The sequence below is a fragment of the Populus nigra genome, chromosome 13 (genome assembly GCF_951802175.1).
Source record: "Populus nigra chromosome 13, ddPopNigr1.1, whole genome shotgun sequence".
Lineage (NCBI taxonomy): Eukaryota > Viridiplantae > Streptophyta > Magnoliopsida > Malpighiales > Salicaceae > Populus > Populus nigra.
In genome coordinates, this window is record NC_084864.1 from 11822080 (window position 1) to 12110437 (window position 288358).

Consider the following 288358-nt stretch of genomic DNA (forward strand, 5'->3'; position numbering starts at 1 on the left):
AAGGTTTTTTTACTCCTTACTTGCAAAAGAACTTTATTCAATAAGCTTCACAAGATTTCAACAACGTCACTCAATATCACTTTATAAAGATGAATTTCTAAAATCTGGAGTACAAAGAATGATAGAAGAACATCTTTTAGAAAAACCAACAACAAAGAAAGAAAAGAATTCGAGAAATTTCTAAAATCACATTTTCACTATCCAAAACACTTATTTACAGGACTACGAAACTAAAACATTAATCACTCCATGATTTGGACCAATTTTGATCCAATTCTTTGCAAAGAATCCTTTGGGCAACTTTATTAATCAATAATCTAGGGGTTTGTTTGTATCAATAACATGATTTCAGTAGGTTTTCATTATAGGTTTTCGGTTTTGAATCGAAACTTATTTTGTCAAAATCACAGTTTTTTAGTGATAATCGAAGTGTATGAATTCTAGATTATTTATCATTGCATGATTTTCAACATGTACGTGTCTTTGGTTTGTCTATATGTGATCTAATTTGAAATTTGTGTTGCTAAGTTCATGTTAAATGTTCTTCGGTGTTCTTCATTTTTTAGGTTAAACTAGTGGACTTTGGTTTGGTTTATGGTCGAAACAAAAGTTTTGAGTCAACCCGGTTGGGTCAAAATTAGATCAAAGGTTAAAACCTTGTTTGGCTGGTAATATTTTTACTAAAATTTTTCTTTGGATTAAGAGCGTGTTTGGCAAACAACCCTTAAGCCCATTTTAATAGTTTTGGTTTTAGGGAAAAATGGGTTTTTACCAAACATGACCTTAAAAAAATAAAAAATAATAATAAATTTCCGCTTGTTCCATACAATCTAATCCCTACGGAAAAAATTATATTTTATTTATAAAAAGAAGAAAAGAAATTAAAATTGTTTTAGAAATATTTTTGTATTTCTTTGTATTTTTTTTGGAATTTTCAACAAATTTGTAAAATTTCTTAAGAATTTAGCCAATTCTTTCAATAACCCTAAGTTTTAATGGTCGCCATTCTAGTATAAATATTAGACCTAAAAGTAAGTTGGTATTTAAATATCATAAGTTGACTAGAAAATTCTAAGATTTTTTTAATATTCACCTATTTTAATTGGAGGTATTTTTTACCACAATATATGAGTAGTGGAAGACGCTTTCGCTTTTTAGGATAAGTGAACCTTGTGAGGATACCTATATGGATTCTTCCTATAAGATTTTATCTAGGCATATGAGCCCATTATAAATTCAAAATGCCAAATTTATTCTTGAGTGTAATTCTTTGTTCTGAGCCATAGACGAACCCTCGGTTATGAATTCATCAACACCTTTAAACTATATCTAGACCACACAATGCAGTTTACCTCATATAAGATATGCTAGGGGTGCTAATACCTTTTTTAACTACAACCAAGCCTTTACACTGGAATTTCAAATAAGAATAGTCCATTTGGGTCTCTTAGTGACCCTAAACTAAAACACTAGGTGGTGACTTTGTGACCCCAACATCTCGCCACACCGCATGTGCACATGCAACACACAATTTGAACTTTTTTTTGAAGAATTTTCATTTTTTGTTTTTGAATTCATTTTACTTAAACATTCGTCTATTTTTGTGCCCTTTGTTGTAGTCTTCAAAGCTCTATTTTTGACATCTAATATGGAGGTTTGCTTTTTTACAGGCATTATCAAGCTTGAAATGATAAAATTGTTATAGGAAACTCATTTTATTGCTTAAGCCTTCAAGTCATTTGAGGGCCATTTGAAATAGTTGTTGAAGCATGATAGAGACTAGTTAGACATTTAGAATAAAGAGGTTTCTCTCTATTTTTTTACCGAGACGCTTTGGAAAATAATTTAGGAAGGCCTACTTGAAATTGACATTGTCAATTCCACCAATGATATAATATATGTTGGAAATGTTTTAGTAGTGTTTTTCTAAGTCATGAAGTTTGAAATAAAAGCACTTCATTAATAGATACTCTTATTTGGCCTGAGGTTAGCAGTTAACCCAGTCACCAAGAAATTCATAATGGATACCACAAACAAATTTGGCAATATTCATATTTTTCATCATTTGTTATTGGTAAGCACCGAGCCCAAATCAGGATTGAGGAAGGCAACCTTGAAACCTGGCAATGAATCTAGTATAAATCTATACCAATGGATCTCTTAATTTGTTCTATGTGACTGCCAACCAAACATGGAATATATCTTGCCATTTCTAGATAGGAATTTCATCCAAGTAAATCCTTTCCTAGGTTCTAGAGAGGATTTTTAGTGAGAATTGGTATGAACATCATCAGATTGGAAAGCAAATTCTTCAAAATGAATTTCCTCATCAACCACTTAAGTAATGATTTGCTAAGAAGTGTGAGGATAGGTTGAGAAGGGGGAGATTTCGCGATAAAAAATTCAACAGAGTTTTTGAAGTCGAATAACTGTCATCATAAGAAATGCTTTTTGAAGAGGATGAAGTGTCAGAAGTTGATATATAGAGAATTGGTTCAGTAGGTTGATGGATGATATCAGATTGCTTTAGAAAAGCTGAGATGGGGTTAGAGTTGTCGATGGTTTGGATTTCAACTATTGTTTTTTGTTTATTATCTTAAAGAGGAAATGATGGGTTTATGTTTTAAGTTTGTAATGGTGTTTGAGTTATAGCTTTCTTAGTGTGGATTTTTTTATGAGTCTTTATAAGATTGTTTTCTAGATGTGAATGATGAGGTAACAATGGAGATGGCAAAGATCTTGAATAGCTTAGGCTAATTAAATGTGTTATAGGTTGCAGAAATAGGGGCAATATACTCTTCACAGGAGAATATTGTTTTTCATTGTAGGCATGGGTTTTTTGTGCTTGAAATGATTGGAGTTAACTTTGAAGGTTTTTTTACCTTTGACTCTTTAGCCATTATAGTCAAAGTGAAGGATATATCTAATGCCGCCATTTGGATGAGTTCAACATGTAAATGTTGAATTTTTTTCAAAGATCTACATAATTGTTTGATCCATGATAGGAAGAGTTTTCTGAAGCTGGTCTTCTATCCTTTCTGTTTGCTTTGCAATTTTGCATAGCATTTTGCTCTGTGTCAAGGCATTCTTAGATTGCCAGTTGAGAACTGCTTCTATGGGTGGTTGAGAGACTTCTTGAGATCCATCAGGATTCTGTGTGACAGAACCTTTTGCTTTCTAAGCATGCTTAGTTTTTTATTTTGTAGAATTATAGACTAGAAGAGGAAATTATTCCTCGTAGTCTTGAAACATGTAACGTTATTGTAGTTGTGGAGGAGGAGGAGATAGTCATTCATGTACTCTTGCCTTGTAAGGAGAATGAGAGTTATTGACCTTTTTTTTTTTATATAAAGAACATAATAATCAGATTTTTCTTGAATGTTCACCAAGTAGTTTAACTTCAGGGTCTTCATTTTTCAAATCTTTTTTTGAGGTGTTGCTACAAACTCTTCTTTTTTCTTTTATTAGAAGAGCAATTAGAATCTTTAGTATAAGCAATATAAACAGAGCAAGTATAGTCAAGATCAAATAATTTATGCCCATCTTTAGATTGTGCCTTGTAAGCACGCAAGAATTCCATCTGATAAAAAATGTTGAATAGGAATACAGAGTGGACAAAAGTCATCATCAATCATCAACTAAGATATTTGATGATGTGGATGCTTTAGACTCTTTAAAGAAAGACATCTAGAATGATCCATTCTTTTTAGTAATGAACATAAGGTTGGAATTTTATATGGGCTTAACATTAGAATGGCATTGTTCATAGTTTGTCACCCAAGAGTCTAGAAGGAGCTGAATAAGCTTGTCTCGAGACAATTACTGAGGAATAAAGGTACAAGTCGGAGTTTTTCCTACTTCAACGGTCAACAAGAGAGAGTCTTTAGTTGGAAAAGGAGTTGATAAGTCCAAGGCATGATTCTATACACGATAGGCAAGCTAAGCATGAAGAGTGGCTGAGTATGCATTGGAGATCATAAGAGCACCGTGATTTGGACTTGATCTTTTAAAGCCCCAAACATGATTGGGATTTGCTAGAGGGGTGCAAAAATTAGGAAATAGTGTTAGAAACATTGTTCCTGAGGGTTGTTTGGAGGGTGGCCAAACATGCTTGTTAGTATTTAACAAAGTGAGAGTCAAGTATTGCCTTTCTTGTAATAGTAGGAAGTCCTTTTTTATCATGGAAGGTAAGAGAAAGACGTATGACCTTTCCTACCATGGAAAGTAAGAGAAAGACGCAAGACTTCTATATGAACATGAGTGCATCCTTGAGGGAATAATAAATTCATGGGGAAAACATATGATGATAAGGTGCTCTGGGGAAGAAAACAGGATTAGATGCTAGTCGAACCATGAAGCTTGTACAAATTCCTATAGATGAGGAGATATATATATAGGTCGTACTAACGTTTTAAGAGTTTTTTTTTTTTTTGAATAAGAGTAGACTTATTTTTTTTTTAATATTCTATAAGGATGAACCAGAGAAATGTTTATGTCTGGGATTCTACCATTTTCACGTAGATGAGAGATTTCGTACAAATAATCTAACTTATAAGTTGAGTTAGATCTCAGAGATAAAGAGGAAAAAGATCGAGATAGAAAAATAAAGGGTACTGATATAGACATCGATCGGTAATTCGAAAGACATTATTACTAGAACATCTGCAACCTGCTTTTGATATCATAAGATACAATCACAGGTAACGCGAGTTTAGAAGCCACTTTAAGGCTACCACAACTCAAGCAACTTTTGTGATTACACTTTATATATATCAGAAAACAAGTCCAAATTAAATTACCGAAGAAAAGGCTTTTGAAATACGCTTATAATGTACATAACTTTTATGTTTCTACAGCTAAGTTTCTTGTTAGAAGATTAAACAAACAACATTTCCGTGTTATGGCCATTAAAGCAAAACCAAAGAAGTTCTATCCTATATTGGGTTAAGGGACTTCACTTCCTATTGGGGACAAAATTGTGATTGAAAAGTAATCTATCTAGGGTTTCAGTTGTGCTCAGTGAATGGGCACTTTATTGTTAACTGGTGGCTTGCGGCCAGGCCTAGCATGTCCGCTGTAATCTTTGTGCATTAGGTTCACAATTTCTTTAGTTGCATCAAGAAGCCTTTGCATTTCACCTTTTGGAAGAGGACTACTGCCTTGAGGTTCCTGATCCATGTCAGCCCTTGAAGGTCGACTTTCCAAGCTGGTTTTGGTTGGCAATGCTTTGGAATCCTGAGAGAGCTCGGGGTCGGACTTTGGGAGATTGACCGTCTCAGTCCTTGGAGTTCCCAATCTGGCAGACAATGTCTTTCTCTCCAAATTGTTCATATCCTTCTGCTGTGCAAAAACAAAAAAGTTATTGTTGAGTTGATAGAGCATACATTAAATTTATAGCACGAGTTTATGTTAGAGAGAGAAAGGTAGAGAGGGAGACCTTATTATTATTCAATTGATCTTTTGATCCTCCAAGAGACTCGTCTAAAGCATTCTTCTCGTTACCTGCAGTCAGAGATAGCATGAAGAAAATATTCAACATATTTTAGCCCAAGCCACTTCTCAAGATTTGGAACCGAAGCTTTAAGCAAATATATGTAGTCTGATCACATGGATATAAATAAGAAATCAATGAACTGCTATACTGTAACTAAAACACAAGAACCCTAATTAAGGATTAATTGCATTAAATTCCTTGAAGCTTCAAAATTATACATGGCACCACACATGTTTGCTAACTAGGATACCTACAAGCTGAGAATTGCAGAAAAGGGGATCTAACTAAAAGGGTTTCAGTGCTTTTCTCAGTTATGCTTCGGAGGGTGTTGTTTAGCTACTCTATAATCATCACCGAAAGCTACAAAACCAGGCCCTTTGATCATTTTAGGAGAGTTCCTTTTGGCTCTAAGTTTACACCTTACATTTAAATCTCCCTTTACTTGAAAGTCACATTTGACATTAGAGTAGTTTGCACCTGAATTATCTTCTGGAGCTCCTCCATGAAGGCCTTGCTCTTTCTCAATTTCTCTCCTTGTCACTTTCTGAACTGCCATTTTCCTTCCTCCAATAGCCATCTTCCTTGTGCTAGCAGTGCTGCTGAAACCATTAAGTTCCTGTACATGAAAATGCTCATGTTTTGCAGCTTAAATTTATACATGTAGAGAGTAGAGAATATTTTGCTGAGTTTAATTAGACCATCGAAAGAGACTTGAGAGTTACAAGCTTACCTTATGAGCAGGCACATCAATTTCTTCTGGCCCCAGTAGCTCATATTTGTTCATTTCCCAATCTACAAAATGAATTCAAATCAAGATCAAATAAATCTTAGTTTTCATCAGGACTAATAGAAGGGAAGAAATAAATAATTATATACCTTGGTGATCATGCGCATAAGAGCCCCATATAGCATTCATCACATACAGCAGCTCTAGTACTATGACTAAAAACCTTTTGTACACCATCTTTTGATTCTTATTCTCTTGAGTATATGATTTTTTTTCAAGAATAGAAAGGGAGGAAACTTGGAAAACATGGTGTAGGTTTTATAGAGAGTTCAAACCAAGTCAAAGCTAGGGTTAATCCAACACCATCCTACATAAAATATTACAGCTCCCTGGCTACAAGCAGAACTAGGGAAACTCAAAAGAAAATTAAAACAAATAACCAAATAAAATAAGTTGTTTAAAATGAGAAATTAATTAATAAAGAAACCATATGTCTTGCAAGAGCTTGAAAGTGGTCTCCTGGGTTGAATTGAAGTATTGAACCAAAGCTAGTCACGAGGCCTGCCACGATATTCTGACAGATTATTGGATGTTTTATGTGCACATATATTTACTGTCATGCATGCAACGAGGGATTTGAATATATATATTGTTAAACCAGTAACTATAGTTAATTACGGAGCTTGTCTAAAATTTACAGCAATTAGCTAGAGAACTATGTAGTTTTTCCAAAGTACTGGTATTAATTAGTCAAAAACCTTGGGCAGGACCACGATAAATAACCATTCAACAAATTTAATTAGTATAAAATTTAACTTTGATGTACAAAAATTAGCTTAAAAATACTACTTGTGCTAAAAAAATATTCGAGGGTTTTAATTATTTTAGCTTCTTTTCTAATGAAAGTTTTAATTTGACTGATAATAGGCCAGATGGCTTGAGTCTAGATAGATATATAGTGTGACATGAATGTGGTCACTCACTGGTCAAGGTATCCTATATATCCTTATTCAACAAGAAGATAATATATAGATATATATTTGGAAGCTGCTCAACGTTGCAATTAGTTAACAGAACTTGAAAATAGATAATAGTCTAGAAAATTCATCTCGATTTCTCAATAATCAAAGATTAGAAGACGTTAGTTTTCAAGTTTTGTGGAAATCATGCATTACTGCTTGACTCAGTTATATAATTAATATAGGTAGTTAAATTAGTAAATCCACAGAGAGATAATTGAAGTAATTAACCAAAATATATATGATTATAAAGAATTAAGGTGAGAAAATAGACAGCATACACTCTATGGAATATGGTCAATCCTCGCAAAGATCTGAGTCAGAAGTACACAGACGAGTAATATATAGCAGCCAGCTGACGTATCAGCAAAAAGAATGTAATAAAAAGAAACGAGTCATCTCTTCCCTTGGATACCTTATAGGGTTTAGTCTTTTAGGCAGACTTCAAAACACATTTTTCTCCTATTATTTTCAGGCCCTGGAATCTTTCTGTTAGAAAATAGAAACACCCAGCATATCACCATGCATGTTTGACATTTAGAAACCTACATATTCCTTCAACAGCTAGCTGGTAGTGTGTGTGTGTGTGTCAATGGGCCACCCCTTCATATCATCACATAGCTAGCTAGAAAGGGAATTCCTTTTTGTATGAAAGTTCCCTCCTAGCTAGAACATAGAAAGAAAAATAAAATACCATAGCTAGCTAGAAAGGGAGATTTCATATTTTGAAGACTTCCTTTCTCTCTGCATACCCTATGGGGATCCCTCTTGTTTTGGCTAAAAATATTGAAATATGCAAGATTTGACAAAGATGGTTAGCTTCACACAGCTGCACATGAACTTGCAAAGCCTGCATACCTATTCAAGTTCCATATATATCTCTCTTTTAGGTTACCTAACTATAAAATACTAGAATGTGTTGGCTTAATGATGATAATTAATCAGTTATTATCATAATATAAATATGAATTTCAGATTTCGTTTCACTAAGTTAATGGATGGTTAAAATTCTTTTAAAATTATTTATTTTTTTCTATAAGAAATTTTTATCTTTGATTTCAAAATCAATTATTTGAGTTTATCTAACATGATTCATCGTGCATGTTATAATTCCTAACTCGACCGGGCCAAATCCTATTAAAAATATAATATAGCTATCAAATTAAGTTATAAGAAAAATTAAAGAAGAACTTAAATATTAAAAAGGCAAAAAAAAAAAAGTGAAATCAAAACTTATATTAATTGATAAGTTGAGTTAGAATATTTTTTGCATATAGGATGGAATAAATTGGGCATATAGCATGTAAAAGGCAAATAAATGGAGAAATGACATAGAAACAAAATGTTTTGGCAAAATAACATATTTTTTAATGTTGTGGTAGGAACCACGATAAAATTTTAATTGATGTTCTGGTTTACAACCGCAACATCTATTTAAATTCAAGCCTAATCAGTAGACTAATTCGTAAGGAAAATCACAAAATTGTCAAAACCAGGGCTTTAGAGAAAGATTTTTAAAATATTAAAATCTGACGATCGGAGTAGCGATTCCATTAGGTCTCTAAAAACTCTTGTAAAAAATTAAGCATGATCTAACAATCAATTTAAAAGTTATGGTCTTTTTGAGTCATCATTCTAGTCTAACGTGACCAGACCTTCCCTTGAGCCTAAAATTGTCTCATAGGTTTATAATGCATCTGCTATGTCATCCACATAATCTTTCAGGAGCAGATCCTCATCTAGTTATGGCAAATCAACATCTGACTGCTCAGAATCAACCGTGAGAACAATAACTTTTTAAGATTTTAATTCAAGTCTGTTTTTTAGTCTACAAGCTAGACATAAATATATATTTTTACTCATAAAAAATATTTGAAAGAAATATTTATAAAATTATAGTTTATATGTAAAACGGTCAACCGATTATATAATTATATCCAACTGGTCAACTAGTTGATAATTGTCGCACTTTAAAAGCACAACATGTTTGAATGTCGCTATTTTAAAACGTGACAACTATTTTATCACATTTAAAAATAGCGACATTTAGTAAATGTTGTATTTTAGAAGCATGATAAAGTGAAAGTATGTTATTTCACCAAATCTTTTTCAAGTGATAGTTATTTCATCAAATTTTTTCAAATAATATTATTAATTCTATCAAATTTTTTAATTTAATGTGATAATTTTTAGAAAGAAAATCCTATAGGATGTTGCTAGAGGACCAGAAATTAAGAAGAGATGGCGGTGAATGGCAAGGAAAATTAATGCATAGTTCCCAATGAGGCATGAGTTAGCATCAAATTAAGAGCTTAATGGATTATTATCAAAAAAAAAATTAAGTGCTTAGTGAACATGACCAAGTGATTACTGCATGGATTTGCTAAATCTTATCGACTTTTAATTAAATATGTATGCACATAATAAACTATGAGATCATTAGTGCTTGATGAAGTTTAGAACCCGAGGGCTTGTCGTCCAGCTTGGTACTAAGCTCGTGTGTGCCTCTTGAAAATGGTGTGATTTGTGTCGGTGAATTCAAATTTTGATCACGCAAAAGCTCAGCTCAAATATCATCGACATGATAACTTTTAGGCCATAATTATCAGAGAAATTTCTCAAGATGCAAGGTTAAATACCTCATGAGAAATTTCTTTGAGACTTCATAAAATCATTTTTTTTCTTATTTAGTTTCGGATAGTTATATATTTATTGAAAATATGCATGATAAATTTCTTTGTAATGAATATACATGTACTATAATAATAAAATTAAACATGCATCCTAGTTTTATCGGCCCTTTTTTATTATTATTATTTTAAATTCAATTTATAATATATTTTGACTAATTTTTTCTTGAGTTTTATATTAAATAAATTTAAAAATATATATAAACTTTAATCCTTTTAAAAATCAAATTTTAAAATTTTTAATTCTTAAAACCAATTAAAAAAAAGAATTTGTCAAAGTTAATTTCTGCTAATTTTTTGAAACTAATGAAGGCAGTAAAACTATAATTAAAAATTCTTCTTATTTCTTTTTAATTTCTTTCCTTAACATAGGAGAGAGAATTACTGTTTTTTTTTTCAATATTAATGATGTCCCAAAAATCTAAGTTACTCGGGATCTAGGTTATTTGGTGTTTGATTTTTTGGTTAATCAAATGTTCATCGTAATATTCTCTTCTCCATAGTCTAGAAAGTATATAATTGATGATAGAAATCCTGATATCTACAAAACAATTCTTTTCGGTAAGATTTAAAAATCCTCTGATGATAAAGTTTTTAACTTGAAATGGAAATTATAATAAATAAAAGAAAGATCTTTTAATTTCAAGAACATGAGTATTTGTTTTTATTTTTGTACGATAAAAGTTTTAAGAGTTAAGGTATAAATGTTGGGAGAGTAGAAAAAGAAAAAGGTGAACATTTTACCTGGATGGTTTATAGGGTATTTATAATTCTTGAACTTGTTGTTTTGATAGAGTGAAAAGACTAGAAAGTTAATAGGTCTTAAGAGAATACCCATATGAATTGGGTTTGGCATGTACTTGAGCCTAGGGACGATAGGTTTAGAAGTTTATCATACTCATGAAGTTTATCACATGGCTAAACCCAAGCATACTGGATTTAGCAACTTGGTAGTCCCATTATGCCTTGGGTTCAGCTCATGGCTAAACCTAAGTATGTTGGGTCTGACAACTTGTCAAACCCACGTTGACTTGGACTCAGTACTTAGCCGAACCAAAATATATTGGGCTTGAAAAAGTGTCAGACCCACCACGATGTCTTAGGTTCAACACATGGTTGAACTCAAGTACATTGGGTCTGGCAATCTATCATGTTCATATTGATTTAGGCTTAATATATGGTTGAACTCAAGTATATTGGGTCTGGCAACATGCTAGACTCACGGTGTCTTGGGCTTAATAGTCTCATTATGCCTTGGGTTCAGCTCATGGCTAAACCCAAGCATATTGGGTCTGACAACTTGTCAAACCCACATTGATTTGGACTCAGCACTTAGCTGAACCAAAATATGTTGGGCTTGACAACGTGTCAGACCCACTACGATGTCTTAGGTTCAACACATGGTTGAACTCAAGTATATTGTGTCTGGCAACCTATCATGCTCATATTGATTTGGGCTTAACATATGGTTGAACTCAAGTATATTGGGTCTAGCAACGTACTAGACTCACGGTGTCTTGGGTTTAGTAGTCCCATTATGCCTTGAGTTCAGCTCATGGCTAAACCCAAGCATGTTGAGTCTGACAACTTGTCAAACCCACGTTGACTTGGACTCAGCACTTAACCGAACCAAAATATATTGGGTCTGACAACGTGTCAGACCCACCACGATGTCTTAGGTTCAACACATGGTTGAACTCAAGTACATTGGGTCTGACAACCTATCATGCTCATATTGATTTGGGCTTAATATATGGTTGAACTCAAGTATATTAGGTCTGGCAACATACTAGACTCACGGTGTCTTGGGTTTAGCACATAACTGAACCTAAATATATTGAGTCTAACAACATGCTAGACTAACAGTATTTTAAGTTTAACATATAATTAAACTCAAGTATATTAAATCTGATATTTTTTAGGTACAATATATAATTAAATTCAATTATAATAGATTTGACAACTTACCAAACCCAAAACCCAAAACACCTTAAACTCAGCTGGACTCAAGTACATTGCTATAAATATGCCAGATTGTTTGAAGTCATCAAATTATTGAGTGAAAATCTCATCACATATTATTACCACAAAGGAGATTGGGACACATGTCCACAGTAAGGCTCCATTAATCAATGTCTAAAAGCTCAAAACTTGATGGTACTTGTAGCAGTTCGTGCTGTCTAAGAAGATCATGTGTATGGTTCTGATCCGTTAAAACCAAAATGTAAATGATAATGGCATGGCATTGGAGGCTTTGGATATATATAAATGCACCATGGAGTACGGAAATATTGGAGCTTTTGAGGCTGGGAGAATCTAAGTTCATGTGGAAAGGTAGAGCTGCAGGGCCTGTTCTTGTGGTGCTATTCAATGCTCAATTTTCGAAGAAACGAACATCTGCTTGCCTATTGAGGACAAGATCACATGTATTTTCAAGATAATCATTAAGTAACGAATTCATGCTTATTAATTTCAGATAAATAGTACAAAAGTTAAGGCAAAGTCTTTGAGAACCCAAGAAAGATTCCTTGCAGAGAGCCTTGGTTCTTGTACTGCTTTCTTCAAAAACATTAGGAAATTTCTCCGTGCCTTGACACTTTCTTTTTCTTTTTCGAGTTAATTGCAGCAGAACCATTTTATATTCTTAAGAAACCTATAACTGAGTCCTCTAATTTCATAATTTATAAGTTAATTACGTGACCAGCTTGACTATCAGCTTCTTAACAAATGAATTTGCTACTTTCCAATTAATTAATGGCTGAGGTGGTTTGCTGGGGATTTAGTGATTTACTACAGCGTAATTAGAGAAAGGATCCCAGTGAACTTTTAGCTTAATTGACACCAATATACTTATCTATCCTCAAAAGGGTTCTGGGTTTAAGAAATCTTTTTTATAATTTAAAAAAAATACTGAAAATATTAATTCCTACTAGTCAGCTAGCTTGCTTTTGGTTTTGAGTCGTATTAAAAAAAAATTAACATAAACATAAACACACACACACATATATAGACATTGTTAACACCTTTTTATTACACCAATAAAAATTTAATTATGAATTAAAAAGTTGTTTATATATTTAATAAAATTAATTGAAAATTGTATCTCTCAATAAAAAAAGATTCTAATACTAACAAATACTAAGTTCAAAGGTTGAAAAATAAATATAGATTAAAATATTTAATTATATGTCTTGAAGAGCTCTTCAAAAAAAAAAAACTAATTATATGTCAAGAAAATTTTGCAAAAAAAGCAGTAATTCAAATTCTATCAAAACAAAATAATTTTTTAATATAATTCCTTCATCATTTCTCTCTTCAATGGATTTTCTTAACAAACAATATATAGCTTTTCAAGCTATGACATTTATTCCATAAAAAAGATAAAGCAATTAGAATTAATATAAAAAATCCTTTTAAAGATCTCGAATTTATAAGGATAAAAAAAAAGGCATCTTACCAATTAAAAACTCCTCCATCTTATTAATACGCACCCTTTTTTTTACATTTCTTTGTCAAAAGAATGTTTTTTTTTAATAAGAGCTTATAAAAACTATAAAAGCAAGTTTTAATTCTTGACACTGCACTAATATAATAAATATAATTCTATTTATTTAATTATTGTTAATTTTTCTTAAAATTTAAAAAAGATTGTGAATGATTGTATAAAAAGAATACTTACTAATATAATAAAAATAATATAATATAATTTGAAAATAAATTCAAAATTAAATGATATTTAATAAAAAGGTATCCTAAAATAATTGTAGTTATTTTATTTAAATGAAAATTAAAAAAAAAATACAATAAGAGCTCATAAAAAGAGTCAATAAACCTTGGCTTGGCGGGCTAGCTTCTAGCCTAAAAAAACAAGCCTACCAAACGCAAGCATCTATGGTCAGATTCACATACCTGTTATTTTATTTTATTTTGTGGCTAAATAAAGTTATTTATCCAATTTTTTTCTAAAAAAAAAAATGGCGCACATCATCTGTAATGAGAAAACGATGCGTCGTCAATTGGTTTTCTCAATGCGTCGTCAATTGGTTGAACTTTAGCCACCTTAAATAGCTGGATAGTCGGGTTTTCAATTTCTAAGAGCCAAAACGAACTTATTTTTATTTTATTTATTTATTTATTTTTGCTTAAAAACATCTAAAAATTATTCTAATTATTTTAATAAACTCAATATATTTTAAAATCAACATTAAATTGGCTAAAATAAATAAAAAATCAACTACAGTCTAAAAAATATTTTAAAGTTAATTTACTTGTTCATGATAAAATAAATCCTAAAACCAACCTCAATAAAACTTCCCCTGTTAAACAGAACATATCAAGATTTTTTTTTTTTTAACTAGAATAACTTTTCTCTCAGCTAAGCGTATTTGAGAACAATGTATTTGAAAACACGATCGAAACAACATTTTTTTAAATTTTAAAATTTTTTATTTTTTATTTTTATTTAAAATAAAAATTTTCTTATATTTTCATATCGTTTTAATATGTTAATATTAAAAATAATTTTTAAAAAAATAAAAAAACTTTATCTTGATACAATTCTAAGCGAAAAATATTTTGAACCGTTATCGCTACCGCTTCCAAATTCCAAACTTTATCAACTACTCTTTTCTTTATCAAACTTATGGACTAAAAAGAAACAAAATAAATTTTTGAAATATAACTATAATATCAAAAACTAAAGGGATTGGAAAAGAAGTCAAAGGAAACGAAGTGGACAAGGTAATTTTTTGCGTCAATTTGTAATTGGCCATGTGGTTTTCTTGTGTTGGTCCCTCTTCTTTTTTTTTTAATTTGGGTCTCTCAAATTATTAGTTCAAAATACATCTGATTAAATTGGTCTTCAAATTAAGTTTCGAAAATCTTACAAAAGCCTTTAAATTCTTAGAACTGGTACAGATAAAAGACTACCAACTAACAAAACACCTAAAAACAACATATAAAAGGATGCAATTAAAGAGAAAAAAGTTTGATAACCAAAATTGAAAAAAAAAAAAACATTACTTCAATCCACAGTTAATTGTGCTAAGAGGATAGTGCATGCATGTATAGTGAATTCCTCACCAGTTTTTTTTATTATTATTATTATAAGCTTCTAAGACCTAAATAATAACACTTGTTTTGTGTTATTTCAAAGCTTCAGCCCCCCTCATGCTCCATTCTTTTTTCAGTAACAAGAACGGGATAATTACATTACCAGTTCATCAATTCTACAGCTTTTTTCAATTGAGTAAATGGGTTTTATTTTATTTCATGCAAGCACACCTACCTTTTTAAAACTTCTAATAAAGTAATTCCATCTAACTTCCATTAATTGTGTGAACTTCTACTGAAGCCCAATTTGAAAGAAGAACAAGAAGAAGAAGATTGAGGAAGGAAATTCAAAAACCAACCAACTGGATCACCCAGCTGATTCCCTTAGCAGCAATATTTGCAGTGGAAAAGGTCTTGTAGTTCTCTAATTGGGACACTCTCTCGATTTGATTAAGAAAGCAAGATCCTAATCCAATCTCATACGTAAAACTTTTGTGTTCACGGGTTGTAATTAAAGTCGGAATAGCAGAATTCTTGTGATAAAAAGATGGTAACAGAGAGAAGTTTGACTAAGCAGCTGCACATTATGAGCCATTTAGAGTGGCTTAAAAGGGATGGTGTCTCTATATAGTTGTTAACTTGTTCAACCGGCACACCTTGAAGGAACATATAACTACGGTTGTGTTTTGTTAATGACAGATATAGAAAAGACAAAAACATGTATGATTGAAAAGTCATGAACATAAAATAAATCTAACTAATTTCTATACTTTCAAAACAGTAACCAAACACTACCAAAGTAAAGAACAAACAGGTATCTATGCGATGATTCCCTCGCCTAATTATCAAGCATCTCCCCTCTTCCTTCATGTGCAATTTGTACACAAGGCACAGCCAGAATAAAGTTTTGAACCTGGAAAATAATATTTGCAGATGAAGACGTACAGGTTGGTACAACATAACCATCACAAGCGGAGAATTTACGAGATGGTATCAAGAGTTGGAGGAAAGACTATTCCGATTTTGCAGAAATCAAAACTATATGACCATTCTTGGCTGATGCAAATGGTCAGAATAAAGAAGTGGGGAGAAGATCAAGGAACAGACCTAAAAAGACATCCTTCCATGTAAGGATTGTGATGAAGAGGGGAGGTGACCGACTAGCATAACTAAAGAAGCATCATCATTCACATGTAGCCGTTGTAATAATAATGCCTGACATTTTTTTCTAGAAATTATCAACACGTGTCAGGGTGCAAGAAATGTTGCCCACCCATAAGAAAAGGCTCTCCTTCAGGAATGGCAATCTTGAAAAACATGAGATGGTTCTAGCCAAGAATTATATGCTTAAATACTAGCTAATCAATTTGTGAGAGAACACTGAGAAGTCAGAAACCAAATGAGTAACGCAACTACAATACACAAAAATGATGTCAACATGCATATAAAGAAACAAGCACCACAACTAATGAGCAAGGAAATCATAATTGTTCAAGATGGGTAATTTTCATGAGATTTAATATTTCAGAAATGCACAAAATCTGGAAAAGAGAGAATCTTACAAATTTTCCCCATGATATCATTATCCATTGAGTACCTATCCAAACGACTTGAGTGCAGCACTGCTCAAGCCAAAGGCATCATAGAATCTTGATTCCAAGTCATACAATCATTAGCAGACAAGAAAACTCAGTGTTATGAAATGATTCCTAGGTCGACACTGCTCAAGCCAAAGGCATCATAGAATCTTGATTCTAAGTAATACAATCGTTAGCTGATAAGAAAACTCAGTGATGTGAAATGATTCCTCGGTCAATGAATAATTACAATTTAGTATGCAAAGCCAGAGGAACTGAACTCATCAGTCACAATCAGCCAAGAGAACAAGGCCTAGTTATTGAATGTTCTGAAGAGAGAGCAGGGCATTGAGAGCAAGCAAGATTTCCAGCTCAATAGATGGACGCATCAAATCTTGGCTCATAGAAACAGACTTGGCTGTTGTATGATTGAAGAGCACATCCAGCAATCCAAGACCAGACCTTCTTATCCACATCATATAGAAGACCTTTTCCTTGATTCCAAGATGTAAAGCAAATCAAGTTGTCCTGACCAACGCACTCAAATCTTTCAGCTGATAACCTCAACAGAGCTCGAAAATACTTTGGCGGCATCCTGCTAATCTCCACCCACGTAATCTTTGCATGATCCAATTCCCAAATCCTCATACTCTGAAGAGTACTATAAAGGCCAATCCTTCCAACCAAAAACAGACGCTTCTGAGTGCCGGCTACCAGATATCCATCCAGCAAGGACCTGGGAAATCTTGCCGGAATGTGTTCCCAGTAACCAGGGTCAAGCCTATACATCATCAAACCAAGCGGTGAAAGGGTTTCCAGGTACAATCTAGAGTCACAATATGCCATCTTTGAGGAGCAAAGGTTGACTGCAGGCATTATCTGGTGAAGCGACCATCTGTCAAGTTTTGAATCATACACTTCAGTAGGCAATGATCTGTCCACAAAAATATCACCAGTGGCTATCACTTTGAATGAGCAGTCTATTCTATCCACAACCATTATCAACTGCCTTTGCTGATTATAATGCATGCCTGGTAATGTTCTCCAAGTTTGCGTGAGCGGATTACAAACTAAAGTTTTGAAAGTTAGCCCATCAAGTCCAGAAAAACAAACAAGGCCTCCTGAAGAACCAACCAACCAAAATGCCCACTGTGGCAAAAATGTAAATGGAATTCTATACCAAGCTTTCAGGGGCAAGCTGAAAACTGAACATTGTGGGGTCTGCAAGTTCTTCCAAAATGTCAAAAGACAAGGCCCATGAGAGGGCACTTGTGAGTGAAATTTAAGAAAACAACTATCTTGGAGAATTGAATTCCACCTTTTACAAACTGAACGAAGACGAAAGATCATAAATGGAGGAACCCTTAATAAAATCTCGTTCAACAGGTCCTCAGGCAACATTGCCCATATGTTATCCTCCATTTGAACATCTGGGTGAACAACCTTGCCAAATGTAGCTACCGTTTCCTCATCTAAACCACGCGGCTTGGTCTTAATCACCTTTTGCCGAGAAGGGCTGGTATTCCTTGATCCAACACAACCGATAGGACTTGTATTCCTCGACCCACCAATTCTAATTGGTGATACTTGCCTAGGACAACCATCGTCATCATGCAAACCCCCATTTTTCAACGAGTGAGAATTAGATACAATAGACCCAGATTCAGATGATTCTCCAGGACTACCATCCATGGCAGAAATTCTCAAACTCAAAAAACCCAAAACCCTGATTGTACAATAGCAGTTCTACTCCAAACTCGAAATGTAAGCTCTAATTCATTGCACATGAAGCAAAAAAGACCAAAACTTTAAACCCCAAATGATGACTTCAGGCATCAAGAAACAAAACCCATTAATCCAAACAACAGAATTCAACAATCATTGACTACAGATTGCATACTATTTCAGATAAAAAAAAAAACCTAATTTACAGTCAGATCCAGAAGCTGAACAAAATCAAATGATTTCAAAGTAAATACAGAGCTTAACATCAATGTGAGAACATAAAAATGGAAGCTTGGTTGGTGGATTAGAAATGGGTTACCTTTAGATGCAATTTATATGATACTATTTTGCTTGGTGAGGAACACCTCGACAGAACCGAAACAAGTAAAATTCTGGCAGAGAAAGAACCCAAACTCAAATACTCTCTCAGATGGTGTTTAATTTATTGCCACTGTTTGGAAAGAAAAAGAAAAAGTTTAAAATTTAAAAATAATAATATAATTTGGGGCAAACCTAGAAAAAGTCACCAATCTTTAAGGGTCGCTCTGGTTAAATCCCCAGCCTATATTTTTTCTATCTCAATTAGATCCTTAATGTTTCATGAATTCTCAATCAAATGCTTCCTTCGTTTTAATCAACAAAATTAATTAGTAATGTGAAACTCAAATGATTCTTCTTTTTTCTTTTTTTTTCATAAAAAGCCAATGAATCCTTTGATATCTCTTACTTGAATAACGTGAGACTCATAAAATAGACTATACCATATAATAAAAAATACAAAACCCTTATATATTATTGGATTAGAAAATAGATATAATTTTGAGTGCAAAAAACCTTCCAATTATATTCTAAAACATGAAAGAAAAAAGAAAGAAAATGATAGACAAGTGTGATGATTCACAAATAAATATGGTAGTATTGTTGTTAGCTTGTTTTTTGAAAAAAAAAATGAATGAATTATTCAACAAAGATCACCCCTTTTTGTATTTAATTTCTTCCAATTTGAACTGATCATCATCTTGCTTTGACTCCTGTTCTGACTGTGATCATGAAGAGCGTGTTTGGCAGTGTGGTTGCGGGTGCTTTTCAAATAACTTTTCGTGCCAAAATGCATGCCAACGATGTTTTTTTATTTTTTAAAAATCATTTTTGACATCAGCACATCAAAACGATCCAAAACATACAAACCATATTAAATTTTAATAAAAAAAAAAAAACAAAAAATTTTCAAATTTTTTGGGAACGCGGCCGCAGCCGCGTTCCCAAACGGTGCCCTTTCACGGTTTAAAAATGAGACGATCTTCAAAAAAATACCAAAATGATTTGGTGCTAATGGATTGGTTGGGCTCCACTACAAGCTGTTCATCTTCTATTCAAGGCTCCACTAATTTTTTGTAATGGTTGTTGGCGGATATAAATAAAGGGGTGCATATAGCTGGTATTTGCAGGAGGTTTACTGGATCTAGGAGGGTCTACCAAAGATCTCACCTTCAAGTCCAAGTCTTTAGCTTGAAAAGTCTTCAAGTTTAAACATGAAGTATATTTTGACCTACTTATTACTCAATGGCCAAAGAAAAGGAGAGGGAAAGTGAAAACCAGCCAAGAAGTTGCCGTGGTTCAATCAGTCTCCCTCCATGTTTTCTCACAGATGCCTTAAACGAAGTAGTTTTCGTTTAGCATTGTGGTATTTTCCGTTGCGAGATGGATATTGCATGCGAAGTAAATAAAAAACAATGTCTTCTGGAATCAAAAAACATGTTAATTTTAGCGAAAGGAAGGAAAACATTATCACAAAGGTACCTTTACTTCCTTGGCAATTCATTCTAGAAGGAAAAACAATTAAAGAACATTCAGGGCCATCCATTAATTTATAACAGCACACCTTAACAGTGCTGAAATGCACTGTCGAGGAGCATGCAAGAGGTTTGCCCTTGTAATGAAAAGGTGTGTAAGAATCTCCACCCCGGATTCAAGGGTAGTTTTAGACAGTGAAATGTGGGAAGGTTGACGACCTCCTCAGACGGGGCTAGCAGTCACCTGTGCATGGAAACAAGGGGTAAAAGTTACAGATGAACCTAACAAGACTGGACGTTCTTACAGCCAAAGGAAAGCACATTCAAGAAATCTCGATGAGATCCCAAAACGCAGGTATCTAAAAAGCTTTATGTGACACTCACAATCATTCCCGCATGAGCACAGAGATAGAAATCATTGTTTCTTGGATGGCAGACTATTGTCAATAACAGTTCCTGTAGAGAAAACATGCAGTCAATATTTCCGTATCAAGGCTCATACCCTAACCAAGTCAGTGGAATTATTTTGGAGGTTTACCAGGTGGAAAGTTGCCAGGAGATCCAGGCTGAGAAAAACAATATGTAAAAAAGCTGAGCATTTTACTATTTCAACGACTATGCTACCATAAACAATTGTACTGTGGATTCCCAAGCTATAATTTTTTCTGGTCATGTATTTTTTTTATTTAATCATTTAACGCTGTTTTTATTCAAGATTGGTCTTTGTTGTTTGTTTAGATAGGCTTGATGTGGGGTTTTCAAAACAAGCATTTTGTTATCGAGATGTAGCTTGATTTTGTAAAGAAAATGTTTTGATTTTTTTGTTTTTAAAAATATTAAAACTAAAAGTATTACAATTGAAAATTAGGGAAAAAAAATGCATCCCTAGGAAGAAGAAAATAATTTAGGCTTAGAAACCGGGTAGAGGAGTGAGAAAATAAAAAGAAAAGAAAAATTGATTTTTGAAATCGTACTAGAGCTCCATTGTCGCCACACACCACTTTAAAAGAAAAATGCCTCCACTAGAATTATTCCAACGACACCAAAAAAAAAAAACTATTATCAGAACTTTAAAGAAGTCACATGCACCTCTCTAATGTTGTAGCCTTCCTCATACTCTAGCGTATTAATTACACAAACTAGATATTTTTTTATTACTATTAATTTAATCAAGAATTTCATTCCACCCGAGCTTAATACAGTTAGAGAATGAAGAAGGCAAAGGAATAGAAAAGACAGATGGTTCAACTGGAGTTAATATAATATATAATTATTTTAATATTAAAAAATTATCATCTTAAATTTGTTTTAGAAAAAAATCAAATCATGTTTTTATCAATTATTCAAGATAGTTTTAGATTCATCAAATTATCTATGTCAAATCATATCAATTTTCATATGATTTAATTAAAAATTCAAGTTAAATAAAATATTAAATTAAAAAATTTCAAATTTAACCTGTTAAATTAGTTTAATATAAATGTTTCTCACAGTTTTACCATTCTTTTTGTACATTCAAGAGAACAATGTTGTTTAATTTTTTTTTCCAGAAACAAAAACCAAAGTTTGAGTATCATTGTCTTATAAATGTTTTTCCTCAAATCAAATTAAGACCGGCCAATTTGATATGTTATGAAATTACAGCTGTTGGTTTTTTTTTAAAAAAAACCCTCAAATCCTTACCCAACGCATTTCTTTTAGAGAGTTAAGTACTGAATTTGTCTTTTATATATGCTCTGTCGGTCCAAAAAAATCTTTTTAAAGAAAAATGTATAAAGAAAGAAGGAGGCTATTGAGCAATTTGGACTAGTAGAAGGATGGAATGGTAATTAAATAAAAAAATATTTATCCATACAACTTTATTTGTGAGAATTCTTACAAAGATTAGAGGAGCTATGCCAGCTCTCTACTTATATAGGTATTCAAACGGGCTTGAATCTTTTCTAATATCTACTTTGATCTGCACTCTTTTATTCTTCTGCATGAGCTAGAAGAAAGCTTTTTGTAGTGAGAGATAGTGGTGAGAATAGACATTTTTTTACTTGATAATTGTGTATTTGTTAGATCATAATAGATTCCATGATGATTTTCTTCATTTTCTAGGGTGTGAAGCCTTCAAGTTGTTTAATAAGGGCCCAAATAATGATGCTACTTCTAAACAACTCTCCTCTTTTAATTATTTTATAATAGGGTTTTCTAAGCAAATTTTTTATCTAATATAGATTTAAAATTAAATAATATAAAAATTATTTTGATGTATTCTAATTAATTTAGTCACTTTAAAAACAACTTGGTTAATTGATAAAAAAAAAATTAAGGATGAAATTGATTGAAAAATTTTTTTTGACCTAACTACTAACTTAGTTTATATTTAAAATTAAATTGTGTGAAAGTTATTCGATATAATATAATTGATTTAAATAGATTGTTCTTTTAATAAAAAAGGTAATAGTTAATAATAAATAATTGCTCATGCTACACTATAAATCTTATCAGATTTTGATTGTACATATATATATATAAAATATTTAGACGTTGGTAGCCAGTTTTGTGGTCCTTGTCCAGAATTTGTGGTCCTTCCTTTAAAGCATTGATGCCATTCCTTGACGCGGATTAAACTTGGTTGATGAACTACCTGTGAGCAGAAGTATCATGGAGCATGGAGCAGACCTTGGATTCTGAAAACTCAACAGCCTGCCTGTAAGAACAACTGCTTCAAGATTGTCGGTTTGTCATTGCAATTTGATTGTACAGTAGGCGAGAGCCTTCAAAAAAACAGGTTGTACTTGTGCTCCTGCTGAGAGATTCATAACCATATGATCTGGGCCTGCAGGTATCATAACCCTTGTACTGTTTTACAGAAAGGCAGGGAAAACAGCATCCGTCTCTGTGTGCTGTAATGCCATAAAGAGTTTCGAGCAGAATATTTTCTAGGGTAATATAAATTATATTTAATTTATTAGATTAAATTAATTTTATAACATAGTATCAAAATTTTAATGACTAAATAGTCATGAGTTCGAATTCTACCATTCATGTTTATTTGATAAAAATTAAATACAAGATAAAATAAATCTGTGCAAGTTTCAAGTTCAAAACACTTTCACTTAAGGGAGTATATTAGATAATAATATAAATTATATTCTAAAGCTTCAACTAACAGTTTAAGTTAATGAATTAAATTGATTTTTTTTCAGTCTTGTCAATTGTAAAGGAGATGATATCTTTCATCTTTTATTTCTCATGTCTATAGTATTAATTGGTTGATTACTATGATTAATTTATTTTCAAAAACTAATATATATGTTTTGCATAGTTCAGTGATATATAATAAAATAAATTGGACAAAAACCTTAAAATCAAACTGAAAATCTCTTTTCGATGCATTATTCCCACAACTCAATTTGTTTTTTCAGATCTTCTCAGGTTAACTATTAAATAAATATAGAAATAACTTCAAGAGGCAATTCATAGTAATTACACTAATTTTGAATATTTAAGAAACCGATTGTTTCCATTTAAACTCTCAGTGTAATTGATTTTTTGGATTTGATGGTATGAGGTAATAACATGGTATTAATTAATAACTCAAGCTATATAACTTATAATAATATATCATTATTACAGCTTAAATACTATAATTTTTTTATGTATAATCTGACAAAATAATCTAGAAATCTAATTAACCACAAAAAAAAAGCAAAAGAAAAAACAATAAAGCTTACAGCACATAATTGATTTTTTTTTTTTGAAAAAAAAAAGGAGATGCCCAACATCAAAATAATCTCAATTTTGTTAGGTAAAAAAACATGGCCCAGACAATGAAATTAAATGAGAGATAGCTATCAACTTCTCATGCAAGTGGAGCCCTTGAAAGAAATTCTAAAACCCCTCGCCAAATGTCAAGATCTGAATGAAAAGAAGAAATCTTCGCAAATTGATGAGGAAAATTCAATTGCAATCATCACAAAAATGTCTCCCCATTCTCTCCTCCCACCTGTCCCCAACCCCATCTGTTCTTCCTCAAATTTATCCAAATCCCTTTTGTCTTTGTGGATGCGAGCTTGCGTGTTTCGAGTTTGGACAATGATGATTGCAATTGTCAAGATCTATTAATTATAGCCAACAATGGAAATTGAATTTCAATTTCATATCACTAATTAAAGTTTTTAAACCGGTCTAATATCTGAATTTCAGTTTTAATCAGGTTGTCTGGATAAATTATTTTTTTTTAAATCAAAACGAAGTTGTTTTAGTAAAAGATCAAAAGTTAATAGATTATAATTAGATTTTTGACCAGGTCTTACTGGGTTAATCAGGTCATTCCGGATTTTTTCTTTCCTTATTTTTCTTAAATCTAACCTAGTTTTAGTTCCGAATCAACCAGGTTCTGAATTCACCCACTAGATTAAATCAAGTTTCAAAACTATGATGTGAACAACTTCGGATGTGAAATGTGCTTAACCTTGCCTTGACAGTTATTAAACAATTATCTATGGTGAAATTGGTCAATTTTATTTTTAAAATTATGCCACATTCCTTATTTGTAGACGAAGATACGTAGCATAAACCAAATATTCCTGCTTCATTCATTCATTCATTCGACAAAAGGGCATTCAAGTGAGTGAGTGAGTGAAGCATTGAAAAAAAAAAAAAACACCAGATGCTCCAATCATGGGGGCGAAGGATAGGAGTTGAATAATTGATGATTGTCACTGTAACAACACTTTTCAATCCAATAATAATTTAATAATTTTATTTATTATTTGAGGTTTTAGAAATAATTTTATATTATATTTTAATAATTTTTTAGGTAAAAATTCTTTGAATAGATTTGAAATATTTCGTGTCTAATTTTTTATTAATTAGAATAAAAATAATGAAATTTAAACTCGTGATTAGTAAAGTTTTAATATTATATCAAAAAAATTTCTCAATTCAATAGTTTTAAAATAGAATCCTAAAAGTAATTTTAAAATTTATTTTTTACAATAACATGTTAAAACGATTAGAAAATAATTAATTTTTTTAAAAAATAAACTTTAAACAAAATATATTTGAACTCCGCTACCAAACACCGTTCAAAATATAACCGGGACCATAATGTCCCGTAAAAGCAGCTCTTCAAGCTTGGCTCCATTTATCCACCTTCTGGTTGTCAAAATTGAATAATTGTAGTGATGATGGAGGATGAGACAGCATGGACCCTTAATTTGGGAGTTTCAACTCCTGATTGATTCAACAAGGAGCTTATCTAATTATCCATCTTTTAGTTGAATAATTGTAGTGATGATGGACAAAGATGAGACAACATGTACCCTTTATTTGAATCCAACCAGGAATTAATTTATATAATCTAAGAGTTTGTTTGGTGATTAAAAAAATACGTTTTTATTTATCTTCAAGCCAGCACTCAAAAGAGCTTATTAAATCTTTTATATGAGATGTGTTTTTTTTTAATAAAAAAATCGTACGGAAAAGAAAATTTAATTGGTATATAAATCTATTCAAGGAGGCCTTCTATCATTAAAGAAATAAAAGAAGAAGAAGAAGCAAAGCTTGTGACTAAAAGATAGCGTTGGAAAATGCAGTATAACCTGTATTTTTAAAAATTAATTTTTTTTATATTTTAAATCATTTTAATATGTTGATATCAAAAATAATTTTTAAAAAATAAAAAAATATTATTTTAATATATTTTAAAATAAAAAATATTTTGAAAAACAACCATAACTATATTTTTAAACAAAACGTAAATATTTAAACATTATTTAACTTGAACATGTTGATACACTGGCTCCCTTGAGTTTCAAATTTCACAATTTAATTTAGATAAATGGGATCTATAAGTAATTAACATCCATAGCAAAGGAAAAACCAGGAAATCTATGTGGTTAAATGACAATTTCTCAATATTAGTTTTCTCTAATAATTTGATCAAATTTTCGAAGTTTATGCAATACCCGTTCAGAAAAAAGAATATTAGGCCAATCTATCCTAATATCATGCCCATCCATAATTGTTAAACGAAGGCTGAGACATTTGTGACCCAAGCGGTTTTAATCTGTACTTGAAAAAATATTAATCTCTGCAAACTCCATTAACTCGACGGATGGACCTATAAGTTATTAACTGTGATAAGTCTATTCAAGTCAACATCAAAAATAATATTTTTTTAATAAAAAAAAGCAATATAAGTTAATTAAATAACTCATAAATTAACCTAACAACCTAAGTTAATTATACATAATAAATTGCAGCTTAATTTTTTTCCCCGGTGAAACCAAAACTAAGTCATACATTTAGATTAAATGGTGTTTGAGATGGTAATATAAATTGTTTTTTTAAAGTATTTTATATTAAAATAATATATTTTTTTAAATTTATTTTTAATAATAACACATTAGAATAATTTAAAAATATTAAAAATTATATATTTTTAAAAAAATTAAAAAACTTATAAAATAAGATGTAACCACTGTCCTCGAACACGAACCCATGACCCGTTTGTTTATGAATTTTAAAAATATTTTTGAAAAAAATAATTTTTTTTGTTTTAAATTAGTTTTTTTATATTTTTAAATTATTTTGATATATTAATATTAAAAATAATATTTTTAAATAAAAAAGCATTTAAAAACAACTGCTATAATAAATACTATAATAAATACGCACTTACTCTTCACTCATTCAAATAGTATCATTTGAAAGGCTGAATGACGCACCATACGTGGCAATTTGCAATAAAGCGCACACAAAAAAAAAAAGAAAAAAGAAAAAAGAAAGCAAAGACACCGTACCATGCTTCGAAAATAATAATGCTTACGAGAATAAAGAAAACAACCTAAGAAATCCCATCACACAAACATTATAATGTTGACGGACCAAACCATAAGGCCACTTAATTAAAGCTGCTGGCAAAAGTCCCCCAAGAAACACATCATCCCCTCACCTCTCCTCACAAGGACACGTGTGTTTGTCCAAATTTAACATCACCATCACTGTCACAGTCACAGACACAATCTCCATCTTCCTCTCCCTCTCCCCCGTTTAAAACTCCTCCTACGTCTATAATCACACGTGCTTCCCTTCCTTTTTCCTCGCCGGAATTTCCTCCCCTTTCCCTCCCCTTTCCCTCCCCCAAAAAATCCCTTTTCCTTTCCTTTGCTCTCCTTTCACTATCTCCCCAGCCAAGCACCCCCTAACTTAACTTGTCAAATCAGATTTGATTTTTTCCACTGTTGGATTGTAACTGAATCTAAGTAGCAGTACTCTGGTTACTAGTTCTACTTTGTTATTTTAATGGGAGCGGTGACATCGACGATGGCGGCGAAGTTCGCGTTTTTTCCGCCGAGTCCGCCGTCGTATGAGTTGGAGGAGGAGGAGGAGGAGGCGGAGGATTGTGGGAAGAAGTTAAGGATGGTGATGGGGGCATCTGTACGTAGTAACAACAACAATAATAATACTAATAGGAAAAGAGTTGATGTGTTGAAGTTGGACACGAAGAGAGGGAATCAGGTGGTGGCGGTGTATTTTAAGAATCCTGCGGCGTCGTTGACGGTGCTATACTCGCATGGAAATGCAGCTGATCTAGGACAGATGTATGATTTGTTTTGTGAGCTCAGTTTGCATCTCCGTGTTAACTTGATGGGGTCAGTTCACTTGGTCAAAGCTGATACCTTTTTTATTTTTAAAAAAGAAAGAAATGCGAGCGTTGATTTTTGTTGAGTATTTATGCAGGTATGATTATAGCGGGTATGGACAGTCAACTGGAAAGGTACATTATTTTGATTAGATTTTGTTTTTTTTTTTTAAAAAAAAAAACTGCTTTGGTTGGTGTTGTTGCGTTTGGTTGCTGAGACAATATAGGGAGAAGAGAAAATTTGTTCTTGTTTTTGGTGGGATTGGTTTGGTCGCCGGGAAAAGGGGAGGAAATGAAATTTTGGAATTTGATTTTTTCTTGTTGGTATTGACTTGTTTGGTTATTGAGAAAATGTTGGGTTAGAAAATTAAAAATCCTCCTTTTTCTTCGGAGATTTGTTTTTGGATTGTTTGGCAGCTGATGGAAAGAGATGAAATGGAAGGGAATGAAATTGGAGAATTTTATGGGTTTATTATTTTTTTTGAATTTTGGTTTGAGAAGTTGAACAAGTCATATAAAATATATTAGTAAACCAAATTATTGTTTCCTCTTAGTTGATTGACAATTATTGGACAGCCAAAATAACAGTCGGATTTAGTTGTTAAGGTTTCTTGAAGCTAAATGGGTCTTGGTTTTTTTTGGAATATTTTTAGTCTGGCGCTCTTTTGAAGACATCTGAACTGTTTGTTGTGTCACTGTTCTTTTTGGACAGCCAACTGAGCAGAATACATATGCTGACATAGAAGCTGCATATAGGTGCCTCGAGGAGAAATATGGGGTGAAAGAAGAAGATGTTATCTTATATGGACAGTCAGTTGGGAGTGGACCCGCTTTAGATTTGGCAACACGGTTACCGAAGTTAAGGGCTGTGGTTCTTCACAGCCCTATTGCTTCTGGTCTTCGTGTAATGTATCCAGTGAAGAGAACTTATTGGTTCGACATATACAAGGTATTTTTCATCACTGAATGCTCATCTGCAGAGCTTTGATGTCTTGAGTATTTTTGCTATTCACAAGTTGACTGCAATTTAATGGTTGCTTGCTTTTTTATGGCACAGAACATCGATAAAATACCTTTGGTCAATTGTCCTGTACTGGTTATTCATGTGAGTATTTCTTTGCATTGAAAATGATGGCTAAATTCTGTGATATGTTTCTGATGTTTTAGCTTGCTGCTATAATGCTTCTTCACTCCATCCTCCTTTCTCATGAGGCCACACTGGCTGGGAAGTACCAGATGCATGGTTTGTCCACACAAGACAGAAATTATATTGAGTGAATAGCCTAGAAATGCAATCATGAAGTGAAATTGTTTGTAATAGCTTCCTGTTTACACCAAAAAATCTCACATTTGCTTATTCTGGATTACACTTTGGAAAGTTCTGTTGCCTAGATGATTTTATGATGCAATTATGAGTTTTAACTTTAGGATCAGAATTTCAGACTATTGTTCTGATTGCTGCAACTTGTAGAAAAGATGCTCTGTTCTTTCTACATGTTTAATACCTTCTTTCCACTGATTGGGATTCAACTATCCTGTAATCAAATTGAACTATTCTACGGCCATGTTTGTTTCCCGGAAAGTAGTTTCCGAGAAACCATTTTCCAAACTTTCCTGTATTTGTTTGCCATTAGGAAAGGTTGTCAACGGAAAACATTTTCCTGTCAATGAAAAACACTTTCCTGTCAACGAAAAACACTTTCCAGTTAAAGGAAAATTTGGCTTGGTTTCCAGGAAAGTGTTTTTCCTTTTAGCTGTGTTTGTTTTCCGGAAAGTGGTTTCCGGGAAACCACTTTCCAAACTTTCATGTGTTTGTTTGCCATTAGAAAAGTTGGTCAACGGAAAACACTTTTCAGTCAAAGGAAAATTTGGCTTGGTTTTCAGGAAAGTGTTTTCCTGAAAAATTTAGGCGGAAATTTAGAAATGTCATTATTTGCTGATTATATTAAATTTGATCCTCAAATTTTTGATTGTTATATATATTTTGTTTTGAATATTTATTTTTCAATTTCATCTTTTAAAATTTAAATTTTATATTAACTTTGGTCCTTATTTTTATAATTGCTATTTGCTTTTTCCTTATCATTTTTTTATTGAAATTTTTTATCTATCAAATTTGGTCCTCATTCTTTTGATTGTTACTTATTTTATTTGAAATAATTTATGAAATGTTAATTATTATTATTTTAATTTCTTCATCTTTTATTTTTTTTAATTTTTTAGATTTGATCTCTATTATTTTGATTATTATTTATTTTATTGAGATAATTTATGAAATTATATTTTTTTTCAATTTCATTCTCATTCAACCTTTTAATTTGTAAGATTTGTTCCTTATTATTTTAATAAACTTGAGAAAAATAAAACATTAATAAGTTATTTTTTAGCTCATTTTCCATAACATAACTAAACACTGGAAAGTGTTTTCCAACTTATTTTTCATTACACTACCAAACATCGGAAAATACTTTCCTGGAATTCACTTTCCCCGGAATTCACTTTCCAAAAGGAAACTACTTTCTAGCAAACAAACGGGGTCTACATGTTTAATACCTTCTTTCCAACGATTGTGATTCAACTATCCTGTAATCAACTTGAACTAGTTTGAGCAAAAGATCCATGGAGCTGACTATATAGTTTAAGAATAGGGTCAGGTAGGACTTATTTCAATCAAAGCAAGACTCACCATCCATTAAAACGTTTGAGTTTTCATGGCAAAAAATCAGTAACTTAAGAGAGAACAAAAGAAGCTGCAAGAGATATTGAGTTTAGAAGAATGTCATCATAATCTGTGAGTAAATCCAGGTCTTAATATCACCTCTAACCATCTTAAATTTTAAAGACTAATCACCAGTTGTCTAAACATGTTTATTTCTTAAAATTACAGTTTTCAGAATAGAAACATAATGTTTCTATCAGATAGTACACTCCATATTCCATCCTCTGGAGAATGCGGTGACACCAAAGGAGAATAATTTGCTTAAAGAACGGACAATGAATACCAAAATAAAGGATGAAAAAAAAAACGATGAAGAAATGCAGTAAGAAAAGTATCTGTTGAATGTCAAGAAGATGGATGAAGGTGACAAACTCTTTTGAAAGGTCCAGAAAATTGAGGATAATCGATTGAATGGAACTAGGAGATGCTGCTGTTTGTGTAGTGAATATAATGCAGGTGAGGATAAAAAAAAGAAAAGTTGATACAGAATATACTTTTAACTCATATGGTCTATGAACAAGGTACTTTAAGACCAGCACAGGCTCTGCTATAGTATTTTGGTGTACAGTTTAAGTGGTTGTCTTATGAGATAAATGTGCATGTTAGTTTGATAGTTGACTGATGCCATCCACCATGATACACAATTATGCATAACTTATACGCAGAACTTGTCTCTTTCTTTGGATAATAAAACTGAAGGTTATACTGTATAAAAGTGTCATGGTTACTAGCATGCAACATTCTGTCTTAAGATTTTTTTCAAGTTTACTCTCTTTTGAGCTGTTGCATTCCTTTGTGATTTCTGTCTCTTGCAGGGAACTGCTGATGATGTCGTGGATTGGTCCCATGGTAAGCAGCTTTGGGAGTGTTGTAAAGAGAAGTATGAACCATTATGGGTGAAGGGAGGAAATCATTGTGACTTGGAGCTTTTCCCGCAATACATCAAGCATCTCAAGAAGTTCATTTCAGCCATTGAGAAATCATCTCGTCGGAGAAATGTTTCTGGGCCCATTGTGGATCAAACAGAGGATCATCGAAAGAGCACAGATTTTAGAGAGGCTTCTATATCAAGCGTAGATCAGAGAGAGCGGTGTAGGCTAAGTGCTGAGCAAAAAGAAAAGCCTAGGCTAAGCATAGACTGCAGAGAGAAATCAAGATGCAGCACTGATAGGAGAGAGAAATCAAGAAAAAGTGTGGATCGCCCTGAGAGAGAGAGCAATGGTTCATACCAGCATGAGAAAGCGAGGAATAGCATTGATCGGTAAGCTAGCTAGGAGTTCCTGTTCCCCATTCATAGCATGCTTTTCTTTTGTTCTTTTATCCTTTGTGACCAACATGGTGGCATGCGCATGTGGTTCCGCTTTTTCTCACTGATGATTGAATTCTTCTGGTGGCAGATTTGGGGGCATGATAAGATCTGTTGGTTTGTGCAATATTGATTGTTTCAAGCCCACAGCGACAGCCATCTGAAGAAAAAGAAATGTCAATACGCAGTTTAAGGTTGTATTTTACTTCAATTATTTATTTGGCTGACGGGGTTGTTTTGGTGATAGTCAAATTTTCCACATAAAAATAGGAAATTGATTTAAACTGATAAATTGTATTTTTCCCACTTTTTAACATTTCTCCAAGTTTAGAAGCATCGCTCTGCTCAGCCCCCAATCCCTGTAGGATGCATTGCAATTTACTTTTGATGGACTGTGTTGCAGAAACTGGTCTAATCATGCTGCCATTTAATATTGCATAGCTTTTCTGGTCATTGTTTAGTTTCTTCACAATATCTCCTTACAATCCTATTGAAAGAACTTTGAATCCTCCCTGCAAAATGCTGACTTTCTTCAGTCTTCATCGGTAAGGGAATTCAAACTCTAAGCATACACTTGGAGAAGGAAACTGCCATCTTTTTAGGGATAATCTTCTAGAATTGCCTATGATTTTCCGCACATAACATGCGATCACAATTGTGAAAAAGGCAGAAAAGCTATGACAATGACGCCTTTTAGTTACTGAAGGATTCTCAAGTAAAACTGACTTTCTGAAACTTAAATGTGCTATTTTTTATCTAATGATCTTTCCTTTTAGAATTTTGCCTCCATGTTTTTTACCCCTTTGTGATTTCCCACGGTATTCATGTTTTGTGATTTTGCAGTGCTATCTGTTACAAATCATTTTCCAATTCATAGGTGTTTGCTTGTTCTGGTCAGGAGATTAAACTGCTATCAGAAAACAGCTGGTTCATCTGCTTGGCTGTTGCTACTGATAATTACTTTCTGAACTTGTCAAGTATTGTATATTGTATCCTTTCCATCACTAGTTATGAATCGTTGTGCTGTTCAGGGAAACTTTTAATTTTTTTTTCTTAATTAAATAATTTTTCATTTCGTATATAGTAACTCAATTTTTAAGATAAACGCTAGCAAAATATATTTTAAATGAGATATAATTTTGTAAGAGAAATGGGAGATTACTTTGGGAATTTCAGAAATTCTTTTTGATAATGAATTCTCAGAAATTCTTTCAATGCAGTATGCACTATCCTATCTAGGATCCTACTCTCCCCATTGCCGAATCAGATTTAGAAAATAAGTTGCAGACTTGCTTTCGGTGATTCATGCAGCCATCTTCACATAAAAAGGGTCACAGTGAAATCTACAATATATGCAGCATTGCAACATCACAGTCAAATTGGCTTTGCTTCCCATTTAGCATCAAATAAAATTAAATCGAATTTGGATGAAACCCAGATCCAGGGGCATTTTGAAATGAAATCCAGTCAAATTCATAGCATTAGTTAATTATTTAGTACAGATAGCTTGAGGGTATGAAACACTTTATGCTTCAAATGTTTTATCATTAAAAATAAACGTACGGAAATATCAATTACCAATTAATGGTTAATTGCATGCTCATTGTTAAATTTAATAAAATTGAGTAAATGAGAAAATTGCAGGGGACTCTGAGGAAAAGGAAACCCCTGTGCATGTGCAAAAAGACTGCACGCAGCAACAGCTCATGTTGAATGTTCATCAACTGAAAAGGAAAGGGACCTCTAATCTCAAATAAAATTTTCAAAATCAACAAGATCGAGAAGCACAAGAAGCATTAAGATACCATGAATGCAATGAAGATTATGACAGGTTCACCATAAAGCTTTATTGCAAAATATACTAATTAAGTGCGGCAAAACAAGGCAACAGGACTAGAGTGCTTCAAGGACAAGAGCCACTTCCTTCAATGCACTCGAGCTTGCTTCCCACAGAATTCCTATATTGCTCGGAGCAGTAGTAACTGTGATCCCTCATTCTGAGCAACAACAGCCAGATAATTCTTCTTCTTGACAGCCTCCTTTGCAAAATCCTTTCTAAACACCATTGTACAATGCTTTAAACATCTAAGATAATAATATAAATAAATTTTAAAATAATATTTAACCATTTAAACTATTTTGTTTTTTGAAATATTTCTGACAATAATAAAAATCATATCTTAAAATCTCATTTAATAGCTTAAAGTGTTTAAATTAAGATGTTTATTTGATGTAGTATTAAAATTTTGGTTTGTTAACCGAGTAATTATGAATTCAATTTTTATCTCATCCATTCTAATTAAATACAATGTAACAATGTAACGTGAGATCTTATAAGTTTCATGCGTAAATAACTTTTCATTTAAGATTGTTTCCTAAGCTGACCCAGTAAGTAAACCGAGAAAAGACTCCAGGTTTACCTTCATCTCATTGACAAGAGTTTCATGAGTACTTGAATTCCTATTCTCAGTTATTGGTTTCTCCTCTCGAGATGGTGAAGCGCTTTTTGGAATGGCATTTTCTTTGCTGGATGCCTTTGCTTTCTTCTCCATCTCATATGTAGACGTCGCAACACTCACCTGCTTTTGAATGCGGTGGCGACCTGCCTTGAGAGATGTGTCGATTTGCCTATGAACATCTTCATCATTTTCATTGTCAACTTCTTCCTTCTTGTCAAAATAACTATAAGTTAGTGACAAACGTTCCTCATCAGAAATGTTTGCATTCTTTTTTGTAGAGCTAGCTTTTGCATGGGCATCCTTTTAGAAAATTTTTTATTTTTTTTACCTTTCTTCTTCAGTTTCTTCTGCTCCTCATCAGCATCTTTACCTTGCTTCAGTCGCTCATTCTTAGCCCTCCTCATTGCCTTTTTGTCCTCCAATCCTTTCTTTGTTTCAGAAGGATTCTTCACAGTACTGTAAGTGGCGAGCTTCATATCAACATGTGACACAAAACCACAAACAGTACATTTCAACTAGATCATCAGGCTTTTGGTGGTGATTATCTCATGTCAACCAATTTTCTTTAACACAGGAGTGACTAACACCGCCAAGTTATTAGTCCATGCATGACTCAGTGATATGCTAGCGTAGGGACAAGTGGCTACTAGCGAGATCAGGCTAGTCTTTCCCAATCATTGAGTTGTATAAGATTTTCTTGAAACCCCTGAGTTGTGCTTCACGAGTTAAGAAGCCTGATGAACCTTTTTAGGGGCCACGCTAGTTGATCTTTCTAGGTTGCCTTGGAAGCTAGGCCACTTGGTTAGGCTCAGGGTGAGAGGATCTTTATTTATTTACAAGATACCTAGAAGAAAAACACGATTGCTTTAGTTTTAGGATAATTAATGGGCTTTATTATAGGGTTATCTTCCATGCTTTTGACCTTGTTAAGGGTAGTGTAGGTATTAGGCCCCATCAATTGCCCCCTATAGTCTCTGTGTTTGAAAATACATAGACTTTATTCTGATATCAATACAAACCATGAAAGGAGTCCTCATAACCACCTTTCTTGTGATTTGGTGTTCAAGAATTTCAAGGGACAATCATACTAAAGAAGTTGAAAATTCAGCGTTTATAAAAAATTGTTCATTCTATTATGATGTTGCCATGTGTTTATCATAGACATGATGATATTGGCCACATCAATTTACGCATCCTTCCATTTCTATATCATTCCTTATATTATAATGTCGCCATGTATTTGTCATAGACATGATGATATTGGTTGTATCAATTTACTACTCCTTCCATTTCTATCCTTTTAGGAGAGTCATTTTACCAGTAATTAGTGCCATTGAAGCTTCCTTGAAGAACTCTTCCAGTCAGAGTAAGTTTTTCTCACTTCTTGGAATTTCAACGTATTTAAGGTTTGATTAGAGGATACAATGAACTATGATGAGATAACATCGAGACTGGCTAACTAGGTTAGCAAGAGGAGGAGAGTTGATATGGGTCCCTTACGTTTCTTCATCGATGAAGGTTAAACCTCTCGACTTTCCAATGCTTCTAAGATTGACCACTAGTCAAATATGGAGGATCATTTCTCTAAAAGGTGTTTAAAGTTTTAATAAATTGGAATTGCATGTGAATTATAAGTCATATTTAACACAAACGACTCTTGAGTTGCAGATGTTACTTGTCACTCTGCTAAACTATGCTATTTTTTTAATTAAATTTTGAATTGTGTTATTTTTTCCAATTTTTATTCTTATTGTGCTACTTTGAAAATAATAATCAGGGATATAATTGCAAATGCTAAACTAACCGGACTAGAACGAAACAATGGTGGAATCTACATGGTGCAAAATATACTTCACCTAATCCAGATCGGGCTCCGGATCCCAACGATCACAATATTATCCCTCTGTGAATCGTCTCTCTTTCCCCCTCTCGACATTTGAAATCGGAGCAGAAGCTAATAATCGGTAATGCTAAAATCTCTCGTCTTGTATTTCGCTGTGTTATTTGATAAGATACATCTCTCTTCTTTTCGGCTCTTTATAAAAATTCTGCGTTAAATAGAGTATTTAATAGAAAGTGATAACTTTTTGTCTATATTTGTTTCTTCATTCAATTATCCTGTTGTTCAAATTATTAAGCGTTTAATGTCGTGGCTAATCAGTTTTTTAATTGCTTAAAAGGTTCTTGAATCAATTAATTCATTAAATATTGTCGATTATTTTACGATTTTCTCTTTTTGTTTATGCAAGTGGAGCAAAGTAATTAAAGAAAATTCGATTATAAGAATGTGATTTAGCAGTGATTTTCCGGAGTTATTGTTGAATTTGGCACGTGTGGGCATAGGAGTTTGGAATGTTTAGACGAGTCTTTGTTGATTTTATTTTGTGGTTTTGAAGGAATGTTTGGAATGCATAACAAAAGGTTAGATTCGGAAGTGCTGTGTTTGATTAGTACAGTAGTAGCAAGCATCTTGTTAAGCAGTTCTCAAGCTTGCTAAGATTTGTTCTCTCCGGATTTGGTTAAAGTTTGTATGCGTGAACGGAGGATTTGTGATACTTGATTGATGTGAGGAAAATGTCTGTTCATGATGACAACTGTTGTACTGTTGTGGTAGGTTCAGGTATGGAGGATGGTAACATGCAAGAGCAGGTTAACGGAAATCTTTCCGAGGATAAAAGCTGCATGCCTTCATCTAAACAGGAGGTCTGTCATTCTTTTCTGCCTTCTAGTTGATAATATGCATGGTTTATTGTAGACATATATCTGCATGATTAAAAAACTTTCTATTTTCGGATTTTCCATTTATTTATTTGTTCATTCTTATATGTAGGAGGAAGCTGTAAAGAAGAAATATGGAGGAATAATGCCTAAGAAACCACCTCTTATTTCTAAGGTGATGCCTTGTTACTGAGTCTGGATTCTTTATGGATATTTTGTCTATCGTGATTTTTTTTTCTAAGTTATGATTTGGATTTTAGGACCATGAGCGCGCATTCTTTGATTCTGCTGATTGGGCGCTTGGAAAGGTACTGTTTTTCATGTGTTTTTTCTGTTATTTTACTTAAAACTGGTTGCATTGAGATGCTTACCTAATATCATTTGATGATCATAACAGCAAGGTGCTGAGAAGCCCAAAGGACCACTAGAAGCCCTACGGCCTAAATTACAGGTACATATGTGAATGATATCGTCAACCCATTCTTTGTCTCCTTCCCTTGTTAAAGAGGAAAACTTGTGAATACTTGATGTGCTTACTTTACCCATGCTTATGTTTGACTCTGGGTCAGTGATATTAAATAAATTAGACTGCATAAGTGATTTTTGATTACTAATGAAGGTTGCGAGCTGGCGGATGTCGTTGGGAGTTTTCTCTAAGGGTTTTCTAGATAAGCTACAATTAGAGTTAAATGAATCTGGAAACTATCTTACAATGATGAGGGGTAAGAGTTGATGAAATGGTAGAGCTAATAACACCTTCCTGGCCTCTTGAGGTACCAGACCTGTTAGAAAAATTAAGTTTGGGTTGCTTAGAAGTACATTTTTCGCTTATCCCTTATAAGAAGATTAATTTCTCTTTTGTTTTTGTTGACCACTACTTTAGATATTTAAGTTCTTAGGAATTGTTTTTTTTCTCCTATTCAGTCTGTCCTCCTTTAGTGCTCTGTTTTGTACTCCCCTTGTGCTAGATTTCTTTTGCCTGATCTTGGCATTCTCTGAAGAAATTATTGTAAACCTGAAAAGACGAGTGATGATAGAAGCCAGACATTTTCCCAGATTATTTTTGCCAATTTGGGGATCTGCATGCAAAAGTAACCAACTACTTGTGTGTTATCAGCTCTTGATGATGGACAGTATTAAGAAGTGAATCGGTGAGTGTTATTAACTTAGAAAATTGGTGAGGATAGAACTACTTCAAAAGCTGAAGAAGTTAGGTATTCATTTATTTTGGAATCTTGTGGCCTGTTTAAAAGAAGGAAATTATTAGAATTAAGTTCGTTCTGTCTAAAGATCCATTAAATTTATGGAGCATGAGAAAATTAATATAACTTTGAGATAATTGGTCTGTGAATGTTCAATTGAAGTTGGTTTTAGGTTTTTCTTGAGCTCGCAATGGGATATAGGTGAACAAATGATAAATTGTCAATGGCTTGCAACCACTGCTAGTGCTCTTCTGCAACATGTAGGCTCAATGGAAAAACAAATAAGGACAATTGAAACCAAAAATTCTGAGGGAGGGGTTTTATTGCCACCATATATGCATATGAATGTGGATTGAGGTGAAATGGATCAACTATACAAAGGAGAAATTGTGTTGTGTGATAGTTTCTTGGACTTGCTCCCCCTCCCCCTCCCCGTGATAAACTAGGAAATATAAAAAAAGGACCTCACCAGGCAGAGATTACTGGGAAAATACAAGCTTTTATTTGGAGCCACTGTCTAGAATTGTATTTTGAACTTTAAGTTCTTTAAACCGACAATAGGTGTTTTCTGCATAAGTCTCATATACAACTTTTCAACTATAATTATTGCCGTGTGCAACTTGAGTTCATTCCATTATAGGCATTATCAACAATTGTTTAACCTATTGGTTTAGTTGGTTCCAATATTTGCTAAAGCAATCCCTTCTGTAGTTCCTAGGTAGGGATTTGGGTAATAGTGCATGTGTACCTACAGAAGAAATTGTTTCTCATCTGTGAATTTATCAATCATTAACATTCCAATAAGTTTATTCCTCTTGTGAGCAGTCATCATGTGGAAATATTTCCTTTCAAAATCTTTAAAGCTTTAGACATCACCCTCCAACTATGCCTCATCTGTGGTCCTCCTTAATTCTATTTCTGGAGACAATGTTTCCGCTGATCTTTCTGCTTCGCACTAGTAGAATTCAGAGCACTTATCTATTACTTCCCCATAAGATCTTACCCCAAACCTAGTTACTTCTTAGCAAGGAAAAACTAAAAGTAAGATCACCTGATAAAATGATGCTCCAGAATCAATGCCTGATCAAAGAAACAATCTACTTTCAACCACATATCCTCAAAGTGGAAAAGGGGTTTGTGCCCCTTTAAGATCGCCACCATCTAAAATCACTAGGAAACGGTTAGAAGTTGGATGAGTTAGCGCATTATATACTTCTGTTGGAGGATGTTTCCTCTATAAAATCAAAGTTACTCCTATCATTTTTGGAGGGCACGGCATTCTACCCGATTCTAAGATGAAGAATAGAAGTTCTGAGCCCTCACTATTTAGTGATTCGGGACGGGATCCAAGTACAGGTACAAAAGCAATCAACTGGAAGGGACGAGCCTACGATCCCATCTCTTTTCTCTTATGAAATTGATAGTTACCCGGCCTTCTAACAGGACATTCATTGATTCACCCTACTCCTATTTTGCTGAGGAACAGTTGCACTGATAGAAGATTGATTTATCCTAATTTATTTGGATGAACAGCTCTGAAGTCTTCTCCTTATTGCTCCAAGCAAAGGTTCTTCAATGACTTTGAACGATTGTGTTGTTTTCTTTAAATCCTTAATTTAAAGTGAAAGGCAACGCAACCATAAATAGAGATGTTACCTTCAAGGCATGATGTATGTAATGCAAGTGAATTTGAAAGAAGCATGAATGAGTGGCTCCTGCTATTCTTGTGATTTCCTCCCTGTTATTTTTTGCCTGATTCCATTCAACAAAAGACACATCAGCAGACACCCTGAATGGTTTTTGGTTTTCCACACTTTAGTTTTTATTCATGCATGAGAAATATGTACATTTTTCTTCTGGGGGTTGTGTTATTGTTGAAATGCTAGCCTATCTTTTTACTGGGTGCTTATTTTTGTAATTTCTCTTTCTTTTTTCCAGCCAACACAACAGCAAACACGATACCGGAAGTCTCCTTATGCCCCGGCAGATGGGGAAGGTATGAATGATCATCATTCTGTAACCCAAAGCTATTACCAGTAGTGTTAGAGAATCGCTTTTCTCTGTCTGATTTTCTCCAAAGGAGCCAAGGAAACTCAACCATCTCTTTCTTCTTATGCAGATGGAGGAAGTGCTCCATCCGAGGATGCAACTGCCAATGAATGAGAAGTTATTATAGAATATAGATCTCCTCTTGTGGGGACTTGATTGTTATTCTAATACCTACATTATTGATGAGTAATTTTCTGTTATCTGCTGCCATAAAGTTGGTGAAGTTGTTTGGATATTTCTGAAAAGAAACTAATATATAGACAACATTTTGTAAGTTGGAGAGGGTCCATTCTTCACTACGCATAATTCAAAAAGCCTTATCCATTATCACTCTGTTTAATCCAGCATGCATTCTTAATGATCGTGACTTGATTGCTTCTCATAATAGAGCAGTAGTAGAACATTATGGGGGACTGAAAGGCACCATTATTTAATATTACCAGACTTGAACGGCACTGTTATGACACAATGCAGCTGACATTTTCTGGTAAGTATTGCCAGACTTATTTTTGTTTTCTTACTGGTAAGGATATCCATTCCAATGGAAGATCCACCGACCAAAATAGAAACCCGAAAAAGAACTTGCTCTAATGAAGGATCTGAAATTTGATATTCAGCTTTTCTCAAAGTTGCTCAGTATTCCTATACCTGTGTGCCAATTCTAAGATTAAGTAATTTGGGTGTCGATGTGGCGACCAAGGATCTCTGTCTAGGTCTGGCAACCATGCCAATTCAAAAATTAAGTAATTTGAGTGATTTTGGGGTAACACAAACTTCTCAAGTACGTTCCTTCTTCTCATATAGTTTTGATTACATATTAAGTGACTGTTAATTGTGAGATATATTACACCATTAACAATGTCGTGGGATGCTAATCCTCTTGTTATGATGATCAATGGCTAATTATTTGTCATCAAATCCTGGAAACTCAACGTCCTTATTTACATAAGAAATCTTAAAACCCCCTGTATCAAAAGGAAACGTGTAGAACGGGATAGTTTTAGTTAATTAGACTTGACAAGTTTAGGGTTTTGGGAGGTTAAATTCTAAATTAAAGGGGTAGATTTAGAAAATAAAAAAGAGCAAAAATCAATCTAATTACACTTTCACTGATTGGGGTGACATTTGAGATTCAAATAAATTAATTTTTATTTCTTTTCTTGTTTAAATAAGAAACCCGGCAAGATAATATATACATGTAGGAAAACTAGACCCTAGAGAACGGTTAAAACGGTTGCTAATATACCAACGGCTATTTTAGGACAGCTTGCTTCTGCAAATCCGAATCCAAAACAGACACGGATTACCATAAACCGCCTTCAATTAATCCTGTCTATATAAATACAACCTTAACCTAAAAGTCTCTCTCACTCCCTCTACTAAACAACAACTCGAGCAATATCACAAGCATAAAATCATGAAGCTCTTAGCAGCACCTTGTGTCGATCCATTCGAATTCGATGCCAAGGGAATCACAATAGAATTCATCGTCGTCAAAGTATCACAAGATGGGTCGCCTGTCAAATCCAGACAATCATTCCAGGTAAAACGAGGGGAACTCTTGTTGAATCCTTTGAGAGAACGCACATACAGGAACTTGCTTTGGAGCATAGGCATCAGGTTACCTTCGACAGCAAGAGCTCAACTTATTGAAGCCATATCTCGCGGTGCTTCTTCATTGCCCTGTGAAGCTGACCATATATTTGTGTGCGTCGTTGCTCTTGAACCATGGTATGAAATCCACTTCAATGTCATGACTGGAATTCATGTTGATGAAGATAAGGAGATCTCGTGGGATTTTGTGGAGAACCCTTTTAATCATGTCTTACAAGCTTGCAAACCACCAATTCCATGCCTCAAGAAAGTTAAGATTGAGGACAATATGGCTTCGAATGACGCCTTGTGTTGTCCAATTTGCTTACAAGATTTCTCTGTTGGATCTGAAGCTGCTGCCACTACCTGCTCTCATGTGTATCATTCTCATTGCATTGTCAAGTGGTTGTTGAGGAGTGCTTCGTGCCCTATGTGTCGTTCTAAGTTGCCTACGGGTTGATTCTTCGTTCAATCGTTAGGTTTTGGTTCCAATCTACTTCCAGAACTACACTACGATTTGAATTTTATTTTTTATTTGATCTAAATTGCCTACGGATGAATATCAAAGTAACTGAGGTGGATTATCTTTATGCATGTAACATCCTAGTAAATATTGTCTTGGACAGTCTTGATATATATATATATATATATTTTTCCTGGTTTCTACAAGTTATCATAATGTTGGTAAGAATTTATTCATTTACTGTAATTGAAATACTTGAACAATAGTACTTTATTGGCTTTTCTGTATAAAAAAAGAAAAAGAAAAAAAAAAGTGAAGCTATTCGATAGTCATGGCAGGAAGCACCGTTTCTCTGTTGTATTAACAGCAACATGCGGGAGATAACTGTTAAGCTTAAGCAATCATTTATGATTAGGGAGTTAATTATGATTATATTATGGGTGGGCCCATTTTCTACAGAGGAGTTGTCTTTGTTCCTACATACCTTTTCTGATAGTACCCATCCATGGGAGAAGGGGCCAACCTAATCAATATTAGAGTCAAACCCAATAGATCACAATTGATAAATCGAGGCAATAACTAACTGTAAGGTAAAAAAGACAACAGAGAGTAGTTCCTGAAAAAAAAAATCTACATCAAGAATCAGCATAAACTAGATTAATTTTCTTAAAACATAAAATAGAATATTAGATATTATTAATGTATCTTCAAGTAAAAAAAAATTAAACCATTGAAGGATTAATTTAATATGACCCACTACACCATTAAACAGTTTTACCGACGGACTAATTCCGTCGGTGACAGGCATGAACTTCATTGGAGAAATTATTCCCGACGGTTTCACCGACGGAATACGTCTGTCGGTATAATAGTCGTCGGTAATTTTCCTTTTCGTTGCTAATTCTGTCGCAAATAAAAAAAACCACCCACTGACGGAACACCAACGGTCTTACAGACATATACGCATGCCAAAAAAAACATTTCCCGCGAGAACATTACCGACAGATTACACCTGTCTGAATTTTCAACCGTAATTACCGACGGATACTCCGTCGGTAATTATGGCATCGGTGGTAATTGTTTGGCAACTCTCTGTGAAATACCGATGGAAATTATACGTCGGTAAAACCGTCTGTATTTAAACGTAGACGGAAATATTCCGTCGGTAATTATGGCATCGGTGGTAATTGTTTCGCAACTCTCTGTGAAATACTGACGAAACTTATCCGTCAGTAAAGCCATCGGTATGTATTTAAAATATATATAAAAAATAATTTATTAATAGTAAAAAAGCTTAATAAACAAATAAAATTGGATTAAACATTAAAAATTTAAAAATAATGTTAAATAATATTCATCCAAATATTAATTACAAATTTAAGGTGTTTAAAAAACAAAATTAAACTAGAATAGCGGCGGAGTTGGAGGAGGAGGAGGAGGAGGAGGCTGGTTGTTCCTGGGACCGTACGACCAAAAAGGAGTTGCACAAGTATCATCACCCATCTTTGATCTCATCTCCATGAATATTTGACGCAGCTCATCATAATTCGTTGAGAGTTGTTGATATTGTTGTTTCAAGGCAATGAACTCCTTAGACTGGGTGCTCGATACTGATGGAGAGCTCCCAACAGTTGAGACACTACGGGCCGAATGCAAGTTTTCGGGCGTAGTGTTGGAGAGACCGTAGACCCGATTTTTTTCGGGTCCACCAGACGATCCCATCTCCATCCACAAATCTGGATGGGTCGAAGGATTGTCCCTATATCTCTTCCTCAACCGGCTATTATAGGTCTCCTGATTTTTTTTTTAAAAAATCATCATATGCAATTCAAGAAAATAATAACTTACAAAATAAAATGAATGAACGAATATACCACGGAGTGCTGAGCACGGTTGTTCACGAACTGCTGCACCCCCTTTTAGCGGTCTTGACTCCGCACATGCGTCTCTACAAACAGCTCCATTGGACTCGGTTCACGTCCAAGAGACGCAGCCTGTAAGGAAAAAATAGGTTGAAAGTTAAATATATTATAAGGAACGATAAATTAATTAACGATATATTTCATTAAAATTAATCTTATCATCCGCTTTGTATGTGCGCTGAATGAGACGGATCCGCCAGTGTGCATGGTCACCGAACCATGAATTTGCTAGTTCCAGTTGTTGGCGCCGGGCTGTGAGCGCCGTGAGAACCGTTCTGAAGTCACGTGCTCAATATATGTCGTCCATATTTCCCCAGAGATGAATGGCGGTTTGAATTCCCGCCAAACCGCTACCTCATTCCATCCTTCAAGACCATTATCCCTCGCATGTCTTTTTGATTTTTTTTGGGTGTCATACCAAAAATCATGCAACCTACTTCCATAGTAACAAATTAGAATTTAAAACATAAAATTATAAAACAAAAATAAATATTATTTTCGATGTTACCTAGTTGTCGCGTGATTCTCCCATACCCTCCTCACAACATTGTTGTTCACCCTATCCCACTCAAATTTGTTCTGTGTATATAAATAATTCATATAAAATAAAAATAATACAAGATATAAAATTATAAAAATCATTTATTAAAAATAAGCTGGAAATTAAAAGTTAACACAGACCTGAAATCGCTTAAACCATGCATCGATATTAGGTTTCTACTCAGGATGTCTGGAAACCTGACTCCATTGAAACAATGGAATCTCTATCGACGATTTAAACGCCAATGTTATAGCCCTTGCAGCCTCAATGTTTGTGAACCTGAAATTAAATAAAATTAATAATATTAATTAGTTGTTCATAAATTATGTTATAAGTATATATATAAAAAACTAAAACCTAAACAAACTTACATTGAGAGGTCATTCTTCCATTGTGTCTGGTACTTGCGGGTGAATTGACCCCGCTGTGAAGGCACACCGCTTTTGCGCTGTGAAATCGCGCTAGAAGAGGCAGCATCACAAGTTGGCGTAGATTCCTCGCTGTGATCAGCACCTAAGGATATGTCATCCTCGCTGCTAGAAGAACTAGCTGCAACTGTCTGCTGACGACGTGCTGTAGATTTTATTCTACGCATCTACACAAATTTATACAAATAATTACACAATTAACTTTGATTATTTAAAAAAAAAATCGACAGAGTCTCCTCTATACTAGGAGGTCCCAAGTTATCGACAAAATCATATTACACTTCCAATTTTATTTCACATCCCGATCCAATCATCTTGGATCTCAACCCAACTCAGCATCATCAACACAAAACATCTTATTTAATAATATCATATAATGTAATTCAAGTAAAAGAATCAATTTCAACTATGAACATTCATTGTTAAATTAGTACTTAGAGTTACAAACATTAGATTAAAGTCATATATTCAAATTTACGGATTAATATTACATTTCAAGTTTTAGGAGACAAGACTCTTAATTTATAAATAAATACATGGTCAAAAGCAAAAGGTAACTAAATCAATATCATTCCTGACACGACCCTAATGGACCTCAAAAAAGAAATTAATGTGTACACATAAATATAAAAATATAATAACAAGCAATAACAATGACAGGTAAACAATAATATCCTAAAATTAAGATAAACTAATTAAATTTAATTCTATATTTCAATTAACATTTAAAACATAAATTCAACAATAACAATTATAGCAATACAAACAATAATATCATAAAATTAATAAATAAAATGAAAAAACTAAAAAACACTATACAAAACAACATAAACACAAAACAAATAATACATAAAACTAAAAAACACTATATCAATTCAAAATAAATTTATGAATAAAAAATGCTTACCTTAATAGTGTGTTAAATTTAAGATTTTATCTACAAACAATACACAAAACAAAGAACACCAAAAAAAAATCATAATTAAAATAAAAAAAATACAAAGATAAAGAAAAAAGAATACATACCTTTTAAAACTACCACCAAAACAATAAAATCTCTTCCAAAAGCCAAATAGAAACGGAGAGGAGAAGAGAAATTGAGAAGAAAAGAAACGGAGCCGAGAGAAAAAATGAACCAAATGGGGGGAGGAGGGGTTTTATATATCAATTTTTCCGACGGTATTACCGACGGACATTTATTGTTGTCGGTGACATTAAATTCCGTCGGTAATTAATTGATTTTCGCACCAAAAAAGTTCGAAAATCCCGCCAGACTTTTTGATCCATCTAAAACTCCGTCGATACTTTGCCTACCGACACGCGTGCGCTTCAGGATGTGCGTAATCTGTCGGTGACTCCATCGGTGATGTACGTCGGTGACGCTCTCGGTGATGCCGTCGGTGATTGTGGCACAATCCCGTAAATGTTTTTCAACTCTCTATGAAATACCGATGGGTTATAATCGTTGGTGATGCCGTCAGTGATTGTGGCACAATCCCGTATATTTTTTTCAACTTTCTGTGAAATAACGACGGGTTATAATTCGTCGGTGAAACCGTCAATATTTCTTATTTTTTTGTGTATCCCCTTCACAAAATCTTGAATTGCAAACTTACAACACACACAACACAATAACAAGAGCTGACCATTAAAGAAGAATAAATATTTCATGTTCCAAAATATTACATTATAAAAATAAGGCTTTAGAACATGTTTAGTTAGTCAGAATTTTTATTTTCGTCCTCAATTGAATTTTTATCATCAGCTTCATCTCACTCTTCAATGTGGTTATCATCTTCTTCAACAACATTCTCTTTTCCACTAGTAGAGCTCAAAACAACATTCAACTCCTCTGCGTCAACATCAACAAGACTATCGTTGAAAACATGAAAATTCAAATTTTCTTCTAAGTCAATCGAAGGAGCAACTCGGTATGGTTCAACCAACTCACTAGCTTGAAAGACTTCATCTATCACACTTGTGTCTTCGTTCTCATCCTGAACAACCTCGACACCACCCTTGGGTTTTGTTTTTAAAATGGATAACCAATCAACTCTTTATCGGTCCTTTCTAAAGGAAGGGGTGTATGTGTAATAAACTTGTTGGCATTGTTTTGCGAAAACAAAGACGTCGTTTACGTTGTGGTGTCTAGCTTTTGAGTTGATTTCAACGAGACCATAGTGAGGATCTACTCTGATTCCTCTGTCAGTTGTGTCATACCAATAACATTTGAATAAAAACACTCTATTTTGCTCGCTATGATATTGCAGTTCGATGACCTCTTCCAATCTACCGTAGTAGTCAACTTCAAACTCACTAGAAATCGATCCCTTAATACAAACACCGCTGTTGTATGTCTTTCTTCCATGCCCGTATTCTTCAGTATGAAAGACATCCATTGAAAAAATAACCGTTATAACACTTGATTTTTTTTTCAGGGCCCAGGCCTAGTAAAGACAGTGAAATAGCAGCACTACTTCCCATTTGATAAACCTTGTAAATTAAATACAACAATAATTAATAAACAGATATTATGTAATATTAACTACAATTAATTACATTGCAAGAGATAATGAGTTTGTGATAGGACTTACATGTGTTCTAAACCACATGGCAAATTATTCATCTTGTAATTGAAAGATCTGGGATTCGGTCAGCTGTGAGTTATTGGACAGTAAGTATCGTCAATGTTGCCTGCAAGGTTGTTCCAAATTATATGAGTTTATGGTATCACAAAACATAAATAGTACACTCTTGACAAAGTTTAAGTCGAACATCTACTTACTTAATAAAAGGTCTCAGCTCATCACAGTTAAATAAGATATAATTGTGTGCTTGTCTGAACTCTATTTTAGACAAATATCTTCCTTTCATGGTATTTTTAGGCGTGAGTCGTCCAGAATTGGAGAATATTGACAAGTTCCCACTTGAAGACACTTCACCACCATCATCATGCCGTGGAACACGGTTGATCCTCGTTCTCAAATAAGGTTCGAAATAGTATGAGATAAATGTTGAGATCTCTTCAACAATATAGGCCTCATATATTGATGCCTCAACATGCGCTTTATTTTTAATCTTTTTTTTTTTTTTAAGATTGAACAAGTACCTGTATATATATATATATAATTAATTAATAAAAAATTATCAATTAAAAAATAAAAAAACATTTAATTATGAATTACATAGCTCCTGTAATATCTAACCTCTCGAATGGATACATCCATCTGTACTGGACCGGTCCTCTAACTTTTACCTCAAATGGTAAATGTGCGGGTAGATGCTCCATTGAGTCAAAAAATGATGGATGAAATATCATCTCAAGTTTGCATATTGTCTCGACGATATTTTTTTCAAGCCTTTCAATATGATCAACATTCAACTTGCTGAAGCATATATCTCTAAAGAAATGACTGATCTCCGTTAGTGCATCCCATATCCCCTTTAGCAACAAATCACGAAAAGCTAATGGGATGAGTGTTTGCATAAACACATGGCAGTCATGACTCTTCATTCCATATAATCTGCATTCCTCCGTATTAACCAGCCTTGATATGTTCGAGGCATGTCCATCGGGGAAACGCAGACTCTTAAGCCATTTGTAGACTAGTAGTTGTGTGTTTTTCTCTAACATGAAGCTTGCTCTTGGTTTTACGACCCGTGCCTATCACAAACCAACTCTATATTTTTACGGTTACAGAACAACGCTACATCCAATCTAGCCTTGATGTTGTCCTTTATCTTACCCTTCACATCCATGATGGTGTTGAAAATGTTCTCAATGTTCTTTTCAATGTGCATGAAGTCAAGGTTATGGCAGAGAAGATTGGTCTTCTAATAAGGAAGCTCCCAAAAGATACTTTGCTTCACCCAATTATAGGTCAAACCAAAACCAGGAAACTTTAGCTTACCTGATTGGAGACCAAACACAATATCACCGTACTCTGACACAACATCAAATAATTCTTCACCGGAAAGACGCGGGGGTGCAACATCCTTTTCAACTCTGCCAACAAAGAAATCATTTTTGTTCTTTCTGTACCTGTGATTCGGCGACAAGAAATGACGGTGACAGTAAAAAAAAGAAGCTTTACCCCCATTTGTTAGCGTGAATGCCTTATTGTTCTCCATACAGTATGGATATGCTAGCTTTCCATGTGTGCTCCAACCAGAAACCATTCCATAAGCTGGGAATCATTGATAGTCCACATCAAAGCCGCTCTCATAACAAAATTCTGTTTCCTCAAGATGTCATAAGTCAAAGCTCTAGAGGACCACAACTGCGTCAACTCATCAATCAACGAACGAAGACAAACATCTATATTCCGTCCCGGACTGCTCGGACCTGGTATGACCATAGATAAAAACATGAACTCCGGCCTCATACACATCCCCGGTGGCAAGTTATAAACCGTCAGTATGACCGGCCAACAAGAATAAGGAGTAGCAAATGACCCGAATGGGTTGAATCCGTCTGTACACAACCCAAGATGCAGGTTCCTTGATTCAGCTAAAAAGTAAGGATGCACACTGTTAAAGTGTTTCCAGGCTTCACCGTCAGAAGGATGCACCATCAACCACAAGGTGTGATTGGTGCCCTGTCATGTGCTCAGCAGTTCTTGGTGACATGAATAACTTCTGCAATCTAGGTGTGATTGGGAAGTATCTAAGTTTTTTATATGCCACGAGAGTCTTCCCTCTACCAGTTCTGGGTTTGTAATGGGAATGCCCATATGTCATGCACTCGGTCATCTCAACATTTTCAAGGTAGTATAACATGCAGAAGTTAGGGCATATGTCAATTTTCTGGTATCCTAAACCGAGGGGTTTCATCATGGGCTTGGCAGCATAGAAGTTCTCTTTCAGCCTGTTCCCTTCAGGTAAAATGCTTCTCGCCCATTCGATAATCTTGTCATAACCGGCCTCACTCAACCCGTGATCTGACTTGATGGTGAACACTTGTGCTACAGCTGATAATTTACTGTGGTTCGTGCAACCATCCTATAATGGTTCGTCAGAATCTTTCAACAGATCAAAAAACCTTGCTGCATTTGCATTAGGTTCTTCTTCTACGATTGGACATTCCCTGACATTACCTTCACTCATTCTCATTGCATCCATAACCATATTCTTGTAAGGATTATTGTTCTCATTTCCAACTTCATGGATGTTGCTAGCACTAGAAGTTGACCTAACCACCTGTTCTTCCATGCTCTCATCAGGAACAAATAGTTCTCCGTGCGCATACCAATATAGGTAATCCTTCATGAACCCTTTGGTTAGAAGATGCATCGTTACAACATCTTGATGCAGAAACTTTAAATTTTTACACTTCTTGCATGGACACCTAATACTGCCATCAGTAAAATTCCTCAGAATAGATGTTGTGAAATTAATAAAACCCTGAACATTGTTACAATAATCCATCCTCTGCAATCCTTGGGGTGAGTCCCGATACATCTATGAACGATCATCCATGACTTCTATTGAACCTCTATAAAACATAACAAAAATATTGGTTTTCCCCGATATTATCCAACAAACTAAAAAAACACTTATGTTAAATATTCATTATCAATTTATAAATTACAACTTCACAATAGAATTGATAATAATTAAAACAGACCCTTTAAACAAGCTAGAGCTATTAATTATTTATTTCATCACAACATATTTAATTCGGTGTGATTCAAACAAAATTTCAACAATTTACAAACAAATATAATTTGACAAAATCTAAAACAAACTATAACAACTACAAAATTATACATTCATACTACAAGTTTCTTTGACAAATAACAATTAAACAAGTACATACGTTAACAAAATACATATACTAAAAAAAATCACATTTAAATGTTAAAACTAAAAAGGGTAGATTTACTTACAAAAAATGATAAAATCCATAAGAAACGGATATTGTGACCACGTACAAGAAACTTGAGTGCTTGTGTTGAGAAGAGTTGAGAGTTGGGATGGGTGGTTGGCTGCAGTTTGGGAGGGGAGAGGTGGGATGGGAAAGAAGAAAGGGAAGAAGAAGGAGAAACAGAGGAAGAGAGTGTTGGCAGAGGGGGTACGTATATAATGGCTTTTACCGATGGACCCACTGACGGAAAGTTCCCATCAGTGATTCCGCTAGTGAAAGTGCCACGTCACTGTACGACTATCTTGATTTGAATCCCTCTGTGATATCCCACATCGGAACCGAGCGTCTAGAGCTAGGGCCTTATAAGTGCATGCTCACCTTGACTAATCAGATTCGTTTAAAACCCTAAGGGGGACCTGGGTGGAAGCCCGTAAATGGGTGGACTGGGAGGCCCAAAGGGGACAGTAACTGACAGGGTGAGTGTGTTGCGCTACTCTGAAAGACGCGTTTTGGGGTCATGCGTGGCTGCCAAGAACAAACCCGTGAGGGGGACCTAGGTGGAAGCCTTGGATTTGGGTAGACTGGGAGGCCCAAAGCGGACAATATCTTGCTAGTGAGGTGGGGTGTTACATTTGGTATCAAAGTCGAGGACGACTCGTCTTAAGGTGGGTGGATTGTGATATCTCACATCGGAAGCGAGCGTCCAGAGCCAGGGCCTTATAAGTGCATGCTCACCTTGACTAGTAAGACGCGTTTAAAACCCTGAGGGGGACATGGGTGGAAGCCTAGAAATAGGTGGACTGGGAGGCCCAAAGGGGAGAGTATCTGACAGGGTGAGTGTGCTGCGCTACTCTGAAAGACACGTTTTGGGGTCATGCGTGGCTGCCAAGAACAAACTCGTGAGGGGGACCTGGGTGGAAGCCCTGGATTTGGGTGGACTGGGAGGCCCAAAGCGAACAATATCTTGCTAGTGAGGTGGGGTGTTACACCCTCGGTCATTTTGTCGGTAAAATCGTCTGAAAAAACTTCACGTCATCACACCGTTGCATCTTTCCAAACAAACTGTATAGGTCGTCGGCGATCCGGTTGGTATATATCGATGAAGTTATTCCGTCGGTATATAGCGACCGGATCGCCGACGGAGTTATGCCGTCGGTATATACCGACAGGATTGGAGACGGAATTATTTCCGTCGGTAAGAATTGCCGACAAAAAAATTCCGTCGGTAATTCCATTGGTTTTCACCGGTTTCTGGTAGTGACCTGGTTGACTTGACATGTTCAAAGATTACCTGAAGAATAAAAAAAATAGTTTAACTCAATAAAATTTCAAGATGACATTTTATTTTAAATATGAAAAAGACAACATATTATATCAACCTGTGTCAATCTAGGTAAACATATCAAAACCATGACCTGGATCATGCATGAAACTGTAATAATCTCATAAAAAACAAATAAAAAATAATAAAGGATGAAATTGAAAAAAAATAGTAATTAAAAAAATATAGTCAACCTAGTTTAATCCGACAAACCCAAGTGATAAGACTGATATAACCTTATAGAAAGCAAATAAAAAACAATTATGAAGCTCAATTCTCACTTAACTAATATTGAAGGATGAAATTGATAAAAATATTAATTAAAAAAATAACATAAAAAAACAACCCGAGTCAACCTAGGTTAACACGCCAAAGCTATGACCTGGATTATGAGATCATGATAAAAAAATATATTATGAAGTTTAATTTTCAACCAAATCAATGTTGACTCATAAAATTAAAAACAAATTAATTAAAAAAAGGACAAAAAATACAACTGGAGTCAACTTAGGTTAACTAACAAATCTAAGTCATGGGATCGAGATAACCCTATAGAAATGAAATCAAAACAAATTATGAAACTCAATTTTTAATCAATCCAATGTTGAGATATAAAATTAAAAAATAATAATTAGAAAAAGGAAATAAAAAACTAACAAGTCAACTTAGATTAACCTACCAAACCTGTCTATTTACCCGATTATATTCATTGACTCTATTTATTAAAATTATTTTTTTATTTAATATAATGATAGTAGAAAAAGACATATACATAGAATTGATTGAATAAATCAAAGGGAAAAAAATATTTCGCAAGGTTGTTATTATTAGAAATACTATGTAAAAATAAATATTTTTTATTTTAAAAAAATAAATTTCAATTACATAAAACATAAAAAAATTATAGATGAATTAGAAAAAGCTTTTAAAAAATTAAATACATACAAAATACTCAAAAGAACAACCACCATTTAAAAAAGGCAAAGTAAAAAATCAGAAAAAATAGGTATTAATTTAAATATAAATCAAAATATTATTTTAAAAAATACATATAAAAAATGATTGTTTTTTTAAATAAATAAAAAAAACATGGTATCACTAGGCTTGACCCATTTAGAAGGGCCCGTGAGCTCTTTTTAAATAAAAATATAAATGGGATAGACAATATATCATTTGCTCCAATGTTTTTTGAAAAAAATAAGTTAGACTACATAACGCTTAACTTTTTCCAAATTCCAGCCATTGTGGGTGGTGGAAAATCGAGGCTGAAGGGTTCTTGACCCAAAAACCTATTTTTCAAACCAATTTTTTTTATTTAAAACACTTGAAAAACACCCTAGACACCTTAATAAATCTATCAATGACCCCAGAAAACTATCTCAAAACCTAAAATCAACCTGAAATCAAAAATCTTCTCAAACTCAAATGAGTTTTTTTAGGACTTTGTCCAGATTCTGATCACGGTAGTGGGTGGAAATTCATATATGAAGGGTTTTTTACCCAAAAACATATTTTTCAACCTATTTTTTTTAATCTGAAGCACTTAGAAAACTCTCTATGCACCTTGATAAATCCATCCATGGCCTAAAAAAACTATCTCGAAACCTGAAATCAATCCAAAACAAAAATTCTTTATGAATTTTAGATATATTTGTTTAGTCATGTTTAAGGTATAAAAATATACATAAGTTGAATTTGTCTCATTAAATGAAATCATTTGAAAGAAAAATCAATAGTTTTAATGGTCAAAATAGTGCCAATAATATTTTTCTCACTCTAACTTTTAGCCATAACTTTCATTAATTGTATTTAAGAATGGAGTTATAGTTTGGCTCATTATGATGAGGGATGAATGTTTTTTATAGCGTACTTAAAGCAATTTAGAAAACATGACCTTTGAGTTTTAGAAACATACACTAGGCACGGACCCATGCTATATTGCAGGTCTATATTTATTTATGATTTATCTTTTTATTAGTTTCTTCAATTGATCTCTATGTTTCTCTTATATAAATTTATTATATTAATTTTGGTGTATTTCTTTTAAAATATCTTGAAAACACCTTAGAATTAAAACATATTCAACGTTAAGTAGTTTAAAAATCATAAATCAAATCGAATTAAAACAAAATTTATAGGTTACATTGCAATTTTTTCAACATATTTGAATGGCAAAACCATTTTCATGACACTCCTTTATCTAAGACAAACTCACTAAACTCTCAATCTATTTTTTCCGAGATTCCAAGGGATCATAATTCTCTCTATCCAGGCTGCTTCCCATAGATGCCTCCTTTCTCCTTTCACCATCAGGGAGATCGAAGGACATTGCCTAAACTAGCCCACGAGAGCCTTTCTAATTAACACATTCAACTCATATTTTCATTACCATCTTGGATACGTGTCTTGGGGACATCCGAAGAATCCACATTCTTCCCTTACCCTTGAGGCTTACTAGGAGCATCTACAAGGGAAAAAGCTATTCGAAAGAATCAAATTCATAATAACTTTTTAAATAGTATAAATATAATATTTTTTAGTATATGCACTCCAATGAAAAAAAAACCATTTAGAAAAGTTAATTATATTTTTATATATTTGATATTACAGCTATTATTTAATTATAACTAACTAATAAAACTCCAATGAAAACTCCTCTTTTGCATAAAGATTTATTAAACAAACTTTAGGCTCTTCTGACCGATATATAAGAATAACTCTGTAACATAGAAATGCTATTTTGGCTCTCCAATATAACTCCCTCTTAGAGCTATAAAAATGAAGGATGAAAGCTTCTTCTTTTTTTGTCCTTTTTTTTTTGGCTCTTCGTGTAGAGATGCATGGCCCTAGAATCATTCAATTTTTCTTGGAATTGTATCCATAATGTAGCACAGGTACACTGACAAGATTGAATTTGTATCTAGAAAGGGTTCTAAGAAACTAATATGGCTTATTTTAGCACACCAAACTAAATATTAGGATTTTTTTGTATTAATTGCTTAATTGAATGAAGGAATGAAACCAAATCCCATGTTTTTGATTGGTGTACGAAGGAAGATTTTATTTGAAAATGAAACAAAAACATAATATATGTCTACATTTATTATTTAAAGAAAAATTTGAACTATGTTCCATGAGGAGGTGATGCCACCTCACTCGGCATACAGTACTGATGAATTATAGAAAAAAGTGATGTGGCAGAGGTAATAGAAATTGAGGGTTTTGAGCATATATGAAGATTTTCCATAGCTAAATAGAGAATTATCACAAACAGAATTTATGAATAGTCTAGTAAATGCTTTAATGAACATTTAATGAATCACACCAAACCAGCAAAACAATAATAAAAGATTATAATTTTTTATCTGACTTTTGAATTGAACTAAAATTTCTGGAGATTATTCCTAAGGCTTAGTTTTATAAGTTGCTTAGCTTGTGGTGACCATTCAAGTCCTGGAAGACCCCAAATCATGTCTCAATGATACTGTTTGATTTAAATTTTTTATTTTTTCTTGATTTTATTTTATTTTTGGATTCTTAGCTATCTTTCCTTTTGTTTTAGGATAATAATTTTTCTTACCATGTTAAGGTCAATTTCACGCCTATATAAAGACTTGTAAATACCCAAAGAGACAAAAGTTATCAATTCATTATTTCAGAAATAAAAATAAGATCTTAGGGTTCTTCGTGTTTTAATCTTATTTTGGCTAATTCTTTATCTTTATGTGCTTGTTGTTATCCTTATAGGGCTTTCAACTCTATCAAAAAGTCTACCCATAATTTTCATTAATTGTATTTAAGAATGGAGTTATAGTTTGACTCACGATGATGAGGGATGAATGCTCTTTATAACATACTTAAAGCTATTTTGAAAACATGACCTTTGAGTTTTAGAAACAAACACTAGGCATGGACCCGTAATTTGTTGCGAGTCTATATATTTTTTCATAAAAAAATTTGTTTAGATAATGCAAATATATTAAAAAAACAGAGAGAAATTTACGATTCAAGTTATAATACCGACTTAGATTAATAAGTTGGTTTTCTTTTCATTAGACAACAAAAAAGATAATGATATTAATCGCACAATTTCTTATAAAAAAAGATCATGATACCTTAGAAAAAAGCATTTGGAGCATTGAAAAAAAAAAGGATAAAAAAAATGGATTTAGTCAACAAACACCAAAGAACATAGCAAGGGGAAAAATTAACTCCATAAAATAATCTAAAATAAAAAAATAGTAATTAAAAGAAAGAAGGTGAAAATCAAAATAAAAAAATAAATTCGAGTGGAACTAAATTGTTTTGATTGGAGGGTTAAACTGAAAATAAAAATAACTCAAACAAAAAGAAAAATAAAAAAAAATAAGGATAAAATTAAAAAAAAACACACTATAAACTTGGATTGAATAGTGAGGTTAAAAACCAATAAAATTTTATAAAAGAGTTAAGAAAAAAAATCCAAATAATTAAGGACAAAATAAAAAAAGGAATATATGAAAAATTAAAATCGAAGGACTAAATTAAAAAAGAAATAATGTTTATACAAAAGGGCAAAGGAAGAAAGAAAAAAAAAGTAAAAATTTAGGATCAAATTGAAAATAATAAAATAAAATAAACTTGAATTGAAGGTTGAAATTGAAAAAAAAATTGTCATAAAATGGTTAGCTAAAAAAATAAAAAATAAAAAAATAAGGATGAAATTGAAAAGCATAATATATTACAGATTAAAATTAAAGGATTAAATTGAAAGGAAATAAAACTTTTTATAAAGAGTCAAAGACAAAAAGAAAAAAGAAAAAAAAGAGGGTAAATCAAAAGAAAAAGGGTAAAAACACAAATACTAAAAACAAAAAAGATTAATATACAATTTTTTAAGGAGTAGTGAGAAAAGAAGAATAAAAAAAGGTCTACTACCTATGACTGTTTTGTTGTTGACGAGAGGAAAAGAGGTGATCGTCGAGTGGTTGTTAGGGCAGCTGGAATGGGTGGTGGCTGCTGTGGTGGTTTGATGTGGCTATTTAGGTTGGTGTGAAGGAGAGAGGCTGTTTATGATAAGAATATTAAAGTCTGAGATTCTAAACTCAATTTAATATTGGCAATGGGAGATGCTTGACTTGAAAATTCATTAAAAAATATGAATCAACTCAATTGTTATCGAGTTGCCTCTGCTCTTGACAGGAAGTTGCCTCTGCTGCCCAATGCGCGTTCGATATCCCTTTCATTTCTTTTGACTTTTTCTCCACCAAAAGTCCATCTTCTTTACAGTATAAGAAAGGGATCCGTAAGAAATCCAGGAAACTTACCAGTACGAGTTCTTGATCTAAAGAAACCGGAAGAAATTCGAAGTCATTGGAAAAAAGAAAGAAAGAAAGAAAAGGGCTTCGGAAGTTGGTTACTAAGATACCAGAAGGAGAAACAAATATTGGGCTTGGCTGGATCTTGTGTCTCTTTAGTCAACACTTACCACACGGTTTGTTTCATCTAGATTCGTGTAATACTTGTAGAAATTTGGTGTTTTCTGATTTCTAAGTAGAATTGTACATGTTCCAGCTTGAAATTGCTAATTGGTAGATTTAATTTCCGAAATTTCTTGATCTTACCTTTTGTTTCATGTTTGACCACAGGAGCAGGCCTTCTACAAAATAGCGTGGAAAGCAATTGCTGAACCAAGCGAGCTAGTAGAGGCTAGTAGGGATCGGTACTAATTTATTGCTATAGGGATTTTCATGGCTTCCACCAGCGTGCAAGGAATGACCTCATCTTCATCTTCTCCTCCTCCTCAATATATGCATGATGTGTTCCTTAGTTTTAGAGGCAAAGACACGCGGAACAACTTTACTAGTCATCTATACTCTAATCTGAAACAGAGAGGCATCGATGTATACATGGATGATAGGGAGCTCGAGAGAGGAAAGACCATCGAACCTGCTCTCTGGAAGGCCATAGAAGAATCAAGGTTTTCTGTCATTATATTTTCAAGAGATTACGCTTCTTCACCATGGTGCTTGGATGAACTTGTCAAGATTGTTCAGTGCATGAAAGAGATGGGTCAAACTGTTCTGCCAGTTTTTTATGATGTGGATCCCTCAGAGGTAACCGAGCAGAAACGGAAATATGAGGAAGCCTTCGGTGAGCATGAACAAAATTTCAAGGAAAACTTGGAGAAGGTCCGGAACTGGAAAGATTGTCTCTCTACGGTGGCCAATCTATCTGGCTGGGACGTCCGGAATAGGTAAATCATCTATCTACTTATTCTTATTCTCAAATCTGCCCCCTGTATTGTTTCATTGATGAACAAGCATGATAGTAAATGTGTATTTTTTTCATATGCATGAATTTTTATTTTTATTTTTTTATGATATTTTGAACTGATGTGATCAAGCATTTCTAATCTTTATATAAAACTTCTTTCTATTCTTAGGTTTTTTTTTTATATTTTGAAAATAAAATAAAATATTAAACAGAAAAATTAAAATGTATAAAAATGTTGAAAAACAAATCTAGCATGAGCAAATAAAAAGTTAGCTTAAAAAATTAAAAATGGTGAAGAAATGACAACAAATTCATCATAAGAAATAAAAAATTGACCAAAGTTTTTGAATATGTTGGTTTTAGCTTTTCAAAATAAAATAAAGAGATTTTCCATCATGAATTAAAAAATTCAAACTATTTATAAATCAAAGAGACAAATTTATTTATAATTTTTTTTGTGAATATTTTTATTTTTTTTATTTGGAATTAAAATTTTATAGGTTTCTTTCTTTTACTAATGCATTGTAACAATGAATTTACTAATTTTTCATTCTAAAAAAAATAAACTACTTATTAGGGATAATAGGGTCTTTTATAAGGGTCAATAGTCATTATAAAATTAATAGGGGTAGTTAGGTATTATTTTTTTACGGTATAATTACTTAGTTGCCTTTGGGGCTCTTTTAAGATTTTTCACTTTTCAGGGTGCAATAAAATAACTTTATTTCCTTTAAAATTAAAAATACTTACCTTGCCTTCAAGGGCTTATTCATGCTTTTTTTTTTCTTTTTTTGTAATAATAAAAAAAGAAGAAAACTGGCTGGCTTGTTTGTAGAACACACAAGCGAGGAAGTTGTTCTGTTTTATTTAAGCAACACGAGCAATGGCTTTTGGCACCTAAAAAAAGCTTTCATTGTTGTTTTCTGATTCACCATGACATGATCTATCTCCCTGAGTGGCATGTGTGGAGTAATTCTTTCTGGTTTGGCATCAAATGATCTTTTTCTTTTTTTTTTTCTTTTCTTTTCTTTAGTCTTCATCCTTGAATTCCGCACCCGACCTTCTAAACTTGTATATTAACCCTTCAATCTGGTTTTTTTTTTTTTTTCATATTTGATTTATTTTTTTAATTGATATTTTTTTATTTGAATTATTTTTTAGAATTGAAATTTGTTGTTAATTTTATGCTTTTTTAATTTTTTAATCTATTAGATTTAATTCTTATTTTTTTTATTACTATTTATTTTATGTAAGATTATTTTTATTTTATTTTTTTGACGATTTCATCCTTCATTTTTTTTTGTTATGTTTTTTTTACCTTGGCAAGTTTATATATATATATATATATATATTTCTGATTTTATACTTTAACATTGAATTAAGCTTTTCGGCTGAGTCTGGATTTAGGATTTCATATTTTAAAAAGCAACTAGATGTTTTCAGTTTATTCTTTCCTTTTCCTCTCTGTTCTTGAAGCTATCTATTATCAGGGCCCTATTTTTCTCAAAGGTTGGTGTATTAATTTCCGGCTAATAGCCATACATTTTCGAGCTACAATATGCTAATGTTTATTTTCCCATTATCACTATCTGATTTGATTTCTGCACACTGCATAATTAATGTTTTGCACCCTCCTATGCAGGAATGAATCGGAATCAATTAAAATAATTGCTGAATACATATCGTACAAACTAAGCGTCACTATGCCAACAATTAGCAAAAAAATAGTTGGAATAGATTCTCGTGTAGAGGTATTAAATGGCTATATAGGTGAAGCAGGAGGCCAAGCAATCTTCATAGGGATTTGTGGAATGGGTGGCATAGGTAAGACGACTGTTGCAAGGGTACTATACGATAGGATTCGTTGGCAATTTGAAGGCAGCTGCTTCTTAGCAAATGTCAGAGAAGTTTTTGCTGAGAAAGATGGACCACGCCGTTTACAGGAACAACTTCTTTCTGAAATCTTAATGGAACGTGCTTCTGTATGGGATTCTTATAGAGGGATTGAGATGATAAAGCGGAGGTTACGACTTAAAAAGATTCTTCTTATCCTTGATGACGTAGATGACAAAAAACAACTAGAATTCTTTGCTGCGGAGCCTGGATGGTTTGGTCCAGGGAGCAGAATTATCATAACAAGCAGAGATACAAATGTGTTAACTGGAAATGATGATACTAAAATTTACGAGGCTGAAAAATTGAATGATGATGATGCTCTGATGTTATTTAGCCAGAAAGCTTTCAAAAATGACCAGCCTGCTGAAGATTTCGTGGAACTATCAAAGCAAGTTGTGGGTTATGCTAATGGCCTTCCACTTGCTATTGAAGTTATAGGTTCGTTTTTGTATGCAAGAAGTATCCCTGAATGGAGAGGTGCAATTAATAGAATGAATGAGATTCCTGACGGCAAAATTATTGATGTGCTTCGCATTAGTTTTGATGGTCTCCATGAATCAGATAAGAAAATATTTTTAGACATTGCATGTTTCCTGATGGGGTTTAAAATTGATCGAATAACAAGGATACTTGAAAGCCGTGGATTCCATGCAGGTATTGGAATACCAGTTCTTATTGAGAGATCTCTCATAAGTGTCTCTCGGGATCAAGTCTGGATGCATAATTTATTACAGATAATGGGTAAGGAAATTGTTCGTTGTGAATCCCCTGAAGAGCCTGGAAGGCGTAGTAGATTATGGACATACGAGGATGTCTGCCTTGCACTGATGGACAGCACAGTGAGTAGCTGATAGAGAACATTATCCATAAGATTTCATGAAGTTTATTTTAATTTACGCTCCATCTCTACTTTGTATTTGTTTTTTACTTGTATTCCCCTTTTGATTGACAGGGAAAAGAAAAAATAGAAGCCATTTTCCTGGACATGCCTGGAATAAAAGAGGCACAATGGAACATGAAAGCCTTCTCTAAAATGAGCAAACTAAGATTGCTCAAAATCTACAACGTGCAGCTTTCTGAAGGACCTAAAGATCTTTCCAATAAGCTACGATTTCTTGAATGGCATTCTTACCCTTCAAAATCATTGCCAGCTGGTTTACAGGTGGATGAGCTAGTTGAACTTCACATGGCTTATAGTAGGATTGAGCAATTATGGTATGGGTGTAAGGTGAGATCACCTAATTTAAGGGTCTTTGTATTTCTTTTTATCGTTTTCCTATATATTTATGATAGTAGCATCCATATTTCTTCTCCCCTGCCTGATTGCAGAGTGCAGTTAATTTGAAAATCATCAATCTCAGCAACTCACTAAACCTGATCAAGACTCCAGATTTTACAAGAATTCCAAATCTCGAGAACCTTATTCTTGAAGGGTGTACAAGTTTGTCTGAGGTCCATCCATCACTTGCACGTCACAAGAAGCTTGAATATGTGACTCTTATGGATTGCGTAAGTATTAGGATTCTCCCTAGCAACCTTGAAATGGAATCACTTAAAGTTTGCATTCTTGATGGATGCTCAAAACTTGAGAAGTTTCCAGATATAGTAGGAAACATGAACAAATTGACGGTGCTTCATTTGGATGAGACTGGTATTACAAAACTATCTTCATCAATTCGTCATTTGATTGGCTTAGAAGTATTGAGCATGAACAACTGCAAGAACCTTGAAAGCATTCCGAGTAGCATACGTTGTTTGAAATCCCTTAAAAAACTTGATCTGTCTGGCTGCTCTGAACTTCAAAATATACCACAGAATTTGGGGAAAGTTGAAGGTTTGGAGGAGATTGATGTAAGTGGAACTTCAATAAGACAACCGCCAGCATCCATTTTTCTTTTAAAGAGGCTTAAAGTATTATCTTTGGATGGATGCAAAAGAATAGCTGTGAATCCCACGGGTGACAGGTTGCCTTCTTTGTCGGGTCTTTGTTCTTTAGAAGTACTGGATTTATGCGCTTGCAATCTAAGAGAAGGGGCACTTCCTGAAGATATTGGCTGCTTATCTTCATTAAACTCTTTAGATCTAAGCCAAAATAACTTTGTTAGCCTGCCTGAAAGCATAAATCAGCTTTCTGGACTTGAAATGCTTGTCTTGGAGGATTGCAGGATGCTTGAATCATTGCCTGAGGTTCCATCAAAAGTTCAAACAGTAAATTTGAATGGTTGTATACGCCTAAAAGAAATTCCAGATCCGATAAAGCTAAGCAGTTCCAAAAGATCAGAGTTCATATGTCTTAACTGCTGGGCATTGTACGAGCATAATGGCCAAGACAGCTTTGGGTTGACGATGCTTGAAAGATACCTCAAGGTCTTCTCTTAATCATACGCCAACCTTTTTGTATCTCTCTCCCTCTCCCTCTATCTATCTAACGTTTTGGTTCTTCATGGTACAGGGTTTGCCTAATCCAAGACCTGGATTTGGTATCGCTGTTCCAGGAAATGAAATTCCAGGCTGGTTTAACCATCAAAGTAAGGGATCTTCAATTAGTGTGCAAGTGCCTAGTTGGAGCATGGGGTTTGTTGCGTGTGTTGCATTCAGTGCAAATGGTGAAAGTCCTTCTCTTTTTTGTCATTTCAAAGCCAATGGAAGAGAGAATTATCCTTCGCCGATGTATATTAGTTGTAAAGCCCTTCTCTTTTCAGATCATATTTGGCTATTCTATCTATCTTTTGATCATCTTAAAGAGCTTAAAGAATGGAAGCATGAATCCTTTAGCAACATTGAGTTGTCATTTCCTTCTTGCCAGCCTGGAGTAAAGGTGAAGAATTGTGGTGTCTGTTTGTTATCTTCTGTATGTATTACACCACGACCATCTTCTGCCCATTTTATTGTTACAAGCAAAGAAGCTGCTTCATCATATAAAGCTTCTTTAGCTTTTTCTTCGTCGTACCATCAATGGAAGGCCAATGTTTTCCCTGGCATCAGAGTCGCAGATCGAGCCCGGAGATTCATTTTCCCATTCGGGAAGGAACCAGAGAAAGTAATGGCAATTAGATCAAGACTCTTTGAGGCCATTGAAGAATCAGGGCTGTCAATTATTATATTTGCAAGAGATTGTGCTGCTTTACCTTGGTGCTTTGAAGACCTTGTCAAGATTGTCGGATTCATGGATGAGATGAGATCGGACACTGTGTTTCCAGTTTCTTGTGATTTCGAACAATCAAAGATAGATGATCAAACAGAGAGTTACACAATTGTCTTTGATAAGATTGGAAAAAATCTTAGGGAAAATGAGGAGAAGGTACGAAGGTGGATGGATATTCTCAGTGAAGTTGAGATTTCATCTGGATCAAAAAGGTAATAATTACTTCTTCTTTTTTGTGTGTGTTGCTCGACTTATCAACCACTTCAAGTATATGAAACTAGGAACGCTGAAATATCGACTTTCAGAACTTAATGTTAACAAATCTGTTTTTTTGTTTTTTTTTTTTTTTTTTTTTTTTTTTTTTTTTGCATGGGAAAAACAGTACACAATGGGGTTACAAGTTTTTTTTTCAAGGTAGATTATGAATTTTAAAAAAATTAATATTAAACTCAGTTGAATTTATGGTCTGGATTAAATTGACATGTTGTACTGTGGATGATATTGTTTACTTTATTTTTTTTTAAGTTTGTTATAAATTCAAAGGGAGAAAAATATTGAACCGGTTGAATGCATAATCCAGGTCACAAGTTTTTTTGAATGGTTGAGTATAAATTTAAGAAAAAAAAATTTCAACCCGGTTGAGGTTTTTTTATAAAGATTTAATTTTTGATGGTGTTGTGTATTTTTATTTTTTGAATTTGTTTTTTTAAAGTTGAATATAAATTTAAGAGAAAACAATTATTGAACCTCGTTGAATTCATGGTCCGGGTCACATATTTAATTTTTTTAAGGTTTAAGGAAAAAAATATTGAACGCGGTTGAGTTCATGAACTGAGTTACGAGTCTAAAGAATTAAGCCACAATAACCAGACAATTTTTTTTTCTAATGTTGCTTTTTTTTTACTGATATCTTTTTTTATATATCTTTTTTAAGATAATTTTCAATTTATGTTTCAATTAATATCCCTCATCTTGATTTGTTTTGTTTATTTAATCTTTTTTTAATATAAATTATTTTTTGATGATGTTGTATGTATTTGTTTTTAAATGTTGAATATAAATTTAAGAGAAAACAATATAGAGTCTGGGTGAGTTCATGGTCTGGGTCACATGTTTAACTTCTTTTTTTGTTAAAGGTTGAATATGAATTTAAAGGGAAATCAATATTGAAACAGGTTGAGTTCATGCTCCGGATCACGGATTTAACGAGATAAACCACAATAATGAAACAATGTTTTTTTTTTCTGATATTGCTTTTTTTTTTTACTGATATTTTTTATATATCTTTTTTAAAATATTTTTTAAATTTATGTTTCAATTAACATTCCTCATCTATGATTATTTTTTTGTTTATTTATTTATTTTTGCATAAATATTGTTTTTTATGGTGTTGTTCGTATTTAATTTTTAAAAAATTATTATGATTCATAAATAATTTTTTTTATCTTTTTGTATAAAAGAACTTTATTTTAAAAAATAAAAAAAATTATTTTTAGATAACATAATATGTACAACAACCTTGCATAATATTTTTTCTATTTTTATTTTATTTAATCAATTTAATACGTTTGTTTATTTTTAATATCATTTGATTGAATAAAAAATAAATTTTAAAAAATAAATTCAAAAAATATAACTGGGTAAATGTTCCGTTTATTAACACATTTGAATTTTTTAATTTTATTTTTTTGTTATTGTTAATATATTTTTATTATTAGTAATTCACATAGTTATCAATGTACATGTATGTATGAGCTTTTTAATTTACAGTTTAAATTTTTTTATGTATAAAATTGCATCGAAAAAACATGCATGCACAACTTTTTTGTAAGAGAAAAAAATATCTTGTCTATAAAAGAGTGTCATCTTATTTTTTTCGCAAACATCTTGCAACAAAAAAAAAGGTTAGTGGGCCATAACAAAATGCTACAATTGGATTGGCTTGATTTGGTAGTCCCAACAACACCTGACCTTTGCTTTTTCTTTTTTTTTTTTTCCTTTTATATGTTTTTTTTAAAATTATATTTAGATTAACATCCTTTTTTTATGTTATTTAGAGATCCTCTTTGAAATGATGGTTAATTTTTAGTTATGCATTTAATTTTTGAGAAAGTTTTTCTGATTCATTTATAATTTTTTTAATTTTTTGTACAGATGAACTTTATTCTTGAAAATAAAATTTTTTATTTTCAAATAATATTTCTAATATGTGCAACCTTACATATTATTTTTTTTCATTTTATTTTATTCAATCAATTTAATGTGTATGTTTATTTTTATTATCGTTTGATTGAATAAAAAACTTGTTTTAATTAATAAATTTAGTAAATATAATCGCGTAAATATCTCGTTTTTCAAAATTAAATATCTTAATCTACACTTGTTTATCGATTTTTCCACTTTTATTTTTAATTATAGTTTATAGTTGTTATTTTTACTTATTAACACACATAATTCTTGATTTACTTAATTATATTTATGCATATTTTTTTTCACTTAAAATTTTTTAAATACAAAAACATGTTGATAAAAAATCTATCAATAAATTTTTTATTAAATTTCTTTTTTAACACCCAACAAAACATGTAACATCGATTCCATGTACAGTTTGACTATACCTAAGCTGCAGCAGCTACTCAAGCAGGAGGAGCAGCTGCTCGATCAGCTGGGGCAACTCAAGCAGCAGATGCTTGATCAGCAGGTGATGCTGCAGTGGTGGAAGCAGCTCAATAAGGAGCAGCTGCTCGAGGAGGAGCAGCTGGTCAAGCAGCAGGAGCAGCAGGTGCAGCTCGAGCAGCAGGTGCTCGATCAGCAGGTGCTCCAGCAGTGGCAGTGGCAGCTCGATGAGCAGGTGCTCCGGAACCAGCTCGATGAGCGGCGGCGGCAGGTGCTCCGGCACCAGCTTGATGAGCGGCGGCTGCAGGTGCTCCGGCGGCGGCGGCAGGTGCTCCGGCAACAGCTCGATGAGCGGCGGCTGCAGGTGCTCCGGCGGCGGCAGCAGGTGCTCTGGCTGCAGCAGGTGGGGTTGGGGCAGGTGCTCCAGCTGCAGCGGCGGTAGCTGTAGCAGGTGCAGCGGCGGCACCAGTTCGATGAGCGGCGGCGGCAGGTGCTCCAGCTGCAGTAGGTGCAGCGGCGGCAGGTGCAGCGGTAGCTTAGTAGTGTGTTAGACCGAGGCGTGTTGAGTCTACCATTGACCAGACCCAATAGATAATTGAATCTAACACCATAAACACTCCCTAGTCAAAAGTTTGAGATGGAATATTTGCAATGGGAGAGGAATTAGTGTTTGTGATCGGAACATCAAAGTTGGGCTGTTTGTGAGAGGAATATTGAAGTTTAATTTATAATTAATTTAATGTCGAAAGATGAAATTAAAAAAAATATAAATAAAAAAATTCTAAGTCAACCCGCTAAATTCGCAACACGAGTCATAAAATTAAAATAATCTTATAAAAAAAACATCAACAAATTATAAAACTCAATCTTTAAAAAATAAAATGTTGAAAGATAAAAAAAACATGTGGATTTTTTTTTAAAAAATACCATTGCAAATTTTAACTTGGTAAGATTTTATGTTAATAGTACTATATTAGATGAGTCCAGCTCACCATAAGCTACATGGATGAATATGAGTTAATGGTGAGTCGAGCTTGTATAATAATTTATGGGTAACAAAAGTTGTGCTCAGTATTTCTATAATACGACGAGGTTTAATTTCTTTTCTTTTCATGGTTATCTCTCAGTGGATAGCAGCATCAATCATAAGAACTTCTATATTTATATTTAATTTAAATACTAATTAAACGTGATAAGAGTGGGAGTTAAATATAACGCTTCACATCAAATGCTCTTGAAAAAACCAAAATCTACTTCTTTTCATTCTGGTTGCATTCGCTTTCACCCCTGACTATGAACAGGAACCCCAATTAAATTAAATGGATTTCTTGGAAATTGATCTCCTTGGTCCACACTCCACAGCAGATATCCGTGGCCTGCAGGAACCCCAATTAAATGAAATGGATTTCCTGGAAATTGATCTCCTTGTTCCACAGCCTATTCGGTTAACCAAGTCGGCTACCACTTGCAGCACAATTCATCAAAAGACGATGTGAATTATGATTTGATGTCGAACCAGGTGGACTATCAGCTGCAGCCACAATTATTTGATGCATAGCAAAATAATTATTCAGAATCACAGTACCTTGGCAGTCCTTTCCAGCCAGCTTGATGTGTTGTGTGCTAATCCGATGAAAATCAAGATCCCAAAGAGGGTGATGCCGCTGATGGTTGGTTCTCTTCCTCCTTGTGAGTTTTTACATAATAAAATAGCGGCCTTAATTACGAGAGTACTTCCATTTTTACATGAAAAATGGCTGGGATTTCCTTTCGTTATTTATTAATCTCTATCACGACCACAAAATTACTAAACGCCGACCGAATATGATACACAAATGCACTAATTTTTTTTGGTTTATTAAAGATTATTGGAGTGCATCTTCCTTGGATAATTGTAGACTTTATTTTCCTAATTAATAAAAAAGATTTTTATCCATTGTGGTTATATCATATTCTGGTAGCTTTAATGCTTTATAAATAAAGTATTGATCATAAGAACTCTATCAACCTTACTTTTTCTTGTTGTCAATTTCAATAGCCAGTGAATCTAACTACAACATCCGAAGAACATATTGCTTTAGTCATAATCTGGTCATAGATGATTTCCCCATCACAAGCTATAAGTGCCTCTATAGAGAACCCTAATCCCTTCTCCATGCTTCTTGACAGCCTCTTGAAAAAGGTTCAAGCTTGGGACTAATAGGTTTGTTTCCTTTATGGTTTAAGGTTCGAATCTTGTGGTTGCTCATATGATGGCCACTAGAGGCTTACATGATCGTTAACTTCAGGGCCCGTAGGATTAGTCGAGGTGTACGTAAACTGGCCCGGACACTCGCTCTAATAAAAAAAAAGGTTCAAGATTAGTCATTTCAAATGAGAAAAAAAAGAAGAAACAATCATAAAGAGCGAATCTTGTGAATAAATTACCGTATTTGGACGCAACGAAACCGAGAAAAAACAAAGGTAAAGTCTAGACAAGAGCGCGCGCATAAACTATTTATTGATGAGCTTGTTCGTATCAACATAAATAAATATCAAAGTAATCCAAGCAAACTTTTGCAGATTACGAAGAATCTAAGTCGACAAAAAAGCTTTCAATCAAAGTGTATATTTGATATAGATTCAGTTTAGTAATAATTGTTTTTTAATATTTTATTTTTATTTTTAAAAATTTATTTTTAACATCATCAAAAGCATATAAAAACATTATAAAAGATTGAAAAATTACAGTAAACCATATAACTTTTTGAAAGGTTTTATACACGAAACCCTTGCTTAATGACCGTGTAAAATCAACACACTTGGACGGTACTTTTGCTACAGTTTTTTGGATAGTTCAAACTCATTTAAAGTATTTTTATTTGGATGTTCATATAGGTGAAAACAAAAGGATTACTGTTACCTAACATGAAGTCGAATGAAGGTTGACAAAGTCAAAGACAGCGATCAGACACGCAAAAATGCAATTGAATCAGCTTGTTTTGGACTTCCCACAGATACACCTGTTTTCTACCACACTTATTTTGGGACACATTATATCTGAAAATGTCTTCAACAAAGCATATTCTCCTTCTTTCTTTCTTTGTTTTTTTTTAAATCTTTTGATATGCATATTAATTCAACATTACATAAGGCTTTTATGAATAAGGGGCTATTCACACAAAAGAATAAAAAGCCATAAACAAATGTGCAGCAGACATCCATCAATGCAAGAAATGCCCATTTTCAAGAACTCTAAGCAACTCCTAAATCCAGAACAAAACCCTCAAATATCAAATCTTTATATGTTTCAATATCTAAAAAGAAGAAAAGGCAACAATTTTCAAACTTTTTTCCTCTATTTTTTAAAAAAGGGGAAAAAAAGCAATATAGATCATGGATTTCTTTTCTTTTCTTTTTTTCTTTTTACATGGAGAGTAGTTAGATCTCATTAAAGCAAATAATTCTTCAATCATAATCAAAACTCAAAACAAAGCATGCAAGTACACCATGACTAATGTTGATGGTAAAAAAATAAAAATGATGTGTAAATTGAGATGGGGAGCTAAATAAATAAAAAGACAAAAAAAAACGAACGCTGTAGTCAAATTTTGAACATCTAAAAGGCATCTTGTGTGCGACTATTTCCATGTCACTATGCACGACAGAAAAAAGAATGTGTGGATCCAAGGAGAACAATGAACATCCCAAAAGCGGAGTTTGAAATTGATGAATTAAGATTTTATCTGTATATTTTTTTATTAAAAAATTAGTTTTTAGAAAACATTATAAATATAAATTTTCAAGAATATAAACACATTACAATGAAAACATGCTAGGTCCGATATTAGTTAGACCCGGGCACATTAGACTTGGCAATAGGCCAAGCCCCAAACATGCTAGGTCCGGTAATATGGAATGCCCTTCCTCTCTTGAGCAAGCTCGAGAAAATGACCATCCTCCCTTGGATCTAACCTATGAGAATAACTCATCCTCTATGAGCATTAGCGACATTTAATTCTTGAACCTCAATTTCTCTATACTTTATAGATGTATAAAAGTTCTTCAAGAAACCATCATATTTCCATTAAATATTAATATAGTTGTAAGAGATATTTATCTCTCATTAAATGTTATCAGGGTCTCTTCATAAAAAAAAAAGATTCATGAGCTATAAATACACAATGATACTTTTAGAACAGTGATTCACAATCTTCATTTTTTATTGCATATATATTTTTAGAACATTTCTATTTAGAATATTTTTTTTTAAAAAAAAGATATTTATTTAAACATTAAAGAGTCTCTATTTTCACCAGAAAAGATTTTTTACAAGTACTAATCACAAGATACCATGACCTACCTAACATAAAGTATAATTTATCAACCACATTAGGGATAATAAATAAAATTGATAAGACTAGTTAATTAACAAATTATTCAACCTAAAAACCTATTTATAGGCTACTTAGAATTTTTTTTGGACTTTCTCGGAAAGCATATCTTCACAGCAAAAAAAAAAAAAAAAGCTGATTCAGCAAAGCACATTATCAGGGGTCTATATTTGCTTTCATTAACTAAAATATCAAGAGCAACACAATCCATATATACATAGTGTGTTCATCCAAATCAGTTGGAAATTGATGATCCTGATAAAATAAAATAATAATAATAATAAAAAAAAAAAACAGGAAGCATTACGAACAACGCCCTGCATGCCATAGAGATGAACATTTTTTTTTCTAACCAACTGTAATTCAAAGTGCGCAAGCGCTGACCAATAAGAATCTGGGAACAAGACGCAATAGCTATTGAATCCAAGCTCGTCTTTCCTCCTCTCCAATCATCATCACCTCTCTTTTTTATCCCTGTTAAAAAGACCAAAACAGCCTTCAAAAATAACCTTACTCTCCAACAAACCAAAGACAAAACCTACAGTGTTTTACCGGTTACAGTGATTTCACTCATAGTTATTAAACCTAGTCTGGGGTTGACCCGTTCAAAGGACCAGGTCCCGGGTTTCATGGGTCAACCCGGGTCAACTCAGGTTAACCCAGATCAACTCAGAAAAAATTTTAAAAAAATTATGTATATATACTAATGGGTTTCCAATCCCACATTGAAAAAACATAGTTTTTTTTCTTATGAACATATAGTATATATACTAATGGGATTCAAATTCCACATTGAAAAAAAATAACTTTTTTCTTGAAAACATAGAATATATATACTAATGAGTTTCAAAACTTTTTTCTTGGGAACATAGAGTATATATACTAATGGGTTTCAAATTCCATATTGAAAAAAAATAGTTTTTTTCTTGCGAACATAGAGTATATATACTAATGGGTTTCAAGTTCCACATTGAAAAAAAATAACTTTTTTCAAGGGAACATAGAGTATATATACTAATGGGTTTCAAATCTCACATTGAAAAAATATAGATTTTTTCTTGTAAACATAGAGTATATATACTAATGAGTTTTTTTATCCCACATTGAAAAAACATAACTTTTTTCTTGTGAACATAAGTATATATACTAATGGGTTTCAAATCCCATATTAAAAAGATATTATGTTATCCTTTTAAATTAAAGTATTTAAACCAAAAGCTTTTTTATCCCACATTGAAAAAATATAATTTTTTTTCTTGGGACATTTGAAAAAAAAAACACCAGGTCTCGCCCAGGTCATAGGTTGACCTGCTGGGTCGACCGGGTTTGGTCGGGTCGTTGCACCAGCCGACCTTTTGACAAACCTGGACTGGTCCAGCTCCCGAGACGACCCGTCGAGCCGGGTTTAATAACTATGATTTCACTGCATGTTTTAGCTTTTTGTTAATTAATATATTTTATGTGAAAAAATAATATAAATATTTAAAACAAAGCTATTTTCTAACTTTTAGACTAAATATATTGTTTTAAACAACAATAATTTATACAATAAAGGGTCTTTTCGATCCTACTAGACCAACAAAATTATATAAATATTTAAAACAAAGCTATTAATATGATATTTATTATACATTATATTTTATTATGCCTTTCATTGTTAAATTTTGTCATCCAATTTATAATTTGAAGTCATTGGAGCATAGCTATTTGAATAGCTAAAATACCTTTTCTTCTACTAAAATACTATTTTTACATCTCTATATAGAAAAAAACCAAAAGCAAGGAGAAAGTGTATATACTCGTTAGCCAACATATCTTTATTTACAGTAGGCATTTGTTTTTCTCTTTAAAATTGAAGCCTGCAAACCTCAATTGTGATGTGTGTGGCTCAACCCCTGCTCTTGACAGGAAGGTGCCTCTGCCGCCCAGTGCAACTCAAATTTCGATATCCCTTTCATTTCTCTTTTTGCTTTTTCTCCACCGAAACTCCATCTTCTTTACAGTGTAAGAAAAAGATCCGTAAGAAAATCCAGGAAACTTACCAGTACGAGTTCTTGAGCTAAAGTAACCGGAAAAATTTCGAAGTCATTGGAATAAAAAGAAAGAAAAGGGCTTTGGAAGTTGGTTACTAAGATACCAGAAGAAGAAAAATTATTGGGCTTGGCTGGATCTTGTGCCTCTTTAGCCAACACTTACCACACGGTTTGTTTCGTCTAGATTCGTGAAATACTCGTAGAAATTTGGTGTTTACTGATTTCTAAGTAAACTTGTACTTGTCCCAGCTTGAAATTGCTAATTGGTAGATTTAATTGCCGAATTTCTTGATCTTACCTCCTGTTTCATGTTTGACCACTGGAGCAGGCCTTATACAAAATAGCGTGGAAAGCAATTGCTGAACCAAGCGAGCTAGTTGAGGCTAGAAAGGATCGGTACTAATTTATTGCTATAGGGATTTTCATGGCTTCCACCAGCGTGCAAGGAATAACCTCATCTTCATCTTCTCCTCCTCCACTTTTTATGTAAGATGTGCTCCTTAGTTTTAGAGGCAAAGACACCCGGAACTACTTGATTCTAATCTGGCTCAGAGAGGCATCAATGTATACATGGATGATAGGGAGCTCGAGAGAGGAAAGACCATCGAACCTGCTCTCTGCAAGGCCATCGAAGAAACAAGGTTTTCTGTCATTATATTTTCAAGAGATTACGCGTCTTCACCATGGTTCTTGGATGAACTTGTCAAGATTGTTCAGTGCATGAAAGAGATGGGGCACACTGTTCTGCCAGTTGGATCCCTAGAGGTAGCCGAGCAAAAAGGGCAATATGAGAAAGCCGCAGATACATAAAGCATAAAAAAATTATAGATGAATTAAAAAAACAATTAATAATTAAATATATATAAAATATTTTTTTTAAAAAAAAATATGCATCATTTAAAAAAGACGAAGTAATAAATAAAAAAAGTATTTTAAAAAATACATATAAATTTTTTTTTAAACCATAAAAAAGAAGAAAAAAAGAAAAAAGGCATGGTGCCGCTAGACTTGACCCATTTGAAAGGCTAGTGAGCCCTTTTTAAATAAAAATGTAAATGGGGTAGAAGACATATCATCCGCCCCAATGTTTTTTGAAAAAAAAAAGTTAGACGACATATCGTCTTACTTTGCCCAGATTTCGGGCATTGTGGTGGGTAGAAAGTTTGGGCTAAAGAGTTTTTTATCCAAAAACCTATTTTTCAAACCATTTTTTATTTAAAACACTTGAAAAACACTCTAGACATCTTAATAAATCCATCAATGACTCAAAAAAATCATCCCAAAACCTAAAATTAACATGAAACAAAAAATCTTCCCAAACTCAGATGAGTTTTTTTAGGACTTTGCCTAGATTCTAATCACGATAGTGATTGGAAATTCATATCTGAAGGGTTTTTTACCTAAAAAATTATTTTTCAACCCATTTTTTTTATCTGAAACTCCTAGAAAACTCCCTATGTATGCACCTTAATAAATCCATTCATGGCCTCAAAAAACTATCTCAAAACTTGAAATCAACCCGAAACAAAAACTTTTCCTGAATTTTAGATATGTTGTTTAGTCATGTTCAAGGTAGAAAAAATACATAAATTGAATTCTTCTCATCAAATGACATTTACCAGAAAGATCTATTGTTTTAATGACTAAAATCAATGCCGGCAATATTTATCTCCCCATAACTTTTAGCCATAACTTTCATTAATTGTATTTAAGAATGGAGTTATAGTTTGGCTCATGTGATGATGTGGGATGAATGTTTTTTATAGCATACTTAAAGCAATTTAGAAAACATGACCTTTGAGTTTTGGAAACATACACTAGGCACGGACCCATGCTATATTACAGGTCTATATTTATTTATGATTTATCTTTTTATTAGTTTCTTCAATTGATCTCTATGTTTCTCTTATATAAATTTGTTATATTAATTAATTTTGGTGTATTTCTTTTAAAATATATTGAAAACATCTTAGAATTAAAACATATTCAACGTTAAGTAGTTTAAAAATCATAAATCAAATCGAATTAAAACAAAATTTATAGGTTCCATTCCACTTTTTTCAACATATTTGAATGGCAAAACCATTTTCATTACACTCCAGACAAACTCATTAAACTCTCAATCTATTTTTTCCGAGATTCGTCTCAGGAAATATTTCTAATTAAGGACTCCAAGGGATAATATATAATTCTCTCTATCCAGGCTGCTTCCCATAGATGCCTACTTTCCCCTTTCACCATCAGGGAGATCTAAGGACATTGCCTAGACTAGCCCACGAGAGCCCTTTCTAAGTAACACATTCAACTCATATTTTCATTACCTATCATTCTTCCCTTACCCTTGAAGTTTACAATGTTAAAACTCTAGATCTAAGAGCATCTACAAGGGAAAAATAGAAGAATCAAATTGATAATATAACTTTTTAAATAGTATAAATATAATATTTTTTTAGTGTATGCACTCCAATAAAAAAAACCATTTAAAAAGGCTAATTATATTTTAATATATTTGATATTGATACAACTATTATTTAATTATAACTAACTAATAAAACTCCAATTAAAACTCCTCTTTTACATAAAGATTTATTAAACAAACTTTAGGCTCTTTTGACCGATATATAAAAATAACTCTCTAACATAGAAACAGCTATAAAAATGAAGGATGAAAGCTTCTTTATTTTTTTTTGTCCTTTTTTGTTTTTTTGTTTTTTTTTTTGGCTCTTCGTGTAGAGATGGCCCTAGAATCATTCAATTTTTCTTGGAATTGTATCCATAAAGTAGCACGGGTTCCCTGACAAGATTGAATGTGATCTAGAAAGGGTTCTAAGAAACTAATATGGCTTATTTTAGCACACCAAACTAAATATTAGGATTGTTTTGTATTAATTGCTTAATTGAATGAAGGAATGAAACCAAATCCCATGTTTTTGATTGGTGTACAAAGGAATATTTTATTTGAAAATGAAACAAAAACATAATATAGGTCTACATTTATTATTTAAAGAAAAAATTGAACTATGTTCCATTAGGAGGTGATGCCACCTAACTCGGCATTTGACGCAACATTAATTAAGGGTCATTATTTTTTGTTTGATTTGGTTTTTATCTATAAAAAGCAATTAAATCAATTTTTTTTATTAAAAAACAACTAAAACCAATTCAAACTAACAGGTTTCGGTTCGATTTGGTTCGATTATTTTTTTAAAAAACCAGCAAAAACCTGTATTGTGTTTTGGGCTTAATGTCATGTGATATTTCATTACAAGGATTGCATAATCTTTTATAGAATGGTTTAGAATGCTTAATGTCTTGTCACTCTTATTAACAACAAAAATAGAGTTTTAAAAGCAAATAGTATTTGGCACCAAGAGTGAAAGAAGAAGAAGCAACAACAGCTTGCAAATATTAGAGCATCTGATTGAACTGTTTTTAGAGAAAAGATGAACGTTAAGCGATTGGTCCATAATCAACAAAGGCTTATCTACGAGGAGCCCAACACTTCTCTAAGCCTTGTTGAAGATCTATCAATCTGTAAGATGAAGATTGAAAACTTGTTAGACGACTAGATCTGTGAAGTTTTGTACAGTGATGAGAAAATTATTTTTTATCAGGCTGAGAGTGTGAGAGATTGAGATCTGAGAGTGTGAGAGATTGAGATATGAGAGTTCTGAGATTTGTGAAGGCTTGGGGCGGCTTGCGAGAGTTGAGGGGTAAGAAGTAAAGAGATGCTAGGGTTAAAAATTACAAAGCGCTTTTATAGCATTTGTTTTTAACTAAACCGGTTTGGTTTGGTTTTTTTTATTTCAGGCTTATTAAACCAAAACCGAACCGACCTGAAATTTTTAAAAAAGATTCTAATAGGTTTTTTTTATGGTTCGGTTTTTTTAATTTTTTTTTTTGTTTTCTTGGTTTAATCAGTTTTTTGATTTTTTTGCACTCCCCTAACATTGATGAATTATAGAAAAAGTGATGTGGTGTAATAGAAATTGAGGGTTTTGAGCATATATGAAGATTTTCCATAGCTAAATAGAGAATTATCACAAACAGAATTTATAAATAGTCTAATAAATGCTTTAATGAACTAGTGAAATATGGCTAGATCTAAGAGAACATTTAATGAATCACACCAAACCAGCAAAAAAATAATAAAAGATCATAATTTTTTATCTCACTTTTGAATTGGACTAAAATTTCTATAGAATATTCCTAAGGCTTAGTTTTATAAGTTGCTTAACTTGTGGTCATGCCTCAATGATATTGTTTGATTCAATTTTATTATTTTTCCTTGATTTATTTTGGATTCTATGTTATTTTTATCTTTCCGTTTGGTTTTAGGATAATAATTTTTCTTACTATGTTAAGGTTAATTTCATGTCTATATAAAGACTTGTAAATATCCAGAGAGACAAGTTATCAATTCATTATTTCAAAAATAAAAATAAGATCTTAGGGTTCTTCGTGTTTTAATCTTATTTTGGCTAATTCTTTATCTTTATGTGCTTATTGATTGTTATCCTTGTAGGGCTTTCAACTCTATCAAAAAGTCTTCCCATAATTTTCATTAATTGTATTTAAGAATGGAGTTATAGTTTGCCTCACGATGATGAGGGATGAATGTTCTTTATAGCATACTTAAAGCTATTTTGAAAACATGACCTTTGAGTTTTAGATAATTAGACTCGGTTAAGAGGGTGGTGGCTCAGTTTTTTTTTTAAATATCAATGTAAAATTTATAATATTTAATATAAGACCTTTATAATTATTAGTTTGAAAATAATAATAATTTTGTAAATTATTAGATGTTTTTTGTTGATATTTTTTAAAATAATAATAATTTACAAAGATAATAATAAACTATAATTTCTGAAAAAATAAAGATAAAATAACTAAACTACACAATGATCAAGTAATTTCTTCTTTTAAAAAAAATATCATAGAAACTTTTTATTGTATCTAAAATGTCCTTATTTACTTTTTGAAAAAGATAGTCATAGGAAAAACTTAAAAGATTAGAGAAATAAACATGATTATTTAATTTAATTTTGTTTTTGAGTTTATTTTCTTAAAAATATTTCTATAAATTCTTATTATTTTCATTTTAACTATTTTTATCTAGACAATAATTAAGGGCGTTATATGTATTAGAATATGTTCCTATAAAATCGCCCAATTTTTAAATAATTTTTACAATTTTACAGTACTTCGTAGGATTTTTGTGATTCACCTTAGAACTTTTGCATGCACATATTAATGCACGGTTTATGGTGTTTTTTTCACGGTCAGTTTTAAAATTTTGTTGGAAAGTTCTTGGAATGCAAAAATATTTATGTTAAATAATATGGACTTGATAATTCATTAAAAAATATGAATCACTCAATTGTGTGGCCCTGCTCTTGACAGGAAGATCCGTAAGAAAATCCAGGAAACTTACCAGTACGAGTTCTTGACCTCAAGAAACCGGAAAAAAATTCGAAGTCATTGGAATAAAAAGAAAGAAAAGGGCTTTGGAAGTTGGTTACTAAGATACCAGAAGAAGAAAAATTATTGGGCTTGGCTGGATCTTGTGCCTCTTTAGCCAACACTTACCACACGGTTTGTTTCGTCTAGATTCGTGAAATACTCGTAGAAATTTGGTGTTTTCTGATTTCTAAGTAGAATTGTACTTGTTCCAGCTTGAAATTACTAATTGGTAGATTTAATTGCCAAATTTCTTGATCTTACCTTCTGTTTCATGTTTGAGCACAGGAGCAGGCCTTATACAAAACAGCGTGGAAAGCAATTGCTGAACCAAGCGAGCTAGTTGAGGCCAGAAGGGATCGGTACTAGTTTATCGCTTTAGGGATTTTCATGGCTTCCACCAGCGTGCAAGGAATAACCTCATCTTCATCTCCTCCTCCTCCACTATATATGCATGATGTGTTCCTTAGTTTTAGAGGCAAAGACACCCGGAACAACTTTACTAGTCATCTATATTCTAATCTGAAACAGAGAGGCATCGATGTCTACATGGATGATAGGGAGCTCAAGAGAGGAAAGACCATCGAACCTGCTCTCTGGAAGGCCATCGAAGAATCAAGGTTTTCTATCATTATATTTTCAAGAGATTACGCTTCTTCACCATGGTGCTTGGATGAACTTGTCAAGATTGTTCAGTGCATGAAAGAGATGGGGCACACTGTTCTGCCAGTTTTTTATGATGTGGATCCCTCAGAGACATATGAGAAAGCCTTCGTTGAGCATGAACAAAATTTCAAGGAAAACTTGGAGAAGGTCCGGAACTGGAAAGATTGTCTCTCTACGGTGGCCAATCTATCTGGCTGGGACGTCCGGAATAGGTAAATCATCTATCTACTTATTCTTATTCTCAAATCTGCCCAGTATTGTTTCATTGATGAACAAGCATGATAGTAAATGTGTATTTTTTTCATATGCATGAATTTTTATTTTTATTTTTTTATGATATTTTGAACTGATGTGATCAAGCATTTCTAATCTTCATATAAAACTTCTTTCTATTCTTAGGTTTTTCTTTATATTTTGAAAATAAAATAAAATATTAAACAGAAAAATGAAAATGTATAAAAATGTTGAAAAACAAATCTAGCATGAACAAATAAAAAGTTATCTTAAAAAATTAAAAATTGTGAAGAAATGACAACAAATTCATCATAAGAAATAAAAAATTGACCAAAGTTTTTGAATATGTTGGTTTTAGCTTTTCAAAATAAAATAAAAAGATTTTCCATCTTGAATTAAAAAATTCAAACTATTTATAAATCAAAGAGACAAATTTATTTATAATTTGTTTTGTGAATATTTTTATTTTTTTATTTGGAATTAAAATTTGATAGGTGTCTTTCTTTTACTAATGGATTGTAACAATGAATTTACTAATTTTTTTTTAAATAAACTACTTATTAGCGATAATAGGGTCTTTTTATAAGGGTCAATAGTTATTATAGAATTGATAGGGGTAGTTAGGTATTTTTCTTTTACGTTATAATTACTTAGTTGCTCTTAAAAACAAAAATAAATAAATTAGATATAGGGGCTTTTTTAATATTTTTCACTTTTCAATGTGCAATAAAATAACTTCATTTCCTTTAAAATTAAAAATACTTACCTTATCTTCAAGGGCTTATTCATGCTTTTTTTTTTGTGATTAAAAAAAGATGGTTCGCTGTTTATAGAACACACAAGCGAGTAAGTTGTTCTGCCTTATCTTCATTGATGTTTTCTCATTCACCACGACATGAGCTACCTCCCAGAGTGGCATATGTGGAGTAATTCTTTTTGGTTTGACACTAAATGACTTTCTTTTCTTTTCTTTTCTTTTGTCTTTTTCCTTGAATACCGCACCTGACCTTCTAAACTTGTATAGTAACTCTTCAATTTGGATATCAACTATGTTAATCTAGGAAAAAAGAAAGAATACTATGGAAAAAACTCGAAAATAAGTTGTTTTTTAAAAAGTTTACTATGCAAGATAGTTGAAATTTTTGTTAAAAATAATTATAAAAATAACTTAGTGGTCGACAAAAAATATGATAGAACTCCATTTGCTTTTTTGGCCAGTTAAAACCAAACTTAATGAATATTTTATTTCCTAGCTGCTGTTGTATGCTTGCTTCTGTAGTATCTGTGTGATTCTATACGCAATAAGATAGCTATTGTACGGATCATTCTTAGCATCAATACAATCCTAGTTCCGTTTTTAGTTTATTCCTTCCTTTTCCCCTCTGTTCTTGAAGCTATCTATTATCAGGGCCCTATCTTTCTCAAAGGTTGGTGTATTAATTTCCGGCTAACAGCCATACATTTTCGAGCTACAGTATGCTAATGTTTATTTTCCCATTATCACTATCTGATTTGATTTCTGCACACTGCATGATTAATGTTTTGCACCCTCCTATGCAGGAATGAATCGGAATCAATTAAAATAATTGCTGAATACATATCGTACAGACTAAGCGTCACTCTGCCAACAATTAGCAAAAAATTAGTTGGAATAGATTCTCGTCTAGAGGTATTAAATGGCTATATAGGTGAAGGAGTAGGCAAAGCAATCTTCATAGGGATTTGCGGAATGGGTGGCATAGGTAAGACGACTGTTGCAAGGGTACTATATGATAGGATTCGTTGGCAATTTGAAGGCAGCTGCTTCTTAGCAAATGTCAGAGAAGTTTTTGCTGAGAAAGATGGACCACACCGTTTACAGGAACAACTTCTTTCTGAAATCTTAATGGAACGTGCTTCTGTATGGGATTCTTATAGAGGGATTGAGATGATAAAGCGGAGGTTACGACTTAAAAAGATTCTTCTTATCCTTGATGATGTAGATGACAAAAAACAACTAGAATTCTTGGCTGCGGAGCCTGGATGGTTTGGTCCAGGGAGCAGAATTATCATAACAAGCAGAGATACAAATGTGTTAACTGGAAATGATGATACTAAAATTTATGAGGCTGAAAAATTGAATGATGATGATGCTCTCATGTTGTTTAGCCAGAAAGCTTTCAAAAATGACCAGCCCGCTGAAGATTTCGTGGAACTATCAAAGCAAGTTGTGGGTTATGCTAATGGCCTTCCACTAGCTATTGAAGTTATAGGTTCGTTTTTGTATGCAAGAAGTATCCCTGAATGGAGAGGTGCAATTAATAGAATGAATGAGATTCCTGACTGCAAAATTATTGATGTGCTTCGCATTAGTTTTGATGGTCTCCATGAATCAGATAAGAAAATATTTTTAGACATTGCATGTTTCCTGACGGGGTTTAAAATTGATCGCATAACAAGGATACTTGAAAGCCGTGGATTCCATGCAGGTATTGGAATACCGGTTCTTATTGAGAGATCTCTCATAAGTGTCTCTCGGGATCAAGTCTGGATGCATAATTTATTACAGATAATGGGTAAGGAAATTGTTCGTTGTGAATCCCCTGAAGAGCCTGGAAGGCGCAGTAGATTGTGGACATACGAGGATGTCTGCCTTGCACTGATGGACAGCACAGTGAGTAGCTGATAGAGAACATAATCCATAAGATTTCATGAAGTTTATTTTAATTTACGCTCCATCTCTACTTTGTATTTGTTTTCTACTTGTTTTCCCCTTTTGGTTGACAGGGAAAAGAAAAAATAGAAGCCATTTTCCTGGACATGCCTGGAATAAAAGAGGCACAATGGAACATGAAAGCCTTCTCTAAAATGAGCAAACTAAGATTGCTCAAAATCTACAACGTGCAGCTTTCTGAAGGACCTGAAGATCTTTCCAATAAGTTGCTTTTTCTTGAATGGCATTCTTACCCTTCAAAATCATTGCCAGCTGGTTTACAGGTGGATGAGCTAGTTGAACTTCACATGGCTAACAGTAGCATTGAGCAATTATGGTATGGGTGTAAGGTGAGATCAACTAATTTAAGTGCCTTTATATTTATTTTTTTATGTATGATAGTAGTATCCATATTACTTTTTCCCTGCCTGATTGCAGAGTGCAGTTAACTTGAAAATCATCAATCTCAGCAACTCACTTAACCTGTCCAAGACTCCAGATCTTACTGGAATTCCAAATCTCGAGAGTCTGATTCTTGAAGGTTGTACATGTTTGTCTGAGGTCCATCCATCACTTGCACGTCACAAGAAGCTTCAATATGTGAATCTTATGGATTGCGTAAGTATTAGGATTCTCCCTAGCAACCTTGAAATGGAATCACTTAAAGTTTGCATTTTTGATGGATGCTCAAAACTTGAGAAGTTTCCAGATATAGTAGGAAACATGAACAAATTGATGGTGCTTCATTTGGATGAGACTGGTATTACAAAACTATCTTCATCAATTCGTCATTTGATTGGCTTAGAAGTATTGAGCATGAACAACTGCAAGAACCTTGAAAGCATTCCGAGTAGCATACCTTGTTTGAAATCCCTTAAAAAACTCGATCTCTCTGGCTGCTCCGAATTTAAATATATACCAGAGAATTTGGGGGAAGTTGAAAGTTTGGAGGAGTTTGATGTAAGTGGAACTTCAATAAGACAACTGCCAACATCCCTTTTTCTTTTAAAGAGTCTTAAAGTATTATCTTTGGATGGATTCAAAAGACTAGCTGTGCTGCCTTCTTTGTCTGGTCTGTGTTCTTTAGAAGTACTGGGTTTACGCGCTTGCAATCTAAGAGAAGGGGCAGTTCCTGAAGATATTGGCTGCTTATCTTCATTGAGGTCTTTAGATCTGAGCCAGAATAACTTTGTTAGCCTGCCTAAAAGCATAGATCAGCTTTTTGAACTGGAAATGCTTGTCTTGGAGGATTGCACGATGCTTGAATCATTGCCTGAGGTTCCATCTAAAGTTCAAACGGTATATTTGAATGGTTGTATAAGCCTAAAAACAATTCCAGATCCGATAAAGCTAAGCAGTTCCAAAATCTCAGAGTTCATATGTCTTAACTGCTGGGAATTGTACAATCATAATGGCCAAGACAGCATGGGGTTGACGATGCTTGAAAGATACCTCAAGGTCTTGTCTTAATCATACCCCAACCTTTTTGTATCTCTCTCCCTCTCCCTCTATCTATCTAACATTTTTGTTTTTCATGGTACAGGGTTTGTCTAATCCAAGACCTGGATTTGGTATCGCTGTTCCAGGAAATGAAATTCCAGGCTGGTTTAACCATCGAAGTAAGGGATCTTCAATTAGTGTGCAAGTGCCTAGTTGGAGCATGGGGTTTGTTGCGTGTGTTGCATTCAGTGCAAATGGTGAAAGTCCTTCTCTTTTTTGTCATTTCAAAGCCAATGGAAGAGAGAATTATCCTTCGCCGATGTGTATTAGTTGTAACTCTATCCATGTTGTGTCAGATCATACTTGGCTATTCTATCTATCTTTTGATCATCTTAAAGAGCTTAAAGAATGGAAGCATGAATCCTTTAGCAACATTGAGTTGTCATTTCATTCTTTCCAGCCAGGAGTAAAGGTGAAGAATTGTGGTGTCTGTTTGTTATCTTCTGTATATATTACACCACAACCATCTTCTGCCCATTTTATTGTTACAAGCAAAGAAGCAGCTTCTTCATTTAAAGCTTATTTAGCTTTTTCTTCGTGGTACCATCAATGGAAGGCCAATGTTTTCCCTGGCATCGGAGTCGCAGATCGAGGCCGGAGATTCATTGTCCCAGTCATGAAGGAACCAGAGAAAGTAATGGCAATTAGATCAAGACTCTTTGAGGCCATTGAAGAATCAGGGCTGTCAATTATTATATTTGCAAGAGATTGTGCTTCTTTACCTTGGTGCTTTGAAGAACTTGTCAAGATTGTCGGTTTCATGGATGAGATGAGATCGGACACTGTGTTTCCAGTTTCTTGTGATGTCGAACAATCAAAGATAGATGATCAAACAGAGAGTTACACAATTGTCTTTGATAAGATTGGAAAAAATCTCAGGGAAAACGAGGAGAAGGTACAAAGATGGATGGATATTCTCAGTGAAGTTGAGATTTCATCTGGATCGAGATCAGCGGAAAGGTATCATTACTTTTATTTTATACCTCGACGTATCAACCACTTCAAGTAAATGAAACTGGGAATACTGAAAGATAAAAACTTAATGTCAACAAAGTTGGAAAAATATGTTCTCGTGTTTGAAAAGATATATAAAAGATCTATGCTCTTTATAACATTCATTCCATGTATAGGTTTACCATGCAGGGATGGGGACAAGAATGTCCAGGTTTCAGGTACTTTTTCTTCAGCTTTCATGTATAGCTTTGCTTGTGTATCGTTTAAAACACAAGATAAAATCATCTTATTGATAAAATTGAATTGCTGAATAGACTAAGCTCACTCTAGTCATACAAAGCAATGGTTAATGTACTTGATACAAAGAATAGGAAGCAAACAAACTGAACTATGAAGTACAAAATTCCAAAGTTAGCACAAAAATAAAGAAAAAAAATTAGGGATGTATCCCAGTTCAATTGGTTGAGTAACATAATCTATTGATTTTTTTTTTAAAAAAAATAAAGCATTGCGCTACTCACCATAGCATAACCTCTAAGAATTAAAATCTCAAAAAGTTGTGCTAGGAGTAGCGCGCTCAACCTTTAAATTTTTTATGCTAGAGGTTTTGATATATATATATATATATATATATATATATATATATATATATATATATATATATATATTTCTAAACAAAAAAAATTTAAAATATATTGGTTAAGAAAAAAATTTAAAATTGTTCAATGACTGTCTACATTACATAACAGAACATCAAATCTTTGATGGGATTTAATCAAGTAACCTGAAAAGGTAGCCTCACTGGTGTCATAATAACATTCACAGACTTAGCTTTCATGGTAGTAGCTATCTCTCAAGCAACTTTATTTATTATTTATTTCTTAATTTCCTTTCCTCAAGTGATCACTTGAAAAGATAGCTATGCGTTTTGATTGATGTATAATTGTCTTTAAGAACATACCATCCTTTTCAATCTTCATAGCTCAAGCTCAAGTATTCATTGCTGCCCCAAAATGGAAATCGAATTCTTGTACAAATATAGTTTGATAAAAAAAAGTTATCTTTGTTCGTTGCTTCTTCATCATCATTGTCATTAAATGCTTCTATCTTGAGTCTTAGATTTTGGAAATGTAAACAAAATTCCAAGATTAATTTTGTATTGTTATTTCAGGAAGAGTCAAGCAAAGAAGGTAGTTTGTATTCCAGCACCAGCAGCTGCAAACAGCAGGTCTAGTGGAGAAGTAGTTCCATCTGACTTGTGGGCATGGATAAAATATGGACAAAAACACATCAAGGGTTCTCCTTATCCAAGGTGTATATATATATATATATATATATATATAGTTGATAAGATTACAAAGAACAAACAGCTGGATTTTTCAGTTCTCTATTCTCTCTGACAAATTATATCATTGCCTGGAAAAATGTTTCTTGATTTAATTCTTCTTCTTATTATTACCCTTTTGCACATGAAATGCAATATATTTTTGCTTAGTAATGCCCTGAAAAAGTTCTGGTGAACCCAAGTAATGCTTCCCGAGACACTGAGCTCAAACAGTTTGTTGTTTGGTGCATAAACAACATTTTAAGCATTGATTGACTGGTTGTAACTTGCAGTGCTAGTATTGATGAATGTGTATGCACTATTGTTCTTTGAGCTCAACAGCTTCAAAGAGTTCCCAATTTGCATGCTCAAATGATTGGCAGGAAGTGAATCCAAAACACTGAGTTTCTTAGCATATAATATTGTTGTGAACTATTAGTGGTTTTCTTGTCATCTTTCTGATCAGTTTTCGGTTTTGAACTTTGATTTTCTTTGAGTAATTATTATTGTGAAAGTGGTCTGTAAATGTTTGGTTAAGAATTGCACTGAATGTTAAAACATATTGTCTTTCCTTCCAGAGGTTACTACAGATGCAGCAGCTCTAAGGGTTGCTTAGCAAAGAAGCACGTAGAGCGGAGCCGAAATGATCCTAACATGTTGGTCATCACCTACAATTCTGAGCATAACCATCCATGGCCAACACAGAGAAATGCACTTGCTGGCTCAACAAGGTCTCAGCCAACAAAGAGCAATGCACCTTCAAAGAGCTCCACAGGTGCTCAAGCACAAAAAACAAGAAATACAAAGGAAGATCAGAAGGAGAGTAGCAATGATACATTGTCTCCTACCGATATTATTGGTGGTAGCTCAACAGCATGTGCATCTGTTAAAGAGGAGTCTGATGACATTGAGAAGCAGATGGAGATGGATGATAATGAATTCAGTGAAGGGTTTTCTCAAAGTTACTGTTGGTGGGAAAGATCACTGGTGGTGACTTTTAAATACTCAGAGGAGATAAAACACACTGTTTTTATTTCAAAATAACAAGAAGATTACAAGCTCTCAAGCTCACCCACTCTTTCTCTCTTATATTTTCCACATACATTGCAATGCTTTCTTGATACCTATTTATAGACATGAACGGTAGGACAGAAAGGAAAACCAGAGAACAGAACATGCAGAATATATTCCACCAGCTCATCTTTCCACTTTTTACTAAAGTAGATGAGTTGTTCCACTTTGTTGCTTTAATGGAGTGGGACTACCTCACATGGTAATGTTCTAACAGTTGGTCCTTGTTAAGGAAAGAGTCCACATATATGTAAATACATTATATATAGGATAGTTATCATGTGTAGCACATTCCACCATTGTATTGTATACAACCCTAAAGGTATAAATACAAAGGGATGGTTGGTTTATCAATCATCATCACAATTATACAAAAGACTATCTCTCTAATCTTAACTTGGTATCAGAGTAAAACAAATAACCAGCAGTCTTCCATCGTCTAGCAGCCTTCTTCCCCAGCAGCCTTCTTCACCTGCTTTTAGACTTCTCCCTTACATCTGGTTCTCTTCTTCCAGCAAATATCAAAGAACGTGATCTGCAAATTTCTTCCCTTCCTACCAATCAGAAAACGTGTTCTGCCAAACTTCTTTCTCCTATGGACAATTAAGAACTTCATTATTCTGCTGCATCTGCACCTCAATCTTCTTTCTCCATTATGGCGCCGACAGCCACCTATGGTGTGTCCCCTGCTGCTGCCATCATATCCCTTCCTAACACGTAACAGGTAATGTCTTTAAAACTCTCCAATACCAACTTTCTGTACTGGAGGATGCAGATGAAGCCATTCCTCTTAGGCCAAGGCGTATACTCTTTTGTTGATGGCACATCAACATGTCTTCCTTTTCATCTGGAATCTGCTGCAGTATCTTCATCCTCTTTCAATCCTGCATACTTGACATGGAAGCAGCAAGATCACTTAATCATGAGTGCCCTCTTATCCTCTCTCTTGGTGGAAGTTCTGTATTTAGTTGTGGATTGCAACACCTCCCATAATATCTGGAGAACGTTGGAAACAGCTCTTGCATCTCCTTCAAATTCCAGGATCATGCAACTTCACGGTTCCTTCCAAGAGTTACGCCAACATGATGATTCTGCCAGCACCTACTTGCAGAAGGCAAAAGCATTGTTTGATGAACTTGTTGCGGCTGGCAGACCAATCTCCTTGGCAGAATTCAACCTATATGTGTTTCGGGGGTTACGTAGTGAATTTAAAGATCTTGTCACCAGTTTGTCTACCAAGGCTGATCCCATCTCCTACATTGATCTCCACAGTAGTCTACTTACACATGAATTTCTCCACAAAGCTGCTCTCCAACCAGCAGTAACAACACCTCTGTTACCAAACCCATCGCAGCAACCAGCTGCTTTCTTTGTACAGAATCACTTGGGCTTCAATAATGCTAGACGAGGCAGGTTTCGTGGGGGCTGGAGAAATAATAATAATCGCAACAATGCTTGTCGTGGAAATAATGGAAACAACAATTATATCTCAGGTCAACAATTTGGGCAACAAGGACACCGATTCTCCTTATGACAGTTTACTGGATCTCCCTCTCGGCCATCAGGACAATTTGGGCAGCAAGGAAATCGCTTTGGTGGGTATAATCGTAGTGTAAAATGTCAGTTGTGTTATGAATATGGGCATACTGCCCAACAGTGCTCTCAGTTGGCTAATCATCCTCTCCAAGCCAATGCCAATCTCGCATTTAATACTGCTCCTGCAACATCTCTTGTCACATGGTTTCCTGATACGGGTGCAAATCATCATGTAACGCCAGACATTGCTAGTATGAAGAGTTCAGAACCTTACCTTGGTAATGATTATCTGCATGTTGGTGATGGTAAGGGCCTTGTTATTTCCAATATTGCTCACTTGAAAATTCATTCCCCAAAACGCACATTTACTTTATCCAATATTTTACATGTTCCTGCCATTAAAAAACCTTTGCTATCTGTTCAAAAATTTTGCCTTGAGAATAACGTGTTTTTTTAATTTCATTCCTGTTTATTTTATATTAAGGACCTCATGACAAAGGAAGTGCTTCTTTCCGCTCAGAGTAAAAATGGTCTATATGTTATGTCCGAGTCGTCTGCCATGTCATTGCCTCAGGCTTTCTCATCTACATGTCTCTCTACTTTCGCTGATATCTGGCATCGTCGACTTGGGCATCCAAGCCCACGCATTTTGCATTTGTTGGTGAAAAATAAAAAAAGTGTCATGTACGACAAAATGTTTTAATTTTAATTGTCTTGCGTGTCCTCTAGGCAAGTCGTGTCGTCTGACTCTAAAAACTACTGGTCATCAAACTCTAGCTCCTCTTGATTTAATTTTTAGTGATGTTTGGGGTCCCTCTCCTATGTTGTCATCAGACGGTTTTCGCTATTTTGTTATTTTTGTGGATGCCCATACAAAGTTTATCTGGTTTTATCCGATGGTTGCTAAGTCTGATGTTTTTAATATTTTTCATCAGTTTCAAGCGCTCGTTGAGCGTCAATTTTCTTTAAAAATAAAATATATTCAAACAGATTGGGGTGGTGAATACTGAAAACTCAATACGTATTTTAAAACAATAGGTATTCATCACCGTGTGATCTGCCCGCACACCCATGAACAAAATGGCATGGTTGAACGTCGTCATAGACATATTGTCGAAACTGGACTTACCCTTCTTGGGCAATGTCACGCTCCCCTTAAATATTGGAGTTATGCCTTTGAAAGCTCTGTTTACTTGATTAATCGCATGCCAACTCCGGTTCTTAATTATAAGAGTCCTTTCGAATGTCTTTTAAAATCATCTTCTGATTATGCTTTTCTTCGTACGTTTGGGTGTCTTTGTTTTCCATTCCTCCGTCCATACAATACTCATAAGTTAGATTTTCGTTCATCTGCTTGTGTTTTTCTAGGAGATAGTAACTCTCATTTAGGTTATCGATGTCTTGACTTGACATCCAAACGTATTTATCTTGCTCGTCATGTCCGGTTTCATGAACATGTTTTTGGTAAATCTGAACAGTTTGCAGTGCCACCTACAAATCCTACTGCCGCCACTATACCGGTTACTTTATATCATCCAAAGCCACCATCTTCAGCCCTTCCACCGTTACCCCCTTCACCACCTATATCTCATTTAGCTCCCTTACCATTATTTGCATGTTATTATCATGATCATGTTGTAGGTACAGGTTCAGATTTGCCACCCTCGCATGCAGTACAGGTTCAGATCGCTCCTGCCAGCTCCCCTGGTTCTTCTCCTACTGGTTCCCCTGTTCTGGCGGTGACTCCAACAAATTCTACAGCTGGTTCTACCCCACGGTCTGCACATATATTGAGCTCCTCATCAGGTTCTTCCTCTGATTCCTCTCATAGAATTAATCTATGTGTTGATCTGTCGAAATTCCAGCTTAAGCAGATACCGGCCAGTGTTGATAACAACTCCTCCCAGCCAGCCCGCCTCCATCCTATGGTGCTTCGACCACGTCCACCAAAGGATGTTAACTTCAATGTTGCAACTCCCTCACGGGTTACAACATTACCTCAACAGGAGCCGCTGTCTTTTAAGGATGCCAACAGGTATTTGGTTTGGTATAATGCCATGCAGGAGGAAATCCAGACACTTCACTCTAATCATACTTGGTCATTGGTGTCGTCTCATCCGTCTATGAATGTGATTGGTAGTAGGTGGGCTTACAAGATTAAACGCCACGCTGATGGTCGGATTGACCGATATAAAGCACGGTTGGTTGCCCACGACTTTTCTCAGCAAGAGGGGATTGATTATTTGGAGACGTTTAGCCTAGTGGTTAAGCCTACAACGGTACGTCTTGTGCTCACTATTGCTGTCTCGTATGGTTGGAATATTTACCAGTTGGATGTTCATAATGCTTTCTTGAATGACATCCTTCAAAAGGAGGTATACATGGCACAACCACCGAGGTTTGCTGATTCTGTTATGTCATCTCATGTGTGTCATCTTCATAAATCTTTGTATGGCTTGAAACAAGCACCTCGAGCTTGGTACAACAGGTTGAGCGAGTTCCTCATTTCCATTGGATTTAAGGCATCCAAGGTTGACACTTCTCTGTTTATTCTCTCTCTCAATGGTGCCATGATTTATCTACTTGTGTATGTGGATGATATTTTACTGACCGGGAGTAACTCAGCCTTGCTTCATAGATTGATTACTTTACTGCAAACAGAATTTAAGCTTTGAGATTTGGGTTCTGTTCATTTCTTCTTGGGCATTGAAGTTAAATCTACAACTATGGGTATCTTGTTAAGTCAAGACAAGTATGCACTCGATATTATCCAACGTGCAAGTATGGCTTCCTTCAAACCGGTTGATACTCCTTTGTCTACCTCCTTTAAACTAGGAATTGTGCCTGGTACTCCTCACTCTGATCCGACACGGTATCGACAGATTGTTGGAGCACTGCAATATCTTACTTTCACTCGACCTGATATCTATTATGCAGTCAACAAAGTATGTCAATTTATACATGCCCCTACTGATGATCATTGGGTTGCTGTTAAACGCATCCTCTGTTACCTGCAGGCTATAGCAACCTATGGTCTGCACATTACTCGAGACTCTCTTTTGACTCTTTATGGTTTCACAGATGCTGATTGGGCAGGTAGTATTGACGATCGAAAATCAACAGGTGGTTATCTTGTTGGTTCTACACCTATATCATGGAAATCCAGGAAACAACGCACTGTTGTTAGATCCTCTACAGAAGCAAAATACAAAGCCTTGGCTGATGGTACTGCTGAAATTTTATGGATTCATTCTTTATTGGCAGAACTTCGAATTTCCACTTCGTCCATGACTACGTTATAGTTTGATAACTTAGGAGCCACTTTCTTATCTGCCAATCCGGTGTTCCACGCTCGTACTAAACATGTTGAAGTTGATTATCATTTTGTCCATGATCGTGTTGCTAAGAGAGAAATTCAGCGGTTCATCTCGTCAAAGGATCAACTCGCAGATGTTTTTACCAAGCCTCTCCCTCCAGTCTCATTTGCTTATTTTAGATCCAAGCTTCGGGTGGAATCTCCACCTTCAACTTGACGGGGTGTATTAAGGAAAGAGTCCACATATATGTAAATACATTATATATAGGATAGTTATCATGTGTAGCACATTCCACCATTGTATTGTATACAACCCTAAAGGTATAAATACAAAGGGATGGTTGGTTTATCAATCATCATCACAATTATACAAAAGACTATCTCTCTAATCTTAATTCTCCCGTGGTTTATTTGCTTTCCAGTTAACTTCTTTGGTAAAACTGGATCTGTGATGTTTGCTAAGGACACAACTCAAATAGACTTCATCTGGATGATTAATATGGGGCATAACTTTGACCATATTTTTACTTGCTAGCATCTTCAAACTTGTGAAATTTAGATGTTCAAGCATTAGGTTCCAAAGTCACTCTTCATTGTTGATGATGACACTCAAATACTTTGCTGCAACATATTGGATGTTTATAGGAAACATCCTATTCTTGAACATCTTCATGTAGGCAATTAATCTCCCATTATAATCTTCAATTATTAGATTACAGTTCTTCATAAGAAGAGTGTAACCTTTCTCCAGAAGTTGGCCTATACTCAGCAAGTTATGCTTAATGGCTGGAACATAATAAACATCTGCAATGTAGCTATGATCGCCATGATCGCCATTCTTCAAACGGATTGGGATGTTGCCTCTTCTTTTCACTGGAACTTTTGAGATGTCTCTAAAAATAACTTGACCTTTTACAGTTTCATCTAGATCTCCAAATAGATCTCGTTGACCACTCATGTGATTGCTAGCTCCAGAATCCAAATACCATATATTCTCCTGATTCTCGCCTAGTCCTTGTTGGACTAATAATGCAGCTGGTCCTCTTATGGTGATATTATTATCTACATAGTTGACTTCTCCTTCTAACTCTGATGGAGCTTTTCTTCGACATTCAGTGCTATAGTGCCCAAATTGATTGCATTTATAACACTAGATATTTCTCTTGTCATGGTTGTTATAACTGCCTCCCCTTCCTCTAGGAGTAAATGTTTGTTGTCCTCGACCTCCTCTAGTGGTGTTTCTACCACCTCTTCCTCTGAATTCTGTGTTCCAAGATCCTCTTCGTTGGAATAATTTAAATCCCCCTCATCTTTGTTGACCGCTTCCTTGAGTGGTATATCCAATTGTTGAAATCTCCCTGCCCTCCTTGAGAGATAACTTTGATTGTAAGGCATGTTCAATTGCCTTATCTTTTTTTACTATCTTTTGTTCATGAGCTTGTAAAGAACTCATAAGCTTATCCATTGTCAACTTGTCCACTTCTTTGGATTCTTCAATAGCGAAAATAACAAAATCAAATTTTGGATTTAGGGATCTCAAAATTTTCTCAGTAATCCGAGCATCTGAAAGGGCTTCTCCATTTCTTCTCATGTGATTGACTATCACCATAATTCTCGTGTGATATTCAGAAATAGATTCTAATGACTTCATTTGTAATTATTCAAATTCACCTCGTAAAGATTGAAGAATCTTCTTGATTCTATCAGCACCTTTATATTTTTGTTGGAGAGCCTCCCATATTTCTTTTGATGTTTCTGGGGAAGCTATGATCTCAAATGTGGCTTCATCAAGACCTTGATAAATGATAGTCTTTGTTTTGTTGTCTTTCTTTATATTGGCTCTCAAGACTTGTTTTTGTGCCTCTTGTAATGATTCTTCTGCTTTTTTGGACTCTGGTTCATCATAACCATATTCCACAATCTCTATACACTCTTGTGAACCATGAAATGCCTTCAATCTGATACACCAATTATCATAGTTGTTTTTGGTCAGCTTTGGGATAAGTGTTTGTGCATTTTCTGTAGTCATTTTATTCTTTAAATGACTATATCACCTTCTGGGAGTTGAATTTGGCAAAACGGACACTGTAGATGGTTTCGGAATGCCCATAATAGTAGGGTCATAAACAGGGTGAACCGGTCAAAGAAATGATTTTGGATGTCGAGCGGTTTGCTGCAGTTGAACTGGGAATTTTCTGGGAATGTTCGTTTGGCTCGGATCGGCTCGGTTGGTGGTTAAGCTTCTCGGCTAGGGTACGACTTAGGAGGCTCGGCGCGGCTCAAATATGGCATGCGTGTGGCTCAGTAGTCTTCTTCCTCTGAGCGCGTCGGATGTGTGTGGGCTACAGTGCTGGATTTTCAGGAGGCGCATGTGAGACACCCCTTGCTCCGATGAATCTGATTTTTGCACCGATGAGTTCGTATAGATGAACTCTACACTGTAGAATGGTCAAAATGTGTTTTGGACAATTTTGAAAATTCAGGTATATCCTAGAAACTCCTCTATTTTCTGATGAATGAGGCTCTTATACCAATTATTGGTGGGAAAGACAATTGGTGGTGGCTTTTAAATACTTAGAAGAGATAAAACACACTGTTTTTATTTCAAAATAACAAGAAGATTACAAGCACTCAAACTCACCCACTCTTTCTCTCTTGTATTTTCCATACACATTGCAATGCTTTCTTGATGCCTATTTATAGACATGAACGGTAGGACATAAAGGAAAAACAGAGAACATGCAGAATATATTCCACCAGCTCATATTTCCACTTTTTACTAAAGTAGATGAGTTGTTCCACTTTGTTGCTTTAATAGAGTGGGACTACCTCATATGGTAATGTTCTAACAGTTGGTCCTTATGATTGAGTTTACCACAACAGTTACAGGCCATCAATGCCAGGTCAATCTGATCAAGACTTCTTTGCTGAATTGGGAGAGATAGATGTTGACCCTCTTGACCTTTTGTTTACACAAGGATTCAATGGAGAGGAGCAGAAAGAGAGCAAGGCCTTGGATCCATTCAGTATCTTCGACTGGTCTGAGGACACGAGCATTTCATTTGAGAAGCGAAGAGGGGGTTTATAACAAGACAGTGAAAGAACAACAATGCCACTTCCCAACTAAAAATAGACTATTGAGTGTTTGTGCTACTGTTGAAACAATGTCATTCTGGGTCCTGCTATAAACCCTTGTCTTTCAGCTTTGAAATTCCCATATGGGGAGGTGATTTTTGTTAAAATAATTGAGATCAAATACAAAAAGGAGGCTAGAATTCTGAATAATCTGTATATTATGAATGCTTAGTCTTAACCTAAATACAAATAAAGTATATATAGGTTAAACTGAAAGTACTATTCTACCCTTAATAAATAAGACTACACAAATATTATTTAACATCTCCCCTCAAACTCACGATGCGGCAGCTACAAGCATCGAGAGTTTGCTAACCAGAAAACGAAAACGAGAGATGGAATGCGCCTTAGTAAAGAAATCTGTAATCTACAAGGAAGAAGGAACAAAAGGCAAAGCAATAGTGCCATGTTTGAGATGATGACGAGTAAGATGACAATCGATCTCAATGTGCTTAGTGCGCTCATGAAAAACCAAGTTATGAGCAATCTTAATAGAACTCTGGTTGTCACAATACATAGGAGTAGGATGAGAAAAGGAAATTCCCATATCAGTAAGTAACCAACATAACCAAACAATCTCTTTGGTAGTAGATGACATGGCACGATATTCTGCTTCGGTGGATGATTGAGAAACAATAGATTGTTTCCTGCTCTTCTAAGAAATAAAAGAATCACCTAAAAAGATACAGAACCCGGTAACAGACTTGCGATCTGTGGGATCACTACCATGATCAGCATCAGAGTATGCACGTAACTCCAAGGAAGAGGTGGATGAAAGTAAAAGACTCTGAAAAACTGTACCCCGAAAATATCGCAAAATAAAAAGAACAGCTGCCCAGTGAACAGTAGTAGAAGAAGTAACAAACTGACTAATAACATGAACAGCATATGCATTATCTGGACGAGTAATGGTGAGATACACCAAACTCCCAACAATAGTGCGATATAAAGTAGGATCTATCAAAGGTAAACCATCAGAAGAAGAGTACCTTGCATTAAACTCAATAGGAGTATCCACAGTCTTGTTATCAGTAAGTCTAGCTCGCTCAAGAATATCTGCAACATATTTCGACTGAGAAAGAAGGTAACCTCTAGGTGAGTATGCTACCTCAATACCTAGGAAATATCGAAGATAACCTAAATCCTTCATTTCAAATTTTCTAGCCAACTCTGTCTTCAAAACCGAAATACCATCAATAACATCACCAGTAATAATCATGTCATCAACATATAAAGACACAATGATACGACTTGCATCAGTGCACTTAATAAAAAGAGCAGAATCATGACTGCTAGAAACAAAGCCAAGAGACGAGATCACAATAGAGAATTTCTCAAACCAAGCATGGGGTGCTTGTCTGAGACCATATAATGCTTTCTTAAGCTTACAAACATATCCAGAGTCATGTGAAATACTAGGAGGGGGTGCCATATAAACTTCTTCTCGAAGATCTCCATTCAAGAAGGCATTTTTAACATCAAGCTGAGAAATATGCCACTGACGAATCGAAGCTACGACAATAAGAGTACGAATAGTAGTCATTTTTGCAACCGGGGCAAATGTCTCCTCATAATCCATACTATACTGTTGAGAGTATCCTTTTACAACCAGCCTAGCTTTGTATCGCTCAATAGACCCATCAGAATTAGTCTTGATCTTATACACCCAACGACAACCAACAACATGTTTACCAGGACGTAGAGGAACTAGATCCCAAGTATCTGTCTTATGCAAAGCAGAAAGTTCCTCATCCATAGCTTGCTGCCAAAGTGGATCAAGAATTGCCTCTTTATAGGAAGAGGGCTCAAAGAGACAATGAATATAAGCTAAAAAGGAAGTAAATGATGAAGAATAACAAGAATAAGCAAAATCTGGTAGTTTTGTGGACCTACGAATGCGGATGGACTGACGCGGAGATGGATCCACAATCTCAGATTAAGCTTGAGGGGCTATAGATGAGAATGGAGCTTCAAGTGTGCCAGAGAATAAAGTACCAGTACCTGCAGATTTATGAGTACAAATTGATCGAACATAGGAAGAGGTATCATTACCAGAATCCTCAGAAAAAGGATATATATGAATGAGATTAGATTTTGTCAGGCTATAAGTAGTGGATGGAATAGAAAAGAAAGGTATATGCTCAAGGAAGACAACATGACGAGATACATAAAGTTTCTGAGTTATTGGATAAAAACAACGATACCCCTTTTTACCTTCACTATAACCCAGAAAGACACAAATAGTGGATCGAGAGGATAGCTTACTGCATTCTACATGAGGACAAAGAACAAAACAAGTACAACCAAAGACTCTAAATGAGGATTAATCAAGGACATATCCATATAACTTTTCAAAAGGAGATAGACCCAAACTATGAGAAGATGGAATTGTATTAATCAAACTTACAGTAGTAAGAACAGCTTCTCCCCAAAACTCACTAAGAACAAAAGCAGACAACAAGAGAGAACGAGCAGTTTCGACAATGTGCCTATGTTTTCTTTCAGCAACACCATTTTGCTCAGGAGTATCTGTACATGAAGTTTGGTGGATGGTTCCATCTAAGGCAAGCATTTGACAAAATTTATTAGAGGTGTATTCCCCACCCAAATCACACCTAAAACATTTGATCACAGCAGAATGTTGAGTTTTGATAAGAGCTCGAAAAGCTATATATATCTCAAAGAATTCAGAACGATGTTTCATTAAATAAACCCAACAATAACGAGTATGATCATCAATAAAAGAGACATAATATCGAGACCCTCCTTTTGTAGCAATAGGAGAAGGTCCCCATACATCAGAATGAATCAAATCAAATGGTGAAGATGAAACAGAAATACTTCGATTAAAAGGTAAAGCAGAAAATTTTGCCAGTTTACATCCACTACAATCAGAAATGTCACAAGTTTTCAAATTTCCTAAAGCTCCTGTGGATGCCAAAAATCTCAAACGAGAAGACGAAACATGACCTAGACGGGAATGCCATAAATAAAAACTAGAAGATGAAAGACTCAAATGAAAGGAACTTGCACTTTTAAATCATCCAAAATATATAGTCCATTCTCCCTATGGCCTATCCCAATCAGCTTCTGAGACTGCAGATCCTTTACACAACAAAAAGAACCAGAAAACATGACTAAATAATCACCAGAATCACATATTTGACCAACAGATGCAAGATTCAATTTGAGTTTTGGAATAAGATAAAAATTAGGGAGAGACAAGTGAGGTGTGACAACAGAACCAACATCTGCTAAGGGCATAGGAGTGCCATCAGCAGTCATAACAGGAATGGATGACAAAGGGGACACAAAGGTAAAAGATGAAGAATCTGGAGACATATGATGGGAAGCGCCATAATCCAAGACCCATTCAAAGTGTGACATACCTGATAAACTATGAGGCAACTGACCTATGGAAGAAGAAGCGGGCATTGCTTGTGGTTGCAAGGAGAGAAACTTCTGAAATTGTTCAGCCAAAGTATTAGGATCTGTAATAGAGCCCGGGGAAGCTACTGTTGCGGTATTGTGGTGTGGTGGTTTATAACCCTGAGGTGGTCTATGAGCATTAGATTGTGACTGGCTACCAGACTTTCAAGCTTGATTCTGATGTCTCAACTTAGGACACTAAACCTTCCAATGACCTTTCTGCTTACATAAACTACACTCATCGAAGCCAACCCTTGTGTAGGACTTGTTATGATGATTAGAGAATGGCTTAGAAGGTACTGCTAGTACTGAAGGATTTGAAGCAGAAAGGATTCCCTTTTCAGAATAAGATTGAAGACGTATTTCTTCAGCCAATAACTCATTGACAACAGAGTCAACAGAAGGCAGTGGAGAACGACGCAGAATTGAACCTCTAAGTCCTTCGAAATCACTGCGAAGTGCTGTTAAAAACTGTACCAATCGTTGCTGCTCTCTACGCTCAATATAGGCACCACATACCTTTAATTCTACCGATTCTGTAAGAGCCAATTGATCCCAAAGATCTGTCATGGCAGAATAAAACTCATGAATACTCATATTCTTCTGGTGAAGAGCTCGTATGTCATTCTCTAACTGATACTGTTTTGTAAAATTTGATTGCGTGAATAATCGTTGCAGATGATCCCAAACCTCCTTTGCTATCTCATACTTCGCCAACTGTGTACCTATAGAATGCTCAACAGAATTGTTGATCCAAGTAATGATCTTTGCAGTGTTTGTTTCCCATACATCTATCGAAGCAGTATCTTCTTCTTCAGTATTCTTAGGTACCACATAAGTTCCACTAACATATCCCCACATCTTCTTACCCTTAAGAAAATTTCTCATTACATAGCTCCAATACGAATAGTTCTTCCCATCCAACCTCACACTCACAGACTGAAGCGAATCATCTCTTTTAGTAGCCATAATCAACAGTCACAGAGAACCAGAATGCAAAAGCAGCGGAAAACAAAATACCAAATTGCAGAAACTGAACAGAGATTGCAGAAACTAAACAAATATCTTCTCAAAATTATATGATTACTCCAAAACATAAAACAAATTTGCAGAAACTGAACGCAAATACCAAATTGCAAAAGCTGAGGGGAAGACGAAATACCAAAATAATTGCAGAAACTGTCGAAATACCAAAGTTGGATCCGCGAAGTTGTGTTCGGGATTAAGCCTCGTTCCATAAAACCAGCTCTGATACCATGTTAAAATAATTGAGATCAAATACAAAAAGGAGGCTAGAATTCTGAATAATCTGTATATTATGAATGCTTAGTCTTAACCTAAATACAAATAAAGTATATATAGATTAAACTGAAAGTACTATTCTACCCTTAATAAATAAGACTACATAAATATTATTTAACAATTTTTTCTTTCCACTTTCTTCTTCCTTCGTTTCTTGTTTTTTACCAAAACAGCCAGGAAAATTAGCCAGAGAAAGAAGGGTAAAAAGTCAGTGCTGGTTGATTGGGAGGACCTAATGAGCCCAGCATTCCTTTGGGAATATTGGTGGATGGGACAGAAATCTGTGGAACAGAAGGTATCAACAGTTAAAACAAGTAGATACACCAGACATGACTGGAAAGCTCAGTGAAGAGATTGATAAAAGATGGGACTTGCCCTTTCATCTTTTCAAGTGGAAAAAATTATTCAAGCACAACCTCCACCCTCTCCTCCTTCCCTTTGGTCAATCATGTGGGCATTCCTTAAATTAAAAAAATATATAGACATACATGCTTTTATTGCATTGATGGGAAATAAAATGGAAGAAGAAGACAAGAGTATATATATAATATTTGTTTGATGTTGTTGTTTAGAATTTTTTTAAAATGTTTTTTGTTTAGAAATGTATTAAAGTAATTTTTCTTTAAAAATATCACTCAAGATTTCAATAATGAGTGAAGATATTAGATTAAGCTTAAATTATTTAAAAAAGTTTAATAGACTCGGTTTTAAAATATATTGGTTTATTGTAATCATCTATGATCAGAAAGCCTTCAAATTATGGTTTATAGACCCGGTTTTTAATTCAATTTAATATTCATTTGTGCCAAAATTTGGCACCATTGACTTAAAAAAATTTCAAAGTTTATGCTACTGAGCTACTCCAAGCAACGCAATCTTTGAGAATGTAGCGCAACTTATTGAAATTTAAAAGTTCAACAAGCTGCGCTACTCCTAAGGACAACCACCAATAGTGTATTATTTTTTTAATTTTTTTCACGCATGCTAGTTTGCAAAAAACAAAATGTTGTAACGTGTGCTATTTCGTGAATAACTCTGTCGCACGTCATCGAAATCCGCGCGGCATCAGCTGACAATTTTTTCGTTGTTGTGTGGTTTGATTTGATTGGTTCGTTGGAGTCGCCACCTAGTAATTTATTGAAGGCTACTAGGAAACCGGATGTACTGGTCTTGTCTGAGATTCACGGGTAAGGAACTGGTTGTGGTTAGGGAAGGTATTAACACCCCTAACGCACCCTACCTGAGGTAAGCTGCTTCACGAATTTGATGTGTTTAAAGAAGTTTTAATAATTGTTTTTTCATCGGATATTAGAAATACAACTTACGTATAAGTTAATAATTCTTGACCGTGATCCAATCAAAATATTAAATTCTTCTTTAATCTTTGCAATTTTATCATAAATAAAAACATCCATAAAAAAAAAATACAAACACACACATACACTTTCACTATATTTTTTTTTCTTTTTCTTTTTTCTCTTTTTGTTTTTTTTTTCATCTACACTTCAAAATACAAATTCAAAACAACTAAACAAAAATTACATTACACAATTTCAAATATACAAAATAGCCCTAAACAATTCAGGAACGGTTCTGGGGTGCATTCTGGGTCCGCCGGAACAGTGGCGGCGCGTGGGTTCACGCTGTGTGGTCGGCTGAAGAGGTGAAAATGAAGGCAAATGTTGATGGGAAGGGAGATCAGGTGAGGGGCTGAACTGGGTTGTGGTTGTTGCTGCTGGGGTTGTCTAGATGGCCGGCTGTCACTGGTTGAGGGAGAAGAAAAATTCCAAAGCCTGGAGGGGGCTGTTGATGAGGGAAAGGCTATTCTGTGTTGAGAGGGAAGAACCGATTTGGGGAAGAGAAGGAAACGCAGGGAGGAGATGTCAAGGGCAGACATGAGGCTTGTGGCTGGTTTGTGGGTAGAAGCTGTGGTGGTCTGCTGTGAGGGTGGAGAGGCAGAGGTGGAAGGCTGAAATGGCAGGGGAAATGGCGATGGGAGGGGTTGTGTGCAGAGAAGAAAAAATTCTCTGGTGGGCGGCGGCGGCTGGGTGTGAAAGAGATAGGTTTAGGATTTCTCTTCCCCCTTTTTTTTTTGTCAAAATTGCCCCCCCACCCTTGAAAATGCAGTGTAGCATGGTATTTATAGGAAAAGTTTTGCTAGGTCTTCAAATTAGTCCCTCAACTTTTCCTTTCCTTCTCTTTTCCTTTTTTTTTTTTGTAAATTTTGATTTTTCTTATTTTTTTTGTATTTTTGAAAGCGAGCAAATATCAATATCGACTCAATGTGGAAAATCAATGATTTTTAAAAATGATGCGTTAAAAGTTGAACGGGTTCCAAATATCTTTGAAAATTTAAATTCTTTTGAGACGATGCTAAAAATAATAAAAACGATGCAAATGTATTAAAAACGTATTTTTTTGGGATTTTCAATGTTTTTCGCTATTTTTGAATTTTTCTGAAAATTTATCAAAACATGGATCGAAAATTGGGTAGCAACAAACTCTAAGAATAATGATCAACTTACAGGAAAAAAAAACAAAAAAAATGATTAGTGTATGTAATTTTCTAGTAATTACACCTTAAAGTCTATTAATATCTAGGTTTCTTCTTCTTTTTCGTTTTCTTATAAGCGTCTGTCGTAGGTTTGGCACATAACATTAAAAAAAGTAAGCACAACTTTTTTTTTTTGGTAACTCGGGGTGTCCGGACCAGCTTATGCACACCACAACTAATCTCCGGACCCATTAAACATCCTGCAAGCCTAGTAAGCATGTAAGGACAACTTTTTTTAATGCTATGTATTGTAGACTGCATGACTCTTTCACAATAACGCACTCACATTTCTCATCACTGTGCAGAACGTGTTTAGGCTGTTGAAACTTTAGATCATAATCGCTTGCCCTTTAATCTGAAGCTGATTTAATACATTTCTCCCAATTTCATTTGTAGCATGGCAAGTTAAAAAATCTAATTATCTTCGATCCCCACTGAAACCCTTACCTGGATGTGGATCCTGATTCATACATGACTCCATTTCCAACTGTGTGCATTATTTGTCCTCAAATAGTAAACTTTAATTTCTAATTGTCATTATTGTGAGTGTACTGAAGTTGATGTGCACCAAGAGGAGAGCGAACTGATTGGAAGATGCAGGAGTATACTTTGAATGAAGAGAACTCGGGGGACGGGCAAATGTGCATGGTTTTTATGCCCTTTACAAGCTTTGCAAAAAAAGGTGAAATGGATTTCATGGAAATTGATCTCGGTCCACAGCCTAATTTCTCCGAGACGGTGTGACTCGGGACACAAATCCCAGCTAAATTATTTTAATTGTAATAGTTATTTAATTATTAATTTTCTTTAGGATTTTTTAGTTTTATTTAAGTAGGCATGTGGTTTCCTAGGAAATTAGTAATAATTCTAGAGTTTTTTTTTTCTTATTCGGTTTTTTTTGGACTTTCCAAAATCACCAATCATCCTACTGCTCTCCCTAGTGAACTTGTATCACTTTCCCAAAGACATGCTCGTTTTGGTCACCCATCTTTAAAACTTGTGAATTGAATAATGTCTCGGCATCATCTGCTAGTCACAACCGAGCTCTCTCCTGCTGTTTATCATGCATACTAACTTGGTAAGAGTCATTGTCTTCTGTTATGAATTGTTCAATGGTACTGAGGGTATCAGATAAGTCTGACATAAATAAGGAATGAGAGAGGTTTTTCATTAGAGGTAGTTGTCTTTTGGTAAGTTCAATTTTGGGAAGAGTAGTGGTAGAGGATTGTGGACGGGAGCAGAGGTTGTAGAATTAAAGGAAGACATTGGAAGAAGTAAGACCAGTTTTGCTCAATTTAATATGATTTTGTTTTTCGTTAATTAGTTCCAGTTAATAGGGTGGTACGTGGCTAAGATTATTTTAAAAAAATCAATGGGAATTTATAATATTTAATATAAGAGTTTTATAGTTAATAGTTTGAAAATTCATTAAAAAATACTTTTCAATTGTGATGTGTGGGGCCAACCCCTGCTCTTGACAGGAAGGTGCCTCTGCTGCCCAATGCGCGTTCGATATCCCTTTCATTTCTCTTTTTTCTTTTTCTCCACCGAAACTCCATCTTCTTTACAGTGAAGAAAAAGATCCGTAAGAAAATCCAGGAAACCTTGACCTAAAGTAAGCGGAAAATCCAGGAAACCTTGACCTAAAGTAAACTCAAATTTCGATATCCCTTTCATTTCTCTTTTTGCTTTTTCTCCACCGAAACTCCATCTTCTTTACAGTGTAAGAAAAAGATCCGTAAGAAAATCCAGGAAACTTACCAGTACGAGTGAGTTCTTGACCTAAAGAAACCGGAAACAATTCGAAGTCATTGGAATAAAAAGAGAAGAAAAGGGCTTTCGAAGTTGGTTACTAAGATACCAGAAGAATAAACAAATATTGGGTTTGCACTTAGTGTTCAAGCTATGGTGGCTGGCTACATTATCCAAGAGGTTGGATTCAGTTTTGTTATACAAGCACTAGCTAGTATATTAAAAATTAATAATAAAAACATTATTATTATTATTATTATTATTAGAATTAATAAAGAAATAAAAGACCATGATGTTTTACTATAGATAGATCGAAGCCTAGATCATATATTTTTTTTCAAAACATTGATTTCAATTTAAGACCGATTAAATTGGATTGTAATAGATTTTGAAGTTAGAAGTAGATCTCTAGAAGATATTAGGACGAGTTTGAGGATTTGTTTTTACTGGAAATGAAGATAAAAGGTGTTAGGATGCACATGGATGGTGGCCCTTGATTTTCTGACTATCGAAGCGTTGTCGAGAAAACAGAGCACCACATGTTCTTCCAATAAATAACGTGTCCTTTTCTACTTCTTGTTGTGGATATCGGATTAAAAGTTACTTCTCAAAGGAAAAAAAAGAGTTGACGCATGTTTTTAATCAAAGCAATCAGAATTATATACAATAAAAAAAATGTTAAAATGCAAATCAAAGAATAAATCTAGAAACAATTTAAAAGTATGTTTGATAATTTAAGTTCAAAATATATGATTTCATGTAGCCAAAAAATTAACAATTTAAGTTCTATCAACATAAAATAATTTCCTAGTATCTTTTTTTTATTATTAATTATCAACCAAAAATATGTTTGTATTTGATATTGTGTTTCCATCTTATATTTATATTTGAATATGTTTTAAAAGTATATTTGTCTTGTAAAAATATCAAATTAATGTTTTTGAGTGTTTTTTGATGTGTTTATATAAAAAAATTTTAAAAATATTTTTATGTATTTTAAAAAAATCACTTTTAAAAAAAACTTCATACCACAATATTAAACGCACACTAAATATCTAATAGACTCTAAAGTTCTGAAATAACCATAAAAAAACATAATCTTAATTAAAACCTCTTTATTCTATTATTGTGATTTTTTATAATTTATTTATTTATTTATCAGAATGTTTATTTTTTAAAGAAAAAAAAGTTATGAGAGTTATAAAAAAAAATAATTAATGGTTTTATAATTATGCCATGAATGTATATTTTTTATGTAATCATGCAGTAATAAAAAAGTTGTGCAGAAAGCCAAAAATCAAAATTTATTATAGAGCCAACGGAAATAAAGGTCGCGAAGAGGGTGATGCCGCTGATGGTTGGTTCTCTTCCTCCTTGTGAGTATTTAGTGGTGCTGCAATTAATATCAACCACATTACAGTTGAGGCAGGCAATCAATGGTGCCTCTGCAGGAAGAAATTTTGGATTATCTCTTGGAGTCTTCGTCTATGCTATCTTAATTATGGGTAGAAAGTGTCGGGAGATGAGTGGCTGGGATTCATTCATGAATAGCGGCTTTAAGAATTTTCATTATTGGACGGAGAACCATTTTTATGAGTTTGCATTTGGTGTTCAAGCTATGGTGGCTACATTATCCAAGGGGTTGGATTCAGTTTTGTTATACAAGCACTACTATATTAACAATTTAAGTTTATTTTTTAAAAAAATCAATGGGAATTTATAATATTTAATGTAAGAGTTTTGTAGTTATTAGTTTGAAAATTCATTAAAAAATACTTTTCAACTGTGATGTGTGTGGCCCAACCCCTGCTCTTGACAGGAAGGTGCCTCTGCTGCCCAATGCGCGTTTGATATCCCTTTCATTTCTCTTTTTGTTTTTTCTCCTCCGAAACTCCATCTTCTTTACAGTGTAAGAAAAAGATCCGTAAGAAAATCATTGGAAACTTACCAGTACGAGTTCTTGACCTCAAGAAACCGGAAAAATTCGAAGTCATTGGAATAAAAAGAAAGAAAAGGGCTTTGGAAGTTGGTTACTAAGATACCAGAAGAAGAAAAAATATTGGGCTTGGCTGGATATTGTGCCTCTTTAGCCAACACTTACCACGCGGTTTGTTTCGTCTAGATTCGCGAAATACTCGTAGAAATTTGGTGTTTTCTGATTTCTAAGTAGAGATGTACATGTTCCAGCTTGAAATTACTAATTGGTAGATTTAATTGCCAAATTTCTTGATCTTACCTCCTGTTTCATGTTTGACCACAGGAGCAGGCCTTACACGCGTGGAAAGCAATTGCTGAACCAAGCGAGCTAGTTGAGGCCAGAAGGGATCGGTACTAGTTTATCGCTGTAGGGATTTTCATGGCTTCCACCAGCGTGCAAGGAATAACCTCATTTTCATCTTCTTCTCCTCCACTATATATGTATGATGTGTTCCTTAGTTTTAGAGGCAAAGACACCCGGAACAACTTTACTAGTCATCTATATTCTAATCTGGCACAGAGAGGCATCGATGTGTACATGGATGATAGGAAGCTCGAGAGAGGAAAGACCATTGAACCTGCTCTTTGGAAGGCCATCGAAGAATCAAGGTTTTCAGTCATTATATTTTCAAGAGATTACGCTTCTTCACCATGGTGCTTGGATGAACTTGTCAAGATTGTTCAGTGCATGAAAGAGATGGGTCAAACTGTTCTGCCAGTTTTTTATGATGTGGATCCCTCAGAGGTAACCGAGCGGAAACGGAAATATGAGGAAGCCTTCGGTGAGCATGAACAAAATTTCAAGGAAAACTTGGAGAAGGTCCGGAACTGGAAAGATTGTCTCTCTACGGTGGCCAATCTAGCTGGCTGGGACGTCCGGAATAGGTAAATCATCTATCTACTTATTCTTATTCTCAAATCTGCCCTGTATTGTTTAATTTATGAACAAGCATGATAGTAAATGTGTATTTTTTTCATATGCATGATTTTTTATTTTTTTATTTTTATGATATTTTGAACTGATGTGATCAAGCATTTCTAATCTTTATATAAAACTTCTTTCTATTCTTAGGTTTTTCTTTATATTTTGAAAATAAAATAAAATATTAAAAAGAAAAATTAAAATGTATAAAAAAGTTGAAAAACAAATCTAGCATGAACAAATAAAAGTTAGCTTAAAAAATTAAAAATTGTGAAGAAATGACAACAAATTCATCATAAAAAATAAAAAATTGACTAAAGTTTTTGAAATATGTTGGTTTTAGCTCTTCAAAATAAAATAAAATAAAAAGATTTTCCATCTTGAATACTATTTATAAATCAAAGAGACAAATTTATTTATAATTTTGTTTGTGAATATTTTTATTTTTTTATTTGGAATTAAAATTTGATAGGTGTCTTTTCGTTAAGAAAGATAAAATAAATGTAAAATTAGCCTGTTCGGACGGAGGAATTTCTTTTATTTAATAGATCAAATAATAAAATCGCAATATAAAAAAAATCAATATTACAAAGATACTTTTAGTATGATTAGAATACTTTTGTCTAATTCTATTTTAGAATAACAGAGGATAACTATATATCAATTGTATTGACAAAAATTTAAAGTCCACGGGAAAAGTACAGTAAAAATATCTTCATTTACAATGATTGGAACAATGAATTTACTATTTTTTCATTCTAAAAAAAGATATCTATTAAGGATAATAGGGTTTTTTTACAAGGGCTAATGATCATTATAGAGTTGATAAGGGGCAATTAGGTATTTTCAATTTTTATGGTGCAATTACATAATTGCCCTTAAAAGCAACAAAAAAAAAGATTGGATCTAGGGGTTTTTTTGAAATTTCATTTTTCACGGCACAATGAAATTACTTTATGGCCTTTAAAATAAGAATTCCTTACCTAAGGGCTTATTCATACTTTCCTTTTTTGTTTTTGGTTTTTGGTTTTTAATGATAATATAGTTTTATAGACAATTTAGTATTTTAATAAATATATATAAAAAAATAATTGTTGCATCTATAATACATGTAAGCGAGGAAGTTGTCCCGCCTTATTTAAGCGGCATGTGCAAGGGTTTAGAGCGCCCAAAAAAGCCCTTCATTATTGTTTTTTTATTCGTCACGACATGGCCTAAGTACCTGGTTGGCATGCGAGGAGTAATTCTCTTCAGAGCATCTTCAATGGAGAAGCTAAATGGATAGCTAAAAATAAAAAAAACACACTCCAAGGAGAAAGCCAAACAAAATGCTAAAATGCATTTTTTCTCCTACAAATATTATTCCTACATATCTCTTCAAAGAGCCAAAACCAACAAAGTGGGGCCACTAAAAAAATAAACCAATTAAATGTAGCCATGTGGAAAAAAAATAACATCAAACTTATTAAGAAATAATAAAACACTTGTTTCTTATACTCCAATATAAATAGCTCTTCAAATGACCTTTTTTCATTGAAATAGATATGGTAAAAAAAGCTATATTTATATTATTCAAAATGCTATTTTATCAATTTAGCTTTTCAAAATAGCATTTTGCATTGGAAATGCTCTCAGTTTAGCATCAGATGACTTTTTTTTCTCTCTCTCTCCTTGAATTCCACACCCAACCTTCTAGAATTTTACAACAACCCTTCAATTTTTTTTTTCATATTTGATCTATGTTCTTTCGATTGTTTTTTTTAATTATTTTATAGAATTAAAATTTGTTTTTAATTTCATACCCTTTTAATTTTTTAATCTATTAGATTTGATTATCATTTTTTATTGCTATTTATTTTATTTGAGATGATTTTTAATTTTGTTTTGTGATTTCATTCTTCATTTTTCATTGCTATTTTTTTTTATACCTTGGCAAGTTTGTTAAATTGATATTTTATTTCTGATTTCATACTTTAACATTGAATTGGGCTTCCTGGTTTAGCCTGGATCTAGGATTTAACAGGTTGAGAAATTGGGACATTAGCCTAGGAATTCGAATCTCACCTTTCCTATTGATTTGATAAAAATTAAACACAAGGCAGTGTAAATCTGTGTAAGTTTCAAGCCTAAAATATTTTTACTAGGGATGTGTTAGAGAATAATATAAATTATATTTTGACTAGGTAAGGTCTTAAGATATGATTTATATTATTCTCTAACAATCTAGAAAAAAACTTTTCGAATACTAGTATGGGAAAAACTTGAAAATTAATAAATTTAAAGTAGTTTTTTTAAAGTTTATTTTGCAAGATAATTGAAATTTTTTATAAAAATAACTTAGTGGTCGACAAAATATATGATAGAACTCCATTTGCTTTTTGGTCTGTTAAAACCAAACTTAATGGATATTTTATTTCCTAGCTTTTGTTCATGTATGCATGCTTCTTTAGTAAATGTGTGATTCTATAGGCAATAAGATAGCTATTGTACGAATCATTCTTAGCATCAATACAATCCTAGTTCCTTTTTCAGTTTATTCTTTCCTTTTCCTCTCTGTTCTTGAAGCTATCTATTATCAGGGCCCTATTTTTCTCAAAGGTTGGTCTATTAATTTCCGGCTAACAGCCATATATTTTCGAGCTACAATATGCTAATGTTTATCTTCCCATTATCACTATCTGATTTGATTTCTGCACACTGCATGATTAATGTTTTGCACTCTCCTTTGCAGGAATGAATCGGAATCAATTAAAATAATTGCTGAATACATATCGTACAAACTAAGCGTCACTCTGCCAACAATTAGCAAAAAATTAGTTGGAATAGATTCTCGTGTAGAGGTATTAAATGGCTATATAGGTGAAGAAGTAGGCAAAGCAATCTTCATAGGGATTTGCGGAATGGGTGGCATAGGTAAGACGACTGTTGCAAGGGTACTATACGATAGGATTCGTTGGCAATTTGAAGGCAGCTGCTTCTTAGCAAATGTCAGAGAAGTTTTTGCTGAGAAAGATGGACCACGCCGTTTACAGGAACAACTTCTTTCTGAAATCCTAATGGAACGTGCTTCTGTATGGGATTCTTATAGAGGGATTGAGATGATAAAGCGGAGGTTACGACTTAAAAAGATTCTTCTTATCCTTGATGATGTAGATGACAAAAAACAACTAGAATTCTTGGCTGCGGAGTCTGGATGGTTTGGTCCAGGGAGCAGAATTATCATAACAAGCAGAGATAAAAATGTGTTTACTGGAAATGATGATACTAAAATTTATGAGGCTGAGAAATTGAATGATGATGATGCTCTTATGTTATTTAGCCAAAAAGCTTTCAAAAATGACCAACCTGCTGAAGATTTCGTGGAACTATCCAAGCAAGTTGTGGGTTATGCTAATGGCCTTCCACTGGCTCTTGAAGTTATAGGTTCGTTTTTGTATGGAAGAAGTATCCCTGAATGGAGAGGTGCAATTAATAGAATGAATGAGATTCCTGACTGCAAAATCATGGATGTGCTTCGCATTAGTTTTGATGGTCTCCATGAATCAGATCAGAAAATATTTTTAGACATTGCATGTTTCCTGAAGGGGTTTAAAAAAGATCGAATAACGAGGATACTTGACAGCTGTGGATTCAATGCAGGTATTGGAATACCAGTTCTTATTGAGAGATCTCTCATAAGTGTCTATGGGGATCAAGTCTGGATGCATAATTTATTACAGATAATGGGTAAGAGAATTGTTCGTTGTGAAGACCCTAAAGAGCCTGGAAAGCGCAGTAGATTGTGGACATACGAGGATGTCTGCCTTGCACTGATGGACAACACAGTGAGTAGCTGATAGAGAACATTATCCATAAGATTTCATAAAGTTTAATTTAATTTACGCTCAATCTCTACTTTGTATTTGTTTTTAACTTGTATTCCCTTTTGGTTGACAGGGAAAAGAAAAAATAGAAGCAATATTCTTGGACATGCCTAGAATAAAAGAGTCACAATGGAACATGGAAGCCTTCTCTAAAATGAGCAGACTAAGATTGCTCAAAATCAACAACGTGCAGCTTTCTGAAGGACCTGAAGATCTTTCCAATAAGTTACAATTTCTTGAATGGCATTCTTACCCTTCAAAATCGTTGCCAGCTGGTTTACAGGTGAATGAGCTAGTTGAACTTCACATGGCTAACAGTAGCATTGAGCAATTATGGTATGGGTGTAAGGTGAGATCACCTAATTTAAGGGCCTTTGTATTTCTTTTTATCGTTTTCCTATATATTTATGATAGTAGCATCCATATTTCTTCTCCCCTGCCTGATTGCAGAGTGCAGTTAATTTGAAAATCATCAATCTCAGCAACTCACTAAACCTGATCAAGACTCCAGATCTTACTGGAATTCCAAATCTCGAGAGTCTGATTCTGGAAGGTTGTACAAGTTTGTCTGAGGTCCATCCATCACTTGGACGTCACAAGAAGCTTCAACATGTGAATCTTGTGCATTGCCAAAGTATTAGGATTCTCCCAAGCAACCTTGAAATGGAATCGCTTAAAGTTTTCACTCTTGATGGCTGCTCAAAACTTGAGAAGTTTCCAGATATAGTGGGAAACATGAACTGTTTGATGAAGCTTTGTTTGGACGGGACTGGTATTGCTGAACTATCTTCATCAATTCGTCATTTGATTGGCTTGGAAGTATTGAGCATGAACAACTGCAAGAACCTTGAAAGCATTCCGAATAGCATACGTTGTTTGAAATCCCTTAAAAAACTCGATCTGTCTGGTTGCTCTGAACTTCAAAATATACCACAGAATTTGGGGAACGTTAAAAGTTTGGAGGAGTTTGATGCAAGTGGAACTTCAATAAGACAACTGCCAGCATCCCTTTTTGTTTTACAGAATCTTAAAGTATTATCTTTGGATGGATTCAAAAGACTAGCTGTGCTGCCTTCTTTGTCTGGTCTGTGTTCTTTAGAAATACTGGGTTTACGCGCTTGCAATCTAAGAGAAGGGGCACTTCGTGAAGATATTGGCTGCTTATCTTCATTGAGGTCCTTAGATCTGAGCCAGAATAACTTTGTTAGCTTGCCTAAAAGCATAAATAAGCTTTTTGAACTGGAAATGCTTGTCTTGGAGGATTGCACGATGCTTGAATCATTGCCTGAGGTTCCATCTAAGGTTCAAACGGTATGTTTGAATGGTTGTATAAGCCTAAAAACAATTCCAGATCCGATAAGGCTAAGCAGTTCCAAAATCTCAGAGTTCGTATGTCTTAACTGCTGGGAATTGTACAATCATTATGGCCAAGACAGCATGGGGTTGACCCTACTTGAAAGATACCTCGAGGTCTTCTCTTAATCATACCCCAACCTTTTTGTATCTCTCTCCCTCTCCCTCTATCTATCTAAAATTTTTGTTTTTCATGGTACAGGGTTTGTCTAATGCAAGACCTGGATTTGGCATCGCCATTCCAGGAAATGAAATTCCAGGCTGGTTTAACCATCAGAGTAAGGGATCTTCAATTAGTGTGCAAGTGCCTAGTGGGAGCATGGGGTTTGTTGCGTGTGTTGCATTCGGTGCAAATGGTGAAAGTCCTTCTCTTTTTTGTCATTTTAAAGCCAATGGAAGAGATAATTATCCGTCACCGATGTGTATTAGTTGTAACTCTATACCAGTTCAGTCAGATCATATTTGGCTATTCTATCTATCTTTTGAATACCTTAAAGAGCTTAAAGAATGGAAGCATGGATCTTTTAGCAACATTGAGTTGTCATTTCATTCTTGCCAGCCTGGAGTAAAGGTGAAGAATTGTGGTGTATGTTTGTTATATTCTGTATGTATTACACCACAACCATCTTCTGCCCATTTTATTGTTACAAGCAAAGAAGCAGCTTCTTCATTTAAAGCTTCTTTAGCTTTTTCTTCGTCGTACCATCAATGGAAGGCCAATGTTTTCCCTGGCATCATCACAGTCGCAGATCGAGCCTGGAGATTGATTGTCCCAGACAGGAAGGAACCAGAGAAAGTAATGGCAATTAGATCAAGACTCTTTGAGGCCATTGAAGAATCAGGGCTGTCAATTATTATATTTGCAAGAGATTGTGCTTCTTTACCATGGTGCTTTGAAGAACTTGTCAAGATTGTCGGATTCATGGATGAGATGAGATCGGACACTGTGTTTCCAGTTTCTTGTGATGTCGAACAATCAAAGATAGATGATCAAACAGAGAGTTACACAATTGTCTTTGATAAGAATGAAGAAAATCTCAGGGAAAACGAGGAGAATGGACAAAGATGGATGGATATTCTCACTAAAGTTGAGATTTCATCTGGATCGAATTCATTGAAAAGGTAATAATTACTTCTTCTTCTTTTTTTGTGTAGCTCGAATTATCAACCACTTCAAGTAAATGAAACTGGGAATGCTGAAATATCGACTTTCAGAACTTAATGTTAACAAATCTGTTTTTTTTTTTCTTTTTTGCATGGGAAAAACACCGTGCAAGGTTCAGTACACAATGGGGTTACAAGTGTTTTTTTCAAGGTAGATTATGAATTTAAGAAAAATTAATATTAAATTCAGTTAAGTTTATGTTCCGTATTAAATCAACTTGTTTTACTGTGGACGATATTGTTTATTTTTTTTTAAAGTTTGTTATAGATTCAAAGGGAAAAAAATATTTAACCGGTTGAGTGCATAATCCCGGTTACAAGTTTTTTTTAAAAGGTTGAGTATAAATTTAAGAAAAAAAAATCAACCCGGATGAGGTTTTTTTATAAAGATTGATTTTTTTATGGTGTTGTGCATTTTTAATTTTTGAATTTTTTTTAAAGTTGAATATAAATTTAAGAGAAAACAATTATTAACCTCGTTGAATTCATGGTTCGGGTCCCATATTTAAATTTTTTTAAGGTTTAAGAAAAAAAAATTGAACTTGGTTGAGTTTATGAACTGAGTTACGAGTTTAACAAGTTAAGCTACAATAGCCGGACAATTATTTTTTTTTTCTAATGTTGCTTTCTTTTTACTGATATTTTTTTATATATATCCTTTTTTTAGATAATTTTCAATTTATGTTTTAATTAATATCACTTATCTGTGATTTGCTTTGTTTATTTAACCTTTTTTTAATATAAATTGTTTTTTTTATGGTGTTGTATATATTTGTTTTTAAAAGTTGAATATAAATTTAAGAAAAAACAATATAGAGTCTGGTTGAGTTCATGGTCTAGATCACATGTTTAGTTTTTTTTTTGTTGATGGTTGAATACGAATTTAAAGGGAAAACAATATTAAACCCGATTGAGTTCATGCTATGGGTCACGGATTTAACGAGTTAAGCCACAACAACATAACAATGTTTTTTTTTTTATATTGCTTTTTTTTACTGATATTTTTTTTTATATATTTTTTAAAATATTTTTTAAATTTATGTTTCAATTAATATTTCTCATCTGTGATTTTTTTTGTTTATTTATTTATTTTTGGATAGATATTGTTTTTTATGGTGTTGTTCGTATTTAATTTTTTAAAAAACTTAATATGATTCATCAACAATTTTTTTTATCTTTTTGTATAAAGACAAAAAGAAATTTATTTTAAAAAATAAAAAATATTTATTTTCAGATAACATAATATGTACAACAAACCTTGCATAATATTTTTTTCTACTTTTATTTTATTTAATCAATTTAATATGTGTGTTTTTTTAATATCATTTGATTGGATAAAAAGATTAATTTTAATAAATAAATTTAAAAAATATAACTGGGTAAATGTTTTGTTTATTAACACATTTGAATTTTTTAATTTTATTTTTAGTTATCGTTAATATATTTTTATTGTTATTAATTCACATAGTTATCAATTTATTTGATTACATGTATGTACGAGCTTTTTAATTTACAGATTAAATTTTTTTATGTATAAAATTGCATCGAAAAAACATGCATGCACAACTTTTTTGTAAGAGAAACAAATATCTGGTCTGTAAAATTAAGAGCGTCATCTTATTTTTTTTTCACAAATCTTTCAACAAAAAAAAAGGTTAGTGGACGTGGGCCCTAACAAAATGCGGCAATTGGACTGGCTTGATTTATTAGTCCCAACAACGCCTGGCCTTTCCTTCTTCTTCTTTTTTTCCTTTTATATGTTTTTTTTAATTTATATTTAGATTAACATCCCTTCTCCTTTTTTATGTTGTTTAGAGATCCTTTTTGAAATGATTGTTATTTTTTTAGCTATGTATTTAATTTTTGAGAAAGTTTTTCTGATTCATTTATAATTTTTTTAATCTTTTGTACATATGATATGAACTTTATTCTTGAAAATAAAAATTTTTATTTTCAAATAATATTTATAATATGTGCAGTCTTGCATATCATTTTTTTATTTTATTTTATTCAATCAATTTAATGTGTATATCTATTTTTATTATCGTTTGATTGAATAAAAAACTTGTTTTAATTAATAAATTTAGTAAATACAATCGCGTAAATATCTGGTCTTTTGAAATTAAATATCTTAATCTATACTTGTTTCTCGATTTTTTCACTTTTATTGTTAGTTATAGTTTATAGTTGTTTTTTTTTTTTTTACTTATTAACACACATAATTTTTTATTTATTTGATTATATTTATGCATAATTTTTTTTTTCACTTAGAATTTTTTAAATACAAAAACATGTTGAAAAAATCTATCTATAAATTTTTTATTAAAATTTTTTTTTAACACCCAAAAAAATATGTAACATCGATTCCATGTACAGTTTCTTTATACCTGAGCTGCAGCAGCTGTTCGAGGAGCCGGAGCAGCTGCTCGAGCAGCTCAATCATAAGCTGATGCTTGATAAGGAGCAGGTGCTCCAGCTGTGCTGGCGGCAGCAGCTCGATGTGCAGGTGCTCCAGCAGCGGCTTGATGAGCAGCTGCAGGTGCTCCAGCTGGTGCGGCAGCAGGTGCTCCAGCAGCCACAGGTGCTCCAGCAGCGGCAGCAGAAGCTCCAGTGGTGGCAGCAGTTCCAGCAGGGGTGGCAGAAGCAGCTGCACCAGCGGGTGCGGATCTGGCAGCAGCACCAGCGGGTGCCGGTCGGGCGGATCAGGCGGATCGGGCAGCTGCACCAGCAGGTGCAGATCGAGCAGCTCGATCAGCAGCAGCTCGATCAGCAGCAGCTGCTCGATCAGCAGCTGCTCGATCAGCAGCAGCTGCTCGATCGGCAGCAGAGGCAGCGGCAGCAGCTCGATGAGCAGCTGCTGATCAAGCAGCTCGATGAGCAGCTTGATCAGCAGCGGCAGCAGCAGCAGCTCGCTGAGCAGCTGCTCGATCAGCAGCAGCTCATCAGGCTGCTCCAGCAGCAGGTGCTCCAGCAGCAGGAGGTGCTCCGGCAGCAGCAGCAGCTGCTCCAGCTCCAGCAGCAGCAGCACCAGCAGCTGCTCCAGCAGCAGCAGCTCCAGCAGCAGCAGCTCCCTTGGTTTTGGTCAGGAATTAACTTGCTTTAGCTTGAAGATCTTCGTCAGTTTTTGCTCATGGTTTTGGTTTGAGGTAATTAGATTCACATTTTACTATGTATGGATTTTCTTCTTAAATTTAGGATAATCCCATGTTTGCGGATGGAAGGATTGTTTCCATATTAAAACTTTTATGGTTTTGTGCTCTGGAAAATTTCAACCATTATTTTGGAATCGCTAGTCTGCCTATTTTTTTAACTCTAGTTTTGGTGTCTGTGTTAGATTTAAGTTAAAAACAACATATATTTCTAAAAGATAAAACCAATAATTTCTTATCAACATGAATTTTTTTTTTCCATCAATTTCATTCAGAATTCTTTGAAATTAATTTTTTATTTATCTATCATTAATTTTAAGTATTTTAATATTTCATGTTATAATTAATATTCATGCAAAAAAATATTTTTCAACAAAATCTTAACTCATTAATTTAATTTTTGATTAAAATTTAAATACAATAACTACGTTTTAAAATTAATTTCTCCTAACCGTCAAAGAATCAATTCAATCCAATAACTTAAATTGTTAGGGGAGGTCTCAAGATATGATTTATATTATTCTCTAACACTCCTCTCAAGTGGAAGCATTTTGAATTTGAATTTGTATAAGATCACATTACCTTGTGTTTAATTTTTATTAAATAAATGAGGATGATGAGATTTGAACTCGTAACCGTTTAGTCATCAAGGCTCTGATATAATAGCAAAAAACCAGTTTAACTCAGTAACTTAAACTATCAAGTGATGTTTCAAGATATGATTTATATTATTTTTCAATACCAACAACATGCATTTTACATTCAAAATACATGAAAATTGATCTTATATACGACCGAGCTGTATGCATTCATTCTAATCATTCTAAACAATTCTCATAACTCTTAAGAGCCTATTTATTATTGTGGTAATATTATTATTATAACAATTATTTTTAAAATTATATTTTTTATTTTAAAATATATTGAAATAATATTTGTATTATTATTAAAAAATTATTTTTGATATCAGTACATTAAAATAATATATATAAAAAACTTAATTTAAAATAAAAAATTAAAATAATAAACTTAATTTTTTTAAAATGCAAATACAAACAAACAATCTACCCGACAACCTATTAGATCAAATCATTAGGAAAGGCGGCATCTTTAATTGGTTACTTTTATGTTAAAAGTGTTTGTTCTTTCTTCTCAAAAACAGAAAACCACCTTCGATGTGCAATGCAACATTTCATGCCCCAAGTTCGCTAGCTGCTGTCAAAACCCTGAAATATTGGAAATTAAAGTTTGCTGGTAGTAATTTTAGGTTATATCTTTCGCGAACATCTTGGAGTTATTCTTGAATTGACATAAATCTTGCTTCGTTAGTAACTGGTTTGAGACAAAAATAATAAAATTTAATTCTACATTCCTAATTATGCTCTGCAAATTACAAACAATAAAGATTAATAAAATTATATGCCAAAATTCTTTTTCTTTGTTATTTCAAATTGGCCCAACTTTATCTTAAGAATCCACCCAGGACTTGCAATTTATAACCCCAAGCCCTTGGAAACTTTTGAGATTATACAAATGCCCCCTCTAGTCCTAGATTCATGGCAACACAAGTAGTGAAAAGAGAGAAACAAACAAGACGATTTAGCCAAAAAACCCAAAGAAGGTTTATGCAGGGTATAAGGCGGCCGGTATGCTAATGCCACTATCATACCCTCTCTAAGAACTCATTTCCTTTCTCAAATTGCATTACCCGCGCATTTTAATTCATCTCTCAAATTCAATCACTTCAATTCCATTTCTTTTTCTTTTTTTTTTCTCATTTCCTTTAATTAGAGTGCCAACTCCCGTATATTTTCTACCAAAAATTTTGATCCTTTGATTACTTTTGATAAGAAACCCACAATTCTATCTTAAACCATCCACGGTTATGTGGAGAAACGTCGCAAAACAAGCCACTTTGAAATCCCAATCAAAGTCCCTCATTTTCCCTTCATTTCCAAGAACTTACAGCTTTTTAGGAGCCTCAAAAGAACCCATCTTTTTTGAGAAACTCAAGTTCCATTCGCTTAATAGCACAAGTCCACGACTGGGTTTTCGAGCAATTGGCGAAATATCAACCCATGAAGATTTTATGGGAAACCCCAGTTTTGTTTTTTTTTGAGAAATAGTGATAGTACTAATGGGAATCGGTGTGGTGGATTTTTCCCACGAGGGTATGTGAGTGTAGCTGAGGCGTTGTCATCAACAGATGTTGAAGATAATGTGTCAGGTGCCGATGAAGTGCGAGAATTGCAGCCAGAAATGAGGAAAGAAGAGGAGAAAGAGGAGCACTTTAGGAGGAGGAGGCTACATGCTAACCCTGGAATAGGGTCAAGGAAGCATAGGGTCTTAAGGAGATGGCAGGTGAAGATTGAGGCGGAAGCATGGGAACTGGCAACGAAAGAATATAAGGAGCTTTTGAAGGATATGTGTGAGCATAAGTTGGCTCCTAATTTGCCATATATGAAGAGTTTGTTCCTTGGTTGGTTTGAGCCGTTTACAGATGCAATTGCGAAAGAGCAGGAGTTGATTAGAACGGGGGAGAGTTGGCAGGGTTATGCTCCGTATTTTGATCTGTTGCCAGCTGACAAGATGTCTGTTATTGCAATGCATCAACTCGCAGCAATGGTAATGACAGGTGGGGAACATGGATGTGCACGAGTTGTGACTGCTGCTTGTATGATTGGTGATGCAATTGAGCAGGAGGTAAGTAATTTTTAATGTTTTATTTGCTTATTTTTACTTGCGGTTTGATTTGTAGACAGAGGATAATGAGTGCCCGAATAAAAATATTGAAAGATAAGGGAAAACATAAAGTTTCTTAAATTTACTTTTAGACAACCTTCATCTGAGGTGATGAACTATGAAGAAAGATGAAAGTTACTATGTACAATTATGAGATGAAAATCAGCTATGGAGCTAGTAGCGCCTGGAAAATTAGATTTTGAAGTTACGTTCCAAGTTTTGTCGAATGTTGAATGGGGTTTTTCTAGATTTCTTTCTTATATATCTGTAGTTTTTACTCTCAGTCCAAGTTCTTCTGCTGTTCCTAGTTCCAGGGAGGACACTAAATGTAGGTAGGAAAAACAATGTAGTGTAAGATCCTTTAGATACCAAGTTCTTACAATTTTGTCATTATGTATTAAACTTTTCATATCACGGGCCTTATTAGGCTGAATATTCTATTACGCCTTTCTTTTTTGAGCTAAAATTTCTTCAAAGCATGGACATGGTGGACTCATAAGGGTGACATTTCAACTTTCCTTTGTCAGAGCTCATCTCATGTTTCGACATTGTTTCACTATGGATTTATACTTTTGCATTTCCCTGTTGGGGACAGCAATTATCTTTATCATTTCAATTATTTGTGTTCTTGTTTGTGCCTTTGTTTTGTAAGTTGTTTAAGTTTTTCTCTTAGTTTAGACTTTAAAGGCACGTGTGACACTTTGCTCTACTGTCTCTTCTGACTATGGGAGTTGCTTCCTCTTTTCTTTTCCTTTTTGTTTTTAAGAAAAAGAAATATACAATGAAGAGATATTTAGGTGTACCATTCTTAATCCATTTTTTGGACCTCCTAACTCTTCAGTCTTGTTCTCTTTCTTTGAACTGAGGACTGAATCTGTAACAGTTTCTGTGTACACAATATCTTGGAGAAAACAAGGAAGAAAAAGGAAAAGGCTAATGATAGCAAGAATGGTGTAGAAGGTGAATCCCCTGCTGTCATGAAGGAACAAGAAAACCTAAGAAAAAAGGTTACTGATTTGATTAAAAAACGAAAGCTGCCAGCTGTGAGCAAGATTGTGAAGGGGAAGGATGATTCAAAACCATGGAATGCTGCTAGGGCTAAGGTTTGTGTGCTTGTAATCATTGATAAAGGCTAATTTTCTTGAACAAATGTATCGTGTACGAATTTGATTTCTGTCCTTGCACTTTGCAGCTTGGAAGCCGTCTAATTGAGTTGCTGTTACAAACAAAATATGGTGTTATTAAATGTGACCCACTAGTCCTCAAAGGCCTAGAGAAAACTGTGAGTAACCCTGTCAAATTTTGTTCTTCTAGTGATATCTAGTTTTCATATTTTATCATCCTTTATGACATGAACTTGTGTCGGGGTGCCATATACTTTCAAAGCAGATAGGTTAGTTTCTAGATTTTAGAGCTGAAACAGATAAGATTTGCAGGCAATTTCCATGGTGCCTCTTAAGTTGCAGCAGTTTGTCTTTCATTCTTTTTTCTTGCACAAGAAGTCATAAAAATGTTGTTTCTCCAAACAGGCTAGGCAGGAGGTGATTCCTTATATGCCAATGTTGGTGCCACCACTTACATGGAGAGGGTATGTTAACTTGTTTTATATTTACAGTTTTTCCACGATTGTCTTGTTTTAATTTTATATTTTTTAGTTGGATATATTCCAAGTTCAGAAATATTAACATAGTGTTTTGGTTACTTCTGCTTGATGCCTGGAGCTGTTTTCAATTTTCATGTCAAGTTAAATGCTTAAAATGGTATAATAGATGAAGGGATGAATATCTGATTATAAAGGCTGGAATTCCAATCCAATTTCAATTAATTGAAATTAATATTTCAGCATGTTTCAAGGCTCTGCCTCTCCATTTCTGTAACCTGCATTGGAAGGGAAACTAATTGTCCTGCAGGTGTTTATTGAAAACATGGTGAATGTGAGATATGAGATGGAAGGTTTTGTCTAGGATTCTCAACAAAACAGAGAACAGTGTCTTTAAACATGTCTAATACGGGAAAATTAATATGGGAAAATTAACATTATTGCCACAGGCAGGAGAGTTTAGAGATTGCTATGGAATTCTTTTTTATATTGTTTTTTATGTTAAAGGGAGAGGTATACTTCATGGAAAAGAATGATTGGCAGTTAGAGATAAAATATAGAGAAAGAAAAGGTGTTAGGTTTTCTTCAAGGATGCTGTGGTGGATTATTTTAGCGGAAGAAAAGATTAGAGTTTCGAATTGTTGTTTTCATGTGAAGTCAGACACCTAGTTAATTTAGGATTAGGATAGTACATAGAGAACTTGATTGAAGTAGTTTGGTTTCTTTAGGTGATGATTCATAGATAGGTATTTATTTTAAATTTCAAATGTGCCAGAAGTGCAAGGAGACAACAGATGATTACATGGGTGAAATGGCACGGACGGATCTTTGCAGTCAAACTGAGATTTTTGAACCTTATTGTTTCGCAAGTTAGTTAGGATATGTTTTTCATGGACTTTGGTTAAGTTTTTCATGAATAGGCGATCACAATCCTCATTGGAAAAACTACACATACTTGGGAATATGAAGAGGCCTCTATCGCAGCTTCTGCCATTCAACCTATTTGCCTTTAAATCTGATAAGCTCCCTGGTGCTTCTGGTAGTAAATTGCCCATTAGGACTGGGATTCCTGGACACACTTTCTATCTACAAAAAGAAAAGATTTAAACCAGTGATTGCACTCTGAATATCTTAATTTGATCAGATTGAGCATCAGACGAAAACCATTTCATGAATTGGTTTTGGGGAAAGAGCACTTTGTTTACTAGCAAGTTTATAGGGGGTCTTGGCTCTTTCACTCAATCATCATGCAAGTTGCAGGAGGCACATTAGCATAGTCCCCACTAAAATTAATTTTAGATCCTTGTATACAAATTTGGAAGATACAAATTCTTCATACATGTTCCTTACATATGCTACTTTAATCTGGAATTTAATGAGTTTGTGGTTGGATTCTGGTTCCCATGTAGTTGTAGCAACTCTTAACACCACTATTGCTTCTAGTAACAAATCAGGACCTGGCATTTAAGTAGCTTTTTGATGTGTTCTATGCTCTTGTTAGATAATTGTGTCATAGCTCTCTTACTCGTGTCGAGCATAAACTCAATGCCCTTTGCAGTTATGATAAAGGAGCTCACTTGTTCTTACCATCCTTTGTCATGCGGATACATGGTGCTAAACAGCAACGTGAAGCCGTTAAGAGGGCACCTAGGAAGCAGCTACAAGCAGTTTTCGAGGTCTGTACATATTAGATGCATTGCATGGTTACTGATGCATATTTTATTGTTTGAACTAAATCATCTTTTGGTACTAATATGTGATGTTCTTTGAACAAAATCTCATACTGATAATTTTGTATACCTTCACATGCTATCACATGTGTAGATTTGACCAGCTTAGCTTCTGGTTTAACAAGGATTCTCTTTTGTTTGACTTAATTTTCCAGGCCCTGGATACACTAGGGAATACCAAATGGAGGGTAAATAAGAGGGTACTTAGTGTTGTTCATAGAATATGGAGTAATGGAGGCTGTCTTGCTGATTTGGTAGACCACAGTGATGTGAGTATCTTTTCGAATATTTCTTTTGAAGCTTTTGAAAAGAAATATTAACATTTATCATTCATTTATGCACTTTTGACCAAATTTTTCTTTTGCTTTTTTATGTTGTCCCACTGAGAAGACCTTTTTTGTTCTTTTGTGTGAAAAAAAAACTAAATAAACTAATTTCAGTTTTTAAATTCTAAAACAGATTGAACCAGATGAAGTCATAGACTAGTCATTATTATTATATTCCCATTATTATTTATTATTCTATAGATTTTTCGAAGCTTTTGAAAAGAAAAATAAACATTGATCATTCATTCACTTTTGAAAAAAAATTCTTTTGCTTTTTTATGTTGTTCCACTGAGATGGCCTTTTTTTTTCTTTTGTGAATTATGATTTGACGTCAAACCAGATGGATTATCAGCTGCAGCCACAATTATTTGATGCATAGCAAAATAATTATTCAGAATCACAGTACCTTGGCAGTCCTTTCCAGCCAACTTGATGTGTTGTGTGCTAGTCCGATGAAAATCAAGATCCCAAAGAGGGTGATGCCGCTGATGGTTGGTTAATAATAAAAACAAAATTACAATCACTTTAGAAACACTTATTGCACTAACCAATAGCTAGCAGTTCATACATTAAAGTGTCCTTTCAATCATATTAGTCTAACAAAATTCTTAATAGTGATTCTTTTCTTTATCCTCGTACCTTTTGTTATTGATTTCATCCTTAATTAGTATGTTGTTTGTTGGTTTTTTTTTTATTAGTAGTCTCTTTTATTGGCATGTTCTTGGTTGTCGAAGGTTTTTATCAGATTTTGAAACTTGATTTGAGATCAATTTAAATTTAATGAGAGATGTTTGAATTTCTTAGGTTTCAATTCATGAGTTTGAGAGAGAAAAAAGAAAGTCACTTAATATTAGGTGAGGAGAGAGAAAGAGATAGGTTGGTCACAATTCGATAACAAAAAAAAATTAATCTTAGTGATAATGGGATTCACCTGCCAAGAGTAGTTTCATTGTGGTTTTACACCTTTCATCTTATCAGACAAAAGTAGATCGAAACTTTAAAAGTTTTTTTGAATTGTATGATTTCTTAGTTTTTTAACCGGTTATCGATCGAAGCGTCGCTTAGAAAACATAGTAGGAATCATACCCCCAATATAGCTCGGGTGCATGGAGAGCAGTTAGATCTCATTAAAGCAAATAATTCATCAATCATAATCAAAACTCAAAACAAAGCATGCAAGCACACCATGAATAACGTTGATGGTAAAAAAAATTAAAAATGATGTGTAAATTGAGATGGAGAGCTAAATATATAATTGAGATATCTATGCCTCATTACATGTTATCAAGGTCTTTTAATAAATAAAAAAAACTTATGAATTATAAATACACAATGATATTTTTAAAACAGAGGTTCACAATCTTTATTTTCTATTGTTTATATATTTTTAAAACATTTCTCTTTAGAATATTTTTGTATTTTTTTTAAAAAAAAGATATTTATTTAAACATTGGAGAGTCTCTATTTTTACCAAAAAAGATCTTTTGCAAATACTAATCACAAGCTACCAATATTTACCTAACATCAAGTATAAGTTATCAATCACATTAGAGATAATAAATAAGATTGATAAGACTAGTTAATTAACAAATTATCCAACCTAAAAAACTATTTCTAGATGAATTTTTTTGGACTTTCTCGTAAAGCATATCTTCACAGGAAAAAAAAAAAAAGCTGATTCAGCAAAGCACGTTAGCACGTTATCAGGGGTCTGTATTTGCTTTCATTAACTAAAATAGCAAGAGCAACACAATCCATATATACATAGTGTGTTCATCCAAATCAGTTGGAAATTGATGATCCTGATAAAATAAAATAATAAAAAAAAAAAAACAAAAAACAGGAAGCATTACAAACAACGCCCTGCATGCCATAGAGATGAACTTTTTTTTTTCTAACCAACTGTAAATCAAAGTGCGCAAGCCCTGACCAATAAGAAACTGGGAATAACACGCAATAGCAATTGAATCCAAGCTCGTCTTTCCTCCCCTCCTTCTTTTTCTTGGGTAAAAAATCATCATCACCTCTCTTTTTTATCCCTGTTAAAAAGATCAAAACAGCCTTCAAAAACAACCTTACTCTCCAACAAACCAAAGACAGAACCTACAGTGTTTTACTAGTTACAGTTGTCGCACGTGTGTGTGGCGTCGCGACGATCTTTCCACTCTCAAGGTGTAAGTGTATCTATCTGGCAAATATAAGGAGATAATAAATTCTTTTATTTTATCCATGGAAAATTGGAATGGGAGTCGCCACCTAATATTCTGGTCACTAGGAACCCTAACTGGTCTTAGAGATCGGGTACGGGGACTGGTTGTGTAAAGGGAAGGTATTAGCACCCGGAAGGTATCTGAAACTCTTAAAGTAACCGGAAAAATTTCGAAGTCATTGGAATAAAAAGAAAGAAAAGGGCTTTGGAAGTTGGTTACTAAGATACCAGAAGAAGAAAAATTATTGGGCTTGGCTGGATCTTGTGCCTCTTTAGCCAACACTTACCACACGGTTTGTTTCGTCTAGATTCGTGAAATACTCGTAGAAATTTGGTGTTTACTGATTTCTAAGTAAACTTGTACTTGTCCCAGCTTGAAATTGCTAATTGGTAGATTTAATTGCCGAATTTCTTGATCTTACCTCCTGTTTCATGTTTGACCACTGGAGCAGGCCTTATACAAAATAGCGTGGAAAGCAATTGCTGAACCAAGCGAGCTAGTTGAGGCTAGAAAGGATCGGTACTAATTTATTGCTATAGGGATTTTCATGGCTTCCACCAGCGTGCAAGGAATAACCTCATCTTCATCTTCTCCTCCTCCACTTTTTATGTAAGATGTGCTCCTTAGTTTTAGAGGCAAAGACACCCGGAACTACTTGATTCTAATCTGGCTCAGAGAGGCATCAATGTATACATGGATGATAGGGAGCTCGAGAGAGGAAAGACCATCGAACCTGCTCTCTGCAAGGCCATCGAAGAAACAAGGTTTTCTGTCATTATATTTTCAAGAGATTACGCGTCTTCACCATGGTTCTTGGATGAACTTGTCAAGATTGTTCAGTGCATGAAAGAGATGGGGCACACTGTTCTGCCAGTTGGATCCCTAGAGGTAGCCGAGCAGAAAGGGCAATATGAGAAAGCCGCAGATACATAAAGCATAAAAAAATTATAGATGAATTAAAAAAACAATTAATAATTAAATATATATAAAATATTTTTTTAAAAAAAAACAACTATGCATCATTTAAAAAAGACGAAGTAATAAATAAAAAATAAATAAAAAAAGTATTTTAAAAAATACATATAAATTTTTTTTAAAAACCATAAAAAAGAAGAAAAAAAGAAAAAGGCATGGTGCCGTGCCGCTAGACTTGACCCATTTGAAAGGCTAGTGAGCCCTTTTTAAATAAAAATGTAAATGGGGTACATATCATCCGCCCCAATGTTTTTTGAAAAAAAAAAGTTAGACGACATATCGTCTGACTTTGCCCAGATTCCGGGCACTGTGATGTTTAGAAAATTTGGGCTAAAAGGTTTTTTATCCAAAAACCTATTTTTAAAACTATTTTTTATTTAAAACACCTGAAAAACACTCTAGGCATCTTAATAAATCCATCAATGACCCAAAAAAATCATCCTAAAACCTAAAATTAACATGAAACAAAAAATCTTCCCAAACTCAGATGAGTTTTTTTAGGACTTTGCCTAGATTCTAATCACGATAGTGATTGGAAATTCATATCTGAAGGGTTTTTTACCCAAAAAATTATTTTTCAATCCATTTTTTTTATCTGAAACTCCTAGAAAACTCCCTATGTATGCACCTTAATAAATTCATTCATGGCCTCAAAAAACTATCTCAAAACTTGAAATCAACCCGAAACAAAAACTTTTCCTGGATTTTAGATATATTTGTTTAGTCATGTTCAAGGTAGAAAAAATACATAAATTGAATTCTTCTCATCAAATGACATTTACCAGAAAGATCTATCGTTTTAATGACTAAAATCAATGCCGGCAATATTTATCTCCCCATAACTTTTAGCCATAACTTTCATTAATTGTATTTAAGAATGGAGTTATAGTTTGGCTCATGTGATGATGTGGGATGAATGTTTTTTATAGCATACTTAAAGCAATTTAGAAAACATGACCTTTGAGTTTTGGAAACATACACTAGGCACGGACCCATGCTATATTACAGGTCTATATTTATTTATGATTTATCTTTTTATTAGTTTCTTCAATTGATCTCTATGTTTCTCTTGTATAAATTTGTTATATTAATTAATTTTGGTGTATTTCTTTTAAAATATCTTGAAAACACCTTAGAATTAAAACATATTCAACGTTAAGTAGTTTAAAAATCATAAATCAAATCGAATTAAAACAAAATTTATAGGTTCCATTCCACTTTTTTCAACATATTTGAATGGCAAAACCATTTTCATTACACTCCAGACAAACTCATTAAACTCTCAATCTATTTTTTCCGAGATTCGTCTCAGGAAATATTTCTAATTAAGGACTCCAAGGGATAATATATAATTCTCTCTATCCAGGCTGCTTCCCATAGATGCCTACTTTCCCCTTTCACCATCAGGGAGATCTAAGGACATTGCCTAGACTAGCCCACGAGAGCCCTTTCTAAGTAACACATTCAACTCATATTTTCATTACCTATCATTCTTCCCTTACCCTTGAAGTTTACAATGTTAAAACTCTAGATCTAAGAGCATCTACAAGGGAAAAATAGAAGAATCAAATTGATAATATAACTTTTTAAATAGTATAAATATAATATTTTTTTAGTGTATGCACTCCAATAAAAAAAACCATTTAAAAAGGCTAATTATATTTTAATATATTTGATATTGATACAACTATTATTTAATTATAACTAACTAATAAAACTCCAATTAAAACTCCTCTTTTACATAAAGATTTATTAAACAAACTTTAGGCTCTTTTGACCGATATATAAAAATAACTCTCTAACATAGAAACAGCTATAAAAATGAAGGATGAAAGCTTTTTTATTTTTTTTTGTCCTTTTTTGTTTTTTTGTTTTTTTTTTGGCTCTTCGTTTAGAGATGGCCCTAGAATCATTCAATTTTTCTTGGAATTGTATCCATAAAGTAGCACGGGTTCCCTGACAAGATTGAATGTGATCTAGAAAGGGTTCTAAGAAACTAATATGGCTTATTTTAGCACACCAAACTAAATATTAGGATTGTTTTGTATTAATTGCTTAATTGAATGAAGGAATGAAACCAAATCCCATGTTTTTGATTGGTGTACAAAGGAATATTTTATTTGAAAATGAAACAAAAACATAATATAGGTCTACATTTATTATTTAAAGAAAAAATTGAACTATGTTCCATTAGGAGGTGATGCCATCTAACTCGGCATTTGACGCAACATTAATTAAGGGTCATTATTTTTTGTTTGATTTGGTTTTTATCTATAAAAAGCAATTAAATCAATTTTTTTATTAAAAAACAACTAAAACCAATTCAAACTAACAGGTTCCGGTTCGATTTGGTTCGATTATTTTTAAAAAAAACCAGCAAAAACCTGTATTGTGTTTTGGGCTTAATGTCATGTGATATTTCATTACAAGGATTGCATAATCTTTTATAGAATGGTTTAGAATGCTTAATGTCTTGTCACTCTTATTAACAACAAAAATAGAGTTTTAAAAGCAAATAGTATTTGGCACCAAGAGTGAAAGAAGAAGAAGCAACAACAGCTTGCAAATATTAGAGCATCTGATTGAACTGTTTTTAGAGAAAAGATGAACGTTAAGCGATTGGTCCATAATCAACAAAGGCTTATCTACGAGGAGCCCAACACTTCTCCAAGCCTTGTTGAAGATCTATCAATCTGTAAGATGAAGATTGAAAACTTGTTAGACGACTAGATCTGTGAAGTTTTGTACAGTGATGAGAAAATTATTTTTTATCAGGCTGAGAGTGTGAGAGATTGAGATATGAGAGTTCTGAGATTTGTGAAGGCTTGGGGCGGCTTGCGAGAGTTGAGGGGTAGGAAGTAAAGAGATGCTAGGGTTGAAAATTACAAAGTGCTTTTATAGCATTTGTTTTTAACTAAACTGGTTTGGTTTGGTTTTTTTTATTTCAGGCTTATTAAACCAAAACCGAACCGACCTGAAAATTTTAAAAAAGATTCTAATAGGTTTTTTTATGGTTCGGTTTTTTCAGTTATTTTTTTTTTGTTTTCTTGGTTTAATCAGTTTTTCGATTTTTTTGCACTCCCCTAACATTGATGAATTATAGAAAAAGTGATGTGGTGTAATAGAAATTGAGGGTTTTGAGCATATATGAAGATTTTCCATAGCTAAATAGAGAATTATCACAAACAGAATTTATAAATAGTCTAATAAATGCTTTAATGAACTAGTGAAATATGGCTAGATCTAGGAGAACATTTAATGAATCACACCAAACCAGCAAAAAAATAATAAAAGATCATAATTTTTTATCTCACTTTTGAATTGGACTAAAATTTCTGTAGAATATTCCTAAGGCTTAGTTTTATAAGTTGCTTAACTTGTGGTCATGCCTCAATGATATTGTTTGATTCAATTTTATTATTTTTCCTTGATTTATTTTGGATTCTATGTTATTTTTATCTTTCCGTTTGGTTTTAGGATAATAATTTTTCTTACTATGTTAAGGTTAATTTCATGTCTATATAAAGACTTGTAAATATCCAGAGAGACAAGTTATCAATTCATTATTTCAAAAATAAAAATAAGATCTTAGGGTTCTTCGTGTTTTAATCTTTTTTTGGCTAATTCTTTATCTTTATGTGCTTATTGTTTATCCTTGTAGGGCTTTCAACTCTATCAAAAAGTCTACCCATAATTTTCATTAATTGTATTTAAGAATGGAGTTATAGTTTGCCTCACGATGATGAGGGATGAATGTTCTTTATAGCATACTTAAAGCTATTTTGAAAACATGACCTTTGAGTTTTAGATAATTAGACTCGGTTAAGAGGGTGGTGGCTCAGTTTTTTTTTAAAAAAATATCAATGTAAAATTTATAATATTTAATATAAGACCTTTATAATTATTAGTTTGAAAATAATAATAATTTTGTAAATTATTAGATGTTTTTTGTTGATATTTTTTAAAATAATAATAATTTACAAAGATAATAATAAACTATAATTTCTGAAAAAATAAAGATAAAATAACTAAACTACACAATGATCAAGTAATTTCTTCTTTTAAAAAAAATATCATAGAAACTTTTTATTGTATCTAAAATGTCCTTATTTACTTTTTGAAAAAGATAGTCATAGGAAAAACTTAAAAGATTAGAGAAATAAACATGATTATTTAATTTAATTTTGTTTTTGAGTTTATTTTCTTAAAAATATTTCTATAAATTCTTATTATTTTCATTTTAACTATTTTTATCTAGACAATAATTAAGGGCGTTATATGTATTAGAATATGTTCCTATAAAATCGCCCAATTTTTAAATAATTTTTACAATTTTACAGTACTTCGTAGGATTTTTGTGATTCACCTTAGAACTTTTGCATGCACATATTAATGCACGGTTTATGGTGTTTTTTTCACGGTCAGTTTTAAAATTTTGTTGGAAAGTTCTTGGAATGCAAAAATATTTATGTTAAATAATATGGACTTGATAATTCATTAAAAAATATGAATCACTCAATTGTGTGGCCCTGCTCTTGACAGGAAGATCCGTAAGAAAATCCAGGAAACTTACCAGTACGAGTTCTTGACCTCAAGAAACCGGAAAAAAATTCGAAGTCATTGGAATAAAAAGAAAGAAAAGGGCTTTGGAAGTTGGTTACTAAGATACCAGAAGAAGAAAAATTATTGGGCTTGGCTGGATCTTGTGCCTCTTTAGCCAACACTTACCACACGGTTTGTTTCGTCTAGATTCGTGAAATACTCGTAGAAATTTGGTGTTTTCTGATTTCTAAGTAGAGATGTACATGTTCCAGCTTGAAATTAGTAATTGGTAGATTTAATTGCCAAATTTCTTGATCTTACCTTCTGTTTCATGTTTGACCACAGGAGCAGGCCTTACACGCGTGGAAAGCAATTGCTGAACCAAGCGAGCTAGTTGAGGCCAGAAGGGATCGGTATAGGGATTTTCATGGCTTCCACCAGCGTGCAAGGAATAACCTCATCTTCATCTTCTCCTCCTCCACTATATATGCATGATGTGTTCCTTAGTTTTAGAGGCAAAGACACCCGGAACAACTTTACTAGTCATCTATATTCTAATCTGGCACAGAGAGGCATCGATGTGTACATGGATGATAGGGAGCTCGAGAGAGGAAAGACCATCGAACCTGCTCTCTGGAAGGCCATCGAAGAATCAAGGTTTTCAGTCATTATATTTTCAAGAGATTACGCTTCTTCACCATGGTGCTTGGATGAACTTGTCAAGATTGTTCAGTGCATGAAAGAGATGGGGCAAACTGTTCTGCCAGTTTTTTACGATGTGGATCCCTCAGAGGTAACCGAGCGGAAACGGAAATATGAGGAAGCCTTCGGTGAGCATGAACAAAATTTCAAGGAAAACTTGGAGAAGGTCCGGAACTGGAAAGATTGTCTCTCTACGGTGGCCAATCTATCTGGCTGGGACGTCCGGAATAGGTAAATCATCTATCTACTTATTCTTATTCTCAAATCTGCCCTGTATTGTTTCATTGATGAACAAGCATGATAGTAAATGTGTATTTTTTTCATATGCATGTTTTTTTTATTTTTATTTTTTTATGATATTTTGAACTGATGTGATCAAGCATTTCTAATCTTTATATAAAACTTCTTTCTATTCTTAGGTTTTTCTTTATATTTTGAAAATAAAATAAAATATTAAACAGAAAAATTAAAATGTATAAAAAAGTTGAAAAACAAATCTAGCATGAACAAATAAAAAGTTAGCTTAAAAAATTAAAAATTGTGAAGAAATGACAACAAATTCATCATAAGGAATAAAAAATTGACCAAAGTTTTTGAATATGTTGGTTTTAGCTTTTCAAAATAAAATCAAAAGATTTTCCATCTTGAATTAAAAAATTCAAACTATTTATAAATCAAAACGACAAATTTATTTATAATTTTTTTGTGAATTTTTTTTGGAATTAAAATTTGATAGGTGTCTTTTCGTTAAGGAAGATAAAATTAATGTAAAATTAGCTTGTTCGGACAGAGGAATTTCTTTTATTTAATGGATCAAATAATAAAATCTCAATTATCTAAATTGAATTTATTGAGGCATCTTTATAAAAACACAAATCAATATTACAAAGACAGTTTTAGTATGATTAGAATACTTTTGTCTAATTCTATTTTAGAATAATAGAGGATAACTATATATCAATTGTATTGAAAAAAAATTAAAGTCCATGGGAAAAGTACAGTAAATATATCTTGATTCACTATGATTGGAACAATGAATTTACTATTTTTCATTCTGAAAAAAATAAAATATCTATTAAAGATAATAGGATTTTTTTATGAGGGCCAATGATCATTATAGAGTTGATAAGGGGTAATTAGGTATTTTTCATTTTTTATGGTGTAATTACATAGTTGCCCTTAAAAGAGAAAAAAAAGATTGGGTCTAGAAGTTTTTTTGAAATTTCATTTTTGACGGCACAATAAAATTACTTATGGCCTTTAAAATAAGAAATTCCTTGCTTTGCCTTCAAGGGCTTATTAATACCCTTTTTTTGTGTGATAATAACGTAGTTTTATAGGCAATTTAGTATTTTAATAAATATACATAAAAAAATGATTGTTGCATCTATAGTACATGCAAGCGAGTAAGTTGTCCCGCCTTATTTAAACAGCACGTGCAAGGGTTTAGAGGGCCCAAAAAAGACCTTCATTGCTGTTTTTTTTATTCGCCTCGACATGGCCTAACAACTTGGTTGGCATGTGAGGAGTAATTCTCTTCCGTTTGGCGTCAGATAACTTTTTTTTCTCTCCCTCTCCTTGAATTCCACACCCCACCTTCTAGAATTTTACAATAACCCTTCAATTTTTTTTTTTTATATTTGATATATATTTTTTTAATTTTTTAAAATTGTTTTATAGAATGAAAATTTATTTTTAATTTCATACCCTTTTAAATTTTTAATCTATTAGATTTGATTATTATTTTTTATTACTATTTATTTTATTTGAGATTATTTTTAATTTTATTTTGTGATTTCATCCTTCATTTTTCATTGCTATTTTTTTTTATCTTGACAAGTTTTTTAAATTGATATTTTTTTTTTCTGATTTCATACTTTAACATTGAATTGGGCTTCTTAGTTTAGCCTGGATCTAGGATTTAACATGATAATTTTTTTTCAGTTTCAGGTTTAGAAAATTCGTTCGGGTTTCTTTTCTTTTAAGCTAATGTTTTTTTTTTTAGTTTCATCCTTCATCATTTAATTTAATTAAAGATTGGCTCTATTAATTTTTTTATTTGCTTTCTATAATAATTTTTTAATAAATTTAAAATAACCGAGGTTATTTCAGGTTTTTTTTAATTTTTATTCTTTGTTAAATTTAGCTACTATATTTAAAAAATCCTTTCTTTAATTAAATAATTTTTTTTATTTTTGACTTTCAATATTTGGTTTTTGAAATTGAGCTCCTTATTTTATTTTGATTTGGGTTTCATGGAATTATTATGGTTTTGAGTTGCTAGTGCGTGTGCTATACGTGTCAGACAAAAATTTGAGTTGTGTGATGCATATGTGATATTTGTGCGTCTCAAGGTGCGTGGATTGGATTTGAGCAACCACTTAAACTAAGTTGATCTAAGAAATGTATGGGAAAAAACTTGAAAATTAATAAATTTAAAGTTGTTTTTTAAAAGTTTATTATGCAAGATAATTGAATTTTTTTAAAAAATAATTATAAAAATAACTTAGTGGTCGACAAAAAATATGATAGAACTCCATTTGCTTTTGGACTGCTAAAATCAAACTTGATAAAGAGTTTTTGTTCTTGTATGCATGCTTCTTTAGTGGTTGTGTGATTCTTTATGCAATAAGATAGCTATTGTACGGATCATTCTTAGCATCAATACAATCCTAGTTCCGTTTTCACTTTATTCTTTCCTTTTCCTCTCTGTTCTTGCAGCTATCTATTATCAGGGCCCTATCTTTCTCTATATTAATTTCCGACTAAAAGCCATACATTTTTGGGCTATAATATGCTAATGTTTATTTTTCCATTATCACTATCTAATTTGATTTCTGCACACTGCATGATTAATGTTTTGCACCCTCCTGTGCAGGGATGAATCGGAATCAATTAAAGTAATTGCTGACTGCATATCGTACAAACTAAGCCTCACTCTGCCAACAATTAGCAAAAATTTAGTTGGAATGGATTCTCGTCTAGAGATATTAAAAGGTTATATAGGTGAAGAAGTTGGCGAAGCAATCTTCATAGGGATTTGTGGAATGGGTGGCATAGGTAAGACGACTGTTGCAAGGGTAGTCTATGATAGGTTTCGTTGGCAATTTGAAGGCAGCTGCTTCTTAGCAAATGTCAAAGAAGTTTTTACTGAGAAAGATGGACGACGTCGTTTGCAGGAACAACTTCTTTCTGAAATCTTAATGAAACGAGCTAATATATGTGATTCTTCTAGAGGTATTGAAATGATAAAGCGGAAGTTACAACGTAAAAAGATTCTTGTTGTTCTTGATGATGTAGATGACCGTAAACAACTAGAATCCCTGGCTGCGGAGAGTAAATGGTTTGGTCCAGGGAGCAGAATTATCATAACAAGCAGAGATAAACAAGTGTTGACTAGAAATGGTGTTGCTAGAATTTATGAGGCTGAGAAATTGGATGATGATGATGCTCTTACGTTGTTTAGCCAGAAAGCTTTCAAAAATGACCAGCCTGCTGAAGATTTCGTGGAACTATCCAAGCAAGTTCTGGGTTATGCTAATGGCCTTCCACTGGCTCTTGAAGTTATAGGTTCGTTTATGCATGGAAGAAGTATCCTTGAATGGGGAAGTGCGATTAATAGACTAAATGATATTCCTGACCGTGAAATTATTGATGTGCTTCGCATTAGTTTTGATGGCCTCCATGAATTAGAGAAGAAAATATTTTTAGACATTGCCTGTTTCCTGAAGGGGTTTAAAAAAGATAGAATAATAAGGATACTTGACAGCTGTGGATTCCATGCACAAATTGGAACACAAGTTCTTATTGAGAAATCTCTCATAAGTGTCTCTCGGGATGAAGTCTGGATGCATAATTTATTACAGATAATGGGTAAGGAAATTGTTCGTTGTGAATCCCCTGAAGAGCCTAGAAGGCGCAGTAGATTGTGGACATACGAGGATGTCTGCCTTGCACTGATGGACAACACAGTGAGTAGCTGATAGAGAACATTATCCATAAGATTTCATAAAGTTTATTTTAATTTATGCTCCATCTGTACTTTGTATTTGCTTTTTACTTGTATTCCTTTTTGGTTGACAGGGAAAAGAAAAGATAGAAGCCATTTTCTTGGACATACCTGGAATAAAAGAGGCACAATGGAACATGAAAGCCTTCTCTAAAATGAGCAAGCTAAGATTGCTCAAAATCGACAACGTGCAGCTTTCTGAAGGACCTGGAGATCTTTCCAATAAGTTGCGATTTCTTGAATGGCATTCTTACCCATCAAAATCATTACCAGCTGGTTTACAGGTGGATGAGCTGGTTGAACTTCACATGGCTAACAGTAGCATTGAGCAATTATGGTATGGGTATAAGGTGAGATCAACTAATTTTAAGGGCCTTGGTATTTCTTTTTATCGTTTTCCTATATATGTATGATAGTAGCATCCATATTTCTTCTTCCCTGCCTGATTGCAGAGTGCAGTTAAGTTGAAAATCATCAATCTCAGCAACTCACTATACCTGTCCAAGTCTCCAGATCTTACTGGAATTCCTAATCTCGAGAGTCTGATTCTTGAAGGTTGTATAAGTTTGTCTGAGGTCCATCCATCACTTGGACGTCACAAGAAGCTTCAATATGTGAATCTTATAAATTGCCGAAGTATTAGGATTCTCCCAAGCAACCTTGAAATGGAATCGCTTAAATTTTTCACTCTTGATGGCTGCTCAAAACTTGAGAACTTTCCAGATATAGTGGGAAACATGAACTGTTTGATGAAGCTTTGTTTGGACAGGACTGGTATTGCTGAACTATCTTCATCAATTCGTCATATGATTGGCTTAGAAGTATTGAGCATGAACAACTGCAAGAAGCTTGAAAGCATTTCGAGAAGCATAGAATGCTTGAAATCCCTTAAAAAACTTGATCTGTCTGGCTGCTCTGAACTTAAAAATATACCAGGGAATTTGGAGAAAGTTGAAAGTTTGGAGGAGTTTGACGTAAGTGGAACTTCAATAAGACAACTGCCAGCATCCATTTTTCTCTTAAAGAATCTTGCAGTATTATCTTTGGATGGTTTACGCGCTTGCAATTTAAGAGCACTTCCTGAAGATATTGGCTGCTTATCTTCATTGAAGTCCTTAGATCTGAGCCGGAATAACTTTGTTAGCCTGCCTAGGAGCATAAATCAGCTTTCTGGACTTGAAAAGCTTGTCTTGGAGGATTGCACGATGCTTGAATCTTTGCTTGAGGTTCCATCTAAAGTTCAAACAGTAAATTTGAATGGTTGTATAAGCCTAAAAACAATTCCAGATCCGATAAAGCTAAGCAGTTCCCAAAGATCAGAGTTCATGTGTCTTGACTGCTGGGAATTGTACGAGCATAATGGTCAAGATAGCATGGGGTCGATCATGCTTGAAAGATACCTCCAGGTCTTCTCTTAATCAAACCCCAACCTTTTTCTGTCTCTCTCACTCTCCCTCTATCTATCTAACATTTTGGTTCTTTATGGTACAGGGTTTGTCTAATCCAAGACCTGGATTTGGTATCGTTGTTCCAGGAAATGAAATTCCAGGCTGGTTTAACCATCAAAGTAAGGGATCTTCAATTAGTGTGCAAGTGCCTAGTTGGAGCATGGGGTTTGTTGCATGTGTTACATTCAGTGCATATGGAGAAAGTCCTCTTTTTTGTCATTTCAAAGCCAATGGAAGAGAGAATTATCCTTCGCCAATGTGTCTTAGTTGTAAAGTCCTCTTTTCAGATCATATTTGGCTATTCTATCTATCTTTTGATTACCTTAAAGAGCTTAAAGAATGGCAGCATGGATCCTTTAGCAACATTGAGTTGTCGTTTCATTCTTACGAGCGAGGAGTGAAGGTGAAGAATTGTGGTGTCTGCTTGTTATCTTCTGTATATATTACACCACAACCATCTGCCCTTTTTACTGTTACAAGCAAAGAAGCAGCTTCTTCATATAAAACTTCTTTAGCTTTTTCTTCATCTTACCATCAATGGACGACTTATGTTTTCCCTGGCATCAGAGTCACAGACACTAGTAATGCTTTCACCTATTTAAAGTCAGATCTAGCCCTTAGATTCATCATGCCAGCCGAGAAGGAACCAGAGAAAGTAATGGCAATTAGATCAAGACTCTTTGAGGCCATTGAAGAATCAGGGTTGTCAATTATTATATTTGCAAGCGATTGGGCTTCTTTACCTTGGTGCTTTGGAGAACTTGTCAAGATTGTCGGATTCATGAATGAGATGAGATCGGACACTGTGTTTCCAGTTTCTTATGATGTCGAACAATCAAAGATAGATGATCAAAAAGAGAGTTACACAATTGTCTTTGATAAGATTGGAAAAGATGTCAGGGAAAACGAGGAGAAGGTACAAAGATGGATGGATATTCTCAGTGAAGTTGAGATTTCATCTGGATCAAAAAGGTAATAATTACTACTTCTTTTTATTGTCTGTAGCTCGACTTATCAACCACTTCAAGTAAATGAAACTGGGAATGCTGAAATATGGTGTTGCTTTCATAACTTAATGTTAACAAATCTATGATCTTTATAAATGGCATGGGAAAAACACCGTGCAAGTTCACAGTGTGGTTAAGTTTTTTTTTTTTTTTAAGGTAGATTATGAATTTTAAAAAAATAATATTAAATTTCAGTTGAGTTCATATTCTACATTCACCCTGCATGTTTTAATGTAGACAATATTGTTTACCTTTTTTTTAAGGTTTGCCATAAATTTAAAGGGAGAAAAATATTGAATCAAATTGAGTACATGGTATTGGTCACAAGTTTTTTTTTAAAGGTTGAATATAAATTTTTAAAAAATATTGAACCCGATTGAGTTCATGATCCAAGTCATGGGTTTAACAAGTTAAGCCACAATATCGAGGGAATTATTTTTTTCTTATATTGCTTTTTTTTACTAGTATATTTTTTAAAATAATTCCTGAATTCATGTTTCAATTAATATCTCTCATCCGTGATTTTGTTTTTGCTTATTTAACTTCTTTTTTTATAAAGATTGATTTTTTTATGGTGTTATATGTTTTTATTTTTTGAATTGTTTTTTAAAGGTTGAATATAAATTGAAGGAAAAAAAATATTGAACTCGGTTAAGTTCATGAACCGGGTCATAGGTTTAACGAGTTAAGCCATAACAACCAGGTAATTATTTTTTTCTTATGTTGCTTTTTTTTTAACTAAAATTGTTTTTTATATATCTTTTTTTAGATAATTTTAAATTTATGTTTCAATTAATATCACTAATCTATGATTTGTTTTGTTTATTTAATTTTTTTGGATATAAATTATCTTTTCTATATATCTTTTTTTAAATGTTTTTTAAATTTATGTTTTAATTAATATCCCTTATCTGTGAGTTTTTTTATGAAGAGCGTCATCTTCTTTTTTTTCACAAACAATTTACAACAAAAAAAAAAAGGGTCATAGGCATGAGCCCTAACAAAATAGGTCAATCAGGCTGGCCTTACTTGCTAGGCCCAACAACGCCTAACTTTTACCCTTTTAAAAAAAAATTTAATGCTTTTTTTATATGTTTTATTTATATTTTGATTAACATCTTTTTTTTTATGTTATTTAGATATTCTCATTAAAATGACTGTTATTTTTTAATTATGTATTTAATTTTTATGGAAGTTTTTGTTTATTCATCTATAATTTTTTTAATCTTTTATACAGATAAATTTTATATTTTAAAATAAAAAATTATTTTAAAATAATATTTTTAATATGTTTAGCCTTACATATTATATTATATTTTTATTTTATTCAATTATATGTGTATATTTTTATTATCATTATGCATTAATAATTTTAAAGTTTGAAAAAATTCTCATTATGCCAAGCTTTATATATACACACATAACACTTCTGACTTCTCCTTCTCACTCTTAGCGGCATAGGAGCTCCAGCAACGCAGCAGCAGCAGATCCAGCTCCACCTTCACCTCCACCAGCAGCTGATCCAGCATCTCCAGCTACTCAAGCGGCAGCAGGGATGGCTCCAGCTGCTCGAGCAGCGGCGGTGGAAACTGCAGCCCCAGCTGCTCCTGTGGCTCCAGAAGCGCGAGCACTTGTCTGAGCAGCAGCAGCAGCTGCTGCGCCAGCAGCTGCAGCTGCTCCTGTGGCTCCAGAAGCGCGAGCACTTGTCTGAGCAGCAGCTGCAGCTCGAGCAGCTGCAGCAGCGAATGCAGCTGCTGCAGCAGCGAATGCAGCGGCAGCGGCGGCTGCAGCGGCAGCGGCGGCGGCAGCGGCCGGAGAAGCTGCAGCAGCGGCAGGAGCGGCAGGAGCGGCTGCAGCAGCTGCAGCGGCGGCAGGAGCGGCTGCAGCTGCTGCAGGTGCAGCCGCAGGAGCTGCTCCAGCAGCAGAACCGCCAGCAGCAGATGCAGCTGCTGCAGCGGCATTTTGGGCTGCAGCTGCTCCAGCAGCAGCTTGTTGAGCATCTGCTTCTTGAGCAGCAGCTGCCTGGGTTTTGGTTTGGAATCTAACTTGCTTTAGCTTGAAGATCTTCGTCAGTAATTAGATTAACGTTTTGCAATCTTGGTTATCGGTATATTTTTATTTTGGCGTCTGGTGTTTCTGCGACCGTGGATTCCAAGAGGTTTTTCCAGCTACTAATTCTATAAATATAATGAGAAACAGAAATGAGAAACTCGTCAGTTTTTCTATTGAAATAATATTTGTTTTTATTTTTTAAATTTTATTTTTAATATCAATATATATATAAAAATATATAAAAAAACTTAATTTAAAATATAAAAAAATAAAAAATTTAATTTTTTTTTAAAAAAATTTAAAATACAAAAACAAACAATCACTATAAATCCTAACAACTTATTTGTTGGGGATTTCTCCCCATGCGGAACGGTGGTGTTCATGATCATTGCTCAAAGGAGGCTAAGCACACTTACACACAATATTTAACGTGGTTCGGCAAATTATCTACATCCATGGGAGATATTGATATTATTAGAGATGGAGAAAGAATACAACACACGGAGGAGGATCACATCCAGTCAACTCCCATCTCTCATTGCTACATAGGGCAGCAACTGCATAAGGCAGCAGAGCTGCTGGTGGCAGCCCTTCTCTTTCTTTCTCTTTTCTTCTCTCTTTTGTTCTTGCTCTTTCTTACACTCTCTCATTTTGTGTTGCACTCTAGGTGTCTATTTATAGGCTTCAATGACAGCTCCTCTTGCTCCTTTGTCAACAATGGTTGCTGTCAAATTTACCAAACTTTGACATTAGATAATGGTTGTTGGCTGCCACCAACAACCTACCATTGTAGCCTCCTTCTTTGACAATGTCAAGGGGCTGCAAATGCTGTACCAGCAGCCCTCTTTGACTCTCATATGACAGTCATCTTCTTTGACAATGATAGCTATATAATTGACAATATTTCAACACTTATTAGATCAAATCATTAGGAAAGGCGGCATCTTTAATTTGTTACTTTTACGTAAAAGTGTTTGTTTTTTCTTCTCAAAAACAGAAAACCACCTTCGTTGTGCAATGCAACATTTCATGCCCCAAGTTAGCTAGCTGGGAATTGTATTTTGGTAAGGCAAAACGTTAACTCTAATAAAAAATTTAGCAGTGAATTAAGAGCAAAGTATATATATGAGAGATGCCATGAAGATGAAGCAATGTTGTGCTCTCATAACCGAGCCAGAAGATCTTTAAACAAGTACGAAACTGAAGTAAAATTTCACTAATTAGGGCAACATCTGCCTGCAAACATCGATCACGAGAGAGCTACAGAGAGAGCTCTCTTCTTTATACAAAAGGAAATGACAGAAACAAAACAATAGATGAACATTGCATTTAATTTCTAAATTGCTCCATTCAGCTAATTCATTTGTTCATGCCAGTTGCATTCTTTATTCCTTGAACAGCTCCCTGTGCAGTAGACATCACCTGTTGACCAGCCTACACGAAGAACAAGTATCAAAACAGTATTCTTGAGCTAATGTAGTGGTGAGGATGAATTCTCTGAAAAAAACATAGAAAATGAGATTGAAGGAAAATATTTGAGTACCCCTTTGCACTGATTCCTTTGCATATTGAGCAGCATTACCAGCTTTGTCCATCAAGGTACTGGCCTTCTCCTGAAACAAACAAAATCCATACCTTATCATGTATTGGAAGAGAAATATCATTGTATTCTTGAGCACAAGCTATTGTAGTGGTGAGGATGAATTCTCTAAAAAAAAACATAGAAAATGAGATTGAAGGAAAATATTTGAACCTCTTGCACTGCTAAATTTATTTGATTAGAGTTAACGCTATTGTGCAATGCAAAATACTTTATGGAAAAGAATGATTGGCAGTTAGAGATAAAATATGGAGAAAGAAAAGGTGTTAGGTTTGTTGGGGATTTCGACCGGTGGTGTACTGATAGTTGCCCAAAGAAAGCTTAAGCACACTGACACAATATTTAACGTGGTTCGGCAAAACCGCCTACATCCACGGGAGAGGTTCATTTTATTAGAGATAGAGAAAGGATACAATAAATACATGTAGAGGAGGAGGATTACATCCACTCTACTCAACTCATCAACTCTCTTGCTGCATTTGCAGCTGCTGCAATGGCAGCAAGGTTGCTGCCATTGCAGCTCCTCACTTTCTCTCTTCTTCTCTACATTTGTTACAACTCTCACAACTCTCTCATTTTGCTCTCTAATGTATGCCTCTATTTATAGGCATCTATGGCAGCTCATCTTGCTCTTTTGTCATCAATGGTGGCTGCCAAACTTACCAAACTTTGACATTAGACAATGGTTGTTGGCTGCCACCAACAACCCACCATTGCAGCCATCTTCTTTGACAATGGTGGCTGCTGCAATTGTCAATGGTTGTTGCACATTAATGGCAACCAACCTAACAATCACCCCCTTTGCCATTCATGTGGGGCAACTGTCCTCTTGCTTCTTCAGCACAGGCTTGCATCTTGCAGCTCTTCCAAGCTTACCATTCTGAGAGCGTCTGTGGCCGAGTTTACAGGTACTCGCCAAACCTTTCAATCATCAGAGTTACCAAAGCACACCTTTTCTCACACAAAAGGATCACTACAACCAGATGGTCTGCCACTTCACATCTGAAGAGTGTTAACGCTTGTCTCTGGAACTCAACATTCCCCTTCGAGCGTATCAACCATGCTCAGTCCGGAATGATTCATCAAGCCTTACACCAAGGCTTACAACACCCCCTCAAACAGAAATTTCTTTTTCCAAGTGCGACAGTTATTATCTGAGTATCTCAATATGATCACGAGCTCACCACTCTTCCAAGAGTCTACTCATCCAGGAGTTGCGCCTGCCCTCTGTTCCACCCTAGGAACCACGCCTTACTTCTCCGTGAGTCTCTCGCTCTTAGTCGTAAGAGTCCAGGTAGCTCTCCACCTTCACCTATGGGGGCAGCCCATTAAAGGTTGATCCATATATGTCTTCATACTCTGAATATTACAATGCCATTACCGAGCTCACCACCTTGACAAGAGTCAACTCGTTCCCGGAACCTGCGCATGCCCTTCTGCTTCTTCATAGCAGCCGCGTCTTAATGCTCCACAAGTCACACACTTATTGTCCAAGGCAAATGTCTTCTAGCTCATTGATCTTTAGCATGGGGGCAATATCCATGAAAGTCAATCCTGCATTTGTCTCCATACTCATCATAGCCACTTCATTGGCTATACACCTGTCCACTCATATCTAGCCATCACATTGGCTTTGGGGCGTTCTGAACTGGGCCTACATCGTGGCCCACACACCTTCTCCTTAGGTGTCTCCGCTCGTCGTCATGCGGCGGTCTAAACTGGGGCTTCTATCACGACCCTCACACACCTTCCATCTAAGGTGTCTTCACCTTTCATAGGTGGTCGCATCCTCCTTCAGTTGAGATGCTTCAAAGTGGCTCCAGAATTCTCTACCACCATGTGCACTATGGGAGAGATAGCTGCCACTAATCATATAGAAAGAGAAAATTGCGGTATACTCCTCGCAATCCTCCACCTCGATTTCTATGTTTGGAGCTTCTATGCCTTTCTGCTTGACAGCTCCACCTACACCAACTCTCTTTGGTGTCTTCGCCTTTCGTCATAGGCGGTCGCCTTTTATCACAGGCGTTTGCACCCCCTCAATTAGGTGCCTCTGCAACAGCTCTCTTTCCATCCTTGCATGCATTGGAAAGGTCTTCGCCTGTTGTCTTCATCAAGAGCATAAGAGACTTCCTGTTGTACAAACTTTAACAGTCTCTGCTCTAAGCTTCATCTGGGAACTCTTCTTCTCCTTGCACCTGTTGTCTCATTACAGTACCCCGTTGGATCCTACGGGTACTCCTGCACAATCTCCGTGTGCCCTCGTGCAATTTCTGTTCTCCAGATTTTCCCCTATTCCTTGCTTATGTTTGACAGCAGCTCATCCTGTCACAACACCTGTCGAAATCAAAATAGGGTGCCAATCTTTATCCCCTTGCTGTATTTCTCTTCCATTATCAGGGTCTTTATCAATTCTCCCCTCGAGAAATCACAGTCACCGAATCTAACTTCTTTGGAGAAATCACCACTTCATCAGATCCTTGAACCTTCGGAACCCAACTGTTCCCTTATGCCGTTATCTTGCTAGTCTTCAACCGTTTCATTACAAACTGCTATATATACGAAAATAGTACCGTATGGATAATCCTTCCACCAAGCAAGTTCCCAGGAAAGATTGGAGGGGTCACACTGGTCCCGCTTAAAACCCAATCTCCTAGACAGAACTTCTCAGGCCATATCTATCCATCGTACTGTCTTTCCGTATATACAACCATTTGCTAGCTTTGTTGAGGCTTTCCTTTACAAGTGATCTGGAATATACTGGTTTAATACATGATTTCTCAACATCTGGCGAGACTACCAGTTCTTAGATTCGTCAAGATTGGTCTTCGTCAATTTCACTCTACACCTCAAACTGTCCAGTTGATCGGGTGTCCAGAGTGTCCCAATTTTGCCTTCCCTCAAGGCAGTTAAAATTCTCTCCACTTAGCAGTTTACCACATGTAATTGGGTAAACATGTGCACCTTATTCTTCTTCTCTTCAACGACCACCATGATGACCTTCAGATGCCTCCTGATCGGGCAATCTCTCTTTAATAATTCACCACCACCACTTTCGGTCTCAAATCTCAACGATCGGACCGTACCATTGCATCCGGAACGATCAAATTAGCTGGAAACAAGTTTTAAATCGTCCAAATCGCATTTCAAACGGCTAAGATTTGTTCAAAACAATTCTGGACTGATCAACGGCTCAGATTCAATCTCAGATCCGGTTGCACGTAGGATCAGCTACACTGGATCCTGTCCCTCGGCTCGCGGCTCGGCTCCAATTCGGCTCGGCTCTCCCGGCTCGGCTCGAGGCTGATGACGTGGCAGGTGGGTCCCACTTTGCTGACGTGTCTGCTGACTGGTCGATGATGTGTCTGTTGACCGTCGCTGAAGTGTCTGCTGACGTTCGCTGACGTGTCTGTTGACTGGCGCTGACGTGGCTGTTGACTGGCGCTGACGTGGCACGTTGACTGGGCAGTCTCTTCGCTGGCCCGTGCGGCCGTTTTCCGACGTCCGATTTTGACGCCGTTTTCACCAGTGGCTTCGTCTCGGCCTCCTCTATATAGTGGTATGGTCAAAACACCATTTTGAGAACTTTCAATTTTGAGCAAAAATCAAACACCACTTTAAACCATCAGCTCTGATACCAATTGTTGGGGATTTCGACCGGTGGTGTACTGATAGTTGCCCAAAGAAAGCTTAAGCACACTGACACAATATTTAACGTGGTTCGGCAAAACCGCCTACATCCACGGGAGAGGTTCATTTTATTAGAGATAGAGAAAGGATACAATAAATACATGTAGAGGAGGAGGATTACATCCACTCTACTCAACTCATCAACTCTCTTGCTGCATTTGCAGCTGCTGCAATGGCAGCAAGGTTGCTGCCATTGCAGCTCCTCACTTTCTCTCTTCTTCTCTACATTTGTTACAACTCTCACAACTCTCTCATTTTGCTCTCTAATGTATGCCTCTATTTATAGGCATCTATGGCAGCTCATCTTGCTCTTTTGTCATCAATGGTAGCTGCCAAACTTACCAAACTTTGACATTAGACAATGGTTGTTGGCTGCCACCAACAACCCACCATTGCAGCCATCTTCTTTGACAATGGTGGCTGCTGCAATTGTCAATTGTTGTTGCACATTAATGGCAACCAACCTAACAAGGTTTTCTACAAGGATGCTGTAGTGGATTATTTTAGCACAAGAAAAGATAAGAGTATCGAATTGTTGTTTTCATGTGAAGTCAGACATGTAGTTAATTTAGGATTAGGATAGTACATAAAGAACTTTATTGAAGTAGTTTAGTTTCTTTAGGTGATGATTCATATGTAGGTATTTATTTTAAATTTCAAATGTGCCAGAAGCGCAAGGAGACAACAGATGATTACGTGGGAGAAATGGCACAGACGGATCTCTGCAGTCAAACTGAGATTTTTTAACCTTATTGTTTAGCAAGGATATGTTTTTCATGGACTTTGGTTAAGTTTTTCATGAATAGGTGATCACAATCCTCATTGGAAAAACTACACATGCTTTGGAATATGAAGAGGCCTCTATAGCAGCTTCTGCCATTCAACCTATTGCCTTTAAATCTGATAAGCTCCCTAGCCCTTTTGGTTGTAAATTGCCCAATAGGACTGAGATTCCTGGACACACTTTCTATCTACAAAAAGAAAAGATTTAAACCAGGCTGAATATTTTTATTTGATCAGATCGAGCCTCAGACGAAAACCATTTCATGAATTGTTCTTGGGAAAGAGCACTTTGTTTTCTAGCTAGTTTATAGTGGGTCTTGGCACTTTCACTGAATCATCATTAGCATAGTCCCCACTAAAATTAATTTTAAATCCTTATATTTAAATTTCTTCATACATGTTCCTTACATGCGCTACTTTAATCTGGCATTTAATGAGTTTGTGGTTGGATTCTGGCCGTTCCCATTTAGTTGTAGCAACTCTTAACACCACTATTGCTTCTAGTAACAAATCAGGACCTGGCATTTAAGTAGCTTTTTAGTGTGTTCTAAGCTCTTCTTAGATAATTGTGTCATAGCTTGTGATATTTACCTCTCTCTTACTCGTGTCGAGCATAACCTCAATGCCCTTTGCAGTTATGATAAAGGAGCTCACTTGTTCTTACCATCCTATGTCATGCGGATACGTGGTGCTAAACAGCAACGTGAAGCAGTTAAGAGGGCACCTAGGAAGCAGCTACAAGCAGTTTTTGAGGTCTGTACATATTAGATGCATTGCATGGTTACTGATGCATATTTTATTGTTTGAACTAAATCATCTTTTGGTACTAAAGATTTAGTGATAGTTTTTTTTTATAAGCCTAACAAATTGTCGCTTTGGTAGGCATGCTTTGAAATAGAATATGAATTTGGGAAGGTTTTTTTTATTATTAATTAATAAACTTCTATACTTTCCTCTTAGATGCGTCAACAATTTTTATTATTTATATTTACAACTATATAAACACATAAACACATAAACATTAATATATATAATCAATATCAATATTTACACTAAAATTGAACTTCCTTCATGCGTCAAGCCCAAACATATTAAGTCTGGTGTTGGCCAAACCTAGACGCGGTAGATCTAGCACTAGCTGATCCAAGAAATGATTATGTCTAGCCATCGCCAGACCCAAATCTAGCACTAGTCAAATCAAATCATGATTGAGCTTGGTAGTGTATCACGTGTTAGGTGAGGTGCTAGCCAGACCAAAAGATTATTGAGTCTACTTATATAATAAACACTCCCTAGTCAAAGGTTTGAGATGGAATATCTGCAATAGGAGAGGAATTAGTGTTTGTGATCGGAACATCAAAGTTGGGCTGTTTGTGATATGAATATTGAAGTTTGAGATTCTAAACTCGATTTATGGATTTCTCTTTGTTTTTTGGTTTGGTTAAGAGGGTGGTGGCTAAGTTGTTTTTTTTTAATTCGATGAAAAATTTATAATATTTAAAATAAGAACTTTATAGTTATTAGTTTAAAAATAATAATAATTTTGTAAATAATTAGATATTTTTGTAGGATTTTTTTACATGTGTTAGTGAGGATATAAAGTGTTATCATAAACTATAATTTTTGAAAAAAATAGAAAACAAACTGAAATAAATCATGAAACTTAATTCATAATCAATTCAATATTAAAAGATAAAATTGAAAAAAATATAAATAAAAAAAACTACAGGTCAACCCACTAAACTCTCAACACGGGTCGTAAAACTAAAATAATATTATAAAAAAATATATCAACAAATTATAAAGTTTAATCTTTAAGAAGTGAAATGTTAAAAGATAAAAAAAACATGTAGATTTTTGTTCTAAAAAAATACCATTGCAAAATTTTAACTTGGTAAGATTTTATGTTAATATCAAAGTTTTAAGACCCGGCCCGGTCTAAGGCCCGGGTTCCGGGTTTTGACAGGGTCACCGGGTCGGCCGGGTCAATTCTTTTTTAAAAAAAATCAAAACGACGTCGTTTTAGTAAAAAAAAAACAAAAGTCAACGGGTTTGTCACCGGGTCTTGCCGGGTCACCGGGTCGACCCGTCGGGTCAGCCGGGTCACACCGGGTTTTTCCTTCCCTCGTTTTTTCATCAACCCGGCCCGGTTCCGGCCCCGGGTCGGCCGGGTCCCGGGTTGACCCGTCGGGCCGGGCCGGGTTTCAAAACTATGGTTAATATTACTATATTAGAGGAGTCCGGCCAGCTCACCATAACCTACATGGATGAATATGAGTTAATGGTGAGTCGAGCTTGTATAATTATAATTTATGGGTAACAAAAGTTGTGCCCAGTATTTCTATAATACGACGAGGTTTAATTTCTTTTCTTTTCATGGTTATCTCTTAGTGGATAGCAGCATCAATCATAAGAACTTCTATATTTATATTTAATTTAAATACTAATTAAACGTGATAAGAATGGGAGTTAAATATAACGCTGCACATCAAATGCTCTTGAAAAAAACAAAATCTACTTCTTTTCATTCATGGTTGCATTCGCTTTCGCCCCCTGACTATGAACAGGAACCCCAATCAAATGAAATGGATTTCCTGGAAATTGATCTCCTTGGTCCACAGCCGATTCGGTTAACCAAGTCGGCTACCACTTACAGCACAATTCATCAAAAGACGATGTGAATTATCATCTGACGTCAAACCAGGTGGATTATCAGCTGCAGCCACAATTATTTGATGCATAGCAAAATAATTATTCAGAATCACAGTACCTTGGCACTCCTTTCCAGCCAAATTGATGTGCTGTGTGCTAATCCGATGAAAATCAAGATCCCAAAGAGGGTGATGCCACTGATGTGCAGTAGTTGCAATGCCGAGGACTTTTATGTATATATAATTATGTATACTGTGTTTTTTATTTTTATTATACTCGATCTCATAATTAAATTTTTGTTGCATAGTTTTTAATTAATAAACATGTAATTATAAATGAAGGAAAGAAAAAATTGGTTGGACTTGTTGGTTTCAATTTTATGTTTTTGGTTTTATCTTTTTTATTTGTTGTTAAAAGCATTTCTTAACTCTTAATCAATTCTTTATTTTTTATTATTTTTTAAAGTATAAAAGTATATTCCAAAGAATATTTTAAAGTAATTGGGCAAATAACATTGTTAGCCACGGAGAGATCAATGGTATAATGAATGATTGGACTCAAAAACTTTCAAAGACAAAATCAATAGTATACTATACGATCCCTCAAACTCATTAACCCCTCACAACTCACTAACCCAAATTCTCTTGTTTTTTGGATAATTAAAAAGAATCCATTTTTTATGTTGTTTTGAATTTTTTTTATTTACTATTTGAATTTTTATTAAAAAAAAATGGTTTGATGATAGAGGAATCTGTCATGTTTGTATTGATGGTTGAAATTGTGTTTGGGATTTAATTAAACGTTTTATAATTGATTTTTCTTAAAAAAAACATTTTGTATTTTGTTATAATTCTACCATTTTTGCTTCTTTTTTTTTTCTTAGATCTACTAATTCTACCAATTATTTTTTGAATTCTTGTTATAGTGATTTTTTTTCTAATTAATTAGATATATTTTATTGGTTTGTTTTGATTATGTTTGGATTTTTTATGTTGTTTTTAGTAGAGCCACTAAAATTATCAATTTTTTCTTACGATATATGTTTTGATTTTAAGTTGAACCATAAACAAAATAAGAAGAATTGATATAAAAATCGATGATTTTTATTTTATGAAAGATCAATGAGCACAATTAAAATAAATATTTAAGAATCATTCTTTATTTTTTTTTTATTTATTTCAAAGTTTATCAAACATAAATAATGCTTCGCTTTATTTATGATGTGCAATGTGTATGATGGTTTGGGAAAGCAGTTTCAGGCCTGTTTGGAAATTTAATTTTTTATATTTTTAAATTATTTTGATATATTTTTATCAAAATTGTTTAAAAATAATAATAATAAAATTATTTTAATATATTTTTAAAAAATAACAACTATTATATTTTTAAGCACCCTAGTCATTAGTAAAAGGTTTAAGATGAGATATTGGTAATGGGAGAAGAATTGGTGTTTGGGATCGGGGAGGAATTAAAGTTGGGCTGTTTGTGATAAAAATATTGAAGTTGGAGATTCTAAACTCAATTTAATATGATTTTTTTTGTTTTTCGTTAATTAGTTCCAGTTAATAGGGTGGTGGCTAAGTTTATTTTTTAAAAAAAAATCAATGGGAATTTATAATATTTAATATAAGAGTTTTATAGTTATTAGTTTAAAAATTCATTAAAAAATTCTTTTCAATTGTGATGTGTGTGGCCCAACCTGCTCTTGACAGGAAGGTGCCTCTGCTGCCCAATGCGCGTTCGATATCCCTTTCATTTCTCTTTTTGCTTTTTCTCCACCGAAACTCCATCTTCTTTACAGTGTAAACTTACCGGTACGAGTTCTTGACCTCAAGGAACCGGAAAAAAAATTCGACGTCATTGGGCTTGGCTAGATCTTGTGCCTCTTTAGCCAACACTTACCACACGGTTCGTTTCGTCTAGATTCGTGAAATACTCGTAGAAATTTGGTGTTTTCTGATTTCTAAGTAGAGTTGTACATGTTCCAGCTTGAAATTACTAATTGGTAGATTTAATTGCCAAATTTCTTGATCTTACCTTCTGTTTCATGTTTGACCACAGGAGCAGGCCTTACACGCGTGGAAAGCAATTGCTGAACCAAGCGAGCTAGTTGAGGCCAGAAGGGATCGGTACTAGTTTATCGCTATAGGGATTTTCATGGCTTCCACCAGCGTGAAAGGAATAACCTCATCTTCATCTTCATCTTCTCCTCCTCCACTATATATGTATGATGTGTTCCTTAGTTTTAGAGGCAAAGACACCCGGAACAACTTTACTAGTCATCTATGTGATAATCTGAAACAGAGAGGCATCGATGTATACAAGGATGATACGGAGCTCGAGAGAGGAAAGACCATCGAAGCTGCTCTCTGGAAGGCCATCGAAGAATCAAGGTTTTCTGTCATTATATTTTCAAGAGATTACGCTTCTTCACCATGGTGCTTGGATGAACTTGTCAAGATTGTTCAGTGCATGAAAGAGATGGGGCACACTGTTCTGCCAGTTTTTTATGATGTGGATCCCTCAGAGGTAGCCGAGCGGAAAGGGCAATATCAGAAAGCCTTCGTTGAGCATGAACAAAATTTCAAGGAAAATTTGGACAAGGTCTGGAACTGGAAAGATTGTCTCTCTACGGTGGCCAATCTATCTGGCTGGGACATACGGAATAGGTAAATCATCTATCTACTTATTCTTATTCTCAAATCTGCCCTGTATTGTTTCAATGATGAACAAGCATGATAGTAAATGTGTATTTTTTTCATATGCATGATTTTTTATTTTTATTTTTTTATGATATTTTGATATGATGTGATCAAGCATTTCTAATCTTTATATAAAACTTCTTTCTATTCTTAGGTTTTTCTTTATATTTTGAAAATAAAATAAATATTAAACAGAAAAATTAAAATGTATAAAAAAGTTGAAAAACAAATCTAGCATGAACAAATAAAAAGTTAGCGTAAAAAATTAAAAATTGTGAAGAAATGACAACAAATTCATCATAAGAAATAAAAAATTGACCAAAGTTTTTGAATATGTTGGTTTTAGCTTTTCAAAATAAAATAAAAAGATTCTCCATCTTGAATTAAAAAATTCAAACTATTTATAAATAAAAAAGACAAATTTATTTATAATTTGTTTTGTGAATATTTTTATTTTTTTTATTTGGAATTAAAATTTAACAGGTGTCTTTCTTTTACTAATGGATTGTAACAATGAATTTACTAATTTTTCATTCTAAAAAAAATAAACTACTTATTAGGGATAATAGGGTCTTTTTATAAGGGTCAATAGTCATTATAGAATTAATAGGGGTAGTTAGGTATTTTTCTTAACGGTATAATTACTTAGTTGCCTTTAGAAGTAAAAATAAATAAATTAGTTATAGGGGCTCTTTTAAGATTTTTTCACTTTTTAGGTGCAATAAAATAACTTTATTTGCTTTAACTTTATTTCCTTTAAAATTAGTTACAGGGGCTCTTTTAAGATTCTTCAAGGGCTTTTTTATGTTTTTTTTTGTTTTGTTTTTTTTTTATAATAAAAAAAAAAGAAGAAAAGTGGTTGGCTTGTTTGTAGAATACACAAGTGAGTAAGTTGTTATGTCTTATTTAAGCAGCACGAGCAATGACTTATGACATCCAAAAAAAGGCCTTCATTGATGTTTTCTGATTCACCACAACATGACCTACCTCTCTAAGTGGCATGTGTGGAGTACTTCTTTCTGGTTTGGCACCAAATAACTTTCTTTTCTTTTCTTTTCTTTTGTCTTTATCCTTCAATTCCACACCCGACCATCTAAACTTGTATAGTAACCCTTCAATCTGGTTTTTTTTTTTATATTTGGTTTATTTTCTTTTAATTGATATTTTTTTATTTGAATTATTTTTTAGAATTGAAATTTGTTGTTAATTTTATACTTTTTAATTTTTTAATCTATTAGATTTTATTCTCATTCTTTTGATTACTATTTATTTTATGTGAGATTATTTTTATTTTATTTTTTTGGCAATTTCATCATTCATTTTTTATTGTTATGTTTTTTTACCTTGGCAAGTTTTTTAAAAATTGATATATATATATATATATATATATATATATATATATATATATATATTATTTATGATTTCATACTTTAACATTGAATTAAGTTTTTTGGTTGAGTCTGGATTTAGGATTTAACAGTTGAGAATTTGGGACACTAACCTAGGTTTAGGAGATTTGTCTAGGTTTTTTTTTTTTTTTAAGCTCATTTTTTTTCTAGTTTCATCATTCAATATTTAATTTAATTAAAGACTGAGCTCTATAATTTTTTTATTTGCTTTCTATAAATTTTTTAAATAATTTTAAAAATAATCGGGGTTATCTTAAGTCTTTGTATTTCTCATTCTTTGTTAAATCTAGCTACTATTTTTTTTTAAATCCTTTTTTTAATTGAATAATTTTTTTTTATGTTTAGCTTTTAATATTTGGTTGATTGAAATCGGGAGCTATTTTATTTTGATATGGGTTCCATGGAGTTTTCATGGATTTGTGCTTCGGAACGCGAGTTTCACAAGTTAACCATAGTTATTCTAGGTCAATCTAATATGTTGTCGTCATAATTATATTTTTAAATAAATATATTGTTCAATATATTATTATCTTAATATTTTAAAAGTGTTTTTCTAGCATGTATTGATTTTTTTACTTTCAAATATTATTATATTTTTGAAAGGTTAGAAAAAAATAATCCAACCCTGGAGGCCAAAAATCTAGTTAAAGAACTACAAATTAAAGTGAAGTTCTCAACAAGTGGCAACTTATCATTAGTATTTTTAATAGGTTATCATCTATGGTTCAGTTTTTAAGGTATGACATAAAAGCTACATGAATTTTTTCCCATGAAAAAAATTATTTCTCAAAATACTATAGGTGGGAAAAAACTTTTCAAACTAGCACGGTTTCATCAATTCCATAGGTCCCTCAATTTTTATATTTAGTTAACTTTAGTTCCAATCATTTCATCTATATATTCTTTTGCACACAAAAAAAATATATGAATTAAAGTTAATATTTATTTCAAACGCAATCGCTAAATTAAAACGAGTTGATTTTTGCCTAAAATATTGTTATGTTTTTGCCCAACTTAAATAAAAATAAGTTTATATTAATGAAATGATAAAATAAAAGACCAAATAAAAGATTAAATAAATTGAAAGACCAAATAAAAGATTAAATAGAGAAGAAAGACGAAGAAATGGGTTGTGAAAATTGGAGTTGTGAGAAGCATATGTGATATCAGTGCATCTCAAGGTTCGTGGATTGGATTTGCGCAACCACTTAAACTATGTTAGTTTGGGAAATTTTCTTTGGGCTATGCTAATATGGCAAAAAACTCAAAAATTAATAAATTTAAAGTTGTTTTTTTAAAGTTAATTATGCAAGATAATTGAATTTTTTGTTAAAAATAATTATAAAAATAACTTAGTGGTCGACAAAAAATATGATAGAACTCCTTTTGCCTTTTGGTCTGTTAAAACCAAACTTAATGGATATTTTATTTCCTAGCTTTTATTCTTGTATGCATGCTTCTGTAGTATCTGTGTGATTCTATAGGGAATAAGATAGCTATTGTACGAATCATTCTTAGCATCAATACAATACTAGTTCCTTTTTCAGTTTATTCTCTCCTTTTCCTCTCTGTTCTTGAAGCTATCTATTATCAGGGCCCTATCTTTCTCAAAGGTTAGTGTATTAATTTCCGGCTAACGGCCATACATTTTCGAGCTACAATATGCTAATGTTTATTTTCCCATTAGCACTATCTGATTTGATTTCTGCACACTACATGATTAATGTTTTGCACCCTCCTATGCAGGAATGAGTCGGAATCAATTAAAACAATTGCTGAATACATATCGTACAAACTAAGCATCACTCTGCCAACAATTAGCAAAAAATTAGTTGGAATAGATTCTCGTGTAAAGGTATTAAATGGCTATATAGGTGAAGAAGTAGGCAAAGCAATCTTCATAGGGATTTGCGGAATGGGTGGCATAGGTAAGACGACTGTTGCAAGGGTACTATATGATAAGATTCGTTGGCAATTTGAAGGCAGCTGCTTCTTAGCAAATGTCAGGGAAGTTTTTGCTGAGAAAGGTAGACCACGTCGTTTACAGGAACAACTTCTTTCTGAAATCTTAATGGAACGTGCTTCTGTATGTGATTCTTATAGAGGGATTGAGATGATAAAGCGGAGGTTACGACTTAAAAAGATTCTTCTTATCCTTGATGATGTAGATGACAAAGAACAACTAGAATTCTTGGCTGAGGAGCCTCGATGGTTTGGTCCGGGGAGCAGAATTATCGTAACATGCAGAGATACAAATGTGTTAACTGGAAATGATGATACTAAAATTTATGAGGCTGAAAAATTGAATGATGATGATGCTCTCATGTTGTTTAGCCAGAAAGCTTTCAAAAAAGACCAACCTGCTGAAGATTTCTTGGATCTATCCAAGCAAGTTGTGGGTTATGCTAATGGCCTTCCACTAGCTCTTGAAGTTATAGGTTCGTTTTTGAAAGGAAGACATGTCGATCAATGGAAAAGTGCGATTAATAGAATGAATGAGATTCCTCACGGCAAAATTAATGATGTGCTTCGCATTAGTTTTGATGGTCTCCATGAATCAGATAAGAAAATATTTTTAGACATTGCATGTTTCCTGATGGGGTTTAAAATTGATCGAATAACAAGGATACTTGAAAGCCGTGGATTCCATGCAGGTATTGGAATACCAGTTCTTATTGAGAAATCTCTTATAAGTGTCTCTCGGGATCAAGTCTGGATGCATAATTTATTACAGAAAATGGGTAAGGAAATTGTTCGTTGTGAATCCCCTGAAGAGCCTGGAAGGCGCAGTAGATTGTGGACATACGAGGATGTCTGCCTTGCACTGATGGACAACACAGTGAGTAGCTCATAGAGAACATTATCCATAAGATTTCATGAAGTTTATTTTAATTTACGCTCCATCTCTACTTTGTATTTGTTTTTTACTTGTATTCCCCTTTTGGTTGATAGGGAAAAGAAAAAATAGAAGCCATTTTCCTGGACATGCCTGGAATAAAAGAGGCACAATGGAACATGAAAGCCTTCTCTAAAATGAGCAAACTAAGATTGCTCAAAATTGACAACGTGCAACTTTCTGAAGGTCCTGAAGATCTTTCCAATAAGTTACGATTTTGTATTCCTTCAAAATCATTGCCAGCTGGTTTACAGGTGGATGAGCTAGTTGAACTTCACATGGCTAACAGTAGCATTGAGCAATTATGGTATTGGTGTAAGGTGAGATCAACTAATTTAATGCCCTTTGTATTTCTTTTTATCGTTTTCCTATATATATATGATTGGCTAACAGTATCCATATTTCTTCTCCCCTGCCTGATTGCAGAGTGCAGTTAATTTGAAAATCATCAATCTCAGCAACTCACTAAACCTGTCCAAGACTCCAGATCTTACTGGAATTCCAAATCTCGAGAATCTGATTCTTGAAGGTTGTACAAGTTTGTCTAAGGTCCATCCATCACTTGGAAGTCACAAGAATCTTCAATATGTGAATCTTGTGAATTGCAAAAGTATTAGGATTCTCCCAAGCAACCTCGAAATAGAATCACTCAAAGTTTTCACTCTTGATGGCTGCTCAAAACTTGAGAAGTTTCCAGATGTAGTAGGAAACATGAACTGTTTGATGGTGCTTCGTTTGGACGAGACTGGTATTACAAAACTATCTTCATCGATTCATCATTTGATTGGCTTAGGTCTATTGAGCATGAACAGCTGCAAGAACCTTGAAAGCATTCCAAGTAGCATAGGTTGTTTGAAATCCCTTAAAAAACTCGATCTGTCTGGCTGTTCTGAACTTAAATATTTAACAGAGAATTTGGGGAAAGTTGAAAGTTTGGAGGAGTTTGATGTAAGTGGAACTTTAATAAGACAACTGCCAGCATCCGTTTTTCTTTTAAAGAATCTTAAAGTATTATCTTTGGATGGATTCAAAAGACTAGCTGTGCTGCCTTCTTTGTCTGGTCTGTGTTCTTTAGAAGTACTGGGTTTACGCGCTTGCAATCTAAGAGAAGGGGCACTTCCTGAAGATATTGACTGCTTATCTTCATTGAGGTCTTTAAATCTGAGCCAGAATAACTTTGTTAGCCTGCCTAAAAGCATAAATCAGCTTTATGAATTGGAAATGCTTGTCTTGGAGGATTGCACGATGCTTGAATCATTGCCTAAGGTTCCATCTAAAGTTCAAACGGTATATTTGAATGGTTGTATAAGTCTAAAAACAATTCCAGATCCGATAAAGCTAAGCAGTTCTAAAATCTCAGAGTTCATATGTCTTAACTGCTGGGAATTGTACTATCGTAATGGCCAAGAGAGCATGGGGTTGACGATGCTTGAAAGATACCTCAAGGTCTTCTCTTAATCATACCCCAACCTTTTTCTATCTCTCTCCCTCTCCCTCTATCTATCTAACACTTTTGTTTTTCATGGTAAAGGGTTTGTCTAATCCAAGACCTGGATTTGGTATCGCTGTTCCAGGAAATGAAATTCCAGGCTGGTTTAACCATCAAAGTAAGGGATCTTCAATTAGTGTGCAAGTGCCTAGTTGGAGCATGGGGTTTGTTGCGTGTGTTGCATTCAGTGCAAATGGTGAAAGTCCTTCTCTTTCTTGTCATTTCAAAGCCAATGGAAGAGAGAATTATCGTTCGCCGATGTGTATTAGTTGTAACTCTATCCAGGTTCTGTCAGATCATGTTTGGCTATTCTATCTATCTTTTGATTACCTTAAAGAGCTTAAAGAATGGAGGCATGGATCCTTTAGCAACATTGAGTTGGCATTTCATTCCTACGAGCGACGAGTAAAGGTGAAGAATTGTGGTGTCTGTTTGTTATCTTCTCTATATATTACACCACGACCATCTTCTGCCCATTTTATTGTTACAAGCAAAGAAGCAGCTTCTTCATTTAAAGATTCTTTAGCTTTTTCTTCGTCGTACCATCAATGGAAGGCCAACGTTTTCCCTGGCATCAGAGTCGCAGATCGGGCCCGGAGATTCATTGTCCCAGTCGGGAAGGAACCAGAGAAAGTAATGGCAATTAGATCAAGACTCTTTGAAGCCATTGAAGAATCAGGGTTGTCAATTGTTATATTTGCAGGAGATTGTGCTTCTTTACCTTGGTGCTTTGAAGAACTTGTCAAGATTGTCAGATTCGTGGATGAGATGAGATCGGACACTGTGTTTCCAGTTTCTTGTGATGTCGAACAATCAAAGATAGGTGATCAAAAATAGAGTTACACAATTGTCTTTGATAATATTGGAAAAAATCTCAGGGAAAACAAGGAGAAGGTACAAAGGTGGATGGATATTCTCAATGAAGTTGAGATTTCATCTGGATCGAAAAGGTAATAATTACTACTTCTTTTTTGTGTGTGTAGCTCGACTTATCAACCACTTCAAGTAAATGAAACTGGGATGCTGAAATATCGACTTTCAGAACTTAATGTTAACAAATCTTTTTTCTTTTTCTTTTTTTTTTTTGCATGGGAAAAACACCGTGCAAGGTTCAGTACATAATGGGGTTACAAGTTTTTTTTTTCAAGGTAGATTATGAATTTAAGAAAAATTAATATTAAACTTAGTTGGGTTTATGGTCTAGATTAAACCGACATATTTTACTATGGACAATATTTTTTTTTTTAGGTTTTTTATAAATTTGAAAGGAGAAAAATATTGGTTAGGTATCCAAGTCACGAGTTTATTTTAAAGATTGAGTATAAATTTAAGAAAAAAATTTCAACCCAGTTGAGGTTTTTTTATAAAAATTGATTTTTTTATGGTGTTGTGTATTTTTAATTTTAGAATTTTTTTTAGAAGTTGAATATAAATTTATGAAAAAACAATAATTGAACCTCGTTGAATTCAAGGTTCGGGTCACATTTAATTTTTTTTAAGGTTTAAAAAAAAAATATTGAACCTGGTTGAGTTTATTAACTAAGTTACAAGTTTAACAAGTTAAGTCAGAATAACTGGAAAATTATTTTTTTTTCCAATGTTGCTTTTTTTTTTTATATCCTTTTTTTAGATAATTTTCAATTTATGTTTTAATTAATATCACTCAAATGTGATTCATTTTGTTTATTTAACCTTTTTTAATATAAATTATTTTTTTATGGTGTTGTATGTATTTGTTTTTAAAGGTTTAATATAAATTTAAGAGAAAACAATATAGAGGTTGAGTTCATGATCTGGGTCACATGTTTAATTTTTTTTTGTTAAAGGTAACATGATTGAGTTCATGCTTCGAGTTATGGATTTAACGAGTTAAGCCACAACAACAAAACAATGTTTTTTTTATATTACTTTTTTTTACTGATTTTTTTTTTATATATATATTTTAAAATATTTTTTAAATTTATGTTTCAATTAATATTCCTCATATGTGATTATTTTTTTTATTTATTTTTGGATAGCTATTGTTTTTTATGGTATTGTTCGTATTTAATTTTTAAAAAACTTATTATGATTCATCAATAATTTTTTTTTATCTTTTTGTATAAAATAACTTTATTTTAAAAAATAAAAAAATATTTATTTTCAGATAACATAATATGTACAACAACCTTACATAATATTTTTTATATTTTTATTTTATTTAATCAATTTAATACGTATGTTTTTTTTAATATCATTTAATTGAATAAAAAAGATTAATTTTAATAAATAAATTAAAAAAAATATAACTGGATAAATGTTCTGTTTATTAACACATTTGAATTTTTTTAATTTTATTTTTAGTTATTTTTAATATATTATTATTATTATTATTATTAATTCTCATAGTTATTAATTTATTTAATTAAATGTATGTATGAGCTTTTTAATTTACAGTTTAAATTTTTTTATGTATAAAATTGTATTAGAAAAACATGCATGCGCAACTTTTTTGTAAGAGAAAAAATTATCTAGTCTGTACAAGAGTATCATTTTACTTTTTTCACAAACATACTGCGACCAAAAAAAAAAGTTAGTGGGTGTTGGCCCTAACAAAATGCGGCCATTGAATTGGCTTAACTTACTAATCCTTCTTCTTTTTTTTTCCTTTATATGTTTTTTAAAAAACATTTATATTTAGATTAACATCTTTTTTTTTTTATGTTGTTTAGAGATCCTCTTTGAAATAATGATTGTTTTTAAGTTATGCATTTAATTTTTAAGAAATTTTTTTTGATTCATTTTTTTTTTAATCTTTTATATAGATGAACTTTATTCTTAAAAATAAAAAAATTTATTTTCAAATAATATTTATAATATATGCAGTCTTGCATATTATTTTTTTTCATTTTATTTTATTCAATTAATTTAATGTGTATATCTATTTTTATTATCGTTTGATTGAATAAAAAACTTGTTTTAATTAATAAATTTAGTAAATACAATCGCATAAATATCTCGTTTTTTAAAATTAAATATCTTAATCTATATTTGTTTCTCGATTTTTTCATTTTTATTTTTAGTTATAGTTTATTGTTGCTTTTTTTACTTGTTAACACACATGATTCTTGATTTATTTAATTATATTTTTAATTATATTTTTTATTTTTACTTAGAATTTTTTAAATATAAAAATTTATAAATTTTTTATTAAAAAGTTTTTTTTGACACCCAACAAAACATGTAAGATGTAACATTGATTCCATGTATAGTTTGACTATACCTGAGCAGGAGCAGCTGCTCGAGCATCTGCAGTGGTGGCAGCACCAGCTCGAGCATAAGCTGATGCTCAATCAGCGGCGGTGGCGGCGGCGCTCGATGAGCGGCTGCTGCAGCAGAAGCTCCAGCAGGTACGGCAGCAGCTGCAGCTCGAGCATAAGCTGATGCTCAATCAGCAGCAGCTCCAGCAGTGGCGGCATCAGCAGCTCCCTGGGTTTTGGTTAGGAATTTAACTTGCTTTAGCTTGAAGATCTTCGTCAGTTTTTGCTCATGGTTTTGGTTTGGGGTAATTAGATTTACATTTTACTATGTATGGATTTTCTTCTTAAATTTAGGATAATCCCGTGTTTGCGGATGGAAGAATTGTTTCCATATTAAAACTTTTATGGTGTTGTGCTCTGGAAAATTTCAACCATTATTTTGGAATCGCTAGTCTGCCTTTTTTTTTTTAACTCTGGTTTTGGGTGTATGTGTTAGATTTAAATTAAAAACTATATATATTTCTAAAAGATAAAACCAATAATTTCTTATCAATATAAATTTTTTTCATCATTTTCATTTAGAATTCTTTGAAATTAATTTTTTACTTATCTATAATTAATTTTAAGTATTTTAATATTTCATGTTATAATTAATATTCATGCTAAAAAATATTTTTCAACAAAATCTTAACACATTAATTTAATTTTTGATTAAAATTTAAATACAATAACTATGTTTTAAAACTAATTTCTCCTAACTGTCAAAAAATCAATTCAATTCAATAGTTTAAGTTGTTAGATGAGATCTTAAGATATGATTTATATTATTTTCTAACATCCATTTTAAATGGAAGCATTTTGGACTTGAATTTGTATAAAACCATATTATCTTGTGTTTAATTTTTATTAAATAAATAAGAATGATAAAATTTAAATTCGTGATCATTTAATCATCAAAACTATGGTATAATAACAAAAAAAACAAATTTAAAATACAAAAACAAATAAACAATCAACCCTATTAGATCAAATCATGAGGAAAGGCGGTATCTTTAATTTGTTACTTTTACGTAAAAAATATTTGTTTTTTCTTCTAAAAAACAGAAAACCACCTTCGATGTGCAATGCAACATTTCATGCCCCAATCAAGGAAAACACTTCTACGATATTGGGAATTAAAGTTTGCTGGTAGTAATTTTATGTTAAATCTTTGGTGAACATCTTGGATTCAATTTGCCAAATTCTCAGTTATTCTTGAATTAATATAAATCTTTGTTTTTTTTGCAACTCAAGATAATTTTTATTAATTCTTAGTTAAATATATATATATATTTTACTAAACAAACACAACATACATGTAAATATAAATTCAAAATATCTTTACTCTAATAAAAAAAAATTAATTTAGTAACAAATTGTCGCTTTGGTTGGCATGTAAATGTAAATATGAATTTCGAAAGATATTTCTTTAGTAATTAATAAACTTCTATACTTTTCATGCCCCAAGTTCGCTTTGGTTTTACAAGTTAAGATGCACCAACAATTTTTATTATTAATAGCTTTTTTATTATTAATAGCTTTATAAACACACAAAATAATAAAATTTAATTCTACATTCCTAATTATGCTCTGCAAATTACAAACAATAAAGATTAATAAAATTATATGCCAAAGTTATTTTTCTTTGTTATTTCAAATTGGCCCAACTTTATCTTAGGAATCCACCCACGACTTGCAATTTATAACCCCAAGCCCTTGGAAACTTTTGAGATTATACAAATGCCCCTTCTAGTCCTGGATTCATGGCAACACAAGTAGTGAAAAGAGAGAAACAAACAAGACGATTTGGCCAAAAACCCCAAAGAAGGTTTATGCAGGGTTTAGGGTGGCCGGTATGCTAATACCACTACCATACCCTCTCTATGAACACATTTCCTTTCTCAACTTGCATTACCCGCGCATTTTAATTCATCTCTCAATCACTTCAATTCCATTTCTTTTCCTTTTTCATTTCTTTTCCTTTTTCATTTCCTTTAATTAGAGTGCCAACTCCCATATATTTTCTACCAAAAATTTTGATCCTTTGATTACTTTTGATAAGAAACCCACAATTCTGTCTCTAAACCATCCACAGTTATGTGGAGAAACGTCGCAAAACAAGCCACTTTGAAATCCCAATCAAAGTCCCTCGATTTCCCTTCATTTCCAAGAACGTACAGCTTTTTAGGAGCCTCTAGAGAACCCATCTTTTTTGAGAAACTCAAGTTCCATTCGCTTAATAACACAAGTCCACGACTGGGTTTTCGAGCAATTGGCGAAATATCAACCCATGAAGATTTTATGGGAAAACCCAGTTTTGTTTTTTTGAGAAATAGTGATAGTACTAATGGGAATCGGTGTGGTGGATTTTTCCCAAGAGGGTATGTGAGTGTAGCTGAGGCATTGTCATCAACAGATGTTGAAGATAATGTGTCTGGTGCCGATGAAGTGCAAGAATTGCAGCCAGAAATGAGGAAAGAAGAGGAGAAAGAGGAGCACTTTAGGAGGAGGAGGCTACATGCTAACCCTGGAATAGGGTCAAGGAAGCATAGGGTCTTAAGGAGAAGGCAAGTGAAGATTGAGGCGGAAGCATGGGAACTGGCAACGAAAGAATATAAGGAGCTTTTGAAGGATATGTGTGAGCATAAGTTGGCTCCTAATTTGCCATATATGAAGAGTTTGTTCCTTGGTTGGTTTGAGCCTTTTACAAATGCAATTGCGAAAGAGCAGGAGTTGATTAGAACGGGGAAGAATAGGCAGGGTTATGCTCCGTATTTTGATCTGTTGCCAGCTGACAAGATGTCTGTTATTGCAATGCATCAACTCGCAGCAATGGTAATGACAGGTGGGGAACATGGATGTGCAAGAGTTGTGACTGCTGCTTGTATGATTGGTGATGCAATTGAGCAGGAGGTAAGTAATTTTTAATGTTTTATTTACTTATTTTTACTTGCGGTTTGATTTGTAGACAGGATAATGAGTGCCCGTATAAAAATATTGAAAGATAAGGGAAAACATAAAGTTTCTTAAATTTTCTTTTAGACAACCTTCATCTGAGGTGATGAACTAGGAAGAAAGATGAAAGTTACTATGTACAATTATGAGATAAAAATCAGCTATGGAGCTAGTAGTGCCTGGAAAATTAGATTTTGAAGTTACGTTCCGTAAAGTTTTGTCGAATGTTGAATGGGGTTTTTCTGGATTTCTTTTTTATATATCTATAGTTTTTACTTTCAGTCCAAGTTTTTCTGCTGTTCATGGTTCCAGGGAGGACACTAAATGTAGGTACGAAAAACAATGTAGTGTAAGATCCTTTAGATACTACGTTTTTACAATTTTTTCATTATGTGTTAAACTTTTCATATCACGGGCCTTATTAGGCTGAATATTCTATTACGCCTTTCTTTTTTGCGCTACAATTTCTTCAAAGCATGGGCATGGTGGACTCATAAGAGTGACATTCAACTTTCCTTTGTCAGAGCTCATCTCATGTTTCGACATTGTTTAACTATGGATTTATACTTTTGCATTTCCCTTTTGGGGACAGCAATTATCTTTATCATTTCAATTATGTGTGTTCTTGTTTGTGCCTTTGTTTTGTAAGTTGTTTAAGTTTTTCTCTTAGTTTAGACGTTAATGGCACGCGTGACACTTTGCTCTACTGTCTCTTCTGACTATGGGAGTTGCTTCCACTTTTCTTGTCCTTTTTTTCTTTTTAAAAAAGAACTATACAATGAAGAGATATTTAGGTGTACCATTCTTAATCCATTTTTTGGAACTCCTAACTCTTCAGTCTTGTTCTCTTTCTTTGAACTGAGGACTGAATCTGTAATAGTTTCTGTGATGAAACAGATTAGAATACACAATATCTTGGAGAAAACTAGGAAGAAAAAGGAAAAGGCTTATGATAGCAAGAATGGTGTAGAAGGTGAATCCCCTGCTGTCATGAAGGAACAAGAAAACCTAAGAAAAAAGGTCACTGATTTGATTAAAAAACAAAAGCTGCCAGCTGTGAGGAAGATTATGAAGGGGAAGGAAGATTCAAAACCATGGAATGCAGATGCTAGGGCTAAGGTTTGTGTGCTTGTAATCATTGATAAAGGCTAATTTTCTTAAACAAATGTATCGTGTACGGATTTGATTTCTGTCCTTGCACTTTGCAGGTTGGAAGTCGTCTAATTGAATTGCTGCTACAAACAGCTTATATACAGCCTCCCTGTGATCAGTTAGCTGATAGTCCATCTGAACCTCGACCTGCATTTGTACATACATTCAGAACTGTGTCATATGAAAATAAGTATGGAGTCATTCTTTAATTGACTCGATGAGCTTAATTTATCTTTTCTTCCTTGTAAGTGCTCCTAACTGATGCACAATGGCCTTTTCTTAAACAGGAAGGGTGCGAAAAAATACGGTGTTATTCAATGTGACCCACTAGTCCTCAAAGGCCTAGAGAAAACTGTGAGTAACCCTGTCATATTTTGTTCTTCTAGTGATATCTAGTTTTCATATTTTATCATCCTTTATGACATGAACTTGTGTCGGGGTGCCATATACTTTCAAAGCAGATAGGTTAGTTTCTAGATTTTAGAGCTGAAACAGATAAGATTTGTAGGCAATTTCCATGGTGCCTCTTAAGTTGCAGATGTTTGTCTTTCATTCTTTTTTCTTGCACAAGAAGTCATAAAAATGTTGTTTCTCCAAACAGGCTAGGCACATGGTGATTCCTTATATGCCAATGTTGGTGCCACCACTTAGATGGAGAGGGTATGTTAACTTGTTTTATATTTACAGTTTTTCCACGATTTTCTTGTTTTAATTTTATATTTTTTAGTTGGATATATTCCAAGTTCAGAAATATTAACATAGTGTTTTGGTTACTTCTGCTTGATGCCTGGAGCTGTTTTCAATTTTCATGTCACGTTAAATGCTTAAAATGGTATAATAGATGAAGGGATGAATCTCTGATTATAAAGACTGGAATTCCAATCCCAATTTCAGTTAATTGAAATTAACATTTCAGCATGTTTCAAGGCTCTGCCTCTCCATTTCTGTAACCTCCATTGGAAGGGAAACTAATTGTCTTGCAGGTGTTTATTGAAAACATGGTGAATGTGAGATATGAGATGGAAGGTTTTGTCTAGGATTCTCAACAAAACGGAGAACGCTGTCTTTAAACATTGAAGAGCATTTGCTAATCACAGCCATGTCTAATACGGGAAAATTAACATTATTGCCACAGGCAGGAGAATTTAGGGATTGCTATCGAATTCTTTATTATAATGTTTTTGATGTTAAAGGGAGAGGTATACTTCATGGAAAAGAATGGTTGGCAGTTAGAGATAAAATATAGAGAAAGAAAAGGTGTTAGGTTTTCTACAAGGATGCTGTGGTGGATTATTTTAGCGCAAGAAAAGATAAGAGTATCAAATTGTTGTTTTCATGTGAAGTCAGACATGTAGTTAATTTAGGATGAGGATAGTACATAGAGAACTTGATTGAAGTAGTTTAGTTTCTTAAGGTGATGATTTATATATAGATATTTATTTCAAATTTCAAATGTGCCAGAAGCGCAAGGAGACAACAGATGATTACATGGGAGAAATGGCTCAGACAGATCTCTGCAGTCAAACTGAGATTTTTGAACCTTATTGTTTGGCAAGTTAGTTAGGATATGTTTTTCATGGACTTTGGTTAAGTTTTTCATGAATAGGTGATCACAATCCTAATTGGAAAAACTTACACATGCTTTGGAATATGAAGAGGCCTCTATAGCAGCTTCTGTCATTCAACCTATTGCCTTTAAATCTGATAAGCTCCCTAGCGCTTTTGGTTGTAAATTCCCCATTAGGACTGAGATTCTGGACACACTTTCTATCTACAAAAAGAAAAGATTTAAACCAGTGATTGCACTCTGAATATCTTAATTTGATCAGATTGAGCATCAGATGAAAACCATTTCATGAATTGGTTTTGGGGAAAGAGCACTTTGTTTACTAGCAAGTTTATAGTGGGTCTTGGATCTTTCACTCAATCATCATGCAAGTTGCAGGAGGCACATTAGCATAGTCCCCACTAAAATTAATTTTAGATCCTTGTATACAAATTTGGAAGATACAAATTCTTCATACATGTTCCTTACATACGCTACTTTAATCTGGCATTTAATGAGTTTGTGGTTGGATTCTGGTTCCCATGTAGTTGTAGCAACTCTTAACACCACTATTGCTTCTAGTAACAAATCAGGACCTGGCATTTAAGTAGCTTTTTGGTGTGTTCTAAGCTCTTCTTAGATAATTGTGTCATAGCTTGTGATATTTACCTCTCTCTTACTCGTGTCGAGCATAACCTCAATGCCCTTTGCAGTTATGATAAAGGAGCTCACTTGTTCTTACCATCCTATGTCATGCGGATACATGGTGCTAAACAGCAACGTGAAGCAGTTAAGAGGGCACCTAGGAAGCAGCTACAACCAGTTTTTGAGGTCTGTACATATTAGATGCATTGCATGGTTACTGATGCGTATTTTATTGTTTGAACTAAATCATCTTTTGGTACTATCATGTGATGTTCTTTGAACACAATCTTATACTGATAATTGTGTATACCTTCACATGCTATCACATGTGTAGATTTTACCAGCTTAGCTTCTGGTTTAACAAGGATTCTCTTTTGTTTGAATTAATTTTCCAGGCCCTGGATACACTAGGGAATACCAGATGGAGGGTAAATAAGAGGGTACTTAGTGTTGTTGATAGAATATGGAGTAATGGAGGCTGTCTTGCTGATTTGGTAGACCACAGTGATGTGAGTATCTTTTCTAACTTTCCTCAATGTAACTTTTTTTTTCTGAGAAACTCCTTTACCTTTACCTTTGTGTTCCAAGAATTGATCATGATGTCTATAGCAATTAAAAATCCATTCTCATTTAATTTCTTCATTTCAGGTTCCTTTACCTGAGAAGCCAGAAACAGAAGATGAAGCACTACTTAAGAAGTGGAAGTGGAAACTCAGAGGAGCGAAAAAAGAGAACAGGGAAAGACATGCACAGCGTTGTGACATAGAACTTAAACTTGCTGTAAGACTCAATTTACTTTATTTTAGACAGTACACTTTCAATCTTATTGATGGTGTTCATGCCATGATTCTTAATTGGGTCCAGGTAGCACGGAAGATGAAAGATGAAGAAGGTTTCTATTATCCACACAATATTGACTTTCGTGGGCGTGCCTACCCCATGCACCCATACTTAAACCATCTTGGATCAGATCTGTGCCGGGGGATTTTGGAGTTCGCAGAGGGATGCCCTCTTGGAAAGTCAGGCTTACGCTGGCTGAAGATACACATTGCAAATCTATTTGCTGGTGGTGTAGACAAGCTATCTTATGAGGGACGGATAGCTTTTACCGAGAATCACCTTGATGATATATTTGATTCTGCAGACAAACCACTTGACGGAAAGCGTTGGTGGTTGCATGCAGAAGATCCATTTCAGTTCTTGGCTGTGTGCATTAACCTAACTGAAGCTTTGAGAAGCTCCTCGCCAGAAACATATATTTCACATATTCCTGTTCATCAGGTATATCTTATCAATGTATTGCATTGTGCTCATATAAACTTCTTATGGACATTTTTTAAGGATTGTAAAGCATCCTACCCAATTGAGCACAGTTTTACTGGAATGGTAGGGAATGGATTGAGAGAGGCAGAGGTGTTAGGAAGATGAATGGTAAAAGGAGAGTCAAGATTCTTTGTTATTGTACCTTGTATGCTTTAGGAAAACAAATAAAATGATAAGCTTAAGTGGTTTCTATTGGTTCTATTACATAAAAAACTGTTGGACTATGTGGGACGATCAACTTAAGTACTCATCCCCGGGCTTATCCTTGTTCTTCTGGCCTATAATTTTTCTCATAACCTGTTCTGCCTTCTGATGCACCCCTTCCCTCTTATGGTTTTTTGTAGGATGGTTCCTGCAATGGCCTACAACACTACGCTGCACTTGGAAGAGACAAGGTAACGTCCTTAACTTGAATTGGATGATGTTATGAAGTTTTTTTTTCTTTATGATTACTGCTGATAAACAAAACCCAATATGTGCAATCTGTTTGTCTGATTTTCGTTTCCTAAGGCGCTATGCTGATGCCAATCATTGTTGAATTCAAGTTGTGTTTTTTAGAAGTAGTCTGCAAACTTTTAGTTTTTGAACTTCATTTTTATTTTTGAAAAAAGAAAATAATGCATTTGATTATATTTTGAATCCCTCTGCTTTTGTTAAATCATTGGAATCTTGAACAGTTGGGAGCAGCTGCTGTTAATCTAGTTGCAGGAGAGAAGCCTGCAGATGTCTACTCGGGAATAGCTGCTAGGTAAGGGGTTTCCTCATGATACAGTAGAAAAGATTTGAGCTAAGATGAGCTTTTGTTGAAGCAAACCAATGGAGCTGGTTGTTTTTATTCAGACTGATTTAAAGATTAGGTCGAAGATTTGAAAACGCAGAGATTTTTTGAGAAACTAAGTGCTGAAAATTAAGTGCTGAAAATTGTGGAAACTCTTGGTTAGTGGGCTTAATAAAGGGATACCCTTCTTTAAATCTGAAGTTCCATTTAATTACATGAGGACAGAATCTGAATTTTTAGATTTATAACCAACTCTTAATAGGATGACCCGCAAATATGATCCTAGGAATATAAACCAAAAATGCTTCCTAATTGGGTCCCAGTTTTTCTGAAACATACCTACCAGCATTATTGGATCGAATAGAAATCTGCAATTAACATTATCATCCCAAAGACTAAGAGTTTGGAAGCACTACTCTCACAAAACTAAAAGAAGAATGTATTTCACTGGCCGAGTTTTCTAGCTTTCAAGGAAATCCAGGTATTTGTAATGAAGTAGTAACATCCAATCGAAGTTTAATATTTCTGCTTAAATTAGGAACTTTAATTTGTTTCAATTCAATCAAAGCAAAACTTTAGTCAGCAATGCTCTTATTTGACCAGATCCATATGTTAGCCCTTCATGTGCAGTAGTCAAAGTCCTGTAGTATTCATTGGATATGTTTGATTGGAGCCAAATTTGTAAAGCCTCTGCAAGAATTTTTCTTTTTCAATCCTATATTTCTGTAGTGCATTTCTGGATGTGAAGCAAGCAGATATCTGCAAAAGGATGCTGTGATAAACATGCACTTTTGCGATGCAGAGTACTTGATATCATGCGGAGGGATGCACAGAAAGATCCAGATGTTTTTCCTGATGCATTGCGTGCAAAAGAATTAATTAACCAGGTTTTCTGCATGCTTTGATTGTTGATCATAGTGGTCTCCTGTCACTAAGGGATTGCTTTGTTACTATGGGGTCAACACTGTTTCATGCTTTTCCTTTTTTTTGGCCCATTCAAAAGATAGGGTGTACCTTGCCATTTTTCAATGTGGATAGGTTCTTTTACTTTCAAACTAATGGTGGTTTGACTCCATCTAGGTGGATAGGAAATTGGTGAAACAGACAGTGATGACATCTGTATATGGTGTAACTTACATTGGTGCTAGAGACCAGATCAAAAGGAGGTTAAAGGAACGTGGTATCACAGAGGAGTCAGATATCTTTGGTTGTTCTTGCTATGCTGCAAAGGTGTGAAGGGAGTGTCCCAACAGTGATGATTCATAATTCCTTAGCTTTACTCTTTTTCATAAAACATGTCACTGACAATATTTTATAGTGTTGCTTGATCAGGTGACCTTAACTGCCATAGGAGAGATGTTTGAAGCTGCACGAAGTATCATGAACTGGCTTGGGGATTGTGCAAAGGTGAGTCTGTCTCAATTTATTTGTTTTTCCTTTATGTTGATTTTCTTTTTTTGGTTATTTTTTTTATCTAGTTTCTATACCAACAACTGACTTTCTGTTTACATTTTCTCTTTGCATTTTACCTGACCAGATTATCGCATCTGAAAATGAGCCAGTGCGGTGGACAACTTCCCTAGGACTTCCTGTTGTACAACCTTATCGTAAATTAGGGACGCGAAGTGTGAGTTCTATGACATTTGCAGAAGCATAGTAGATCATATAGTACTGACAGGAAAAAACAAATGAGTGGCATTTTGTTACATTCATATCGATAGAGAGGGCATTTTGAGTACTCTTATCTTCCTTTTGTGCAATTGCTGCAGATCAAAACTTCCCTACAGGTTTTAATACTACAAAAAGAAACTGACAAGGTTACGTTACTTATCTTTGTTGCTCGTTTCTGCTTTGGTAATCAAGATTCCATAATATCTACTTCAACTTCGAGTCTGTGCTAAGATGTTGATAACACATGAAATTGTGAAAAATCTGAAATAACCTGTTTTTATTGCTGAAATGTTGTTTGAGGATATAGTATCTTACATTGGTACATTCTGCTAGATGTTTCCCAATTTTTTGAACCAATTTTTCTGAACATGATTTCTGGTAGACTTCAGTGGGTGTCTTGGCTTTTTGTCTAGCTAAATTGCCCTGATTTTTTTTCTTTATTCAGTCTGGACTGAGACCAAAATACTAAAACAAAGGGGGAAAAGGTTGTACCTTCTGGGTCTTGGATCTCAAATTTGGCAGTTCTTTTACTGTTACAGGTTATGGTCCAACGACAGAGAACAGCTTTCCCACCAAATTTTGTTCATTCCCTTGATAGTTCTCATATGATGATGACTGCAGTTGCCTGCAGAGGGGCAGGCTTAAACTTTGCAGGTTTTTCACTCATTGCTGGATTTTGTCTCAATTGCTGTCCTATTCCTAGTTTTGATTTCTCATTACTGTATATTGGCATACCGTCACAGGAGTTCACGATTCATATTGGACGCATGCATGTGATGTGGATGAAATGAATAGGATACTGAGGGAAAAGTTTGTTGAGCTCTATGAAACACCTATATTGGAGAATGTAAGTATTAGCACTGCTATATTGTTCTAAAACTTACAAGGGCAATGGCCCATTCATTGGCATCATTATATATTTGTAGAAGGCAAAAACCCAATACAATATTTTTGAAGTTTATTTGGCAGAGCGGATAAGAGGAAATTAATTATTTTTTACTAGCTTTATTCGATTGTGGTTGTTTTGGTTGTGAATAAAAGAACAAAGAAAAGAGATACGTACCATATGTTTAAAGAAACAACACTTGTTGCAGTTAATTAAAGCATTCTTTATAATATGTTCCCATCTGCTGTTTCAATTATGTTTTGGGATAAAAAAAATGCCTATAAATTTCAACTTGAATTAGCATTTAAAAGAATTGTGCAGTGTCAAATCCAAGTCTGAGGGTGTTTTTTTTAAGCAGAACTCATCATTTATACTGTTGGATTTGTATGCAGTTGTTGGAGAGCTTTGAAAAGTCTTTTCCCACGTTGTCTTTTCCGCCTTTGCCTGACCGGGGAGACTTTGAGCTGAGGGAAGTGCTGAAATCACCTTATTTCTTTAACTGATTCAGTGCAAGGGGTCCTCCTCTCATTGCTACACTAACGTGACCCCCTTCTTTTATGGGTGTCATTAATTCTTTGTTCCTTGCCAAGCCTGGCTATGGAAAGCTGTGATCTAATGAAGAACTTCCTGCTAGAGACTAGCCTCTCTATTGTATATAGTATCTTGAAAGGAGTCGTCGAGCATTGAAGATCTTCATTTGGTCTGTGAGTTTTGACTCAGCTCTGAATGCTGTTGTATAGCAAGCATATTTATTTTGTTCTGGGAATAGGCCTCGCTGGGTTCTTGCATTGAACAAGAATGAATGAAGAGACTTGTGATCATTGTGACCCGCCATAGTTCCAATCCATCTTCTTAACCACCAAAGCAACACCCATTAGCCACCACCACATACAGAAAACAAAACACTAACAACCACCAGATAGCCACATTTGAGATTCACCATTACAAATCAATCCATACCAGCAATAACCATATTCTCTTCATTTGTATGAGGGTCATAACAACACAGGAAATCAAACTCCGAGAGAGACATGAAAGAGAATGGAATTAAATAAGGAGTCTTCTGCCAAAATTCCATTTTGTAATTATTATTTTTATTTGTAATTTTTTTACTTCTTTCTTTTATCTTAATTAAAAAAATCATAGTGAAAAAATGGAAGTAGTTTTTTTTAAAAAAAAAGAAGACATCAACAGACAAGTTATCCATTGCAACACTAAGTCAGCGTTACTACCTGCATTATTAACAACTTAACTTGCATGATCCAAGTGGTATATCACCATTGTTAAGCATCCATTGGTGATAAATAACTAAATCTTTTGATTAGTTGAATTTTATTTTTCTACTTTTGTACTTGTTATTCAAAATTGTCATTAATATTATTTTTATGCCTATAAAATAAATAAATAAATATAATAGAGAAAAATCCCATCTTTCATTTTATTCTATATATTTGTACTTATCAACTAACTTTGTCATTAATATTTACCAACTAATCCTTTTTATTATTTATCAAACTTGCCTAAATTTGTAAAAAGTTGAGATAAGTGTTTGGTTGCCCTTTTACATTAAAAGGTTTAGTATTGCATGTTCATAGTTTTTTTATATATATATTCTAGTCTTGATTAATCTCCATATTTAAAAAAAAAGACTAGTTTTATTTTTGTATTGTGTTTTTACTTAGAAGATATGTGTGATCTCAATTTCATCTATAAGCTAAATTAGTGTTGCTTGTATTTATATCATGGTCATCTAATGTCTAATCTTAAATTTATAGTTATAATGGACTCAATCTTGAGTGATATTTTTAAAATCAACCATGAGCGTAAAATTATAGAGTTTGTGACAGCTAGATTAGGTGTAGGCAAATGTGCCTTGAGAACTGAAGATTGGAGAATGATTGCTATTTTTCAAATTGATATCAAGTGTGTGGATAAAAGTCGCAAAATTACCATTAATAATAAAAGTTGTATTAATACAATATCTTCTAATATTGTAATTCGCTTAGGTTTAAATTCTATTCCATATTATAAGTCATGTAGCATATCATGGGTTAACACCACCTTAATAGCAAACAAGGAAATATGTCTTTTTTTCTATCAAATTCTTAAGCTATCATGATAAAAATTGATGTGATGTGAATCTAATAAATGTATAACATGTCATTTTAAATAGGTCATGGCTATATGATATCCATTTCTAGTAAATCATATTCATGTTCCTTCATTTTTAAGAATAGAAATATCTAGCTCATTAGATTACCTTCAAAGCCTAATCATAAAAACAAGAAAAAATAGTGTGAAAGAAAAGGGAATTTTATATAATAAATCCAAGTGAATTTGTGAAAAAAATCAAGGAAGACTCTATTGTGTCTGGTTTAGTTATTGAGGAAATTTTTGAAAATTCTCTAGTCAAACCATCTGAAGATGCAAGTGTAAGTAACATAACAAGTTTCTAAATGAGGTTAAAGAGAGTTTACTATATTTGTGTGTTTTAGTTATAGAATAAGTTTTAGGTAACTCTTTAGAGAGATCGCTTGAAAAGATTAGTGTGGTGTTAAAATTTTTTTGAAATGTTTGTTATGTTCAATATCTGCTTGTTTATTACCCTTAATTATGATAACGTGTGGTGTTATGATCAAAGCATAACACTCTTTATATAAGATAACTTAGTAATTTCAAGTCTAATGATCACTTATACAATTATCACATAAGCATTTTTATGAATATAAATGATATTTTTATATGAAATTCTTTTAAGAGTCAGTTTTTAGTGTACTTATCATTCAATAAACATCTACATATTAGTTTTAAGTATCTTTTATATTTCAGTTTACAAGCAATTGTTTTTTTTTAATATTCAGTCTTAATCATTAACATTTAAGAATAATATTTTAATATAATAAAAATCTTTATAATTTTCAATTTACCACCAAGAAACATCAATGACAATCTAGTCAGTTTCTGCCATAATAGTTCCTTTCCGATTGTAGAGAGGATAGTTCCTTTCCGAGCTGCACAGTTTTATTCAGCACTGACAAGAAAATCAGGAAATGAGCGACAAATGCAGCGATGATGAAATGTTTTTTTCTTCTCCATCAATAAACCATACAACCATTTAGATTTAACACTTCTAATACCAGCGAAAAAGCAAGGCATGACAGTGAGAAGAAAGAGAAAAGGAAAGAAGTCATCACTAAAAATAGCCCTTCGATTTGGAGTATAGGTAACAGAATGAACATTTTAAATGACACTAGAACATAAATCTGAAGGGGATTGAAAAACTGGATGCAGATTGGTCTCGTGTTCAAGGTAAGCGAAATCATCATTGTATTTGACATCAAATATCTAGAAATGAGGAACTCGAAGTACGAAACCCAAAACCACTTACTTTTTTATTATTTTATCACGGGTTTTCTCCTGCTTCTCTGGCAAACCAACATACATGCAAACACCAAAGGACTTTGGGAACAAATTACAGAACATTACAGACATAAAGTTGTAACACCTGCACGTACAAACTTTATTCAGAATAAGGTCAATTAAAAGAAAAGGGAAAGAAACAACGAGTAATGTCCAAGTACACAAAATCTAAGATATCTATCAAGCACTATTTATGCATGTATGGTGACAGCAATCTTACCAGTGGCATCAAGTCAGCTGTGTTAGGATATTGCCATTTGTGGCAATACCCCACCACCAAGCAAGTGGAAGCATGAATTACAGCATAATTCATGTCATGTATTATGGCTTGATTGTCCCCTCCATGTGCTGGAGAAGCTCACCATTAATGCCTATAAAAGAGGCATAATTGTTTGAGAGCAAAGAGAGAGTGTGAGAGAATGTGAATGTGTGCAAGAGAGTGGAGAGAGAGAGAGCTGCAATGGCAGCAGCCTTGCTGCCATTGCAGCAACTGCAGGAGCACCAAAAAAAGCAGTAAGTTGAGTAGAGTGGATGTAATCCTCCTCCTCCATGTATTGTGTTGCAATCCTTTCTCTATCTCTAATACAATGACTCTTTCCCGTGGATGTAGGCGGTTTTGCCGAACCACGTTAAATATTGTGTCAGTGTGCTTAAGCCTCCTTTGAGCAACTATCAGTACACCACCGGTCCGTGTATGGGGAGCCGGAATCCCAACAAGCTGGTCCTTGAAAAATGTACAATTGAGATTAACTGTGCAAGGAAAGAACACAAGAGGAAATTTCAGAAATATGCAAGGACAATAATGCAGAAACAGTTGCATTCATTCCTAATCCATGTCTTTTCAAACAATAACACTCTCATAATATAACACTATATGTAAGACACGCTGAAACAATCTCAGTATATATCGAAAAAAGAATATGTGAACCAAAGCTTGTTAAAGACTTTGACCATCATGAATCCTAGTTACAGTCTCTGGCCAATGGCCCCAATATGCATTATGAATTGTGGCTCAACATCACAAGTTACAGTGGTGTTAAGTGAAGCAGACAATGATGCCAGGTGATGAACAGTCGGGAGAAAATACCAGAGGCATGAAAGATACAGAAGAATGGATAAGTCGAGGAATCAAGGAAGAAGGTTACTCACTGGCCAAATCGAATAACCGCCAACATGCAATGCCACATAAACTCTCTTCTCCACCTGGGATACAGAAAAGGAAAAGCAACTAAGAATGCAACAAAAAACCATCACCCACTGGAAGGAAATTTTTTTAGCAGCAGCACATCATTAAAATACACAAACATATTCTACATAAATCTTTTAAGCAGGAAATTTCAAAGGAAGAAGCTATCCTGCACACTCCTTCACTTCCTGAGAGCAAGGCTTTCTTCTACAAGATTGTCAGCTAATAAATACGCAATTCGTTTTATGGGGTCAACTCCTCCCTTCCTTGGGTCCTGGCACAGGACAACTTCAGATTCAAATCAAAACTATAGAGTAGAAGATTAAATCCATGTAACCAAATGCTAAATTCATGAAAATTGAAGAACATAAACTTGGCTAATTTGGCCGATGATAAGCCAGAGCTAGTTTTTGTCATTTCGTGTTAAAAACATGAAAAGACTTAAAGATGACATGGTTAATCAGCTGGATGAATTAGCCTTGAAGGTTAGGATTCTTTCTGCTAGAAGACTCTAGATCAACTGAGCAGACATGACAAGAAAAGATTCTTTCAACTAGCCAGAGTGTATGTTACTGGAAAAAATGCTGGGTGGCCATTGAAAATGTTTGCTCAGAATTGGAATCCTTGTCCAATAAGTCACTAGTATTTAGAGCATCCTATGCAGTAGATCTATGCAGTGCACTTAATTTTTTGTTAGGATTTCTTTTGTTTAGCAATCAGAGTACTCAGAGTCCCAATTAGAATACATTTTCTGCCTCTTGAAGTTCTATTGAGATTGTACAAACAGGAGAGGCTAGCAATCAATTCTTTGGAAGTTTCTTCAAACTGTCATCTTACCTTGCTTTTCTTTTAATTCCTTCTTCAGGATCCAGGAGATTTTCTGTTGGCACGAACATGTATGGTGTAAAGCACATTACATTCTCACCAAGTTGCCTTTTCTTTTGTATTGTGCTTATATTTCAGTCCTCGATGATTTCCTTGGTATCAAGTAAGCAAATAATTCACTATATGGGTTTATTTGGACAAGATCATGTCCCACATACATGACCAGATCCTCCTTTAGTTCGAAAATATCATCCAATCAAACAATAAATCAAAGATTTCTAGATGAGTAGATGACTTATATAGCCAGGTATATATTGGATAACATGTGATGGATTACACATCCGAAGTTCCCTCGACAGTATCAGTGTATCACTTGCATCAGACCTTTTAAGAAACGCATACAATTTAAATATAAAAAGCGTATTTTTGCTGACTCGATTTTTGTTAATAAAGGTGCCATGCGTGCTGCCGAGGTCATAAAGAGAGGCATCTCCATTTCTTTTGAACTGGAGAACTGGGAAAGAGAGAACAAATTGTTAAACAATGATCCCCAGCATCTACAATATTATCAAGGAAGCTGTCAACAACTGCATGCTTGAAGTCCCAATGAATGAGATTTTCTCAGCCCATCTATCCCAGATATCCACGCAGAGATACACGAATTCTATGACATGGAAAGCGACATAATCACTATAACCATACAGCTAGAAACAAAAAAGAATAACAATATAGTTCTCTAAGAAAATAAGCTTCAAAAATACTGTACACGATTCGGGCATAAAATAACCCACATAATCTTCAAGTTAAACACCTATCTACTTGGTAGGAAGGGAAAAAATGAAAGGGAAAGAGTAAAAAGAAGAGAGGAAGAAAGTCCAACTCTGTAAACCACTTCTCGGAAGATATTTATTGCAATAGCAGTCTCACAAGAGAAAGCAAAATGATTACAATGTTGTTGAGCAGCTCGTGGCTTTGGAAATGGAAATGGGAACAGGAAGTTTGCAGCAATTTATATAAACTTACAAACTAGAGCGTAACAAAGTCTATATCAACAGATAAGTTAGCTAAATACCAACAGATACAGAAACATTCCTGTCAGCAGGCAGCCAGGTTCATGGCTTTTAATTGTTCATGATCTTGAGATTTATGGGACAGGCAGATGTTTCAAAAAATATTGAACCTATAATATGATGCTGCTAGTAGTATAGCATGTACTGCTGGTCACAAGCTCAAAATAGCCGAAACTGATTAATTATGAAGCTACTTAGTTTAACTAACTTAATATCCTCAAGAGAAAGCATAGCAAGTAATTTTTTACGTACAATTTGAGCCCATAATTAAATTGCTCTAATTTTTGCGTTGTACTTTTCAAGTTATGACTTATGATTAGCTAGACTTTTAAGCCTTCTTATAATAATTTTTTTTAAAAAAAATTATTTTTTATATCAATCATTAAAATAATAAAAAATACTAAAAAATTAATTGAAAATAAAAAAAAATAAAAAATATAGTCGAACCATACTTTTAAATACCTTCTAAATACTTTATTGAGCTAAGTTGGATGAGCTTAGCAAATTCGTCTACTTTACATTTAAGATTAAGGTTTCGTATACATGGAAAGAAATAGAAATGTTTATTGAAAAAAAATCTTTATAATAGTTTAAGAATTAATTTTTATATTTTTAAAATAAAAATATAAACACTTAAATATTTTTCTGTTTTATGAAAATAACCAAAACTAATGCTTCAATATTTCTTAAAAATAACTTTTTACTACTTAATTTTAATATCAATAACTTCATTTAAGATCCATTTGTTTTTTTTCTCTTATTATAATGTTGCCCTTCCCATTAGTAAAGGAGATTGTGCGCATCTGTTAGCTGGCACCCACTTATCATGCCGTTAAGCTCAAACGACAAGTCATTTTTTAAAAATATATTCCTCCATTAATCAACAAAAAAAACAAGAAAGAAAAAGAAAAAACTGCCCCCCTTCCCCCCCCTTCCCCACTCAGATCATCTCACACTCAAGAAACTAAACATAACCAATGCCTCCAAATCCCTAATCCCTAATTTCCTCTCTTCAGGTTTCTCTCTCTCATTTGCAGTCACTCTTCTATCCGTCCAATTTTCAAAATCTAATCAATTTCTTTGGTGATTTGATTTTGTTAGGAGTTCATAAATTATTATTATTAAAAAGATGAAAGCAGGAGGCACCGGCGCCGGTGCTGCGAAGCAGATTGTGGATTCGCTGCTTCAGCGGTTTCTCCCTCTCGCACGACGCCGTATCGAAACCGCTCAAGCTCAGGTCAATTTTTTCTAATGAAATGATTGAAATTATTTTACTTATATAAAAAACTAATAGAAATAATGCGAAGGGAAAATTTTATTTCATGGTTGAATTTTGAAGTAGTAGTAATGTTATTAATTTGCTCGCGCGTGTGTGCAGAATATGGTCATTGATAACTCATGGATGCTGGTACGTGGATTTTTTTAAAACGTTTTTTCCTACTGCCGTCCTGGAATGGGCAAAATGTTGGATGGACCATCTGACCCATCCTATGAACAGGTTTTGGATTCTTTGGCTATGATTGCACGCCATACTCCCGTTCCTCTTCTCGAAGCTCTTCTTAAATGGAGAGAGAGGTAATGTAATGTTCGGGCTACTTAGTTAATGATTGATTATTTATTATTTTTCATCGCGATAATATGATGGTAGGCTTGTTCTAGCTTCTCATTGTTAGCTCCACTTAGGAAATTGTATAATTTGCTTCTTGGGTTCAATACGGCCTATAGTTTATACTTCGTTGCCGGGAAAAGAAAAAATAAAATCACAAAAATTTACCTCTTGACCTCTTTCATTCAGGCAGAATTTGAACTTTGATTGGCTTTATCTCTCTGGCAACAATGTATTTGATACATGGGGAATATAACTATTTGTAAGTTAAGAGACACATGAGGAAGTTGAAGCATTGTGTTGTTTGAGACAGGATTATTTTTTTTCTAAGCCAAAAGGAGAAGGTTTTTTCCTGAACTTCTTGTTTATAGTGAGGAGTTTGAAGAAGATAATTTAGAGTAGTTGATGAGCGTAAGTTGTTTGATGAGAATAATTGAAGAGAATGGCATTTGACGAAGAAGAGACCAAGATTAGTTTGTCAACGTAACAATGTAATTGTTCCTGATGTGCACACATCTTGATGGCCAAATGCAAGTTAAAATGGGAAGAGAGATACTAGTTAATCACTTCACTAGCAAAGGATTTCTGTTCTTTTTGTCCAGGAAATGGAAGGCTGATTCCTGTGCTCTGTCAGTAAACAAGTCAGGTTTGTTGGACAAAAGACTGTTGGAGGTGTTAGAAAGAAATTTGAGATAGGACATCTTATGTTGAGAAAATGGGGACTGATTGTAAACAATGTCATGCTTTTAGTACGAAATTTGACATGGTGCTGATGATCCTAAACTCTGTTGTCTGTTGTGGTTTGATTGACTGGTATGAATGAAAAAAATGTTCCAATTGAAGGCAACAAATCTTGTGGTCATATGCAAGGTTTATTGTGGTTCATTTTTTGTAGTGGTTGATATGTCCTGATATTTCGGTCTTCAGAAATAGAAGTCATTGGCTGGATGTTACACAAAGGGACTCTGCATGTGAAAAAAATCAGGAAAATTTAAAAACAAAAGAAGCTGAAACCAGTGTGAAATTGAACTTGTGGATCCAAGGACTTTCAACTTTTAGCCTCAGTCTTGTAGGGTAACAATGCCTGTTCAGTCCATTTCAAGATTAACAGCCTGTATTTTCTTGTTAGCCTGCCTCATGAGATGCATCCTTCATAGGAAATAGGTTCCACTCTCTAGCCATCTTCAACAGATCTGTTTCTCTGTTTAAGATTCACCATATGTGTGGGCACCAACCTTTTCGACTTGGAAACTTGTTGCCATAGGGAAGCACTTTTTATCCAACCATCTATGCACAGTAACCCAGGGCCACGTTGTTGTCTAGATTGGACCAACCTTCAACTTTCAGTTAATAGGAAACATTGTTGTCCACTTCATTAACAGACATGAGTGCTGGATAAAATGTGCACCAAAAAATGTAAATCAAGGGTTGAAGAACTACCAATATTGTCCAAACATGAACAAGGCATGGATTAGGCAGACCTAAAATTTTACCTGACCCTATGTTATAAAGAATAGATAGACACAAGAAGCATTAGTTTTGTTCTTTGTTTTTTTTTTTTTGTGGTAATTTTCTCTAACAATTTCTCATTTTTTCCCTCTCTTCATTGGATTTTTGTTGCAGTGAATCTCCAAAGGGTGCAAATGATGCGTCTACATTCCAAAGAAAGGTTTGTCAAGGATAACTGTATAATCAGTATAGTACACTGTCATTTCTGATACCAGTAACATTCTACATCATTAGAAATAAAATTAAAGTTATTTTCATAAAAGATGTAACTTTAAAGCATTCTTTAAACACATTTTTTTTACATACATTAGAGGAATTATATTGTTGAGCATCCAAAAGTTTTCCTACACTCTTGGGTCAACACATTCAGATCATCTTGGTAACATTGTTGAATAAAACTAACTCTTAAAGCTCAATATACTCAACCTCTTAATGACCTCTCATCTTGATCTTCAACAACATCATCAGTATTATCAATGTGATGTCCTTGAATCCAAATTATATTCTGAAAAGATATTTTGTTAAAACTTGTTGGATTATAGTGGGTAAAAAAAGTCAAAACAAAGCCAAAGCACTTTGAAAATGATTAAAATGAAAAGTAAGTCAGCAATGAAGTGAAACTTAAGGGAATGCGAGAATTGATGAAAAATGATGGTTTCGGAGAGCATAGCTTTGTGAAATATTTATTGAGCATTGTATGTCAACACTCATGTGTTTGTATTTGTTAGCTCATACAAGTGCACCCTACCATTTAGCAGCATGGGAGGCCATTCTGATAGTCCTTGTATCAAGCTCAGTCCAGTTTTGAATTGAGTTCACATGCTGACACCCAGCTGCAGCCCAAGCTTTGGATTTAGTTGACATTCACCTGGCCCAAAAATGCATTGATTGTCAATATTTAACTGAATAAATGTTCATTATGATTTCAACTTAGAGATACAATTTTGTACTGTGCATACCTTAAAGTTTTTATTCTTGAATGGTTTAACCTCTATAATAAGATGTCACCAGTCAAATTATAATCTTGCTTATTTCTGCTATTATAAGGAGATTTTAGTATTTAGGTATGATTTCATGTTTCCTTCAGGAATGATGAGAGAGTAAGCAAATGCCTTTTTTTTTCCCCTGGGCAAGGTCAATGGTTGTCAAAAAATCTCAACATATTAAGCATTGAAAGTAAATGCACTCTCATCCTTATACTTTGGCAGCAACTGAGCTGCATTCAGTTTCTTCATTTCATTTTTTACAATTCTCTTTTATTTATTTCAGTCTCTGGAGATTGATATAGATGGTTGCATGAATAAGTATGCTATTCTTTTGGATCCTCGTATGCAATCTTGGCCATACATTTGATTCATCATCCTTAGCAATTTCTATATCCCATTTCGCTCTTGTTTTATGGGGATTTCTGTTGTTCTATGAACCTACCAAAAATTCGCCCCTCCTACAAACTTAAAACTGGACCCTTCCTCTATAATGAGATAAAACTTACCTGATTGACAGGTGCACTTCTTGTGTCTTTTGGGATGCCCTCCAATTTATGGTTTAAAAAAATATCTCATATGAGAGCAAGATGACTAGATTTTACAATGTTTCATAACAAATTGTAGTGAGTGGATGGACAAGAAAAGTTTGGCCTATCAAATGACAAGGTTAAGGAATTATCTTTATCTCCATCCCATTCAATCCATGCGTCTGGAACATATATGCACAATGTAATGTTATGAACCTTTTATATGATTATTCTCTGAAACACCCTCTAATATTAAATTTCAGGCTATACTGTAAATAGGAGTCATAATTATTGCAAATTCAATAATGTTGAAGAATGAGGCATGTACTGGGTAACAATAGATGCACTGGATTAATGTCTTATTCATCGTGCAACTTTCAAGCTGTTTGTCCTTTGTGTTCAACTTGTAAAGTTTTAAAATTGTAGATGATTTTTCCTGTCATGCAAATTTCACCAGGGTAACTCATTTGGTAGGAAATACATCATATGCCATAAATTCTTCGTTCTTAACTTGTTTAGTCTGAAAACATGAAATGCCATGATTTATCTTGATAATGTAGTTGTTTGATTCAGAGATTAATTTACGTTACTTGTGCTCAGCTTGCAGTGGAGTGCATTTTTTGTTCAGCATGTATCCGTTTTGTGGAATGCTGCCCACAGGAGGGACTCACTGGTTTGTTCACTATCCAGTTATGTTCCTTTTCTGCTTGAATTGTATTTTTTCTAGTTAGTTTAAATGGCTGTTCTTCATTGCAGAGAAGCTGTGGTCTGGGCTTGAAAATTTTGTTTTTGACTGGCTGATTAATGCTGACAGGTAAAGCTATGGATTTAGGAACTTGTAAAATATGTGTGGTGAATTGAATTATCCACGTCATGTATATGAAGTGAGTCGCCAATATCTGTTCTACTGAAACATCAGGCTGGCACGGGGCTGATTTTGTGTCAGCTGTATTAACTGGGATATGATATTTGATAGATTAAAATGATTACTTAAGCATGACAGTGCCTTGATCTAGACTGAAGCATGTAATGAAGACATTCAGAATTGAGATATTGAAGTCAATGAAACACTAATAGAAATTTTGAGGAACAGTCATAAAATATATGTGATTAAACGGTTCTCATGTTCTTCCTTTCTTGTTGTGCATTCAATTATATCTTTGTTATAGGGTTGTTAGCCAGGTTGAATATCCCTCATTGGTTGATTCGCGAGGGCTTCTTCTGGACTTAGTTGCTCAGCTCTTAGGTGCCTTATCTCGTATCAGGTAACCATTTCATTACAGTATGATACCTGATATTGATAGCATTATTTGACAAAGCACTTTTTATATATTGTTTGATGTGTCTTTGTATTTGCACATTGGGCATTTAGATTCATAGAAAGGAAAGGCAAAATGGAGTTTGTGCGATTGAATAATGATGACAGTTTTATGTTATTTCAAGCTTAATTTAGCAATAACCCACTCTCTGGTCAAGTGAGTTTGTCTCATTGTAGAATATTAGCTTATCTACCAAGTCATGAAGGGAAAAGAAACAAAGAAGTTCTTTCCTTGTCACTGCATATTTGTGAGATGATTACTAACTTGGGGCAGCATTTTACTTCTGGGATTGTGATGTTCAAGGCTGTGGTTGGTTATAATGAAATTTGAGTCAGTCTATCTTCCTACCTTCAGTTGCATTCATTTTTATCTAAAGTTTTGGAACTGTGGTGAAATTTTGAATTCCCCTTCCTCTTAATGCATTGCTATTGTACCTTTGCTGGCATGATATAGTTAGGGTTCCAGGATCTGGCTACAGTGCCCGCCTTCTTTTTATCATTTTCCAGGCACTCCTGCTAGTGGTTTCTGTCATATCTTCCCTTTTCCTTGTCCAATATGGACATTTCCCCTTTCTGTCTTGGACCAATACGGGTGGGTTTTTGTTGACCGAAAAGGAAAATGACACAATACAGAGAGAAAATATCTCCTCTCAATTTCGTCTCTTTCTATATCATTTGATTGTTGAAATAGAAAAATAGGTTACACACTATATTTAATCGAGGAAGTTGTAGTTGTGAGTAACTGGAAGCTTTGACATGCATGCTCTAGAAAGTAATAACAGTAACAGAACCAACAGCAGCACCCTTACCTCATCAGTAATCTTTGAAGCAAACGTTATTGGCTTCTCTCTTTTCTCCTTATACTTCCTGAGTAAAGCCATGTACAATTTTTATGGTCCTTTCTGTTTTCTTCCACAGGTTTAGTTCTGTAACTGAACGCTTTTTCATGGAACTAAATACACGTCGAATTGACACTAGTGTTGCCCGTAGTGAAACACTCAGCATCATTAATGGGATGCGTTACCTGAAGCTTGGGGTATGTGTGTGTGATTCACTTATTCCTGAAGTGAATGGCATAAAACAAGGTCTTGATAATGTGATAGTTTACAGGTCAAGACTGAAGGGGGACTGAATGCATCGGCTTCCTTTGTGGCGAAAGCAAATCCTCTTAGCCGTTTTCCTCCTAAACGCAAAAGTGAGCTTCACCATGCACTGTGTAATATGCTTTCAAACATTTTGGCTCCACTAGCAGATTGTGGAAAGGGCCAATGGCCCCCAACAGGTGTGGAAAATGCACTTACTTTGTGGTATGAAGCTGTTGGACGAATAAGAGGGGTGCTTATCCCTTGGATGGACAGACAAAGCAAACATATAGCTGTAAGATGATTTCAGAGAATATCCTCTTTTTATATGGAGTTCCAGGTGTTTGGTTGCCTTTTAACTCAATATTTGAATTTCTTATCAGTTTCTTTCACAGTATGTTTCTAGATCTCTAGCCTGTTCAGCTACTTCTCTTTCATTATATTTTCAGCAATTTTTTTCTTTTCTCGGGGAGTTTGCATTTGCACTTTGTCCTATGTTTAATTGACATCTTGTTTTCTTGGCTCTCCTCCTGTTTCTGTTTCTTTGTTATCAATCTGTTTGGAATTTCCCGGATTATGTCATCTCTCTCGTTTTCTCTAACAGTATCCCTGGCTTGTGCTTTTGTGTGATCTTTTCAATTTGTTAGGTTGGGTACCCTCTGGTGACTCTTCTTCTCTGTCTTGGTGATCCTCAAGTATTCCACAATAACTTGAGCCCTCACATGGAGCAACTCTATAAGCTTTTAAGAGTGAGTTTAAGTTTGGTTTAAGTTAAGTATGGGGGAAGGCAAGAGAAGATATGGTTTATATATTTTTTGACAACTGGCTGTCTCATTAGGTTGATTTGTTGAGGGATCAGAGGCATATCTTTATGGGCTTTCATTTCTATTGTTGCTTTTGCTAGTGCAGGACAAGAACCACCGATTCATGTCCTTGGACTGCCTTCATCGAGTTTTGAGGTTCTACTTAAGTGTTCATGCAGCTAGCCAGGCCCTAAACCGTATATGGGACTACTTAGACAGTGTGACTTCTCAACTCTTAACAGTTCTGAAGAAAGGAATGCTTACTCAGGATGTCCAACATGACAAACTTGTTGAATTTTGTGTAACTATTGCTGAACATAACCTTGATTTTGCCATGAACCATATGATATTAGAATTGCTGAAGCAAGACAGTCTAAGTGAAGCAAAAGTGATTGGTCTCCGTGCTCTGCTTGCCATAGTTATGTCACCTTCAAGCGAGCACATCGGCTTAGAAATATTTAAAGGTACACTTGATAGCTGGTCCTATAACATGTATAGATTATCAGTTCGGTTTTGTTAAGAACTATCTAACTGAGCATCATTTTGACTTAATTGCATAAACAGGGCATGATATCGGCCATTACATTCCAAAAGTGAAGGCTGCAATCGAATCAATTTTGAGATCTTGTCACAGGATCTACAGTCAGGCGCTTTTGACTTCCTCAAAGACCACACTTGGTAATATGTTTTTAAAAAATGTCTAGAATCAGTTGTGCTTAGCAGCTTGTTCATGAAGTAATAAATGGACTTGAAATGTAGTTTAGCATCTTATTCCATTGATTCATGATGGGGATATTTTTTATTCCAGCCCTTTGTTTTAGGATAGGCTGTTTTACTTGCACTGACTGACACTTGATGGATATCCAATGAGTTTTGGATGATTGTCAATAAAGCCTTGTAATTTGAGCATTTGAGCCCAAACTGACCTTGATTAGACAACATTAATTAGTATGGGATGAAGATTTAGTTGAGTTGAGTTATTTAGCTTTTAGAGGCAACAGTTGACTACTGCTAGCAGTAACAAATGTAAACATATCCTTATATGCCTTTTCTTTCAACCAAATGGAGAGAGGTGAATAATACCATGAATGATGGGTTATGATTCTCATTTTCTATGGACTTGACCGTGTAGGGTTCAAAAGAGATTGATCTATGTTATGATGGTGTTTTTTTTCCTCTGGTCTTGTGTGTATACTTGCCACAACATCCATTGCATTCGTGAACTCCTGGCTATTCTCCTTGTTACTTTCTAGTTTTTTTTTTCCTGTACATTGCTTTCAATTTGTGCTATTCTTAGATGCAAATGGCTTATATGAAATAAAAATTTATGCTTCCTTAGATGCTGTAACCAAGGAAAAGTCTCAAGTATATCTTTTCCGGTCAGTCCTGAAGTGTATACCATACCTGATAGAGGAAGTTGGCAGAAGTGATAGAATTACTGAAATAATTCCACAACATGGAATAAGCATTGATCCTGGTGTTCGCGAGGAAGCAGTGCAAGTATTGAACCGCATTGTTAGCTATCTTCCACATCGTAGATTTGCAGTTATGAGAGGGATGGCCAACTTTATCCTTCGGCTTCCCGATGAATTCCCTCTTCTCATCCAAACATCATTGGGGCGCCTGCTGGAACTAATGCGCTTTTGGAGAAGTTGTTTGAACAATGATCTAGAATTCCAGGCTGATGATGCAAAGCGTGGAGTGCAGCGAAATGATGGATTTAAGAAGTCTTCTTTCCAACAATCTGAAGTGATAGAGTTTCGTGCATCGGAGATTGATGCAGTTGGTCTAATCTTCCTTAGTTCTGTGGACAGCCAGATTAGGCATACAGCATTGGAGTTATTGCGTTGTGTACGTGCTTTAAGGAATGATATACGAGACCGTACATTACGTGAGCAACTGGACCATAATTTAAGAAATGAAGTGGAACCAATATTTGTGATTGATGTCCTTGAAGAACATGGGGTGAGACATCCTAATTTGTAGTTTTCCATCTTTATTATTTTTTTGTTTCTGTTCTTTAATTTCATGCAAGTAGCAGTCCTTTGAATGCAAATTTCCTTATCATATTCACAACTTAGAGGTTTCAAAATTACAGGATGACATTGTTCAGAGCTGTTATTGGGACACTGGGCGCCCATTTGATATGAGACGAGAATCCGATGCAATTCCTCCTGAAGTGACACTTCAATCGATCATATTTGAGACTCCTGATAAGAATAGGTGGGCTAGGTGTCTTAGTGAACTCGTCAAATATGCTGCTGATCTATGCCCAAGCTCTGTTCAGGATGCAAAGTGAGTAGATTTTGATTGATATATTAGTACTATCACTGGTTTTTTCCCCCAATTTTACATGTTGAATTGTTGCATTTACTTCTACCGTCATTTGTCCATTGCTGCCATCTACAATATTTTTTACCATAGAATTGTTAGCCGATGCAGTATTCCCATTGTGGGTTTTTGAGTTATTCGTTATTTGATTTACTAAATTGAAAAGGTGTATAGGTTGTGGTTGTGTATGAATGTGTTGGTTTTATTAGGTTCTCTTGATCTTTGACTACTTAACTAGAAGTGTAGCATAAGCTTTTATCACGCGACGTATAGCGTGGATAGAAGTTAGGGTTCTCAAGCCCTAAAGTTACAGACCCAAGCTATAGAGAAATTTAGAGAAAACTCTGTAGTGTTTTATTAAAAGTTTGAATAATAGTCTTCCTTTTTATAAAAGAAACTAGACATCCTTATCCTTATCGAAAAAGATTCCTAATTAAAACTTACCTAACTAATAGAATTCATCTGGTATTAGAATTTTTTATATAGTAAGATACTAATTAAATTAAAAGTCCTAAGCTAAATAGAAAAAATAATCTAAATACAAGGTAAATAAAGACAATCTCACACAGTAACTTCCAAGCTTTATTTGAAGGCCTTCCTGATCTTCAACCATCATGAAATTTTAACTCAGTAAGAAAACAGGGCCTTCAAAATTTTCTGTTAAAATTTTAGTTTGATCTAATGATCAAATTAAAAGTTATGTTTTATTTACCAAACTACATCTTGGACTCTTCTTAAACTCATCAAAATCTAAAAATCTTAACCATTAATAAAATAATGCATAAACATTATTATACCAAGAACATGGAAGAAATTTCCCCACAGCACTTTAGGTTCTCATGTCAAAGCTATCTTTTGAATTGAGATATGACTATATAGCTGAAGAAATGAATTGAACTCTGGTTATGATGCTGGTTTGTTCTTGACACTGTTGTTCACATACTTTTCGTGTTTAATGAAGCTGTTCATATCTGTTTGTTTTCAAGAAAACTAGATATGGATGATGTCATTTTGTACTCAATTTTAATTGGCAGGGTGGAGGTCATCCAACGCCTTGCTCACATTACTCCCATTGAGTTAGGTGGGAAGGCTCATCAGTCACAAGATGCAGATAACAAACTGGATCAATGGCTCATGTATGCAATGTTTGCATGTTCATGTCCACCAGATAGTAGAGAATCTGGTGGCTTAACAGCTACCAAAGATCTCTACCATCTTATTTTCCTCTCTCTAAAATCTGGATCTGAAACAAACATAGTAAGTACATGTTACTACCAATTCTTCTAGTTCAATGGATTTGTATTCATTTGCTTCTTTTATTTTGAGTAAGTTTGTTATGAGCCACTATCTAAAAGTGAGTGTCAAAGTGAGGAAAGGGTGCATTAACATTTTCTTTTGTATTTTTAGGCTTAAAATAAGATGCTTAGACATTTAATTCTCCAACCAACCTCTGTTCTTTAACTGGACCTTAATATCTCTTCTTTCTTGGGGAAAAAATCAGCATGAAGGTAAACTTTATGTCATCAGTCCCATCAGGTGGTAATGTCAACATGGATTAAATTTAGGTGGGAGTCCACTAAAAGTGTTTATTTTCTTGTTGCATGTTTTCTAAATGTACCTGTGTTTCTGTTAGCAATCTGTTTGTGTCAGGTTGTCAGTGAATGTTTAGCAATTGAAAGGGCAAACTTAAGCCAGAGGAAGTTGGTGGGTTAAAAATGTGTGATTCTTAATGTTAACGGTAACCAAGTTAGAGAATCATGAGGTCTTATTTTATTTATCTGGTTGTTCTTTGCTGAGAATACGATGTAACCTATATCACAAACTTGATATAAAGTATGTCATACGTCTAAGATTAAGGGAGAGTTGGCACTGGTCTCTTTTTGTTCAGGAAAAAAAAACATTGCCTTTATGGGGAAGTTCTGCTTATTATATTAGAACATGACTCATTTTGGCACTAGGTTATTTGCAATGAACATGAGCATGATGTTCATTCAAATGGTTGGTATGTGAAGGCTAGAGTATGTCACTTAGCATCACTTGTTTCTCACCATGTCTCTATCAAAATATAAAGCTGCTAATGATCTTCACATTCGTTTCTAGTAGGACCTTGGGTGTGGGGAAGCCTTATACTTTACTTTCCACCTTTGTCGTTCATCCAGATTGTACTATGCCTCCATCTCTAGCCTTTTTCATCTATTGAGTATTGAGAAATATTTCTTGGGAGATTCATCTTTACAGAAGCCAAATGAGTGGAAACCTTATGAGCTTTGTTTACATTTTGAGATTCTAAACTCCCTTTAATTTAAGAATAGGTTAAAAGGATGTGGCCTTTGGGTGTCTGCATATCTTTGCTATAGATATTTATTTTAAACATCTTTCTTAGTCTCCAAATCCTTCTCTTTTTCACATTTTATCTAAAAAAGCAAGATGTTGAGGACTGTCTTTGGACTGCAGTTCTTGATGAGATGAACATGGACTGTCTTTGGACTGCAGCTCTTGATGAGATGAACACTTACGGAATCTCTCTAGGCATTGTTACCTAATATCTATGATAAGACATTGATAAAACATAGTCATCGTTAGAGAATCCAGTGACAATGGTAGGGGACCTCAGGAGTTTTTTCGTGTAGCTTGAACCAGGATCTTTTCTTTTTGAGGGGAGCAATGGGTATCCTAAGCAGAGTGAAGTCGCTACTATTTTTTTTTTTTGAGAGAGGGGGAGCAGTTGCGATTTTTACGTGTTTGTGCTATGTTTGTTGTAATTCAGACTGTGTGAATGGAAATAAGTTTTTTAATCAAAGAATTATTTGCTCTTAAAATAATTGTTGTGGGATTGGACATGTTTTTTAGCTTCCTTGTGATGTACTGCTATTTAGAGGATTATCTTTAGTTGATATGCTTTGGGAATAGAAGGTCCTTTGATGGAGAATGAAGGCAACAATGGGAATTGGTTTTTATTTATTTAGGAATTTTAATATTGTATGACTATTTTAGATTTTATTAAATAGGGAATATTAGGATTTATATTTAGTAGTTAAATTAGGATTTAATTTCCTTATTGAATTAAGAATTATTAGGTTTTTCTATTATATTTGTGTTGGTGCATATTAATGTTATTGTTGAATGGTTGAGTTGTTGAATAAAATAAGCACCTAGACATTAATAAGTACCTGGACATTCAGTTATGTTAATGGTTGAATTGTTGAATAAAATAAACAGAGTTTTCTTCAAGATTGATTGCGTCTCTCTTGTATTGCTTTCTCCAAGATCGAGTGTGTCTCTCGTGGTTTGTTTTGTCAAAACCAAGCGAGTCTCTTGTTTTTTGATCCCTTCAAGATCAAGTCTGTCTCCCTTGTTGGTGATTTTGATTTCTATTCTATATTAGCTATCTTGTTTTGTTGATTTTGCTCATCTGGTCCTACATCAACCTTCCATTTTATTTTATTTTTTTCAGATCTCGTGCTTTGGTCATGCAAGATTCCTTATCTTCTTCTGTCTTTTTTTCTTCTTCTAATAAAGTTTTCTTTTATCAAATTACATTTAAGGGCTAATCGTTGATTGGTGAGGCTGGTGCTAGCCCATATATGACTGACATCTGATGGTAGAAATTTAGTCACTTCAGTCTACCTTGTGTGACCTGAAAGCTAGCCCATATATGACTGACATCAGATGGTAGAAATTTAGTCACTTCATTCTACCTTGTGCGACCTGAAATTTGTGTGTTTATTTATAGTGAGCACACTATTTGGCTGGGTTTGCTGTCATGTATTTGTCAGATTGCTTTGTCTTTCCCATTCCTCTTTTTCCCAGGAATATTGCAATATGTCTTGTGCTTGTAACTTTATCCCTTTGTGGATGCTGAAGAGAATTGAACCCGCTGCTCTCTTCTATTGAACTTGAATCTGTTACCAGTTGCTGTGTGCTAAACATGCGATGTCCCAATCTATGCCATTATTATCGCAAAGGTGAAAGTGTTAATTGGTCACCAATGGGAAGAGAGGGTGGTTTTCTCCAGTAGACATACTCACTACAAACAATTAATAAACAATTAGAGGACTTCGATATTGTTAACTTTCATGCCCAAATAATTTATTTGCTATTTATTTATTGCTAATGCTCAAATTGGTTCCTTCAACAGCATGCAGCAACCATGGCTCTTGGCCACTCACATCTGGAAGCTTGTGAAATAATGTTTAGTGAGCTTTCATCATTTATTGATGAGATATCTTTGGAAACTGAGGGAAAACCTAAATGGAAGGTACGGAGTATATAAATGCATTAAACATGATATGTTTGATTTTCATGGATGTTATTTGTAAGTTCATGAAGTGTGGGGCATAACCCCTAGTGCAATTCATTTAATATTTGTGTCATAAATTCTGGGGAAAAGTATGTTATTGCTGGTACCCTAAGATGAGTCAATATACCAAAAGGGAAAAAATCCAAGCAGTTTTCTGCCATGCAACAAACATCTTCAATTATCATGATTAAACTCGTATTACTTGTCAGCATAGACATAGGAGAGTAGATGTTTAAAATTGTAATCCTGCTGTCTGTTTCCAGTGTTTGATGTCATTCCTTGATAAGTTGCAAAAATCAAAGTGTTGTCACCTTCAGGTTTTCTATCTGTGAAAATTAGCATAGCTTCCCTTTGTGAGCTCCCAGTGTTCCATGTCCTCCTCAACCTGAAGCTATGGCATTTTCTTTATAGTCATTCTTTAAAAGTGTTCAATTGATATCCCAAGAATGTTGATTTTGAAAAATCAAACAAACATTTGAACTATTAAGTGGAATGGTGCAAAAGGATCTGCATAGCTGACCCAAGCTAGTTTGGGATTGAGGCTTGGTTGTTGTTGTTGGTTAAACCAAACATTTGAGCAAAACTTTCTTTACTTTTTTTCTGGACCGACCCATTTCTTGTTAATTTTAAAGTTGTTCTCAGTTTTCTATCAATCTAAGATGTCATTTAAACATTGAATTGAAGACTTGATCGAGGATTAGAGATATGTTTTCTCTTTTAGCCTACGTTGTTAAGCTCCATCTGAGTGTTACTGTAGGGTGTAGGCTGGGTTTGGACCTATCTTCTTGCCAACATACTAAAATATACTCATCACCCAATGTGAAATGGCTGATAACAATGTCCTTTTCATGCCATATCATTCAAATTTTTTTCTTTTTAATTTCTCAAATTTTGGATTTCAGTCCATACTAATTGGGTATCTCATTCTCACAAGGTACAAAGTCAAAAACCTCGCCGTGAGGAACTGCGCATTCACATTGCGAATATATACCGAACTGTTGCTGAGAATATCTGGCCTGGCACACTGGGGCATAAACGACTTTTCCGTCTCCATTATCTCAGGTTCATTGATGAAACAACAAGGCAGATCTTATCAGCACCCCCTGAGAGCTTCCAAGAAATGCAACCTCTCCGCTATGCACTTGCTTCCGTTCTGAGATCCCTTGCACCTGAATTTGTTGAGGCAAGGTCCGAGAAGTTCGATCTCCGAACTAGAAAACGACTCTTTGATCTTCTCCTCTCTTGGAGTGATGACACTGGCAGCACATGGGGGCAGGATGGAGTTAGTGATTACCGACGTGAAGTTGAGCGCTATAAGGCCTCGCAGCATAGCCGTTCAAAAGATTCAATAGACAAAATTTCATTTGATAAAGAACTGAATGAACAAATTGAGGCAATCCAGTGGGCTTCCATGAATGCAATGGCTTCACTTTTACATGGGCCTTGCTTTGATGACAATGCAAGAAAAATGAGTGGTCGGGTGATATCTTGGATCAATAGTTTGTTCAATGATCCTGCTCCTAGGGCTCCATTTGGTTACTCTCCATCAACCCCATCTTATTCCAAGTATGTAGAAAGTGGGCGTGGAGCTGCTGGTCGTGATAGACAAAGGGGTAGTCACCATCGTGTCTCTTTAGCAAAATTGGCTTTAAAGAACCTTCTCCTCACAAACTTGGACCTTTTTCCCGCTTGCATTGATCAGGTACTCCTTTTCCCTTTGTGCATGTACAGTAGAACCACATGCCTGGATTATGAAGTTACTGTTTTTCATTTTTAACAATATGGAAAACAATATCAGCTCAATTAGGATTGAAAATGAGATGGCACATGCACACAATACCTTTGGTATTCTCAAGGTTGGCTAGCTTTTTCTCTCTAGGCCAATCTAATTATGCAGCACTGAGCGAGCTTACATTTTTGTTTATTATTAGATCATAAATGATACAGTAGTATCCATAATAAGAAACTAATTATCTCAAAAATTTTGTCCAGTGCTACTACTCTGATGCTGCTATAGCCGATGGTTACTTCAGTGTGCTTGCTGAGGTCTACATGTGCCAAGAGATACCAAAATGTGAAATACAGAGGCTCTTGAGCCTTATCCTCTATAAAGTCGTTGACCCAAATAGACAGATCCGTGATGATGCCCTTCAAATGCTAGAGACACTTTCTGTCCGCGAGTGGGCTGGGGATGGCATTGAGGGTTCAGGAAGCTATCGAGCTGCTGTTGTTGGTAACCTCCCCGATTCCTACCAACAATTCCAGTATAAGCTCTCTTGCAAACTTGCCAAAGATCATCCTGAATTAAGCCAGCTTCTCTGTGAGGAGATCATGCAGAGGCAACTTGATGCTGTTGATATAATAGCACAACATCAAGTCTTAACCTGCATGGCTCCATGGATTGAGAACCTCAATTTCTGGAAACTCAAGGACTCAGGTTGGAGTGAAAGATTATTGAAGAGCCTCTACTATGTGACCTGGCGACATGGGGATCAGTTCCCTGATGAAATTGAAAAACTATGGAGCACAATTGCTAGCAAGCCCAGGAATATTAGTCCAGTTTTAGATTTCTTAATAACAAAAGGGATTGAAGATTGTGATTCAAATGCATCTGCTGAAATAAGCGGTGCATTTGCCACATATTTCTCTGTTGCAAAGCGGGTGAGTCTATATTTAGCACGAATATGTCCACAGCGCACAATTGATCACCTGGTTTATCAATTGGCTCAGCGGATGTTAGAAGATAGCGTTGAACCAGTTGTGCCAAGTGCAAGTAAGGGTGAGGCAAATGGAAATTTTGTGTTGGAATTCTCTCAGGGGCCTGCAGCAGCCCAAATTTCAACTGTTGTGGACACCCAGCCACATATGTCACCATTACTCGTTCGGGGTTCACTTGATGGTCCCCTCAGGAATACTAGTGGAAGTCTGAGCTGGCGAACAGCTGGTGTGACGGGACGAAGTGTCTCAGGCCCTCTAAGTCCAATGCCTCCTGAGTTGAACGTTGTTCCTGTAACCGCAGGAAGGTCAGGCCAGCTTCTTCCAGCTTTGGTGAACATGTCAGGTCCTTTAATGGGAGTTAGAAGTTCAACAGGAAGTTTGCGAAGTCGGCATGTTTCTCGGGATAGTGGGGATTACCTCATTGACACTCCAAACTCTGGTGAAGATGGGTTGCATCCTGGAGTTGGTATGCATGGTGTCAGTGCCAAAGAGCTCCAGTCGGCCTTGCAAGGGCATCAACAACATTCACTCACTCATGCAGATATAGCGTTGATTCTACTGGCAGAAATTGCATACGAGAATGATGAAGATTTTCGCGAACATTTGCCTCTTCTTTTTCATGTCACATTTGTTTCAATGGATAGCTCAGAAGATATTGTGCTAGAGCACTGCCAGAATTTGCTTGTTAATCTCCTATACTCACTTGCAGGCCGACACTTGGAATTGTATGAGGTGGAAAACAATGACGGAGAGAACAAACAGCAGGTTGTGAGCCTAATCAAGTATGTCCAGTCAAAGCGTGGGAGCATGATGTGGGAAAATGAGGATCCCACTGTTGTGAGATCTGAACTTCCAAGTGCAGCGCTCCTGTCTGCGCTAGTTCAGAGTATGGTTGATGCAATCTTCTTCCAAGGAGATCTCCGTGAGACTTGGGGTGCTGAGGCACTCAAATGGGCCATGGAGTGCACAGCAAGACACCTTGCATGTCGCTCACACCAGATATATCGTGCATTGCGGCCTAGTGTCACAAGTGACACATGTGTATTACTACTTAAATGCCTCCATAGGTGCCTAGGAAACCCAGCACCCCCGGTTTTGGGATTCATCATGGAAATTCTGTTGACACTGCAAGTAATGGTGGAAAATATGGAGCCAGAAAAGGTGATACTTTACCCCCAACTCTTTTGGGGTTGTGTGGCCATGATGCACACAGATTTTGTTCATGTGTACTGCCAGGTGCTTGAGCTCTGCTCGCGCGTAATTGATCGTTTATCATTCGAGGACCAAACAACAGAAAATGTGCTGCTTTCAAGCATGCCTCGTGATGAGCTTGACACTGGTGGTGACATTGGGGATTTTCAAAGAATTGAATCGCTGGCATCACCCAGTGGGAATTTGCCAGCATTTGAAGGGTTGCAGCCGCTTGTGCTTAAAGGGCTCATGTCTACTGTCAGTCATGGCGTCTCCATTGAGGTCCTGTCACGGATCACAGTGCATTCATGTGACTCAATATTTGGGGATGGAGAGACAAGGCTCCTCATGCACATCACAGGCTTACTTCCCTGGCTCTGCTTGCAGCTCAGCAAGGATACAGTGACAGTGCCTGCTTTGCCACTCCAACAGCAATGGCAGAAGGCTTGCTCTGTTGCTAACAACATTGCGCACTGGTGTCGAGCAAAATCATTGGATGGATTAGCCACTGTTTTTGTGATTTATGCCCATGGAGAGATCAAAAGCATCGATACCCTTCTCGCTTGTGTCTCCCCTCTAATGTGCAATGAGTGGTTTCCAAAACATTCTGCCCTGGCTTTTGGACACTTGCTTCAGCTACTTGAAAAAGGGCCAGTTGAGTATCAGCGTGTGATACTGCTAACGCTCAAGTCATTGCTCCAGCACACTCCCATGGATGCTTCTCAAAGTCCACGTATGTATGCAATTGTGTCCCAGCTGGTGGAGAGCTCTCTGTGTTTCGAGGCACTGAGTGTACTGGAAGCCCTTTTGCAGAGCTGCAGTTCATTGACAGGTTCCCACCCTCCTGAGCCAGGGTCATATGACAACGGAGCTGATGAAAAGCTGTTAGCTCCTCAGACCTCTTTCAAGGCTCGGAGCGGGCCCTTGCAATATGCTATGGGTTCAGGATTTGGTACGGGTCACATGCCAGCAGCACAAGGGGGGGCTGAATCAGGGATTCCATCTAGAGAGGTGGCGTTGCAGAACACGCGCCTTATCCTTGGGCGAGTACTTGACAACTGTGCTTTAGTGAGGAAAAGGGATTTTAGGAGGCTAGTGCCTTTTGTAACAAATATTGGAAACCCATAGTGGTGCTTACAATTATTAATTACAAATGTAAATTAGGGCTTCTCCACGAGCGAAAAACTTTGGACTGGTTTGTAAATGGTCATCATGTATTAGTTATAAATAGTTAATCATAAATTAGTGATGATAGTTAGTGTTATCATATGATCAATAGATATCGCAATATCTTGCAGCTCTGTACAAGCTTTTGGTTTGCAGCAATATATGAGCTCCTGTGTGCTGAGAATAATGGTTCTAATCAATTCACCAACTCACTATTTGATCAGTTCAAATTTCAGTGCTGGTTTCTTGGCCTTGCTCTTCCCAGCTCTTCCCTGTATGCTACCCTTTCTAGTCTTTTCAGAAAATTCCCAGACTATTTGCTTGTGCATACATGTTATAAATGCGACCATCTACTTTTTTCAATCTTCACTTCCTCTCCTACAACAAAAAAATAAATAAAATAGATTTCCCATGTGTGATTAACAACTCCCAATGGAAGTGATTCTAGCATCTGTCCTCCTAAATCCTCATATTCCCTGTTACGTCCCTTGCTTCGGTAAAGAAAGTTAGGCTCATAAAAAAAATACTCTCATCTAGCAGGTTGTTCCAGCCTCGTGGAACAGCATGGATATGCAGCAACATCCTTGTTTATTTCACCCTATGTCAATGCCACTGTACAGTTTCTTTGTTTCAATTTCCTACCTGTGAACACAAGCAATTTCTAGCTTTGAGTCTACGTATAACGTTGTCGAGCTGAGCAGGAATTGCAAGCTAAGGATTTTTCCACGTTCTCAGTTGAACATAGTATTTGATCCTCAGAACTGGAAGGCCAGAAGTTTAAGCCCCGTGGAGGGACCATCAAGGGCAGCTAAATCTTCCTTGGAATGTGGCTTTTCTTTTACTTGCAGACGACAAACAAGTGGATTTATGTCTGTCACAAGGAAAATAAATGTATTGCTGATTGAAACCAGAGAGAACGAAACTTTCCCAATTATTCTCAACAAAGTTGAATTTACCCAAATCAATACAAACAAACAAAACCCAATATTTAGTTAAGAAGTAGGAGGAGGGTGCTGCTGTTGTTGATACACAAATTTAACTTTAGATTCCAACAACGAAACATACTTGTCAAGAACTGAAATAACAGCTTCAAATTCAGTAACTTGTTTCTCTATCTCCTCAATTTGATGCACATACTCCTCAAAATTACCACTCTTGCCCTTCAATTGCTCCACATATACCCTTAGCCCAGATGCCACATCACCGAACCCTTTGTACTCTTCGCTCACTCTTACATTCATCTTCTCCAGTAGCTCCAACCGATTGCTTGTCCCCTGATAAAAAACCAAAAGCAACGTAAATTAATTGGAATTAAACAACATGGGGAAATGGGTTTTCTTGTTTTGATACCTGGAGTTCAGATTTGACCATGTTTGATACGCTAGTGAAGAGATCGTTGAGTGAATCTGCGAGGTTGTCTTGCTGTTGCATCCCTGCTTCTTTCTCATTTGGACACGCCATGGCTTGGTGCAGGGACGCCGATTTGATTAGAAATGGCTGGGCTTTCTTTCCTATTAAAGTGAATCCGGTACCTGTATAATTCTAAATATGTTAATCTGGTCCCTGTACTTTTTTATCTTGGATTAAGGAGGTGTTTAACATTGAGTTTCGTTAAAATTTGAAAAAAATTAATTTTAATTAATTTTATTTAGTATGTTTCGATCATTTTAATGTGTTTGTATTAAAAATAAATTTTAAAAAATAAAAAAATTAATATATTTTTAAATAAAAAATATTTTAAAAAACAATTATTATTTTATTCTCAAATATCCACCTGTCACCATTTCACTGTAACCCTAAACATGCCCTAATGTACAGAACAAACATTATATTTGTTTATTAATTTCATTCCTTTGTTGTCGATCTTGAACTTGTTAATAATTTAAAAAAATCATGATTTTCATTTACTTTTTAATTAATAATATATTTTTCAATATCATTAATAAATAATACTAACCTTATCGAATATTCTTCCTAAAAAAATTCAATAATTGGATTTATAAGATTTGCTAGTAAGATTCACAGCAAATGCAGGAAGAAACTTTATGTAAGGTTAATTACTCACAATATATTAACCAAAAAAGATTTTCTAAAATAATTTATTACTTTTTTTTTATTTTGTATCCCTCTAAATAAATATTGTACAACATAAAAAATAATACAAGATTTTCTAAATAAAAAATCTGCAACTCGGTCTATTTTACACATTGAAATGGATATAGCTTAAATGCCTCTTAAATAAAAACAAATTACTAAATTTCATATTCCCACCAGTACTCAAGCACAAATACACCTCCATCCATAGCACCATCGCCATGATCACCACCACAACTCTGTTCTCCATAACTCTCTCTTCTTTTCCAAGAAAGAAGTGTTCTTCGACTTTGTATGTCACCGACTCACCAACAACCAAAACCCTAGTTGGAATTCAAGCAAAAAATTCAAGATCGTACAATGTAACCATGTTGTTGGTCGTTCTTCATGTGAGTTATGGAAGTCTAATAATAGTAAGATGGTAGTAACGGAGAAACTGAAAAACCAGACCCTAAACTCAGTGGCAGGACCATCAAGGACACCATCAAAGCTTCTAAAAGTTTCATTAGTACTGAGTCAGTGCATCTTCTATGGGGCTGTTATTGATTAAGTCGATCGAGTAGGTATTTTGATTGCTTGGAATTGAGGCTCGAGCTAAGTTTCATTTTGACCTCGAAAATAATATTCAAGATCAGTTTGCTAAGTTTTGATGGCTCTCGAACTTGTTCGTGGATATATATATATATATATATATCCACGAAAATCTTAGGGATTCTTTAAGGAGATCCACTCATTCAACACATGATATTCTCATTCAATGTAGGAGGTTTTTTTAAAAGTAGTTTCAGAATGAAATGTTATGTAAAATTGCTTATATCAATTCATAGTAGCCTTGATTTTATATCTTAAAAAACTCTTGATGTATTTTTTTTGTATCCTTTTAATTATCTCGTATAAAGCAGATAATATAGTGTTGTAAGAATAATACATGAAGGTCCTTAATCGCTGAAGCACTAGGCCTCATTGTGAAGAATTTGGTACAAATAGCATGAGCTTACGTTACCTAAAAATTTTACAACTGGAGCTAAGAAGCTCGAAAGGAGGCCATAACTGGTTAGTCTATCATGGCCAAAATACTCGAGGATGAAAGCAAAATCATATATATCATGAATCTTTATTTTTATAGTTTCATTTTCATCAACAAAGCAAATTCAAGCACAAAGCAGCACACTAATGCACATACTAGGAGGTCCAAAAGGATAGATCTCACACTCCTTCAGCAAATTGATTTTATACATCGATTCAGTGTTCTTATTGAAGTTCTATTTGCATATTGTCGAGGGACTTGCATTTTCCAACTTGAGACCAAAAAGGATTCTTCTGCCACTAGGCCTCTTGCACTGGAAAAATGGCCGCATCTGAGTCCATTCGCCAACTTTGAACAGCCAGGCAGATCATTCACTATGCGATGGATTCCTCTTGATCAAGGCATAGGCATCACTATATATGGCCACCGCATTGGAGAAGACAGCAAGCACAATCATAAAAATACATAAGATCTTGTCTCTCTTTGTTGCTATATTGTGGCGATCCCTGAAACAAGGCAAAACAACAGAATAAATAAATTGGTTAGGCAGTATTCCAAGATTACAAGACAATGATCAAACTCGATAGAAATCAAACAATAATAGGAAAATATATTCTTGATCTGCCACAGCTACTCAATGTCCTTATTCAAAAGATTATGTGAGCATTCAGTGTCGCAGATTGTCCAACAGTCTATTTTATTTCACAGGAAATCACCGCTAGCTAGTTAAATCTTTCCTCATAATTTTTATGACCTATCATAATCACTTATAGATAAAAGTTGATCAAATCAACTGTCAATATTTATCCTGAATGGGATATCTACAAACTACAACATATAAATTATAAAAAGAAATTAAAAGAAATAAATTATGAAAAGAAAAGGATAATAGCTGAAATTGCAAATGCCAGTGAAGAACTCACCTGAGAGTAATGGAAGCCGGAAAAATGAAACCAAGGCAAACTGCAGCAGTTGCTCCAGTGAATTGGAAAGCGTCCCAGATGCTTGGAATGAAATTTGCACCCAAGAAGATTGTAGTGATAAGCCCAATGGTGATTAATGCAAACCTCGTGTTTGCCTGATGAAAAGGTTGTGCTGAAGGAAAGAGTAGGCCATCCAAGTTGAGCCGTAACGGAAAGAAGACAATTGGAAACACTAGCATAAGATGAGCAGCATAACTAACACGAACAGCATCATTAAGCAGAGAACTGTAGGGAATGCCGAGGTCCATATCGAAGTTGGCAAGCACATCATCAAGAGTTGCATCACCAAATAGAAGGAACCCAAAGATGCTTGTCATTATGTACACAGTCGAGCATAAAGCAAGTGCTGTTCGCACAACTGGTTTTATCTGAGCAGAGTCTTCAAGTTCATTATCTATGCTGTGAACTGGAAATGACGCACTCAAAGATCAGTACTTTAATCACTGGTTTAAATTCGGGTCAGGTATTTACAGATCTATACCCAATCATAAGGACAGATATTACCAAATTTAATTACAGTAATGTAGGTAAACTAAAAAGGTTATTGAATAGAATTATGAGGAAAAATTCTCAGTTCATGAGCAGACAAACAATCTGATTATTGCATGACATCACTCAGAATTTCAGACTATATGGAAAAAATTTTAACATGCTGCTTAAAATAGAGAATTCATGTACCTTCAACTTTGTTTTTTTTTTTTTTGGAGGGTGTTGCTAGCAGTTACTAAGTGTTGCTACTCCCCAAATATTCATCAACCTAAATCCTATTTTTATCGATCACCAATTCTAAGAAGACAGGATTAAAAAACTTTAGCTCCCAAGTAAGTTAGAGATAAATATTGCATACCATTGTAATGGCAGATAAATGCAGTGACAAGAACAGGGACTGTAGTGAAGAGTTTCCAGAAGGATGTCAGATCTGTAACATCGGGCATCAATCTGGGCATTGCTATACTTCCATTTATCAACTTGACAATTGTGATCCCCACAGTGATGACAAGAAATACAACTGCTAGAGCGACTGACAAGGCAGATGTATAACTTAAAGAATCTGCAAAGATAAATGGCACAATCATTCTCCATAATGAAGAAACAAATATTAAGGGCAAAACAATGATGCAATTACTTGTACAAGCAACTAAATGTTAATATGGGATAAAATTGTGCTGGAAAAGATATAATTTTCAGATTCCACATAACAAAGCAAGCAAAATAGCAGAACAAGTCAATGAATAACATATGCTATATGGAAGTTAAAAGCATCCATATCAAGCATAATTTACAAGTCAAAGAACAAAAGGCTAGAACGAAAAATATTAATCCTAACCCTTCCAACATAAAAAGAAACTTGAAAAGAGGGAAGGCATGTATAATCCATTTTACAATTTATGCTCTTCCTGTAGCTCCTTGTACATTGAAAGTTTCCAGTAAATAATTGCTCTTTCACTAATAAGAGGAGGAAAAAGGGAACTACTAGTAAAGAATGCCATCAGCCACTCCAAATCACCAGAATCTGTTCAAAGTGCCAAAAGTAAGTAGATGTAACCCGTAGTTCAGCGTCAAAAATTGCTATATCATTTTTTTTCCTTTGGAGTTGATGAAGATGCACACGAAAAAAAAAGGGAGAAAGCAGCTAACACATTAACTCTTTCTGACTAAGTACATGACAACTTACCAATTCGCTTAAAGCAAGCCAATGGAGAAAATATAAAAAGTGTTGTGATAAGAAGAACAAAGGCACGGGCGTTCCACCAGTGTTCTCCAAACCACCCTTCAAGCACACCTGTATGGTGAGCTCCACTTGAAGATGTTCCAGAGAGCACATCACCTTCAGTTAAGCAAACACAAAACAAATTTCAGGTCTTACAACTAAAATTCAGCATGATCAAAGTGGAACAAAAATAAGAACCATAAAAACATAAACAAAACAAAACAAAAAAAGATCCACTGACTATATATAACTTCATGAGAACATATAGGCAGTTGTTGAGAAAATAGAAATATAGCAACAATTTAACGACAAAAATGATGGAAAGTGCCCATACCAATAATAATCATGTACACAATGAGTACACCAATGTTATTGACTAAAACAGCAGCTTGCAAAAGAATCCTTCCAGTCTTTCCAAAAGCATCCCCCATAAGTCCTCCATAAGAAGCAGACTTCCCTGCCCTGCTAAACCTCAGCAACAATTCAATAGAAGCCTCTGTCAAGAAAGCCATAAAGATGATCATGGCGACCCCGAGAACCAGGCCTAAGACTTTCATGGTTGCCGGCAATGCCATGATTCCAGCACCAACTATTGTAGTCGATAAATTAAACACCGCCCCAGTAAAGGAAGCTCCATTAAACTCATCAAAACCAGCATCCTCTTGCCTTTTAGGCAATAAAGGAGCATTCTCATCAACTGGCTTGGTCCTCCTTGATTTCCTCTCCTTCTTTGGAGGAATATTTCCAATTGTCATCTTTCTATTCTCTTAAAATAATTTCTCCAAACACAATTTAAAACTTTATACAAAATCTACAAAGCAGCTCAGCCTCCAAGTATACTGCAAAGATATCTGTGACAATAAAAAGAAGAAAAAAAAAACCCAAATCAGCTTCAAAACTGTACAATAAGCTTGAATATTAAATTCAAGTAATTAGCCAACTCGAAGAATCCTGACCTGTGTGCTTCTGTAGAACCAGAGTTGGAACTCAGTGCTTTCGATTCCAAATGAGCTTATCAAGAACAATTATAAAACCCAATCGTCCCCAACAGTAAATTTTGCAAATCCCAGTAATAAATATCTTTCCAAAAGAGATTTTATCCCCTTGAAATGACACAAAATCAACTACAAAACCAACCCAGATAACAAAAGCTCAACCTTTTTAAACTACAAAGACAGCAAAATATTCACAATCATCAAAGCTATGATCTTTGTTATCAAAACCAAAACCCCAGATGGCCAAATCTTTAAATTCACCAAATACAACCACTAAAACAATCAATTTCCAGAGATGAAACAACAACTATTGAAGACCTGGAGGACAGAAAATCAAGATTTAGAGCTTTAAAAGACAAGAATTTGACAGAACCACGGGAGCCAAATGTAAGAAGATAAAAAGTAGTGGTGTTTATTATACAGAGAGAGGGAAAGATGTCAAATGATTGATGTCTTGGCTTTGATCTATAAAAGAAAGAACCAATCAATCAAAAGAAAGATAGAAAAAAGGAAAGGGAAAGAGAGCCACACACGCAATCGCAAAAAAAAATAAAAATTGTCGTATGTATGTACGGTCTGTCTGTAAAATTGTTGATACATAAGAAGAATTGAAAATTGATGATGGCTGCAAGGAAAGAGCAGCCTTTTTCTCATTGCATACTTGGATTTCTTTTGTGGAATTCTAACCGTCGCTATGGTGATTGGTTATTGTAAAATTGTAATGAAAATTAATGACAGCAAATAATGTTTATGTTCTGACATCATATAGGCATATAGCAGTATTAGTATTTTTGTTGTTAATGTTAAGTAGATAATTAGAAACTACATACATTACGCTGTGAGTTTATATTTTTTTAATAAAAAATAATATTCAAATCAAGTAAATTTATTTTTAAAAAAATAAGAGTAATTAATAATTCAACTTATAACATATTAAAAAATTAATTTTATTTTAATTAGCTAATAAAAAAATAATATTAACCTAACGACTTTTATAAAAAAAAAATAAAGATCAATATACTAGAAAAAAATAATAAGAGCATGAAATTAGATAAAAGAAAATGATAAAGAAATTGGATGGAGTCAACAAATATTGAAGAAAAAATTAACTATACAAAAGAATTTAAAATTAAAAAAATAGTTAAAATAATAAAAGTGAAAATTGAAATAAAAAAAATTAATTAGAGAGCAACTAAATTTTTTCAATCAGAGGGTTAAATTGAAAACAAAAATAACTCAAACAAACAAATAAAAGAATGAGAGAAAAAATAACATAATATGAATTTTGATTAAAATGTAAAATTAAAAACCAATAAAACTTTTATAAAATGACAAAATAAACAAAGAAATATATGAAAAATTGAAGTTGAAGGATTGAATATAAAAGAAATAACACCTATACAAAAGAGCAAATGATGAAAAAAATAAATTAAAAGGAAAGAGGACACAAAATTTTTGTTTAGAGGGTTAAATTGAAGAGAAAAATAACCTAAAAAATTGAGGATCAAATTGAAAACAACAACACAAAATAAATTTGGATTGAATAGTGAAATTGAAAAAAAAAACTTCTACAAAAGGATTGACTAAAAAAATTAAAAATCAAAAGAAAAAAGACCAAATTGAAAAGCATAATATATTACAAACTGGAATTGAAGGACTAGAATGAAAAGAAACAAAAATCTTATGTAAGAGTCAATGGACAAAAATAAAAAATCAAAAGAAGAAAGACCAAATCACAAGTACCAAAACACAAAGAAAACTAATCAATAATTTTTTAAAGAGAAAAGAGGAAAGAAGAAAAAAAAAGTTCACCAGCGACAAACCAACCATCCATTGATAACACATGTCGCTCCTATTGAAAAAGAACACAGCGACGCATCTAACTACATAGAAAATGGTTAGATTTAACCATCAAGAGGTGCTGCATGCGCTGCCCTAAATATGTGGGCACCTCCCACATGCTGGTGCGTGCAACTCACGTACTAACAGTTTTTTAAAATTTAATATTATTTTATTTTAGTAAAATATAATAATGCCCTTAATAAAACAAAAAAATAATAAAATAACCAAATTGAAAAGATATAAATATCCCTTGATTAAAAGCTTTGATTTTTTTTACTTAAATAGTATTTTAATAATATAACCGTATCATAAAATATAAAAAATCAATAATACCGTCGGACTAAAAGCATAAACTTTGTTGTCTCCCATAACATTTTAGTATTTTCACTGTTCGTACAAAAAGATCCTAATACCCTCCTTAGCAAGACTATTTGTTATTTGAATGAGAGGAAAATTAGTAATTTTATTGTTGCAGTCCATACTGAATTGTTTCTAGCACTGTAGTAAAAACACACACTATTAAAAGTTAAAACCCCTCATCTTTTAGTATATTTGTTATGTTTTTTTTTGTCTATTTATTTTTCTTAAATATATTTAGATATGAAATATATGAAATCTCAAATCTTAACTAGTTGACCATTAATATTATAAATAGACTTGAAATTTTTATTTTTAAAATAAAGAAATATCTAATTTCCAATTAGATTTTTTTTTTAATGATTCATTGATGAGATAGGTTGCTTATTATATTTGGATTCTATTATCATGGTAGGATATAGGTAGATTTGTATAATGTTTATATCTTTGAGTTAATTCATTTTAAAAAAAATAACATATTTCTAAAATGTGAAATATCTATTTGTTATGTCATTTAACTAATATTAATTACCAATCTCTTATATGTGTTTTGAGGAAAACTATTTATCAGACTACTATCATACCATTCACAAATTACACTAATAAATATAAAATATATAGATAAAATTTAATGATTTTTATTATAATATACGATCTAGTCTAGGTGCTTTTTTTCTTTACCTAGATAATTTAATTGGCAAAGTTACGTAACAACATACACACACACACACACACACACACACACACACACACACACACATATACATACAAACAGAGGGTATTATTTTTAGCCAGACTATAAAAGAGTCGAGCAGCAAGGGAAAAGAAAAAATATTGGTGTGAAAACAAAATCATTGATAACGAGTAATTTTATTTTATTTGACCAAATCATATTCAACTTAAACTTATATATATATATATATATATATATATATATATATATATATATATATATATATATATATATAAACAGAAAAGTATGATCGTAAGACCACGAATTAGAAAAGTCCAAAATCCAACGTGTTGCATGTGAAGGTCGAAATTTATTAATATGAAGACAAAACTATATAATAGAGGCTGGACCAACTAGGGCAAATCATGCCATTGAAAGGAACAGGAAGATGGGAGACTTGCTGCCTCCACACTCCTACAGTTCCTTTACCATGAGTTGTCCCATTAACAATTTTCTTTTTCTTACCAGCTTACACATATCTCTCTCTCAATTAATTTTACAAATTTTAAAATTAATAACCATATAAATCTTTAATAATCCTGAAATTTATGGAATTTAAACTGCTGTAAAAAACAAATCTAGAACCTGACTAGTTTAGTTTTAATTAAAAAAAACAAATTTTAAAATTTATCCAACCAACTTAATCATGATTATTATACTATAAAGTCATAATAAATAACATTTATGTTTAAATTGATTGATAAACCTTTATGTTTACACTATCTCGAAAACAAATAGTGTTTATATGAGAAATAAATTATATTAATTTATAAAAGAAACCATTAAGTTAATTAAGTACCATGAAAATTAGTCATTATAAAACTAAACAAACAAACCTATAAAAAGGCGCCAAAACTTTTTTTCAACTATAAATATGATAACTCTACGACTTGAAATTGTAAATCCATATTCTTAGTTTTTTTTTTGTTTTTTACAATTTTAAATGCATATTGAAAACTCAACTTGGGTCGTAAAATATTATTATTTTAATTCTCTAGTTTTAATTGGATAGTCAATAACAGGTTTGAAAAATACTAAGTGGCTATAAAAATAAATAAAAAATATATGGTTTAGGAATTAAAATAAATTTAAAATTCAAAACTATAGTCAATCAATTAAATTTTATGTTCAATAAGGGGGGCGAAGGAAGGGGGGCTCGGAATATTTAAATCCCCCCAGAGGGACCAAACGCACTGTTTTAATACGAAGAGCCATCTTTACCCCTTGGCAATAATTCTTCCTGGCCTTTCATGCCATCTTAGCCACAGCTAGCACCGACCAGGGACATGTCTCACCATGGATGAGCCAAAATTCGTAAGGTCACCACTTGGGGTGCTGACAACGCACCTTGTCCTGAACGGCTACTCTTAATTTTACTTTTAATTAGGAATATGACAATCCTTTTAATCCTCAAGGAAAATATAAAACGATATTTTATTATACAAAACCAAATAGTATAAAATCTCCTTCAATACTAAAAAAAAACTTGAATTTATATTCAAGTTAAAGAAAAAGATTTTGGCTACATATTATCTTCGTGGGATGCACATAGCTTTTCCTTTCCTTTCCCCCTATGTTTTTCTTCCAAAAGCTCATCACTCATGCACATTTTTTTTTATCTGAATAAAAACATTCAATAAAAAATATTTATTTTCTTCTACTTTATCTAATTCATTTTTTTTCAAATTATCTTTCATTATTAAAAAAAGGATAATGAAGATAAAATACAAGTTTAATTGTTATTTTAAAGTTAATCTATTCACTTGTTTAGATAATATTTTTCCTTGTTCACTAATAAATCAACTAATTAAACTCATGTTTATATAATCAATTTAATCTCTCAATCCAATCAAGGCAAACACTTATAAAAAGATTGCTTGTGCTTACAAAAAAGTCGCTTGGATTTATCTATTGTTTTTTTTTTTAGAATCCTATTTTCAATAAAATATGGGAATGGTTGAATAATACTTAAAAAATATATTAAAATATAATAATAAAAATGAAATCCGAGAAAATCATGGATAGTTGCGTCCCTATGAATTAACAAGCAAAGGGAACTGAAAAATATTATAATCAAGAGGCATCCAACACGGCAATTATATGCCTAATTATAGCAATAAATTTGGAGACCATTTCCCCAACCCCATTAGTTAAATATTGTCTCTTTCATTTTATTTTTTTAAACCATAGGCAGCCTTGATCGCCGTGATCAATCATGGCGGATTGAGAAAAAAACACTAATTATTATTATTATTCTATAATAAACATGAGGTTATGGTTGAACCAGCTGTAATGATCTTCATGATTTTGATTTAGCTTCACACATTGCAAGTTTATTGATTCATGGGAAAGATCTGAGATTAGTTTATTACAAAACAAAACCTAAATCACAATCATGGAGGCTGTAGCTGTTGGAACGAAGGAAAAGAGCTCATGAACCGAAGCTTCCTCCTTTTCACCTGTCCGAGCCACGATAGAAATTATGGGGTGTGACGGTGAAGGGTGTGGTCCATGCATCTTCGCTTGGACGCGGGGACACGTAAAAGGGAGGGGATTTTCGTCTAAGAAAATGATAACACGTGTCGCAATGCGGCAACGCTTGAATTTTTGTGTGAATGAAGTTTTCAAGATAGCTCTTTATTTATAATATATTAAAGTATTTTTTTAAAAAAATTTCATTAACACTTAAAAAATATTAAAAAAAAATTAATTTAATGTTATTTTAAATTAAAAACACTTTTAAAAAACATAAACACTTCATATATATCCCGTCACTTATGAATTTACATATCCTTTTGATATTCACTCTAAAATTAATACATATTTCATCCCCATTACTAGAATATTTCAGATTTAATTTTTCATTCATTGAGATATAGTCAATAAATTTGTTTTTTATATTATTATTTTAAATCCAAATTATAAACACCCGTGAGAAAATCTCTCAACATTAAATTTGTTTATTTAATTTGAGCAACGACGATGACTTAAAATTCAACTAAAAAAATAGTTTTTAAACGTAAGAATTGTTCAAGTAATACTCGCGGCATCCTAGGAAAACAAAGACTCCAAGTCTTTGAAAGAGCTCCAAAGTCTACAGTTGTGTTTTTCCTAGAAAGGTTCTAGATAAACACTGGTGTGTAGAATATAGCACCCGAGTCTTACGTGGATGCTTCATCTAGCTATGTAAGTTCGAAACGTGCACACATAACATTATTATTGACATTGAAACTACTTCCAGTCTCTTTTGCTATGCTAGTTATGGTGCCATGAGGTCTGGTCAGAGTATGGATGCTCTTGCAGCCCTAACAGCCTGCCTACATGCATCACCATACTCTCGGGGGTGAATCATCGGCTAGTGTGTATTTGATTTAGAGATATGATTTATTTTTTTACCTGTATAATTTTTTTAAAACATAAATTACACCTTGTAAAAATAAAAAATACATATTTTTGATGTAGATCTCATAAAAAAAAACCACATTTCTATCTTCATTCTATCTTCACATACCCTAATGACACCACCAAAGGTAATAAAATCATCTTATTCAACCTTTATCATGATATCTCCAAACTATTTTAGAGGGTGCGTTGATGGTGTGATAATAATTGTTTTTTAAAATGTTTGTTTACTCGGAAATATATTAAAATAATATTTTTTTATTTTTTAAAAATTATTTTTAACATCAGTATATTAAAACGATCTGGAAACATAAAAAACAATTAATTTAAAGTAAAAAAAAATATTTTAAAAAAATACTTTTAAAATATAAAATAACAGGATATTAGTAAAGAAATTCTTGTTCTGCTCTTGACCACACTCTTTTGGACATTTTTATTCTTGAGAGAGATGGAGACAAGCTTTTGAAATATGAATGCTCTATGTATATAATTTACGATAGAAAAGTAACCGAAATAATTACTTTAATCCATTTGAAAGAAATTTTCTCTAACTATTCTAGTTTGATTGGATGACTGGCTTACATCCAATTAGGGAAAAAAAATCTTTAAATGTGAAAGTCAATATTCAAGGACATTATGATCATTAAACCCAAAAACTAAAAATATCTTTAGCTAATATTTTTCTTACAGATTTAGCTTAGTTATTTTTTTTTATTAAATGATAATACATAATAGAATGTCAAGAAAATAAGCTACTTTCCTTTGTCGCTATAACTATTCTTAAGGTTAAGATGGTATTAGGATTTATGTTTTTTTTTTGCTTAAAAATATATAAAAATAATTTTGATATAAAGATATTAAAAATATTGAAAAGTATTAGAAAAACATTAATTTAGTATTTGTTTCAAGGTAATTACATTTTTAAAATATATTCAAATAGAATTATCAATTCAATACTAAACAATCATTAAAATAAATGGATTTTCTTATGGATAACTTGCGTAAGATAAAAATAAAAAGGGAATTTAATTTTGGTGCATAGAAGTTAGCCGAGATACTCTCACTCATAGTTTTTAGACCCGGCCCGGTTCAAGGCTCGAGTTCTGGGTTTTGATCGGGTCGTTTGGATTAATTTTTTTTTAAAAAATCAAAACAACGTCGTTTTAGTAAAAAAACAAAAGTCAACGGGTTGCAACTAGGTTTTTGACATGGTCTTGTTAGGTCGCTGGGTCAGCCGGGTCATACCGAATTTTTTTTTTCCTCATTTTTTTTTCAATCTAGTTCGGTTCCAGTTTCAGGTCGGTTGGATCCCGAACCGGATCAGGTTTTAAAATTATGCTCTCACTGCTTTCCAGAGGGTAAAAAAAGGAGAAAAAAAAAGAGGAAAATATTGGGTGTGGGGCACTGTTTTGGATCAGGGTTTACAACAGAGGAAAATCACTAAATATCTCATGGGCTTCAACATGGACCCAGAACCGTCTTAACTAAATCTATATTGGGCCAAGTTTGGGCTTCGGCAATTGCAAGAGTGGGCTACTGAAGAAATGAAACCAGACGCCTAATCGAAATTGAAATCGAAGTCTTTCTCCCAGATTACTGAAAAAAGAAATATTAATTACAGTTAAAAAAGAAAGAGGGAAAAAAACACGTGTCACTCACTCGACTGGAGGGACAGGTGTAAAGAAGTCCTAAGCGCACGTTAACATGCGGCAGTGATGTTCGCAGCTTCGTTTTTAACTTACCTGTCCGCCTTCAACCCCGCCGTGTCTGCGAAGAAGACAGGCATAACCAGTGGCAACAGCCAACAACAAGAGGTAGTCTGTTGTTGTTTTCCTCTCTCATCAACATACAACTATATTCTCTTCTTTACACAGTACTTACTATTTCCTTGTCAACACAACTCAGTTTCGTCTTTCTAAAGGGTACGTTCTTCAATTATTTTCGTCTTTTCTCTTCTTCTCTTGTTGAGAGTGACAGAAACTTGTGCAGGCTTGTCAGATTCTTTTTTTTTTGTTTTGTTTTGTTCAGTTTTTCCTTTTGGTATACCCGAGGTGGGTTTTCTTTTTTATATACAGTTATGGAAAGATTGTTGTTGTTTATTAGAGTTTGAGATGGAGATAAGACTGATTTAATATTGTGGAAATGTTTTTGGTTTTTTTTTTGAATTTTCCAGATCAGAGGGTTTTTGTTTTGTTTTGCAGTGGAAGCAAGTGACCCTGATGTGGATTAGTTAATGATCGTGAATTATTAATGAAGGGATGAATATCTTTATTTATTTATTTATTTTTGTTATTCATTGAATCAATCATCAGCCGAAATTGGAACCTGAGGAAGCCTGTGTGAAACAATAACCAAGTCTAGAATTTGAAGGGCTGGCGCGATTATCTTGCTTGCTCTGATGAATGGGAGGTAGATGTAGCGAGAACTGGCTGTGAGTGGGAATTGGAATGAGGAGGTTAACCTAGTTAGATTTAGATTTCATTGTGAACTAGCTTTGGTAATGTTGTAAGCCTGGGTTTTATTACAGTAAGCGGGCCTTTGAGATATTTAATTGCTGCTACATAAGTAAATTGCATCTAAGTTTTCTTATGAAGCGCTGGACTTGGTTATTCACTTTGGATTGTGTCCCAGTCCTATTATCTTAATTGTTTAGAGGAGAACAATGAGAATAGTCTTGCACTTGGAATTTTGCAGCACATCTTTGAGAATATTGAGTTTACTACATGTTGAGGAGTTATTGTTAGGATGTGAGGTATATGAAATTAGGGACGCGCTTATCCAATGATTAGGTTATTTTGAAGCTGAAATTAGACTGTGATTCATAGAAGTAAGCTTACTAATAGCACCGCGGCTCCTTAACAAGTAGGGCATCTAAATAAGAAAATAACTGGAACGATACAATGGCCATTTAAAACAGATCCCCCTAGCCAAGTCATCTTAGTAAATTATGATGGTATTTTTGGAGTTTTAATGGATGTTTGGTATGTATGAAACATTTGAAGTTGTAGTACCTTACCAGCTTTATATGTCGTATTTTGATGAGGGGCCGTGCTGGTCTACCCAAGAAATTAACTAGAAATGATACCAAAACTATTGAACAAAGCCCCTAAGCGAAGTTGTGTAATGGTGATGGTATCTTTTATGTGATAGAGTTCTGAGGCATTTGGCATATGAATCGTAAGAAGTATATTTTTGAAGTTTATGACACGTGTTGTCAACAAATTTTTATATCAATTTCTGATGTTGATTTGGGCTGGTAGCAAGTTGGTTTGGATCTCATTTAAGAATAGCACTAACACTTTTAAAGACTTGATTTTTTTTTTGGCAGTTGATCATGTTGTGCAGAACCCACACAAATCAAGCAACAACACAAAATAAAGGCACTCAAAGTTTAATTTGGTTATCTCTATAGACCATAACTGTTACTGAAAATTTTTGTTTCTACCGTTACCAGTACAGCAAATCTTCCTAAGAAATTAACCTCTCAAGACTACCTCACACTCACAAGCCCAAAGCCTCAATCTCACCCAAGACTTTCACAACAAAATTATCTTTAAATTGCCGAACAGCAAGACCACAACTTATACCAAAAATACTTCTTCTCAAATAGCAAATTCCTATGCTATATTCTCTCACCTGCTTGGCTGCCACAAAACTGCTCCCCTTGCTCTATTCGGATGATACTCTTTTCTTAGCACAAAATACTTCTTTTAAATTTACCACAAGTCAGTGAAAACTGCTTCTCTTCCTTGTAAACTTTGTAATATAAGGCATCTATATATATATATATTATATCAGAAGGGGTTTAATTGGGTAGGGTAAGGTGCATTTAACTTGCATGCATTTTATGGCAACTCAAGTCATAACGCTTCACATTGTGTATCCAGCTTGACTTTGAGATTATGATTAGCCTTGTAAGATGTGATTCTGAAAACCTCCACTTAAGATTTCATGCCTTTGGACTTACTCACCAATTGTGCCTGATCCTTGCTCAATTTACGTTGGAGCATTATGTTTATTGTTGTAGAGTAAGGTCAAGCAAATTGTTCATTCTTTATAGTTCAAGTAGAAGTAAATAAGCAGCATTTGATGTTTGTAATGCAATGCTGTTTTTCTCAGTGCCTGTTAGCTTATGGCACGCTACTATTATTTAGCAACATCATTAGTGCCATTTGTAATTGTCCTGTTAGCTTATGACATGCTACTATTATATAGCAATAACATTAGCGCCGTCTATAATTGTCGTGACTAGCGCTGATTTTTTTTTTGCTTTTCTTTTTTATTTATTATTTTAATGGGCATTGATCACCATTTGTGTGCGTATCCCAGTACCTGCTAGCTTATGAAATGCTATCGTTTAGCAATACTCATTAGTTCCACTGACACTTGTATTTTGACTAGCATCAATTCCTTTCATTTTATTTACTATTTTAATGGTTGATACTCAGGTTTTGAGGCTGCGAGAAAGACAAGTTTGCGATGAACATGGATACTGATTCTGTACATGAAGCTAAAGTTTCTCTTGAAGATGTTGGAACTTGTGATCTGGACGTCGAGTCAATTAAAACTGACTTAGTTGTAGAGGCATCTTCTAATGGAGACAAGAGTAGAGAATTAGAAACTGCGGGTGTGATTCTGACAGGAGTTGAATTAGATTTGGCTTGTGTTGCAGAGAAGTTGGTTAACTTAAGCGTGCTTATGATGCATGTTGCAACCAAGGAAACTGATTTTGAAGCCTTTGCCTCATCTAACGATATATTGGCTGATTCAGTGGAGAAGGCTTTGGAATTTGATTTCTTGTCTGAGATTTTGGATGCTGAGACAATGGAACTGGATAAGTTAATGATGAATATAGAAAAATATATTTTTGAGGTTGGAGAAATAATATCATCAAATGGACCAGGGGAAACTTTCATGGCACTGGAAGAAAAGTTGCGTGATTCTCAAGATTCATTGAAGCAGTCAAAAGATCAAGTCTCAGAGATTAGGGCACAATCTGCCAAGTTCCAGAGGACATTTTCGTGTCTGCATGGGGAAGAAAATTGTAAGCTATAGATCCCAAAAATTTAATTTAATATAACTTAATTTTATTTACCCCTGCTTTGATGCTGGGCCGCCTTAGAATTCAGAAAACGAACCCAGGCTATTATGTTTGTTCTTGAATCGTGCAGCCTGATGGTTGTGTTTTTATTTATTTATTTATTTTTTGGGTGGGGGGGGTGGGGGGGTGGTGATGGATATGGATACATGTGCATTTATGCAGGTATTTTGGAAACATGCATACAATATTTTCAGGGAATTCTTGTATTTGACAGGCTAATTCTGCTGCTTTGGAAACTGATGTTTAAATTTTTGCCTTTTTATTTCACTGTTTTGAACTTTGGTGTCAAGGAAAGATCAATTACTTACTGGTTGTAATTCTTTGCTTCACATTCTTATGTGTGCATTTTAAAAGGGAGTGCTGACAAGGGATCAAACTTCTTAGAAGACAACCAACTGTCAAGCATGAATTCAAAGATCAACATGCAAACTGCAGAACAACAAAGGCATTTCTTGAGGATGCTGGAGAAGTCTTTGGCAAGAGAGATGGACCTTGAAAAGAAGCTAACCGAATCAAGACAACTAGAAGAAGAGCTAAAAGATAGAGTACTCTCTATCCAGCAACAAGTATTCTTCATAGAGGAAGAAACAATGGATGTTTATAAAAAATGGTTTGAAACAGAAAATGCTGCTGAGGTTTTGATGGGGATATCAAAAGAACTACTGGGACGACTCCAAATATTCCAGTTAAATTTGAATGGTTCCGTGAAGAGAGAAGCTGAGTTAAGATCAAAGCTTGAAAATTCTATTGAGCAGTTGGAAGCTAAAGAAATTGCTTTGCAGAAGTTCGATAGCAGCAGTACACAACTCAGTCTGCTTGTAGCAAAGACTGATAACTTAAAAGCCAGCTTGTCAGAAGCTGAAAATAATTTAGGCCTTGCTAACACCGAGGCCTTAACTTTGAGGGAGAAAGTGACTTCACTTGAGAAGCAGCTGATAGAATCTGAATTTCAGCTGTCTGAAAAGGTCTCTGCGGATGGAACTCAGGAACAGCATAATGCATATTTATGTTCTGAAATCAAAGAAATGAAGAATGTAACTGATACTGTGAAAGAAAAACTATCTAAAGCAGAAAGTAGGGCAGACAATGCAGAAGCCAAGTTAAAGTTATTGGAAGAGACTAACATGAAACTTGATGAGGAGTTGGGCCATCTTAAAGACACTTCTGAGAAGGTTGATTCCTTGGAGAGACAGCTGAGGGAATCTGATTTTAGGCTCCAGCATGCGGTGGCATCTGCAGAAGCCAGTCAGGAGAAGCAAAATATGCTGTATGCTACAATTAGAGATATGGAAAATTTAATTGAGGGCTTGAAGTCAAAAGTTTCAAAAGCTGAAAGCCGAGCAGACAGTGTGGAGGATAAGTGCATCATATTATCTGAAACTAATTCAGATCTAAATGAAGAATTGAGCTTCTTGAGGGGCCGACTTGAGTGCTTGGAGGCATCTTTGAATCAAGCCGAAGAAAAAAAAATGGCAACTGCAAAAGACATCTGCATTCGATCTAAAGTGATAACAGATTTGGTGATGCAGCTTGCTATTGAAAGGGAACGCCTTCATAAACAGGTCCGCACTTTTCCTATCTCAACTTTCAGCTGATCACGATCTTGCCTGGATTTTTATATTTAGGTATCAAAGAAAATTAAAATTTTTGAAGGCTATAGACCACCAATGAATTATGTCATGTTGTAGTTCTTGAATTTCGTCAAATAATTACTCTTAGTTTCCTGTCTATCTCTCTTCAACCCAACACGTGTAAATAAAGCTGTCATTTTGCACATGGATGCGCACACAGAGACTAGGCCTTGAAACCTGAATAGAAGCTATAATTTAGAAGAAAGTTTAGTCAGGTTTAATAGACAAGAAATTTAGGAAATGAACAATCCTAGGTCTACAAACAGAAGATCAATCAAATGAAGCAAGAATTAGAACTGGCACCCCCCAAAAAAACAGTGAATAGCTGTTTTTGGCCTTTACAACTGGGGGAAGGGGAGAGAGAGGCCAGTAGTCGAACGCACTACCTCTTGCATGAGGCAGGAGGTTGACACCACTGGGTCATAGGCCTAGTGGTAGAACAAAGGGTAATTAAACAACTTAGACCCCATTCTCCTAGAAGGAAAGTAAATTTTGACACTAACTCTACCGAAGCAAATAACTGTTTTCAGTCTAGAATGTTTGATGCAAAATTAGAAAAAAAATGCCTTGAACAAAAAGGTAGAAAGGAAGATGGATCACTCAGGTCAGTTCTTTTGACAGAGTTTGTTATTGTCTCTTCATTATTTACTACATTTCACTATTAAGAAGTGAGAGGATAGTGATCTGACTTTTGTCCTTCCATGCTATAGACAGCATTGAGAAGATACCTAGCATATTATTTTCTTTTTCCTCCTTCTGCTTCTTCTTCTTTTGTTCATTTTGATAAATCAGAGAATGTTTTGAAAGAAGCTCCAAAGGCAACCATACTTATTTAACCGAGAATAGCTGGTCTTGTTTGCTTGAGATTTATTTTTAAAGTTCTCGACATTTGTCTCTTTGCAGGAAATTTCATGAATTCCATGCTGTATGAGCTTGCAATTACAAGAAATTTCCTCTCAGGTTTTCTGTTTCTGATGTGTTGCATCGTACATGCAGATAGCATCACTAGCACTGCAGAACCAAACTCTGGTGATGAAGTTACAGCAGACAAGTAAAGATGCTGTAGACACCAAGTATCATAACAAAGGAAGTGATGAAAAGTTTTTGTTTACTGAGCATGACGTATCCAAATTCTCAGCTACTATTTCTGAGGTGGGTATTATATGTTACATTCTGAATAAGTTGGCTTTCACGTTAATCATTGGAAGCGGTGAAACCCTGATTTGTCTTCACCTGAATCTCAACTATCCTGTTTGTTTCAAGAGTCTTAAATACTGACTAAATCACTATTTTTTTTAAAAACAAATGTCAAAAAGTTCTACTTTTTGGGCCTGTTGTGTCTTCGTACAACGTTGAAGTCCTTAATTTGAACATTTAGTCTAGAAACTTTGCGATCTCCTAGCCTTTGAGACTAATTTTATACACCTCTGACCTCCATTAAATGTAGAAGGCATCAATAGGAAGTAGCAGAAGGAAGCACGATCCTTGTGGTGTCTAAAATTTTGGGAAGACTTCACGTCTTCTTAATGCACACCCTTTCCAATTCTTTTCTGTTTCTGCATGTACTGCAATTACTAGAAACTGTGTCATGGAGTAGGTGTTGAGTTCTAAATTCCTCTCTTCGTTTCCTTTTCTGTTTACAGCTGGACAAGGCCCAGAAAAATGAACCTGTTAGTGAAACTAAGGTGGCACCAGCAGATTCCACATCTGAACTTGAGACCGCGAGAAGAATAGATGCAGGACTCAGCTTTAAGCATGCTATCATGGCAATGCTTATATTACTCATTTCAGCAATAGTTTACGTTTTTCCACCACAAAAGCTACCGTTATGATGAGAGCTATATTCTTGTGCTAGAAGCCTAAAAGAGCAGCATTAGGTATACACTTTTCAGACAGATCAAGAATGACCTTGAAGAGCTTGTTTTTCTTACTTGTTTTTCTGTAACAAAACGAATCAGGAGGAAAATTTTGGAAACGATAAAGAGTTCTGTTATGTCCAATCTCATTTAAGATCGAATTTTTTAGTTCTTCTGAACGGTAATTACTTGGTCATTTTCACTCCTGTGCGCTATACCAAGGGCCAATCTTGCTCTCTCTATTTTGTTTTTAACCCAAGGGCAGGGCTAAATCATAAACAGTTCCTTTAGAGAAGAAAGCAAGTAATTCTACAAAACAAAAATGGTCAGATTCATGACTTCACATTGAGCAACAGATGCAGTTCCAAGCGAGTATTGATGATGGGATGGTCCATCATAAATCTGGCAAACAAGCAGGCATGGAAAACCGCAACTGAACAAGAAAGTGGAAGGAGGGTTCCATTTTCACCCTATTAGAGAATGAATGGCATCAACCACCGTGGTCCATGTCTAGGCAGAACATATAGGGCTTCTGAATTAAGGGGCGACCTACATAAGCCAATCTCTCAGGAACCAGTGAAACAATAAAAGAATTGCAGAGGCATAATTTCAAGATCTTTGTCCTCAAATTTATGGGTAGCCACAATAACACATCACTGAAAGGACAGATGAATGCAACGAACAATCTTGAAGGTCTTCCGAAACATAATTTTTTTGGAGCTATTTGAAAGCCAGTGTTCCAGCCTCGTTTCTGAAGTCTTTTTTTTTTTTTGTAATAATTCAACCGCTTCTGCTTCCACCTTCCAGGACTTCCCAAGAGTATGCCACAACTGGAAAAAAGGGAAGGGTCTCCAGTAATCTGTGATTGGGTGTAGGCTCTCTATTGTTCCGTACAAAAAAGCTATGTTGCGTAGATTTTTCTTGTTGAATCCTGGGGACTTCTCCCAACACGTATATTGGTTCCGTAACATGCTCACAAGAGTTTTGATCCATTTTGATTGGTTTCAGTTTCGTAGAGAGAAGGGGGAGGGAGAGATTGATGATTGCCTCAGTAGTTCGATCCATTTTGATTTAATTTCAAGCAGACCATCTATATTTAACACAAAAAATATATTTTTTGTGGCCTCCTTAAGATTCCAATCTTGTATGAGAATGTCGAGACTATACCCAATTGTCAACTACCATTTTCTGAGGGATTCTTAAATTTGACAATATCTAATATCATAACCAGTTCATGCGTTGATTACTCATCCAAAAACAATAACCTGCAACAAGCCACCTCAGAACCAAGAATTTTGAATCAAGTAAAAGAGTAGAATTTTATTAGATTACAGCAGTGTAATTAAAAGTTAATGTAGCACAGGACAAAGATGTTCACTATATCGTGACCATGAAATCAAAAGGCAGAAGCTTACAAGGCCAGTAAATCCATAAACTGTCATTCTTCTTTTGTAAGTGTCCACAATAAATGATAACAGAGTTTCTGCTGAGTAGTTTTCCTGGCCCCAAGCGATTCATAAAAATAGCTTGCAGCAACCCATTTAATCCCACCAATAGCTCAGTTGATTATTTGTTAGGTAAGATTCTGTTGACGAGTTTGAGAAGCAACTTGTTCAACAACTGAAAAGTTTAAGCCTGAACAACGAGAGATCGCTTTTGCTTCTTCTGCAAATTCTGGACACATGCTGGTTATCTGCAGTGTTTCAAGATCCTTAAGACTTTCAAGGCCTCTTGGAGGCAATTTTAGTTTACGACACCAACCAATGGTTAAAATCTGAAGCTTTTCCATTGATCCTTCCTCTATCTTTGTCCATTCAGTTAATTCTTCAAAGTGAAAAATTGATAGTCTCTTGAGCTTCGGAAATCCAGCAATATTATCACAACTTATCTGCTTCCCTTTGAAAGCCTTGGACAATGAAAGGACAACAAGATTGGGCAAATGCTGGAGGCTTGAGATGGGGTCTTGATTCAACATACAGTCCCATAGATGCAAATACTTGAGGGAGCTTAGCCTGCTTATCCACCTCAGCAAATCTCTAATCCAACCTCCAACACGTAACTTTTCCAAATTCTCAAGAGGATTTGATATCTGTATTTGAATTTCCTTCCTCCAAGCGCATTTTATGGTCAGGGAACTCAGGTCTTTCATCTGATTGATGGATTCTGACAGACAGAGAGAATTTTTTCCACCTTCTACCTCTCCCACTGACAGCTTCAGAAGTTTAGGAAGGTGGTTTAGTCCTACAGCGACATTTTGTGTAAGTTTCACACCTGCTAGCGTCTGGAGGTCTTTAAGAAACATGATTTCAGCATCCAACTTCACTACCCTGTTGCCATATGAATCGGCAAGAAGAAGGTGCTTCAACATCTTGAGGCTATCAAAACCACTAGGCAAAGCCCTTACCGGTGTGTTTCTAACATCAAGTGTCTGTAGTTCACACAGATTTTGTAGGGATGGTGGAAGCTCATGTAGCCTCGTGTTCCTCAGGTCTAGATAGCGCAACTCAACAAGATCACCAATTTCATCAGGCAAGGTGTCAATAGGAATATTTTGCAAATCCAGCACATGCAGGAGTTTAACTTTCGATACCAAGTTCAACAAGATAGCTGTCTGGTTTGGCCTCCCCCCAAAGAAATGCAAAGAACGGATCTCTCTAGGGAGAGAATTAGGTGTTCTATTATCAATTTCTCCATGTATGGCAACAAAACGTGATGCCTTTAATGGCCAAACCTGCTGGGTGCTCTCATATACAGAAAATATCTGGTCCTTTTGTGACATGTCACAGATAAAATCATGCACTGGCTGCAGGAGTGTACAAGATTCCACCTCCCCATTTACACCTACACGTGCCACTTGAAGCAAATTCCTTTGGATAAGTTCTTCTAAGAGGTATTTGGCAGATTCCTCTTCTGTTATCCCAAATAGCTGTCTTCCTGTAAAGCCCTCTGCCACCCATAACCGAATCAGCCTCTTACATTGGATGTCACAATGGCGGGGAAACATTCCACAATAAAGGAAGCAGCATTTCAGCATTGCTGGCAGGCTAAAGTAACATACTGTGATGACTTTCTTGATAAAATTGGATTGATGCATACACTGATTAGCTTCCTCCAGCATATGAAGGACCTCATTCCAATTCCCAACTTCTTCTAGGTTGATTGTTGAAAGCAAGCTCCCCATAGTGGCAATTGATAGGGGGATGCCTTCACAAATATGCAAAATCTTCTTTTCAACCAATTTCACTGAAGAAGGCCAAGGCACCTCACCAAGGTCATATTGCTGCAAGAGTGCTCGTCCGCGAAGAAGCCCCAGACCATCTTCTGTCCGTAGTGGATCAAGATGGAGAACATGCCTGCATATAACTGCAGGAATTGCTGAATTACAGGTTGTCACCACCACCTTCCCTCTGCATCTAGCAGGTAATGCACGCTTAATATCGTCAAAGGTATCTAAGGTATCTAAGCCATCCAAGACTAGCAAGAAGTTCTTACCACCTAAGTAGTCACAGATCATGTTTGCTAAATCCTTGTCACCCTTTTTATCCAAATTACTCACCAGCTTCATTACTGAATGGCTTCTGGAAAAATCTGTAGCCATGTTTCTTAAAATTCCAGTGATTGAACGCCCACAAACAGAAATCCAGGCAGAACAGTCAAAATGTCTCTGCACACTCTCATACACTCTTAGGACGAGTGTTGTTTTGCCAACACCTTCATTTCCGGTTACAGCAACAAGATATGGCCTATCAGCCTCGACCACATGAAGAAGCAATTCCTTGAGCATCATAAATTCTTTGCTCCTTCCAATCATATTGGTCAATGGAAGCTTATGGGAGGACTTTGAATGTTGTATCAGGTTTTCATGTTTGGCTTTAGTGATGTCTCCTAACAAGCTTAGATGCTTCCTTGTGGCTTCTAGTTCTTTAATCCTATCTGAGACATGCACCAGCAATGACTTGTAACTAGTCTGCGGTTTATTTGATGTGGTCCCATAGTTAAAAAATTCACTCACAAAATCAACAAGTGAGGACAGAGACCCATATGACTCCTTTCTTCCAATGCAATCCTTGTCAATGACATCTTCAATCTCATAAACCAGGTTTATCACATCTGTCACCCATTTCACAATTGTGTTGTCAGCCACCATCATCTTTCTCCAATCTGCATTTTTCAGAAATGGCCTGAGTTTTTCAAACTCAATCTTGATGCTATTTAATTCTGCTGCACTTCGTCTGTCAGTTTCAAATAAAATTCGATCCTTCAATTTTCTAACGAGGTACTCCACCGCTACCTCAGCCATGTTTCACATGCATGCGATGTCCTTTTATGTTATAATATTTTTTTGAGAATCACCTCTGTGCACAATGTCACCATTCTGCCACCAGTTTGAAAGGAAAAATGTCACAAATACAACAGAAAGAAAAAGTCACCTCATCTAATCTTTATGTCAAATCAAATAACAATATACAAAAAGATATGCTCATAAAAATTATAATAATCTTCCAACGCAATTGAAAAGTAAAAGATGGAAAAAAATGAATAAAGGCATTTACATTTATTTCACAGTCTACATCGATTTTTAACAGCCTCGTAATCCAGAGTACTGAAGCTCATTTTTTGGCATCATGGAATTCAGCTGGAAACTGAATCAAAATAAACTACAAAAGCACTTACTAGAACAAAAAAATGATGGCTGAACTAGTTTTTTTAACTAGCACTTCCAAGAGGAACTGCCAGAAATAAAAGGGATTCGAGGTTCAAAAATCAATTTTTCTCTCCGCCTCAACTAAGTAAAAGACATCATTTTTCAAGTCTAATTCTCAAGTCTGCCAAGAATCCAATGTCCTCATCTTAAACAATCACCAATCTTGAAAGCAACCCATTATTTTTTTTTTTAAAATGCTTTAGTAATATCTACAGTCTGTGTTTTGGAACCGCATTTATGCAAACTCATTAAAAAAGAAAACGCACCCATGATTGTTTAGCAGGTTTACATCAGCCAATGTACAGTAATGAAACTGAAAGAATATAATGAAAGAAGCGAATCCAAAAATGTAAAAATCAAGATCTTGAGGGATAATCAAGATTCCAGGCACCGCCATTAAGGTAGTATAAGACCCCTAACAAAAACTAATTAAAAAAAAACAAACACAGTGAATGCTAAGAATGCCAAATATGAGAGATAAGAAAGAGAAGAGAAACCATAGGGTTTATTGAGATCCAAAGATGGCGAGAATGGAGAGAATTTGAAGCCTTCTTCCTCCTCCGTCATGCCTTCAAAATGTTGGGTTCTCTTTCTTTTTTTCTTTTTTGTCAGAGGTCAGTGAAAAAGTAATTACTTGTAAAAATATTAGCTTTCTTTTTTTAATTGAAAATGTAATCACTGTTGTAAGATTTACCTATATTCATTTTATAGGTTTTTTTTTTCTTCAAATTAAAAAAAAGGTAATTACTGCTGTAAAATTAAATTATTACGCCCAGAAAGAGGCTGGAACGTAAAATTCCATCCACACCTGAAAATTAAGTCTAGACTCTAGGATGCCTGGAACGGGAAAAAAAAAATTAAATTAAAATTAAAATTTTAAATTTTAAATTTTAAATATAATGCATATATATGGCAGTCAAATCTCCGATCACATAAAAGAATCAAATGATGAAGAGATGATAGGAGCTAGTAATCTGAGTTTTTTGAAAGTGATTGTTACTAAGATTTTTCACTTATTACTCTTTAAGGGGTGCTCCCTAACTGGTCATGGAGCGCGCTGGCCTGGTGCTCATAGGCCTACCGCGGGGGATTTGCAGACTGCTGCCGCACTCGGACTTGAAGAGAGGTTTGAAAAGTTTTTTAATGGTTAGGTTTCCAAATAGTTAAGGTGCGGTAAGTGGAGGTTGAAGTTTGTAGGAAGGAGAATGTTTAGCCAATAAGGATATGGATAATTGGAGGTCATTCTAGTATGTGAAGATTCAAGAAATAGTAAAGGTTTAGATTTGAATTTGACTAATTCAGTCAATTTAAATTTAACTAATTCAGTCTGAAAAGACTTGAGTTGTACTTTAAATGACTGAATCTCTTGTTAAAAATATATATTGGTAAAAAACATAGCCACCTACTCTCACTCTCTATCTCTCTCTCAACACTTCCCATGCCAAAAGAATCTGTCTCTACCTCTTTTCCATTGCAATAAGGTAACTAAGCTCAAAATCCTTTTTTTCTTCTTCTTGTTTTTACTATCTCTTCTTATTTTTGTGTCGTTTTATCGAAATTCTATTTTGTTTTTAGACTTTGATGGGTTGTCATTAATTTTTTGAGCTTCTGTGAATTTGAGTGGAATTAAGGATACTCATTTTATCAATTTATGGATTTAATATGTATTGTTGTTTTTAATTTTGAGTCTTGAATTTTATTAATTAAGATTTGTTTATTTATTTTGATTTCAGGTTGAATGATGAATAAGATAAAAAAGATTGATTTTTAATGTTGAGAAAATAAAATGTTAATGAAGAATTATTTTTTTTATAGATTATTTGATTGTTTATATGAAAAAAATTATTGTTGAAAGATTCTCAATAGATATGATAATTAATAATTTTTATTTTATGAAAGAACAACGAGCACAATATGTAAAAAACTTTATTGTATTTTATTTTAAAAAATTTACTAAATAAAAATAATATTTCGTTTCAGCTAATGTTATTTATAAACTTTATATGATTATATTTGATAAGTATGAAGAACAATAAAATTATAATGTTGGATCTATTATAAAGATGTAATTAAGTTTATAGTTTTGATTTAATTTGATATGACTATTAGCCTCTGTTGGATCTATTATAAAGATGTAATTAAGTTCATAGTTTTGATTTAATTTGGTATGACTATTAGCCTTTTAACCCATATAAATGTCGTTCTATGTTTGTAGTAAGTTCTTACATTACCTATCTTGTCTATAGTAAATTTTGTATCATTCTATGTTTTTTTTTTATATATAAAACTAAATCATGAGGTGTTTTTATATTTATAATTCATGTATGGTAGATTAGAAAATAAATTTATATCTTGTTATATTAGTTTTGCCCCCTAAAAAGTTATTCTAGCTCCGCCTCTGCAAATCTGTGACTCGAGTCATGAGACCATAACAATCCTAGAAAGAAAATTAAAATAAATTAAGAAGTACAATACTTAATCAACCTAAATTAATGTTGAAGGAAAAAATTGAAAAAAATATTAAATTAAAAAAAAGAACAAAAAAAACTACAAGAGTCAATATGAGTTAATCTGTCAAACTCACAACTCGAATCATGAGATTATGATAATCTCATAGAAAAAACAAGTAATTTAATGTTGAAGGATACAATAAAAAAAACAATTAAAAAAACAATCTAAGTCAATCTTGATTAACGTATTAAACTCGTGATCTGCATTATAAGATAAAGATAACTTCATTAAAAAAATAAAAAAATTATAAAGATCTAACATTAAATATTAAAATAAAAAAAAAAAAAACAAAATCATGAAATTAAGATAACTTTATAAAATAAATATATAATAAAATCTTCTAATACCTGCAATTAATATCACAAATCTTATTATTAAGGCATACAAATTTAGCATCACAATTATGAAGACCAATGAATGGAACATAAAAGGGCCGAGTGCAAAATAATTGTTAATATCGACGGTGCAAAAGGCTGCAGAGAGATTTCTTATGATAGTGAATAATTCTTAAAAAGATTTGTTAATACTAACACCATCACAGATGCATTTAGCCCATCTCTCGAAAATGCTGTTCTTGTTGCTGCTGCCGCCGCTGCCTCGACTTTCATCATCTCAAATTTTGGAGATTGCTTTTTAAAATCCAGAATATTTATATAATAATAGATTAATCAAGATTAGGTAGATGATTTTCTTCTCGTAAGTTCAGGAAACACTAAATTAACAGTAAAGGCCTTAAGTATTTGCAAAAACAATCCCAATTTAAGAGACACCCCCCTGTTTAGCTTAATGCTCCATGCCTTCTTATGAATCAACAGAAGGAGAAAAATAAATGGTAAATTTGATCTGGTCAGCATTGCAGAAAAGCAAAAAAACAGAGAACATATGGCAACGTCATTTCATGTTATTTTATTTTCATGTTGTTTTGATTCTCAAATCTTTATTGTTCATCCTTCCATTTCTATTTGTAAATGCAGGTATATTGGATATTTTATCTGGAGACATGCCCAAAGGCATCAAGATTCAGGCTCAGCATCTTGAGGCCCTGATTGAATTGCACAACATGACAGTACTACACACCTTTGCAAGGAATGTTCAGCACTTAATGCACTCTGTAGTAACTAATTAAACTGTCATCATTTTAGCTACAGCATTGTAGTAATGTCCAACGTATGAACATGGAAGGAAAGTAAGGAAGTAATTAATGTCTGTTGCCAAGCTATTAGAAAGACATTCGGCATTGTCTGAGAATCCTGGCAGTAGAGAAGATGCAGAGCATTTATCTGATATCTATTCAGAATGATCAATTGGCAGATTAACAGTCCTTTCTTTAATTTATTTGTATTATTTGATTTATATCCATCTTTAAAAATTGCAGGATTCTGTATTTCTTTAATGTACGGACATGGAAGGGAAGGAAGGAATGCCCTGCTAATTAATGCCAGGCCACAAGAGAAAGACAGGAGTTGGGGCCTGTGTCCACTACCGATGACAAACAATACCTTAAATTTATATTGCAGTTAATGTATGGACCCACTTCTTTTTTTCCCCATTTGTGTTTTGCCAAGCAACCCTGAGTTTGTGGGTTACATCACCATCAAAACACACGACCAAACACGAAAGAAAAACAAACAAACTCGTCATTTTCACTAATGGAAGAAGCCTCAAGGCAATCATGGTGTCCACAAGGGCAGTCAAAGAAAGCACTCATGATTCCCTCTTGAAAAACTGCATGGTGATCGCATAAGGGGAGTTTATATAGTTATGGCCCTAATTGGGATTGGCTTTGGTTCAATGTTTCTACGAACACCTTGTCTTTCTGATTCAGATATGGTGTTTCTTCTTAATGGGTGTAGGGAATAGGAATTATTACTTCAATCATTTTGGGGTGGAAAATGATGGCTAAGGAGATGCTGCAGTAGGGCACACCCTTTTGTTTTCCTCATATCAAGTTACTCACGGTTAAATCCTCTTGTTAATTTTTTTTTACAGCTTGTTATCAGCAGCCACCCACCCACCTTGCCTTGTCCAAACCATTGCTGAGGTTAGGGTTCTTATATTTTTTACCATGGTCAATTTCGTCTGTTATGAGCTTTATAATCCCTTTTATTGTTTGCTGTCGTATAATTACTCGAAGAAAACAACTGATCTCTCCCTTTTTTAAAAAAACCATTTGTGATCGTTTATTAGATGGAAAGGTTAATTATGGGGTGAAGAAAATGCATGTTAAGAAGATATAGTCATGATCTAATTATAAACCTATACTCATGAAATAATGGTAGGACATTAGAAAATTTTCATACACCTAGAGTGTTGGAAGATAAATATCCTTAATATTTTATGTTAAAAAATCAAAAGAATAAACAATCGAAGTTTTATGATCTAACATGAGGTTTATATTGATCTTCATACCTTTACTCCTTTGCGCTTGATGTATTGCTAAGTCTAAGAGCGATGAGTCCCACAACTTGCTAGACTCATAGACACTTGGCTTTGGCTCGATACCAAGCCAACATACAGTGAATCTGATAGTTTGCTAGATCAATATTTGTTTGGACTCTACATGTAGTGAACTAAAAAATATTAGGTCTGACAGTTCACTAGATCCATGTCTATTTAGGTTCAAAGTGTAGCTGAACTCAAGGATGTTGAGTATAATAGCTCACCAGATCCATGTCTGTTTGGGCTTAGTGCATAACTGAACTCAAGAAAATTGAGTATGGTAGCTTGTTGGACTTATGTCCATTTGGGCTTGGCTCGTAGCCACGCCCAAGGACATTTGACCTTGAAGTAAGCAAGATTAATGTCATTTGGATTTGATATTTTACCAAGCGTAGAGATATTAAGTATGTACGCAAGCTCCACCCACTTATCATTGGGCTTAGAGCGTAACCAAGTCTAAGGATAATGAGTTTGACAGCTTGCTAGACTCATACACACTCGTGCCAAGCCCACGAGTAGTGGATCTGATAGTTTACTAGATCTATTTCCATGTCCGCTTAGGCTTAGTGCATAGCTGATCTCAAGGATATTGGGTCTGACAGGTCATCAGACTCATATTCGTTTAGGCTCAGAGTATAACTGAACTCAAGGATGTTAAGTTTGATAGCACGCTAAATCTATATTTGTTTGAGTTCAGTGCATAACTAAACTTAAAAATATTAGATGTGACAACTTATTGAATTTATGTCTGCTTGGAGTTGGCTAATAGCCACGTCCAAGGGTATTTGGCCTTGAAGTAGGATATTTTGTCAAGCATAAGAATGTTAAGTATGGATATAAACTCTACCCTGAATTATCACCCTTCACTTTATCTTTTGTTTTAAAAAAAAACTTAGCCTAAAAATTAATTTTTAAAAATATGTTGATACATCACATTTTGATGTCTTTTGAGCATGTTTTTCAACTTTCTATTCAGAATGTCCGGTGTGGAAGGCTGCATTTCGTAAAACACTTCCAGTAAAATTATTGGCCAGTGAAGTTTTATTTACGATTTTTGAAGTAGCTAACAAAATCTTCTTGATCTTATTTGCTACGTTCAATTAGATTAGTTGTTCTTGGCTTTCCAAAAGACATGAATGTTTACATTTCTCTTGTTGCACTTTTCCACATAGATGAAAGATTTCTGAAAGTGGCCGGCACTTGAACCTTATGAAAAAGGAGTATTGAATACATATAAACACCTACTGCTTGATAACGAGCATGCATGTATTACGAAAGTGATCATTCCATTTCCATTTCAAGTTTTTCAACATAGGTAATACGAACTGCTACCTGTTGCTAAGCTATTAGAAAGACATTCGGCATTGTCTGAGAATCTTAGCAGTAGAGAAGATGCAGAGCATTTATCTGATATCCATCTTTAAAAATTGCAGGATTCTGTATTTCTTTAATGTACGAACATGAAAGGAAAGGAAGGAATGTCCTGCTAATTAATGCCAGGCCACAAGAGAAAGAAGGAGTTGAGGCCTGTTTCCTCTACTGATGACAAACAATAGCAATTGATATCTATTGTATGAAAATTTGTTTCCAAGTTGGGTCACTGCTGGATCAAAGATTTGCAGTTAATGTGTCCAGCCACTTCTTTTGTCCCCATTTGTGTTTTGCCTAGCAAGTAGCAACCATGAGTTTGAGGGTTGCATCACCATCCAAACACAAAACCAAACACAAAAGAAAAACAAACAAACTAGTCATTTTCACTAATGGAAGAAGCCTTAAGGCTCTCATGGTGTCCACAAAGGCAATCAAACAAAGCACTCATAATTCCCTCTTGAAAAACTGCATGTTGATCACATATATATGGGGAGAGTTTATATAGGTATGGCCCATGGGACTGGCCTTGGTTCAATGTTTCTAGAACACCTTGCCTTTCTGATCCAGATGGTATTTATTTTAATGGGAGCAGGGACTAAGAATTATTACTTCAATCATTTTGGGGTGGAAAATGATGCTGAAGGAGATGCTGCAGCGGGGCACACCCTTCTGTTTTCTGCACATCAAGTTACTCACGGTTAAATCCTTTTGCTAATTTTTTTACAGCTAGTTATCAGCAGCCACCCACTTTGCCTTGTCCAAACCATTCTTGAGGTTAAGATGATATGGTCATGACCTAATTATAAACCTACACTCATGGGCCCTGCAAACTGCAATAATTTTCTAAAAGATCTCAGATGGGTAAGAGTTATAAGATACATAGTTTATTTAAATCGCTTAATAACCCTCTTGAACCAAGTAAAATTCCTTTTGAAACTGTTGATTAGAGCTTTATCCCTGTAAAATAGTCTGCAAGGGCGATTCCTTTAGTGCATGTTACTTCAATCATTGCTAAAGTGTTACAATATGATTGAACAAATTTGTTCTTCCAATCCCCAGGAACCAAAACCCTTTTATAGGCCAATTAGCAAGTCTTGGATGGCCGACTCGAAATAATTTCTTTCGAGTGTAGACAAAATAAATGATTTTAACCATTAGGAAAGTGGGGATATGTCATGGAAACGGTTCTCCACTCCAATCAATTGCTACTCTCCATAGAAATCGATTAGACCTATTCTAGTTCTACCCAAAAATTTCCTGTATATGATGACCTAATCAACTTTGTCCCTGGATGATTTAGATGTAGCATGATAGGAAACTTTGGTCAAAGAACTTTGGAGTGAAGATAAATGATGATTTGATAGCAAGCGAGAATAAAGATTAGCGGAAAGATTGTGTATTGGAGCAAATAACAGAAGAAACAAAAATCACACAGGACACTGAAACATGGACAAGCAACAAGTGGTAGAGCAATGTCTAGGCTGAAAGGGTACATATCACAAGCAAACCGATCAACAAGGATTTTTACATTCATGATTGTTCTGATAATTTTAAGAAAATCCCATTACATAAATGATAGAATAAGGAATATATATTTGATGGGCTGCGCATGACTTGGGGAACTTGATGGAATCAGCGCTAGCTTCACCATGGTGAACAGCAGGCAAGCGTCCAAGAATTCTTATGATCTTTTTTCCAAATAGATTAAGGTGTTGTTTGGTTATCAGAAGTTAAAAATTCCGAAAATAGAATGATCCCTCATGAATTAACCAGTGTAACTCATCCTCATAGTTCTAAAAAAATAGAATGATCACAAGCGATTCTTTTCTTTTCTTGGTATATAAACAGATCAAAGTCGAATATGTTCCAGTTTAGAAATGTTTAGGTGCTGTGGTGATTACTGAATATTGGATCCCACCAAATGTATACGATTCTTCTCGGCTGGATGAGAATGGTATTTGATTCTAATTTGATTATATCAACAGCTAAAATGGTGTTAGGCCACTGCAGAAACAACAGAGGACCTTACAGCAGGAATGAAAACGAGAGATACCAAATCATGTAAAATATGCGATGCAGTCGAGCCACGTTAAAACCTAATAAAGTGTACAAATCAAAAAAGATGAACACTTCTTAATTATGGATGATCTACGACAGTCGACTTTACACCAGAAACAGCAAATATGGTATAAACTATTGATGATGAAACTCTTTTCACCCTTTTAAGTAGAAAAAGTATCGATCATAATTATATATTAATGCCCATTTAGAAATACATTAAAAAACAAAACACCTTTATTATCCACACTTGTTAGTGGATCAAGACCTTAATCATACAAGGGCGTAAGCAGCAATAAGTGAATCTGTGTGCGAGTTAGTCTTACTAAAAAATGCACCAGCATTTAATTACACATTAATCCCACGATTTCAATCTAATTGTTGCGTTAAACAATGACTTACAATTAAGAAATTAGTCTAACAAAGGGCATTTTTTATAATGCATAATCAAAAGTGCATCTAAAAGGAGAAATGATGAAGAAGGTGTTGGCTGATGATGAGCTTATCCTCTATCAACCAATCTCCGGAGATCTCATGCATGAGCTCAATAGAGAAAAATGTTTGCTTAGGGAAGGAAACAGCAAGCTTGCTGGTGGAGAAGATGCATGAAATTTCTATGCTTTTGCTCCAATTTCCATCACAAGTTTTCCAATTATATTGGTACTTATCCAACTACAAAACATGAGAAAATTCATTAAATCATCAATAGTCAAGTTGAAGTTTTCTCAGAAATAAAAAAAGGAAGAAGAACAAGAAAACCTCTAACAAAACAACACCAAAATTAGTATTTTATTCGAGATTTTAATGAGGTTTTTTTAGAATGCTCCCATTTTATTAGATTTTTTTTACGAAAGTGAGACTCGGCTATAAGAACTATCTCTTTTGCTAATGTAAGTTTAGCATATTGTATAAAATCTTTTGAAGATTATATTATACTAAAAACTAATTAAAAGACATGGGGTGCATGGTTTACTCATATGAATATTAGCGAACCTATCACCTCAAGTGCTCTTTTTTTATTTAATATATATATATATATATATATATATATATATATATATATATATATATAAAATTTAACTTTTTTTCAATCAGCTTAATTGAAAGACATTAGGCTTGAGATTATAATAAAAATACAATATTTGGAGATAAAGAACTAAGATATAAAACTTAATCCCATATTAATGATGATTTTTTATTTTGGTCTAAAAATTTATTTTCTTAATTCTTTTCATCTCTAAGTTAGAAATGAGAGAGAGACTTGTCTGGAAAATGATGAGGAAAAAGAAAGTGTTGATTGACACAAATTTCAGCTATGAAAAGGTTGATCTTGATAAAAAAAATTAATTTTAGTATCAAAAAATTTCATTCGATGAGAGGGGTTTTATTATAGTGTTCTTTAGCCTTTCCCGTGAAATGTTAAGTCTAGGCTTGGAAAGTTTTATTAATGTGGGTTGATTTTTGGTTTTTCAACTTATTTTTTAGTTATTTGATGTCATAAATGGATTTGTTTAGGTTTTTAGAATGTTTTTTAGATGTTTTTGGATAAAAATAATTGAAATTAAACTTTTGAATCCAAAAACCATTATTCTTGATTTTTCAACCATCTGTGGGGGGGGGGGGGGTGAATTCTAAGAAGACAATGACAGGTTGTTTATCGCAACAAATGACTTATTATCTGTATATTTTTATTTTTTAAAAAATAAGGTTTAGGTGTGACTCTAGAGTAGAATTTTCAAAGTTTACTAACCATATAAAAAAATTCCTCATTTTTTTAACATTCAAAAGATTTTATTCCAACACTTACCAAGTAACTTAGTTAATTACTATTACAAAGTGTAAGTGCAACAGCACGAATGCCCTCTTTTTTTTTTTCCTTTTGAAATGATTGATCTTGCCTTTTTATATAGTGATTTGAAAGGATCCTTTAATTTCTGATTATTGCCATTATTGTTTTTTTGTGTGATAAAATTAGGAAAAATAAACGCAACAGTAATTTATCAAAGGATAAACACTTAATATTCGTACCATTTAAGTTTTACAGATTAGACAATTAATCAACATATATGGATGAAAAGAAGTATTAGAATTTATTTATTTTTTCAAATTTTTAGGAACCCAATTGAGTTATATATATATATATATATATATATATATATATATATATATATATATATATAATTCAATCAATCCCTCTATATATATGAAGGACTTATTTAAGATTCGAAAGGAAATAAAATCTTGATGCCCTGAATTTTCATTACATCACAATCCAACAAAATCTGAAAAGGTAGCCTTTGTGGGGAGCACAAATGGTACAAGTGACAACACCCAAGAATTTGCAAAGCAAGGATGATGCTGCAGAGAACCTCCAAGAAGAGGTCCTCTTCCAAAAGAAAGAGGGGGAAGAAAAGAAGCAAAGCAAAATACAACTACAAAAAGAGAGACCCATCCCTCTTTAATTTTTTTAATTTTTTTTGAATAGAAAGGCTAAACAATAGGGAGTTAGGGTAGTGCACCAAGGCACCTATGCGCGCTTGTTAGCACGGCCGTTAGTGATATTTATCATGTGTTCTTGTTTTTTTGTGTGTCCTGTTTATCTTATAAAGTAAAATAACTATAATGAATTTTTATAAATAAATTTTATTTTTATTAATTACATCTTTGTGTTGTCATTAGATTTTTCCATATTTTAGGGGGGATTGTAAAAATAATATTTCTTTTCTTTATTGTTATTGTTATTATTATTATTGTTATTATGGTGCACATGAAGTGCTTAAAAATTAAAAAAATAATAATTTTAGTATATAAAGATTGATCAAAGAATTCTTAAAAAATAAATTTACCAAAAGTAAATAGGACATGAGAAATTTACTGTAGCACTACAAAATTTATTGTGAATTGTAATAGTAAAATGATATTTTTATCCTTAATCAAATTAGATAAGAAGTCTAAACTCAAGTGTAAAATGGTCTTTTCTATAGAATTCATTTGTTATTATCATTTTGAGTGGGGAACAAAGGTATTTTCAACATTTTTTTTTTCTAAAAAGTGAAATACCTTCATTTTTCTTAAAAGAAAACAATAAGATATTTGATTGTCGGGGGTGTTTTTGAGATTACTTTTTTTTTTTTTGCATTCTTAAATTACTAGCTTACCTTTTATGTCAAAATTAATTAAGGTTTGCTTAGGTGCATTTTTCCAATTCTTAGTACATTGAAATCATGAAATTGCCCTTTATCTTAGAATTAATTTAGGCTTGTTTTGGGGGTATTTTAATATTTTCAAGTGAGGTTTTTTATTTTATTATAACAACATTAGTTTATGGGTAAATTAGTCTTTTATAGCAATTAAAAATATTTTTTAAAAAGGCTATTAGGTGCATGGGAGAGGCTATGGTGCTTCAGCAACCAATACGTCGTCATACAACAGTTAACAAATCACTTCCATCATGTCATTGGATTCCTCACAACATCCTCTACGCGTGTTGGGTTTTGATGGATGAATTGTCATCGAAGCTATTTTTTTATTTTCTTTGTCTTTTCTCCCTTAAGATTCGCGCTAGACATTAAAAATTGTAGGGTAATCACCTTGATTAGGTATATTTGGGTATTAGTCTTCATTCTTTTGTTTCTTTAATTTTTCTCCTTGACCCTAGTTTAAGTTTTTAATTTTTTTGTAATTACATCCTTCAATCTAGATTTTTTATTTTTTGGTTATCAAATTTGATCCTAATTTGTTTTTCATCATTTTTTTCTTGCCTATTTTATAAACTTTTAATTATTTTCAATTTCTTTCTTTAATAAAAAAATTTAAGCTTTTTTTAATTTTTTTTTCAGATGTGGTCCTTATTCATTTGGTGATTTCTTCTTTTAATTATTTTGTGAAATTAATTTTTATTTTCAATTTAGCTGTTCAATCCAAAATTATCCACCCTCTTTCTATTTTTTTTTTAAATTTGATCCTTATTATTTTAATTGCTATTTTTATTTTGATTTTTTTTGTGATTGATTTTTTTTTTCAATCTCATCTTTTAAAATTTTGTTTTTTTAAAAAATTTGGCTTCGTAATTTTTTGGGTTCGGTGCTTCCAATCTAATAACTTAGTTTGCAGGTTTTATAAGCTGACATGGGTTTCCATCTTTTTTTTAGACTTATTTTCTTCTTTTCCAACATTGTTTATATATATAGGCTTCATGGTTTTCTTCATTTGTTTTTCATAGGGCTATCTCGATCTTATGAATTAGGTTATGAGTTTAGTAGGTTAACTCGGGTGAGTTCGTGTCTTTTTTTCTTTTAATTACTATTTTTTCTTTTGGATCCTTTTGTGTCATTGATTTTTCTTTTAATTTCATCCTTCAATATTTAATTTGTTGGGACTTGGCCTTCGTGTTTTTTTTTAATATTTGATACTTCCAATCAAATGGTTTGGGGCACAAGTTTTATAAGCTAACAAGGGTTGATATTGTTTTTTTATCAACTTATTTTTTTCTCATCTCATAATTTGACATTGATTTTTTAAAAATTAGGTTTCATGATTTTTTTTCACTTTCCTTTCCCTATATGGTTATCTTAATCTCATGATTTGACTTGTGGATTTGACGGGTTGACCCGAGCGAGTTCAAGCCTTCTATCGGCTTATAATTGCTATTTTTAAATTTTTTTCATCTCATGATTCAACGTTGTTTTTTTTTTAAATTAGGTTTCATGATTTTCTTCATTTTGCTTTTATCTCAATCTCTAATCTGACTTGTAGGTTTGGTGGATTGACCTAAGCGAGTTCAGGTCTTTTTTTTTTTTTTTTACTTATAACTGTTATTCTTTTTATTCTTTTGTATGTTTGATTTTTTTTAATTTAATTATTTAACATTTAATTAATTAAAAATTGAGCTATAAGGTTTTTCTAAATTTATTGCTTCTAGTCAAATGTTTTTATCTAACCTGTGCTAGAGCGCTAGTTATATAGCTAGTATAAAATGTTTTTTGGTATTGTGATTCAATAATGCTTTTAAAAAATTTGAATTTCAAATTAATTTTTTTATATTTTTAAATCTTTTTAATATGCTAAATAAAAATAAAAAAAATATTATTTTAATATATTTATAAATATAAAACTTTTGCCACATTTCTAAATAAGGCCTACGTAAAATTTGTGGTGTCCCACATGCTCTCATGGGTGACTGTAGTACCATAAAAGTCGAGGGAGATGCTTACCCTTCCGTGCATGACCAAAGGGAAATGTTTTCTAGTTGATATATTTATGTTCCCAAGTTACCCCTACCTTGTTCTTCGATGAAGTGATTTTCTGACATGGATCAAGCTTGCTTATGTTTGGGATAGGGAAGAAAGATGCGAAATGATTTAAGAGCATGATAAGACATGCAAGTTTGGTATGGAAAAGATGAGCTTTTAATTATTTCTTAATAAAATAGCAAGGATTAAAAGAGTTAATTAAAAAAAATAAAAATAAATTTTGATGATAAATGCTCATCCACATGACTAGTTCAAGAAGCATTTATTAATGGTAACCCTAAGAAGTGTTGTTTAATCATCCGCATGACTAGTTCAAATATTTATTAATGATAATTTTAAGAAATGTTATTTAATTGGTTAGATTTTAATTTTTTTTTTTGAGATTATTAATTTGAGTTTTACAAATCTCAGGATCAATAAGACTTATATAACTATTAACTTCAGAATCAATAAAATTAGTTGAGATATATGTAAACTGATCTAAATCAACACCCATATTAATTAAAAAAAATATCTATTAATGACGCACCCTTTATAATGACCATGCATCGAGAGCTTGTACTCTTAAATCCAAGCTCTATATCCTTCATTCATGTACTCGATCCCCCTAGTCAAACATGTTCACACCATCGTTGTATAATAATGGAGCTCATAGAATTTTACTAGTTCAGGCAAATTTTGACGCACACTCCAAATTTTGCAAAGAATTAATCGCATTTGACCAGCACTAACGAGGAACTGAAATACGAATGGTAATTCTCTTAATTATTCTTGTTTGGAAGCATGGACGAACGCACGCAGGTTGTCAAACTAAGCTGTTAGCATGTCCAAATGGCGCACCATTGACCAAAACTCTGTCTGCTTCACTGTGTACACTACAAGTACAATGGATAAAATGATATACTAACATGAATTCTTTGAAAGCTTATCCATCCTATACTCTGAGAATCCACAAGGTGGATACAGGTCTTCAGAAAAATGAAAAAAAAATACGAGGAATTTGCGACAAGGTTAGGTCGACCGCAAGACAAGAAAAGAAAGACAAGTCCGTATCTGTCTAATGATATTGTTGAGCTATTGATCCACTCAAGAACCTGGAGTGTGGGGGAGAGAGCATTTTCCCTTCGTAAAATTCTTGGTCCAGAATGTCTCAGAGAGAGCTTTTTCATTTAGTGGAGTGCTTGCTTGCCTATAAAAGTACTTCCATATCACCCCAGTTCCATCCCCACCATCACCATGGACGAAGATCATCCCTTTCCACTAGATGGGAGTAGCGCGTTAAGTGGTGGCGCCTATGATCAAAGCTAATCTTCCACCAGTTTCGTAATATAGCCTACACAATTTGACTTGGGTACCCTAGATTGCTTTAAATGCGACACTGGATATGCAAATATCCTCAAACTAGTGGTCTGGGTGGAAAAAACTGTTAAAAAATGAATGAAACAGCCCACCACACATTTAATGGTATGTGCCCTTTATGGAGAAACCTTGCTTCTGTGAATTTCTTCGAAAAACTTTGAATTCCCAAAGACTGTTCAGGTGTATTTCTCTTATGTTTTATAGCGCGCAGTTGTACTATCAATCGGATTCTGGCAAGGATATCAGCAGCAGCAAATAGTGCCGTTCTGTGTTGCATGAGGCTTCATCTAAAGAATAATTTCTGTTTCCGTTTTGATTGTATAAAAGTAGCTCCCAGTACTGTTAAAGATCTCAATTCTCACTCAAATCTCCCTACTAAGGGTCGGTATTTTTTGTATTATATGAAATAGAATATAGTCGATATATAGATATGTGGCAATCCAAAACTATATATTGCCCTCTTCCAATTAGCACGAAGAACATCTTGGACCACACGTAACTACCACTTGAAAGTTGCCTACCTTGTTTCCATAGTTTTCTCGCGTCTCATCGGCTGAATAATAATAATAATCATAGATTATGGCTGTTTTTATATCATCACATGTCACATGGAAGCTAGTGATCTTTAAAATGCATGTTTACATATACATACATGACGAATTCAAGAACTCCGAGCAAGCTTTCTTAGAACTTAGAACTCAAGCACATCATAACCCAATGAAATTGATTTCTGACCATTCTCCAAAAACGACTGCTGAGGATTTACAGGCTCATACCTCACAGGAACCCCCTCAAATGTAAGGAGGCCTGCTACGACATGACATGCCATAAAGGATACCTAAAGTATTCCGTATGAGAGTTTGTGCTTGCACAAAATCAATTCAATTTGGCATACTTCCAATCTATTATCTTTTTTCTGTTAAGTGGCTGTCGAGTCACCAACCCTCTTGTATAATCTTTCGTGGTTATGATTATGGAGAATGGCTTGAGTACTTTCCTCTGCTCCAATTCCTTACCTCACAAGATCTTATTGGCTGAAGAACATAAAGTGAACTGCTTAAATAAGCTTGGCTTGGAATAATACAACTCCACTTTGAAGATCGACTTTCTGTAACCTAATTTGCTCAAACATTTTCCCATTAAAATAATTGTACTTCCCACAATACGAACTCCCTCTTCTGATGTAAGCATTATTGGATCTCAGATGATTATCCACAACAGAAATTGCAGGACCTGATTATGAGTACACGTCAGTTTAGTCGTGCATAAAACCATAACATGACCACAGAAGGTAAACAGTACACAAACTCGGATCAGTGGTATTCATACATGTACTGAAGGGTACACAAAAACAATGACATGATCTGCACGATGCTCTAATGGTCTATGATATAAGAAACTTTACTCCTGTTACTCCAAATTGCTAACAGTGGGGTCACCTCAAGCCTTCCCCGCGCTATAAAGAGCAACTGAACCTTGAGCCTCTGACCTCGTTCAACACAAGACCAAACTAGAATAGTTCACCTTCTAACTCCGAGGATTAGATCCTGCAAGTTTTCTCCAGCTTTTAGCCATGCAGCCAAGTGAGGTTACAGGACTCCATTATCTAGTTCCTTCCAGCCCATCCCCATATTCAGCTAATTTTAGCATGTCTCAGAATAACTCACAGATGTTTCAATTCACTAATCCATCTTATAATTCCCAGATCCCTTCGCAAGTTCAGGAATTCGGTCTACAAGCATCATGTATGAGCAGCATCTCTACTTCTGATGAAGCAGATGAGCAACAACTCTCTCTTATCAATGAGCGAAAACAGAGAAGGATGGTATCTAATAGAGAATCTGCACGCCGATCACGCATGCGCAAGCAGAAACACCTAGATGAGCTCTGGTCACAGGTGGTTTGGTTCCGAAACGAAAATCACCAGCTCCTAGATAAGCTGAACCATGTATCAGAGTGTCATGATCGGGTGGTTCACGAAAATGCTCAGCTTAAAGAGGAAACCTCTGGACTACGTCAAATTCTAACTGACATGCAACTCAATAGCCCTTACCCTCTGTTGAAAGACCTGGAAGACATCACCTGCGATACGGCTTACCTTGGATCTGAGTCATCAAACCAATCTATTACAAGTTCTTCAGATTTGCTAGGCTAAGATGGATTCTCATTTTTGGTTCTTCTGTTTGTGGAAGCAACCAATCCTAGCCCCAGTTTTAGCTGTTCGAGATTGAGCAATAGTAGTGGAAAAACATGATTGAAGCTTATATTTAAATTACTGAGCAATCAAGATGCTGCACAGTCATGTTCGGATATTCTTAAGTTTTTCACCTCATCACATGCGAACACCAGACCAAACTAGTTTGGACTGTGGATTTAAAGTTTTTTCTCTATGTCCTGATGTGTTGCAAGATTATGTGATGGATAATTAAAAACAGCCATTTTGAATCTATGAAGAGTCTTGCATTGCATTTTTTTCTTTCTACTTTGAAAATCACAACGAAGAAACTATATCCAACTAGTATCGAGATGCATGATCAAAGACAGAAAGCAGAGTGACAAATAAAATACAGGGTCCAAGGCAAAGTTCCTCCCAGAAAACAGCAACAAAATCAAGGAAAAAAAAAACAAAGAGAGTACGGAGGCTTTAGTAGATAAATTTCATCTCAAACACCAAAATTAAATATCCTTTCTAAGGAATCGTGTACTAGTTCATGTACAACAATATCTACTTGAAATTCTCTCAAGCAAGACACACTGAAAACAGGGGATGGAGCACTTGTGGATGCATTGAATGAGAGAATTGAGATTACCCATTTTCCCCAGGGACTTGACATTGCAGAATTCCCCGTAAAACCCCTTCTAGGAAACTAAGTATATCTGACTCTTGACTCCCTAACAAGTTTGACGAACTGATGTCAATAGCAGGTAATAATCCAGTTAATTCAAGTTCATGCACTGATTTCAAAACCCATCAATCTTAATCTTTCCAATTCGTCAAACTGAAGCACTAACATCACCAGTGAAAGTGAAAGCGTGAAACCTTCCATTAAGAATTCCAAGTGATGCATCATGACAATGTGATAATACTGCATCATTCACGCTTAATATGAGCTGATAGTAAAACAAAAAAAAACAAAAAAACATACGAATTACAACCCTCCATCCGTATTTTAGACGATAGGGTGGCTGACTATCAGCCTGTCCAGCCCAAGTGGACTGCTCTACTTTTTAGCTCAGGCACTGCTCTTTAGCCCAAGCAATCATTCCAAACTAGCCTCGTCCTAACCAAGATGTGAAAATTCTTAGGATGTGCGATGCCTAGCGCACGCTTCAATGCGAAGTTACTATATTCGACAAAGTCAGTATAATGCATATCTTTCCTTATAGGGCACTAGCCGACATGAACGGAAAAAAGTTACTTTCTTATTATGTTGAAAATAACTTCTTAGATAAATTTCTTAGCTCAATACACAGCCTTGAAAAATCCAAATCCAATCCAAAATTTCTACCAATTAAACTTAGATACCAACATCAACAATAAAAACTATTTATTTTTAAGTTTCATATTTACTAATATAATAAATACTAAAGATTTATATGATTGTTAACTTCAGGATCTATAAGATTAGTCAATGTATGCGTAAGCTGACCCGAACACCTATATTAAAAAAAATTATTTATTTTCAGTTTAATTTTTTAATATGATATTTATAATTCAATTTTTATCCAAATTAATAGAAAAAATTAGTATATATAAAAACCATGATGAACTTGCATTAGAGAACAATCTTTCGAGGAGTAGGGTTAAATGTAAAGTTTTTTTTTACCTCGGGGTTTGAACTTTGAACTTTGAACTTTGATGGCTTTTACTTTTGCATTTATAAATTTAGCTCATGTTTGTATTAATTAATTATTTTTACTATTATGTTTTTAATTTAACCAATTAATCATTTTTTTCTATGATTTATTCAATTAAACTTGTGTTTTGTAAATGTAAATGACTAATTTAACAATCATTTTTTATCAAGTCCTACGTGTTTGTTTTTTACAGAGGGATTAAAACGTACTTTTAATTAAAAGTTGAGGAAATAAAGAAGAATCAACGATTAAACAAAGCTATTGTATTTAGTTTTATCAATTTATACTATATATTTTTTATTAAGTTTTTAACTTAATATTCATGAAATATATTAATTAAGTATATTACGAATATAATCTTATTTTATTAAAAAATAAATGCATCCATGATTTATATTTAATAAGACTAACTACAAACTTATTTTGGTTAAACAAATACATAAAATAATAATAATATATAATTCGATGGTATTTTTATAATCACAATATATGATAGTTTTGAAAAAAAATATTGATAAATTAACAAATTTTCATTAATCTATAGAAGCCTGACGGTATGTATTCACATCAGTAAGGGCCAAAATAAAATAAAAAAGGCGCAGGCCACAGGCCCACAGGCCCACAGACCCACAGGCCTCATGCCACGTCCATGACACGTGATTAGTGAATCACAGTGATTCCATAAGTCTCCGACAATTTTACAAGATCCATCTTAACAGGTGCTGAGTGCAGGCACTCCCCATCAAGCAGTGGACAAACTATAGCTTCACCCTTGTTATTTCATCAACTCTTAACTTATATCCTCTTATTTTATAATTTCTTATTCTTACCTCTATAGTTTCTATCAACAACAATCAATCTTCAATTCAAACTTAATTAGCAGAGTTTTTAAACTAGGCCTGATGATTAACCCGGCTTAAAATCCGTGTCACGGATTTTACCCGGATCATCAGGTTTTAATCCGATCATGGGGTCACCTGGATCAACCCTAATTTTTTACATTACATGTTAAATACATCTCAACACTCATGGATTTTAAATATCTTAACATTGTTATAATTCTTAAGAGCTTATAATTTTTTTATCTACAATTAAATAATTAAAAAGAAAAATATTTTTTCAATTCTTTTATTTATTCTTATTATTTTTATTTCTCTTACAAATCCTTGTACACACGATGATAGATCACAAGAAATTAAAATCCCATAATTAGAGGTTTTATTAACTAAACTTAGCTCACTACTTAAGAACATTGACCTATCAGTAAAAATTCAAATAGTCAATTTAATGAATAATATTTAAAATGATACTTTTTATACTTAATAGTATAATCATAATTACAAAGATTCTATTGGCTTGATAATAGACTGTAACCGATGAACTAAATTCATTTAAATTTTTTTTGTAGCATTTTTATAAAATCTATTAATATCCTACAAAGAACAACTCAAAAACCAAATTTAAAAAGCAAGCTATTTTAAGGGTATGAGGAAAAATTGAAAGACTTTAAATAATAAGGATGGAAATAAAACATTGAATAATCTATAGGGTTAAAATGTAAGTTTACTCTACAATACTTTCGGTCAAATTTATGACCAAGAACCCACAAATAATAAAATATTAACACCGACGCCGACGCGTCACTTAAAATAAACTAGACAGATTCCGTTTTGGGTATGAACGGAAACTTCTTTTTCTCTTTCAAACTTCAGCGATCCAGCTTCAGCCTTCAGCCTTCAGCCTTCAGCTCTAACTAGAAAACCATACACAAAATAAATTATACAAAAATAATAATAATTCAGATCCTTATTAAAATCCATCGATGGCGGTGGCCGTCCGAGGAATCCGAGGGGGAGGCAGCGGCGGCATCAATGGTGGATTACGTGCCTTTTTCTCTCACCGGATCTTCATCTCCGCCACGTTCACTCTTCTATTCCTCGCCACTCTCTCTGCTCTCTTCTCCCCTCACCCTCACCACCACCCCGTAAGTTTCAAGAATCTCACTCTAATTCTGTTTCTCAATGGTAATAATTAATCATCATCGTCGTTGACTATTGTCTTTGTTTTTCTCTGAATGTTGAACTGAAATGCAACACAGTCACTGCCTAGTAGCGGAAATGCTTACGTGCAACGCACTTTTTTGGCGATCAAATCAGATCCGTTGAAAACACGATTAGATTTGATATATAAGCAAGCAAATGATCACATGACGTTAGTTAATGCATACGCCGCGTATGCGAGAAAGCTGAAGCTTGATATTTCTAGGCAGTTAAGAATGTTTGATGAATTAGATAAGAATTTAACGGATTTACCGCTGAAACCGAGTTATAAATCCTCGCTTTTCGAGCCGGGTAGTGATGTAGATGAGGATGTTTTAAGGCAATTTGAGAAGGAAGTAAAGGAGAAAGTGAAAGTTGCGAGGTTAATGATTGCGGAGGCGAAGGAGAGTTATGATAATCAGATAAAGATTCAGAAGTTGAAGGATACAATTTTTGCTGTTAATGAGTTGTTGATCAAGGCGAAGAAGAATGGAGCGTTTGCTAGCTTGATTTCTGCCAAGTCGGTGCCGAAGAGTTTGCATTGTTTGGCAATGAGGCTTGTGGGGGAGAGGATTGCCCATCCGGAGAAGTACAAGGAGGAAGGGTATAAGGCGGAGTTTGAGGATCCGAGTTTGTATCATTATGCGATTTTTTCGGATAATGTGATCGCGGTTTCGGTTGTGATTAGGTCTGTGGTGAAGAATGCGGAGGAGCCTTGGAAACATGTTTTTCATGTGGTTACGGATAAGATGAATGTTGCAGCTATGAAGGTTTGGTTTAGGATGCGGCCTGTGGAAGGCGGTGCGCATGTGGAGATTAACGCTGTGGAGGACTTTAGTTTTCTGAATTCATCGTATGTGCCGGTTTTGAAGCAGCTTGAGAGCGCTAATATGCAGAAGTTTTATTTTGAGAATCAGGCAGAGAATGCTACCAAAGATGGGAGTAATATGAAGTTTAGGAACCCTAAATATATGTCAATGTTGAATCATCTTCGGTTTTATTTGCCTGAGATGTATCCTAAGCTGCATAAGATTCTGTTTTTGGACGATGATGTTGTTGTTCAGAAGGATTTGACTGGTTTGTGGAAGGTTGATCTGGATGGTAAGGTGAACGGAGCTGTTGAGACTTGCTTCGGGTCATTTCATCGTTATGCACAGTATCTGAACTTTTCACATCCTTTGATTAAGGAGAGGTTCAACCCCAAGGCTTGTGCTTGGGCTTTTGGGATGAATATATTTGATCTTGATGCTTGGAGGCGTGAGAAATGCACAGAGCACTATCATTATTGGCAGAGCCTGGTGAGTGTATCTTTGCTTCCTTTCCAACTTATTCTTTGCAGATCTTTCTTTTCATTAGCCACAAAAGTAATACTGTAAATTCTGATCACAGAATGAGGATCGTACTCTTTGGAAATTGGGTACTCTCCCACCTGGCTTGATTACCTTCTACTCCACGACAAAGTCACTGGACAAATCCTGGCATGTGCTTGGTCTCGGATATAATCCAAGTATTAGCATGGATGAGATCAGCAACGCTGCTGTCATTCATTACAATGGAAACATGAAACCTTGGCTTGACATTGCTATGAACCAATACAAGAATCTCTGGACTAAATATGTAGACAATGATATGGAATTTGTTCAGATGTGCAATTTTGGTCTTTAGACGAACACCGCTCGTGCTCCATTACTGGCCAGGTAGACAGCAACGAGCTGTAAGTGTTCATACTGAATTACTTCTATATTTCATGATTTTGGATCCAATCATTAGTTGTAACTTTCAAAGTTCTGTGTCCAACCAAACTGGTTTTTCTGCGCGCAGAAATGATTCTTTTGAATGAAATATTTTCGACGAACACCAGTGATTCACATATTGCTCTATGAAATGGAGTATTTGACATGTTATATCACTTATTTATTATCTGGAATGCTATTTATTATCGTTCTTTGTTGGAGCATTTCTGTACTTATATCCAACCTTACTGAAATCCTAAAAGAAATAAACATAAATTTCGAGTTAAAACATAATATCCAAAACAATATAAAAAAAATAATAAAATTATAATAACTTGAGCAAATAATGCTCAAAATATAATTTTGAAAGATTTAATGGTCCATATAGTGACACAATGGTTATCCTAGAAAAAACTACTTGTAAATTTAAGTCTGGTTTAACTATTGAATTTAATGTTTTCTTGTACCTAAATTTATCTTACTTGCACCTAGATTTATCTTATGTACTTCATTACTTGAGTACTCATAACTATTCATGTCTAGAAAAGCCAGCTGCATCAAAAAGTTACATCTTTTCTTGGACCAAGCTAAATTTCATTAATGATCTCCCCGTCTCCCCTCCCAAGTTTGTTATGATTATATGATTCATGCAAGAACCTGCTGACTAAACTTCCTAGTCTACTATATATTTGTTTTTCTTTTTCATTCTGGAGTTGAAATCTGTTTAAATGGATTCAAAGTAGTTTGACAGATTCCATATTTGAATTTGGAATCTTATCCAGCTCAAGCAAATAGAATAAAGGCCAGCCTTAGGAATTAGAGAGACTTCAATACATTGTTTTCATGCCTTTCTTGGAAACTATTGCTCCTTGTAATGGTCATTAGTTAGACCAATAGGAGAGTGCCCAACTATTTCACGGCTACAGAAGATCCAGTACAATACACCCCACAATGAATTAAAAGCTAAATCAATAACAACCAGTAGAAACATTACACTTCAGCGATTAAGAAACGTGACATGCTGACACGGCTAGTAGTATGCAGTTCTCTCATTGAGTTCTGCTACATCTTGATTCTGCTCTTTTATGAAACACCTTGTGGGCTACCCTCCGCGGAACTTTTTATTGCTTGAGAGTGTTTAGCGGGACTGTGATAACTGTTATGATTATGATTTGAAAAAAAATTATTTTATTTAAATTATTTTTAGTTGAGGTTGGTTTTAAAAAATAAATGTTTGATTAAAATTATAATTGAAATTAAGGTTAAATAAAAAATAGTTTAATGTATTTGGTAAAGAATATTTTTGAAATTGAGGTTATAAAATAATTTAAAAAATAAATATATTAATATTAATAGTTTTTAATTTAAATATTGTCGATTTAACTATTACTATTATATCATGAAATAAATAAATACTTTATATAAAATATTTTTTATTATTCCATTAAATTTCTTAAGAGCATAACAACGTCATGGAAAATATAATTAGGAATAAAATTGGAATTGTGATCAAATTCTGCAAATATTACGTTATCAAGTGATCTCCATCTAATTTATATTATATCATTGAATAATGTTTAAAACTAATTTTTCAAATAAAACACAATTTAAAATATTTTTTTTATTTTGTTGGATCAAATCCAGTTCAATGTATTTTTAACTTTGAACCAGACCGATCCAGCCCGACCAGAACAATAAAAACATTCTCTACTGTTCTAGAGTTTTCTCAGCACAAGAAACAGTAAATAGCTGCTTCCTGTGAATCTATAGTTGTGCTATAGTTAATGATATGCTCTACCAGTAAACAATTAATTTTAAAGCATTACTAAATATTTGTTTTGATTGATTCAAACACAGAAATAACCACACAAACAAATAAATTTGTACATATTTTAATTTGAGCCTAGCGGCTTCAACTTCAAAAACCATGAGATAGACATATGCGTTTATGGACTTCGGAGGTTGCTTGGCGGTGTTCTATGTTTGTTGGACACTTGTTGAAATCTGCTTGTAAATTGCTGACCTGGAAATTATTTGTCTATATGCGGTTACTTTTCTTCTATTATTATACTATATAGTAAAAAAATCGACGAAGAAACGCAGGTGCTTCACTGTTTGTATACATTCCATCATAAATACATGCCATTTATATATATATATACTCAATAAAAATATCAATTACCAAATATATTTAAACTATTTAAATATATTAAATTAATTTAATAATAAATATTAGCCTATTAATTATATTAATGTTAATCATTTAAATTTTATGTATCATTATTAAAATTTAAATGACTAAATCAATAAAATTTATTAATTATTAAAAATAACTATCATTAATTATAATTTTAAATTAATATATTAACAGACTCTAAACCAACATTGCAATTTAAACTAACATTGCAAAGGTGTATTTGAAATTATAGTAGCAGCTATGATTTAAAATATTTTACGTGTAAAAATATATATATTTTAAAATTATTTTTAATATTAGTAAATTAAAATGATTTAAAAATATAAAAAATTAATTTTAAATAAAAAAATTTATGTTTTTTTTGAAAAAACATGATTTAGCGTTTCCGAACATAATTTTATGAGGTTACGACATAACTGCCTAATCCATCGTCAATGTGGAAAAGCCCAGCAAACCCATTTTGTTGTGACTTACTTTTCGCTCCTGTTGCCGACGATGTTGTTGTCGTTGGTGGCTGTCATTGATACCTGTAGCTGTGGTTTCTGTCACGATGGTCGTTGATGTTGCTGCTGCTTCAACCATGCTCCTCCAAGATCTTTCATGCAAACAACCAAATCTACCATCGCGCATACCTCTAACAATCCCAAGCGCCACCGCGATTTGCCACCAGAATCTACAGCTACACACAAAAAAGATCGAAGACGTAAAGGAGATGATATTACATGGCGATGAACTCACATCAGCTGCTGTCATCGTTAATTATTGCTGTTGTCGTCGTCTTTTATGTGTCATGGGCAACAATGTATATATGGGGGTGTGACTGCTGGTGCCGATGTGGTGACTCGAGACAGCGCGGAGACCGCTGTTGATGGCTGACGATGGCCGATGTTGAGATGGGATTGAGTATGGCTTTGCAAAATAGTAAGAAAGGGCAACGGTGGTGAGAAACAATCCTGATTAATGTTATTAATTATGGCTTTCATTTGCAATGTTCCACAAAATGCCAAAGAGAGGGTTGTTATTAACATACAATAACATATTTTTTGTTTGCATTAAAAATATAAATATAATTCTTTAAAAGTGAATATGCAAAATATTCGCATGCTCAAAATACATGATATTTTTAATAATTATCTTAAAAAAATAAATATAGACTGACCCATTAACCAAAAATTGATATATATATATATATATATATATATATATATATATATATAAATTTAATACTCTAATGACACATAATACATTTATGATCTATGAATGAAGAAATATTGAAGAAATATATGAGTTTTTATATATGCATTTATCATATGCATGCGAGGGTTTCTATATAATGATAAAAATTATTTTTAATTCAAAAACTTAGATTAATAACTTATGAGTGTATTTTATAAAATATAAGCATCTCTTTTTTTCTCAATCACTTAAAATATGATATATTTACTACTTATATGTATTAATCGCAAAATTCAAATAAAAGATGAAGGTTAAAATAGTGTTTGAAAAAAATACTTTTTTTATATATAATTAAGAAAACAAGAATTAAAAAACAAAAAGTATTATGCACACATTGAATAAATTGTATATATGCCTCCAAGAAGATATGGAGGCAGCATGCTAGAAGTGTTTTGTAATATTCTATTACCCTTGTAAACATAATGTTTTTTTAATAAGGTCTCTAATGTGAATTATGAGTCAAAGTTGGCTGAGTTTACCCTTGACCTTCAGGTCCATACACATTACAAATAGTTGTCTTTCACAAACAATTCAGATTTATAAAATTTTTTTTGTGTATTTTCAATTTTAATTTCCATCCAACCTTTACAAAGATTTAAAATTCAGAGGTGTTTAAAAATATAATAATAATTACTTGTATTAAAATATTTTTTTCAAAATTTATTTTTAATTTATTATTTTGTTTTTTGAAAAAAAATCAAGTGTCAACTTACAATTCATGGCATTCTTGAAAGTTCAACCCTTTTGTTCCTTTAGAAAAAGAAATGAAAGAGGTGGTTCATTCTTCCATGGATGACAAATCAAGAAGGGCACTTAAAATATGATCATCGTCAAATTAGGTAGCCCATCACACAGCACATCTAACAATTGGGTGCATGAGAAACAGAGAAAGGTTGCAAAATCAAAGGCAACGGTCGCATTAAGACCACCTCCCAGTTCTTACCTACCAATGCCAAGTACCAACCAAAATAGAATACTATTTTGGTGGCCAAATTTGACCCGCTTATAAATAAGGACAAACGGAGAGATCATCACCAATTGTTATTGTTTCCTTCTAACTAGTCCCTCTCTTCCTGACTGATCTGTGCACTGTAAGCAACTACAACTCTTATGTACCTTTCACTGTATTTCTTCTTTTTTTAGCATTAATTATTATTGTTGTTGTTACAACAACTAATCTCTCCTGCCTCTTCAATTCCCAGATCTTTGATTTTCCTGGGTTTTCCTTAGTTTCTCCAGAATCCATTTCCAAGGTGTGTGCTTTTTATTTTTTGTTTTATAAAGATGGGATTTTTTTAGTGGGTTTTTGTCTTCTATTTGTTTGCTTTAGAGATCTTAGTGAGAAAAGACAAATCATTAGGGTTTCTATAGCTGTCAAGATTTAGTTCATAAAAACTCATATTAGGCTCCAGTTTTTGTTTTTTTGTTTTTTTTTATAATGTTTCCGGGGTTTATTAAGGAATTGGTGATCTGGGATTTGGACGTCTCTGTATGATCTTGCAAGTGAATCTGGTTTTGTTGTGATCGTAGTACAGTTTGAAAAGTCTAACTTTTCATGGTTTCTTTGGTGATGAGCTTATCAGATTCTTGTCGAACTGCTTAGCATTTGTGTAAAGTTGATTGCTTTCATATTAATCTGATTGATTAATTGTTTTATTGGTAATCATGACCTTCTGAGTATCAGCTTGAATTTAAGTTTCATGTGAAGATCTTCTTGTTATTAAGTTGTGATCTCTAACTTTAGGTCTTCCAATATGCTCCAAAATTGAAACAATATTCAAAGGAATGTGAAGGGAATATATTTGCTAGCCTTTGTTTAAGAATCTAATCTGTGAAATTGTTTTTTCAGGAACATTCTTGATTTGTTTTTAGTTTTTCACAAAATATCTCATTAGTGATCATTTTGGACAGGGTAACTATGGCTGCACCTCCCAAGCCAACAAGAATAGGCCTTGCTGGTCTGGCTGTCATGGGCCAGAATCTGGCCCTTAATATCGCAGAGAAAGGTTTCCCCATTTCTGTTTATAATCGGTCTACCTCCAAAGTTGATGAGACTGTTGTGAGGGCTAAAAAAGAGGGAGATCTTCCCTTATATGGCTTCCATGATCCTGAATCTTTTGTGAAGTCAATCCAAAAGCCTCGAGTGATAATTATGCTTGTTAAGGCAGGGTCACCTGTTGATCAAACCATAAAGACTCTTTCTGCCTACTTGGAGAAGGGTGATTGTATCATTGATGGTGGAAATGAGTGGTATGAGAACACTGAGAGGAGAGAAAAGGCAATGGCTGAACTGGGCTTGCTCTACCTTGGAATGGGAGTTTCAGGTGGTGAAGAGGGTGCACGTAATGGGCCTTCTATGATGCCTGGAGGTTCCTTTGAGGCTTTCAAGTACATTGAAGACATTCTCCTTAAAGTAGCAGCTCAAGTTCCTGATAGTGGCCCCTGTGTGACATACATTGGCAAAGGTGGTTCTGGTAATTTTGTCAAGATGGTTCATAATGGAATTGAATATGGTGATATGCAGTTGATTGCTGAAGCATATGATGTACTAAAATCAGTTGGAAAGTTGTCGAATGATGAACTCCGTAGTGTTTTTTCAGAATGGAACAAGGGTGAGCTTCTGAGCTTCTTGGTTGAAATCACTGCAGATATATTTGGAATTAAAGATGATAAGGGAGAAGGATATTTGGTTGACAAGGTTTTGGACAAAACTGGCATGAAGGGTACAGGTAAGTGGACCGTGCAGCAAGCTGCTGATCTATCAGTTGCAGCTCCTACAATTGCCTCTTCTTTGGATGCAAGGTTCCTAAGTGGTTTAAAGGAGGAACGAGTTGAAGCTGCTAAAGTCTTCAAAGCAGGTGGCTTTGGGGATATTTTGACTGATCAAGTGGTGGATAAGAAGCAGTTGATCGATGATGTCAGGCAAGCTCTTTATGCATCCAAGATTTGTAGTTATGCACAGGGGATGAATTTGATCCGTGCAAAGAGTATTGAGAAGGGATGGGACTTAGAATTGGGAGAACTGGCTAGGATTTGGAAGGGTGGTTGTATTATTCGAGCAGTATTTCTGGACAGAATCAAGAAGGCATATGATAGGAATCCTGATCTTGCCAACCTTCTAGTGGATCCAGAGTTTGCAAAGGAAATCATTGACCGCCAGTCTGCCTGGCGCAGGGTTGTATGTCTTGCAATCAACTCAGGTATTAGCACTCCTGGTATGTCATCCAGTCTGGCTTATTATGACACTTACCGGAGGGAAAGGTTGCCAGCTAATTTGGTCCAAGCTCAACGAGATTATTTTGGTGCTCATACATATGAAAGGGTTGATGTGGAAGGATCTTTCCATACTGAATGGTTCAAGATTGCAAGGCAGTTGAAGAATTAAACCTTTTCCTGGTGCTATCAAGCTTAATTAAGACTTTCAATAAGACAATAACTTCTGCTCTGGACTCTATTCTGGGTAGAACTTACATCACCCCTTTTTCATGAAATTTATCTCAATCAGTTTCATCAAATCCAATTGAGTATTTAGACTGTCTTACTTTTATATGTTGTGGTTTTTCTTGGCAGTTCTGCTTTTGTATTTTATTTTCACCGGATTCCTCATCCAAGCTTGTAGCCCCATTTCATTTTAAAGAGATATTTAATGGTGCTTTTGAGTATTAGAGTATGAAATAAGATGTCTGAACAATAAATTCTCTCTTTTGGTGTTATTTTCTTTATTTGCTCTTCACCAGCAATATATTTACTTTTCAATATTGCCGTCCACTCGATGTCGGTTTATACTTTTCTACTTTACATTTGAATTTGTTGTGCCTAATTTTTACATGAGGTCCTAGATTTGGTTGCCTTCTATAAGACCAGAGGAGAGCCAACCACCAGATGATAGGGGATCGTGTAAATCTTCTACCTTATTTAATAGCAGGGATGTCTTTTGTAGTCAGGTTCTGAAATTCTAAACTGACATCCAGTTTAAACATATTCATTCACCTTAATACTATGATTATTTGGATAATTGAGTTATTGAATACTTGATGAATTTTGAAATTATTCAAATAAAAGACATAAATTAACCTGTGAGTATAGTAGTTGATCAAAAAAGGCATTTTGGGGGGATGAAACTCAGGGTTTGGCTGTTTTTTTTAATGACTATAGGCAAGGAAAATGTATAAATTCAATGCTGCAACTATCACTTGAATTCTGTTATCATTTATCCAATTAAACCCATGCTAACCTTTTACCAAGTAAAAATCTTATCTTGAAACTTCCCTTCCATCTGGTTTTTTTCAGAAACAGAAAAGTGATGCTAATGATCTAGAAGTAATAGTACAATAGTCGGTTGATGCTTCTATAATTATAATGAAGAAGGTTGTGTGTGCCCCAATTATATGTTTATTTGCATTATTACTACAATTATTAGCTAGATAATTTTCCCCAATACAGAAGATTCTTTGGCATACTACGATTCAATAATTGAATTCAAGGGCTGATTGCCCTTTTCATTTAGTCATATAGTCCAAGCTTGAGGGAAGGAAGGACAGATATTCACTTCATTGACTTTTATTTTCTACAGCTGCATTCTGTTGACGTGCTGTTGAGCATCAGTCTATTTTAATGAAAATGCTGATTAAATGCCATGAACTATAGGACAAAACTTTATGTAAATGTGATTTTAACCCTTCCATTGATGCTGCGGCAGTGCCTAATATGAGTGTATTATTGCTGATGAGGAGTAGTGAACTTGATTACGTCTCTATCTTTTAATTAGTGGTGCTAACCGCTCTTTAGTGTTTTCATATTTTTTTTCGTTTTGTTCTTGTCTGTCTTCATAAAATATGCTAATTTTATATATTTTGCTCTTTGTTTTCATTGAAGAGTAGAGGCTTCCTGAATACATGTTTTATTTTTAAACCAATGATACCAGATTTTATAGTGTGCTTTTTGTAATATTGTTTTGCTTTTGATGTACAGCCCATGCTCTGCAGTTTCCTAGCTGTTGCACTTGTACCCCCCTTGCTTGCAGATTGGTGCCATTATCCTGTCACTAGAATGTGCTTGTTTCTCCCCATGGTTGGCGTTTGTCTTTCTAGGTTGATCACTATTCTTTCCAGCACAACATACTCTGTTGATTCATAGCATGCGCACACAAAGACATAATGGACACAATATACAATGCACTATATCTTTAAGTTCCTGCTGCGAAAGTAATGTTTTCTTGTAAACTAATCTGGAATCATTTTATTCTTGAACCTCAATCAACCAAATCAATATTCAATACTTTTCATTTTGTTTCTGTGCTGACCTTCTCCTCGCTTTCCTCCTGCCCAGGGGAAAAAAGACAAAGGATCTTAGTTTTTTCCAGAAGAGCACAAGCTGTTGGCTAGTACTTAATTCATTTCCAAGCGCGCATATGCTCATATGTAAAAACTGCATTTCATTTTTATACATCAGAATGTGCTCAACCTCTTACCCCTCAGATACAGTACACTGCATATGCTCGTTAATATCAAAAGTCGCTGCGGTATCAAGAAGTTAATTTGATACAAAATGGAAAGACTTTTTAATGCAATGATCAACATGTGCTTTTGCAGTCAATACTGTCAGTAAATCATATTTATAAACTTTGTTCTCTGCGCTGATAAGAATGATTAAATGAGAAATGGTTCCTATATTTTGTTTCTCTTGACTGTGCAGCCTCACAATTTATTTCATGAATACAGTGAATATGGAACATAAAAGTTTTGGATAGAAAATATCTGGAGTATGTTTCCTCACTTTAAGAACATTTATGAGAAAAATTACATGTTCTCATCTGTCTGTGACGTCGAGTTGTAAGAATCTTGCTCTCTGCTAATAGGACCACTAGTGTTTTCTTTGAGCATCAAGTTTCCGGCTCTTTTTAGCACTGTTTTTATCACCCTTCTTGTCCTTTTTCCCTGTTTTTTTGGCTGAGGAAGATTGGAGGTTGAAATGACCGCCCTTGTTGTGCTTAAAATGTACTGTTCCACGACCGTTCTCATGGGTGTTTTGATGATGGGGACCGGACGAAGCGTCAGAAGCCATTGAGTCATCACTGACTTCATCAGCAGCAGCAGCGTAGTGATAATTGTTACTCATATTATGAGCCTTGTAGTTATTACCATCATAACTGCCCTCGTCATCCTCATCTTCTTGCACGGGAGAGGCAAGGTACGTTGTCCACCCAGATTCGCTGCTGCTGCATCCTTCTGCGCCTAAAATTTGTTTGTATGAATCCATTTCTGATGCTGAGGGCAGAGATGAAGGGAGTCTCGTTGAGCTTCTCTGAGAGAATTACTTTTTGCTGTCTTTATATCTTGGAAGGCTAAAGAAGCGAGGGAGAGACAGAGTTGTGAAACAAAATTACACTCTGAAGACTGCATAAAATCCCTATTTATGGTGAGCTAGAATGAGATTTGACATCTCATATTCATTCTCTCTATATTTTTATATATTTCTAAAAGCTATCCCTTTTTAACAACCAAAATACAGGTTATCATAGCCAACTCAATGTGGGAAGCTATAAAATAAGGGAGCCCGAAACAAATTGAGGTTCTCTCATGGTCTACATATAATCATAGAAAACAAATAATAAAATCTTTTTTATTTTGTCAGCATCCACCTAAATGAGAAACCAGCTTTTAGTGAAGAACTGGTGAGGTCATTTCATATCTCTTATAATCAATTCTGTCTTCTTTTCTCTTCTTTTTTTGAAGATTTTTAAACAGTTCTGTCTTGTAACCATAATGCAGAAAAACCCATTCCTCAGTTCTGGAAGAATACGAGACCCTTAAAATTAAGCATGTTAGAGCATAGCCTCCCTACTTGTTATTTTCCTTTCAAGCCTTCAATTCTCTTTCATTTCAGAAAGAAAGGTCAGCTCTTGTGGACAAAATCTGCAGAGAGGTACCTAACAGGTTATTGATATTCTACATTAAAAATATGGGGACTACCTAAGATCTCCTTGCTTTTGTTCGGTCATATCATGTTTGCTGCTTTTAAAGCTGGCTAGTGACTTCTAGCCACTTGGATAAGAATGAACCAGAGCTTCTTCTTGGTCTCACTGGATCATAGTTAAAAAGTGAAGTTAACGTCATCTGAAACAATCCTACTTTCAGAATATTTACGTTACACTTTTCAGTTTTGTTTACATGTAAGAAAGCTGATAGGAAATGAATGATAGTGGCTTTGTTACGTCAGGATTACTGTGTTATTACTCTCTGTTTACATCAGAGACCCGACAAAAACTTGCAGAAAATCTGGAGTGAAAGATGACGCTTGTGGCAGCTGTCATGTTCCTGGTAGTTTTGATATATAAAATTAGATCCGAAAATACCTTATTAAAATCAAAACACTGATTAATATTTCTCACTATAGACCAACCATGGATTTTTTTTTTTGATTTACGTGGGGTGTTCGGGCCAGCTTGCGCGCACCACGACTATTCCCCACGGTTCACTGGACATCCTGCAAGTTCAGGAGCAGGTAAGACACCGCGGGGTGACAGACGTGCACATAGAGGGTCGAACCCGGAACGAGAACGAAACAAATCACACAGTTAACCACAGTAGCTAGACCCTCAAGTACGCCAACCATGAATATTGATTGCACAAGTCGTAGCTTCTGTGTTCAAATCTTTCTTTACAGGATTCGCATTCAAGAGGCTTTCGGTTTCAAAAAAAAGACATTGAAGATCGATTGGTGAATCCCTGATTTGCACTTGTTTGCTATAATTTCAGTTTTTGAGAAATTCCATCTGAGCATTATATCAAAATTGAAAAGCAAGAACTCAGTGGCAAGAAAATGATGAGTGGAGTGAGTATTTCAATTTTAATCCTGGATTCTTACTAAAAAAAAATTTTAATTGTTAGAATTTTATTTAAGGCTTAAAAACACTCGCTACACATAGAATAACAAAATAATTATTTAAGTTAAATTTAAATTCTGTTTATTTTTACGGTTGGAAAGTATTTTTATAAAAAAATAAATCTTTTTTTTTTAAATTATTTTTTAATGTTTTTAAATTATTTTAATATATTAATATCATAAATAATTTTTTTTTAAAATAACTATATTATCTTGATATAACAAAATATGATTGATAGGAAGAGGCAAACATATCTAGCCATGATATTATTGGCCCAAGGCCCACTCCAACTTGATAGTGCGGCCCGGGCTACATAATAGTGTATGAACAAAATCATCTAAACGACCTGTCTTCTATTTCCCAGTTGCGTAAATGACTTGTCTTCTATTTTCAGTAAAGCAAATGACTTGTGGTCTTCTGCTTATAAAAGTTTGTTATGATTTAGATTCAATTTTAGCATTTAAAAAGCGTTTTTAAAGATTTTAGATTTTTTTTCAAATTATTTTTTATATATAATTTTAGATCATTTTAATGTGTTGATGTTAAAAATAAATTTTAAAAAATAAAAAAAATATTATTTTAATATATTTTCAAGTAAAAAACATTTTAAAAAACAACGACTACTGTAATCTCAAACACTACCTTGATAATCTCGAGTGAAATTATCATATCGGGATCAAATTCAATCAATTATCAATCGGTTTGCTCTAGTGTTTCTAAAAATATTTGATAAAATTATTGTTATTTTTATAGTATTTTACTGTTTTTTTTTTTAATGAATATTATTAACGTTGTTGTGTGCCCCTCCTCGTCGGAGTGCAAATCTGGAAATCTTACAAAGCTGATACGGCATGGAATATCCCAAGAATATGTTAAAACCTGGAGACAGTTCTTGCACTTACTGCTACTATTAGAACACAAATGTCTCCCACTATCCACAGTTTATAGACCTGCCTTCTTTTCCTTTACGCCATTATTAACCCTTTTGCGTTTTCACGCCGCCACATCCACTCAGACTCAGACTATCCAATATTGTAAAATAAAATTAAAAAAAGAAAAAGAAAATTAAAGGATGTGTTAAAAATACTGTGTTGTGTATTGCACACCTAGACTCAAGTCTCTTCACTCTTTTTTTGGTCATTTGAATTTTTTTCTAACATGTTTGAACTTTTGTATTGAATTGGAATTGGAATTGGAATTGGAATGGATGATTTGTTTTTATTTATTTTTTATGGGAGAATTCTAATGATAAAATAACTTTGTAATATTGAATTGGTGTTTAATTTTATATATATAAAAATATTATTTTATTGGTTATAAAAATAATTTTGAGGACCAGGATCTACCATGAGGCAAGAGTTCGGGTATTTTTTAATTACTATTTAAAACACACCTTTTTTAAGATTTTCACCAAAATAATATGACCAAATTCATTTTTGATCTTTTTAGTTTGATAAACTAACAAACTTTATTTTTATTGCATTCTGGTCTTTGAGTTTGAGAAAGAAAAGAGAGAGTTATAAAAAAAACAATGAAGAAAAAAAAATGATTAATTGATCACGTTTTGTTGATAAAAGAAGGCAAAATTTGTGTCGATGTGCTCTTCTTAACTAGAGGAGTGCTATTAATATATTTTTGATCTTTTACATCGTCGAAAAAAGTGGATCGAAGTTGAGAAAGTTTTTTGTTGTTTAGTTGATTTTGTATTTTTAACTGAATTAAATGTTTTTTATATTTAATAGATTAATTTATTAAGATTTTATTAAGTGTTTTTAAATAAAAATATATTTAAAAATATTGATTTTACATCCAATAAAATACAGTATGGTTTTCCAGCCACCACTCTGTGATGGAATTTAGGTGAAAATAGACTCTAAGGCCTTCACATGTCTTAGATGCCTTGTTATCCAATTATATTTTCCGGTGACTGAAAAGAAAATCTCTGAGACTTTGTGGCAGAAGATCTTTCTATCGACGTAGTTGATCACTATGAAGGGTCAGTTCTTCAGCAAGGGGTATAATTCTCAGAATGTTCAAGCTGATGCTGCTTTTAATTAAAAATGATTACATAATCTAATTAATTAATACCTCTTTAACAACCTCTCGTGCTATTATTTTACCATATTTCTTTACCACAAACCCATTTTTTTCTAGACTCTGATGATTAGCTTACATGCTAATTAAATAATCTCGATCAATTTTTTTATAATTATTTTTTTTAATAAAATCTTATTATAAAGAGATTATTGTATTATTTTTAACAAAATTTGGCAATCTTGAAAGAAGTTTTAATAATTAAAAAAAAATTCAAAATATATCTTTGAAGCAACTGATATCTTAAACTATTTTTCTTTTGGTTTTTCTATTCTTTCCTTTTAGATTTATTTTAATTTGTATTTTTTGAAAAAAAATTTCACGTGATCATTTTTGCTTAATGGTACATGAGCTTTAATAATATATCAATTTATTAATGAAATGTTGGTCTTGTGGTTAACACATTATTATATTCCTATAAGGACGAGAATACAAGTTTGATTTCTAGAAAACATATTTATTAGGAAGAGTAACCACGAACACCGAACAGAACTAATCTCACTCTTTAAAAAAAGTATGAAGATACCGGGTAAGAACCAAAAAATAATAATAATCTCCGTAGCAATTTTAAGTCACAATATAGCAAGAATCAACAGGGTGTATCCATGATTCATTGAATCTAGTCTCCCATCCAGAACACTAATATATTTATTTCTTTCTTTCTTTTTTCAATTTATCTCTTCCTTGAACGAAAAGATTGGAGTCCAAGATCCTTTCTGTATCTTGTGGTGTAACATCTTCCTAGATCCCTGTTAGGTTTCAAGTAATCATGGGTTTATGTTACAAAACTCAGTAATTAAATATGAGATTAATTTTCCTTCAAATTGAAGACCATTTTCTTTGAAAACACAAAAAAGAACGATGGGTTGTTCTAAATTCTTTTGAAAAAACTGTCCCCTTCTCATTTCATTTTTAGCTAGTAATCATAAGTCAACATTATTATAGCCCGTCAAAGTATACAAGGACCTTCTTCCGGTGGGATATGATTCTGGGAACATTGAGATGAAAATAATTTATGAAACTGGAGAGGAAAAAAAGGAATGAAAGAAGAGAAGAGGTAAGCAGATTGAAACTGAAAATGTTGAAGAACAAATGCCATAATTACAAATTGAACAAAAACTTCGTCAAGTCATAACATATATAGATAAGGCTGCACTACAATATTAGCATAGTACTGGCCATTGACATTGAGCCAAGAAAAGAGAAATCTACACTAGCTGGTCACATTGGTGTTGCTAGATACGTTGGCTTGTCCTCTCCGGCCATGACGACAACAATCTCTGGCTCTGCATGAAGAACCGGCATGCCTGAGAGCATAGCGGCTGGCTTTTCTTCTTGATCACCTGATGAGTTTCTGTAGTAAGAACATGCCAGAGATGTCAATGCCACAGCAATGATTGCTAACAGCAGGCCTAGGCTGCCAAACAGGTAAGGTGTTGGAGAACGCCATACATTGATGGTTGAGGTAGAATCACTTGAAGGCCTCATCGATCTTTCTCTCTTCAGTTTATCTCTTTGAATTCTTGGTCGCTCTTTATTTCTCTTCTAGAGATGGAGATGCATGGAGGGTTTTGCAAGTGCAGGGAGATGAGGTAGCTAGCTATAGGTGTATCATGTATTTATATATATATAGAATTGCCTTTGCGTTTGAGAAGAAGATTCCTTATGCTTAAACTAGATGCCAGAACATATAGTGTTAATGATTAATGATATCAGTTTAACTTTGTTTTTTTTTTTGGAATGATTAGCATTTGTATCATGCAAGCTCCCTTTTTGTTTAGAAGGTATTTTGATTAGATGCTAGAAAAATTCAAAGTTCATGTTTCCAACTCAACTCTTGATAGTGCATGTTTGTGTTTGTATCAAAAGTTAATAGAATTATGTTTATATTTTGACCGGGTTAAACTCGGAATGATCAAATTAACTTGAATTTTTAATTGAATTAATCATTATAGTTTTACTCAGACTGGTCTAGATTTGCCGAGGCAATTTAGGCTAATATAACAAGTTTTTAACACTTTGGTTCAACAATATCGATTCGTTGACAAGAAGCTCTTCATATCAGTTTTTAACAGTTTTAATTAGGTCCATTATTTTAAAATATTCTAAAAGATGAATCCAAAAATAAACTAGTTATGCATCATATATAATTTTTAAGATACCATGCGCTTTTTATTTAAAAGGATATATTAGACTCCTAGTAATTTAAATTTTTATATATAATTTCATAATTATATTTCAAATTGCGAATTCAAGATTTGTAGAATTCATCAGAAGGAAGAAGTTAACAAAATTCAAGGACCTTTCACTTCATACAATGAATCCTTACCCGAACCATTTTTTACCATTTTCCCTTGGAGAGAGAAGTGACCTTATGTAACAACGAATTAACACAAGAGTCTCAGGTGGCTGCCGCCGGCTAAATTATTGACTGCGACAGCCCTTAATTCTTTCTATCCTAAAACAATGTACTGCATCATTTTGGTGGGATTAATTTTTTAAAAAAATATAATTTTTGCTAATATTTTTTCTAATAAAAAATAAATTAAAACCATGTAAGAATTTATTTGATATAACTCAATCAATTTAATTGATTAAAAACTAATTTGGTTGATTAGTAAAAATATAGTTTAACTCAAAATAAATATTTAAAATGAAATTTTTTAATAAATATTAAGACGATAATATATTAAATATATTTGAGTTAATTCAAATTAATTCATCAATTCACTTGCTAGGCTATAAAATGATGATAAAACCAAGTACTATTCAAAAGAATCTTGCTTTGTAAGGATAGTACAATGAAACCCCTTTATCTTTTAGTTTTTTGTCAGTTGATTTATTAAGCCTGTATTATGCTACAGGTTTGATCAATTTTTTTTATATAAAAAAATTTAGATGTTACTAATATTTTTTCTAGTAGAAAAAATTTAAATCGTATAAGAATTGATTCAGTATGACTAAATCACCTTGATAGATATAAAAGCAAATCAAATAATAAGTAAAAACTTAATTTCATTTAAAATAAATATTTTATGAGTTAATAAATATTGAGAGGATAATATTTTAGATTGATTAATAATTAACTTATCATTTTATATATCAAATTATAAGATTATAATAACTTTAAAATAAATTATAAAGTTTAATTTTTTAAAAATTTTCAATTAAAAGATATTAAAAAAAAATGTAACGTTCCTTCCTGGTTACTGCACGACAATTGCATTTGCCTCTTTTATTTCTTGAAAAGTTTCGAACTTGCTAGACCTTCTTCAATATGACAATATTCCTTTTTCTTGTTTTCCTTGTGTTTATGATCTTCTCTGGGCAATATGGAGTTGTTAATTAGATTTCAGCCCAAACAATTATAACGGGCCGGGTAGAAACCCAGAAATGAATATGATTAGATCATATATAGCATAGGATAAAAAAAGAAGATAAATTACAAAAATCTACTTAAAGGGTTAACACAAATCATCCCAGGATTACATATTTGATAGAATTCTTTCATGTTTAAATAAATATTACAAATTATATCTAAAATAATCTTAATGTTCTAAGCATTAATAAAAAGGATGATTTAAAAAAATATATGATTATTTTGGACACAATGGAAACTTTTTTTTATTATTATTATTATTAACATGGGTTTTCGGGTCAGTTTGTGTGCACCTCAATTAATCCCACAAGTCTTGAAATTAACGACCATGTAAGCCTCCAATAGTCCTAAGGTATGTGAAACTCGAACTAGTAACCTTTAAAAAGCAAACTTAGAACCTAACCAATTGAGTTACACCTCTTAGAGTTGGATTTTTTTTTTTAAGATAATGACATTAAAATATTTGTTGCAATTTATTTAAAAAATCAATGTCATCCTTCCATATAACATTAGTCTTATTTTTGAGATTTAATAATTGACCCAACATAATTAATATGCATGGTCGATTAACTTGACGGTATTTTAAAAAGATAACAAAAAAGAGAATTAAATCTAGCTATTTTAAAATCATCTTGACAGCAACAACGATAAAAACTAATAAACTAAACTAAACTTTCTAAAACTCCTAAATTTGAATCTCCTTTACAATAACTTGTAGTAACACATGGTCATAGATGAGTTGAATCAGTGAGAAACTCGTCGTTCTAGTAAATTTCATTGATTGAAGACCCGTATCTGCCAAGTCTTCATCCAGCAGAAGATACAAAAAAAAAAAAAAGCTCACAAAATAATTTAAGTGATTATTTTGTTGTTATTATCATTTTTTAATGAAATTATTTTGGGAATTACAGGTTTTGTTTATATCCACGCGACGGCATAGTTTCTGTTTCCAGCTGCAAGACTCGCCAGACATATATGTTTCGTTTCCATGAATGGGTCCATTTCATGGCAACGCCGGCATGGCCAAGACGTGTATGGACAGAAAGACGTGGGGGTCAATATCTATCACTAGAAGGATTAATGGAGGCACTGTTGCATAATATTTTGCTCGAACTGATGAAAGATGATGTGGAAAAGCACTCTTCTTTAGACTTTTGCAGGCCATGTTTCAAAAAGTACCACTCACTCTCTTTTCACCTACTCTTGTTTCTATTCTATTCGTGCTGATCTTTCAGGTTCAATTTTCCTCGGCTAATTCCTATCACTAACAGCATCAAAATACGTTTTTGAGCCGCCACGCCTGTCGTTAACCTAATCCAATACAGAAATCAGATCACATTTTTCATTCCTTCCGTCAGCCATACTTTTGCTAACGCTACAATATTAAAATAGTATAATTTGAAGACCGACTTTTGAGAAATTACGAGCGAAGACGGCAAGGGACTAAAGTACTAAAAGGTAAGGCACGTTGTTTAATTATCATTCTTTTTTTTTTTTTTTGCCTTTTCTTTTGATTATGCAATACCAAGAATTTCTATATTGATTGCCAGTAATTTGTATGAAACACTGGGGCAGGATTTTGTTGTTACTATGGATGAACAGATTTTATGATTCTGTGCCTCGTGCATGCTTTGAAGCCGTGAAAAGAATGACACTTGTAATAGTCCAGTTGATGTCAATTCCCAGAGGAAATTTCATGCCACAAAGATATGCTTTTCAGGTTATACAGCTGGTGCCCAGTTTCTCATAGATTAAGATGATCAAGATGTGAAACCTTGAATCTTATGGAACCAATATGTCAGATAGCTGTCATTTGATGTGTGAATGATTATGAGCCGTAGAAGAGCATACTGACAATATCAGTAGAGGATTCTTCATTCTATTTTGTCTAGTCCTTGAGTAGCAGACTCATCCCTTTCTCCCATAGCCATCTCTAGCAATAGCCTGCTTTAATTTCTAAAACGAATAAATGTCAACAACCTCATTCTAACGCACTAATAAATGTTGAAGATTTCCCTGCATATTGTTCTCTTTCCCTTGTCTTGCTAATGTTTGAGAGCTTCCTGCAAGCTTTCTTTAGCATCAACTCTTTTAGCGAATTCAGAAGAGAAGAGATGGATGATTCAGCGAATATGACGAGTTACGGCTTGATTCTTGCACTAATATGATATCAAAGAAACAGTAAACAGAGCAATCCCAAAATATAATTAATTACCAACGTTTGATTTCTATACTCGTGATTTTAGATATTCCCGTAAATTTCAAAAAAAAAAAATGAAACAAAAGCACAAACAGAATTACACTACGATACAAATTAAAGAGAACTACAAAAGGACGGTGTCTTCATTTCCTATTTGAATCTAGATGCTTGGGAGCCTAAACTTGTTCGCTGGGACAATTCCAAGAGACAGGCTTGAGCAAGTATGTAGGATTCTCATCCCCAGGCATGATTACAGCAATCTTTGGCTCAAGATCCACCTGAATTCCCTCAAGTTTTGCTGGTTTTTCATCTTCAGCCTCGCTTCTTGATGAACTGGACAAAGATTTTCTGTAGGAGCAAGCAAGAATGATCAGTGCAACTGTGATTAGCCCCAGAATGAACGCTAGACCGGCAAAGAAGTAAACAACTGGTGAATTCCAATGCCAGAATCCCCCATGAGTACCATCTACTGCTGTTGAGTTGGTGGCAGATCTCATCTCCAATAAGGGCCTCTCTTCTTTTCTCTCTCTAGTTTTTTTTGTGCAATATAATGGGGATGATGGACCTTGTATTTATAGCATGAAAGCTGGAGTTCCACAGTAAATATTGGATTAGAACAAAGAAATAGTGCTTTCGTGCATTTTCCAAGAAAAGAATTTATTGGTTTTGTGAAGAAAAGATTGGTTGTTTCTTGGGCGTACCAATTCTGCCACAAATGTCCCATTTTCTCAATTCCCATTTTCCTACCAAGTTCAAGCAAGACATGATTAGAATTAATGTTTGCGTTTCCAAGCAGCCGCGTCCACTACCAAGTTCAAAAGAATTTTAGAATAATTGTTTCTCCAAATAAGTTACACTTATATGATAAATAAAAACTATAATTTTTTATAATTTGATGTGATTATATATACTTAACCTAGTGATACAAGTTTTCTAGGCATGGTAATATTGTTTTTTTCCTTTTGCTATATTTTTCAACGATGATTAATCGATATTTTACTGTTTGTTTTTTCAATAACTCTCAAGCTTGGACCCCTATAATTGCTTGCAATTTGTGATGTGTTCTACAGCAGTTGCATTGCATATATTTCTATCCACATATATCTCCTGTTCTATTATGGGTGGGTAGTAGCTAGACGTTCTTGCTATTCATGTCGCAGCTCATCTCCTTACTCATTCCAATAAATTATCAACCTACAATTCAAAGACGACTACCATTAAGCGTCCTGTGCTTGCCATGTCACTTCAGCATAGGACCCTTTCGGAGGATGAAGAAGGCCCATCATATTATGGAGAGAGGTGCGGTACGGAAGAAGAGAGATATCAGGTCGTAAGCCATCATCAGCATGTATATTGTGGTCGTTTCCACTGAGTTTTGGAATGGTACTGCAGATTTTAGTGTTCTGTTTTAATATTTCCTGTATGTGAAACAAGTTCAAAGCCACTATCTTTTGTTTGTAATTTCTGGTGGGGCCAAAGTGGTGGAATAAATTGTGGAGTTTTATCCATCAAGTATATCAGCCCGTATATGCATGCATTTTAGTTAATTCACCTTTCTTTTAATGTTATTTTTAAATATGTAACTGGTTTTCCTCATCTCAGAACTTTTCTGATTCATTGAACTTTGCCGTCACCAATTAAATTCCACTCCACGGATTCAGGTCACCGCGCGCCACAAAGTGTCTGCAATTCCAAACACAATTTCCAATTCTTTGTATATTCATTCGTCTAATATGGATAGAGAGGGAGGGAGGATGGCTGTGCCGTAAAATCTAAGCAAAAGTTCGAAGAAAACAAAAACATCGATCGTGGTACAACTTGCAAGACATGGTAGATTACGTGCCTTTATGGCAAGCTGAAACAGACAGAAAGTGGTCGTGATTTTAGGGAAGCTTCATTGCTGTATCCCAGCAATATTTCCATGATCCTATCTGTTTTCTTCTTTGCCTCTTATAGCCCATCAAAATTGGTGTCAATTCCAGATTTGTTGGCCAATACTTCAATTTGTAACCCATTGGACAAATTAAAAGCTATTACTTTGCTTAGAAGTACACCAACAATATGAGAAGCACTGTGCCTCATGTGCTTAATGTTCATGAAAAAGATTGTGTAATGTTTATCAATCATTTTAACTAGTAAATATAATTTAGTTTATGTTTAATGTTTTAAGATATAAGGAAGATATAAGAAACTAAAATATGTTTGATTAAGAAGATATAAATGAAGATAAAAATTAATTTGTTTTTAGGAAAATTTTAAAGTGAGTTTTTATATATTCATAATAAGATTTCGAGACAATAATTAAAGTTAATTTGACTCAATAAATTTTTTAGATAATATTTTTAATAAACATTGAGATGATAACATTTTAGATCGATTTGGGTGAACTTGTCAATCCGCATATCAAGTCATGGAATCATAATAACCCTATATAAAATAAATTTAAATAAATTATGAAACTTAATTTTTAATAAATCCAATTTTAAATGATGATATTGAAAAAAAATCAATTAAAAAATATAAAAAAATATAACTTGAGTCAACCTAGTTAACATATCAAACTTACTATCCGGTTTATGAGACTGTAAAACCCAATAGAAAGCAAATTAAAACAAATTATTAAGTTCAATTCTTAATCAATCCAATGTTGAAAGATAAATTAGAAAACAAAATTGATTAAAGAAAGGACACAAAAAATAATTCGACTCAATCAGGATTAACTTGTGAAACTCGTGACCTGATTCATGAGATGAGAATAACCTTATAGAAAGCAAATAAATAAATAAATCTCAAAGTCTAATTCTCAATTAATCTAATATTGAAGGATAAATTTTTTTAAAAAAATCAATTAAGAAAATGAAAAAAATCATGTCAACCAAGTGAACCGGTCAAACTTGTGGCTCCAGTCATAAATCTAGGATAATATCATAAAAATTAAATAAAAAAAATATGAAGATGAATCCCTAATAAATCAAACGTTGAAGAACGAAATTGAATTTGAAAAACAAAACATAGATTGAAAAATTAAAAAAACAAATAAAAAAATATTATTCTAGTGAATAGTATAATGTGATAAGAGTATAATAAAATATTGTCCTCTTTTATTTTTTTAAATTAAAAAAACATAAAAAAACAAAGAAAAATAAAAAAAACTATTTCAATGAATAATATAATGTCAAAAAACATTATTCATATCAACAATGAACATCCCCCCATTGGCAACTTTTTTTTCTTTTTTTCCTCGTTGTTTTTTTTAATTTCATCATTTAACATTTCTTTTATTTTTAGTTTTTCTTCATAATTTGTTTTAGTTTGCTTTTTCTGAAGTTATCGCATTTTCAAAAAAACATTGTAATTAATATTCGGCATGAGCTTGATTTTACGTGTTTATTTTTGTTATCATATAGTTAAGTAAAACATAGTTTAAAAAAAAATAAAGTTTTTAAACACAATAAAGTTCATGATCTAAGTCTCAGGTTTGGAGGATTAAGCCTCAATTGACCTAATATATCACTGTCTCAATATTAAAAAAAAAAAGTGTCATCTTAAGGCTTTTTTAGTTAAACCACACTTTAATTATCAGTTGTCCAGGTTGTTTTTAAACTTATCAAGTTAACCATGTAATATCAAAACGAACCTCACATAGTTTAATTTTAAACCAGATTCATGTAAGGAGTTGGATCGGGAGATTTCAAAGTTGATCTCCTAAGACATATTTAATAGCGATGTTAAATAATTTTGTGTGGCTTAAATATTGTTTTACATTAATATTTTTTTTTACCTAGAAGTAATACAGACTAGTCACTTAACTAATATCAAACAAGGATATATATATATATATATATATATATATATATATATATATATATATATATATATATAGTGGGTATGATATGAGATTTGCATAATGGTTAGATACCCACTCATTGCTATTCCTGTTTTCTTTTTTCTATTATAATCTAAAGTTTAAATCCTAGCTATAACTAAGAATATTCTACCATAACAATCAAAATCACTCCATCATGTTATTATTTGTAATTTTACAAGTCTTACAATTTGTGATTTGTTCTACAGCAGTTGCATTGCATATATTTCTATCCAGATGTATCTCCTGTTCTATTATGGGTGGGTAGCTAGACGTTCTTGCTATTCATGTAGCAGCTCTCCTTACTCATTCCAATAAATTATTAACCTACAATTCAAATACAACTAACATTAAGCGTCCTGTGCTTGTCATGTCACTTCAGCATAGGACCCTTTCGGAGGATGACGAAGACCCATCATATTATGGAGATAGGTGCGGTACGGAAGAAGAGAGACATCAGGTCGTAAGCCATGATCAGCATGTATATTGTGGTCGTTTCCACTGAGTTTTGGAATAGTACTGTAGATTTTAGTGTTCTGTTTTAATATTTCCTGTATGTGAAACAAGTTCAAAGCCACTATCTTTTGTTTGTAATTTCTGGTGGGACCAAAGTGGTGGAATAAATTGACGGATTCAGGTGACCGCGCGCGTCGACCAAACCACCAGTGTCTGCAATTCCGAACACATTTTCCAATTCTTTGTATATTCATTCGTCTAATATGGATAGAGAGGGAGGGAGGATGGCTGTGCCCTAAAATCTAAGCAAAAGTTGGAAGAAAACAAAAACATCGTGGTACAACTTGCAAGACATGGTAGATTACATGAACATTACGTACCTTTGCGGCAAGCTGAAACAGACAGAAAGTGGTCGTGATTTTAGGGAAGCTTCATTGCTGTATCCCAGCAATTCTTCCATGATCCTATCTGTTTTCTTCTTTGCCTCTTATAGCCCATCAGAAACTGGTGTCAATTCAAAATTTGTTGGCCAATACTTCAATTTGTAACCCATTGGACAAATTAATGCTATTACTTTGCTTAGAAGTTCGAAGCACGGTGCCTCATGTGCTTAATGTTCATGAAAAAGATTGTGTGAAGTTCTAAGTATAAATTTGTTTTTTTGGTGAATAAATTGATGATGGAGTTGCTCATGAAGAGAGAAATTTCTTATTGAAATAAACAGCTCAATTAATATGCGTGTCTCCCACTACGAAGTTGAAGTGGAGAGATTCCACCGTCTGGATTATTCTTCCCTCAGCAAAACAAAGTCAACGCTTCAAAGATTATTGTATAAACTCACCCTAACATTCTGACTGCCATCAGTCACGGCGGCTTGTTGAGTTTTGCTAGAAAATAAAGTAAAATAATTTTTTGACGGAGACAATGAATAAAATTCAATTAGTTTTTATTTTTCTTTTCTTTTCTTTCCTCTCCATTTGGACGGAAAAACGTTCGTGCATGCATAAAAAGGAAATTCAAATATTTAATTTCTCCACTTTTTTCTTCCCTTCATTCATTTCTAATCAGAATTTTAGCATGCAAACAAAATAAAAAAGAACGAGTTGAATTTTCTTTAAATTACTCTCCTTTTCCATCCCTTTTCTGCAAAACAAACACATGTAAGAATTAATTTCAATTCTTTTCTCAGCCATCATGATCTGTATTGAGTGGACACCTAATTTATTAACCTTATCCAGGAGGAAATATTGAGGTTAAGAGCACAAATCTTCTCCCTTTTGTCAAAGATAGTTGGCTATAATGCAAGAAAATGAGGTCGTTAAAGACCAGGGAATGAGAAAGGTGAGCCTGCAGCTGGTTATTTTTGTGTTAGGTCATTTCACATGATCTATATACTCCAAATATTTTTTATCTGTGATATATTTCACTATTGGCGATTGACCACCTCTTCTATGACGTCGTCTGCTTCCTTTTATCTTGTTCTGAGCTCCACCTCTTCTTTGATGGCAATTTAAGAATACATTAACTAACCCTAGTTACTTCGCATAGTAAAGCAGTGTGTGTGTGTGTGTGTGTGTGTGTGAGACCTTGAACATTTTACAGCTGAGGGTAGCTGTCATTTGATGCATGATAGATTATGACCCACAAAAGATAAAGGTGACCACATCCAGCAAAACTTTACATTCTAATTCTCCAGTCTTACTTTGGTTACCTAATATATTGGTTTTTAGTATTATTTTTTAAAGTATTTTTATTTAAAATTTTATTTTTGATATTAGCATGTGAAAATGTTTAAAAAATAATAAAAGAATTAATTTAAAATTATAAAAAAAAAAATCAATAATTTTCAAAAAAAGGGCTAAACTTCAATACCGAATAAGATCGATAACTAGATGCAGCTGCTTTTTGAACAGACTCCAACCTGATTCTGACGGCTTTGATGAGCAAATATTGAAGATTATCTATCTTTATTTAATTGGATAACAAGTTAGACAATCCTTCCTCCTTTGTTTTTTTTATTATTTTTATTTGACAAACTGCAGCATCATTAAGATCGAAGAACCAGTGAAACGAAGCAATAAAAAATCTCACAACCAGGAAAATTCGAAATGAAAGAACCAAGAAAAATAGCTTCATTTATCTATTAATACTCATCATTTAAGATATATATTATTCCCGAAAGAATCATAAAAAAGGCAAAAATTGAAGAGCAGAACTACAAAAAGACGGTGCCCTGTCTTTGGTTTCAAAATTGGAGCTACTTAAATTGCTAGCTAGACTGCAAGAGAGACTTCAAGCTTTTTCGCTGATTTTGCAGTTGCAAGAAACAGGTTTTGCCAGGTAAGTAGGATTCTCATCCCCAGCCATGATAACAACAACCTTCGGCTCAAAATCAACCTGTATTTCCACTTGCTTTGCTGGTTTTTCATCTAATTCAGCCTCCCTTCTTGAAGAGTTGGACAGAGATTTTCTATAAGAACAAGCAAGAATTATCAACGCTACTGTTATAAGCCCCAACATAAGTGCTAGACCAACAAAGACGTAAGCGACAGGAGAATTCCAATGCCAGAATCCCCCATGAGCACCGCCACCTCCTACTGATGGGTTGGTTGCTGGCCTCATTTCCAAGAACTTCCTCTCCTTTTATCTCTCTTGTTTTTTTGTCAGTGCAATGTGATGAGCTTGATCAAAGGCCCTGTATTTATAGGAAAAAAGTTAAAGTGGTAGAGTGCTTAGAACTAACAAGTTGCTTTTGTTCTGTTACCAAGAAGCCGCTGGTTTTATAAAGAAAAGATTGATTCTTTCTTGGTGTGCACTATAATTCTGCGACTGTTGTCTCACTTAATAAAGACCCATTTTCCCACCAAGTTCAAGCAAACAATCATTGAACTGCTGGCGTTTCCAAGCAGCCGCGTCCACTATCAAAAATCGACCAACAGTATAAAAAAGAAGAAAAAACGGGGGGAAGAAAACATCAAATAGAAAATTACAGGAAAAACAAAAATAATATTATAATACCCTCTAATCATAAAGACGAAGTCCATGAGAGATGCCTAGCTAGCTAGATTCCTGTCTAGCCAAAGGCATGGCTACATCGATTAGCGGCACATTCCCTTTATGAGGAATATCATTCTTAGAATGTTTAATGTGCATGAGGGTGCATAGTGAAACTATGGCCATAAATAAAGCACCAAAACCACAAGGTATATGTGATATATTATTCAAATACGAGATGATGAGACTCAAATTAGACGTGTGTGAAAGAAAACCGGCATATAGATTTTCAATTTGTTCTATCCATTGAAGTTTCCGGCTGAAAAACCAGACATGGTCCCTCTGTGTCTAATTCACATTTTGTCAGGTCCAATCCTAAATTTAATTAAACCAGGCAAGTTTCGCCCCTTCCACTGGGATTGAAGGGAGCTTTAGATCGCTTTCAGATTCCATTCCACCATAGCACATGGAACTCATCTGAACATCCATGTTGTAGGAAAGTTGCGTTGAGGAGCTTATTAATTTAACTAAATTTGATGTTGAAATTACTATCAAAAAATTGATAAATATAAATAAAAATATCGACAGATTTTTTCCATCAATATTTATCTTTATTGACCGAATTTTTTCTATTACTAACTTTGTCGGTTGATATTAACAGAAATATATCGTCGGCAGAGACACTGCATAAGATCTTATCCTATAATTTGCTCGCAGTTACCACATCTATACATCAACCAAGCAATCTGTAAAGCATGGCATGGCATGCTTTACAATTGTTTCAACATGCATAAATCTCATCCACATATATATCTCCTGCTATATTCTGGAATAAGCTTCCAGCTAGACGTTGTTGTCAATCATATAACATCTGCTAACATCATTCAAGTTTTGTGGCATACCGGCAATTCTAATTAAATTGTAGTGCGCACTTGAGTAAAGGCTTTTTTGGGAGGATGACTAGGCCAACATATCATGTGGATTAGTACTTGCTATGGCAATTAATCTTGGTGGATGAGCATCCACTAAAGTTTTTTTTTAAGGTGGAGGAATTTATTTTATATTTTCTTTGTTCTAATTGTAAAACAACTTCACCCCACCATCAAGCTTTTGTGATTAGGTGGCTAGAATGGGACCATTTGGTGCGTGTAGAGTTCACATTATGGGATTACCAAAACCCATTATACCTTTCATTTTTAGATAAAACTTTTTAATAATTTTGAATTATTAATGTCGAAAATAAATTTTTAAAAAAATATTTTAATATGTTTTTAAATAAATAAACACTTGCTTCACAACAACAATCCTAAACAGAAATACATTTTATAGATTTTCAATTCATTTATTATCTCAAGGCTAAAGCCCTACACAAAGAGGGTGGGGAAGTGGGAAAGAATAACTTTTAAAAGGGAGTCCACTAATGAGAATAGTGAGCTAAATAATCCATAAAGATATCAACATTTTTCATATTTAAAATGCACAATTTCATCTTAATAGATACATTTCATAAATGTGTTCTAAGATTAACCCAAATTCAATTTGAAGCTTTTCGCCGTCCCAACATTTCCATCGTCCCAACATCTTGTCTTGATCTCTTACAAACCAAGAGGGAACAGGAGAAACACATGCATGATTGGCCTCCTCGGTTCCACAACATTAATTTCTAGCTAATTCATTCAATTGTATAGCAATTCCACTTGACGGCTTCTGGCCAGTATAGACATCGATCATGTACAAATTCAAACACATGTTTCCTTTCCTTTGAGATTTGCTTGTCGAATCCGGCCGGAGTCTGTACTCCATAACTTCAGACAACAAAAGGTATGGCAAATATTATATTAAGAACTTCATTAGTAAACATCTTGGTACAACTTGCACGAGATCATGTTAGATTATATATGGATAGATTGCTTTCTAGTCTAGATCATGAACCAGACATAAAGTAGTGGAGATTAATCAAGGGAAGATTCGACCGTGCTATGAACTTGATGATCCCCTCGTTCGGAAACTTTATCTGTGCCAAATCTGTTGGCTGCTGATATCACATTTCGTCCACCGTTTGGCATATAAAATGTTGTTCCACTTTTGTTTTGCTTTGGGAGAAGAGTAGCAGGAAAGTTCCTGTATTTAAAAAGTTTTTTTTTTTAATTAATTGCTACAGGGATGGTAAATATTAGTTATATGTAAGGAAAGCAATTTAATCACTATTTAAACATTGATTATTCTAAGATCGTTTGGACTTCATAACGAAAATTAAACTCCGAAACCATACGGGGAAAAAAATCAATTACAAAATAAAGTTCATGCACCCACTGTTATGCATTTTTCTTCATTTAATTGATCATTTGAAAATTTCAACCTCTATATATATATATATATATATATATATATAAAGATTAGGTCAAGTAGTAGATGATTGCTTTCATCAAGCATGAGATAAATTCGTATGAAAACATAAAATTATATTATTTCTTCCTCTAATTAGAATTAGTTTGAATTAGAAGCCTGATGGCTCGATCCATTCTTTAGACCATCGATCAGTCAACAAAAGTTCTCAAGGATTTTCAAAGAGACATTCCAGGTGCCATAATCTGCCGTGCAGACATTCCGAGTGCCATCACTCACATCGTTGTTCGTAAATAAAAATAACAACAACAATAAATAATAATAATAATAAAGCCACATACCTTATCTTTTTTTACTTACTCTTTCATCTTATTTCACACTTTTTTCCCAGAATTAATTATATTTTTAAATCAATAAATAATTTTAAAAAATGCATCTATCTTGTTGATTTGATATGTTTTTAATTAAAAAATATTTTTATAAAAACGGCAGGTGATAAATCTTATTTCACACCAATTAACCTTTTTCAATTCTGTGTGTAATTAATTAACAAGAAGAACAGTACAAAACATCCATTTTCGAGTGGCCACGTTTACATACCCAATAATCCAGCAATTAATCAGGAAGTTAAATTCCAAATCTTTCCTCCTCTCGTCAAAGATAGTTGAGCTAATGACACTAAAAAATGGTGCTGGTAAGGACCCACTCGGTGACTATTTCAGATAATATTCGAGGACCTGGGCATGAGTATGTCAGCCTGCAGCTTCTAAAGTTTATGGATAGATGTCTCTACAATTCCAGTTTTTCTACCTTTACTTTTACCGACGGAAACCGCGTACCGGTTCTCGGTTTTCATCATTATCTACCAGAGAATTTTCTATCACCATACATGATCTATCAGTTATCATGAATTTTGTGTAAGATTTTTTTTTTATGTGATTCGATCAGCTTGACCGATCCAAAAATAACTTATCTGATCAGCAAAAAAAATTTAAAAATAAAAATAAAAAAAATAATGAAATTGATAAAAAAAAACCTTTTGACGTAACTTCTTATCTAATTTTGATTTAAAATTAAATTTTATGAAAATTATATCAAGATAATTTAGTTGATTTATCGATTTAAAAACAACCTAAATAACGGTTAAAAAGATTCTGAAATGTAACAAAAATATGAAATTAATTGGTAAAATAGAAGTAAAAGGGGGGCTTAATAATAATAATAATATATGTCACCTAACCGTATCAGACAATCTTCAATTTCTAGTCGATGGTTATAGACTCGAAGTTGTCGTCCTTGAAATAACGCACCTTGCACTTGCTTTTTTCAACACAAATAGACTAATACTGACATGACTTGTTCATTTATCTGTACTCTAATATAATATATATTATTTTAATTAAAAATATATATTTAAAAAGCACCATATACCACCTTACAAAACACACAGATAGGTGTAAGAGGCTGCTGATGATAGTTTTCAGGATTCGATTTCTGGTATTTTAATTAATCTCATTTCATGGCTTAAAACAGTTCTTCTACCCAGTTAGCATTTTCACTCAAAATCCCTTCATGCAACAACAAGAGAGGAAAAGACCAAAAAAAAAAATTCGCTTTGGAGCTAGCTTGGTAGCTCTTCGAATATCTCTTGCCTTGCCTTGCCTTCAAAGCTGTTTGCAAACGGCAACTTTAGCTTGCTTGGGTTGAACTTGCAGCATAATTTATCAATCCAAACCTAAAAGCAAGATTTATCCTTTTGGCCAGCAAATATTACGTAAATCTAATAAATTTATTCTTGAACGACGACAAGTCTAGTAAATTAGAACAAAGAAAAATGTAATAAATCAACACCCTTTATACCACTCCAATCAATTTACATATTGAATCCAGCGCGAGAGGAAAAAAACTAGAAAATACTAGAACAAAAATCACTGTCTTAAACTTGCTCATCACTTTGGCAATTGCAAGAAACTGGGTTGGCCAAATATGTAGGCATATCGTCACCAGCCATGATGACAACAATATTTGGCTCCATTTCTGCTTTCATCTCAACTTGGTTAGCAGATTTTTCTTGAACCTCAGGATCAGTAGCCGAAGTCGAAGAAGATTTTCTATAGGAGCAAGCTAGAATCATCAATGCCACTGCAACAAGTCCAAACATTAAACCTATACCAGAAAAAAGGTAAGGGATTGGAGAATTCCTATCTTGATATCCTGCATGAACAGCAGGTGTAGTAGAGTTGCACGCAGGCCTCATTAATTTCTCTTCCAAGATGGTCTTTTTTCTTCCCTCTCTTCTTCTTCCTACTCTCTCCTTTTTTTGTTAGTGCAGGATGATGAAGCTGGCAATGTTCTGTATTTATAGCACCATTAGTTAAAGTTCCACCGTGGTAGGATGAGAACAAGGGAGTTGAACAGGAAAGTCATCTCATTGCCGTTGGTTTTGGCAAGAATAGATGATGGAATGATTATGATTCTCTCTTGGGCTCTACTTATACTTTAGGGGAACATTGATTGACATGGGAGAGCCTAAAATACCATTCTTTGTCCCTGAAAAACAATTGCCTAACCTGGTAACTAACTCATAAATCCTTAGCTCTATCAAATCAAGATGAGGATCTGACTTCAGAATAGTAATTGGGTTGCTCTTAAGCATATTTAGGCGGCTCCAAAATCATTTTTTAATTAACCCTCCAATTAAATTCATGTGTATGTATTTTCTTTAATTTTACTTTTGTTGCCGTAGATTCTTTTGGTTTATGTTCCACACAAAAAATCGTTTTCAGTTCTTGATTAAGGTTGTAGAGGTGGGATTTCATTTCTAGACACGTTCATCTTGATAATCTATTTTCTTTTATTTTATTTCTGAGGGTAGTAAAGGAAGGGGCATGAAGCCCACGAAAAGAAACGAAGACGTGTTCATTTTGATAATTAATTATATCAACTTGCTTAGCATAAATGAAGAAAGTTAGTAATTAATTTGGCCGAGGATTCTAGAAAAGTTAATTGCAATACATTTATGGATATTTGTGTAAATTTGGTGATAGGAAATTCAAGATGCAGGGATGAAGAAACCACCTGCAGAATATATAGGAGTGAGCGTGAATTTTCCCCCAAAAGGGTGGCCACCATAGTTCTCACTCGGCCTTATGGCCGGCCAGATTCAAAACACGAATTTTAAGTTTTAATTGGATCATCAGGTTACCCGGATCAAGTTTTTTTAAATCAAAATGATATTATTTTAGTAAAAAAAAATTAACGAATTGCAACTAATTTTTTACCGAATATTACCAGATTAATCAACTTACTGAGTTATACTATTTATTTTTTTCAATCTAATCCAATTTTAGTCACGGATTAATCAAATCCCGAATGGACCCATGAGGGAAGGTTTCAAAACCATGGTGGCCACTGCTTATTCAATTTAGTAATATTGGCCCCACTAAACGTCTTTACAAGGCCACTAAACACCTCCTTTATTCTCACGTATGCCTTAATTTTCTATGGGAAAAATTATGGATTCAATAAGCCAAACTTTTCCATTTCCTTATACTCAACTAAATTGAGTTTTGGAACTTCTTGCGTTCTCTGAGAAAATATGAATTGACATTAGCAGGTTTTTTTTACAGCAAGCAACATGCTTTCGAGGAGAAACAGTAACGTGGTATTTGAAAACGAAACGTGTTTCATGAATTCTCTTTTCACATTTTGTTAGAATAATAATACTTACAGAATTTCGGGCTGCGTTTAAGGACAGTCCTCCCTGTTTCCTTGCTTGACATCTCCAAATTGAACCTCAACATTTTAGGGTTGTTTACCATGATACTAGGAAGAATCGGAGTTTGAATTTAGAGTAAAGAAAGCGTTTTGCAATTATAAACTTAGGAGGACAAAACAATCTTTTACAGGTATGTTAAAACTTACTTTGAAAGATTTAATATAAGCAAGTTTAAGAACCTATATGTTCTCCACTTGCAAGCTAATTTAAGCTAAGTTCTAAATAATATCTTTCAAGTGATGAAGAAAAAAATAAGATAAAATAAGCTCCTTGTATTTATGTTGTTGGTAAATTGATTTATGTCGAGGTTTGCATATGACCAAATATAACTTATATTATTGATATGATTTGTCGGTTCTTTTCCAATTCTAGTAAAGAACACCAATTAATAATTATGTTTGGAAAACAATAATTTTATGTTGGATGGACACAAATATGTAAATATAGCTGGTAATGTTGATTCTAAAAAGTCTATATAAGGGTATTTAATGATCTTTGCAATGGAAGTAGTTTCTTGATAATTAATTTTACAAAAAGTATTGCATTATCTATTATTGAGACTTAATACATTGCTTTTAATGAAAAAGACAGAGTTATTATGGATAAAAAAGTTATTACATAAAATTAAACTAGTATAAGAGAAATTTGTGTTGCACTGTGATAGTTAAAGTGCAGCCCATTTCAGTAAGTATTTTATTTTTTTATTCTCGATCAGAGCATATTAAAATTAGATATCAATGGATTTAAGATGTTGTGGAATTGAAACCTTTTATTGATAAGATTCGTACCAATGACAATATATCATATATAATGACAAAGGCTTTATCGAGAGAAAAGTTTGAGTTTTGTAAAGGCAAGAGAGCTTGGTGGTGCCCCAAAATGAGTCCGGAGGGAGAGAATTGTTGGGTTTGATCCCTAAGGGCGAAGATTTTTGGGTTATAACCTATGTATTAGTCAAGGTGCGCGCAAGCTGATTCGGACACCCATATTAAACTAAAAAAAAAAATGAACCACCATGATATAAATAGAAATAAAGAGACACTGCAATTAGGGTTGACGACAACAATAAAGATAAAGAGGAAAAAAATAAAGGGAGAACCCTTAAAAGAAAGAGAGAGAAAAATAGGCAACTTGAAAAGTCTTTGTTCAGTTTTCTATTAGCAACTAATTCACCATTGAATCAAGCTAAAATTTGAATAGTATGTTTCAGACACATAGTTCTTAAATGAATGATTAAATTTGTTGGCTTGTTGATTGTTTCTTCATAGAAACATGTTGTCAATTTTGCTAGAGTTTCTCAACTCGTTCTCGATGTATTCCAAGAAAGTTGTTTTTAATTATTTATATTATAGATCTCATTTTTAACCAATAAAAAATACTTTGTGATCTCATTATTTATCGATAGTGAAAGTTTTTAAGTAAATTACAGTCTTAAGATTTTTTTTCATATCAATAATTTTCACAACCTAAATTTTTCTCCTAATTGATTTCTTCAACTTGTCTTTTTAATATTGCCCATGTCTTCTTGTTCTGTATATGTGAAATTCGTATTTGATAACCTTCACGCTAGATCTCTTTGTGTTTACATGTTACTGCCTGCTGAACAAGAACCTTTGGAAGCACTTCCTTCAGTTTTATTTGTTTCATGTTTGTGTTATCAAGACAATTAGATAGGCTTCTGATATTTTGTTGCTGAAAGGCCATTTGCGGTTACCTGAGGAGATTACTGTTTTTTCCGATTTGGCCAGTCTTCTGATGTCAGTAATTATATTCAAATAGAATGAAGCAAATTAAAGCAGCAGAAGTTTAAACATAAGGTGCTGGGCAGCACGCATAGCAAAGTGCTGGGGTGCATGCCCAGCAAGGCTGAGCATGTCACATCTCCGCTGGGCATACACCTTGTATGGACTCGGGATTTTTGCCTGAGCCCATGCTTCTTCATACTACGTTCCATCCATGCTCCTTAAATGTTTTTTTTAAGCTTCTATAGGTTTTTAGATTCTTAAAAAGTTTATTTCAGATATATTTCTTTTCAAAGTCCAAAGTGCAACGGACCATTATTTCAAAATCAAGAATTGCTCTGTATTTCCATAGAAAAGGTTGCATCATCAAGGTTTATATGTTGAATTGAATTATAAATCTGAGAATACAGTAGAAGATTCTGTCTTTTTGAAATTGTGTTGAGTTACACCCTAGTCTGAAATTTTCCTATATCTCCTCCAAACTTCATTATTTGGTTGAAAGAGCCTGCTCATTATCAGTCCATATTAGGCAACTGATATTTGATCTCACTAGACACAAGCTTTTGTGGAAAGGAATTTCATCACGAACATCTTATGCTCAGAGCCTCGAGGTGAGCAGACTTTCTAGAACATCAGTGAGTACATGTGACAACTGATTCACATTGAATTTTGAACGTACAGTGACTCCTGCTAAATGTGGATTTCTGTGGTAGAAAAAGCACAAAGTGGCAACCAAGCAAGAGTCTGAAGCCAATTCCTACTTAGTGGAGGATTTTAACAAAGCTTGCTGATTGAGGGCATTGAAGTTGACAAGCGACACAAATAAATAGCTCTAAAGCTTGAAAAGCTTAAGTACCAATATTTCAGACAAGAGGGTATCGTAATTTTTTATATTTGAAGTGAGGCCTTGAGATTGTTACGAGTTTCTTTCTCTGGCAAAAAACTTCGTCATTCACACGTCCATCGGAAAGTGAGAAAAGTGCAGTCTGTTTTAAAGAAAAGGCCTGGGCGTATATATTTTTCTTATTTCATTGTTGTATTGGATTGAAATATTTTTTATGATTTAGGAATTTTATAACATGAAAAACTCCAGTTTCTTTTTGTGTTTGGAGGTTAAAAAAACTCTTTTAACTTCTTTCTCAACGTCACTTTACCCTTAGGTATGTCATTATCTGATTTCTGCTGAGTGGTAGGCGGTCACGCAGCATCATTCACAACAATTACGAATCATGGTTTCCAATGCTTACTGGGTGGAGAAGAGAAAGCACTGATACCCGACAAATGGCGTTGTAGAAATGGATACTTCATAGTGTCTACAATCAGTAGATATGTTGAATACTGTGTTTTCTGAATAGGATACAAAGGTATCAACTATCAAGCGTCGCACCAATGAAGTGATATCATCCGAGATACATCTCACATAGCCCAGTCTTGCTGAATACTGTGTTTTTCCTCTGTTTCATTTGTTTACAACATGACAGCAGAAGTCACAATCTCCTTTTTGAGGAACCTCTGAATACTTTGATGGAATATACCATGCACTCAATGGTAAATAATTTTCCTCTCTGTATTCCTTTTTTGGCTGCTAGGTGAAAGTAGATATGTTGGCTCTGCAGGAGGAGGGCCAGAACTTCAGGTCCATGATTTCTATGCCATGTTATTGAATATTTTGAAAAATAGGAGTCTATGAACAAGATATAAGCAATAGTTTGCTTTCAAGAATAGTTGGCTCCGTCTTTTCTTCTTTAAGTCACGGCAGAGCCTTAGTTCTACAAGTGAGTTTCGACGAATGCTGGCCTCTGACTAGCGTTTACTTCGCCTTATCTCAATCCTTAATTTTAAACATGAACTCTATGGTTAATGAACTGTACAGAATGGTGAATAACTTCAGGAGCCTAATTTTGTAGAGCTTAATTGCTGAGATTTGTTATTTTTTAGACTCTAAAGCATGGAGTAGCAACTGGAGTTTGAGTGACACTGTTCTGGTTTTTGCATGTGTCTTAGTTTTGGGAGGAGGACCCTAATTTCCTTTTTTTCTCATGCAGAGTGCGGACATGGAAAGGCTGTTGATCCTTTTTGGTTATTGATGTGGAATGCGAGAAGCCAGAAAGCTCCTCAAACTCAAAGACATTGCAAAAACAAAAGCTATTTGCTGTGCCTTGAAGTGTGCTGACTATTTCCAGTGGATTATTTCTGATAATCATGCGCAAATGTGTAAATATAATCCCTCTTTTTCTTGCATATAATTATCAGATTGTTGTGGATGGACCCGGCATTACTTTCAGTGACCATTTGGAACTTCGTTTTCTTCCCCTGTCAAATATTTGGTGGCTAAATCACATTCAATTATCAATTAATTTCAGGAAAAATTATCATACTTGAACTTTTTTTTTCTTTTTTCAATTTCAAAACTAATAGATACAGACATTTACAAAATAGCAGCAGCTTTACTGTATTTAGCAAAACTACTAAGGGCATGTCTCATTGATCAAGACCAATTAGATTTAGAAACAGAGTATCAGTACGACATCTTTAGCAATAACTAGTACAAGCCCCGTCTAAGGAGATATTTTTTTTCTGTCCTATACACTGGATTCAGAATGATGGGACAATGCCATATGCTGTTTCTGCCATTAGTGTTGACGAGAACATCTGGTCCACTTCGACATCTACATCTGTTCTCTTTGCAAATCGGCCTTTTATCCGGGGTCTGGTCTCTGCATAGGCCTTCCTAGAGGCATACCTGATAGTCTTCTCAAACTTCCTTGCCTTCTTTTTCTCTCTGTATCTTAGGACTCTTGCCTCCCTTTCCATCGGACTAAGTTGAGATGGCATCTGGATAGGAGGGCTGGAGAAAAGGTCGATTGTCCCTCTTGGAGCACTTTGGTGCGAGATTGAGATCTCGCTCATTGCTGATTCTGGCACCACTCCAACATCCATGGATGACATGGAGACCTAATTAAATGAGTAAAGAAAAGCAAATGTTTAGAACCATAAGATAATTTCACCAAGTTGTCGGGAACTAATTGGATTATCACTATCTGTAACATATATTTTTCTGTTGCCTATAAGATCATACTCACTATGCTATTAATGGATTACTTGGAAGTTAATGATGTCAATCCTAAATCAATCACTTGGAAGAAAAGGGGATGAAAAACAAAAGTGCTCAAACACTTGTACCCTCAGATTCTATCCATTAAAGGAGAAAGATAAAGGTAAAAGGAAAAGAGAGCTCTTAAAGTGCAGAGAGATATCCCCTTCGGATTTTTACCAGTACAAGCAGTGGGAGTGGTAGAATATGATACTTCTAAGCTCTTTAATCTTGACACACAAAAGATTCTAATATCTAGTCTACAACTAGCTATAGGAAGATACCTAAGTGATTCTAAAAGGAGTACGCAGACTGGTTCAGCTAGTTTAGCAACCTAATTGTCAACAAAGACAGATACTAATTTAACACATGTATAAAGCTGCCGATAGTAAAAATGAGAAGAAATTTTGAGAAAACACTTCGCTGAAATAGGTTGTGGACTAAAGATATTTCCCAATGATCTTAACATGAACTTATTAGAGCTCAAAACTGTTCAAGAGAAGATACCATGACAAAATTTCTGAGCGTATCAGAACTTTTGGTAAATCCTACAGTGAGTTGTACTTACACCTTGACTGATTGAACCGTCGTAGCTGTAAGCAGCTTTAGCGGGCTCATACTCCAATCCCAACTGAAAATTGTGATACTGTTGTTGCTGTTGTTGTTGATGATCCTTTCCTTCTCCATACTGAATCGGCACAACACTGTCACCCCCACAACTCTTTGGAGGAACACTGTAGTGAGGCTGATTATACTGATCAGAATATTGATTCTCAGCACATGAGTTGTACTCAACAATATCCAAATACTCATCAACCTCCCCACCAAACAAGAAGCCATTATTATTCTGGTTGTTGCTGTTCTTCGCAGGATTTAGCAACAGCCATGAAGCAGCCTCATCCTCATCCTCCTCACCAATAGTCTCTTCTCCCTCTTGCGTCATGAACTGATCTTCAGTCTCACCAGCTGCAGGCCCTACTTGGGTACCGTAAAGGTAGCCGGAAATGGGCAGAATTGGGACGCGCTGGTGGCGGCGTGCTAGTGGGTTTGCAGAGTGAATATCTGCATCACAGGCAGTACACAGAGATGCCGCATCTGCTTTGCATAACAAGGCAGCCGGGGCGCGCTCACACGCCTCGCACACCCGCACGCGCTCATGGCGCGATGCGACACGATTTGCAGCATGCACACGGGCATCACAACCGGCACATAGGTATGCCGAATCAGCCCGGCAGTAAACAGTGCAAGCTGCTGCACGGCACGTGTCACATACGCGTGCCCAATTGTTAACGACGCCGCCGCCGCTGCCGCTGCCGCCGCTCTCTTCCTTCAGCATCACTTCCTCTCTTTCTCTCCCAATACCAATCTCAATTATACTGTCTTTAGCTATGTATGAGAGTGAGTGAGCATTAGTTGCAAGGATGAGGGATACCTGTAGGAAAAACACAAGTGGGGTGGAGAGTACAAGGACGTGACACGTGGCATAAACTAAGTGGCTGAGAAGTTGTTTCATTATCTTGTGGCTGTTTGAGTGTTGGAGTGGGTCCCAGTTGAGAGAGAGTTACTGCATAGTTTTCTGCTGTGGCTCTTAGTTAGAACCATTTTGGGGTTTGGAGTACACTGCTGGGAATAGAGAAAGATTACGATACTCGCTTGCTTATGAAGACACTTGTCACAGTCAAGCCCATGTTGGTCCGCTCTGCAATGGGTAAGATTCTGCCTGTACACGTGTCAGTCAGAGAGTATTAGTTTTCATGTTTTTTTGGAAGTTGTAACATGTGAATAACACGTGGAGTGTAATGGGTTCAACATTTGGTGGGGTTTTCAGCTTTCTTGAGATGCAAATTTTGACGTTGTAACGTTGAAGTTCTAGTAGCTGATAAAGGAATGTTTTATAATGTAATAGAAATTATTTTTTAAAATATTTTTTATTTAAAATAATTTTTTATATTAAAATATCAAAATGATATTAAAATATTAAAAAATATTAATTTAAAGTAAAGAAAAAAATTAAAAATATAATATTTTTCAAAAATATTTTTGAAACATAAAAATAAATAGGTCAAATTTGAGATAAACAGTATCCCATAGACTAAATAAAATATTTTTCAATATAAAAAATATTTAAAAAGAATTAATACTCGAGTAATTGATTTAATTTGTAATCTAAATAATATGATTAAAATAATACAATAACAATACAAAAAATATAAAAAAACTTGATTTGAGTCAACCGGATTATGAAACAGTTAAATGATGAAGGGTAAAATTGATTAAAAATTAAAAAACATAAAAAACTTAGTTAAAATGGGTTAACATGCAAAATTTGTTGTAGTGAACATAATATTGGGATAATCTCATAGAAAGAAACATGGGGAAAAAAGTTTGAAGAATAATTCTTAATAAATCAAATGAGAATATAATAACTCCATAAAAAAATAAAAAGGAAAAAGGTGAAACTTAATCTCTAGAAAATGAACGATGAAAATAAAAAAAAAAGGTAAAAAAAAATTCGATCTGAGCCCATTTGGGTCTGCAAAATCTCTAACTCAATCATGTGATATCAAGGTGATTGCATTTGAAAAAAAAATTAAATAATATCATGAAATTTAATTATTGATAAAAATAAAAAAAAAATTTATAAAAGCAATGGAAAAAGAATATGAGTCAACTGGATTAATTCGCAAATCCCATAACCATGGAAATCATGAAATCCTTAAACCGAGTTCAATTAAAAAGCTTAATTCCCAACCAATTTAATTTTGAATGGTGAAATCATGAAAATATCAATTTAGAAAACTGGCCAAAGAAAAAAAAAGATAGCAATAAAAAAAATAATGATCAAATTTGATAGGAAGTAAAAACTCATATAGGATGAAATTGTAAAAAATAAAATGATCGGGATAACCCAATAGAAAGAAAATGAAGAAAAAAATATGAAAATCATTTTCTAATAAATCAAATGTTAAAGGATGAAATTCAAATAATTTAATTTTTAAAAAGGCCCAAAAAAATAAATTTACTTTAACCTTTGAAACCGATGACTATAGTCATGACCCTAGGATTAATCTCATAGCAACAAAAAACAAATATTAGTTGACACGGGTTAACTCGCAAACCCCGTAATCATAAGCATAGGATCAAGATAACCCAATACAAAGAAAAAAATAATAGGAAGATAAATTTCAAATAAATTAATTGTTAAATGATGAAATTAAAATAAATCATTTTAAAAAAATGTTAAATTTTTTTTTAAAAAAAAAAGACAAAGAAAAGTCAACCTACATTAACCTTTGAAATTGATAACTCTAATCATGGACGTGAGACTAATCCTATAAAAAAATATATCAATTTAAAAAACTTACCAAAGAAAAACAAATAGCAATAAAAAGAATGAAAATCAAATTTGAAAGGAAAAAAACTTATAGATGATGAAATTGTAAAAAAAAAAACTAAAAAAGATCCCAAACAAAATAATGGAGACCAAATTTGAAAGATAAAAAATAAAAGGGGTGAAATGGAAAAATAATTGTAATTTTATAGCTTATTAAAAATATAGTAATTAGAAGAATGAGGACCAAATTTAAAACATTAAAAAATAAAAGGAAGGTGAAATTGAAAAATATTTGTAGTTTCATGACTTATTCAAAATATAAAAAAATAATAATAATCAAAAGGATAAGAACCAAATATGAAGGGGAATAAATTGTAGGGGTTGGTCTGTTGTTTTGCAAAGCTGACGTGAAATTCAAGGTGAAATAAAAAAAAAAAGAAAAAGAAATGGTTATTGAGATCAAACTCAATATGCATTAAGGGCATGTGCCACCATATTGTTTTAGAGGTATTGAGAGCTTTCAAATGCCGTCCTAGAAGGCAATGTTTGGTGGCCGGACAATCCCACACATAAAGGTCATCCACATGTTTGCTCATTCCAAAAAAGTTTTTTAAATTATATTTAATAAATTTAATTACAAGAATGTCCTTGAGTACCCCTAAAATTTATAGTAAAACCAATGTAAAATAACTAAAAAGCTATTAGGTAAGAGTTACATTGGTTTTTTTCTTTAAGGACATCAAAGTAATTACATTATTTTAAAAAAAGACAAAAAATTTTCATGAATAGTAGACATTACATTATTTTATTTCAAGGTTAAATTAGTAATTTTACTATATAAAAAAGACAAAATGATCAATCTAACCTCATATAATTTGTAAAAAACAATTGTGTCATAGTGAAAAGACCATCTTACTTCAATACCTAGTTCAATTGTTTAATGGTTAAGGGGTAATTTCATCATTACACTAGTATAATGAAAAATAATATGAGTTTTGTTGTTCAATAACTTTCTTAGGAGAATTAGTTTTTTTTAATGGTAAAAAAATCAACTTACCCTAAAAACCTAGCTAAAAAGTTTAATAGTTCAGAGAATAATTTTATCATTACACTATTATAATGAATAACACTCTTAATCTTGTTGTGTAGTAATTTTTCTAAAAGAATTAGTTTATTTTTTACGTGTGTAGCTTTTGAGATACTAAATTAGTGTTTTCTCAAGCGTGTTTGCAATTGTAGTATAATTTATTTTTTAAAGTATTTTTTATTAAAAAGTACATTCAAATAATATTTTTTTTTATTTTTAACATCAGTATATTAAAACGATCTAAAAACACCAAAAAAATAACTTGAAGAAAAAAAATATAAATTTATTTAAAAGTACAATTAAACCGCAAAAACAAGCACAACCTTAAAATGTTTTCCATGACAACTTTAGCATATAAAAAAAATTTATCTTTTCTATGCCTTCAAAAAGAATATTTGCCGTGTGAGGATTGCATATTTGTTACATGAAGTCCTAAGCTACCTCCACATGAAGACTTCAATTCAGTCGTACTTTTGCTGTTTTTTCCTCTGTTTTTTAATTCAATCTTCAGATTAAATTAGTTTATTCTAAGATTCATTGAGTACTTAATTATCTACAACTCTTTTTAGGTCTCCCAATCTCTTAAAACCCACTTGGCAGCCAAGATTTTGTATTAAACGGCTAGCTTATTGCAATTCACAGAAAATAAAAGGGAAAAAAAGCATTAGTAAAAGAATTCTTGTGATCATAGAAATCTGATATTTTCTAGGTTGGAAATTTAAGATTTAACTACAAGATAAATTGATCCTTAAACAATCCCTTTGTCGGTATATTATGTAATCGAACAAAATCAAGGTGG

The 288358-nt window shown here is 34.0% G+C and overlaps 22 protein-coding genes, 5 long non-coding RNA genes and 2 pseudogenes across 45 annotated transcripts; 17 read left to right on the forward strand and 12 right to left on the reverse strand.

Annotated features, from left to right (window-relative positions):
• Positions 1–4633: 4633 nt before the first annotated feature.
• On the reverse strand, positions 4634–6543 carry LOC133671672 (uncharacterized). Of its 2 annotated transcripts, none has more exons than XM_062092491.1 (5): positions 6371–6543; positions 6225–6286; positions 5972–6110; positions 5438–5502; positions 4634–5340 (listed from the first exon to the last, which is right to left on the reverse strand). In XM_062092491.1, exons 1-5 carry the CDS (start codon positions 6456–6458, stop codon positions 5017–5019), a joined length of 678 nt encoding a protein of 225 aa, XP_061948475.1. In that variant the 5' UTR covers positions 6459–6543; the 3' UTR covers positions 4634–5016. The 2 variants fall into 2 exon arrangements, with proteins under 2 accessions (XP_061948475.1, XP_061948476.1); XM_062092492.1 differs by having other exon boundaries at positions 4634–5337; positions 6371–6541.
• Positions 6544–16469: 9926 nt separating this feature from the next.
• Positions 16470–18980, reverse strand: LOC133670500 (F-box/kelch-repeat protein At5g15710-like). 2 transcript variants are annotated; one of them, XM_062091002.1, is made up of 2 exons: positions 18604–18980; positions 16470–18330 (listed from the first exon to the last, which is right to left on the reverse strand). In XM_062091002.1, exon 2 carries the CDS (start codon positions 18249–18251, stop codon positions 16932–16934), a length of 1320 nt encoding a protein of 439 aa, XP_061946986.1. In that variant the 5' UTR covers positions 18252–18330; positions 18604–18980; the 3' UTR covers positions 16470–16931. The 2 variants fall into 2 exon arrangements, with proteins under 2 accessions (XP_061946986.1, XP_061946987.1); XM_062091003.1 differs by having other exon boundaries at positions 16470–18505.
• Positions 18981–26980: 8000 nt separating this feature from the next.
• On the forward strand, positions 26981–32823 carry LOC133670874 (uncharacterized). 4 transcript variants are annotated; one of them, XM_062091464.1, is made up of 7 exons: positions 26984–27729; positions 27818–27854; positions 28432–28668; positions 28777–28824; positions 31254–31699; positions 31836–31938; positions 32588–32823. In XM_062091464.1, the coding sequence occupies exons 1-6, from the start codon at positions 27380–27382 to the stop codon at positions 31906–31908; spliced, it is 1191 nt and encodes a 396-aa protein (XP_061947448.1). In that variant the 5' UTR covers positions 26984–27379; the 3' UTR covers positions 31909–31938; positions 32588–32823. The 4 variants fall into 4 exon arrangements, with proteins under 4 accessions (XP_061947452.1, XP_061947448.1, XP_061947451.1 ...); XM_062091467.1 differs by having other exon boundaries at positions 32622–32823; XM_062091465.1 differs by having other exon boundaries at positions 32643–32823.
• An 814-nt stretch (positions 32824–33637) lies between these two features.
• On the reverse strand, positions 33638–35405 carry LOC133670809 (eukaryotic translation initiation factor 5-like; annotated as a pseudogene).
• A 603-nt stretch (positions 35406–36008) lies between these two features.
• Positions 36009–40446, forward strand: LOC133671700 (uncharacterized). Its single transcript, XM_062092545.1, has 7 exons — positions 36009–36167; positions 36818–36906; positions 37034–37096; positions 37182–37229; positions 37319–37372; positions 40062–40119; positions 40243–40446. The coding sequence occupies exons 2-7, from the start codon at positions 36826–36828 to the stop codon at positions 40284–40286; spliced, it is 348 nt and encodes a 115-aa protein (XP_061948529.1). The 5' UTR covers positions 36009–36167; positions 36818–36825; the 3' UTR covers positions 40287–40446.
• Positions 40447–41589: 1143 nt separating this feature from the next.
• Positions 41590–42225, forward strand: LOC133670810 (putative RING-H2 finger protein ATL50). The gene has a single exon (XM_062091415.1). The coding sequence runs from the start codon at positions 41590–41592 to the stop codon at positions 42223–42225; it is 636 nt and encodes a 211-aa protein (XP_061947399.1).
• A 15251-nt stretch (positions 42226–57476) lies between these two features.
• LOC133671697 (TMV resistance protein N-like) lies at positions 57477–66949 on the forward strand. 2 transcript variants are annotated; one of them, XM_062092538.1, is made up of 7 exons: positions 57477–57800; positions 57934–58541; positions 60204–61296; positions 61410–61685; positions 61787–62824; positions 62910–63814; positions 66210–66949. In XM_062092538.1, exons 2-7 carry the CDS (start codon positions 58036–58038, stop codon positions 66658–66660), a joined length of 4269 nt encoding a protein of 1422 aa, XP_061948522.1. In that variant the 5' UTR covers positions 57477–57800; positions 57934–58035; the 3' UTR covers positions 66661–66949. The 2 variants fall into 2 exon arrangements, with proteins under 2 accessions (XP_061948522.1, XP_061948521.1); XM_062092537.1 differs by having other exon boundaries at positions 57477–57779.
• A 3781-nt stretch (positions 66950–70730) lies between these two features.
• LOC133671701 (uncharacterized) lies at positions 70731–72596 on the reverse strand. The gene is made up of 2 exons (XR_009834336.1): positions 72459–72596; positions 70731–71065 (listed from the first exon to the last, which is right to left on the reverse strand). It is a non-coding gene; the product is annotated as an uncharacterized LOC133671701 (long non-coding RNA).
• Positions 72597–77994: 5398 nt separating this feature from the next.
• LOC133671695 (TMV resistance protein N-like) lies at positions 77995–116143 on the forward strand. Of its 6 annotated transcripts, none has more exons than XR_009834335.1 (9): positions 78005–78219; positions 78373–78962; positions 80545–81637; positions 81751–82026; positions 82115–83134; positions 83220–84136; positions 84307–84348; positions 85306–85442; positions 86033–86172. XR_009834335.1 is itself a non-coding variant. In XM_062092532.1 (9 exons), exons 2-9 carry the CDS (start codon positions 78475–78477, stop codon positions 86496–86498), a joined length of 4443 nt encoding a protein of 1480 aa, XP_061948516.1. In that variant the 5' UTR covers positions 78005–78219; positions 78373–78474; the 3' UTR covers positions 86499–86525. The 6 variants fall into 6 exon arrangements, 5 of the variants coding, with proteins under 5 accessions (XP_061948512.1, XP_061948516.1, XP_061948517.1 ...); XM_062092532.1 differs by having other exon boundaries at positions 85302–85442; positions 86033–86525; XM_062092528.1 differs by lacking the exons at positions 80545–81637; positions 81751–82026; positions 82115–83134; ... (2 more) ...; positions 85306–85442; positions 86033–86172 and adding exons at positions 106248–106411; positions 109180–110272; positions 110385–110660; ... (1 more) ...; positions 111867–112786; positions 115205–116143 and having other exon boundaries at positions 77995–78219; positions 78467–78840.
• A 1719-nt stretch (positions 116144–117862) lies between these two features.
• Positions 117863–123061, forward strand: LOC133670811 (DNA-directed RNA polymerase 2, chloroplastic/mitochondrial-like). The gene is made up of 8 exons (XM_062091416.1): positions 117863–117990; positions 118062–118687; positions 119611–119822; positions 119912–120001; positions 120249–120307; positions 121878–121995; positions 122205–122318; positions 122717–123061. The coding sequence occupies exons 1-8, from the start codon at positions 117863–117865 to the stop codon at positions 122753–122755; spliced, it is 1386 nt and encodes a 461-aa protein (XP_061947400.1). The 3' UTR covers positions 122756–123061.
• Positions 123062–124054: 993 nt separating this feature from the next.
• Positions 124055–125147, reverse strand: LOC133671703 (uncharacterized). The gene is made up of 2 exons (XR_009834337.1): positions 125008–125147; positions 124055–124415 (listed from the first exon to the last, which is right to left on the reverse strand). It is a non-coding gene; the product is annotated as an uncharacterized LOC133671703 (long non-coding RNA).
• Positions 125148–130090: 4943 nt separating this feature from the next.
• Positions 130091–148451, forward strand: LOC133671696 (TMV resistance protein N-like). 3 transcript variants are annotated; one of them, XM_062092535.1, is made up of 8 exons: positions 130091–130295; positions 130449–131036; positions 133684–134776; positions 134889–135164; positions 135267–136220; positions 136306–137234; positions 146030–146147; positions 147962–148451. In XM_062092535.1, exons 2-8 carry the CDS (start codon positions 130531–130533, stop codon positions 148073–148075), a joined length of 3990 nt encoding a protein of 1329 aa, XP_061948519.1. In that variant the 5' UTR covers positions 130091–130295; positions 130449–130530; the 3' UTR covers positions 148076–148451. The 3 variants fall into 3 exon arrangements, with proteins under 3 accessions (XP_061948519.1, XP_061948518.1, XP_061948520.1); XM_062092534.1 differs by lacking the exons at positions 146030–146147; positions 147962–148451 and adding an exon at positions 138723–139524; XM_062092536.1 differs by lacking the exons at positions 146030–146147; positions 147962–148451 and adding an exon at positions 137882–137912 and having other exon boundaries at positions 130092–130295.
• LOC133671704 (uncharacterized) lies at positions 140927–145445 on the forward strand. The gene is made up of 2 exons (XR_009834338.1): positions 140927–141191; positions 145084–145445. It is a non-coding gene; the product is annotated as an uncharacterized LOC133671704 (long non-coding RNA).
• A 1290-nt stretch (positions 148452–149741) lies between the features above and the next one.
• On the forward strand, positions 149742–160226 carry LOC133671698 (TMV resistance protein N-like; annotated as a pseudogene).
• A 1323-nt stretch (positions 160227–161549) lies between these two features.
• LOC133671699 (DNA-directed RNA polymerase 2B, chloroplastic/mitochondrial-like) lies at positions 161550–171606 on the forward strand. 4 transcript variants are annotated; one of them, XM_062092542.1, is made up of 20 exons: positions 162610–162733; positions 163058–163105; positions 163656–163894; positions 163984–164117; positions 164215–164281; positions 164529–164587; positions 166187–166304; positions 166514–166627; positions 166767–166898; positions 166983–167399; positions 167786–167836; positions 168119–168189; positions 169022–169106; positions 169300–169449; positions 169552–169626; positions 169757–169846; positions 169989–170036; positions 170430–170544; positions 170634–170737; positions 171169–171606. In XM_062092542.1, exons 2-20 carry the CDS (start codon positions 163078–163080, stop codon positions 171277–171279), a joined length of 2208 nt encoding a protein of 735 aa, XP_061948526.1. In that variant the 5' UTR covers positions 162610–162733; positions 163058–163077; the 3' UTR covers positions 171280–171606. The 4 variants fall into 4 exon arrangements, with proteins under 4 accessions (XP_061948525.1, XP_061948527.1, XP_061948526.1 ...); XM_062092541.1 differs by lacking the exon at positions 163058–163105 and having other exon boundaries at positions 161550–162733; positions 163673–163894; XM_062092543.1 differs by lacking the exon at positions 163058–163105 and having other exon boundaries at positions 162599–162733.
• Positions 171607–178152: 6546 nt separating this feature from the next.
• LOC133671083 (cell morphogenesis protein PAG1) lies at positions 178153–196912 on the forward strand. Of its 2 annotated transcripts, XM_062091713.1 has the most exons (19): positions 178153–178293; positions 178379–178514; positions 178656–178685; positions 178776–178852; positions 180507–180552; positions 182506–182578; positions 182662–182719; positions 183075–183170; positions 184142–184259; positions 184334–184600; positions 184953–185054; positions 185215–185572; positions 185673–185786; positions 186448–187073; positions 187207–187403; positions 188474–188696; positions 191578–191697; positions 192674–193441; positions 193732–196912. In XM_062091713.1, the coding sequence occupies exons 2-19, from the start codon at positions 178407–178409 to the stop codon at positions 196774–196776; spliced, it is 6426 nt and encodes a 2141-aa protein (XP_061947697.1). In that variant the 5' UTR covers positions 178153–178293; positions 178379–178406; the 3' UTR covers positions 196777–196912. The 2 variants fall into 2 exon arrangements, with proteins under 2 accessions (XP_061947697.1, XP_061947698.1); XM_062091714.1 differs by lacking the exons at positions 178153–178293; positions 178379–178514; positions 178656–178685; ... (5 more) ...; positions 184142–184259; positions 184334–184600 and having other exon boundaries at positions 185210–185572.
• Positions 196913–197716: 804 nt separating this feature from the next.
• LOC133671084 (biogenesis of lysosome-related organelles complex 1 subunit 2) lies at positions 197717–198309 on the reverse strand. Its single transcript, XM_062091715.1, has 2 exons — positions 198166–198309; positions 197717–198089 (listed from the first exon to the last, which is right to left on the reverse strand). The coding sequence occupies exons 1-2, from the start codon at positions 198274–198276 to the stop codon at positions 197808–197810; spliced, it is 393 nt and encodes a 130-aa protein (XP_061947699.1). The 5' UTR covers positions 198277–198309; the 3' UTR covers positions 197717–197807.
• Positions 198310–199993: 1684 nt separating this feature from the next.
• On the reverse strand, positions 199994–204271 carry LOC133671046 (amino acid transporter AVT6A-like). Its single transcript, XM_062091666.1, has 6 exons — positions 203587–204271; positions 202965–203481; positions 202595–202747; positions 201767–201970; positions 200860–201325; positions 199994–200442 (listed from the first exon to the last, which is right to left on the reverse strand). The coding sequence occupies exons 2-6, from the start codon at positions 203383–203385 to the stop codon at positions 200304–200306; spliced, it is 1383 nt and encodes a 460-aa protein (XP_061947650.1). The 5' UTR covers positions 203386–203481; positions 203587–204271; the 3' UTR covers positions 199994–200303.
• A 7348-nt stretch (positions 204272–211619) lies between these two features.
• LOC133671330 (WPP domain-interacting tail-anchored protein 1) lies at positions 211620–218708 on the forward strand. Of its 2 annotated transcripts, XM_062092053.1 has the most exons (6): positions 211624–211773; positions 211865–211881; positions 214408–215003; positions 215415–216622; positions 217688–217843; positions 218335–218708. In XM_062092053.1, the coding sequence occupies exons 3-6, from the start codon at positions 214439–214441 to the stop codon at positions 218521–218523; spliced, it is 2118 nt and encodes a 705-aa protein (XP_061948037.1). In that variant the 5' UTR covers positions 211624–211773; positions 211865–211881; positions 214408–214438; the 3' UTR covers positions 218524–218708. The 2 variants fall into 2 exon arrangements, with proteins under 2 accessions (XP_061948036.1, XP_061948037.1); XM_062092052.1 differs by lacking the exon at positions 211865–211881 and having other exon boundaries at positions 211620–211773.
• A 1132-nt stretch (positions 218709–219840) lies between these two features.
• LOC133670467 (disease resistance protein RPM1-like) lies at positions 219841–223871 on the reverse strand. Its single transcript, XM_062090969.1, has 2 exons — positions 223750–223871; positions 219841–222922 (listed from the first exon to the last, which is right to left on the reverse strand). Exon 2 carries the CDS (start codon positions 222845–222847, stop codon positions 220121–220123), a length of 2727 nt encoding a protein of 908 aa, XP_061946953.1. The 5' UTR covers positions 222848–222922; positions 223750–223871; the 3' UTR covers positions 219841–220120.
• A 3367-nt stretch (positions 223872–227238) lies between these two features.
• LOC133670389 (uncharacterized) lies at positions 227239–229836 on the forward strand. The gene is made up of 2 exons (XR_009834069.1): positions 227239–227804; positions 229636–229836. It is a non-coding gene; the product is annotated as an uncharacterized LOC133670389 (long non-coding RNA).
• A 9875-nt stretch (positions 229837–239711) lies between these two features.
• Positions 239712–240397, forward strand: LOC133670524 (basic leucine zipper 43-like). The gene has a single exon (XM_062091033.1). It carries the CDS (start codon positions 239816–239818, stop codon positions 240395–240397), a length of 582 nt encoding a protein of 193 aa, XP_061947017.1. The 5' UTR covers positions 239712–239815.
• A 3326-nt stretch (positions 240398–243723) lies between these two features.
• Positions 243724–245994, forward strand: LOC133671407 (probable galacturonosyltransferase 9). The gene is made up of 3 exons (XM_062092174.1): positions 243724–244084; positions 244199–245437; positions 245529–245994. Exons 1-3 carry the CDS (start codon positions 243923–243925, stop codon positions 245802–245804), a joined length of 1677 nt encoding a protein of 558 aa, XP_061948158.1. The 5' UTR covers positions 243724–243922; the 3' UTR covers positions 245805–245994.
• A 4184-nt stretch (positions 245995–250178) lies between these two features.
• Positions 250179–253018, forward strand: LOC133671042 (6-phosphogluconate dehydrogenase, decarboxylating 2-like). The gene is made up of 3 exons (XM_062091663.1): positions 250179–250396; positions 250508–250558; positions 251217–253018. Exon 3 carries the CDS (start codon positions 251224–251226, stop codon positions 252688–252690), a length of 1467 nt encoding a protein of 488 aa, XP_061947647.1. The 5' UTR covers positions 250179–250396; positions 250508–250558; positions 251217–251223; the 3' UTR covers positions 252691–253018.
• A 1935-nt stretch (positions 253019–254953) lies between these two features.
• LOC133671707 (protein SOB FIVE-LIKE 4) lies at positions 254954–255831 on the reverse strand. Its single transcript, XM_062092550.1, has one exon. It carries the CDS (start codon positions 255561–255563, stop codon positions 255168–255170), a length of 396 nt encoding a protein of 131 aa, XP_061948534.1. The 5' UTR covers positions 255564–255831; the 3' UTR covers positions 254954–255167.
• Positions 255832–264867: 9036 nt separating this feature from the next.
• Positions 264868–265548, reverse strand: LOC133670396 (protein GLUTAMINE DUMPER 4-like). Its single transcript, XM_062090882.1, has one exon. The coding sequence runs from the start codon at positions 265358–265360 to the stop codon at positions 265040–265042; it is 321 nt and encodes a 106-aa protein (XP_061946866.1). The 5' UTR covers positions 265361–265548; the 3' UTR covers positions 264868–265039.
• A 5738-nt stretch (positions 265549–271286) lies between these two features.
• On the reverse strand, positions 271287–271921 carry LOC133670395 (protein GLUTAMINE DUMPER 3-like). The gene has a single exon (XM_062090881.1). It carries the CDS (start codon positions 271804–271806, stop codon positions 271477–271479), a length of 330 nt encoding a protein of 109 aa, XP_061946865.1. The 5' UTR covers positions 271807–271921; the 3' UTR covers positions 271287–271476.
• Positions 271922–276303: 4382 nt separating this feature from the next.
• LOC133670429 (uncharacterized) lies at positions 276304–277386 on the forward strand. Its single transcript, XR_009834084.1, has 2 exons — positions 276304–276706; positions 276857–277386. It is a non-coding gene; the product is annotated as an uncharacterized LOC133670429 (long non-coding RNA).
• A 5033-nt stretch (positions 277387–282419) lies between these two features.
• Positions 282420–284638, reverse strand: LOC133671497 (zinc finger protein CONSTANS-LIKE 2-like). Its single transcript, XM_062092262.1, is given in 3 exon segments — positions 282420–282999; positions 283707–284602; positions 284605–284638. Coding segments are annotated over 3 exon segments (1275 nt in total). The 5' UTR covers positions 284624–284638; the 3' UTR covers positions 282420–282639.
• Positions 284639–288358: the final 3720 nt, after the last annotated feature.

Coding starts and splice junctions, on each gene's coding strand:
- LOC133671672 (XM_062092491.1), bottom strand. CDS start 6,458: ATGGTGTACAAAAGGTTTTTAGTCATAGTACTAGAGCTGCTGTATGTG. Junction 5,503..5,971: donor AGCTCCAGAAGATAATTCAG/GTGCAAACTACT, acceptor CTCTGACTGCAG/GTAACGAGAAGAATGCTTTA. Junction 5,341..5,437: donor ATCAATTGAATAATAATAAG/GTCTCCCTCTCT, acceptor GTTTTTGCACAG/CAGAAGGATATGAACAATTT.
- LOC133670500 (XM_062091002.1), bottom strand. CDS start 18,251: ATGGATGGTAGTCCTGGAGAATCATCTGAATCTGGGTCTATTGTATCT.
- LOC133670874 (XM_062091464.1), top strand. CDS start 27,380: ATGGGAGCGGTGACATCGACGATGGCGGCGAAGTTCGCGTTTTTTCCG. Junction 27,730..27,817: donor CTCCGTGTTAACTTGATGGG/GTCAGTTCACTT, acceptor GTATTTATGCAG/GTATGATTATAGCGGGTATG. Junction 28,825..31,253: donor GTCCTGTACTGGTTATTCAT/GTGAGTATTTCT, acceptor TGTCTCTTGCAG/GGAACTGCTGATGATGTCGT.
- LOC133671700 (XM_062092545.1), top strand. CDS start 36,826: ATGGAGGATGGTAACATGCAAGAGCAGGTTAACGGAAATCTTTCCGAG. Junction 36,907..37,033: donor TGCCTTCATCTAAACAGGAG/GTCTGTCATTCT, acceptor TCTTATATGTAG/GAGGAAGCTGTAAAGAAGAA. Junction 37,230..37,318: donor CTGATTGGGCGCTTGGAAAG/GTACTGTTTTTC, acceptor TGATCATAACAG/CAAGGTGCTGAGAAGCCCAA.
- LOC133670810 (XM_062091415.1), top strand. CDS start 41,590: ATGAAGCTCTTAGCAGCACCTTGTGTCGATCCATTCGAATTCGATGCC.
- LOC133671697 (XM_062092538.1), top strand. CDS start 58,036: ATGGCTTCCACCAGCGTGCAAGGAATGACCTCATCTTCATCTTCTCCT. Junction 61,297..61,409: donor TTGCACTGATGGACAGCACA/GTGAGTAGCTGA, acceptor TTTGATTGACAG/GGAAAAGAAAAAATAGAAGC. Junction 62,825..62,909: donor TGCTTGAAAGATACCTCAAG/GTCTTCTCTTAA, acceptor TTCATGGTACAG/GGTTTGCCTAATCCAAGACC.
- LOC133671695 (XM_062092528.1), top strand. CDS start 78,475: ATGGCTTCCACCAGCGTGCAAGGAATAACCTCATCTTCATCTCCTCCT. Junction 110,273..110,384: donor TTGCACTGATGGACAACACA/GTGAGTAGCTGA, acceptor TTTGGTTGACAG/GGAAAAGAAAAAATAGAAGC. Junction 111,782..111,866: donor TACTTGAAAGATACCTCGAG/GTCTTCTCTTAA, acceptor TTCATGGTACAG/GGTTTGTCTAATGCAAGACC.
- LOC133670811 (XM_062091416.1), top strand. CDS start 117,863: ATGTGGAGAAACGTCGCAAAACAAGCCACTTTGAAATCCCAATCAAAG. Junction 118,688..119,610: donor AATTGAGCAGGAGGTAAGTA/ATTTTTAATGTT, acceptor ACAGTTTCTGTG/TACACAATATCTTGGAGAAA. Junction 120,308..121,877: donor CCACCACTTACATGGAGAGG/GTATGTTAACTT, acceptor TGCCCTTTGCAG/TTATGATAAAGGAGCTCACT.
- LOC133671696 (XM_062092534.1), top strand. CDS start 130,531: ATGGCTTCCACCAGCGTGCAAGGAATAACCTCATCTTCATCTTCTCCT. Junction 136,221..136,305: donor TGCTTGAAAGATACCTCCAG/GTCTTCTCTTAA, acceptor TTTATGGTACAG/GGTTTGTCTAATCCAAGACC. Junction 137,235..138,722: donor ATTTCATCTGGATCAAAAAG/GTAATAATTACT, acceptor TCTCACTCTTAG/CGGCATAGGAGCTCCAGCAA.
- LOC133671699 (XM_062092541.1), top strand. CDS start 161,918: ATGTGGAGAAACGTCGCAAAACAAGCCACTTTGAAATCCCAATCAAAG. Junction 169,107..169,299: donor CAAAAGAATTAATTAACCAG/GTTTTCTGCATG, acceptor GACTCCATCTAG/GTGGATAGGAAATTGGTGAA. Junction 169,847..169,988: donor GTAAATTAGGGACGCGAAGT/GTGAGTTCTATG, acceptor CAATTGCTGCAG/ATCAAAACTTCCCTACAGGT.
- LOC133671083 (XM_062091713.1), top strand. CDS start 178,407: ATGAAAGCAGGAGGCACCGGCGCCGGTGCTGCGAAGCAGATTGTGGAT. Junction 178,686..178,775: donor TTGATAACTCATGGATGCTG/GTACGTGGATTT, acceptor TCCTATGAACAG/GTTTTGGATTCTTTGGCTAT. Junction 182,720..183,074: donor TGGCTGATTAATGCTGACAG/GTAAAGCTATGG, acceptor TCTTTGTTATAG/GGTTGTTAGCCAGGTTGAAT.
- LOC133671084 (XM_062091715.1), bottom strand. CDS start 198,276: ATGGCGTGTCCAAATGAGAAAGAAGCAGGGATGCAACAGCAAGACAAC. Junction 198,090..198,165: donor TGGTCAAATCTGAACTCCAG/GTATCAAAACAA, acceptor GTTTTTTATCAG/GGGACAAGCAATCGGTTGGA.
- LOC133671046 (XM_062091666.1), bottom strand. CDS start 203,385: ATGACAATTGGAAATATTCCTCCAAAGAAGGAGAGGAAATCAAGGAGG. Junction 202,748..202,964: donor TGTGTACATGATTATTATTG/GTATGGGCACTT, acceptor GCTTAACTGAAG/GTGATGTGCTCTCTGGAACA. Junction 200,443..200,859: donor CCGGCTTCCATTACTCTCAG/GTGAGTTCTTCA, acceptor GCCTTGTTTCAG/GGATCGCCACAATATAGCAA.
- LOC133671330 (XM_062092052.1), top strand. CDS start 214,439: ATGAACATGGATACTGATTCTGTACATGAAGCTAAAGTTTCTCTTGAA. Junction 215,004..215,414: donor TCTGCATGGGGAAGAAAATT/GTAAGCTATAGA, acceptor GCATTTTAAAAG/GGAGTGCTGACAAGGGATCA. Junction 217,844..218,334: donor TCTCAGCTACTATTTCTGAG/GTGGGTATTATA, acceptor TTCTGTTTACAG/CTGGACAAGGCCCAGAAAAA.
- LOC133670467 (XM_062090969.1), bottom strand. CDS start 222,847: ATGGCTGAGGTAGCGGTGGAGTACCTCGTTAGAAAATTGAAGGATCGA.
- LOC133670524 (XM_062091033.1), top strand. CDS start 239,816: ATGCAGCCAAGTGAGGTTACAGGACTCCATTATCTAGTTCCTTCCAGC.
- LOC133671407 (XM_062092174.1), top strand. CDS start 243,923: ATGGCGGTGGCCGTCCGAGGAATCCGAGGGGGAGGCAGCGGCGGCATC. Junction 244,085..244,198: donor CTCACCCTCACCACCACCCC/GTAAGTTTCAAG, acceptor AATGCAACACAG/TCACTGCCTAGTAGCGGAAA. Junction 245,438..245,528: donor ATCATTATTGGCAGAGCCTG/GTGAGTGTATCT, acceptor TTCTGATCACAG/AATGAGGATCGTACTCTTTG.
- LOC133671042 (XM_062091663.1), top strand. CDS start 251,224: ATGGCTGCACCTCCCAAGCCAACAAGAATAGGCCTTGCTGGTCTGGCT.
- LOC133671707 (XM_062092550.1), bottom strand. CDS start 255,563: ATGGATTCATACAAACAAATTTTAGGCGCAGAAGGATGCAGCAGCAGC.
- LOC133670396 (XM_062090882.1), bottom strand. CDS start 265,360: ATGAGATCTGCCACCAACTCAACAGCAGTAGATGGTACTCATGGGGGA.
- LOC133670395 (XM_062090881.1), bottom strand. CDS start 271,806: ATGAGGCCAGCAACCAACCCATCAGTAGGAGGTGGCGGTGCTCATGGG.